This window comes from Meriones unguiculatus, chromosome 17 (assembly GCF_030254825.1).
Source record: "Meriones unguiculatus strain TT.TT164.6M chromosome 17, Bangor_MerUng_6.1, whole genome shotgun sequence".
NCBI classification, from domain to species: Eukaryota; Metazoa; Chordata; class Mammalia; order Rodentia; family Muridae; genus Meriones; species Meriones unguiculatus.
In genome coordinates, this window is record NC_083364.1 from 48,246,125 (window position 1) to 48,482,590 (window position 236,466).

General features: G+C 41.0%; 6 protein-coding genes across 9 annotated transcripts; 2 read left to right on the forward strand and 4 right to left on the reverse strand.

Moving 5' to 3' along the window:
• Window positions 1-18,035: 18,035 nt before the first annotated feature.
• LOC132648506 (OX-2 membrane glycoprotein-like) lies at window positions 18,036-29,586 on the reverse strand. Its single transcript, XM_060370109.1, has 5 exons — window positions 29,523-29,586; window positions 26,058-26,396; window positions 25,090-25,386; window positions 22,553-22,605; window positions 18,036-18,149 (listed from the first exon to the last, which is right to left on the reverse strand). Exons 1-5 carry the CDS (start codon window positions 29,584-29,586, stop codon window positions 18,036-18,038), a joined length of 867 nt encoding a protein of 288 aa, XP_060226092.1.
• Window positions 29,587-37,383: 7,797 nt separating this feature from the next.
• On the forward strand, window positions 37,384-111,795 carry Slc9c1 (solute carrier family 9 member C1). The gene is made up of 27 exons (XM_060370988.1): window positions 37,384-37,537; window positions 39,235-39,335; window positions 48,012-48,140; window positions 49,052-49,217; window positions 52,893-53,018; window positions 57,963-58,124; window positions 58,405-58,504; window positions 59,702-59,845; window positions 60,872-61,046; window positions 61,864-61,945; window positions 63,500-63,666; window positions 65,322-65,447; window positions 70,759-70,856; window positions 73,979-74,098; window positions 80,222-80,417; window positions 81,895-82,080; window positions 83,340-83,489; window positions 84,799-84,850; window positions 88,421-88,569; window positions 96,124-96,249; window positions 97,443-97,541; window positions 98,297-98,470; window positions 103,928-104,059; window positions 104,180-104,365; window positions 106,016-106,142; window positions 110,059-110,120; window positions 111,751-111,795. Exons 1-27 carry the CDS (start codon window positions 37,384-37,386, stop codon window positions 111,793-111,795), a joined length of 3,534 nt encoding a protein of 1,177 aa, XP_060226971.1.
• A 5,952-nt stretch (window positions 111,796-117,747) lies between these two features.
• On the forward strand, window positions 117,748-128,006 carry Gcsam (germinal center associated signaling and motility). Of its 3 annotated transcripts, XM_021627149.2 has the most exons (6): window positions 117,748-117,885; window positions 120,343-120,411; window positions 122,694-122,750; window positions 123,671-123,717; window positions 125,706-125,734; window positions 126,742-128,006. In XM_021627149.2, the coding sequence occupies exons 1-6, from the start codon at window positions 117,857-117,859 to the stop codon at window positions 127,057-127,059; spliced, it is 549 nt and encodes a 182-aa protein (XP_021482824.2). In that variant the 5' UTR covers window positions 117,748-117,856; the 3' UTR covers window positions 127,060-128,006. The 3 variants fall into 3 exon arrangements, with proteins under 3 accessions (XP_021482824.2, XP_060226468.1, XP_021482825.2); XM_060370485.1 differs by lacking the exon at window positions 120,343-120,411 and having other exon boundaries at window positions 126,739-128,006; XM_021627150.2 differs by lacking the exon at window positions 120,343-120,411.
• Window positions 128,007-128,529: 523 nt separating this feature from the next.
• Window positions 128,530-166,257, reverse strand: C17H3orf52 (chromosome 17 C3orf52 homolog). Of its 2 annotated transcripts, none has more exons than XM_060370487.1 (6): window positions 165,346-166,257; window positions 159,843-159,972; window positions 146,790-146,917; window positions 141,623-141,693; window positions 135,971-136,152; window positions 128,530-128,984 (listed from the first exon to the last, which is right to left on the reverse strand). In XM_060370487.1, exons 1-6 carry the CDS (start codon window positions 165,481-165,483, stop codon window positions 128,947-128,949), a joined length of 687 nt encoding a protein of 228 aa, XP_060226470.1. In that variant the 5' UTR covers window positions 165,484-166,257; the 3' UTR covers window positions 128,530-128,946. The 2 variants fall into 2 exon arrangements, with proteins under 2 accessions (XP_060226470.1, XP_021482828.1); XM_021627153.2 differs by lacking the exon at window positions 128,530-128,984 and adding an exon at window positions 133,265-135,206 and having other exon boundaries at window positions 165,346-166,250.
• Window positions 166,258-167,709: 1,452 nt separating this feature from the next.
• On the reverse strand, window positions 167,710-204,654 carry Tmprss7 (transmembrane serine protease 7). Its single transcript, XM_060370486.1, has 18 exons — window positions 204,427-204,654; window positions 201,926-202,133; window positions 197,957-198,087; window positions 195,048-195,115; window positions 193,609-193,802; window positions 191,804-191,842; window positions 190,829-191,057; window positions 189,539-189,669; window positions 188,185-188,297; window positions 183,936-184,042; window positions 179,783-179,919; window positions 178,066-178,173; window positions 175,197-175,307; window positions 174,288-174,404; window positions 173,243-173,414; window positions 171,476-171,744; window positions 169,448-169,584; window positions 167,710-167,978 (listed from the first exon to the last, which is right to left on the reverse strand). Exons 1-18 carry the CDS (start codon window positions 204,496-204,498, stop codon window positions 167,808-167,810), a joined length of 2,514 nt encoding a protein of 837 aa, XP_060226469.1. The 5' UTR covers window positions 204,499-204,654; the 3' UTR covers window positions 167,710-167,807.
• Window positions 204,655-219,417: 14,763 nt separating this feature from the next.
• Window positions 219,418-232,517, reverse strand: Tagln3 (transgelin 3). Its single transcript, XM_060370488.1, has 5 exons — window positions 232,359-232,517; window positions 231,861-232,042; window positions 230,644-230,818; window positions 221,325-221,427; window positions 219,418-219,878 (listed from the first exon to the last, which is right to left on the reverse strand). The coding sequence occupies exons 2-5, from the start codon at window positions 232,038-232,040 to the stop codon at window positions 219,737-219,739; spliced, it is 600 nt and encodes a 199-aa protein (XP_060226471.1). The 5' UTR covers window positions 232,041-232,042; window positions 232,359-232,517; the 3' UTR covers window positions 219,418-219,736.
• Between the last annotated feature and the right edge of the window lie 3,949 nt (window positions 232,518-236,466).

Consider the following 236,466-nt stretch of genomic DNA (forward strand, 5'->3'; position numbering starts at 1 on the left):
AATTCAGTCTTGTCTCCATTCTTCGTGTCTCCTATTCCATCCTATTCCCACACTCCCTCCAGGTTCCACACTGAAGTTCTGCAGGTCAGGACAATCTTTTATTATGGAGGATTGTTTTAGCAATTCTGGGTTTCTTGTTATTCCATATGAAGTTGAAAATTTTTCTTTCAAGGTCTGTAAAGAATTGTGTTGGTAATTTGTTGGGAATTGCATTGAATCTGTAGATTGCTTTTGGTAAGATGACCATTTTTACTATGTTAATCCTGCCAAGCCATGAGCATGTGATATCTTTACATCTTCTGATATCTTCTTCTAATTCTTTCTTCAGAGACTTGAAATTTTTTTCATACAAGGCTTTGACTTGCTTGGTTAGGGTCACACTAAAGTACTGTAAGTCGTTTGTGGCTATTGTGAAGGGTGTTGTTTCCCTAATTTCTTACTCAGCCCTTTTGTCTTTTGTATAAAGGAGGGCTACTGATTTTTTTTTGAGTTAATTTTTCATCCAGCTACTTTGCTGAAGGTATTTATTAGCTGTAGGAGTTCCTGGGTAGAATTTTTGGGGTCACTCATGTATACTATCATATCATCTGCAAATAGTGATACTTTGACTTCTTCCTTTCTGATTTGTATCCCTTTGATTTATATCCCCTTGATTTGTATCCCCTTCAATTGTCTTATTGCTCTAGCAAGGACTTCCAGAACTATGTTAAAGAAATATGGAGAGAGTGTGCATCCTTGCCTTGTCCGTGATTTCAGTGGGATTGCTTTAAGTTTCTCTCCATTGAGTTTGATGTTGGCTATAGGCTTGCTGTATATCGCCTTTACTATGTTTAAATATGTGCCTTGTATCCCTGATCTCTCCAATACTTTGAACATGAATGGATGTTGGATTTTGTCAAGTGCTTTTTCATCATCTAAGAAGATGATCATGTGCTTTTTCTTTCTTTCAGTTTGTTAATATGGTGGATCACCTTGATGTATTTCTGTATATTGAACCACCCCTGCATACCTGGGATGAAGACTACTTGGTCATAGTGGATGACATCTTTAATGTGTTCTTGTATTCGGTTTGCAAGTATTTTGTTGAGTATTTTTGCATCAATGTTCATAAGGGAGATTGGCCTGAAATTCTCTTTCTTTGTTGGGTCTTTGTGAGGTTTAGGTACCAAGGTGACTGTGGCTTCATAGAATGAGTTTGGTAATGTTCCTTCTGTTTCTATTTTGTGGAATAGTTTGAAGAGAACTGGAGTTAGTTCTTCTTTGAAGGTCTGGTAGAATTCTGCACTGAAACCATCTGGTCCTGGGCTTTTTTATGGATGGGAGACTTTTGATGACCACTTCTATTTCCTTGGGGGTGATATAGGACTATTTAATTGATTTACCTGTTCTTGATTCAGCTTTGGTAAGTGGAATTGATCAAGAAAATTGTCCATTTCATTTAGATTTTCAAATTTTGTGACATATAGACTTTTGAAGTAAGTCCTAATGATTGTTTGGATTTCCTCAGAGTCTATTGTTATGTCCCCTTTTCATTTCTGATTTTGTTAATTTGGATAGTGTCTCTCTGCCTTTTAGTTAGTTTGGCTAAGGGTTTGACTATCTTGTTGATTTTCTCAAAGAACCAGCTCTTGGTTTCATTGATTCTTTGAATAGTTTTATTTGTTTCTAATTGATTTCAGCCCTGAGTTTGATTATTTCCAGCAGTCTACTTCTTTTTGGTGTGTCTGCTTATTTTTTTTTGTGTGTGTGTGTGGGGGAGGCTTTCAGGTAAGCCATTAAGTTGCTTGAATGCGCTGTCTCAAATTTCTTCTTGAAGGCACTTAGTGCTATGAACCTTCCTCTTAACACTGCTTTCATTGTGTCCCATGAGTTTGGATATGTTGTGTATTCATTTTCATTGAATTCTAGGAAGACTTTAATTTCTTTCTTTATTTCTTCCCTGACCCAGCTGTCATTTAGTATCAAGTTGTTCAGTTTCCATGTGTATGTAGGCTTTTTGCTATTTCTGCTGTTGTTGAGGTCCAGCTTTAGTCCTTGGTGATCAGATAGGATACAAGGGATTATTTCAATTCTTGTATCTGTTGAGGCTTGCTTTGTGACCAATCATATGGTCTATTTTGGAGATGGTTCCATGAGGTGCTGAGAAGAAGGTAAATTCTTTTGTGTTTGGGTGTAAGATTCTGTAGATGTCTGTTAGGTCCATTTGATTCATGACCTCTGTGAGAGACATTGTTTCTTTGTTTAATTTCTGTTTTGTTGACCTGTCCTTTGTTGAGAGTGGGGTGTTGAAGTCTCCCAGTATTAATGTGTGGGGGTTTATGTGTGGTTTCAGTTTTATTAAAGTTTCTTTTACAAATGTGGGTGCCCTTGTATTTGGGGCATAGATGTTCAGGATTGTGGTATCTTCCTGGTGGAATATACCCTTTTCCCTTGATGAGTATGAAGTTTCCTTTCTCATCTCTTTTCATTAATTTTGATTGAAAATCTATTTTATCAGATATTGGAATGGCTACTCTGGCTTGCTTCTTGGGTCCATTTGCTTGGAAAACTGTCTTCCAGCCCTTTACCCTCAGGTAATGTCTATCTTTGTGACTTAGGTGTGTCTCTTATATGCAACAGATTTTTGGGTCTTGTTTATGCATCCATTCTGTTAGTTTGTGTCTTTTTATTGGAGAATTGAGTCCATTGATGTTGATAGAGATTAATGACCAGTGGCTGTTAGATCCTTTGATTTTGATGTTGGCTGTGGTAGTGTTTGTGTACTTGGTTACTTTTTGTTTTACTGTAGTGAGGTTAATTATTTCCCGTGTTTTCTTGAAAGCAGTTAATTTTCTTGGGTTGTATTTTCCCTTTTAGTGTCTTCTGTAATTTTGGATTTGTGTTTAGGTATTGTTGAAATTTGTTTTTGTCATTGAATATCTTGTTTTCTCCATCTATGAAGACTGAGAGTTTTTCTGAGTATAGTAGCCTGGACTGACATCTGTGTTCTCTTAGGGTCTGCATGATATCCGTCCAGGCCCTTCTGGCTTTCATGGTCTCTGTTGAAAAGTCAGGTGTGATTCTGATGGGTTTGCCATTATATGCTAGTTGGCCTTTTTTCCTTGCAGCTTTTAGTATTTTTTCTTTGTTCTGTATACTTACTGTTTTGATTATTATGTGGTGGGAGGATTTTCTTTTCTGGTCTAATTTATTGGGTGTTCTGTAGGCCTCTCCTTTAAGTTGGGGAAATTTTCTTCAATGATTTTGTTGAAAATATTTTTTGGGCCTTGGAGGAGGGAATCTTCTTTTTCCTGTATTCCTATTATTTTTAGGTTTTGTCTTTTCATGTTGTCTTGGATTTCTTGGATGATTTGTGTCAGGAATTTTTTTAGATTTTAAGATTTCCTTTGCTAGATACATCGATTTCTTCCATTGTATCTTCCACACCTGAGATTCTTTCTTGCATCTCTTGTAGTCTATTGGTTATGCTTATCTCTGTAATCACTGTTTTCTTCCCTAAGTTCTTTCTCTCCACAGTTTCCTCCATTTGTGTTTTCTTTAATTTTTTTCAATTCTATCTTCAGATCTTGAGTCATTTTGTTGATTTCCATCACCTGACTGTATTTTCCTGTTTATCCTTCAATTCCTTCATCTGTTTGTTTGAACAATCCTCTGTTTCTTTTATTTCTTTCAGAGATTTAAGTATTTCCTCTCTAAAGGTCACAAACTGTTTGGCTACAACTTCCTGTATTTGCTTATGGATGATCATAATCCATTTGACTTAATCTTCCTCTAGTTCTTTACACATTTTATTTGTTTCCTCTATTAACCTCTTTATAATAGCATAGATGTTAGGTCATCTTCTTGAATTTTAATTATGCTGGGGTGTCCAGGGCTGCTTGCTTCTGGATAACTGAGTTCTGGAGATGCCATTTTGCTCTGTCTTTTGTTGGTTGAGCCTTTTACACTGGCTATCTTAGGTGTTGGGTGTTAGTTTCTGCTGGTTCCTGGAATCCTGTGGTTGGGAGAATCCCCTTGGCAGGAAGAAGATTTTTCCGGAAGGAGGCCTCCTCAGCTTTTTGGGTATCGTCACTGAATGGCTGGTGTTTTTCAGGAATTGCCACAGCTCACCTCAGGAATACAGACCTGAGTGGTAACTGTGGTCCTTGTTAGTCAAGAGGGCTCTCCTCTCACCTGGGGAAGTCCTGGAGACAGCTGCCCTGCTTCTGGGTTTCTTGCTGTAAATTTGGTGATCTGCTGCTATCACTTGGGTGTCCCGTGGTTTGGTCAGTTTTGTTAGGGATAACTGGCTGTCCCTTGGAGCTGTATCTGGGGGTTGATCTCGGGGAACCCAGGCTTCTGTAGGTCTGAGGTTGGGGTTCTGTGCCCCAGTACCCAAGCTGTAGTCTGGCAGGTGAGCTCTGCTCTCATGTGTGTAGCTGGAGGCTAGAGTCTGGAGCCTGTGGATAACAGAAACTTTTCAGGAGCTAGGTGTCCTGAGGGGTAGGGCCAGATGTTTCCCCCACCATGAAGTTTTTCTCCCAACAGGAAGGCCTACTCTGTGGCGTTTGGGGTGGCATGTAGAGCATGCAGGCACTGGAGGATGGTGGCTCCAAGATAGTGCCTGGGCATGAACCTGAGACTTCTTCCCCCCGAGAACTTTCCTGTGTGTGCTGGGGGAAGGGGGTGGCTGAGTGCTCTAAGCCATTTCCCTCCCTGTGAGGTTTTCTTCGGACAGGGAAACCCAGTCTTTGATGCCTTGGGGGCACACAGTTCTGTCTGTGATGGAGAATCAGGAGAATCTTCTCCTCCCTGTCCCACCCTCAGGTCTCTTTTCCCCACTCCCCACATCCTTTTTTCTCAGAGAATGGGAGGCCCTCAACTCCCATTCTCCCAATAGTTCAACTACCAACTAAACATATCCTCTTCCACTGAGGCCTGACTAGGCGGCCCAACTAGGGGAAACAGAGTCAGAGACAGTCCCTACTCTCCTTGTTAGGGTATCTACAAGTTGTCCAGACTGCACATCTGTTACATAGGTGCTAGGGGTCTAGGTCCAGCCAGTGCGTGCTCTTTGGTTGTTGGTTGAGTCTCTGTGAGCCCTCATGGGCCAAGGTTACTTCACTCTGTAGGTCTTTTGTGGTGTTCTTGATCCCTGGGTTTCCTTTGCCCTCCTCCCACTTTTCCATAAGACTCCCTGCTGGTAGCTCAGTAACCAATTTGTTTCCCATAGTAAGGGGAACAGGGACTATTTCCGACAGAAACTCAATGGCAGGCTCTTTGACCCCGCCCCCCCCCCCCCAAAGGAGGAGCAGTCCTGCTAGGCCACAGAGCAGGAGTTTGCAGCCAGTCCTGAAGATACCTGATAAAACAGGGTCAGATGAAAGGGGAGGAGGTCCTCCCCAAGCAGTGGACTTGGAAAGGGGAAGGAAGGCGATGAGGGAGGGAGAGAGGGATTGGGAGGGAGGGATGAGGGAGGGATGAGGGAGCAGGATACAGCTGGGATACAGAGTTAATAAAATGTAACTAAAAAAAAAATAGACTCCTTGCTCTCAGCCTATTGCTTGGCTGTGGGTCTCTGCATCTGTTTCCATTAGATGCAGGATGAAGCCGCTCAGAAGACAGTTCTGCTATACTCCTGTTTGTAAGCATAGCAGTGTATAATTAAAATTAACAGTGACAGGGCTTGGCTCTCTCCGTGGTATGGTCTCAAGTTGGGCTAGTCATTGATTTGCCAATTTCTCAATACCGGTTCTATCTTTATCCCTACACTTCTTCTAAGCAAGACAACTTTCGGGTTGAAGGTTTCATGGGTGGGTTGGTGTCTACCTCACTCCATTAGAAGTCCCACCTGGCCACAGGAGATGGTAACTTCAGGTTCCTTAACCACTGCTGCTAGGAGTCTCAGCTATGGCCATCCTCATAACCTCCCACTTTCTTATCTGAGTACAGATGGCTTTTAGTTGAAGTGCATATCTGCTTCACCATATGGTGGGAAATGGATTAGATATTATTACTACAAAGAGTGTAAGAGAATAAAGGTAAGATCAATATCTACAGTCATAAAAAGACAAATATTTATTCATACAGCTGTGACCCACAGACTTTTTTTTAATTGTCTTATTTTCCTATTTCTTTCTTTTTTTATTTTTATTTTTATTTTTTTATTTTATTATTATTTTTTTATCAGTTACATTTTATTAACTCTGTATCCCAGCCGTGTCATGATCCCTCATTCCCTCCCAGTCCCTTCCTCCCTCCCTCATCTCCACCGTGCCCCTTTCCAAGTCCACTGATAGGGGGGACCTCCTCCCCATTCATCTGATCCTGTTTTATCAGGTATCTTCAGGACTGGCTGCAAAGCCCTCCTCTGTGGCCTAACAGGACTGCTCCTTCCTTCGGGGGTGGGGAGACCAAAGAGCCAGTCATTGAGTTCCTGTTAGAAATAGTCCTTGTTCCCCTCACTTTGGGAAACCAATTGGTTACTGAGCTACCACAGGCTACATCTGAGTGGAGGTTCTAGGTTATATCCATACATGGTCCTTGGTTGAATGTCAGTCTCAGAAAAGACCCTGTGCCAAGATATATTTGGACCTTGTGGAGCTCCTATCCTTTCCCCATCAGACTAACTCCCCTTCTTTCTTATGATTCCCTGTACTCTGCCAAAGGTTTGGTCATGAGTCTTTGCTTTGGTAAGATGATCAATCCTCGTTTAGAAAGACAGATGGGATGGGCATTGCATGTATGACAGGAGTCTACTGAGCGCATCTGAAAGACTCTAACTAGCAGTGTTTTCAAAGCAAAGACTCATGACCTATTTCTTTCTTTATTCATTATAATTTATTCACATTGTATCCCTGCTCCAGTCCCCTTCCTTGTCTCTTTCTGGTGCCACACACCATCCCTTTCCTCCCCCTATGCCCTTTCCATAGTCCTCTGAAAGTGGAGGACCTCCTCCCCTTTTATCTGACTCTATCCTATCAGGTCTCATCAGGCTGGCTGCATCATCTTCCTCAGTGGTCTTGCAAGGCTGCATCCCTTACGGGGAGGTGATCAAAGAGCCAGCCACTGAGTTCATATCATAGACAGTCCCTGTTCCCCTTATTAGGGAACCCTCTTGCATACTGAGCTGTCGTGGGCTACATCTGTGCAGGGGTTCTAGGTTATCTCCATGCACGGTCCTTGGTTGGAGCATCAGTCTCACATAAGACCCCTGTGCCCAAATTTTTTGGTTTTGTTGTTCTTCCTGTGGAGCTCCTGTTCCCTCCAAGTCTTTCTACCTCCCTATTCTTCCATAAGGTTGCTGACACTCTGCCCAAAGTTTGGCTATGTGCCTCAGTATCTCCTTCAATACCCTGGTGGGTAGAGTCATTCAGCAGTCCTCGGTGATAGGCTTTTGTCCTGTTCCTTCTCTTCTCCTACTTCTGATGTCTATTCCATTTGCCCTTTTGAATGAGGGTCTCTTCTTCAGGGTCCTCTTTGTTGCTTAGCTTCTTTAGGACTACAGATTTTAGTGCATTTATCCTATACTATATGACTAATATGTGAGCCACAGTTGTTTTTTTTTTTTCAATTTGTTTCTGTTGAGGCAGAATCTAAGGGAGAAGTTTCTTAACTACTATTTTGTTAAGGTTTCATTGCTGTGAAAAGACACCATGACCCAGGCAACTCTTATAAACAAAAACATTTAATTTTGGTTCACTTACAATTTCAAATGGTTAGTCCATTGTCATCATATTGGGAAGCATTGCAGTATGCATGTCAACATGGTGCTGGAGAAACAGCTGAGAGTTCTACATCTTGATCCACAGGCAGCAGGGAGGAGACTGTGTCATTGTACATCGCTTGAGCATATATACAAGTTTTCAAAGCCTGCTTCCTCAGTGACACTCTTCCTCCACCAAAGCCACACATTCTCGAAGAAAGCTACACCTCCTAATAGTGCCACTCCCTATGGGCCAAATATTCAAAATACGTGAATCTATGGAAGCCATACCTACTCAAAACCACCAAATCTACTTTTATCAATGACCTACTCTATTCCCAGCAGGGCAACTTTTCATACTTCCATGTTCAGACACATCTTAGTAGGAATAAAATTTAAAAGTTGGCCTTGTCTGCTATTTTAAGAGACTGTCCAGGAAAAAGCAAAAGAAAGAAAGAAAGAAGAAAGGAAAAGGATGGGGACCTATTTAAACTTATACATGTTCAGGCCCTAAGCCTGGTTCATTGCTATTTCAACATAAAACTTGAGAGAAATTATACCTTGAGGCTAGTACTTTTCATCTCAAATGTTGTAAATTGTTCTGAGACTCTTCATTCTGAGCTGGAGAAGTTCCAGTAAGGCTCCAGGATGAGGACATGCTTTTCCTTCCCATGTCCTTTTGGGAGTCAGAGAGCCTTACACAGGGATCACCTAAGATATCGGCATTTCAGAAATGGACATTACAAGTCACAACAGTAGGAAAATAGAGTTATGAAGTAGCAACAACAACAAAACAATTTATGGTTCGGGTCACCACAACATGAAGCTCTGTTTAGGGATTGCAACATTAGGAAACTTAAGAACCATTGCCCTAGACAATTCCAAGATGACCCAAATCCCAGAGGTTCTAGAGAGTTCTTTGAAACATAATTTTACCTAGGTGCCACCTTGGTTCCACAGGCTAATTACCCTAACTGCTACAAATAACAAAATCTACTGTCTACACATGTATTTATGAGTATAGGCATCTTTGTCACAAAACCTAATTAAAATCAGAACTTGGCTTTGAGACTGAAAAGTGAGCAATTGTTTCCCTTGAATGGGGACAGTTGCAGTGATTGTTAAAAAGCTGGTTATGAAAATCACCTAGGACATTTATGAGATCTCTGGGTGCACTACTCAACATCCTTATAGCTCCCCAGGGGATTTCATAAAATAATAAACCCAGAGAGAGGAGTTACCCAGGCTAGGAAATGAAATAGATTTGAAAACAACACAATGGCATTGGAGAAAGCAGGCTTTACTCAAAGAGCATCTGGCCAAGCCTCTGTGTCCAGGCAACCTCATCATGGATATTGTACTGATATGATCCAGTCACTGTAAACATTGTGTAGAGTCCTAATTGAGGCTGATGGTACAGGAACAGGGAGAAATGAGCATGCTGCTCCTTATGGGAAAAAATGAGCTCATCAGTTTAAAGAAAGTGCAGAAGCCACAATCGATGAGACTCATGAGAATGGCTTTGTATCTATTTCGTTTACATATTTATTTCAATGTTAACGATAAGCATATATTACTTTAATTTCACTCTCAAAATATTTTACAACTAGAAAAGTATCACACCACACACACAGGTACAGACACACCCACTCACAGATTCACAAATACACTCACACTGGTTGTCAACCTGGCTTCTGAAGCTTTAGACCTCTGATGTGAAATTGTCTTATACTAGGAAAAGATAAGTACCTGGATGTGGCTATTGTTCAGTATTTTAAACTTTTATTAGACTCATGGCCTGCTGTACTCCACTTGAGACAAAAGAAAGGTCTTGATGCTATCAGCATGGTCTGGGTAAAATGAACATGAAAGTCTAAATGTCCCGTTATCAGTTCAGACAGTTGGATGAGTTGAGAGTGATCCTCTCAGTGTCTGTTCCCAGACATGACTAACACGCACCAGTTTGTGCTCTCAATGGTTGGAAAAGTGTTCCTTTTTGGTAGCTGCACAAGGGCATGGTAGCACTCAGGACTGTGAAAGGATACTTTTCATCACTGGTTAGTCTCTATCACCTGGGATTCTTGTTTTCCATTTCATTTCAGTTGGAAGTATCACAGAAAGGAGAGGCATCCCTAATGTTTATAGACCATGAGTGAGGATTTGAGATAATTAAAGGAGAAATGTGTGATTTTCTTGTCTTTTAGCAAAGCTTTGGAGGATACCATATACTGGGTGATATGTTAATCTGATCAAGTAAAGACAACACAGCTCATATAGCATCTGGAATCTGAGTCAATACCTGATTGAGGTTTTTGATGGTCAACTGCCATTCTTCATGATCAATCTCTTTTCTGCACTGGCCAGATGGGAGAGTAAAGGGAGTTGAGGTGGGAACCACCACCTCTGAATCTTTCTTAATCCTGGTACTAATTTTTGCAATTTCTCTAGGGATGTGATTAGTGTTTTTGATTCCCTATTTTCCTTGGCAGAGGCAACTCTATAGGTTTCAATATAGCTTTTCCAATCCTTACTCCATGTCACAAGGTCTAATGTGAGTTCTGTCAAAATTTAAGTAAATCTGTCATAATTATACATTCTGAAATTGGAAAAATAATCACAAGATGAGTTTGCTGATTGTGTAAAATAAGAATTGATTGTTCTGCTCCTGAGTTTTGCATATGTAACAGAATAGTTCAGCCTGCTTACAGTTGAAGATTCTGAGAAACACAATTATGCTTCTCTGATAGTTTAGAACTGGTTTCACATTGGGTTCCTTGAGAGAGAAAGACTCACCTTGAATAGAGGAAGAACCATTCCATGGACTAGACCCCAAATTGAATAAATGGAGAAAGAGAGGTGAGCAGCAACATTTACCTCTATCTGCTTCCTGACTGTAGATGAGTCCTTTCTCAGAAATTCTTTAGGTTTCTTTTTTTCTTTCATGCAATTCTTAGATATAGATCCGATATGAATTTATTATACATATCTGGGTAAACAACTCAATATTTTGAAATAGCATCCAATTCAATAGTTTTACAGGAAAAAATTGGGAAAGCTTGCAGATATATGTTTAAAAATTCTGCAAAGTGTACACTGCTTATTGATAATCAATGTGATATCATAGTCACAGGCTTTTACTATTATAAGTTTTCTTTAATATCAATGAAGTTAAATAAACAGTATCTACTACTTATTTAGAATTCACAAATGATTGAGAGTCCCTCTCATGCTTAAAGCATACAGAATTGATATGATCATTAACTTATCAGATTTTTGCTTTATAACTCTGATGATAGATCCCATTTCTTTAGAGAGTATGGTAGTTTGAATAAAAATAGCCCCCATAGGCTCTTATAGTTGAATGCTTAGTCATCAGGAAGTGGTACTACTTGAGAAGTATTAGGCAGTTTGGCTTTATTGAAATGAAACAACACTGAAAATGAAAAAAAAAAGATTAAGTCTCTAACAGACTATAACCAAATGAAAGCATACAACATTATCTGTTTAGTCCATTAAAAAGTTGATCAGCTACTGTTGAACATGAGGCCTGATTAAAGTGGTTGACATACCCTGTGTCACTCTCTGTTGAACAAAACTACTTTTCCTTTTCCCAGCAGGTGTAAGTGACAGTTCAGTTGTTAGCCTTTACTTTAGTGCCTGTTTTCATGTCTTCCTTCCTTCCTTCCTTCCTTCCTTCCTTCCTTCCTTCCTTCCTTCCTTCCTTCCTTCCTTCCTCTTCCTTCCTTCCTTTCTTCCTCTATTCACTTTTTTCAAAATGCAATATAATAAAACAAATATTATCACATCAAATTTGGACAAGACAAACCAACGGAAGGGAAAGAGGCCAAGAAAAAGCACAGAATCAGAGACAGGAAAATTTGTACCCTCAGAAATTCCATGAATACACTAAACTGGAAACCATAGTATATGTGCAGAGGACCTGGTGCAGACCTGGGCAAGCTCTGTGCCTGCAGTTTCAATCGCTGTGAGCTCATGTGAGCATTTTGATGGCAAATTAGAAGGCCTTGTGTGTTGTTTGTTGTTGTTGTTGTTGTTTGTTTGTTTTTAAGTTCTCCATTCCTCTCTGGTTCTTCCAACTCTTTCTGCCCTCCACTTGTGCAGAGTCCTCTGAGCTTTGATTGGAGGGATTTGATGGAGATTTGAAGCTGAGCATTCCAAGGTTTCTCACTCTCTGCATAATGTCTGAGTCGTTATATTTGCTCCCATCTTGAAAAAGATGCCCTGATGATGGTTACACAAAACAGTAATCTATGAGAATAGCAAAATATCATTAGGAGTCATGTTATCACTCATCCTCCCCCCACATACTTCTTTTAGATCAGTATTATTTGGTTTTACCATAAGATCCTGGGATAGCTAGACTCAGGTTCTGAGTCACCGAAGCAGTGTCTAGTATGGGTTTCATCTCATGGAGTAGGCCTTAAGTCAAGTCAGTTATTGGTTGCTTATTCACACTAGCTTTGCGCCACCATTGTCCTAGTATATATAAGCAATACACCACTGCATAGGGTTTTTTGACTACTTTGGTGTTTACATTTATCTTTGATAGTGCATAGAATACCTTATTGTACCAAGGATTCTAGACTATAGGGGTGAAGGCTCTATAGTGTGGAAAATCCTTGAACTCATTGGTACAGGGAAGGACCTTTAAACAGAACCTAATAAGCACAGATGGTAAGTTCAACAATTAATGAGACCTCATGAGACTTTGAAGCTTCATCTCAGCAAAGAACACTTTCACTCAGACAAATCAGCAGCCTACAGACCACTTTATTCTTTTTTTCTGACTACACATCAGAGAGAGGAGTGACATCCAAAATATATAAGACACTAGATATCATGAAAACAAATAACCCAATTAAAATTTTCTCTATACAGAAAACTTTCAAGAAGAAGGAATTTGAAGAAATGTTTAATATCCTGGCATCACTGAAATGCAAATCAAAACTGCTTTGGCAAGATCAGTAACACAAGTGACAGACAGCTCATGCTGGAGAGGATGTGGAGTAAGGAACACGCAGCCATTGCTGTTGGGAGTGCAAACTCAAACCCATAACGCTGCTATGGAAATCACTGTGGTGCGGTTATGGAGTAAGATGGAACTTAAACTATCTCATCAAAATCCTGCTCTACCACTCTTTGGCCTATAGCCAAAGCGCACTTCATTGTACTACAGAGACACTTGCTCAACTACGTTCATTACTGCTCTATTAATAATAGCCAAAATTTGGAAACAATCTAGATGTGCCTTAACAGAAGAATGGAAAAGAAAATGTGGTACACTTAAATAATGGAGTATTACTAACTCATTAAAAAATGACATCATGAAACTGAAAACAGTGGCACATGCCTGTAATATGAGCACTTGGGGAAGCAAAGGCAGGTGGATTTCTGTGAGTTCAATGCCAGCCTAGTCTTTGAAAGAAGTCCAAGGCAGTGAAGGCTACTCCCCCCAGACGCACACACAGACATATGCAAACATGTCTTCAACCCCCATCACAAATATTTTAAATAAATGAATGGAACTTAAAAAAAATCAACCTCAGTGAGGTAACACATACTCAGAAAGACATATATGGTACATATTAAGTTACATGTAGAAATTAGCTTCTCCAATCAGTAGAGCCACAGAGAGTGTGAAAAGAATAAGGGAATGGAAAACAGATCTCATTAAAAGGAGAATAGACTAGAAAGTTATTGGTAAATGAAGAGTGGTAGAATGGGAAAGTAAATTGGGCATAGGGAGTGTAGGGAGGTTTGGAGAAGAGAATATGAGGAAATACAGATAAAATTAATTAGCAATCAAGAGATGGTATAGAACCGTAATATAAAAGAAACTTCATAAAATATATACATATATAAAGGTGATTTAAACGAAATCACTAACAGGAGCTACAGAGACTCACTTGCTCATGTCTCATCATCAAGTGAAGCTTCCAGTACCAGGATTAAGTTACATCTAATTGAGTTGTTGGCCAAAGGGGCCCCATGGGAATTCTAAACAATCCAGGCTGTTACCAAGTCTATATGTTGCTCTCCACAAACTCCCACGAAGGGCCCATTGTTGAAGACAGAATTCATTGAACATGGGGAGCTTGAACTGGTGTCTACAAAGAACCTAAATGTTTTTAAATTAACAAACCCAGCTCTACAGAGCCTGCTTCACCCTTCTGCCCATTCTCACATCACCATATCACCACATTCCACCATGGGCCATTTTCCTACACCTGACGTCATAGCCTAGGCTTGCTCGTTTGTGAAGGTGATGTGAACACTTCATACCCTAGGCCTCCACTTGTGTCTGCATCCTTAACTCCACCACAGGTGTGGAAGTCTGTTATTGTGTATACTCACAGTTTTTTCATTCTCACTGCTGTCTGTGGGCCTAGAGTATAAATACCCTATGTCATAAGTGCTTATTTATAATACTCATAACAACATATTATTCATTTATTTATTCATTTAATGGATGAATTGATTGAATCAGTTAATTGAGGCAGGATCTAATTCTAAGAACCAAGCTGGTCTGGGACTCACTGTGAAACCAGGTTTGCCCTCAAGCTTGTTTCAATAAATCTGCCTTAGCTTCCCAAGTACTGAGCTTACAAACATGAGCCACCATACCTGGCTTGCAGGTTATTTTTATGTTGGTACCACCATTTTTTTTTCTTATCGATGGCATTTCTTAAGTGCATGCCAATAAAAATGTGTGTGTGTGTGTGTGTGTGTGTGTGTACCCCATTCTACTCTGTTACCTTTGAATTTTACCATAGAATACATCTTCCTCTTATTTTATAGTGAACTTTTTTGTTCTTATTATTTCATTGGCAGGTAAATGATATTTTACTGGCCATTGTTTTCCTTTAAATGTAGTTAAGTGTTGGTCCTAGATTCAAGAGCTGAGGTATACAAGAAGAGAATGAAAAAGATGTAAGTAAGCATACAATACAGAGAAGATGTATGTCACGACTAATTGAAAACATTCTCAAAAGCAGTATTTTAATAAATGGAAGTGTGGATCACTATAGCATTTTTTTCTTGGGTTATGAATTTATAGGGTTCTGAAATTGAGAATTGTTTTTTCAAGGCCTGTAAAGAATTTCATTCTTTTTTTTTTTTTTGCTTTTATCTATTTTTTGTATTTATTAGATAATTTTTATTCAAATAATAGTTATATACTGCAAAATTCAAATTTATCACAGATTATCTGTTCATTTTCATCTATTCTTTTTTTTTATCAGTTACATTTTATTAACTCTGTATCCCAGCCGTGTCCCGATCCCTCATTCCCTCCCAGTCCCTCCCTCCCTCCCTCATCTCCACCGTGCCCCTTTCCAAGTCCACTGATAGGGGGGACCTCCTCTTAATTTGATGAGAATTGCATTGAATCTGCAGATTGCTTTGGATAGGATGGCCATTTTCACTATGTTTATCCTACTGATCTATGAACATGGAGATCTCTCTATCTTCTGATATCTTCTACAATTTCTTTCTTCAGAGACTATAAGTATTTTTCAAACAGGTCTTTTACTTGCATGGTGAGAGCCACACCAAGTTTTTTATATTATTTGTGGCTACTATGAAGGGTGTAGTTTCCCTAATTTCTTTCTCAGCCCTTTTGTCTTTCACATACTACAGGGCTATTTATTTTTTATTTTTTGAGTTAATTAGTATCCAGCCACTTTCCTGATGGTGTTTATCAGCAGAAGGAGTTCTGGTTGAATTTTTTGGGATCATTCATGTATACTATCATATCATCTGCAAATAGTGACACTTTGACCTCTTCCTTTCTGATATCTATCCCCTTGATCTCCTTTAGTTGTCTTATTGCTCTAGCTAGAATTCAAGCACTATGTTGAAGAGAAGTATAGAGAGTGGGCTCCCTAGCCTTGTCCCTGATTTCAGTGGGATTGCTTTAAGTTTCTCTCCGTTTAGTTTGATGTTGGCTGTAGGCTTGCTGTATATTGCCTTTACTCTATTTAGGTATGTGCCTTGTATCTATCCAAAACTTTAAACCTGAAGAAGTGTTGGATTTTGTCAAATGCTTTTCAGAATCTAATGAGATGATCACTTGTTTTTTTGTTTTTCTTTCAATTAGTTCGTGTCGTGGATTACACTGATGGAAAGAATGTGGAGAACTGGAAAACCTCCTCCATTGCTGGTGACAGTGTGAACGTGTACGACCACTTTGGAAATTAATCTGGCGCTTTCTCAGACAACTGGGAGCAGCGCTACCTCAAGACACAGCTATACCCCTTTTGGGCAAATATCTGAAAGATGCTCAACTATGCAAGCACATTCACTCAAGTATGTTCATATCTGCTTTATTCATAATAGCCAGTACCTGGAAACAACCTAGATATCCCTAAACCAAAGAAATGGATGCAGAAATTGTTGTACACTTACATAGTGGAATGCAACTCAGCTATCAAAACCAAGGAAATCATGAAATTTTCAGGCAAAAGTGGGAACTAGAAAAGATCATCCTGAATGAGTCAACCCAGAAGCAGAAAGTCACACATGATATATACTGACTTATAAGTGGATATTAGCCATTTAACATAGGATAAGCATACTAAAATCTGCAGACCTAACAAAGTTAAACAACAAGTAAACTTAATTTTCTCATTCAAAAGGAAAACCAGGGTAGACAGCAGAAGTGGTAGAAGAGAGGGAACAGGACAGGAGCCTACCACAGATGTCCTCTAAAAGACTCCACCCAGCTGGGGATCAAAGCAGATGTTGAGACTCACAGCCAAACTTTGGACAGAGAACAGGGATTCTCTTAGAAGAAGAGGGATATAAAAGTATCCAGAGATGACAGGAGCCACACAAGGAGACCAATAAAGCCCCCCCCACTCAAAAGGTTGGGCCCATGGAGGACTACAGAGACTGCTCCATCAAAGACCATGCATGGAGAAGACCTAGTCCCCATGCTCAGATGTGGCACATAGAAAACTCAGTTTCCATGTGGGTCCCTAGTAAGAGCAGAAGAGACAGTCTCTGACATGAATTTGGTTCCCTGCTCCTTAATCACTATTCCCTGGTGGGGTAACCCAGACAGGCCACAGAGGAAGAGGATCCAGGCAGTCCTGATGGGACCAGGACTTCTCCTATCAGTGGACTAAAGAAGAGGGAAAGGGGAAAGGGAGGATGGAAGGGTGGAACAGGGAGGAGATCAGAGAGGGGGCTACAACTGGAATGCAAAGAATAAAGTGTAATAATAATAACGATAATGAAAAATAATGTAAAAAGACCCAAAATGTGTCTGGAACAGTGAAACCTCATCACCTGTCAGTAGGCACTTCACCTCCTGACTTCAAAATATGAAGCGGTAGTTAACAAAACAGCACAATATTTGCAAGAAACAGACCCATAGATCACCAGAATCCTTGATACTCTGTGGTAAACCCACACATCTACGAAGACATGATTTTCAATAAAGGTGCTGAGGTCACACACACAAAAAAAATGGGAAAGAACAGTGTTTTTTGGAAATACTGTCAGGGAAATTGAATAACCCTCAAAAAACAGCCATCAATAACAGTAAAGAGACCATCTTCAGAAAAGAAGAAAATGTTTGCCCACTCCACATCTGACAAGGGTTTGATATTTGAAGGAACTTAAGAAAAATAAACTACTTGATTTTACAGGTAATAAACCTAAATATACATCTATCAAGGAAAGCATACAAAGTGGCTAAGGAGTATACAAGAAAAAAAAATCTTAACATCACTAGTCATCAGGGAAATGCACATCAAAGCTACCAGAAGACAGCAGCTTACTCCATGGACTACTAGGTTTTAAAAATATACAGCATAAGCCAGAGGTTATTCAGGACTGGGTTTCTCTGTAAAGCCCCAGCTGACCTGGAACTGGCTCTGCAAACTAGGCTGGCCTTGAACTCACAGAGATCTGCCTGCTTCTGCCTCCTGAGTGCTGGGATTAAAGATACCCTCCAACACTACCCACCTTATGCTGTATATTTTTAAAACCTGGTAGAAATTATCTGAAAAGTTTTAGATATAAATAATAAATGTCTGAGTAAACGGATATTTCAAACCTGTTAACAAAATACATGTGGCACTCCAGAAACATCTATAATTTTAATATATCAGTTCCAATAAGTCTAATTTTAATTTCAAAACATAAATACATTAATATTAATAAAAACTCACTTGAATTTACTGTTCCTGGAATAGGATTCTATAATTAAATATTTGTCTCCACTTATTTCTAAAATGATAATTGCTGATAGCCAAAGCATGACTTAATTTGGAATGTTACATCATAACAAATATCTAGTGACAGAAAAAAATATTGCATACTTTCAGTTATGTCTGTCATGGTGGCTCGTTATGTTCTCTGTCTCTGCTGCTGTGGGCAACAGTGTTGATAGTGGGCTAGGCATCTGTGTTGATGATGGTTCAGGCACGTTCTCTGACTATTACAGGAATAAACCGAACACTGACCAAACACTCCCCCTCTTGGCTGCACATTGTAAGAGACCGCTGCCAATTAGAATTTATACACAATCTCTTTGAGCAATTGACCAAAATACTAGAACTTGCCTATTGTTTTCACTTTAAAGTCATGAGAGCAATAGATTATAATCTATCTCCATGAAGATCATATTCTCTATATTACAAAACTTACCATAGCTCCACAAACACTAGATTCATGCATTTAGATATTTAATTAACACATGCCCTGGGGTATAAAATAGGCATTTAAATTTTACAGCGTTCAGACAGAATTTTTTTTTGTATGTTTGTTTTTGTTTTTCAAGACAGGGATTCTCTGAGTAGCCTAGGCTGTCTTGGACTCACTGTCTTGGCCTCGAATTCACAGAGATCCACCTGCCTCAGCCTCCCAGAGAGCTGGGATTACAGTCAAGTGCCACCACACCAGACTTCAAACAGACTTCATAATCCTCGATTCAATTCTTGTTCTTCCTCTATTCTCTCACATATTTATACAAGTTTTCTTAAATGCTAGAACACTTAAGGTGTGTAAGATAAGTATTTTTTCTCCTTCTCCAAAGCTATCACTCAGGAAATCTTTCTGTTCTAAGCATAACCTTAAATCGCCCCCCCTTCTGTCTTTTTCATATAGTTATCATCTTCCATCCAGAGTAGTGTAGCAGTCTCTTCAATATGCTCTTTGGCTCTTGTTTTCTAAGGCAGCTCTTCCACATCCCAGTGAGAGAGCTCTATAGATTATAGATCAGATTCTCAAGCTTCTTTGGTTTATATATATCCTTGGATTGAGATGGTGCAGCACAAAACCCTTACAGGGTTATTTATTTATTTACATACTTACTTATTACTTACTTACATAATATATAATTACACTAAAAAAATCACATGTTACCAATTATATCTATAGGTCATTCTGCCACTGCCTAGTATTTTCCTATTTCCATTCCTCTCCCATCATGCAGTGCTGTCCGCCAGGAGAGCTGGATAAGTGTCTAAGTATTTTATTGTATTAATCCTTTAAAATAAGATCTTCGTTTCACCTTATATCTCAGTTGAATCTGCCTTAGGTATTATTTTGTTGTTATTTGTTGGTTTGTTGTTTTGGCATTCAAATTCTCTCTCCACTTACTGCCCTGGGCTCTGTGCTGTCTCCTCTGAAATCTGTTCCCAGTAAGACTCTTCATCTTGGGCTGGAGAAATGGCTCAGCAGTTCAGAGCATTTGCAGCTTGTTCAGAGGAGCCTGGTTCAGTTCCCCACACCCACATGGTGGCTTTGTCTGCCTGTAACTCTAGTTTTAACACACTCTCTGGCCTCCACAGGCAACAAGCACACAGGTAGGGTAGACACACACACAAGCAGAACACACATACACATAAAATAAAAATATACAATTTTTCTTTGAGAAAAGTATTATACTCATTTACCATAAAGAAAATGCTTGCCAGTGCTCTACTTTTATAACCATGTGATGTCAGAAGCTGTCCAGCATATGGAAACGTGTTTTCCTTCACTACTCTCTTCATGAAAGATTTTTCCAGATACCTTAGAAATTTTAATAAATAATATTTCCAAGTATTTCCATTGTACCTACTGTCTCTGTTATTCCATTATCCTATACCTTACCTTTTCTTTTGTAAAGAAACACAGCGAGCAGCAATGATGATACATGAAATGAAGCACAAAATGATGACTACAGTTGCAGGTGACATTAGTTTTGAAAAATGATTCATGATCCCTGAAAAATACAAACCAGAAATATTATTTTTCTGGTTACACTGCACTTCCATCTTGAGGCTTTGATTTGTAATAAATAAGTAAGTACTTTTTTTTTTACTGGCTACAATTTAATTGACATTCAAATTTACGTTATAAGATGCTTTCTCATTACCATGGAATGAAAAGTAAGATCCTAGAAAGCAGTTTCTTCTTCCCTTGAATATAATTAGGAAAGTGTGTGCATTTCAACAAGCAACATTGGCTTTACCTTTGACTGCACAGATGCAGTTCTATATAGTTTTTACTATTCTTTTTTAATAAGATGCTACATAATCATTTTAGATAGGTGAAGGAGTTTGAACATAGAGAATTTAACATTGAAATATAACCTCTTTTCTGAAGGCAATTCCAACAAAGCAGAATTTCATCGCCTGTTTACCTTAGCATTCTGAAGTCTGAAATGCATTCACTAATTTCAAAATCATCCAGAAATAGAGATCAAGGTATATAGTATAATATGCTTTGGGCAATAAAGCTCAATCAAAAGCTGGTGATCTACAGACAGCACAGAGTTGATGAAACCCTGCATGCTGAGTTCTTTGATGATCAATGGAAATCCAGGAATGCTTCATTTCATACAGGTATTTATAATTCCCAATAATGTATTCATATATCAGTGTGGTAATCCTCATAGCAATATAGTAACCAGCTCTCTGGTCTATGGAGTGACATTTTTTTTTTTTTGACGTTAGAGAACAGTTGACACTGTTCTGGTTGCTCCAGAATTCTCAGGTACTATTGAGTATATTTTGCCATAAATCCAAATAAAATGTTGGAAGGGAACTAGAAAGAAAGTTCAAAATCCCTTCCAGTTTAGAAAGTATATTGTTGAGAATCTGAGAGAAGAATAGTCTTGACAGTTGGAAAGCAGAGCAACCCCTTAGTTTGTAAAAGTTTTGAGTCTTGTGATTTTTGTTAGGATACTCCTGATATGTTCAAATGTTATTCAGTTTTATATGAGATTTAGTCTTATTGAATTACCCATAATATAGGCAATAATTATTGATTGTCACCAATATAATGATTCACTCAAGCATGTTAATTGATACAGCCATTAAGAAAAGCATCCAATGGGCGACTTCCACAGCAATTATCTGTATTAACTATGAGGACAATGACAGTATCGTTGGTTAGTCAAACAAGAAACAAACTGACAGAACAAGATTCTGAAGCTTGAAACAGATTAAAACTAGCTTGAAGGCAATGGTAATATTGGTAGAAACAAATTATCCTATTGACTGTAAAATATCAAATGAGTAAGAGGGTGTTAAGAAATAAATAATTAGAAATTAGAATAGAATGATTGAGATGTTATGAGAGTAAGATATGAGAATGAGTCAGTTACCATAACTGTACTTCCATTTCGTGTTCACAATGTTTACCCTAATATGTGGGATTATGAAAATAAAGCCAAAGTTTAGAACATGAACGTCATTGTTAGCCCTCTTTTGGAAGAGGTGATAGAAAAACACTTAATAAGAAACCCAGATCTAAGGGATTCCACTTGATCTAAGAGTATGATGAAGATCAAAAATGATAGTCTTGTACTACTGGAAATAAAGCCCATCAATGGATGGACAGAGTTATAAAGACGCATATTTTAAACTGTTTCTATTTTTACATCATTTTTACATCATTGTTAGAGATCAAACGCAGTGCCTTGCCCATGACAAGTAAGCACTTTCTCACTGAGCCATAGCCCTAGCCCTTTCCTTTCTATTCTTAACAAGACTTAGGACACTATGCCTACCATAAACACTCATATAGAACAAAAGTAAATGTACTTTGGAGGATGATATTATAAGATGATTCATTACAAAAAGTCTATGTACGATTCAACTCATATGAACATGACATAAGACATATGATACTTATGTATCATATGACATAAGATACTTCTGTCATTTGATACATATGACAGAATATATATATATGACATAAGATACTTCTTTATACCTATTATATGGCTATAATCATTTTTGATTATAGTATTGGCAGGATGCAAACAAAACCCAAACTTACATGGCTGCTGGGAACTTAAAACAGTTTGACCCATGGCAGCTCCTGAAAACACAGAACATTTAATCTACCATATAACCCACAAATCTACTTCTGGATGTATTATTACCAGGTAAATTAAAATACATGTTTAAATAAAACCTTGTGCATAAATGCTCAAAAAGAATATTTCATAGCAGCCAAAAATATAAATAATTCAAATAGCTTTCAAATGATGAATACATAAATGAAGTGTGGTGCATCTATATTATAGAATTCTTTTGACTCATATGAAAATTGAAGTATTGCTACATGTCGCCACATGGATTAACATTGAAAATTATGCTATGTGAAAGAAAGCATACCCAAATAGCCACATGGAGTAGTATTGTATTCAGGGAAGTATCCATAACCGATAAATCCATCAGCATAGAAAATAAGTTAGTGACTACCAGACAATGGGGAGGCCACTCCATTCATTCATTGAAAATTTTGCCACTGCTAGAAGGTGTTTGGTTTCTTCAGGGAGTGGCAGAAATCTCCTGTAATTACACAGTAGTGATTATTGAAGAGTACTTAGAAAACACCAACCTTCAAATCATACTCATTAATAGGGCAAATTCTATCCTTATAAAAGCTATTTTCTAAGGATAAAAAGAGCTCATAAAGATGTTCTATGATGTTTTTACAAAAGGCTGTTAACCTTGTAAATATATTAAAAGTAATTGACTTGAATACTATCAATGAATTAGTTGTTTAGTGTGTCGATAGCATAAAAATAAAATTGTTGAAAACAAGTGGAAAACCTAGAAACTTAATCGTGTGTGCAATTTCATGGATGTACAACAGAAACCAGCATAAACAATGAAATAAAAGAGTGGAAGACTATGTAGACACTTATTTGAAGAAATAAGAATCATTTCCCTTCAGGAGTAATAAAAAAATAGTACCCTTCAGATTGAAGATATTTAGAAAGGCTGTACCAGTAATATAGGCCTGCCATTACAGCTAATGGGAAGCTGGAGCAAAAAGACTGAAAATTGCTATCAGGCCTGGGCTATAGAGTGAGACGAGAAAGTTCAAGGTCAAAGCAGGCAACTTAATAAGTTCCTAAAAAAATTAAGAAAGAAAACCAGAAAGAAAGAAAGAAAGAAAGAAAGAAAGAAAGAAAGAAAGAAAGACCAAGACAGAGACAGAGAGAAAATGAGGAAACAGAGAGACACAGAGAGAGAGAGGGTTAGAGGGAGGGAGCAAGGGAGGAAGGGAATAGAAGAGAAGGGAAGTGAAGGGAAAGGAAGGGCAAAAAGAGATATGTCCAATTCTATTTTGTAGTACTACCCCAGCATGTACAAGGCCCCTGGCTTGTTTCGTCCCTACTCAACCCCCCTCTTTGAAAAAGGACATTTGGAAAACCCTAAAGCCCCAAGTGGGATATAAATAAGTGAAACATTAGAGCAAATAATACTGGAACTGGTGAAAAGGACAAACAAAGACAATAGGGACAGGGCAGTGAAGGAGGAAGACAAATTAAAACAAAGTATAATGGCACATAAATATGGAAATTCCATGATGAAATCTAATTCTTTGCATGATAACAAAAGAGAAAGTTAATTGCCAATGCAACAGTATCAAAAGGTGCAACCTTCAAGACAAGCTTAGGGCATGATGGCAGTCCCTTGTGAGTAGATTAAGGTCATTCTAATGGGAAAGTGTGATAGCATTACTGGCTGAGGGATTTTCAGCTCCCTTTCTTTCTCATGTGCACACTACCATGCAGTGCTTTCCAATTAGTGACCACTACTGTGTTACATGTGGGTCCCCAGCCACCCAGGCAAGTTCTTAAGTCAACTAAATTTGTACAGTTTATGATTCATAAATGAAAGAAATGTAAGGAGAAATCATATAAGTTACCAGGGTTAAAAGTGTTGCTAATTTGGAACCAGCATAAACAATGAAATAAAAGAGTGGAAGGCTATGCAGACACTTATTTGAAGAAATAAGAATCATTTTCCTTCAGGAATAATAAAAAAATAGTACCCTTCAGATTGAAGATATTTAGAAAGGCCGTACCAGTAATATAGGCCTGCCATTACAGCTAATGGGAAGCTGGAACAAAAAGACTGAAAATTGCTATCAGGCCTGGGCTATAGAGTGAGACGAGAAAGTTCAAATTAGCAAAAACAAAGCAGAAAAAATTTGGTGTAGACAAGAACTTTCTGAGCAGAAGTCCAACAACACAGGAAATAGCCCAAGAGCAAACAGACGGGACTGTGTGAAATAGAAAACTTTCCTCACAGTCACAGAATTTTTCAGAACTCATGGCCCATGGCTTCATTTCATTTCAGACATGGGCTAACACCAAGAATTTACAAAGAATTGCAAAACAAACAGATGAACAAACAAACAAAACCCCCAAATTCAAGTTTTAAAAATGGGCTAACAAAATGAAGGTTTTGTTTTATTTTGTTTTGTTTTTTAGGCAGGATCTCTCTCTATAGCTCTAGTTGTCATGATGCACCCTATGTAGACCAGGTTGGCCCTGAACTCACAAAGATACTTGTTTTTCACCTCCCAGGTGATGGAATTAAGGATGTGTGCTACTATGCCTGGCTTCAGTGTTTGATTCCTTAATCTTATGTGTATTGGTTTACTTCTTCAGAAATAGGTTTTTTTAAAGATAAATATCTCTCCTCTCACTTTCTCTTATGTGTGTATATGTGTGCAAGTTTTTTTTGCATTTGTAAGTGCATGCATATATGTGTGTATGTTTGTTTGTGTGCATGTGTTGTGAGTGTATGCATGTGTGTGTAAATGTATATGTCATGGAAGCTAGATATCAACCAGAATTGCTGTTCAACTTGTGTTTCTGTTAGCATTATTTTCTTTATCTTAGAGACTTTCACTGATTAGGGTAACTGATTAGGTTATTTGGCCAGTGATTCCCAGAGTTTTTGCCTTCCCATGCCTGTCCAACATTGGGATCACAAGCACACACACATGCTTGGCTATTTATGTCAGTGCTGGGCTTCTAACTTGGGATTCCATGCTTTCATGGCAAGCCTTCTACAAACTATGCTATTTTCCCAGCATCAAGTGTTCCCTTTGATTATCCTGTCACATTTACTCACTTTCTTGATGTAATGGCAGAGGAACTATCTTCTCTTCATGTCTTAGCGGGTGAGTCATGGACACAACCAGGTTATGGAGACCCAAGGACATCACAGTTTTCAAAGAGATGTTGTAGCTTTTAGTGACAGTCACTGTGGTATTGCGGTTCTGAACAGAATACTCTTCTGTGGACACTATAGCTTGTGAAGGGTGAATTGAGATTCCAGGGGCAGGCTTTCCCAGAGCTGAACAATGAAGATGATGGAGATCTTCAGAGCCAGGAACAGACTGGAGTTCAGTTACTAACTCAGATACAGCTAAGGCAGAAAGAAAAGCAAAATTAATACAAAAGCAAGTTATACTAAACACTCTGCTGTTAAAGAATGGCTTTCCTAACTTGTATGACACATAATTGCTGAAAGCATATTCCTGACAGATACCTCCCTATACATGTCGTAAACCTTCCAATACCTGTTCCCCTGTCCACTCACTGCTGTCTCAATGTCCAAGTGATTGTACATTATATTACACACATCCAAGCACTTCACACTTAGGCTGCACAAGAAGGAACTCTGGTGTTCTCACTAGTCCTGTGACATTGTACTCATTTCAAGACTAGAGAGACCTAATTCTCTTAGTTTTCACCTTCCCTTGTTCTTCTCTGCTGTCTGCTTTCTCTTATCTTCTCCTCACTTTAATAGCAAAGTTCCGATTCTGTTTTGGGGTTTCCTCCACTTAATGGAGACCAATATAGCATACTGTGATGAAGTGATGTGAGGTAGGGGAAGGTCCTGCCTTAACACACAGTCTCCATTGGTCTTCACGGTGTTTTTTTTTTTTTTTTTTTTTTTTTTCTTTCTAAGTAACTTGGACTCATCACCATCAGCTTCTCCTTGCCAAACTTTCTTCCCTTGGACAGTGTTCTTAAAAGCTACAACTTCACAATGTCTACCCCTATAATAGTATCATAGAGAAAGGGTTTAAATACTTAAAATGTTAAGACAGGTTTGTCCTCCATGGCTGCCATATGGAAAAGTGTTCATCAGACACTTGTAGCAGGTTTTATCTTCAAATGTCACTTTCTGGATAGTTATGAAGGAGGCGCTGGGTTCCAGGATCTTGCAGTGTAGCCTGTTTACATATGGTGGGAGGATCTTTTCCCCGTATTTGCGACTGTAAGTGCCAATATTTTGAGGCAAAGAGCCTTGGATCTTTTGCCAGGTGATTTGCTCAACATTTGCCAGACTTGTCAAGTTGCAGAAGATGGTCACGTCTCCTCTGAGGAATGCAGTCTCATAATCGTTATGTTTTATCGTCAGCAATGACTCTGAAAATGAGGTCCATTTTTAAGGGATATATTCGTTCATACATCTGCAGTATATTCTATCAACAATTGTCTCTCTGCCTCATGATTACCAGCTTAGTTGCCTCCTCTGCTCCATAAAAAATGAGGCCTGTGTACTGACACACTCCAGACTGAGGAAGTAAGAATGTGCATTCAAGACCAACCAACGATCCATAGTTGAGACTGTGTCTCACCAAAAAGGAAAATGCTGAGTATCCTATGTACAGTATCAGTTGTCTGGCACATTCAAGGCCTTTATGGAGTAGGAGAAAGACAGACAAATAGACAGACACACCCACCCACACACAGAGGGAGAGAGAGAAGACAGAGAGACAGAGAGTAAGAGAGACAGGCAGGTACACACAGGGTGAGGAACTGATTGAGAGAGATATAATTCTTATACTTTATCCTCTGTGAATACTCGGAAAATGAGGTCCAGTTTTTACAGAAAAATAGATCCACACTACCCCAGAGTTACTAATAGCACTTCTTTTTGCCTTATGACTATGATTTTATCTGCCCTTTCTGCATAATAGGAAATGACACTCTCCAGGCTCAGGATGTAAGACTACAAGCAACTTGGTATCAAATAGTCTTCCAAATAAATGTAGTGAATCTAAGCTGTACAAAAGCATAAAATATGTCTCAAACAAATGTGGCAGTTTTGCTGTTAGAGAAACACTATGTTGGTAAAGAAATACTACTGTGTTCATGCTTTACATGGGCTGTTCTGTAGTACTGGGGTCTTCTAGCAATCTTTTACTTTCCTGCACCTCAGTGTTTCATGTCCATGATAGGCTTAACTAATGTTTCTTGCCTCACAGTATTGAATAAAATGAGAACATGAGGTCATGTGACAATTTAAAGTAACCACAAACGTTATAATTTGCTTAAGTAGTTTGTTCTTTGCTTTCAGGGAAGGATTGAACAATACACATGAAAAACCAAACTTTCCAAAAAAAAAAAAAGGAACAACCCAACTGTCCATCAATGCTTTCACAACAGTTTCTGTACTGCTTTGTCCCTCATCATCACTTGCCCCCATGTTCTCTTGTCTATAGTTTTACCTCTTTCCTGAGAGAAGAATCCCCCCATTGTGCATTTTTTCATTAATTACACTTTATTCACTTTGTATCCCCCCATATGCCCCTCCCCAAGTCCATTGATAGAGGAGGTCCTTTTCTCCTTCCTTCTGATCTTAGTCTATCATATCCCATCAGGAGTGGATGCATTGTCATCTGTGGTGTAGTAAGGCTGCTCCCCCCCCAGGGGGGGTGATCAAAGAGCAGGCCAATCAGATTATGTCAGAGGCAGTGACTCTTCCCATTACTATGTAACCCACTTGGACACAAAACTGCTATGGGCTACATCTGTGGAGGGGTTCTAGGTTATCTCCATGAATAGTCCTTGGTTGGAGTATGAGTCTCTGGGAAGTTCCCTGTGTTCAAATTTTCTGGTTCTGTTGCTCTCCTTGTGGAGTTCCTGTCCTCTACAGCTCTTACTATTTTCCACATCTTATATAAGATTCCATCACTTGCTGGTAAGATGGAACCCAGGATCTCCATCATGCCCAGAAGCTTTATCACTAAACCCCAGCCCCTCTTCTGTGTTTACCTTGGTTTTTGTTTCCTCTCCTCAAGTATTTTCTAGAGATATAATTCTAGGTTTTCAGTTACATTTTTGGTCAGGGTATGTGCCCATGAGTGGAGATAATCACACAGGATAGAAGAGGTCTTGGATCCCCTAGAGCTTGATTTACTAGTAATTGTAAGTCTCCTGTTGTAGGGACTTAGAACAGAACTTGGAGCCTCAATGGATTGTTATTTACTCTTGAATCTTAACTACTGAGCCACCTCATGAGACTGTTCACCCCAGTTCTTAAAGAGCACCGGTTATTACCTTAACCTGAAGAAAACTGGTGGGTTAAATGCTGTTATTTCAGTCACTCATAATGAGCAGAAAATAAAGACATTCGTTAAGTTCTTAAATTAGGTCAGCTTGTAATAATAGGCAAATACATAAAGCAAATTATTTGTTGGCTTGCCCAATAACAAAAAAAGTCTTAATGAACAAAGGAGTCATGAAGCAAGTCAGTCTTAAATGTAAAACATGTGTACATTGCTGTACTGTGAACACAGGCATAATTCAAAGAAACAGACAGATACTGTAAGGAGAGTCTTTGCTTCTAGCAGGTTTTCTTTTTTTTTTTTTTTTTTCACTGCAGTTTATTCAGGAACATTGAACAATCCTCGGACCCCGGGGAAAGCCAGCCCACAGCTTAAATAGCCTCTGGGTAGCCAACCCAGGCGTGCCACGGGGGCAATGCAGATAGGTCCACATACATGGAAGCAAGCCAGATCCTCGGCCTTAGCCAAATGTGGAGTTGTTCGTGACAGACAGCACTCACCATCGGGAAGGTGGAAGGCGGAAACCAGCTCCATCTTTAAGGCATAGCATTCCGCAGCTCTCTACAGTTCCCCCTTTTTGTTTTAGACGCATCAGGCAAGAGTAGAGGTCTGATCTCTGATATTAGAAATAAATTGGGACTTTGTACAGATGTTCATTTAGGTGTCATCCACCCAAAGAGCATCAGACCCGTCCAATACCTTTTTCTCAGAGGCGGGACCTGGGGCATCAACCCGCATGCAATCAGACATGCTCTTCTCTGGGTCCAAAGCGGCTGACCCTGAGTGCAGTGCTTAGCCTCGCATCCTGAGCGTATCATTTTAGCTTTTTATGGTATCCAACCATGCTTGGGGAGAATGTCCTGCTTCAATTGCTGTAAAGGCCTGAATGAGCAGGTTTTCTAATTTACAATTACATAAAAGAGACAAAGAGGAAGCTATCAGCTTCAGCAAGTTGTACATACCTCAGAAGCTGTATACCTGCCTTCATTCTCACCCTGCTCCCATTTTCTATAGCCATTGTTTCAAATATGCTACCATTACATGATTTGCTAGCTGAGTGATTATATGCATCTGTGATTAACACACAGAACCACGCACACATCCCTTTTAACTACCTGGCTAAAAACAAATGTCCTGTAACATGGTATTTGTTTGCTATTGGCATCCCAATAAATATTTGTAAAATGACATAAAGACTTACCTGATTCTTGTGTGCAGAGAAGAAGCAATAAATGAAGGAGAATGCATTGGAGTGAAAAGTCCATTGAATTTACTGGTGAAAGTTTCACTAACAGTCACAATATCTTCTTTGCTAGCTGAACTTCCAAAAAGGAGACTGTACTGTACTTTCTTTCTACTTAGCCACCCAAAAGTTAGTCATCTACTTCGTTTTTCTTCAATCTTTAAACTCATTGGCTTATTTCCAACAACTGCCTGAGTTTTATATAACTTAATCAAGACTTACTCATAAAGAATGTCATCAATGTCAGGCAGTGGTGGTGCATGCCTTTAATCCCACCACTCAACAAAACAGAGGCAGGTGGATCACTGAGTTCAATTGAAGGCCAGCCTGGTCTACAGAGTGAGTTCCAAGACATCCAAGGCTGCACTAACAAACCCTGTCTTGAGAGAGAGAGAGAGAGAGAGAGAGAGAGAGAGAGAGAGAGAGAGAGAGGAGGAGGAGGGGACATTAAAAATAAATAACTAAAGAATGACTGCTGGGAAGATGATGGAACCAGCCATCAATATATAGGCAAAGTAAGCCAGCCTGAGAAAGACAAAAGTCAAATTTTCTCCTATTTGTGTATCTTAGATTTGGTACAGATATGTAAACCATATGTATGCATCTCTCTATATATAACTTGAAAGTAGAAAGAGTCTGTAGAAAGGAAAGACAGTAGTGAGAAGCCAAAAGGAAAAAAATGAGAAGAGACAGAAAGGAGAGGTATGGGAGGTAAGTATGGTCAAACTACATAGTCCACTCAAAACAAAGTCTTTATGAGACCCACTCAATGAGCAAGTGTCAATATCAATAATCTTCCTGTAAGTCAAATATATACATGTTATTTTCTTTAGTAATCGAATTCTGTCTCTAGTATAAAATATGCATTCAGTCCTTTTAATTTCCATCTAAATGTTTAGTCAGAAATTATCTTTTTTTAAAATTTATTGACTTTACATCTGGATCTTACCCCCTCACTCATCTTAGCCCAGTCTCACCCTCCCTCCCTCTTTCCTCTGTCCTAGTCCTCTGAAAAGACTAGACCTTCCCCCCCCTACCAATTGATCCCAGCCTATCAAGTCTCATTAGGATTGCCTGCTTCCTCTTTCTCTGTGGCCTAGCAAAGCTGCCCAGCCAAGGGGAAGTGATCAAAGAGCAGGCAACAGAGTCAATGTCCTAGAAAGCTCCTGGTCCCCTTACCAGGGAACTGACATGGAGATTAAGCTACCTCAGAGCAGGGGTTCTAAGTCCTCTCCATGCATGGTTCTTGGTTAGTGCATCAGCCTCCACAAGCCACCCTGGGCTCAGATTTTTGGCTCTTTTGGCCTTTTCCTGGAGCTCCTATCTTCTTTGGATCCTATTATCCCCCTCCTCTTCCATTATACTCCCTGTGTTCTGCCCAAAGTTTGGGTGTGAGTCTCAGCATCAGCTTTGATCCCCTGGTGGGTGAAGTCTTTCAAATGACATCTATAGTAGGCTCCCATCCTGTTCCTTCTCTTCAACTGCCTCAGTCATTTCTTTTATTTGCCTTTCTGAATGAGAATTAAACATCTTCCCTAGTGTGCTCCTTGTTGCTTAATATCTTTAGATCTGTGAATTGTAGTGTGGTTATCCTGTTTTATATAGTGAATAACCGCTTATAAATGAGTACATATCATGCTTGTCTTTCTGGGACTGGGTTACCTCACTCAAAATGATCTTGTCCAGATCCATCCATTTGCCCGCAAAATTCAAGATGTCTTTATTTTTAATAGCTGGATAGTATTCCATTGTGTAAATGTACCACAGTTTCTTTATCCATTCTTCAGCTGAAGGATATCTGAGTTGTTTCCAATTTCTGACTATGATGAATAAAGCCGCCATGAACATGGATGAGCAAGTGTCCTTGCTGTATGGTGGAACATCTTTATATGACCAGGGATGGTATGGCTGGGTCCTAAGGTAGAGGTGTTCCTATTTTCTGATCAGATTGAGTCAGAAATAATCTTAACTCTTATTTCATTAAAATTTTATACGCATTTAATCAGTTTTAAAATTATTTCATGGTTTATTTGACCATTGGCTAAAATGGATTTACACTTTTAACTTGTAGAAATAATTCCTTTCAATGATCCCTACTGTTTGGAGCAGTCAGGCTGTCTGAGGCTGGAAATGCTGAGTGCCAAAATGACCATGTACAGAGTACTCTGCACTTACTCTTGCATTTCCCAAGCCTGCATTTCTCTCTTCATTCGTTCTCACAGGGATGTAAATACCCACACAAAATCTGTGTGAGTCAGAATATAAAGTGCTCTCCTACATGTAAAAACAAAACAAAACAAAAACAAAAAACAAAAAAAAAAACTAATAAAGAAAAATACGACCCAGAGTTAGAAAGCATTACATAATTTCTTTCGAAACATTTTCTTAGAATACTGTGATGATTGGTTTGAATCTCAGCTAGCCACAAATTAGAATATACATACAGGTTCCCTTCCTCTAGAGAACACCTACAAATACAAGCAAAAATGCAAAAGTATAAAACTTGACTGGGAGAAGATGGGGGTCCGGGGTGTGCTACTACTAGGATGCAAAGTAAAAAAATTATGAAGAAGAAGAAGAAGAAGAAGAAGAAGAAGAAGAAGAAGAAGAGAAGAAGAAGAAGAAGAAGAAGAAGAAGAAGAAGAAGAAGAAGAAAAGCAAAAACCTTGATCCATAATAATACTGCTAAATAGTTGCAGTGGAATTATTCCTTATTTATACTTCAAAAGATTCATGAATATGTCACCTGAAACCATCTTTACTCTTGCCCCACAGTGACAAAGAACCTATTTTCCCTGTGATTCTTGATTACAATTTTTATGTGCCCAGAACCAAGGACCCAACCCCAAGCTTCAATCACAGCAATCAGAGTTCCTGCATTCAAAGTATGTACAAAATTACCCTATCCAAAAGACTTCCTATTTCCTGAATTCAGAGAAAACACAGTCCATGGGTTCATAGCCAAAAACTCACTCTGCTACAGCGTAAATGACCACAAATAATACAGTTTCTGGAGGTTTCTTTTCATAATTCCTTCTTATTAAAAAAACAAAACAAAACAGTTTTATACTTTTAAAATACCTTTAATATACGCAAAATGGATGCTGTTTATCTGAGCCAATCAAGTCGGGAGTTGTGAATCTACAGCCAATAGGCAGATAGTAGGGGCGGGGCTTGGAGGAAGTAACTGTCAGTGAGGTTGCAGTTGGCTTTGGACTGTTCTGGAGTGAGAGGATGTTCCTGGCCTCTGCTTCTCACATTCTCCTGGACACTCCTGGGCTCTGGATGGTGAGCCCTCCTGTAGTTTCTATTTATAGGAGTTGACCTTTCCCACTGTTACTTGGTTCCGAACCTCCTCTCCTGGAGGATCAAAGAAAGCCGCACCACTTGCCTTTCCAGTTGACTATTCCCTCTAGGCCCTTCTACCTTTCTCATTGCAACCAAAGACTCCCTAAGATCAACGGTCTCGGGGTGAATTTCTGCCATGCTCCTCCTCCATTATATTTTTTTTCATATTTTATTTTTTATTATCATTTATTACAATTTATTCCATTTTTATCCCTTCTGTGTCCCCCTCACTCATCTCTTTCGAATCCTTCTCTCCATCCCTCTTTACTCCCTATGCCCCTCCCCTTTATGGCTCAGATGTAGCCCATAGGCTCAGTCTCCAAGTGGGTACCCTAGTAAAAGGAGCAAGGACTCTCTGACATGAACTGATTGGCCTGCTCTCTGATCACCTCCCCCTGAGTGGGGAGCAGCCTTACCAGGCCCCAGAGGAAGACAATGAAGCCAATCCTGATGAGACCTGATAGACTGGGGTCAAATAGAAGGGGAGAAGGACCTCCATTATACTTTTTATATCAGTTCTTTCAAAACTGCTCACAGCCATGTGGATAATGACTTTACATTGAAAGCAGGTTGGAGGATTGTGAACTAAAGCTGTTCAGTACGAGTGACCAGCACTACTGAGGAGTAATTTCCATGTCCAGGATAAGTGAGTACGAAAGCAGTTTAATGTCTCAGAGTTTACTGAGCAGACATTGGGACATTGGGGGTTGTATGCACTCCCAATCATGTTTTTGAGCTTTATAGTTTGCTCATAGGAGTAGGGACCCACAGCAAACTCTTTTCTGTCTCCATATACCTACAAAAATAGTAATGGAAAAAAAATGCAAGTACAAAGTGAATGAATGTGACTTTCATGTTATGAGAAAGGGAATCTTGGAGTATTGCCTTAGATGCTGGTAAGGGTAATCTACATGCTATTTCTGAGAGGGCAGACATTAATATTGCCATTTGCAAGGAATAACAAACCATTTCATTGGTGAACTAAAGTCTGAAAATATGCAGGAAATTTTTTTTCATAATGAGGTTTGATCCCAGAAATTGATATAAATTGATATAAAGCTGCTTTATTCTGAAGAAGTTTTGAATGCGCTTTAAACCTGGTTGTTCTCATGGTAGCTTTTTTACACATATCTTTCAAATATTAAAGAATTGTACCATTGGTTGCTGGAGATATGGCGCAGTAGCAAATGGCACTGACTACCCTTCCAGATGACCTGAGTTCAAATCCAAGGTCTGACATTCTCACATAGACGTATATGCAGGCAAACACCACTGCACATAAAAATAAAAGTAAATACATTAAAAAAACACTAATATTAGCATTTACAAGCTAATTTAAGATGAAGCATTTTCTTAGGAAATGACTATTTAGTATATTTTAAGTCAAATCATAAAATTTGCAGCTGAAACATCTACCACACCAGAAACACCACATTAAAAAATTGTGTTGAACTTTAATCTCGGGTATCTCTGAAATTCAGAAATAATCAGAATGTGAGTTAAGTTTATAATTTTATGAAACTGGTTTATTAGAACTGAATTTGTAGACGCTAAGGTAAATGATTTTAGAATTGAGACTCTGTGCTCCATTCCGCTTTAAGCTCTAAAAGCACGCAGGAAGGATCACAATTGAACTTGCATAGTTTCCAAGCCTCAGGAGGCACGATGGAGCGATTGCATTCAACTCTTACTGTTGTACCAGGAATCAGGATTTTCTTCTTTTCTGCTTTGCAAATGATTTGTGTTGTTGCTGAGATGAAGCTTCTCTTACTCCAGAGACAGCTGAGTGTTTCCAGGTCAACCTCAAGCCCCTTTTTTCCCTTTTTCCTTTTTTCTGTGAGGCAGGCTCTCATGTAACTCAGTCTGTCACTGAATTTGCTATGTGACTAAGGATGATCTTGAACTTTTAAGATTTTTTAATTTTTATTTTTTCTTCACAATTTATTCATCATAAATTGTGCTCCCAATTGAAGCTCCTTCCCTCTGTTCCCCTAGTCCCACCCTCCATTCCTCTATCCTTTTATCCCCTTCCCCTACTTTACTGAAAGGGGGAGTTCTCCACCACTGCCATCTGCCCATAGCTTGTCAAGTCTCATCAGGACTGCTTGGATCCTCTTCCTCCGTGGCCTGGCAAGGCTACATCACCAGGGACAAAAGACCAACAAGAAGTCAACATGATAGAGGCAACCCCTGCTCCCCTCACTCAGAGATCCACATGGAGACTGAGCTGCCAATCGGCCACATCTGAGCAGGGGGTCTAGGTCCTCTCCATGCATGGTCCTCCATTGGCGCATCAGTCTCTACAGGACCCTCTGGGCTCAGATACTTTAACTTTGTTGGTCTTCTTGTGGGATTCCTGTCCCCTCCATATCCCTCTAATCCTACCCCCTTTGCTCCATAAGACTCCCTGCACTCTGCCCAAAGTTTGGCACTGAGTCTCAGCATCTACTTTGATCCCCTGATGCGTGACTCCTTTCAGAGGACCCTCTGAGTGAGGTAACCCAGAAGCAGAAAGACAGCCATGGTGTATACTCACTAATAAGCTGAAATTAGTTGTATAATATAGGATAGCCATCTACAGACCTAAAGAAGCTAAACACTAAGGAGGACTGTAGAGAGGATGTTTAAATCTCATTCAGACTGGCAAACAGGATAGATACCAGAAGCAATGGAAGAGATCTTGAACTTCTTATACTTGTAGCTCCACGTCCAAGGCATGCATCACCTTGATTTGTTTCTGCTATGTGAGGATTGAAGCCAAGGCTTTGTACATACTAAACTAGACTTGCAGCAACTAAGCCACATATTTAGCCTTATCTCAAGCTCATGATACATTAAGAAAAGTAGATATTCTTTTATGAAAATAAACACACACACACACACACACACACACACACACACACCAGACACCAATTCTAGAATCTTATCTGATCCTTACTTATATTTAGGGCTCAGTGTTCTGGTAACCTGACTAATGTGCTCTCAACTGGATCCCATGGTTCTATTAAACACAAAAGAGTATCAAGATTACAAATGAAATGGCCAGTTGTAGAGTCACACAACTTTCAGAGTAGCAGAGGCAGTCAAATCTCTATGAGTTTGAGACCAGCTAGAGCTACCCTGCCTCAAAAATAAATAAATGAACAACAATAAGTAAATAATAGATGACAAATAGATAAAACAACTAAGTGAGACAGATACAGATACACTCTCACTTAACAAGCTCTTTTAGACTTTTATGTCCAGCACAGTATCATTTACTTAGGCTTGCTCTCACTGTAGATAAGATATATTGAGATGCCCAGTGACAGAACTGCCCATGATTCACCCAGTTTATAGGAAATTTTCATCCCATAGACCTTCCCCAAAATGACTCAAAGTGCAGCTCTTATAGGATGCTCTTGGCAGCATCATTTTACATAGGTGTAGCATTGTTCCACATGGTAAGTGATTACACTCCCTGCTACAAATAGCAAAATAGGCTGACTGAAGATGTATTTCTGATTATAGACTTGTTTGTCACAAAAACCTAATCACAATCAGAACTTGGCTTCAGAAAAAAAAAACGCAGAGAATAGTTACACTGGTTAGAAAATTAAACAGATTTTTAAAACAAGTCAATGGATTTGGAGAAAACAGGCTTTCAAACTATAAAGAGAAGCTGGCCAAACCTCTGCATCCAAGCAGCTTGATCATGGAGTTTGTGTTCTTGTGATCCAATTACTGTAAACATTGTATATATATATATATGCATATATATATATATATAATTCCATATATAATATATATATTATATCTTTGAGGTCAGCCTGTCCTTGTCCTGCCCCACAAGCTATGATTCCTTGAAGGAAGTTAAAACTGTCATACATTGAGAAGAGATAAGTCTCTGAATGGGGCTATTGTTCATTGCCTTAAACTCTTATCAGAGACATGGCCTGCTGGTTGGTGCTATGCTTGAGATTAAAGAAAGTCCTTGCTACTATCATGCTGTCTGGTAAAAATGAACATGAAAGTCTAAATGGTCCTTTATCAATTCAGATTGGTTGATGAGCTGAGAACAAATCTCTCAGTGTTCCATCCCGAGAGATGACTAATCTCTCCAGCCTTTGGTCTCAATGGTGGGGGAAGGGTTCTGTGAAGCATCATTTTAGGTAGTTACCGAAGCTCTGGAAGGGTGATGACTGGGTACCACTCAGGACTGTGAAAGGATATACAGCATTGATGAGTATTTATGATATTCCAGGATTCTGCATTTTACATTTCATATGGAAGTATCACAAGAAGTAGAGGCCTCCCTAATGTTTGCAGACCATGAGTGAGAACTTGAGATAATTAAAGCAGAAATATGTGATTTTCTTGTCTTTTAGCAAATCATTAGGAGACCACCAAAACGAAAATCCCTACTCCGTTTGGTCCCCTCTGAGTTTTGCAGAAAGATATAGAGTGAGAGGCAGAAGGACTGTAATTAAACATGGGTATAGAAGAAAGTGCTGAGAATTTGACTACAACTCAAAGTGTCAAACTAAGTAGTGCATGGCTGGATCTTCTCAAAAGTGTGTTTCTGAGCACTCCCCAGGACCTCCCTGAAATCATCCTGATACTGTCTTTGATTTGTACTATTGGAGGTAAGCTAAGACACCCTCTCTTCATAGTCTATGGATAGGTATTCTAGGTGCTATCATACAGAATTCAGGAAAGTAACAGTAATAGAAAATTAGAATTTTATAAATTCATATTTACTATAATATTTTCAACTGAAAATAAACAATACCCTGCTCCTGGGAATAGATGTCTCCTGTGTCATCACTGTCCTTCATCTCTGTCCGGTTAAAACATTACAGTACAAGTCCTAATGGGTAAGACTTAGCTCTCAGGAACTATTATAAGTAAAGGAAATAGGAGAATCAAAGGTCTATATAGAGGGTTTCAGAAGTTCTATCAAAATGATATACCTACTCTTCCCGTTTATAAAAGGAAAAAAAAAACAACAACAACAAAACAAGAAGACCAAACTGGATATGTGTTTTTCTTCACTTCCCTTGTAGAGAGTATATTAAAAGAATCAGGAAAAAAAATTCCCATTTTACTCATCATACTTTCAGGTGCTGCCCTTTCACAAAAAAGGCAAGCAGCCAGCACAGTTTTGCTGTTGGGAAAATTACAGCTAGTTTTTTCCTGGTTCCAAAGCCAAGAGGTTTGTTCAGTGTCAGATATACCCTTTTCCTGAAAAACTGCATATGAAACAGTGATTTATAATGGCTATAAAAGCTATTGCATAATATAGGATAAACCTACTAAAATCTGTACACCTAAAGAAACTAATCAAGAGGGAGAACTCTGGGTAAAATGCTCAATCCCCATCCAGAATGGCAAAGAGGATGGACATCAGAAGAATGAGAAAACAGGGAACAAGTTAGGAGCATGCCACAGAGGGCCTCTGAAAGGCTCTGCCCTGCAGACTATCAGAGCAGATGCTGAGACTTATGGCCAAACTTTGAGGAGATTTCAGGGAATCTTATGAAAGAAGTGGAAGTTAGTAAGACCCAGAGGGGACAGGAACACCACAAGGAGAGCAACAGATCCAAAAAATCTGGGCACATGGGTCTTCCCTGAGACTGATACTCTAACCAAGTAGCATTCATGGAGATAACCCACGACCCCTGCATAGATGTACCCATGACAGTTCAGTGTCCAAGTGGGTTCCATAGTAATGGGAAGAGGGACTGCCTCTGACATGAACTGATTGGCCTGCTCTTTGATCACCTCCCCCTGAGGGGGGAGCAGCCTTACCAGGCCACAGAAGAAGACAATGCAGCCACTTCTGATGAGACCTAACAGACTAGGATCAGAAGGAAGGAAAAGAAAACCTCTCCTACCAATGGACTTGGGGAGGGGCATGTGTGGAGAAGGAGGAAGAAGGGAGTGACTGGGAGAGGAAGAGGGAGGGAACTACAGGGGGAATACAAAGTAAATAAAGTGTAATTAATAAAAAAAATTAAATTCCTTAAAAAAATAAAAAAGTTACTTTCCAAAAAAAAAAAGCTATTGCAACTGTTTTAATAAACCAAGAATCAATGGTTTCTATCAATACTTATCTAAAGAAATGTAATCCATCATAAGAGTCATTAAGCAGAAAGCTGATAAATTAATGATCACAATGGTTTTTGTATCTTTAACCATCAGAGAGGGTCTTGATCACACACAAACAATAAATTAGTAGTAGATACAATTGTACTTTGTTGGAATTTAGAAGTCATATAACATAATAGCACAAGTCTGTAAATAAGGTATTGCCTATGAGTAACATGTATACTTTTTGCAGCATTTTTGAACATGCATCTGAAAGATTTCCCAATTCCTCTTCCTGTGATACTATTTTTAATTGGATGCTGTTTTGAAATTCTGAGCTTTGCATCTACCCAGGTATGTATAATAAATGAATATCGAAGGGGGAGGGGCAAGATGGCAGTGCCAGGAGGACTCTCATTCTGAGCAGCAGCAGCAGGATTAGCACAGTGACCAGTAATCAGAACTTGCGGCCATAAAACACAGTCATTGTGTTTCCCAGGTGAGAGGATACCCCACGGTGGGGGATTCAATCAGCTTTTAACTCACCCAGCTAAACCGCGGAAGAGATCCTGGTTCCGCCAGATGCTTGGCTGCCGGCCGCCAGCCCTAGCCCCAGCCCAGAGCCACAAGCCAGTGTCTCTGGTCATGGTCCCAGACTGAACCGTGCGCACCACACTATCAGAGACTGGAATTTTCAATCGAGAGATAACCCCAGGGTACAGGAAATGATTGGGACCGGCCTTAGGTCACCCAGACATCCCCTGAAAAAGACTCGGGTTCCACGGGCACCCCAGGACCCAGCCCGGAGCCAGAGCCCGAGACCCAGGCTCCAGCACAAAGCCCTGCCTGCGCGCCTGATTCGCCGCCTGAGATAGAACTGTGGGCACCAGGGCACCAGCAAATGAGTTTCACTGTCCGATGCAAACACACAGGGAGGGAAACGGCTGGTCTGATCTCAGAGCACTCAGCCGACACCCCCAGCCTGAAAAGGTCCCCGGAAAATTACCCAGCTTAGGGAGGCACCCAGGCTCCCAAAGGCCGCAAAGGCAGACACAGGCAGTTTCTGCACACCAGACAGCTGGCGGAGACTGAGCAGTGTGCACCAGGGCAAAAAAGACTGGAGTCTGTGTCTCCAGAGAATCCACAGGGAAGGAAGGAGACTGTACTGACTTAAATCACCCAATCCTTCCCTAGAAAAAGTCTAGCAGTCTAGCAGACCAGTGGGGCCATCACTCAGCTGTGCTCCAGACACAGGCACAAACAGTTGCTACTCGCCTGATGTCCAACTGGGTCACAGCAGCTGATCATTAAATTTACAACAAGAAACCCAGAAACAGGGCAGCTGCCCTCAGGACTTCCCTGGGTGAGAGGAGAACCCTCTCGACTAACAAAGACCACAGTTACCACTCAGGTCTATATCCCTGAGGTGAGCAACTCCTGAAAAAACACCAGCCATCCAGGGACTATACCCAAAAAGCTGAGAAGACATCCTTCAGGAAAAACCAGCTTTCTGCAAAGGGAATTCTCTCCACCACAGGATCCCCAGGAACCACCAGAAAATAACACCAAACACCTAAGAGAGCACAATGGGTAGAGGCCAGCATAAAAGCTCAAGCAACAAAAGACAGAGCAATATGGCATCTCCAGAACCCAGTTACCCAGGGGCAAGTAGCCCTGGACACCCCAGCATAACTGAAATCCAAGAAGATGACCTACAACTATGCTCATGAAGATGATAACAGAGGAAACAAATAAGATACGTAAAGACATAGAGGAAGATAAACTCAAACAGAATATTGCCATCCGTAAAGAAATAGAGGAAGCTGCAGCCAAACAGTTTATGGCCTTTAGAAAGGAAATGCTTAAAGCACTGAATGAAATAAAAGAAAGAGTTGAAGGAACTAAAAGAAAAACAGGAAAGTACAATCAGACAGGTGAAGGAAGTAAACAAAACAACTCAAGACCTGAAGATAGAATTGGAAAAATTAAAGAAAACACAAAAGGAGGAAATAATGGAAAGGAAGAATCTAGGGAAGAAAACAGGAACTACAGAGGTAAGCATAACCAACAGACTACAAGAGATGGAAGAAAGAATCTCAGGTGTAGAAGATACAATGGAAGAAATCGATGTATCTGTCAAAGAAAATGTTAAATCCGAAAAATTCCTGACACAGACCGTCCAAGAAATGCAAGACAATATGAAAAGACAAAACCTAAGAATAATAGGTATAGAGGAAAAAGAAGACTCCCTTCTCCAAGGCCCAGAAAATATTTTCAACAAAATCATTGAAGAAAATTTCCCCAAGCTAAAGAAGAGGCCAATTAGAATACATGAGGCCTACAGAATGCCCAACAAATTTGACCAGAAAAGAAAATCCTCCCGCCACATAATAATCAAAACAGTAAGTATACAGAACAAAGAAAAAATACTAAAAGCTGTAAGGGAAAAAGGCCAAGTAACATATAATGGCAAACCCATTAGAATTACACCTGACTTTTCAACAGAGACTATGAAAGCCAGAAGGGCCTGGACGGATATCATGCAGACCCTAAGAGAACACAGATGTCAGCCCAGGCTACTATACCCCGCAAAACTCTCAGTCCTCATAGATAGAGAAAACAAGATATTCAATGACAAAAACAAATTTCAACAATACCTACAAACAAATCCAGCATTACAGAAGACACTAGAAGGGAAAATACAACCCAGGAAAACTAGCTACATTCAAGAAAACACAGGAAATAAATAACCTCACTTCAGTAAAACAAAAAGCAACCAAGCACACAACCTTATGACCACAGCCAACATCAAAAATCAAGGGATCTAGCAGCCACTGGTCATTAATCTCTCTCAACATCAATGGACTCAACTCTCCAATAAAAAGACACAGATTAACAGAATGGATACATAAACAAAACCCAGCAATCTGTTGCATACAAGAAACAAACCTAAGACACAAAGATAGACATTACCTGAGGGTAAAGGGCTGGAAGACGACTTTCCAAGCAAACAGACCCAAGAAGCAAACAGGAGTAGCCATTCTAATATCTGATAAAATAGACTTTCAACCAAAATTGATCAATACAGATGGGGAAGGACACTTCATACTCATCAAGGGAAAATTCCACCAGGAAGACATCACAATCCTGAACATCTATGCCCCAAATACAAGAGCACCCACATTTGTTAAAGAAACATTAATAAAATTTAAAGCACATATAGATCCCCACACATTAATAGGGGGAGACTTCAACACCCCACTCTCAACAAAGGACAGGTCAACAAAACAGAAATTAAACAAAGAAACAATGTCTCTGACAGAGGTCATGAATCAAATAGACCCAACAGACATTTACAGAACTTTACACCCAAACACAAAAGAATTTACCTTCTTCTCAGCACCTCATGGAACCTTCTCCAAAATAGACCATATAGTGCATCACAAAGCAAGCCTCAACAGATACAAGAAGATTGAAATAATCCCTTGTATCTTGTCTGATAACCATGGAATAAAGTTGGACCTCAACAATAACAGAAATAGCAAAAAGCCGACACACACATGGAAACTGAACAACTTGTTACTAAATGACAGCTGGGTCAGGGAAGAAATAAAGAAAGAAATTAAAGTCTTCCTAGAAATCAATGAAAATGAAGACACAACATACCCAAACTTATGGGACACAATGAAAGCAGTGCTAAGAGGAAAGTTCATAGCACTAAGTGCCTTCAAGAAGAAATTTGAGACAGCTCATTCAAGCACCTTAATGGCTCACTTAAAAACCCTAGAAAAAGAAGAAGCAGACACACCAAGAAGGAGTAGACGGCTGGAAATAATCAAACTCAGGGCTGAAATCAATCAATTGGAAACAAATAAAACAATTCGAAAAATCAATGAAACCAAGAGCTGGTTCTTTGAGAAAATCAACAAGATAGACAAACCCTTAGCCAAGCTAACTAAAAGGCAGAGAGACACCACCCAAATCAACAAAATCAGAAATGAAAAGGGGGATATAACTACAGACACTGAGGAAATCCAAACAATCATTAGGACTTACTTCAAAAGTCTATATGCCACAAAATTTGAAAATCTAAATGAAATGGACAATTTTCTTGATCGATTTGACTTACCAAAGCTGAATCAGGACCAGGTAAATCAACTAAATAGTCCTATATCCCCCAAAGAAATAGAAGCGGTCATCAAGTCTCCCATCCAAAAAAAGCCCAGGACCAGATGGCTTCAGCGCAGAATTCTACCAAACCTTCAAAGAAGAGCTAACACCAATTCTCTTCAAACTATTCCACAAAATAGAAACAGAAGGAACATTACCAAACTCATTCTATGAAGCCACAGTCACCTTGGTACCTAAACCTCACAAAAACTCAACAAAGAAAGAGAATTTCAGGCCAATCTCCCTTATGAACATTGATGCAAAAATACTTAATAAAATACTTGCAAACCGAATCCAAGAACACATTAAAGATATTATCCACTATGACCAAGTAGGCTTCATCCCAGGTATGCAGGGGTGGTTCAATATACGGAAATCCATCAATGTGATCCACCATATAAACAAACTGAAAGAAAAAAAACCACATGATAATCTCCCTAGATGCTGAAAAAGCATTTGACAAAATCCAACATCCATTCATGTCTAAAGTATTGGCGAGATCAGGGATACAAGGCACATATCTAAACATAGTAAAGGCGATATACAGCAAGCCTATAGCCAACATCAAACTGAATGGAGAGAAACTTAAAGCAATCCCACTAAAATCAGGGACAAGACAAGGCTGCCCACTCTCTCCATATCTCTTCAACATAGTGTTGGAAGTCCTTGCTAGAGAAATAAGACAGTTGAAGGAGATCAAGGGGATACAAATTGGAAAGGAAGAAGTCAAATTATCACTATTTGCAGATGATATGGTAGTATATGTGAGTGACCCCAAAAACTCTACCAGGGAACTCCTACAGCTGATAAACACCTTCAGCAAAGTGGCCGGATACAAAATTAACTCAAAAAAATCAGTAGCCCTCCTGTATACAAAAGACAAAAGGGCTGAGAAAGAAATTAGGGAAACAACACCCTTCACAATAGCCACAAATGACATAAGGTACCTCGGAGTAACCCTAACCAAGGAAGTCAAAGACTTGTATGAAAAAAATTTCAAGTCTCTGAATAAAGAATTAGAAGAAGATATGAGAAGATGGAAAGATCTCCCATGCTCATGGCTTGGCAAGATTAACATAGTAAAAATGGCCCTCTTACCAAAAGCAATCTACAGATTCAATGCAATGCCCATCAAATTACCAACACAATTCTTTACAGACCTGGAAAGAAAAATTCTCAACTTCATATGGAATAACAAGAAACCCAGAATTGCTAAAACAATCCTCTACAATAAAAGATCTTCTGGAGGTATCTCCATCCCTGATCTTAAGTTGTACTATAGAGCAACAGTTTTAAAAACTGCATGGTACTGGCATAGAAACAGAATGGTGGATCAATGGAACCGAACAGAGGACCCAGAAATAAACCCACACACTTATGGACACCTGATCTTTGACAAAGATGCCAAAACCATTCAGTGGAAAAAAGATAGCATCTTCAACAAATGGTGCTGGTCCAACTGGATGTCTACATGTAGAAAAATGAAAATAGATCCATACTTATCACCCTGCACAAAACTGAAGTCCTAGTGGATCAAAGACCTCAACATAAAACCAGACACATTAAATCGGCTTGAAAAAAAAGTGGGAAATACTCTAGAACTCATTGGTACAGGAGAAAACTTCCTGAACAGAACACCAACAGCACAGGCTCTAAGAGCAACATTCAATAAATGGGACCTCATGAAACTGAAAAGCTTCTTCAAAGCAAAGGACACCGTCATCAAAACAAAGCGACCGCCTACAGATTGGGAAAGAATCTTCACCAACCCTTTATCTGACAGAGGACTCATATCCAGTATATATGAAGAACTAAAGAAGCTGAAAAGCAGCAAACCAAGTAATCCACTTAAAAAATGGGGAACAGAGCTAAACAGAATTCTCTGTAGAGGAATATCGAATGGCAGAGAAGCACTTAAAAAGAAATGCTCAACCTCACTAGCCATTAGGGAAATGCAAATCAAAACAACCCTGAGATTTCACCTTACACCCATGAGAATGGCCAAGATCAAAAACTCAAGTGACAACACATGCTGGAGAGGTTATGGAGATAGGGGAACCCTTCTCCACTGCTGGTGGGAATGTAAACTTGTACAACCACTCTGGAAGTCAATCTGGAGCTTTCTCAGACAACTAGGAATAGTGCTTCCCCAAGATCCAGCCATACCACTCCTAGGCATATATCCAAAAGAGGCTCAAGTACACAAAAAGGACATTTACTCAACCATGTTTGTAGCAGCTTTATTTGTAATAGCCAGAATCTGGAAACAACCCAGATGCCCCTCAACTGAAGAATGGATGCAGAAATTGTGGTACATCTACACAATGGAATATTACTCAGCAATGAAAAATAAGGAAATCATGAAATTTGCAGGTAAATGGTGGGATCTGGAAAGGATCATCCTGAGTGAGTTGTCCCAAAAGCAAAAAGACACACATGGTATATACTCACTCATATAGACATACAAAATAGGACAAACCCACTAAAACCTGTGCATCTAAAGAAACTAAGCAAGAGAAAGGACCCTAACTAAAATGTCCAATCCCCATCCGGAAAGGCAAAGAGGATGGACATCAGAAGAAGAAGAAAACAGGAAACAACCTAGGAACCTACCACAGAGGGCCTCTGAAAGCCTCTGCCCTACAGACTATCAAAGCAGATGCTGAGCCTGATGGGCAACTGTTGGGCAGAGTGAATGGAATTTTAGGTAAGAACTGGGAAATAGTAAGAGCTGGAGAGGACAGGGTCTCCACAAGGAGAGCAACAGAACAAGAAAATTTGAACACAGACAACTTCCCAGAGACTCATACTCCAACCAAGGACTATTCATAGAGATAACCCAGAACCCCTGCACAGATGTAGCCCAGGGCAGTTCAGAGTCCAATTGGGTTACATAATAATGTGAAGAGGGACTGCCTCTGACATAATCTGATTGGCCTGCTCTTTGATCACGTTCCCCTGGGGGGGAGCAGCCTTACCAGGCCATAGTAGAGGACAATAAAGCCACTTTTGATGTGAACTGACAGACTAAGATCAGAAAGGAGAGGAGAACCTCCCCTATCTGTGGACTTGGGGAGTGGCATGCATGCAGAGGGAGGAGGTAGGGTGGGATCAGGATGGGAGGAGGGAGGGGCTTATGGGGGGATGCAGAATGAATAAAGTGTAATTGATGAAAAATTAAAAAAAGAGGAAAAAATGAATATCAATATTTTATTTAAGAATTGCATAAATGCAAAGAAAGCTAAAGAAAATTTGAAAAAAGACGCATCTCCTTCAACTCAAACAAGCAATGAATGCTTGTGATGTAGAAAAGTAACAACACTGAAGGATCAAGGCCCACAGTCTGAAAACACATCAGTAGCTGGAAGGGAGTATGTTTATAGCTATTGAGGATAGAGTAGAATTCAAAAGACAAGAACTTGATTGGGGAAACTTGCAGTTGCTAGCAAAGGATTCTGGTAGTAAGATAATTCTGATAGGCCCAATAGTGTTGCCTCGGTTTAAAATGTTTTATAAATTTTCCATAAACATGCTAGTCTCTAAGTGTGTAGAGGACAAGACAAAGTGAGAAAGATAAACTGAGCCTATTCCTTGAAATGAAAATGATGAAGACAAACTAGTTTTAGACAAGGAAGTGACAACATTAGGAACAGCTCGGATCTTGGAGACAGGAGAGAATACTTACTAAAAGAAATGTAGACTTTATTCCTGGCACATCAATCATTCCTCTGATTCAGAAACTCGTGGAAAAGCTTTTCCTTTTGTCAGAGGCCTTAATATAAATTGTTTACATTGTGCAAGCTCTGTGATCTCTGTTCCTGCTACTGAACTCTGTCATGGTGGTTTGAAAGCAAACATCCTCAAAACATAAATGAGTCACATTTAGCCCAAGAGCTAAATTTAGCCAATGACCACTTTAGTCAGTCAGTCACATGGTGTGAAAATGATGGACCTTTTCAGATATAGCCAGTATTGTTAAAAGAGACTGTCTGTGCAAGAACACAAACTGAATTGTTCACCTACCTAATCACTATTTTGACATAAGTACACTTTAAGTACTTCTAAAACCTCCAAAGAAAAATGTCTTTTGTGGATAAAGGTGGCCTGTCTAAAATAGTACTCTGCAAGCTAATAAGCCAGCCTGCCATAGGAGAAAAAGTACAGACCTGGGCCAGAGATAAAAGGCCTTCACATTGATAGCAGGGGAGAATGAACTTTCTCCTGCACCTGTTTTCAAAACTCTGATATTACAGGCAAGTGCTCTCTTACTATCCAGGTGTCATGGAAGCCAGGTGACATCTGTGTGTGTGGTAGGCCCCATCAGAAGGAAAGTGAAAGGAATGATGCTCCTAATACAACCCACTGATGTCAAAGGGCATCAGGAGGGACACAACCAGTTATTTCAGTGCTCACAGAACGTTCTCACGTTGGCTCCAGCGAGGCTTCTCATTCGTTCACAGATACTGATTAAATATGGCTACTTGTAGGTTCTGGGGCTTCATGAGATCATTTATTCATTTGAGGAGTCTTATGTGTGAAAACCCACTTACTAGAAAAGCTTTCCCTCTCTTTGTACCTGTAAATCCACTATGTGTGCTTTACTTCCTGTCTCAGTCTGTTTCCTCTATCCGCCCTTTGAAAGGGCCTCAGAGTTGTGTGTCATCTCTTCTGTTAGATGTTTGCATCTGTCTATCAGATGGAAAGATCGGAATACCCAGCACAGTAAGACTTCATCCCTCAAAAAAAAATTTTTTTTTTCTATCTAAAACTTTCTTTCTCTGCTGCTAGAGAAGGCCTCTGGGATGTGTTCTGTGCTAACAAAGGGCGAACATATGAGAATAATCAATTTTATATTACTAGATCCAGGTATATGCAGACACCATACAGTGGATGGATCCAGACATGTTTTTTGGTATATTTACGCCGGTAATTATCTTTAACGTTGCGTTTGACATGGATATATACATGCTTCAAAAGTTACTGTGGCAGGTAACAGCTCTGTTTTCACATTACTCTCCATTCACGAACGATGTTAGTTATTTGTAGATTATAAATTTTTATATATAATATATATATATTTATAGAAAATAAAGAACTGGAGGAGGAGGGAGCATAAGGTACCTGAGTGGTAACTTCAGCTTTGTATCTAGAAGAAAAAAGAAAACGTATAGTAACAGTGTTCTATTATATTAAAAGCTCAGGGTAAAGCCATGGGGAAAAAAATAAACAATTTTTGACTATTTTAATGGCAGAACATTATACCAATTATCATTTTAGCTCTGGAAATTTTTAAGAATGTGACTATGAAGTGTATTGTCTCTATGAAGGAAGAATTTGATTAAAAACATCCAGTTTTAAATCCCTATCATCTACAGCTACAACTGCCGGGAACAGCAACAGTGCTGAGAAAGCAACTGTAGCCCAAATTGCAGTGGCTCCTAGGGACCAAGACATGAGGGCTCTATTGAGGAAAGACACTGAGATAAAACATACCTGAACACACACACACACACACACACAGAGCTGTGCACACACATCTTCCAAAGCTATGAAAATAGTTTTATAAATAGAAGGCTCTTGAGTAAGCCCCATCAGAAGCAATGCATTTTTAACTCAAAACCAAGCACATGGAGCTCAAACAAATGACCAGGAGGCATGGAGAATAAGATAGCAGTAGCAGCAGAGAACAGTGCCTTCAACGTGGTGTAGGTTGGCCCAGAAGAGCTTTGCTCAACCACTTTCTGTATCTCTGTTTAGGTGGGAATTGGGGGATGGGGGCATTGTTCTAGCAAAGTGAGCCAGGTGGCCACACTGCTAGCCAGTTCCCTGTCGGGTCGTCTGCTTTTTCAAAACAGAATGCAAAAGCAATCTGATCTTTCTACCATCAAATGTCTTTGCAGATACTCTTAATTACAATTCCTGGATTTGTGATTAATTACACCTTAATACTTTGGTATCTGCAATCTGTGAATAAATTATCTCTGAAGACTGTCCCCTGGTTACTCTTTTCAGCTGTTCTTGTAAGTTCAGATCCTATGCTGACTTCAGCCTCCATAAGAGACCTGGGTAGGTACCCCTTTCTCATCTCTTTTCCTTTCCTATACCAAAGACATATTTTATAGATAACTCATCTTCATGTTACGATCCTTTGCTAGAGATGGATTTTCACTACATGCAGTGGTGTGGGAAGAGACTGGAGGATATGGAAGACTGGCATATATTCTGCAAGCGATGCTTAGGGGAGAAGGAAAGTCTAGTGAAATGCTCATCTTGCATCTCAAGAGAGCAGTTTCCCAGCATGGAGTAGGGTCATACCTACCTTGCACTGACATTACGCATACACACTGTAATCAGTTTTCTTTTGCTTATTATTCATTTTCCTTTGAAGACAGTCAATTGGATAATGCCATTTAAAAGGTTCTTTGTAGTCACCATCAATATTACTCAAAAGCCAGAAGAATAGAAGCCAATAAAATTACCACTCAGAATTGTTGTGATATATACTATTTTAGGATGAACAAATCTATATTTAGACAAAAAAATAATAAGGTAAGTAGTTCAGAAAAGCAAAATAATCCAGAATCTTGTACAGGAAAAATAACCCAGTTTCCCCCTGTATTCATTTGTTAATAATGGGCACTAGAGTTTTATTTTAGATCGAATATTCATATGGATTAACTATGGGTATGTACCCACACATATGCACACTGACAGCACACACACATTCTTGTCAATTTTATTTCTACTTTGTGGACAGATAAACGAAACAGGGCTGTTCTTAACAAGTACAAATAGACATGTCGAGTGTAAGTACCCAAATAAAGGAAACTCGAGCCTTCAGGACAAAGAGATTTAGATAGTAAAGGGAGAATGTATTTATTTTATTTTACACATTTGTTTTCTGATAACTAAGAATGGAATATGGGTTTTCCAACATGATAGGCAAGCATTCTGCCATAGTGCTCTACCTCAAGTGAGACTTTTAGAGAAGAATGATCTTAACTGGGTGATACACAACTGGAATCCTAGAACATAGGAGCCTGAGGCATGAGGATCATTAGTTCAAGGCCATCCTAAGCAACATAAGGAGATCCTATCTCTAAATTAAAGCAAGGCAGAATCTGTGAGTTCTCACATCTTCTCTATACTGTTTTTCCAGATTCCTACCTTTTGTGAGTTTCACCAATCTAGCACTTCTCTACTCAAAAGACATACATTTTTAAGACACCGATGTTGTAATAGATGATTAACATTTACTATTGATTTATCTTCTGATAATGCTGTTGTTAATCTTCAGCAGCTGTATAACCAAATCACCATGCAGAGACTGGGTTTTTAGTTAACCTAGAACATAATGCTGGGCAATATTTACTCCCTCCTAAACCTGCAAGCCCTCAGTTTCCTAACATTTAGATTTCCCACATTATACTTGCTTTTTCTGAAATCTTAGGTCTGGTTCATGCACCATGTCCTCCAAGATCTCTCCTCCAGCTTCCTCTCCTCACTCTCCTCTTGCCCCTTCCTCCTCCTCCTTCTCCTTCTCTTCCCACTTCTCTCCTGCCTTCTGGCTCCTCCTCTCTTTCCTGTCCTCTGGCTCCTCCCTGCTCAACATTGTGTTTAGTTGCTTTATTTTGTTCCTGTTTACACAAGAGTTGAGACAGGATGCTTAGAATGAGTATCACAATGCAATATCTGGATTGAAACCAGAGAGTTGGGGGTGGGGTGAGAGAGAAATCAGTATTTAAATGAACAAGGGTAAGGTGTATACATTAAAAAATAACATTTTACCAACACACTGAGAATACAATGCCGCCCATGCTTTCATCTCTGAATCTCAAACTGTAATAGTCCACTGAATTTTTCCTTGTTTTTTTTTAAAAAATTACAATAATCTAAGCAGTTTATCATGGAAGGCTAATCTCATAAATATTAACAGTCTTGCTGCTACTTCTAAATTTGAGTCTTTCAAAAATATTTGTAAAAGGGGTTTTCTCATAGTATCATTTTTGCTTGGTCTTGAAAAACAAGATTCTGTGCATTTGAGTACTTGAGTGTGTTCAGCTGAGGCACAAGTGGACATGTGCCCCTGGAGGCCTGAGAAGAACCTCAGAAATCACCATTCTGATAATCTTTCAGATCACTTGAGAGAGGGCCTATCACTAACTGGAAACTCACCAGTTTGGCTTGCCTGTTTGGTCAGGGAGCCAGGGAACTAGCTGTTTCCTCTCACCAAGAACTGGGGTGAAAGGTGCATATGGCCAGATTTTTCACATGGGTTCAGGAGATTCAGCTCAGGTCCTCATGCACACAAGCAATATACTGAGTCCACTGTGTCTCTATCCTCCAAATATTTTAAAACTGTATAAATGTGTTCTTTTGTTTATGTACTTGTATAAGTCATATACAATTGTACATTATTGATAAAAATCTAATCTGCCTAAGGAGAAAAGTGTATGTCTGTGGAGGGTATGAATACATTTTCATTGTCTTGAGGTTTCCTTTTTTTTCTTTTCTTTCCTTGAGTCCAAATTGGATATTCATTTTAAAACAGGCACTATTTGCTGAGCTAGTTGTATTTTATGAACTGGAGTAATTATACAATAGTAGTTTTTGATGACTAATGAACACCCCGATATGGTACCTGAAAGCAATTATTTGTCATGGGTGTGGCGGTTCTGAGAACAAAAATCAAGCTTGATGGTCTTGCCTAGTTTACCCATTCATCTACAATCGGCAGACAATGAACATCTGGAAACCATGTGATTCACCTTTCTTCCATATACCTCCCACTTCCTGCAGTAGCATAGCAAGGGGATACTCCCATGATGGTTACAGGAGAAAGGAGGCCAAAATCCCTCAATCTGGTAACCACCTAGACTGGATTTATTGGTGTAATGTTAAGAGTAATAGTCATGGCTGTTAGAAGAACGAGGAACTGGAGCATTAACACAGTGGCATTATGAGAAGAACACAGTACCCAGACCTCTCTTCTATCAGCAGACTGACCATGGGTAGATTGTGACTGTAGTTATAGAACAAGACATTTCTTATAAGGAATGTTCCTATATAATAGCACTGACTTATGGCTCTCAAGTCACTAAAGAGACTCACACTTAGAATCTTGCCAGTAGTGGCATATTTAATGGGAAAGGGAATGTATAATTAACTAGCAGATACTTAGGCTTAGAATACCATGATAAATAGAAGAAAATTAGGATGGAAGTAGGCCATTTTAAAATGTTCTTTGTTCATGAAACCTGATGCTAAAGCCATTAAAAAGAATACATGGAAAAGTCAGCCAGTTTTTAATTATAGATAGATAGATATCTTGTTGTTTTATTTTTATTCTGTGTTATATAAGACCTTGGCCTGTGAATTTACTTTATCCTTCAGTCATCACTTTTTATCTCATTTTAAATGCATCTGACTTATAAGAAGTTCGCCTATGTAACCAAGTAATTAAATTCTTTACATTAATAAATTTCATGATGTGACTAATGTTTTGAAAGAAAGAACAAGTTATCAACTTAATATATTACTGACATGAACATAATGAACTGTAATTTGTTATTTGATTATGATGGTAGAGACTTGGAGTTGGTAAATTACTTGTTTGTTTTTTTTCCCAACATGATTGACAGTTTAGTTGACACAAATCCATAGCAAAGGATGTCCTCTTGTGAGCTAATACAATTTAATTCTGTAATATGGGTGCCGTTTTCTCTTCTTTGACATTTGTAGGTCTTTCTAGAAGCCTCACAAATTTAATTAATGGAGAGAGTCTGCTGACCTCAGTTATATCCTTAATTATATACAGTGGTGTTGTGCACGTCAGCTTCAAGTCAAAGCAGGAGAACCATACTCTAGGTAAGGATATATTTTTTTAACTTCTTAAAAGCTGAATTGTTTTCTTAAAAGAGTCATGAATGTTGTATCTTATTGTAAATTATGCTTATAGAAAATATCAAGTACTGGAAGGGAGTTGACCTTTATGTAGCGTTTTTTCTTTTCACCCTTATGGTGACTGAGCTGTAGGCTGAGGTGAGAGGAGCCTTGAGCAGGCATGCTCCAAACAATGTGATGGAAGTCTGTTGTTATTGCTGCTGTTATTTTGTTTTCTACTGTGCATCTCCAACCCAGAAAAATAAATAAAACAGCTTAGAAGATAAGCCAGTCGTTAATCCAGTCATAAAAATATGAGGCTGATCCTTCTCCCTCAGCCTTGACAGCATCTCCTAAGAGTTTCACTGAAGAAGAGAAAGGGAGCTATTCATTCATCTACAGAGCTGAGAAGCAGAGCTTGAAAGCAGTGACTTCAGTGTGCTCACTAGCTCTACAATATAGCTTTCCAACATCACTCTGAATCATGCGTGTCTTTCTTCCTTTAAATCATATGCACATAAATAAATGACAGAGAGGCATTATAAATGGATGATTGTAATTATACACTTGTGAACTTATCAACCAAGAAAAGAAATCTAATGTTTTCAACAATCCCTAGCACCATAGTGCTCAGTTCTGATCAAAATTTTTGCATCTTCTTCTGGAATATTGTTCTCAATGTGCAGTTTCTAAATGAGTGGGTAGTGGGAGAAGGAGCTCCACAGCACTCTAAGGATTTCCATGACTAAAAATACTCTCATGACAATACTAAAAGGTAGCTGCCTTTTATCGTATTGGCATTTGTACATTATTCAGTGTTTGTAGCTTATCTTACTTAGCCTATTGGGGACCATTCCTACACTAGGATAACACTACAGAGGGCATCAGAACCCAGTGAGTGGAACAATTGTACCTTGAGAAGTTTCATTCCTTCATGCTTCACAAACCATCTTCTTCTTTATAATTTAATTTTTATTTTATGTACATATGTCTGTGTGAGGGTATCAGGCCCCCTGGAGCAGGAGTTACAGACAGTTATGAGCTGCCATGTGGGTGCTGGGAGAGTCGTCAGTGCTCTTAACCTCCAAGCCATCTCTCCAGCCCCCATTGTCACCTTCTTTTCTGGTAGCAGGTGTTGCTGGACTCATTTGTATGTTTAGACCTCACGTGGTTACAGGACCATTCACAGAGTTCCTCTGCCATACTCGCACTATCCCCAGGGATATTCCTCTTTCTACTAACATATCTAAGATTCATGCTTTCTATTTAGCTGTGGGAATGAGTCCAGGTGGGACGGAATCCAAATCGCTTCAACCATATTGATGATACCCTACCCGCCAATGGACAAGGGTTCATAAAAGAACACATTTTCCCTCATTGGCCACACCAGAGAGCCAACTCAGGATCCACTGTCCACATTTAGCCATCTCATGGGAGGTGGAGGCAGGGGGATCAGTTATCAGAAGCCTTAGCTCCATATTGAATTCAATGCCAGCTTGGGCTATATGACACTGTCTCTCGGTACAAATGAAGAAATGGCAAGCAAAAATAAAATAAAATAAATCATCAACAACACTAAACAATAAAATAGTAGAAAAACTGTCTTTAGAACTTAAGAAATCAGAGAAGCACAAAGAATTGTGTGTAGAAATATATAATGAAGAACTGCTTTCACGAAAAGAAAACAAATAGACGGTCCAATAAAGAATTAGTCGGTCAGTTTGACAGGTGAACAAATATAAGGAACTGACTGGGCAGAGAGCCTGTGTTACGCTTTGGCATTGCCGTGCCAAACGCCTTTCAGAAACAATGCTTGTGAGGAAATACTGATTTCAGCTTGTGGTTGCAGAAGGTTGCAGTCCATCTTAATGGGAAAACATGGGGGAGTGATGCGATACACAGTGACAGGAGCTTGCTACCAGCAATGAAGAAGGGGACAGAGACCAGGACAGGAGCCAGGCATTACCTCTAGTGGCTTACCTCAGCCAGCCAGACCCCACCTCCAAAAGGCACTACAGCACCCAAAACAGTGCCACAAACTAACCAAGCACCGTTCAAAACATGTGTCCACATGGAACATTCGAGATCTAAGTCATAACTGACTCAGAAGCATCATTTTCTTTTTTCCAAGCCACATTCCATTAGATGTAGAACAATTGCTCCAGGAGGCTAAGACTTCCTCTTCCTTTATGATATTTCTTTCTTGACAATAATTCCTTTTATCTCCAAGATTGTACCATCTGACCAAAGAATCTGTCCAGCTGACCAAATGTGACCTTCAGTGTTTACATTAATGTGCATATGTGTCACTGCATTCACACTTGTATGTATATCAGTGTGTGTGTTTGTGTGTGTGCGCCATTGCACATAAGATTAGTAGACAATTTGTAGTAGTCCTTTTCCACCATGAGGGTTCTAGGTGTTAAACTCAGAAAATGAGGCATGGTCACAAGCATCTCTATCTACTGGGTCATCTCACTGGCCCTAGATGTTAGTATTTAAATAGACATTCTTTCAGTTTAGAAATAAGAAAATACCATGCATATAACAGATATAATGAGCAAATTTCAAGTAATACATTTTTTACCTAACCTGTCATACTTGTGTGTGTGTAATGGGCAAAACTGATGTTCTGATCTGTGTATGTAACTTGAGTGATGAAGATGATTGAACCAAGTAGGTTACCATATTATTGCCTTGCTTGCTTGTGGTGTTTTGTGGTGAGACATTTGAAATTTACTTTTTTTAATTATTTTGATATACAGCCAGAGTTTTTACCTTATTTAACTTGAGTGTTATAAAGATGTAATTAACTTTTACAAGGAAAACTGTAGTTCAATTGTATGTAATCGATCCCCAAACTTACTCCCATCTGAACTAAACATACACCACTCTCTCCTCTTACACCAACCCCAGCCCACCGCAGCCATCATCCATCTTTCTACTTGTATGAGTTCAATTTTATTAGATTCTGAATGTGTATGTGTATGAAACGTAATATATGTAATCATATAACATATATATGTGATCATGTGGTATTTTGATATTTGTCTTTCTGTGCCTGGCTTGTTTCTCTAAGCATAATAGCTTTTAAGTGAAACCATACTAGTGTGGATGACAGGATTTTTTTTTCTTTTTAAAGACCACATATTATTCCCATATACATATACATTAAATGTTCTTCATCCATCCCCCTACTGATGGACATTAAAGTTTTCTCCATATCTTGGAAGTACATATTTCCAATTTTAGAAGACCAGAGATGGTGAAGCAGTTCAGTGAGTAAAAGAATTTGACACACAAGCCTAGTGACCTAAATTTGATCCTTAAAAGCCACATAAAGGTGGAAGGAAAGAACTGACTACTCAAAGTTGTCCTCTGACCTTCATATGCATGCTGTAGCATGCTGACATGCACATATATGATGATGATTTGGTAGTGATGGTGGTGGTAGTGGTGATGATGGTGGTGGTGGTGATGATGATGGTGATAGTGGTGGTAATAAAGGTGATGGTGGTGGTGGGGATGATGATGGTGATAGTGGTGGTAATAAAGGTGATGGTGGTGGTGGGGATGATGATGGTGATGGTGGTGATTATGAAGGTGATGATGGTGATGATGATGGTAGTGATGAAAGTGGTGGTGGTAATGATTATGGTGGTGGTAATGGTGGTGGTGGTGATGATAATGGTGGTGGTAGTGGTGTTGATGGTGTTGATGATGATAAATTTAAATGGGAAAAGAAAATTGTGGTAGTTTGAATGAACATGGTCCTCACAAGCTCATATATTTGAATGCTTAGTTCCCAGTCAATGGACAGTTTAGGAAGGGTTAATAGATGTGGCCTTGCTGTACAAGGTGTGTCACTAAGAGTAGGCTTTGAGGGTTCAAAAACCCATACCAAGATCTCTTTCTCTCCCTCTCTCTCTCTCTCTGCCTCTACCAATGATCAGGCTGTAAGCTTTGAGCTACTGCTTCAGCCTGTCTGCCTGCCACCGTGCTCCTTTCCATAATGGCTATGGACTAACTCGAAACTGTAAGCAGTTCCCAGTTAAATGCCTTCTTTTGTAAGTTGCCTTGGTGCTGGTGTCTCTTCACAGCAATAGAATGGTGACTAAGACACAGATGAACAAATGTTTCTCTAAGGAAGACATACAAATGTACGCTAGGCATGTAAACATACTCAGCCATTAATGACATCAATAATTACGGAAATACAAACAATGCACACAATAAGATATCACCTTAAACGTACTGAAATGACACTTATAAAAACAAAGAAATATAAGACTTGGGACTGGAGAGATGGCTCCATGATTAAGGACATGGCCTGTTCTTCCAGAGGACCTAGGTTTTATTCCTAGCACCCACGTTTGCTCTCTGCCATTTGTCACTCTAGTTTCAGAGATTCCAACACCTTCTTCTGACCTCCTCAGGCACTACGCACAAACATTGAGCACAGACATAGATGTAACTAAAACATACTTCCAAATAAAAGAAAAGAGTAATGTCTGTTAAACTATTTTTAATTAAAATTACACCATTTTCTCCTCTTTCCTCCCTCCACACTCCATACAAGTAACATTATACAGACTGAGCAGGTTATGTTTATGTACTTAGGAAAAAATTGATTAAAAATAAAAGGCCTACCAGATGCTGGTGAGTGTGTGAAGGAAAGGCACTCCGATGCACCATTGGTGTAAATTAATTCAGCCATAGGAAAATGGCATGGAGGGTCCTTAAGGAACTACAAACAGGACTAACATATAGCCCAGGAAATTCAGTCTCTTGAAGGGATCTCTGTATTTCAGTGATCATTGCAATAGAACTAACTGTAATGATAACAAGAGAAAACTTGATTAGCACATCATTTAATATGAAATTCATGTGAGTTCTATTAACAGTTTTCATTTCTCTCTTTTCTTGTAGCCCATAATTTACTAACTACAACTTGGTCGTATCTTATTGAAAGCTTCATGGTTGGAATCTTAAGTACAAAACTGATTCAGTTATGGATGGCTACCATTTTTGGTGATGACGTCAATCACATCACTCTCATCTTTTCGGTCCTGTACCTCATCTTTTATGTTTGTAAGTGGGAGGACTCATGCTTTACACTAAATTACATAGAAAGAGTCACAATAAAAACATCCTCAGAAAAGAGATAGCTATGAAAACATTTGTGAATTTTTTTCAAGTGGAATATTTTTGTTCAAATATTATTATCAAAAAATGTAAAAAGTATGAACACCTGTACACAGAGAATAATGTAACGTCTGTGTAAAGCCACAAAAGCTGACATGTTCACCTCCAGCGGAGATCATGCTACCATTTGAGTTGATCCTTTTGTTGTTGTTCATTCTAAAATTAGGTGAGCTAGTTGGGATGTCTGGAATATTTACTCTGGCTATCATCGGACTTTTTCTAAATTCTACAAGTTTTAAACCAGGAGTTGAAGCATTTCTCCTCGAGTGAGTGGCCATTCTATTTTCACTTTGTTTTATACACTGGAAGCTATGAAATTACAACCATCATAATATCTACATGTTGTGATTAAGGCAGTGATATGTAAATTATCCCATTCATTTCTCTGTAACATTCATTGCTGCATAATTTTAGACAAAACAGGTCACCTAATCTTGAATTTGCATTGAGTCTATTTTCCTACTAACTCACATCCCTTTTAGTGAAGATTTCGGCCGTTTATCTCTGTGACTCTGGCGAACATTACTCTGACATTATTCCTCTAATGGTGTGATAAACATAAACTTCTGGCTTTCGTTTTCCAATGCTTCCCCCCTCCTATGAACTGCCCACCATCTTATCTGAGCCGCTCACTTTCACAGACATGTAAAAGCTACTGTATAATCTCAATTCCGGGAATCTGTTTAAAATATAACATGCACCAGGCCCTGTTCTTAAAAATGGTAGAAACAAAAGATAATTGTGCCAACTCATACTGCTTACTTCAACATCCTAGAGAAGGTCCACTCTACTGTCTGAGAGGGAAGAGATCTCCAGTTCCCATCTTTTGTTCTCATTCCCTCTGGCCCTCCATTTCCCACAGCTCTGCAACTCCTCAACCAAATGACTGATCATGTTACCCTTTACTGTCTCCCTCATCTTTTTGTAGACTCCTTTCGTCCTTATCTAGGACACTGTCACCACTGAATGACTCTTTGTCTCTACTACCTATGAACTGAGGTGGTTTTGTGGCAAACTTGTGATTTTTGTCCCCTGACACTTCTGTACTAATTCCTACCACTGCTTAATTATATTGCTTAACACTTTAGTAGCTGTAAGTGATGTTAGGACTTGGGGATTTACTATCAGTACTTTCAAGTTATGTGAATCATGGTTTCTGGTTGTTCAATTACTGTGTTGTTATGTCCTGCTGCATACAACTGCAACTTAAATATTTCTTTCAGACTTCAGGCTCAATGGAAAATGCAAGTTACTAACTTACACAAATAAACTAATTCAAATTGCTTTAAAATTATATGTTTATCTGCCTTAGTGTTCTTTTCTTCACAATTCACTTTAATCCTTATTGAGTGTTAATAAATGCCTCATTTACCTTTCTATTGTTGATAATTGCATAATGTCTCATGTAGGTAAGCTTCAAAATAAACATGTAAGTTAATATTTCATTCTTCTCAAAAATGCAGATTCTGGAATTGTCTGTCCTTTGTTGGTTTTCTTATGGTGTTCACTTTCATTGGACTTCTAATCCCTGCTCACACATATTTATATATATCATTTTCTGATGTGTATTATTCATTAAATATCTACTTCACACTGATTGTTTTAAGGTAAGAATACCATGTAAGCTTTGTTTATAGGAAGCTTTCTAAAAATTATTTTATAAAATAACCAAATTATTTCATATATCAGACTGAATAGTTAGTTGTCTCAAACTTCTCATGTGATCATTGACAAAGTAATGCCCAGGAATTTTCTCAGATTTTAAATAACTTAGAGTAATGTAAATGCTTTGAAATTTTCTGAAGATAAAAAGCTTTATAATCTACTAAGATTACTAGGAGAAAACTACTGTTAATATTTGGCATATTTAATCCAGTATTCTCTATCTTTGCACAAGGTTGCAATAACTTAACAATAGAAAATCTTGTGAATTTGCTCAGAATTATGCTATGGTGTCTTTAAATTTAAGACTGTAATTAGAAACAGCTCTTTAAGAAATCATAATGAAACCCTCTTTGTAAATGTCCCCCTGGTAATTTTGCAGTCCTTTTTTCCAGTCTTAAGAAACAGAAGAGTCTGAATAAAAAGGAGATGAAATACTCTAAGGACGCCAGCCATAACTGGAGTCTCACAGCTACCTGTCATTCAAATATTTAAGATTCTACTTCCATCTAGGATAATTAGCTTCTTGAGATCAACCTCCTACTTCGAAATTCTTGTCCCAAATAATCATAAAAATTTGGTATAGCAGTTGGGAATGACGTGGGGAATGGGAAAGAACTGAGCTAAACGGACAAATCAAGCAAGGTGAAACTGCAAAGAAAAAAGAAAGGAAGGACCCTTCCCCCTCATTTTCCATTTACCACTTCTTATTGTAGCCTGGAGGTTACAAAACCTTTGTCTTCCATGTGTGGAATCACCGCCCACACATGACATGAGGTCACCTGACCACTCAGCAGTGCAAAGAAATAACGAAAACAAGTCATTCTCTATGCGTGCAGCTCTATAGCACTTGCTTTCCTTTGGAGCCTTGACAACAGTGTATGAAAGATGGCTCATTGGAAATACAATAGAATAAAATAGAAAGACATGTATACCAGAAAAATAACTTAAAAACTCATTTTGTCTTCCAGACTTCTGGTCTTTCTGCTAATGAGCCCCATTTTGTCTCGACTTGGTCACGGTTTCAGCTGGCGCTGGGCATTCATCATGGTGTGGAGTGAAATGAAAGGGACACCCAACATAAACATGGCCCTCCTGCTCGCCTACTCGGATGTTACTCTTGGTTCTGAGAGGGAAAAATCTCAAGTAAAGAAAGCTACGTTTTCCTATTTGGGCATTTGATGAGAGTGCTGTTCAGTGTCAATTTTGTAGTGCAATCCCCGTATGGCTTTTCTGGGGCAAGGGGTTCTTGTTCTGTGGTTTGTTCATTGTGAGAAAGTTGTGAACTAACCTATAGGGAGAGCCAAGAGACAAGGACCCGATCAAGGCTTCTAGCCAAGTGCCTGCAAGACTGGTGCGAAAAAAAAAAAAATCAAAATTTTTATCCCTGTACCAGCTTAGAGACACCCAGCCACTTTCACACGTCTAACGGGTTTCAGATGAGTATGAATTAAAAAACTGTAAATTATTTTAAACAGCAGCCGTTGCAAGACACACCCTCGATCGTTTCTATTTATTTATTCCAGAATCCATTCATTAAAGGAGACGGCTGGCTGGGAGTTGGCTCTGTCTCCTTGTATCCCTCTATATGGTTACCTTTCAAAATGCCAGGAAGCAAAAGAAAAGAAATGGCCAGGTAGAGATATCTAAGGAGTGTCCTAACAGAATGTACTAGAGCGCATGTTTACCACATGTTAAGGCGAGATTATTGCAAAGAACTTTGCAGATCCCAAGAGGAAAACCACAGTCCTGAAGCTATTTTTCCCCCTAAAAGATGATTGAAGATACTCATGTGCAAGGATATAGTGCGTCCCCAGATGACTTTTTTCTTGCCTGACATCCAATAATCTCCTCATTCGCCACAATCATGTTAGCATGTTACAATCTAGTTCAATTTGTAATACAGAATATATTGTAATAAATTTCCTGAATATTTATTTAATATATATTTTTTCAATTCTAGATACTATTTCATGGAGTGTCAGTATGCTTAATTACCCTGATTGTCAATAGATTTATTTTGCCAATGGCAGTTACTAAACTAGGTAAGCCCTACTATTTACTATGGTGAGGGAAGAAAAATTATTCCAATATTCTATGAAGCACTGGTAATAAAATATTCATCTAGCCAGAGTGGTGGTGCACGCCTTTAATCCCAGAACTTGGGAGGCAGAGGCAAGCGGATCTCTCTTAGTTCAAGGCCAGCCTAGTCTACAAAGTGAGTCCAGGAGAGCCAGGGCTACACAGAAAAACCCTGTCTTGAAAAGCAAAACAACAACAACAAAATCTATCTAGATACATGTCGGTGTTTTCTAATTGGAGAGGAAATTGTATAAAATGTATAAACCTTTCAGGCTAATATAGTTATTTTTAAAGATTTTTATATTAACCTAGTATAATTGAAGAATACTATAAGTTCATCCAGTTACTCAACAAACTTTTTAATAAAAATAATCTAGTTACTAGACACTATTGTAAGAAGTATTACATTCTGAAGATAGGTAAGATTTCTGACCTGGCAGAGTTTACATAGGAATAAAGAAAAAAAGAAGCCGTGAATAAGTCAAGTGAGTTCGTGTGACTCACAGAAATAAAAAATAAGCCATAATCAAAATAAAAGAGAAAAGATAAAAAGTGCTACTTTTCCAAGGAAAATAGAGACTGTGTATGCTCAAGGGCAGAAAGCAGTAGAGGGATTTGACCCTCAGATAATATGGCAGGTAATTCATCTGACATACTTATTTGCCCATATAATTTTGGAAGCTGAGTTCCAAGAACTTCAGTGTGAATGTCTGAGAAATGAGAAAACCCTCAGCATAAGTTCCAACCCAAGCACAAAAGAAGAAGAAAATCAAGTTCAAACAGTACTGCTTCTTTACCTAGAAAACTGGGAGAACAGACTCACTCTGAAAAATAGATAGATAAATAAAATATAGTTATAAAATAAATTCAAGATAGGTAAAGACTAGTGCATACAAAATGGTTAGTCATCTTTCCCTAGCATATAGTAAGCATTCAATAAATATTGACTATTGCTCTTACAGTTGGATCTCAAAAGTCTGCAAGTACAAAAACTTTGAACCACTGCCTTTCTTACCAATAAGAGTTTATGTAGAATCTTTAATGTTTAAGCACACTTAGTGGTAGGGCTTAGAGATAGATCAGTATATAAAGTATGTGCTGCATGAGTATAAAAGCATGGGTCTAGATTCCTAGAAACCCATGCCCGCCCACCCCGCCAAAAACCATATGCACCTGTAACCCTATAACAGGGAAATGCAGAGAAGCAGATCCCGGGAGCTCACTGACCAGCCACTGCAGCCCAGAAGCAAGCCTCAGGTTCAGTGAGAGACCCTGCCTCAAAAAATAAGATGAGGAAGTGATTGAAAAAGGCATCTCACTATCAACCTGTTCCCTCCCTCCACATACAACCATGCAAGGCTAGCATGCCTGTGCACAGGTACACACACACAAGCACGCACTCACACACACACACCACAAACGATTAGTGTTGGTAAATAAAGAACAAAAGGATATTTTATGATTCATATCAAAATAGTATTTTTCTGCTGTTTGTAACATGTGCTCTTTTCCCTAAGGTCTGCGTGATGTCACATCAACAAAATATAAATCGGTTTATTATACGTTCCAACACTTTCAAGAGCTAACCAAATCTACAGCCACAGCACTCAAATTTGACAAAGATCTTGCTAATGCTGACTGGAACTTGGTTGAGAAGGCAATTATACTTCAAAATCCTTATGCGGTAAGCATGCAATATCTCTCTGTTCCATTAGGGCAAATATGAATGCCAGTAAATAGATCATATCATAAATATTCATTCAAACTCAAAATGTCTATAATTTTAATTCATATTCATCACTCCCTATTTCCTGTAACAGTAAGGAGAATGTCTTAATATTATGGTTATTCTGTGACAGAGTGGAAGTCACAACCCATTGGCATACATATGACGTACAAGTCAATTAAAAAGAGAACAGTATATTGGCACAGCCTTTCAAAGATATTGTGAAAAAAAAAAAAAAGAGGAGAGCAAGCCTGAGAAAATATTCTCTTTTCACAAGACCAGGAATAAGAATGGTCTCAGTCACTTATTTATTCATCATTTACTTAGGTTATTAGACGTTCTAAGCACTGGCTACAGCCTAGAGTATGGTTACTTGCATTTTATATAAAATAGAGGCCAAGATCAGCACCAAAAGTTTATCTGTGAGTGAAATAGCACTTTCTATATCTGAGAAATACTTAAGAATGTCTCAGAACATACTTCATCATCTTAAAGCACTTAGAATGTCAGCCAGGACTACAGGAGAACATGATTCAAACACACACACACACACACACACACACACACACACACACACACACTAGTACTCACCACAGCACTGAGTCATAGCTGCCACCAAGGAAATGGCAAGTATCCCTGTGTTTTCCCAAGGCTGTTCTTCTGTTTCCATGTCCTATGCCATGCCGGTTTTCATTGTAGTCTTTTTCTGCATCACATTATGGAAATGGATGCCAAGTCCATTTCATATTCATAAACTGTGCTTGAAGATACGGATGGGGACTCAGAACCCAGCCTTGTCCAGGAATCCAACTGGAATTTCTGCTTAAACAAATACTCAGTTGATTCAAAGGCTTCTTCGGTTTTACTGGGTCTCTGGGGCATTTTGCTGACCTGTCTGACTGCATGAGGGTGGTCTAGAACTCCAGTGAGCTCCCCACTCCCACTCTGGAGAGTCTGATGCGCATTGTGGCACCAGACCTTTTCACTCCACTCCCCATCTGGTCACAAGGCAGCGCCCAAGACACTATCCTTGTCACTTGATTTGTTTCAGAAGCAGGTGACCAGGTACTGGCATTGTCCTCTCTTTACGGTATAGTCCTGGGGTGACTACTGTGCTATAGATAAGGCCCTAGTCCTATCTATATTTTTATAGCTATAAATTTTCCATATTTACATCCATTTAATAAATGTTCACTCTTCTTTTTTTCCGCCTTGACTGATTCATTTAAACCAGTAGTCACCAAAGTCTAAGGGCAGCACACTGTGATTGCTACCCATCTTTTCCAGTCCTGACACAGTGGGTGATGGGAGAATGCACATTCACAAGTGATGCTGAGATGGTCAGGGACCACATAAAAACAATAGCTCAAAGTGTGACTGTACATGGGATAGCTTCTATAAACACTCCATAATTCCAGAAAACCACCTATCAGTGGTTTTTATCTCCTATAGAACTGAGTCAGTAGTGAGACCACTTGAGCAAATAGGAGCAATTAGATATTTTTCTGTATCTACCAGATTTTCTTTCACTTTCTGTGAGATTGTAGATTGTTTTTGCTGAACAACATATTGATATCCATGTACTATGTTTTTGCTTCTTTTTATTTTATCAGTTGAGCCAAGAAGAAACAACAGAGCATCAGAAGGTGAAATGTCCAGATTGCAATAAAGAGATAGATGAGACCCTCAACATTGAAGCAATGGAACTGGCCAACAGGCGTCTCTTGTCAGCCCAGATAGTAAGTTCAACATTTTACTCCTTTAGAAATGCTGGGGACCCAAAACTGTTGCAAACAGTTCTCCCTTGCTAGATATATTTTGATTCCTTCGCCCTACATAATTCAACAAGAGCATGCTAGTACAAAGTTCCAGAAGAGTACTTTGAGAAGAGAGAGGGGGGAGTGAAAGACTGAGTGAGGAAGTGAGGAAAATGGAAGAAAGAAGAAAAAGAGACAAGAAGGAAGGCAGGAAAGAAGGAAGGCAGGAAGGCAGGAAGGCAGGAAGGCAGGAAGGCAGGAAGGAAGGAAGGAAGGAAGGAAGGAAGAAAAGGGAAGAAATAAAATCTCAAAAAAAGGTATTTAGTTTGGGAATTTCACAGATGCACATGGCAGCCTTCAGCTGTGTTTAAAATAAGTGGTTCCATGATACAGCTGTCTGATTCTAATCCAGTTATTTTTCAAAGATTTCCACCAAATCCTATAATAAATGTAGATAGAAGCTATTGTGCTTCCATTCAAATCTTAGTTAAAAAGTAGAGAAGCTTATCAAGTCTCTTCAGGACTGGCTGCAATGTCCTCTTCTGTAGCCTAGCAAGGATGCTCCTCCCTCAGGGGGGGGGGGTTTGAAGATTTCGCCGTTGAGTTCATGTCAGAAATAGTCCCTGTTCCCCTTAGTAGAGAACCCACTTGGACACTAAGCTAGGGTCAGATAGAAGGGGAGGAGGTCCTCCCCTATTAGCAGACTTGGAACGGGGCAGGGAGAAGATGATGGAGGGAAGGTGGGATTGGCAGGGAATGAGGGTGGGGCTACAACTGGGATACAAAGTAAACATCCTGTGATTAATATAAAAATGAATAAATTTTAAAAAAAGAAAAAAAAGACTCACACACACATACACACACACACACACAAAAGTACAGAAGCTCTGTGGTGCAGCAATGAACAAGACTCTGGGCAATTTCCTTTAGCTTCCTTTCAGCTTTCTATCAGCTTTCTATCTAGGTCACCATCTTAACCGCACGCTGTGGCTGACCCTTTCAAGGCATCCATGTTCGTCCTCCTAGAGTACAGAACAATCCCTATCTTTCAACCATTGCCACCATTCAAGATTCTAAGCCTTCTGCTCACTGACCCTGCTTGGGAAATGGAAAATCTGTAAGCTGTGAGTTTTCTCTCTTTAGCAGTAATCAAGGCAGACATGTTCTCTTAGGCCTCACTTTCCCTTCAGCTCACTCAAGCACCTATAGTACTTTGAAGCCTCAGCAGTAGTTCTATAGTGAATGAATGAATGGCTGCCTGGTGCTGAATCCTACCTGCAGACTTTTGACTTGTCACATCCAATTAAGTGTTACCATCTGCAGGGGAAAAATGCCCTCACACACAGTTAGGTGGGCATGAGGGAAAGGTTTTGTTTTCTCCTGTTTTGTTTCATTTTTTAGCCAGTTCTTCCATCTCTTTGAAATCCTATATTCTAGGGGGCCATGGTCCCTGAGGTAAATGGAGAAAAGCAAGTCATCAGAGATTTTCTCTGGAACTATCTCTGAGCAGCTTCTAAAGTAAAGACATGGAAGTGCAGAAAAGAGGGTGCCCATCAACTGCGCCTTTGTAGGGACCTAAGTCCAATTCATGCATGGTCAGTCTCAGCAAGCATCTCTGGGCCCTGGTTGGTTGGCTCTGTTGGGCTTCTTGTGGAGCCCCTGCAACTTCAGGTCCTTCTCTCTTTCCTCCCACTTTTCCACAAGACTTCCCTACATATCCCCCAATGTTTGGCTGTGAGTCTCAGCATCTGTTTTGAGGTGCTGCTGGATTAATTCTCTCAAAGGACAATTCTGTCAGGCTCCTCTCTCAAACTTAGCAGAGTATTGTTCATAGTGTCAGGGGTTGGTTCTCTCCAATAGGATGAGTCTTTGGTTGGGCCAAGCATTAGCTGGGCAGTCCCCCAGTCTCTGCTCTCTCTGCTCTATCTTTATCCCTGCACATCTTGTAGGTAGGGTAAACTCAGGGTTGAAGAGTGTGTAGATGGGTTGGAATTCCCCTCCCTCTACTAGAAGGCTAGTCTAGTTAGATGTGCTCTTCAGCCTTTATGGCCTCTGCTACCAGGAGTCGCTGCTTGACTCCTCCTCATATCCTGCCAGGGGCCTGCCCTGACTTAGGCCTCCAGCTTCTTACCCTCCCTCTCCTACCTTGTGCCCTCTCTTATTCATGATTTGTTATCTTTAATTTTGTATTTTGTAATTTTAATTTTTCCCTGACAATGATTTTTATTAGTTACTCTATAAATATCCAGCTTTATGTAGATATGCCTTATTAAATACACATTGTTCAAAACATTGATATTTTGTTTTCTGTTGATATTTTCAACATTTCCAACCAAGAATATCTTTACAATTTACCTAACCATGGTTTAGTAGTTAGGTGTGCCCAAACTTTTGACATTGCAAAATGACATTATCTATGGATTTCATAATTGAGTACCATAAAATCAAGTTAACTAGGTGACTGTGGCCTCATAGAATGAGTTTGGTAATGTTCTTTCTGTTTCTATTTTGTGGAACAGTTTGAAGAGAATTGGACTTAGCTCTTCTTGAATATATGGTAGAATTCTCTGCTAAAACAATCTAGCCCTGGGCGTTTTTTGGAAGGAAGACTTCTGATGACTGCTTCTATTTCTTTGGGGGATATAGGACTATATCCTGATGTTGACTTAATTTTGTTAAATGGAATATATTGAGAAAATTGTCCATTTCAATTAGAATTTCAAATTTTGTGGCATATCGGCTTTTGTAGTAAGACCTAATGATTGTTTGGATTTCCTTGGTGTCTATTGTTATGTCTGCCTTTTCATTTCTGATTTTGTTGATTTGGATAGTTTCTCTTTGCCTTTTAGTTAGGTTGGCTATGGGTTTGTCTATCTTGTTGATTTTCTCAAAGAACCAGCTTTCGGTCTCATTGATTCTTTGGATTGTTTTTTTGTTTGTTTGTTTGTTTCTAAATCATTGATTTTAGCTCTGAATTTGATTATTTCCAATTGTCTACTTCTCTTGGGCATGTCTGCTTCTTTTTTTTTTCTATGGCATTTAGGTGTGCCATAAAGTGGCTTGTATGAGGCACTTAATGCTCTGAACTTTACTCTTAGCACTGCTTTCATTGTGATCATCCTGAGTAAGGTGCCCAGAAGCAGAAAGACACACTTATAAGTGGATATTAGAAATATAATATAGGCTAAACATACTAAAGAAGCTAAGCAAGAAGGAGGACCCTGGGTAAGATGATCAATCCTCACTCAAAAAGACAAACTGGGCAGATATTGGAAGAAGGATAAAACAGGAAACAGGACAGGAGCCTACCACAGAGGGCCTCTGAAAGACTCTATCCAGCAGGGTATCAAAGCAGATGCTGAAACAGCCAAACTTTGGGCAGAGTGCAGGGAATCTTTATGAAAGATGGGGAAGATAGAAAGAGCAGAGGGCACAAGTAGAGTAACAGAACCAAAATATTTGGAACCAGGGGTCTTTCCTCAGACTGATACTCCAGTCAAGGACCATGCATGGAGATAACCTAGAACTCCTGCACTGAAGAGACTTATTTAGAATATTAGGAGGGGTGTGTGTGTGTGTGTGTGTGTGTGTGTGTGTGTGTGTGTGTTTGTATGTGTGTGTGATATTGTTGTTTGTTTGTTAACTTGATTTTTTTATAAGTTTTACTTTTGTTTTTATATTAATTACAGTTTATTCACTTTATAGCTCAGCTGTAACCCCCTCCCTCATTCCTTCCCAATCCCACTCTTTGTCCCTCATCTCCTCTCTGCCCCTTTCCAAGTCCAAGTTCTCCAGCTCCAGGGTTTTCTCTCTTTGTGTGTGTATTGTTTTCTTTATTGATTCTAATTCTGTTTTCATGTCTTGCATCATTTCCTTCATCTGTTTGAATGTGGATTCCTGTCTTTCCATGATGACCTCTATTTCTTTGTTCATTTCCTCACTGTTCCTCTACATGTGCCTCTATTTGTTTGGCTGTATTTGCCTGTATTTCTTTGAGAGCTTGGTTTGTTTCCTCTTTGTGTGCCTCTAATAACTGGATAAACATAGAGTTGAGATAATTTTCTTGTGTTTACAAAGAATTAAAATATCCATTTATTTTGGGGGTTGCTGGTGAAGCCATGATGTAGGTTTTTTTTTTTTTTTTTTTTTTTTTTTTTTTTGCTGGATGTGTTTTCTTATGCCAACCTTTATCCATCTGTGTATCTGTAACCTTCACTGTTTGTTCCTGGAGTCTGTATTTCAGACTGGGTCCATCTATCTCTGGTGTCTGGAGTATTCTTCAGCAAGATGAGAGAGGTCTAGTTTGAGAGTAGATGTTTGTGTTTCAACTGAAGCTAAGGGAGGAAGGTGGAAGGCACATGTGCACAAGCATGAGAGTGTGCCTTGAAGGACAGGGTGCTAGAGCGTAGATGCCTGGAAGGGTGGAGGGGGTGCTAGCACTGTTCATGGGTGCAGTGCACATGCACAGGTGCCCTGAATGCCTCAGTTGGCCACAGGCCTGTCCTACTGTCCTCCCACTACTCAGATGTGTCTGGGCTCTAGGAATTGTTTGCCTGGACTCCACTGGTAGACCCACAGAACAGCGACTTCAATGTTGAGAATGCTGTCCCAAGAATCCTTATGTTGCCCACAGTGGAGGTGTGGGTGGGAGGGATCAGATGTCTGGCTGCTAGCATAGAAGGACCCTGGATCTGGGGCTCCGCATGCACTCACTTGAATACACACTCACTTGCTTCCAGGTCTAATCAGAAAACACAGGGGTTCCCCTGTCTTCTACCCTCAGATTTGAGCCCATAGGGGCAAATGAAAGTATAGGAGATCCATCAGATCAGTGGTGTCCACTGTTTGGCTGCCAGGCAGGGAGGCCTGTGCTTGAGAAAGCTGCCTCTGCTGTCTCATTCACCAAGCAAGGAGGCTTCTGCTAAGGCTAGCCACAGCCTGCTGCAGCCGCAGACCTGGGAGGGCCCGTACTGCTGCCGCCTCTGCCTTCTCTGTCACCAAGCAGGGATGCTCATGCTTGGGACACAAAGGAAGTTCGGGGGCTCAAATATTCACCACTCTCAGTCACTGGAGATGTTCACAGGTGACCTGGATCCAAACTGTCCCAGCTCACCTGTTGTCCCCTCTCTCCCAGGAAGCCTCAATGGTGATGATCTGGCTTCAGTTGTCCCTCCATTCGGCAATTATGGAGTTTTAGATCCTGTGCCTCTCAGATATGGTGTACGCTGGTCACCACCATTTGAACCCCTGCCTCCTTCCCTCACATAATAACTTTAATCAAAACTTTTTTCAGGCGAGCTACCAGCGGCAGTACAGGAATGAGATTCTGTCCCAGAGTGCAGTGCAGGTGTTGGTAGGCGCAGCCGGCAGCTTTGGTGAGAGGAAGGGAGAGTAAGTATGCTATTAAGAGAGGCTTCTACCCTATGCCACTCTGTGTGTGAGTTTTTGCCGTGGTATGTTGTAATCCCCGTTCACCTGCTATTATTTGCACAAACCTCCTTCTGCTCTGCACCACAAACCCCTCTCCATGTCCCAATCTTGAGTCCTTACGGCTGCTGTATTTGGGCAAACATCCCCTGAAAGAAAGTCTTTTTCTCCTTTTTTTTCCCATATGCAAAGTTCATCTGTAGCAAACTGCCTTTTCTTTCAGCCTCGCTGAACACCTGAATAAGAATCAAGTGTCCCTTAATCCCCGTGGGTCCTTCTTCACAAAGCACAGATGAACCACACGTGTCCTCTGGTAGCAACTGGCTACTATGTCCTTGTAAGCTGGTACTGATTTCCTTGGATCCATCATCTTAAAAAAGCTGGTGTTTTGGGGAACAACCTCAGGTCACCCTTGTAGGGGAATGAAAGATCTATGATTAGAAATAGGAAGCAGGTAAACAGTGCTTAAAATGTTTACACAGTTGGCACAGCGTCTACCCAAAGCTAGGACATACCTTCCAATCTAGATTTCTCCTTACTGCTGAAGAAACTTAAATCCAGCTGCTATGACACTAAGGTCGTTTCCAGAGTCAGCTTAGACCTGCTTGGATCATCATCCCACCAACATGCATGTATTGTCCCTACATCCTAAATGTGATGTACCATTCTCGTGTCCATTCACATGTGTTACCCACACAGTTGAGAGAAAAAGCTGTATGTGAGAAGAGAATTATGGTTTACTCATGCATGACTTCCTCCAAGAGCATGAGTTTTCACTTCCAGCCAGTCGATGCAAGTCATTACAACACTTTATGTGTTGAGGTAGAAAGATAAAGCTTTTTAAAATTTGGGTTTCTTAACATATATTGAAGTATTTCCATATATAATTCAAGAGTCTCCATTTTTTTCTCTAAACCCCTACCTTTGAAATGAGTGGATGACCTTTGTAGAATTGAAGGAACTGGACAAATTCATCTTTTTAAAACAATGCCCTCTGAGGACACTGAAAATTGTCAGTGAAAGTTTTTAAATGGCTGAAAAATTGTCACTCTAAAAACCATTGTCATTACATGGTCTGGGAGAGGCAATGTGAGAAAATAAAGCATTAAAGAGAGAAAAAAGCCTTGACTTTTTTTTTAGCCTTTAAATCAAGTGCTAAGGCAAAGAGAGTCATGCGCAGAGGACTTAGAGGAAATTGACACAAGAATGTCAACAGTGGACATGAGGAAAGGACTCAAATGGACTGAAGCGACAATGCAGGGGATTGGGGAACCTATGACAATTAAATTCCCACATATAGGATGCATATTTAACATCAATATATGACATATGCCAGACACTGCAGGCAATATCAGAGTAGCAGCCTTGTGTTCCCCTGCTAGAGAACTACTGATCATACTTTTGGGTATTTCTTTGTTCAGCTACCTAGGAGCTGATTTTGCCAGTTCTTGATTAGAATCACCTGGTAGCTCCACAGCTTGGGGTGTCCTGTGGCAAGAAAAACAAGTCTAAGTATAGAAGATGCAGAGGGCTTACACGGGGTACCAGAACATATTTCTAGTGCCTAGGCAACACCTTAGGAAACAATGCCTTCAAGATATTGTTTATTCTTACTGAAGGCTGTGTCAGACACACAGCATTGAACATGACTGAACATGTTCCATGCATTACCTATTTTTACCTCACAAAACTTCTTTTAGTGCTCCTGTTATCCTCATGATGCAGAGAAGGAAAGTGAAGAGAAATTTAATAACTTGCTTGGGGTTCTTTGTCTAATAAATCACAGAGCTGGGATTCAAAGCCAGGCTGCTCAACTATCCCATCACAGAGACCACACTCCTTCCTAAGTCAGGTCTCAGCAGTGAATGTGTTCATATCGAATGAAAATCTAAGAACCTGAAGTACTTTGTAATTAGGGTTCTGGTCTCACATAATTTGGAGATTCATAAGATCCTGTGAAATTGTCAGACCTTGTCTGAGATAACAATTCTTTCAATAGGGTTTCCTAATTCTTCAGAAGTCTATTTATATGTCCCCTCTATTTATATGTCTCCAGAAGTCTATTTATATGGTGGAGAGTGTCCTCTTACTAGCCTATCCATGACAACAGTTACTGAGGTGGTTACTTTGTATATTTCATCACACTGATCCCATGGACCCTTAAAGACACATGTTTTCTAATGCTTTATCCATAGCATGTACCAAGCATAGTAGATTACTTTTAATAACTATTTGTAATTTATAGATGATCATATTATATACATTTCCAATAACCTCCTTGGAATGACTTCATAATATTGAATTTCAGAGAATCGGATGGTGTCATCATTTTTGATGATATCAATAAAGCTATAGCACAACAAAGCAAAAACCTTACATAAATTTCAGAGTGAAACAATCAAGAGGAAGGACAAAGCCAGCCTTTGCACTTGGGCTTCCAGCAGTTTTAAATAGAGAGCAGAGAGCCTGGTGAACTTTTTGATAAAGATAATAAGAGAACCTGGTGAAGATAAATTCCTCATAAAATCAAGAGGGCTGGCTACGCAAGACCAAGTCACCACTCACAGATTTGCGCTACTTCAATTAAAAAAAAAAATGAAAGAACTGTATAAGCAGCTTCCAGTAAGTGCTACTGAAATGCACTTGTGAGTCCGACCTCTCCAAATTAATATGTTTACCTTTTGTAGTCACTTAAACCCAGCTACTTGCTGTGAAGGGAAACATGTGTGAGGCAGGTTAGATGCCTTACTTACTGCTGAATTATCCCAGCCTGACCCCCATGAACTAAAATGTTAGTGAGATCTTTCCCTGGGCTGGTGGTCCTGGGTTCTATAAGAATGTAGGCTGAGAAAGCCGTGTGAAGTAAGCTAGCAAGCAATACCCCTTCATGGCCTCTTCATCAGCTCCTGCTTTCAGGATCATGCTCTGTTTGAGTTCCTGACTTCTTCCCATAATGACTAGCCATATGGAAGTGTAAGCTGATTAAACCCATTCCTCCCCAACTTGCTTTTAGCCCATGACATTTTGTCACAGCAACAGAATCTCTGACTAAGATGTACATTTAATGATTTCTCTCTCTCTCCTAGATATATGAGTCCTGAGAATATAAAGAATTATTCTGAAAGCAAAAAACTCCTCTCCTTCCTTAGAAAACTATTACTCAACTGGGTGTATAATACTAAAAAAGATAAAGGGAGTCCATCAAGGTGAGCAATCCTGAAATAGAAAATGTGATGGTAACTCTTTGGAAGTTAGTTTCTTTTTAAATTTTAATCTAAATAGTTTGTGAACTATTTTAAAGTCCTTTAATTTAATTCCTTACATATATTCAAAAAATTACTTAAAAGAAGTTAAGATATGAGCTCCACAAGGACCAAATATATCTGGGCACAGGGTCTTTTCTGAGACTGACATTCAACCAAGGACCATGTATGGATATAACCTAGAACCTCCACTCAGATGTAGCCTGTGGTAGCTCAGTAACCAATTGGTTTCCCAAAGTGAGGGGAACAAGGACTATTTCTAACAGGAACTCAATGACTGGCTCTTTGGTCTCCCCACCCCCGAAGGGAGGAGCAGTCCTGTTAGGCCACAGAGGAGGGCTTTGCAGCCAGTCCTGAAGATACCTGATAAAACAGGATCAGATGAATGGGGAGGAGGTCCCCCCTATCAGTGGACTTGGAAAGGGGCACGGTGGAGATGAGGGAGGGAGGGAGGGACTGGGAGGGAATGAGGGATCGGGACACGGCTGGGATACAGTTAATAAAATGTAACTGATAAAAAAAATTAAAAAAAAAACTGAAAAAATTAAAAAAAAGATATGAGTGACATTTTGCTTGTATTTTGGAGATTGGGGTGTTTTGTATTTTTAAGTGCTGTATCTGCTTAGGTAAATGTTCTACTACTGTGCTAAATCTTCAATTAATGTTCTTTCTAATTAGCATGTTAATTATATACAATAATGTTTTGTGACATTTTCATATACATCCATATTCTCCCCTTCAATTCTTCTTCCAAACTGCACTCTTCTACTCTTCTAGTTTTATATCCATGTGTGCATGTGTGTGAATGTGCATGCATGTGTGTGCCTGTGCATGTGTGTACATGTGTATATGCTGTGTATGTCCCAAAATAACTTTCCTTAGGGTTGTTGTCTTAGTTGGTGTTTCTATTGCTGAAATGAAACACTATGACCAAAATCAACTCGGCAAAGAAAGGGTTCGTATGAGCCTCCTTTTTCATACACCCTCCAACCACCTGCCCAGGAGTCACGCCGCTCACAGTGGCCTGGGCCCTCCCACACCAGTAATCAATTATTAGTCAAGAGAATGCCCCACAGACTTCCCCATGGGCCAGATCTGGTGGGAGCATTTTCTCAATGAAAGTTACCTCTTCTCAAATGACTCTGGTTTGTGCCAACTTACCAGACAACCAGACAACTAGCCAACACAGTTGTCTGCTGGAGCCTGAGCCGGAATTTACACCGGCATGGACAGGAACTTGTTTACAGGAGCATTTGCACCTAAGTTTTTTGTTTTTTTTTTTTTAAGTGACAAAGTTTGAGAGAGATGGAGATTGATAGGGCTAGATACCAGAAGAGAGGGTTGTGATGAAGGGAAGACTTCAACTCAATCATAGAAAAAAAAAAGTTAGTTCTTTTAGGCCCCTTATGCAAGATGAGGGAGCAGAAAGGTGTTATGTCCCACAAATGGTCCAACGGTGGGCTAATCTCATCCAACAAGACTCACATATATTCCAGTTTCTTATAATTCAGTATGAGGCAGGAATTTGAAAGGACCCCAAGGATATTGCTGGATAAGGGGCATCTTGAAGAACAATGGGCCTAAAAAATATGTTCTAAAACAGTTCTGTTCACACAGCTTCTACATTTGGGTTTTGTTATCTGGAAATGCCCAGCTTAAAAGAAGGGGCTTGTCTCACTTGGTTCTTGTGAGAGCTGTTAGAGGGGAAAGATTGCAAGGGTTTGTAACTGGAGTCTGTGATCTACAACTTACAAGTAGCTACAACACTGAAGAAATGCCCCTCTCATTCTCCCACCAGCTCTTAACTGCATATACATCCACAGGGAAGACGGGACCCTGTACTTTAGACATCACAGCATGTCAACAGTCCTAGTCTACTGAGATAGGTCTAGATACCAGGTCTTGTGCAATGACAGATGCTGTGAGTTCAAGAGTACAGCAGCTACGTTAGATCTGGTAGTTGGTGTTCTTTGCTACTCCCTACTGTCATTGACTGTTGCATTTTACCAGGTCTTGTGCAATGACAGATGCTGTGAGTTCAAGAGTACAGCAGCTACGTTAGATCTGTTAGTTGGTGCTCTTTGCTACTCCCTACTGTCATTGACTGTTGCATTTTTTTAACCTCTTCTTCCATGATGTTTGTTAAGCCCCACAAGTGGTGATATATATGACCTCTTTAGGACTGGTATTTAACAGTCATTTATTCTCTGTATAAATGCAAAAAGGAAGCTTCTCTGACCAAAACTGACAGTAGCACTAGTCTATAGACATAAATACGGCTCTTTGATAGGCCTGGGTGGGTACATCATGCTCATTTAGCACAATAACGGTTTCTCCATTAGTTTCTATTACCTCCCAAGCCACAAGCTTTGACCAGGTTTACAATACCAGACATAAATTCCCTCATGTAGAGTGAGCATCACATCCAATCAGAAAGCAATTGTTTGGCCCAAAAATATACTCACCACTGTTGCATTGGTGGGTTCATTCTTCCTGGCCAGTCGGCATTGTTGCTCATGGTTACCACAGCTGAGCAAGACTGGTCATGACATTTTTTCCCCAGAAGCTTCATGCCACCTTCTGAAACTATGAGAGCTACCTAGCAGGAAGGAAGCTTCAAGCTCATTTGCAACTTGGTTTCTCTGTATCCTGGGACCAAGGCATTTGTGTCAAGCAATAGAGTCCTACAAAGGAGTTTTGGTAGGCAACTAGTAGCAGTAGCAAGTGTCTGTATGGGTGGGTTTTGTTTATTTGTTTTTTGGTTTGATTTTTGTATTGGGGGGGTGCCTCAGGGACCTTCATGAACAAAACTTTATAGGAAGGTAGTCTGCCCTTGGCACCAGAAACACCTTTATTCTCCACACAAGAAATGTCCATTGAATTTTTTATTAATTTTAATTTTTATTGTTTTTTTCATAATTTATTCATTATATTCCAATTGAAGGCCCTCCCTCAACTCCCTCCAGTCCCACCCTCCATCTGTCTTCTCCCCCATCCCCTTCCTCTAGTCCACTGAAAGGGGATTTCTCCACCATTTTGCCATCTGCCCATAGCTTGTTAAGTCTCATCAGGACTGCATGGAGCCTCTTCCTCCATGGCCTGGCAAGGCTGCATCACCAAGGGCAAGTGATCAATGAGCAGTCAACTGAGTTCTTAATAGAGGCAGCTCATGATCCTCACACTCTGAGATCCACATGGAGACTGAACTGCCACATCTAGGCAGGGGGTCTAGGTCCTCTCCATGCATGGTCCTCCTTTGGTGCATTAATCTCTGCAGGACCTTCTGTGCTCAGATCCTTTAGCTTTGTTGGTCTCCTTGTGGGGCTCCTTTCCCCTCCATGACCCTCTATCCCCACCCCCCTCTTCTTCCATAAGACTCTCCATGCTCTGCCCAAACTTTGTCCCTGAGTCTCAGCATCTGCTTCAATCCCCTGTGGGGAGGATGATCCTTTCAGAAGACCCTCTATAGTGGGCTCCCATCCTGTTTCCGCTCTTCTGTCACTTCTGGTATCTATCCTATTTGCCATTCTGAATAAGATTTAAGCATCCTTCCTAGGGTCCTCCTTTGTGTTTAGCTTCTTTATTTCTATAGATGGCTATCCTATATTATATGGCTAATATCCACTTACAACTGAGTATATACCATGTCTGTCTTTCTGTTTCTGGGTTACTTCACTTAGAATGATCTCTTCTAGTTCCATACATTTGCCTGAAAATTTCATGATTTCCTTGTTTTTAATAGCTGAGTAGTATTCCATTGTGTAAAAATACCACAATTTCTGTATCCATTCCTCCGTTGAGAGACATCTAGGCGTTTCCAGATTCTGGGTATTAAAAATAAAGCTGCTATGAACATAGTTGAGTGCCACCGACTGGCCCCTTCCGGTGCCCCACGTCTGTGGGAAAATCAGAGAATTCAGATATCAGGAAGGCACAGATAGGCGAAATGACAGTCAGACCCACACCAGGTGGTATTGGTTTGGATCTTCTGCGTTTTACTTAAGTCAGGCCAACACTTTTATAGTAATCTTACAAAGAAGCACCTTAAAGTTGACATATCCTCCGGAACATTTATAAAGTTTATATTTAACTGAAAGAGTAACCTGGTAGAAGCAGTGTCTACAAAAAATCTTGGCCTAACAGCCTCTTAAGCAGAGCAAACATAGAACTAGTGACTTGTTTGCCAATTTAGCGAGTAGAGGGCCAGGGGCTTCTTAAACTTGTGGTCTGTTTACGTAGTTTATTGTTAGTTAATTAGGGGTTGTTAATAATCCTCCGAACTAGGTTGGCTAAAGATTTACAACCCCCCTGGAGGTAAGCACCGAGGGGAATTCCTCCTGTTTGGCTTGCTAAGGATTTACAATCTTTCCTTAGAGATAAGATGCTTGAGTTAGCTGTCTGTAAAACATAATAGTATAACACAAAACTTTTTGACCTCCTATGTTTGCCTATCTTCTTTCTGCCTCATCATAAATACCTGTGTTAGGTAATGGTTTTGTAGTAGCTTTACTGCAGTGGGAATATCCAGAGCATTTATCCTAACAGATCCTGATTAAACATTTTCTTTAGAAAGCCCTAAAACTCTTGTCCTTTTACTACCTACAATGTTTGGTTTTTCCACAAGCAATTCCTGATGCTGAATCTGATTTATTACCTCTCCTAAAATTATATTTTCCTTCTACTCTTATTTGCTAAAGCTTTTAGTGATCTATTAGAAATGTTTCCTTAAATAGTTGATTGTACTGTTTCAAGAATCATAGAGAAACAGCAAAAAAAGCTCATCAATTTAATCCTGGAACCAAGTAAGTGTGGGACTTAAAATAAGTCTTTTGGCTTAGATGGCCATGTTAGGGTTCTTGCTAGGGACTTCCAGGAAGCTGATTCCCGTAGGAAACGTGACTTCTTGTCTGTTTGCATAATTTTATGCTTGCATAACACATTTTTATTCTACACAGATGGTTCTGGGGTTAGTGTAGCAGTTGAGCAAATGTCCTTACTGAATGGTGGAGCATCTTTTGGGTATATGCCCAGGAGTGGTATAGCTGGATCTTGAGGTAGTGCTATTCCCAATTCTCTGAGAAAGTACCAGATTGATTTTCAAAGTGGTTGTACAAGTTTGAACACCCAGAAGCAATGGAGGAGTGTTCACCTTTCTCTACATTCTCTCCAGCATGTGTTGTCACTTGAGTTTTTCATCTTAGCCATTGCGATCAGTCGAAGATGGAATCTCAGAGTTGTTTTGATTTGCATTTCCCTGATGACTAAGGATGTTAAGCATTTCTTTAAGTGTTTCTCTGCCATTCGATATTTCTGTTGAGAAATCTCTGCTTAGCTCTGTCCCCCATTTTTTAATTGGATTATTTGGTTTATTGGTGTCTAATTTCTAAAGTTCTTTATATTCTAGATATTAGCCCTCTGTCAGATATAGGGTTGGTGAAGATCCTTTCCCAGTCTGTAGGCTGCCGTTTTATTCTGTTGACAGTGTCCTTTGCTTTACAGAAGCTTTTCAGTTTCATGAGGCTGCATTTGTTAATTGTAGATCTTAGATCATGAGCTGTTGGTGTTCTGTTCAGAATGTCTCCTGTGCCAGTAAGTTTGAGGCTCTTCCCCACTTTTTCTCCCAAAAGATTTAGTGTGTCTGGTTTTATGTTGAGCTCTTTGATCCACTTGAACTTTACTTTTGTGCAGAGTGATAGATATTGGTCTATTTGCATTTTTCTACATGTGGACTTCTAGTTAGACCAGCACCCTTTGCTGAAGATGCTGTCTTTTTCCCATTATTTTGGCTTCTTTGTAAAAAAAAAAAATAGTTGTCCATAGGTATTTAGATTTATTTTGGGTCTTCAGTTTTATTCCACTGATCCATTAGTCTGTGAAAGTTTTTTTTTTTAAATTAGCTTACCTATCATCAGATTTGTTTAAGGATGTAGACACCTAACTAGTGAGGCTAAGGCCTAGAATTGAGCAGGGCTCTCTGGTTGCAGTTAAGTAAAATAGAATTGACCAAATAATTCATTTAATTATTTTTTGTCAGATTAAAATTGTCTTCCCTTTTTATTTTTTCAGATACTATCTTCTTTATATATGCCATAAAATAGTCTTTATGGATGAATTTGAGTACACTGGATACCTTGCAGTATTAATGAACACATATCCTATGATAATCTGTTGGATATCCCGCTTAAAAGACATCTATGAAGAAGAAATAAATTGTGCTAACTACTATTTTCTTGCCTTTTATATTCTAGAGGCTCTCCTTAAGGTAATCTAAAATTTGTGCATACATATGTGAAATGGGAACAAAAAATTTTCCTTATCCCATTTCAACATTAGCTAGAGTTTTCTAAGGGAACATTTTGAAATTCTGTCTCTTCTCAAAGCACACAAACTTAATTTTTAAAAGTGATGCTGAGAGAAGCAGTAGAAAATAGACATGTTTTAGGCATTGAGTCTGTATTTGCCAAAGTAAAAATTTAAATGATGTAGATGAAAAGATGCAGAGTAAGTTTATACTGTACTGGCAATATTCTCCTTAAATCTATTTTTGTACAATATTTTTTATTTTATTCTTTATCCTTCCTGAATTCCTTCCAGATTCTAGCCACCTCCGTATCTACCCAATATCATGTTTTCTTTCTCTCTCCTCTCTCTCTCTGTCTCTCTTTCAAAATAAAGGTGAAAATGAAACAAACAAAAATTAATAACAAAAAATATCAAAACAAAACAAAAAGCGTACAAACCCCATGAAGTCTGTTTTGTGTACACCAACTACTCTAAGGCAGGAACACATGGTCTGAAAAAGAACGGACAAAAGGGAATCTCTGAAATGTACATATTCAAGCATGTGTTGTGTGTGTGATGCCTTCCGACAGCTTTACAGTGTACTGGTATAAAAGTGTTGGTGCAATTACCAAGGCACTTTTGATAAAATGCTTGCATTTACTTAAGTTTTCAAGGTATTAAAAATGAGTTTTACTTACATCATCACAGAACAAAATAATGAGAATAAAAGACATCCTTTCACCAAATTAATCTTTAAATCTTGAACTGATTTAGTAAAATTTAGCCCATGTGAATTACACGCACACACACACACACACACATAGGATTGTCTTACTACTCAGCATCACACATCTGATATAATTAAATAATAGAGAGAGACTTTGGGGGTTCTTGTAGCATTTAGGGCTGTTTGAAATTAAGGAGCCCTGCTATTTTTGCATGATTTTGTCTTGACTTCCAACTCCAGTGCCATTTGACAAACCTGTCTTTCATCTACACCAGTGATGTATCATTAAGCCTGCATCAGTAGTTGTGACAGTTTTCCTTGGCTAAAGGATGCAGTCGTGAGCATCCTGTGCTTGCGTGCTTGTCAGTGGTAGCGCTGGTGGTATTTATGACTTAGAGTCACAGGTAGATCAGGGGAAAAGGCCTAACTGGTAATGTGTGTTTTCCTCTTGCAGGGTCAGGGGTGGGGGTGTTCCTCAGCTCAATTTAAGGGGCAGGCCACTTAAGACTTTGACCGTGCGCACCCCCAATGTCTAGATACCGCAAACTGGATGGTTTTTGTTTTCGCTGGAGGCAGGCGGGACACAAGGGCGGAGTGAACAGGGAAGGGCTGGGAAGTGAATGTGGTAAGGGTCATGACGTGAAATCCTCCAAAGAATCACAAAATTTTAGGCGGGGGGAGAAAGTGTAAGTGGAAATCATGATGATGCAATTTCTTTTTGTAACAACAGATGGCAGCAATGAGGAAGGAATTTTTTTCACACAGCTGGCTCCTCTTTGAGCTAGGGATTACCTTAGTGGGCATCATAGACGTGATCCTGATCGAAACAGACTCCATTAGTTACACTTTTGACATAACTGAGACTATGGTCTTCATGAACGTGATTCGACTTCTTCGTACACTGCGCATCTTGAAGGTAAAGAGGAAGGAAAGCACATGACTTCAGCTTCCTCTGCCGGGGAGTGTCAGCTTAACGTTAGCTCAACTGTTTCAGGAAAAACATTTTCTGGTGGGCTGATGTTTATGTCTGGACGTTTAACTCTTTTAACAAATGAAACTTTTAAATTTTATGTTATGAATACTCATGAATCCGCTTTGCTTGTGGAACTATAGATACTCATCACAGCTTTCTCTTTTAAGACAGAGTGCTTGAAAATCTATATTTATGTAAATACTAGTGCATTCTAAGTAATACTTCTTTGTACAGTTGCTGGAGGAGTTAAAAGATAAAAGCAGTCAAAACAAATCAACACACAGAATATTCATAGGGACAAAGCACATGTTCACACAGATCGAAAACTAAAATAATGCGGATTTCATGTTGTATGAAATCGATGTTATATAATCACAGTATCAAAATTACACCTGTAATAAATGTTGCTTTAACATGTATGAAGGCAGTTACTTATTTTTTTATAGGATTATATAAGTGATTGGAAAGTTGTTCCATGACGCATCATATGAGGATATATGGGTACAGACACAGCATAGAACGTTTATGTCTTTCTCATACAATCTTAGAAATGCTTTTGAGAATAGGAGCTAAATCAACCAGGCCTAAAGTAGTCAGTCATTAGTATTGACTTGTGTAGTGTTTTGCAAGACAATAAATGATACTAGTACACAACTTAATCTAAGGATCTAAAGATGGCAAGTCTATGGTATTCCAAAGTCTATTGTTCATTCTTTCTAATGTGAAGTATGCAGAGCCTACTAAATAGATACAGAACTGGTGATCTGTCTAAGAAAGGTTTGGAAATATATCCACAAAACTCTGAGCACTTATGTCAAAGGGTAGACCCTGTGAGTATGAAGAGAAACTAGATGTAATCTTTATTCCTATGGAACATACTTTTAGAAGATAAATGGCATAAGAATCTACACATTCCCTTGTTACAGAGAAGGATGGCTGCAAAATAGTAGCATTCTAATGACTTATACAGCTTTGATAAAACACCACGACTAAGGAGGGTTATAGAAGAAAGACTTACAGAAGAAAGAATTTATCTGGGTTTCACAGGGACAAGAGTCTGTCATGGGAGCAGAAGCTAATGGTTCACATCCTATACCAAAGCAGAGAAAGATTCTGGCCAAAGTAATCTCAGTATAAACAAAAGTTATACAGGTAATGTTTAATAGTAGTTTTTTGCTTTTGTTTTGTTTTGTTTGTTTTAGCTCATAACACCAAAGCTGCTGCAAATAATAGACAAAGGGATGAGCCATCAGATCTCCTTTCGGTATGCTATACTGAAAGGCTATGTCCAAGGGGAGATGGATGTCCTGAATATAATCGACCAGATTGCAAGTTCCAAACAGGCTAAACAGGTGAGAGACAACCCAAATATGAGGAGAAACCTTCACTGCCCTGTTGCCAACACACATCATGTCCTGGGTCTTCACACATTGGTATAGCCTCTGACTCCTGGGTTGCTGGTCCATTTCTATTACTAAGTCACTTTTTTATTTGTTAACTCAAAAGTCTGTGCCACACTAGGAAGATCTTGGATGGGACCTTTGTATCAAAGTGCAATGCTCAACCCTATCCCACGACAGGCTCCAGCTTGGTCAGCAAGTAGTGTGAGGCAAGGACCATGGTGATGAGCAAAGCTTCCTCATAATGCCCCAAAGCTTCCATCTGGTTTTGAGCCAAATAAAAAGTAAGGAAAACAGAAGGCAGTGGAATAACAGACAGGAAGGAGTAAGGAAAACTGCAGTTATCTTCATGTGCCTAATCACATGCTCTCATTATGCAGAGGAGAAATAGGGCCAAGAGAGATTTGCTTGATCATACCTACACTCCTGTGGCAAAGACAGCTCTTAGACGTGAATTTTAGATTTTACTTTTTATTCTCAGTTTGAAGCACATTCTAGGTAAGGTTGTACATACCTAGAAATTTGACAGCCAGGTGGAATTGAGTATTTGTCATCAATGCAGTTTGTAACACTTGAATATCAAATTTTGTGTGCCGCAAGCATTATAAAAATATTGTACACTTAACCCTGAGTGGAACACAAAAGCAGCATTTCTCCTCACCAATTGTAAGCCAGTTTTCCTAAGTTTCCTTGCCATTTCTCACGACTAATCCCTAGCAATGTGTTTTGAGAGGGTAAAGGAGAGGGCACAAAGGACTTTGGTCTCTAAAATATCAACAAATTTTTGTTATTCTTTCAATTATCATATCTCAGTAAAATGTTCTGGGCATTTGAGAATGAAAACCACCCCTTTGTCTCTGATTTGAAAGCTCATGGCTAAATTCCATTCTGACACCTAGAACATTCTCCATCATACATAAAAACACATTTATTTCATGTGCATGAGTGTTTTGCATACGTGTGTGTCTGTGCACAGTGTAGATGCCTGGTGCTCATGGATGTCAGAAAAGAGGGCACTGGATCCCCCAGAACCAGACTTAGGGACAGTTCTAAGCTGCTTTGTGGGTGCTGAGAATTGAACCCAGATCCTCTGCAAGAACAGCAAGTGCTCTCAACTGCTGAGACATCTCTCCACAACCTCCATCATGCTTTTTAAGTTATCAGATTAACTTAAAAAAATAAACAGTTACAAATGCGCAGCTTCTTTGTAATGGTTTATTTTTCCAAAGAAGATAACATTTTTTTTTTTTTTATTCTATAGATATTGTTAAAGCGGGTAACGAGGAATATGGAACATGCTATGAAAGAGCTAGGTAGGTACCTTCACTCTGATACACAACTTAACCATCTCTTATCATGACAACCTCATAAAAGTAATGGGTGTTGTTGAATATAATATTTATTATTCCATCCTAAACCTCCAAGACTGCATAATTTCCTACCATTTATATTTCACCCATTATACTTGCTTTTAGTCATATCTTAGGTCCAGTTTATCTTTCCTCCTGGTTCCAAGTCCTGTGCTGCTGATCTCCCTCTCCTCTTCCTCTCACTTCTTCCTTCTCCTCCCCTCTGGACCAGGATGTCCCACCCTATTCTCTCCATTGCTCTGCCTTGTGGCTGGTTGTTTAATTGACAATTACAGAGAACAAATGGTGGCATGTTTACACACACTTGAGACAGGTGATGCTTAGAATAAGCATCACAATGCAATGTCTGGATTGAAACTAGATAGTTGGATAGAAAAATCAGCATTTGAATGAACAAGGGTAAATTGTATACATTCTATAAAAAAGTTTTACCAACAAATGGGTATTATAACTTATAAGTCTGTGGGGAAACATACTTCTTTTTTTATTATTTTTTATTTTAATCCCAGGTCATTCACTTGTATCCCAGCCATAGCCCCCTCCCTCTTTCCCTCCCAATCCCCCCTCCCTCCCTCCCTCATCTCCTCCCTACCCCCTTCCAAGCCCACTGATAGGGGAGGTCCTCCTTCCCTTCCATCTGACCCTAGCTTATCAGGTATCTTCAGGACTGGCTGCAATGTCTCAATGTCTTTATCTGTGGCCTAGTAAGGCTTCTCCTCCCTTGCGGGGGGGAGGGGAAAGCTCAATGAGCCAGTCATTGAGTTCCTGTCAGAAATAATTCTTATCTTATCCCCCTTATTTAGGGAACCCACTGAGCTACCATGCTACCATGGGCTACATCAGAGCAGGGATTCTAGGTTATATACATGCATGGTTCTTGGTTAGAAAAACAGTCTCATAGAAGACCCCTGTGCCCTGATATATTTGTACCTTGTGGGGCTCCTGTCCCCTCTAGGTCATACTAACTCCCCCTTCTTTCATATGATTCCCTGTACTCTGCCAAAGGTTTGGTTATGAGTCTCAGTATCTGCTTTGATACACTGCTAGGTAGAGTCTTTCAGGTGCCCTCTGTGGTAGGCTCCTGTCCTGTTACTTATTTTCTCCTACTTCCAATGTCGATCCCCTTTGTCTTTCTAAGTGAGTATTGATCATCTTACCCCTGGTCCTCTTTCTTGTTTATCTTCTTTAGGTGTACAGATTTTAGTATGTTTATCCTATCTTATAGGTCTAGTACCCACTTATAAGTGAGTATATACCATATGTGTCTTTCTGTTCCTGGGATATCTCACTCAGGATGATTTTTTTTTCTAGATCCCACCATTTGCCTGCAAAATTCATGATTTCCTTGTTTTTAATTGCTGAGTAGTATTCCATCATGTAAAAGTACCACAATTTCTGTATCCATTCATCCATTGAGGGACATCTGGGTTGTTTCCAGATTCTGGCTATTACAAATAAAGCTGCTACAAACATGGTTGAACAAATGTCCTTGTTGTGTACTTGAGCATCTTTTGGATATATGCTTAGGAGTGGTATAGCTGGATCTTGAGGAAGCAGTATTCCTGATTGTCTGAGAAAGCACCAGATTGATTTTCAAAATGGTTTTACAAGTTTATATTTCCACCAGCAATGGAGGAGGGTTCCCCTTTCTCTGCAACCTTTCCAGCATGTTTTGCCACTTGAGTTTTTGATCTTAGCCATTCTGTTGGGTGAAAGGTGAAATCTCAGGGTCGTTTTGATTTGTATCTCTCTGATGGCTAAGGATGTTGAGCATCTCTTTATGTGTTTCTCTGCCATTGTATATTCTTCTACAGAGAATCCTCTGTTTAGCTCCATACCTCATTTTTCAATTGGGTTGCTTGAATTATTGCCTTTTGACTTCTTTAGTTCTTTATATATACTGGATATCAGCCCTCTGTCAGATGTAGGGTAAACATAGTAAAGGCAATATACAGCAAGCCTATAGCCAACATCAAACTCAACAGAGAGAAACTTTAATCAATCCCATTGAAATCAGAGACAAGGCAAGGCTGCCCACTCTCCCCATATCTCTTCAACATAGTACTTGAAGTCCTAGCTAGAGCAATAAGGGAGATCGAGGGGATACAAATCAGAAAGAAAGAAGTCAAAGTTTCACTGAATATTCACAGATGATATGATAGTATACTTGAGTGACCCCAAAATCTCAACCAGAGAACTCCTTCAGCTGATAAACATACTTCTTTTTTCATAAACATTTGTTTTTATTATATGTGTATGAGTGTTTTGTCTGCATATGTTCCTGTGCATAAATGCATGCAGTTCTGCAGGAAGCCAGAAGAAGGTTAGAATGCCCTGGAACTGGATTCAGACAGTTGAAAGTCCTTTTGTGGGTTCTGGGAGTTGAACCTAGGTCTTCCTCAATAGCAGCAAGTGTTCTTAACCACTGGGTCATCTCTCCAACCCCAAAATTTTAATTCCAATAGTAAAGTGGTGAACTTAAACAACTACATGATGTGTTTTCTAGTTTATGTAATTCTGGAGTGAAGCTATATTAACATATAATAAATATATTAGCAGAGTTGAGAGCATTACAATTGCTCTCTGCCTAACACAATACAGGTTTTTAGTGTGTGTTCAAACCATTCACATTACCATCCCATGATTCTATAACCATATTAATCCCCTTTCCTTCCAAGCCAAATATAACTTGTGCCTTCCTGAGTGAGTCAAAGAATATTGCCACAGAGATCCAGGATTTATGACCTGTAATCAGAAAGAGTCCTGGGGATCCCTCTAAGGAGTGTAGAGAGCTCAAAGCCCACCTGACCAATGTGTCATTTCTGAGTCATGCCAGGATGAACTTCTGATCTAGAAAAAATCCTGCATGGAGAAAACACCCTGATAACATTGTGCTCATATGTAAAAACAGGGGTGGACAGGAAATGGCAGACAGCTAAAGAACGCAGAGAGCCTGAGAATGAAGCTTGAGAGAGCTGTGCGGCAAATAGTCGCTGGGCAGGGGAGTGGTCATGACTAAGGAAAAGCCCACGTGTTTAGTACGAGTGGGTGAGGTTTAAATGGGCATCTAGGAATCTAGAGAAGAGAAACAGAAAGGTACAGATAGGTGTGCCTTCTACATTTGAAACAGGACAAATAATCCCAAATGAGCTAGCTATAGGACTTAATCTGAAACCATAGCTGAACATGTAGCAAATAGTCAAAAATACCATTTTGAACTGAACAGGAAAGTGGATCCTGACTAACAGACATGTGACCCCACGCATGCTTCCAGGGCCCAGAGATGGTGAGCCAGCACAACCATTAATTTAGGGTAGGGCTTTCCATCCCTTTTTCATGAGTTTAGAACAAGTGTAGGTGTTGACAAGAAAATGACAGAATCCCAGCTCTTCTGGTGAGGGATTGATGCTAGGATGCCTGCCAGTGGGATACATGCCCCTGTGAAGAAAATTAGACTTTGTGGACTTAGGATGATCTTCTCATTTTACCAGAAAATATTGCATTGTTCTTCAGGTTACTTAGAGTATGATCATCCAGAAATTGCTGTCACTATGAAAACCAAGGAGGAGATTAATGTCATGCTCAATATGGCTAAAGAAATTGTCAAGGCTTTCAGGTCCGAAGGAATTATACATAAAATGGAAGGTACTGAAATCAATAAGGTAAGATAGCATATTTTCAGAGTAAGTATGACAGAAACAACTGGGAAGGATGGGACTAGAGATATTGAAAGTTTTGGCTCTTCTGTGTTCTGTGAAAATGAAGCTTGCCCCAACCCAGACTTTAGTGCTGGCACTCAACAATGTTACGTGTACTCCTCATGATAGTCACTGAAAGTTTCCAAAGAATGTACACAAAAGAGAAAGAACCCAAGTGCTTTGCCATAAAAACAAAACTAAACAGAAATAAATAACATAATAATGTAGGGCCAAAAAAAAAAAAAACCAAACAAACAAAACTATGTGTTTAGAAAAGAAAAGTAGGAAAAAAAAAACCTCTCAAATTGAGAAACGCAAATCACATTGGGAGTTGGAGAAGAGAAAGTGGGGTGTAGATAGCAAAACTTAAAGAAAAAAATTTCAAGAAAGGTACCTTAAATTTGAACTAAGCCCTCCAAACAGAAGGCAGAGATAAACAGGATGTATAAAACTAACACGATCAAAACACATGCTATTTTCAAAAAGTGAGGAAGTTGGATCTTTTCCTAAAACTATGCAGAGAAAAATAATTAAAATGCATCCATGGCCTACAAATAAAATCTAAAACCATAAAACTAAAAGAAGAAAACATAGGATGAAAAGTTCATTACCAACCAAGTTGATTTATTGGAAATAATGCCAAAGGCACATGAAAAAATAAAAGAGAGAGAGAGGAAAAAAAACATTTAAAATGTGTGTCAAATTATCCCATTGTAAAAAAGGTGACCCACTTATGAGTGAGTATATACCCTGTGTGTCTTTCTGCTTCTGGGATACCTCATTCAGGATGATCTTTAACAGTTCCCACCATTTACCTGCAAATTTCATGATTTCCTTGTTTTTTATTGCTGAGTAATATTCCATTGTGTAGACATACCGCAATTTCTGTATCCATTCCTCAGTTGAGGGGCATCTGGGCTGTTTCCAGCTTCTGGCTATTACAAATAAAGCTGCTACAAACATGGTTGAGCAAATATCCTTATTGTATATTTGAGCATCTTTTGGTATATACTCATAAGTGGCTACTAGACATATAATATAGGATAAACCTACTAAAATCTGTACACATAAAGAAACTAAGCAAGAAGGAGGACTCTGGCTAAAATGCTCAATCCCCATTCAAAAAATCAAAGAGGATGGACATCAGAAGAAGGAGAAAACAGGGAACAGGGCAGGAGCTTGCCACAGAGGGGGTGCTCTCTCCTGCAGGGTATCAAAGCAGACGTTGAGACTTATGGCAAACCTTTGGGCAGAGTGCAGGAAATCTTATGAAAGAAGTGGGAAATACTAAGACCTGGAGAGGACAGGAGCTCCACAAGGAGAGCAACAGAACCAAAAAGTCTGGGCACAGGGGTCTTTTCTGAGACTGATACTCCAACCAAGGACCATTCATGGAGATAACCTAGAACCCCTGCACATTGTAGCCCATAGCAGTTCAGTATCCAGGTGGGTTCCATAGTAATGGGAAGGAGGGACTGTTTCTGACATGAACTGATTGGCCTGTTCTTTGACCACCTCCCCCTAATGGGGGAGCAGCCTTACCAGGCAACAGAGGAAGACAATGCAGCCACTCCTGATGAGGCCTGATAGACTAGGATCAGAAAGGAGGAGAGGAAGACCTCCCCTATCAGTGGACTTGGGGAGGGGCATGGGTGGAGAAGGGGGAAGGAGGGTGAAATTGGGAGGGGAAGAGAGAGGGGTTTATGGGGGATACAAAGTGAATAAAGTGTAATTAATAAAAATTAAAATAAAATTTTTTAAAAATGACCCATAGAGTGAGAGAGGATATTTTCAACCTATACATTTAAAATATTGATATGTAGATAAATTTTGTAAAACTAACCACACTTGATTTTTAATATAATTTTTTTATGTATTATAATTTATTCACTGTGTATCCCAGCTGTAGCCCACCCTTATTCCCTCCCAATCCCGTCCTCCCATGACCCTTTCCCAGCCCACTGATAGAGGAGGAACTCCTTCCCTTCCATCTGACCATAGCCTATCAGGTCTCTTCAGGACTGTCTTTCATAGGCTTCCTCTGTGGCCTGGTAAGGCTGCTCCCCCAGTCATGGGGAATTGAGGAATGGATACAGCAATTGTGGTACATTTACGCAATGGAATACTACTCAGCAATTAAAAACAAGAAAATCATGAAATTTGCAGGCAAATGGTGGGCACTAGAAAAGATCATTCTGAGTGAAGTATCCCAGAAGCAGAAAGACACACATGGTATATACTCACTTATAAGTGGATATTAGACATATAGGATAAACATACTATAATCTGTACAGCTAAAGAAGCTAAGCAAGAAAGAGGACAAGATGATCAGTCTTCATTCAGAAAGGCAAATGGGATAGACATCGAAAAAAGGTGAAAACACCTGATTTTTAAAATGAGTGCCGATCTGAAAAGACATTTTTCCGAAAACAGATATCTATATGTCCCAATAAGCATGTAGAATTTTGCCTAATGTTACTAATACACAGGAAAACGGAAATCAAAACAAAAGGGACAACAAGCTGAAATGAAAACACGTTTCCCATTAAGTAGGACAGCCGCACAAAATTCCCCAGGAAGCAGGAAATACCACGTCCCTATGGAGAGAAAATGGAATCCTTATGCCCAACTGGCGGGAATGTAAACTGGTCTGTGGAAAACAGTACTATGTTAAGAAAAATAAGCCAGTCATAGGCACTGTAAAATTCACATAAAATATCACAAAACAAAGTTGTAGAGGCCAATGGTGACTACACAACAAAACAAATGCCGCTAGTGCCACTGCAGATTGTTCAAAAATGGCTAACAGAGGAAGTTTACACTAGGTATATTTTACACCAGAAGGTAAGGCATGCTATAATAATAAAATAATGAGAAATTACAGTAAAATGAGAGACATGAGTAAATAGAACATACTTGAGTCCAGCAGCAAACCTAAAAATATACAGAATTCTAATGTCAAGCTGATATTGAAAATTTGGAAGAAATGACAGATAATTCAATAAATGACTCAAATTTTTTATGAAAATAACACTAAAACTATAAAATAGCCATTATACTACATAATTTTTTTAATTCTTTATGTGGAGGAACCTTTCTAAAACACTCATTATAGGGCCCGTAATTATCTGCTAATTAAAATCTTACATAGTACCACATAAACTGTAAAACTTTACATACTGAAATATGTTAAAAGTGACCTAGTAGAGAAAGCATGGTGTGGAAAATAACATTTGTAACCAAAAACACCCACTAAGTAGTGACAGAAATAATTCCCAGGATGTGTCAGTGCCACATCTGAAGAAACAGTACCTTCGACCAGAAGCTAGGCCAAATTTGAATTCTCCATTTTTCTCCCTGTGCCTTCCAAACAAGGGCTTTGCCCTTGTGTATATTGACTGCACTGCACAAAAAAGCACAGCATGAGAAAGGAATGAGGAATCTCTTGATATTTTTCATTAGAGTCTCTGAGGGAAAAACACAGAAGATGACAATGCAGCCACTCCTGAAGAGATTTGATAGACTAAGATCAGAAGGAAGGAGAGGGGAACCTCCCCTCTCAGTGGACTTAGGGAGGGGCATGGGTAAAGAAAGGGAGGGGAGGTGGGATTAGGAGGGGAGCAGGGAGGGGTTTATGGGGGGATACAAAGTGAATAAAGTGTAACTAATAAAAGTTAAAAAAACATTTACTAGATGACCCCTATTGGCCAGAATGGCATTCAAAAGCCACAAACAGATGGTTTCAAGATATTGGCACATGTGGCTTCCAACATTTATGATGGATACTTGTTTTCTTTAAGGTTGTTTTCAATATATTGCCTGCATTCAGTAAATGACTACCATAATGTGCATATGTTATCTTGGGCCAGGGCAATGAAAGAATAAAGCTTATGTTTAGCTTGGATTGTAAGACTAATTGCATGGGAAAATCCAAGTCATTGTAAGGTTGGTTACCTTGTTTTCTTAAAGGCAGGTTAAACTTATATAGACTGAGTGCTAGGTACAGATTGAGTATATGGTTTAAATGGTCTCAAGACTTATTACAAACTTGGATGCAAGGTCCATCAAAAGTTCAGTTTCTGGAGGTAAGAAGTGGTTTTCAGAAAAATCTATTTCCACACACAGTGTTTCGATAAATTATTAGAAAGGGCAGAGAATCCTCAAGAAAGCATGAATATGATCTGAAACAGCTATGGATATAAAAGGGATATTTTTCAATGGCTCTTCTTAAGAGATACTGAACATCTCTAAAAGCCAAAGAATTCTCACTATCACTGTTCTCTGTAAGAAACAGAAATTAACTCAGGAGGCAGAGGTATGCATGTCTCTGTGGGTTCAAGACCAGCCTGGTCTATGAAATAATTTCCAGGCCTGCCATGGCTATGTAGAAAGATTTTAACCAAGAGAGAGAGAGAGAGAGAGAGAGAGAGAGAGAGAGAGAGAGAGAGAGAGGCAGCAGAGGGAGGAGGAAGGTGGGAGAGAAAACAAAGGAAAAAGAAAAGAAAAGAAAATGAAATAGAAACTACAGATTGGAGAGATGGCTTATCTCTTTAGGAGCACCTAACTTCAGCCTCCAGTACCCATGTCCTGCAGCTCAGCATAGTCTGTAACTCCAGCTCTGTGAGGCCTCACATTCTAGTCTCTGTGAGCACTCATGCAGCATACCCCCACACACGTACATAATTAAATTTTAAAAATTGTAAAAATAGAAACTGAGGAAGCTGGAGCTAAACTTCAGTGGTAGAGCGCTTGCCTACCCTAAACAATGCCCCAAGTCCAATCCTTAGTACTATAAATAAGTGAATTACACATAGTAAAAGAAAAATAGCTGGCTGCCATGGGGTATGGCTATAATGGAAGCAGAGGCTGGAGGCACTGTTTGTCACTGCACCCTCACTCTAGTCCCAGAAGGCAATCTTCTAACTCAGGCGTTCTGAATCTAGAACCCATGCTGTTAAGCTTGATACTGTAAAAAGCCAAAACTAGTATCGAATTCTCCAGTCCAATTACCTAAAATATGGCTAGACAATTGTTTAGACAGCTTTGCAGCACGGGAAAAATTCTCATATTGTATGCTAGTGACACAAAGTCCAGCATACTTTCATTGACAGCCAAGTTGAGCGATTTGCCATAGGGTATCAATTTGCTCCTGCACGAGGTCAATCCTCTGATTGAACACCATCAAGCCTCCTTTTAGTTGAGCATTAATTCCTTTTTGTACATCTAAGGCATGAGCTACATTGGCTAAAAGATTATTCAGGGTCTGAGCAGTCTGCACAATATGACTCATGGCTAATGCCGCGATAGTAGCTCCAACAGCCGTCAATGAGATGGCAGTAATGGAGCAGCTGTGAGTGGCCATTATCACAGTAAATTCTACCAGAGTAGACGCAGGACTAACCACAGGATTATTATCATGGATTGCTGCAGCCATGAATCATCTGAAGGAATGGGCGGGCATGGGAGCATTAGCAGGCCTTCTGGTGTTGGTCTCCTTGGTTTGCCTGTGGTATATATGCAAGATTAGAGTCTCACAACAGCGTAATGCAGCCATGACCATTCAGGCCTTTACAGCCATTGAAGCAGGACAGTCTCCCCAAGCATGGTTGGCTACCATAAAAAGCTAAAATGTTACGCTCAGGATGCGAGGCTAAGCACTGCACTCAGGGTCAGCCGCTTTGGACCCAGAGAAGAGCATGTCTGATTGCATGCCGGTTGATGCCCCAGGTCCCGCCTCTGAGAAAAAGGTATCGGACGGGTCTGATGCTCTTTGGGTGGATGACATCTAAATGAACATCAGTACAAAGTCCCAATTTATTCCTAATATCAGAGATCAGACCTCTACTCTTGCCTGATGCGTCTAAAACAAAAAGGGGGAACTGTAGAGAGCTGCGTAAAGCTGCGCCTTAAAGATGGAGCTGGTTTCCGCCTTCCACCTTCCCGATGGTGAGTGCTCTCTGTCACGAACAATTCCACATTTGGCTAAGGCCAAAGATCTGGCTTGCTTCCATGTATGTGGACCTATCTGCATTGCCCACATGGCACGCTGGTGTTGGCTACCCAGAGGCTATTTAAGCTGTGGGCAAAAAAAATAAGAAATAAAGCTTTATGTCTAAAAAAAAAAAAAAAAAAAAAAGCCAAAACTAGAAAAAATACTTAAAGATTTTGAAATGAAAACTCAAGACTGACTAGAGGAACATTTCCCCTGTAAGAAACAGGAAAAAAAAAAATGTCTTGTGTGACAATGCTACATTAAATTGGACATTTTCCCACACGGATAATCACTCAACCTAGTACCATTTATGAAAAAGACTGCTTTACTCCAGAATCTTCACTAAGGCTCTCTGTCTTAAGTTCAGTGAGTTTCTCTTTCTCTCTCTCTCTCTCTCTCACACACACACAGAGTAGGGGGGGCGGGTAAGTTTCTGGATCCTTTTTCTTCGTTGTATTTATCATTGTACCAAGCCACACTATCTATATTACATGTATTTATTAAATCTTCGCTCTGATTGCATTTTCAGTTTTCTTCTTCAAGATCACTTTTACTAGATCTGGCACTTTATATTTTCAAATTAACTTTAAAGATGGTGGGGTGGTTTCTGCTAAACTTTAGACTGAAATGTCTGATGGTATTTCATTAAGCCTGTATGTCAATGCAGGAAAATTTGGCTTTCTGTCACTGTAATAAACTGACAGAAAAATCTAACAAATAGAAGAAAGATGTGGCTTATGTCTTGGTCCCAGAGATCTTACTTCATGACCACCTGGCTCCATGGTCTTCAGGAGCAAAGCTTCATTTACTTCAACTTCAATGTTGTATAATACTATATCCTATGACTACACAGATTTCCCTATTGTTGATTGACACTTTAATTGCTTCAGCTTGAGCTTGTATGAATCATGTTCTGCAACCACGGGTAAATCTCAGAGACACAACATGGAGTGACTAAACACAGATGAAAAGAGATATTAACACATAGTTTTGAGTAGATATTATTGGGACTTACAGGTCTGAGGGATAAAAGTTTATCAGAGCAGAGAAGCACGGCCATGAGCTATAGGCATGGCAGTAGGAAGAAGATGCAGAGAGGTCACATCCTCAACCTCAAACATAAAGCAAATTGACTTGGGACAAGGCTAGGAACTCTCAAATCCCACCCCTAGTGACATAGTTCCTCCAGCAGGGCCACACCTCTTAAGCCCTCACCAAATAATGGCACCAACTGGGGACCGAGTGTTCAAATGTGTGAGCTTAGCTAGGACAACCAAGTGTTTAAATATCTGAGCCTATAAAGGACATTTCTCACTCAAAGTACCACAATACTGGATGGAAAAGCATTACGTACATTGGGTCTGCAGTGCCCTCCAGAGGAGAGGGCCAACTAATGCAATATAGTAAAAAGCTGCTTTTCTTCCTCTTCCTCCTCCCTCTCTGCTTCCTCTTTCTTTTCCTTCTCCCTCCTTCCTTCTGTATATATGAGTTTGGTTCACCTTCTCTCTTACATATTGTGCTTCTAGTTAATCATGGCCAAAAAGATTGAGGTGCATGATCTACAGTCCGTTAAACAGCCGCTCAATATTGAAGAATCCCCAGACTATGTCCCGTGGCTTAGTAAAGATCCTGTATCCATATGCTTTATTCAGGTAAAAATTTCACCTTCTGATAATACCTTTAATGCACTGGCAAATAATTAACAGAACAGTAAGTATTTCACCTTGATGCTCACTAGTTAAAAACTCTGTAATTGCCCCTTGCTATATTTGGGCTACAGTGAGCATCTTTTTTAATACAACCCAAAGCCCTGACACAAGCTGCCTCTTAGCTACCTCTCCACCTTCTGAAACCTCAGCTTCTGTCTCCCATGTTTCATGTGCCCTTTATTCTGTTTATGATGAGCTACCGATGGTGCCATACATACCACTCTCTCTTCTAATTCTATCTATCTTTGGATGGGTTCTTTTTAACTTCCTAGAAATGACCACTGGTCCTAGGCTTTTTTTCATTCTTTCCTTATTTGTTGTACTTCTGCGAACTACCAGCAGTCAGAGATGTAGGTCGTAGGACTAATTGTTTGTAGTTTGAAGTCAGAAATGCACTACCATTCATTCCAGTCTGTATTTACACTGTACTCTGAAGTACAGTACGTTACAAGTAATTTTGCATCTCTGCCACCACTGTTTAGGTCATTTTTTTTTCCTTTTCTTTCTTTCCCTTTTGTTGTCATTGTTGTTTCTGAGAAGGAATATTGCTATATATTCCAAGCTGGCTTCTAAGTATCAATTATCCTGACCCAGCTTCCCAAAAACCACATTACAAACATGAAGTCAACATGTCTATCTCTGTTCATCTTTTAAATACACACTTCATAAGTTTGCTTAAGCTGTAATATATGCACTCATTGAGTGCTTTTGGAATGAAAAAATCAAAAGGCCTGACTTGTTTTAATGGTATTCTTTTCAGTACTTGTTCAGTATCAAAAGGCCAGTTAGACTTCTCCTTAAGTATTCAGCATAGATTGTTATATACTTAGATTTCTGAGCATCTGAAACATGAACATGTCATTTCTGCATCTACCTGTAACTTTTTACCTAGATGAAACCTTTTCTCCCACTTCATTCTTATTCCTAGGTTATTTTTCTTCATATGAGCATTGCATATGAAATTTATATTTGTGGACCTCCACATTACTTTGTATGCTATGCATAATTCATATTTTCTCTCACAAACTTGCAACTGACATAGTCTCTTAGATCTTGTTGAATATCTACTTTAATTGTATAAAAGTTCTATTAAAGTATAAATCAATGTTCCAAATTGCTTTTTTTTTTCTTTTTAGGAAAAAGCAAAAATTGTAACATTTGACTGTGGAAATAACATATTTGAAGAAGGTGATGAGCCAGAAGGAATCTATGTAATTATTTCAGGCATGGTCAAGGTAAAGCAGAGATGGTTACAAATGTAGTTGTGAAGATTCAAGTTATTTTTTTTAAGAAAAATTAAGCAAAGTTAAGAATTAACAACTGGGCTGGAGAGATGACTTAGAGATTAAGAGCACTGGCTGCTTTTCCAGAGATATGAGTTCAATTCCCAGCAACCACATGGCAGCTAACAACTGTCTTTAATGAGACCTGGTGTCCTCTTCTGGGGTGTAGGCATACATGCAGACAGAACATTGTATATATAATAAATAGATAGATAGATAGATAGATAGATAGATAGATAGATAAATAAATCTTAAAAAAAAAAAGAATAACTTTCCGTGCTGCAAACTAAAAAGGTCCTTTCTTAGGGGAACAGTTAGCATGCAAATGATGACTTCCAAGACCAGACACAATGGCCAATGACCTGCCCCCTTACAAACCACACCTTTCAACAGTTAAGAGGAACTACATAAAGGACCATCTCTGAAAAATATAAATTTATCAATCTTGACTCACCCGGAGTGGAAGATGAAGCCATTTAAAATGGATACAAAATGGCTTACCAAGAGAGGTCACAAAGAGCTACCTGTTTCAGAACATTCTCTGTGAAAGTCACTGCTAATTTACTAACTTGACTTCAAAGGGGAAACTATTTCCAGGATGGTGCAGTCACAGGGTAATTGTTAAACCTAAAGCAGGGAAATGGCAAAAAGTTGGAGTGATGGAAATTAACCGGCATATTTGTTTTTCCTCCATGTTTTCTTAACAGCTTAAAAGGTCAAAGCCACAGCAGGAGATGGAAAGAGTGCCTTCAGAATCAGAGGTCAAGGCGCAGCCAGCCCTTCACACAGAGTATTTGCTCAGCGGGGAGATAATAGGCGAGTTAAACTGCTTGACTAATGAGCCGATGCAGTATTCTGCCACGTGCAAAACTGTCGTGGAGGTAGGAACACAGCACCTCTGTCTCGCTGTTGTGTCTCATTCAGTGTCTGGTATCAAACTTAGAATGTCTTTAGTGCTTAGCATATGCCTAAGGGGCCATGACAATGTGTGTTTTTAAACAGAAATGGTAAAGGAACATGCATTATTTACAAATGTATACATACTTTACATAATGCCCTAGCAAAATGATTTCAAAAGTGAGCCTCCTACAATGAAAGAAGAATTTAACCAAGAAATCTGGGCCATATGAGCTGTTCCATAGTAAAATTGGGTAGGACGTATTAAGTATTAATACCACATTCTGACTCGCTAGAAGTTCATTAAGATGTATATAGAGTTTAGGACTAGGCAAATTCTTACTTGAATGAAGACTTTAATCTAGCTATGTTATGTTTTATTTGTAGTTCAAGGACAAGAAAGAGAAAAGAATGTGGCATAAATGATAAGATAAGAAAGCAGGCAAGTCAGCACTAGAATGGTAGAAAGGCAGATCAGAGTGGACCAGGTTACATGGTGAGGCACTTCAAACCTCTGGGCAAAACCACTTTCTGGAAATGATTTTCCTGGAAATACAAGGAGGCAAATGAGAGGGACTCATTTGCTGTATTTAAAATGTGGAAGATTCTGAAGGATGAATGACTTGTCTAGCAAGTCAGTGGCATTAACTGGAAATGGGGAGCAGGCAAGGGAATATCAGTAAAAATGGACACAAGTGCTGTGACACCCATGTGCAACTGCCATGAGTTAAATAAACCAAGTATAAAGAGATATATTGGGGACAATTTGGGAAATTTTAATGTGAATAAAGTATTTGATGCTTATATAAGCAGTTCTATGTGGAGAAATTCCCCCCACCCCTGTGGTACAAGGAAGTTTATTGTTGGAAGGACAGAGGAAAGAAGATATAGCCTGAGTTAAGGAAAAGTATGTGAGAGCAAAGTGAGAAGGGAGACAGACAGGCAGAGGGACAGGCAGAGAGAAGAGAAGAGGAGAGAGAGAAGTGGAAGGCATGATGCTGCACTGCTTTTATTTGACAAGTTATAGGTGATGATGTCAGGTTGCTAAGCAACCTAGAGGCAGGTTTCTTACATGCTAACATTCCTCCCTTTTTGTTTCATGAAAGAAAAAATGAGGAATTAGGAAGGGGTGGAGGAAAGAGAGAGAGAGAGAGAAAGGAAGAACACAAAAATGTCCAGATTATATGGTGAGGAGGAGGTAAAAGCCCCTGCCCTGGAAAGTTCAGGGTAGAGATGGGGTTTGCCAGCCATCCCTAGCAGCAAGTAGAGACCTAGCATCCTAGCTTTTTGTTGAAAATAAATGGATAACAGGCAAAAAGAAAAAAAAAATCAATCAGTCTTTGGCTGCTTCTGACTGACATTGGGGTATTGATTTGGGACCATAGGCTGGAATGTTGGCCAAGTTCCAAGAGCAGGCTGCTATTTTTGCTGTTCAGGATCTGTGAGATCATCTGTGCCTAGGTGGAAAAACACAGGTCAAGTTTAACGCAGTCTGCAAGGTTAGACTGGAGCACTTGCGGGTAGCTGCTTCAGTGCTGTCGTGGATATAGGAAACATCTGGACCTGAAAGGATGCTAACAATGCAGTCTAGCGAGGGGCTGGAGCAGATTACAGTGGGGTCCCTGCATGTGTAGCAGCGGGAGAGAAAGGAATCAAGTTTGTTACAAGTGTGGCATATAGAGGGATTCCAGCATGCCCAGACAGACACTGCCAGAAGAGCCCCACCGAGTCTCAGGCACCAAAAGTTACTATATAAATATTACATGCCATGCAGCAGGTGAGGTACAGGGAATTTATTGTGAGAGGGGGGAGAAAAGAGAGACAGAAGATATAGACTGAGTGAGCCACTAGAGAGACAAGGGACAGTGTGCAAGAGAAAAGTGGGGAGAGGGACAAACAGGTAGAGGGACAGTCGAAGAGAAGAGAAAAGAGAAGAGGAGGGGAGGGGAGGGGAGGGGAGGGGAGGGGAGGGGAGGGGAGGGGAGGGGAGGGGAGGAGAGGAGAGGAGAGGAGAGGAGAGGAGAGGAGAGGAGAGGAGAGGAGAAGAGAAGAGAAGAAGGGGAGGGAAGGAGGGGAGGGGAGGGGAGAGGAGAAGAGAAGAAGGGGAGGGAAGGATAGGAGGGGAGGGGAGAGGAGAGGGGAGGAGAGGAGGAGAGGGGAGGGGAGGAGAGGAGAGGAGAGGAGAGGAAGAGAGGGGAGAGGGGAGGGGAGGCGAGGCGAGGAGAGGGAGGAGAGGAAGAGAGCTGAAGAGATAATGGTTAAAAAGTATGGGTAGTTTTAGGAGTCTTCAGATATTATTCTGAGAGTAACAATGTTCAAAAGCATTTGCCATATATTTTAGGGATAGAGTAGGTAAGGCTGGGAAGGATGTGGTAAAGGAAGAACTAGAATTTTAGCAAGAGCATGTGTTTCTTGAAGAAAAGATACTTTCAAAAGTGGAAAAGAGGCTGCAAGCCCAAGGTGTTTGGATGGGTAGTCTCTGGATTAGTGCTCAAAGGCATTTTTTTTTTCTTTACATTTTAGCGTAGGTAAGGCAGAGCCTGGGGGAACAAGCATCGTGTTGCTGGAGTATTTCAACTAACTTGTATGAAGCTTGGCATTTGAAAGAGTTACAGAACATCTAGATATCAGTCACAGGAGATTTAAATGTAATGTGTATGCATGTAGGAGCTCATATCTGTGTATTCACATGCACATTATTTTTTGGAGCCTGGTAATTCAGACATTGATTTTATACAGCTATCTCGTCTCTCACAGAGCCTTTTAGACCTCTTTAGATGGATTGTTTTTAAGTGGGATAATCCTATTTAGTACATTTTAAAAACATCTTTAAGTAATGGCATAGTAAAACATGTACAGCTAATATTCTGGTTAACTAGAATTTGAATGAAAACACTAACAAGCGATTAGGAAGCCACTGTATATAAAGCAAACCCACCACAATCAAGCACAAAACCTTACAAAATAAACAAGGCAATATTTTCCGTCACTATAAACAGGCAGGTTCAATATAAGTCTGAAAGCCCTGAGAAAGCAAATCAATAAGGTGGACCATGCATTATTTCATTTTAATTGTCAATTTGACACAGTCCAGAATCGCCTGGGAATAGAGTCTTAATTGGAAATGACTTGTATCAAGCTGGCATGTGATCTGTAGGGATTATATTGATTTTTAATTGATGGGCCACTGTGGGTGGCTCTGTTCCCTAGGTAGAGACCTGTAAACAGTAAAAAAGAAGAGAGCTAGCTAAGAGCAAGCCTGTAAGATGGGTTTATCTTCTCTCTGCTTTTGACCATGGCTGTGATGTGATCAGATGCTTGAGCTCCTGCCTAACTTACCCAAAATGATGGACTGTTACTTGAAATGGGAAGCCAAATAAACCCTTTCCGTCCAGATTATTTTTAACAGAGTGTTTTATCACAGCAACAGAAAAGAAACTAGGGCATCCCTTAAATGCACCCCAAGTCCCTGCCTCACACTATGGTGACAATTCTCCAGTCACCATACAGCAAGTAAAGACTTCCTACAGAATACAGTGAGTCTGATGAATTGTGTACTAGTATAAAAAAAAAAGAAAAAAGGATGACACTTAAGCCAGCCAAAGCCCAAAGCTACACCTTATCTAAAAAATAAAAAATAAAAACAAATACTGCCAAGGATTAAGGATGTTTAAGGTTCCCTTAAACATCAGAAAGACAACACTATTTTACACCACCAGTATCCAACTGAAGAGCCAGAAAAAAATAGACCATGGAAGTGAAGACCAAACATGAAGTAACCTTCTGAAGCTCTTCATCATCAATGCTGAGAGCCAGCCCTGCCTTCTCTAGATCCGCTGTGTCAATGCTGAGAGGCAGCCTTGACAGGAATCAGAGTGGAAACATTTCAAAGTGAATTTACTTTCATGTCACTCTGGTTTTGGAACATACCTAACACTTCCTATTAATTATCCCAAGCAAACTATAAGTGCCAGCTAGCACTGACTCTCAGTGGTCAGATAATAAATGGCTCCCTGCAACAAATCTCAGCAATTCAGATAAATAGGGAAGAATCTATCGTATCTACAGTGTGTAATCAGTAATCATGAATTTTAAAAAAGTTTTTTAGATTGTAATTTTTACACATACAAAAATAAACATTAAGCAGTGTTAGATGGCATGAAAAATAGGGTGAAGTGATACACTGTATAAAAAGTAACATTAATATTTTCCAGAAGATACACTGGGCAGATGGGGCACTAAAGCCGTGGGTACAAACAGACTCAGTGAACTCAGGGAAAACATATGTAATTAAAGAGAAACTACTCTTAAACACAGAAAAGATAGGAAATATCAGCACATTATAAACATGAAAATGGTCAAATGGAAAGTTTAGGACTAAGTGGAGCAGATTGAGATGCCAATTAAAAATAAAAATTTAAAAAAATGGGGTAGGAGATGATAGAAATAAAAACAACCTAAGTGTCCAGGAGCTGATGTATGGTTTAGAAAAACGTATGTCCTGTGAAATTCTGTTCAGCCCCTGGAAAGAATGATGGGCTGGAGAGATGGCTCAGTGGTACAGGCACTTGCCATCAAGACTAATAGCCTGAGCCCCACCCCTGAAACCCACACGGTGGGAGGGGAGACTCTACTGCAGCCTGTCCCCCGATTTCCACTGGTGTGCCGATGGCCTGCGTGTGAACTAGTTAATTTGCAGCATAAATGTCATTAATTAAATAAAACATTTTAGTGAATGAGATTCTATTTTCCATCGACATGAATGATCTTGAAGGAAACTGGGTAAATGTTACAAAGGAGGAACAGAAAGAAAAAGAGTGCATGTTCTTTGCCTCTGCATGGAATGAAAAACAGCAGGCTTTTCTCAGAGAGCACAGAGAGGTTATAAGATGTGTAGGGTGAAGAGAAGAGACGGTAGTGGTCAGGGCTACAGTTCAGTTCACCAGTGCACGACACAGTGACCACAGGAATCACAAAGTATATGTCAAAACGGTTAAAGGAACCAATTTGTAATGTCCTCAGCACAAAACCTTGTAAGTTGATAAGATGTGGGATATGTTAATTACGCTGATTTGTGTCTCGCTAGCATAAAAAGCTATTATTCAACAACAATAACCAAAAAATAAAAATAAAAATAAGTATGCAATGTAGCAATTGGTATTTAGTTTGGTATAATTTCACTCTGTACAAACAGCAGACTACACCCAGAAATACACACAGTTTTAAAAAACCAAACTAAAAAGTCCTTGTTGGTTCATGCAGCTTTCTGGAATTGTTTCTATGGCAAGATTACAAGGATGAGCCAAAAGATGAATTTTATGAGCTTTTTAGACAGCAACACGCATCTAATCCTTAGCTTGAATGTCACTGTCTGGAGTTGACAGATATTTCTCCAGCCATGGGTAGGCACAAATTGTTCACTTTTTTTCTTCCTTTTTCAGACATATTTTATTCCCATTAGCCACTTGTATGAAGGCTTTGAAAGAAAATGTCCTAACATTAAATACAATATGTGGCACAAAATTGGACTTGCCATTACTGCCCAAAAGATCCGGGAACACTTATCTTTTGAGGTAAGAGGGGTCTTTCTGAATTCTTTCTACCCACCCCCTCCCCCAGAAAACCTGCATAGACATAACAGCAGAAACTGGCTGCGAGCTAATAACAGACATGAAGCTGTGCTTCTCCTTAAGGACTGGAACTATAAGATGCAGTTGAAACTCTGCAATGTCTTCATCAGGGACATACCCAAGACCACGAAAACCGACATCTACGATGAAACCGTAACCCATGTGGTCCTCATCCATGGAGCTGCGGAAGACTGCCAGTTGCGAAAAATTTATAAGGCACCCTTTCTAATTCCTGTGACATGCTACCAGGTACAGAGATAGGCCTTACGCCAAACAATGCTTTCTGCCTTCCTGTCTCCTCCTTTCCTCCCTCCACCCCATTATTGCAGACTTATCCACACCCACGTGTGCAGTGTTCATTGATTGCTTTCACACTCAACGGCCTAGCCACAAGCTTTGTCTACCCATTGCCAATGCCAATGAAACACAGCAAGATAGAGAATTGTGGCCATAGTTGCCCTTTAGTGCAGTGCAAACTAGAAAAAGAGGCCCCTCTAATTGCATCCATACATTTCAAAAGGACTGGATCAACAGTACTGTAGGAGGTCATGACGAACCCCATTAAACAGAGTGGCAGATGTTTGCCTCCAACCCAGAAAATGAAACTAGAACTGAACACTTTCCTATTTAAACTGTTTTGAGTTCAAAGGACTCTTTGCTCCATAATCCTTGGAGCAACTGCAGCCTGCCTGTCTTCTTAGTTTCACCTTTGCCTTTGGCTCTTCACAGCATTTTTCGATGCATCAGCCACCCATCACCGTCTTAGCTTCTTATGATTTCTACCTTAGTTATCCTCTGCAACTATTCAGTAGCCTCTCTGCTGCTGCCACTACCATTGCCACGACCTTAGCACTAGAGCGCTCAGGTCCTGTCTACTCTTTCCTCAGCTGGCGCTGCTGGCTGTATTTCCCACAAGTAGGAGAGAACATTGGAACCTTATGTTCCAGTGCTAAAGGAGAATATACACAAGAGGAGCCTCCCAGGATGACTTTAAGAGACGGAAAAATAGCTCATTTACTGAAAGGGTATAGGGCCCTCTTGTAGTATACTAATTACAGTCCTGTGTGTACCTGACTTCCAGTTCTACCAACAATGAGTCCTTTCACATGCACTAATCATGTCTCTTTTATGTCCTATTACAAGCTTTGCATTACCCCAATCACAAGTGACTTTGTCCAGAGTCACTGGGAAGGCTTCCCTCTCCTGCCCTCTGTGATAATAGCTGCAGGATGGACATGGTCCCCACAAGTTGACAGAGGCTTGTTTTGCCTGGAGTGGGATGTTGTAGCATTGATACAAGCTGCTTGTAGAGGTAGATGATTAGAGCATCAGAGCCAGGTCTCCCTGAAGCAGCAGGAGCTGAAGCTTGAACAGCAGCTGTGGGTGCTACTAACAGCTCAAAAGAGGAAAAGACACTAAATGATGCTTAGAATGAACACTTTTGTGGAATGATCATTCTCAACAGCACTTACCTGGTTTAATCCTTACCCAAACATTCCTAAGAAGGACTTTGAGCAATGCTTTAAAGATGCATTATCAATAGTGACCCACCTATCATTAATCATATAAAAGGCAGACTCTGGCAATTTCTAATGTTTATCAAGGGAAATATGTCTCAAGTGCTGTTAGAATAAGCAGCAGGATAATTAGTGTGCCTTGGTCTTCAGTTGTTAAAAAGAAAGCAAACTGTACTAGCGTGGTTTTTATAAAGTCTATGTGAAATGACATGCCCAAATGTGTCAGGGAAGGAAGGGTGTAATGTGCAGAACCAGGCATTGTGACTAATATCGGTCATCCCAGCAATCAGAAGGCTGAGGATTAAGAATACTGGCTTGCCAGAGCAATGTGTACTTGCATAACCTTCGTTCAAAAATTGATGTATATTCTGTCAACTTTCAGATACAAGGCGTTGAAGACTTCACCAAAGTGATGATCATTCAAACTTCAGTCGCTATAAGAAAATTCCGGTGGAACGTAAGAAAGTACATCCCACCTCGTAAAGTCTCTGTCAAGCCAGATCTTAAAAGTGAGTTAGGTGTCTTGGGTATAACTGTAAGAATGTACTTTCTTTTATGAAATAGTGTTATCATGTATTCTGCCTAGAGTATGGAGGGCTTCTTTAAGCTGCCATGTTTGACATATGAAACTTCTCATCATTATGATGAAAACCTCAAACAGACAACTTATAGGAGGAGAACTTCAGTTCGGTTCATGGTTCTGAGGCTGCCATCTGTTTTGTTTGTTTGTTTGTTTGTTTGTTTGTTTTTGTTTTACCTGCTTTCTTCTTCACCTGCTCTATGGCTCTAGATTTGTATGGGGGTTGGAAGATGGAGGTGGGTATAACTTCATGGAAACCTTAAGCCAAGTGGGCTTTGGTTTTACCTCATGGCATCTAGGAGGCAAAGAGAAACCAGAAACAGCCAGGAAAATATACTCCACACACGCCTGGGGAAGGGAAAGAAACAGGAAACAAACACTGGCGCTGGCCAGTATCCTTAAGTAGCTGCAACTCCATATCTTTCCTGCAGCCTTTTTTCCCCCTCCCTCCACATCCCAATTTTCTTTTTTTTTTTACTCTCCTTGCCCAGTAATATAAAGCACCCAATCAAAATGTAAGTAAGTATGTATATGAGACAGAAAAGCCAAAATTTTATATGAAGCTCTGCTTCATTATATTCTGGGCTTGGACTCTGAGACAACCTTTGGAGAAGCCTATGGATGGTACAATTGAATACTGCGGATAAAAGAAGTTTTGGGGTCCTGCTTCTTGGATTTGAATGCCTTCGGCCTTACAGACCTAGCAATCCCTGGAAACTTTTTAACAGACACACCAGAAAATATATTTTATTGACACTGTCTGCCACAGGTGTCCTCTGTCCAATCAAGTTACCCTTTGGCAGAAACCAAAATCAATCATCCCAATATCCAATATCACAGTTACACTTAGAAATATTTATGGTTCATTGATGAGTATTAACCTACATAATTATCAAAATAATGTAAAAAATGATCGACAGAATTGTGAGCCTTTCGCCTAAAAGAAAATGTTAGCTATACCATAACATATAAAAAATGGTAAGAGATTTACAAGTACATTGTCAACATAAGTTATGTAGCAAGAGTGTTCTCTAAAAGAAATACTACTAATAAATCATTGAGAAGAATTTCAAAAATATATTTAAGATAGATTTAAGTAAATTAATAACTAAATAATTAAATAAATAACAATGCATCATTCAACTAAAAGATAAATTGTGTTCTAAATTTGGAAATTTATAGAAAGCAATTTTGGAATTCTGACTATTAATATCAATATTACTAATCAACAAGTTATGATAAAAGAAAGGATGTATAGATCAGAAAAAAAGAAACTTTCAAAGGACAGCTCACAGAAGAAATATACTTTGAAAATGAAATATTAAGCCAGGTGTAGTGGTACATGACTGTAATCTCAGCACCTAGGAGGCTGAAGCAGGAAGATCCAGAGTTTGAATTTAGCCTGGACTCCACAGTGGAACCTGTGAAGCGAGGGATGGGGGAGAAATGAGAAAAAAAGAAAGGATGGAGAGGGACGAGGGAAGAAAAAAGAATGAATGTTCAATGTTGCAAATATTTAAAGAACATAAATATTTAGTCCACTTCATTAGTGCTTTCAGCATTTTTCTCATTGCTGTGACTGAAGACTTAATAAGAAGCAACTGAAAGGAACAGAGTTTGAGGTTGGCCCTCAGTTTGGGTATAACTCATCACAGCATGGAAGATGTAGAAGCAGGAGGGAGGTGTCTGGTCCCTGTGCATTCATAGTTAGGAAGTAGAGAGAGATGAATCCATGCTTAGTTTGATGTCTGCTCTTTCCCTCTGCATTCAGCCTGGGACCCCAGACCAGGGGATGATGCTATTATTCTCAGGGTGGCTCCTCCTCAGTTAAAACCTTTCAAGAAACTTCCTTAAGGACATACTCAGAGCTGGCAAGATTGTACCTGTAATCCCAGCTCTCGGGGAAGCCAGAGGCAAGTGGATTTCTGTGTTCGGCATCAGCCTGGTCTACAAAGCAAGTCCAGGACACGCTCAGATATGTCTTAGGTGATTTTAAATCCAAGTTGATAGTGAAAACGAGCCATCATAGTAAAAGTCTTTTTTAAAAAATACATGACTCATTTATGAAAAAAAAAATAGTAAATGTGATATACCTTCTTACTTTATTGGTACTAGTATAAATTAATGAAATTGTAGAGATCTTAAAGATAATAAGCTTCATACCTTTGAATAAATAATACAATTTCTAGACATTTATTGCAAAGATATAAAAAAGAATAAAAAAACAATTGGACAGCACTAAAAAAATAGAAAATTAGAATTAGTGAAACCATAACAAGTTACTACTTAATTAACAATTCGATCAATAAGATTGAACATTACATAATCATTAGAATAATATTTTGTTACAATGTGAAAAAGACCTGTGACATATGTCATGTAAAACTGCCAATATAATGTTGTAAATTTTATCTTTATTATGTCATAATGATATACATGTACAACTTTTTAATATATTTTAATTAAGCATACATATCTGTGCCTGTATGTGGGTATGTGCACGTGTGTGTAGGTGCTCAAGGCAGGCGGGGTGTAGGATCTTGCTGGAGCTGAAGCTGTAGGCCACTGTAAACTGCCCAGCATGGGTGCTAGAGACCAAATCTTGGAAGAACAGTTCATGTGTTCATGTGCTGAGCCATCTCTCCAGCCTCCAAGTATTTACATCTTTGTGGGCATAAAACCCTGTCATCACACGGTGCCTACTGACCATGGGATCAAGCACCTGCAGATCGTGGTCCTGAGTCTGCTACTGTCTACTCTCTCTGCAGCTGCCACCTCTGCTCCTCAGTCTCAGAAACCTAGAAATGCCAAGAGACCAATGGTCCCCCTGAAACAGAAGGCTTAGTGGTCTCTAATTCTTGGGCATTCTCACAAACTGTTCCTTCCACCTAGGCCTCACGCCTACCCCACAGCTCTCCATTCATGGACTTCACTATACCTTTTTTCTATCCTGCCTCCCCACCTCTCTCTCTGTCTCTGTCTCTGTCTCTGTCTCTCTCTCCCTCCCTCCTTCCCTCCCTCACTTCTACCAAACCCTGTATATACTCCAGAGCCAAATATATCCTGTCCTATTTTTAACCACTAACTTTGTTTCTGTTCTCACGCTTGTTTGTCCCTTTCTAGTAACTAAAAAATATTAAAAAAATAAAAATTAAAAAAATCCAAGAAAGCATGGCTTCTTTTTACTTTCATGTGGGTTCTCATTGCTAACACGGGCACTCCCAATACATGTAAATATAGAAGTGTTGGAGGATATTAAAGTAATAGATGATTTCCCCCCTCCAGGTTTTCAAATCCTACTGTGCACTTGTTACATAACTTCGCAAGTAAAGCCTGTTAGACCCACTTTCAAAAGTGACCTTTCGTACAAAGTCCCAATTTATTTCTAATATCAGAGATCAGACTTCTACTCTTGCCTGATGCGTCTAAAACAAAAAGGGGGAACTATAGAGAGCTGCGGAATGCTATGCCTTAAAGATGAAGCTGGTTTCCACTTTCCACCTTCCCGATGGTGAGCGCTCTCTGTCACGAACAATTCCACATTTGGCTAAGGCTGAGGATCTGGCTTGCTTCCATGTATGTGGACCTATCTGCATTGCCCACGTGGCACGCTGGGGTTGGCTACCCAGAGGCTATTTAAGCTGTGGGCTGGCTTTCCCCAGGGTCCGAGGATTGTTCAAGGTTCCTGAATAAACTGCACTGAAAAAAAAAAGTGACCTTTCAGCCCACAGTGTCAGATCACAGCTCCCAAGCGTCTGCAATTTAAATGTGATCTACTCTGAGAGCTGACTTACTTAAATGTGTGACTAATGCCAGGGATGAAGTAACTCTCTCTTCCTTTGTAGGAGAATCACTTGAAACAATGGATGAGGAAAGCTTTGAAGATGAGAGGAATGCTCAGGAAGAGGTAAAAGGAGAGCAGTTTTTTTCAAGTTTTATTAATCTAAAAGAGTCTGTAATTTATGGAAACTACCAATGCATTTCTCTTATCCTGAAGGACTTTACCTACTAATCATTTTATAGATTTGAGTACAAAAAGTTTCTCTTTGCCTAGTGTGTAATGGGCATTGTTAACATACTTTCGTGTAAATATTATAAAAATGGCTAGCAAGTTCAAGAGATGGAGGATTTCTTTAAAAATCTTATTAGCATTCAAGCGTCAGCAAGAACTGCCTTGGCTGAAGTCTGAGCACCTCTCACTCTGTCATGTGCTGAATTTGGCCAGATCCAGAGGCTGCCGCAACTGCTACAACTACCTCTGCAAATTACCTAGAATTTCCCGGTCTGAAAGCTGTCTGCCCCTAGAGTCACAGTTCCTGATAAGCACAGCGCACAGTATTAGACAGTCCAATCTCTTCTGTCCTGGGCTAAACTAAATTTCTCAGAAAGTCCCGTGCCAGCCTCCCTAGGACTAGAATAACAAAAGAAAACTTTAGTTAGAGAAAGAGACTGTAAGGAAGACAGGTAAGGTAAAATACAAGATAAAGTCTAGAGTGTGCTGTTTAGCTACATGACCAGTTAACAAATCTTACAGGATACGGCCTCATGACGTATCTGTGAGATGAAAAAGGAGCCAGAAAAGTTACTGTTCTTGTACCTGTTTTTAAAAAAAATGCTGCTTGTCTATCAGTTTTTGAAATGGCTCACTTGCAGTTCTAGTACGGGGGATGTCAAGGTAGGGAGATAATGACTGTGTGAGATTTGTTTGTTTGTATATTTATTCATTTATTTCAAGCAGATGTGTTGAAAAGATGGGGCATATAACAAAAGACAGAAACACCACGAGTAAATTGTGTGGAGAAAACCATCAAGTTGTGTTGTTCAATAGATGTTTTCATTCCCAAGTGTCAGATGCTGGCTCTGTTTGGGGCCTACTCCCTTGTTCCTCCCCTCTATCATTCCCAGAAATGGTTTTCCTTTACTAGACCAGATGACCCCTTAAAGCTTGGTCACAACAACAAGATGGTTGTTCTGATCCTTCAGAATGGAATGCACACAATGACCACTGCGAAAGTCCCAGGCCTGGCTCTTCTGCGCTACGTCGGGTCTCACACCAGCCCTCCTCTGTCTAGCAAGTCCGTGTTCTCTAGTTTCCTTTCCATTGCTGTGATAGATTACCCTGACAAACAGCAGCTTGGAAAAGAAAGGGATTTATTTCAGCTTATAATTTTACATTGTAATCTATCTTTGACTAGAAGTAAAGGTAAGAACTTCACATCATACCCTCACTTATGAGCAGGATGAAATAAATGTAGACACACTCATCTTCTTTCTCGCTTAGCCTGTGCTCAGATCAACTTCCCTGTCCTGAACAGATCAGGACCCTCTGCCTAAGGAATGGAACTGCCCACACTAGGCTGAGTTCTCCTCATCAAGAAACTCAACTGAGGCAGTGCCACACAAGCATGTCCACAAGCCAATGTGGACAGCCCCTAGCTGAGACTCCCTTCTCGGATGATTCTAGGGTACATCAGGTTGACAAAGCTAACCATTATACCTTGTTCAAATTTGACTTCTGTTCCCATATCTATTTTTAGACACAAGAAAATGATGAATTGTTGGAAGAGAATATTAACATCTAAGGAGTCTCCTCGAAACAACCTGAAAAGAAGGTTTCATTAGCTGCCCAATCTTCTCAACATGACCGTGAAAACATCTCTGGAGCCAGAGACAAGCCAAAATTCGTGTTTCCTTTGTACAGTAGTGTGAATTAAAGCACCTCCCACTAGCCAACCAATTCGCCAAACAGTGGTGTTTCTGCATTTAGATTGGGGGAAAATAACTTTAAAATAAGACTCTAAGACTTATAGACCCCTGGTTTGCTCTCTCTAGTTGACCACTTACTATCAAAATACCACTTCACTGACTCCCAGTTCATCACTTTAGTTCTCATAGAGCATCCATAGGGAAGGGCAGAGAGAGAACATACTCGTTCTTGCTTCTTGTTTCCTGCTCATCCAGCTTTATTCACACTCAGTTCAGGGTCCAGCCCATGAGATGATCCCACTCACATTCAGTCCAGGCCTTTCCACATCAGTTAACAACCAAGACAGTGCCCCACAGACATGCCCACCTAGGCCACCCCTCACTGGAGGGGTGATTCTAAGTCTTGTCATAGGGACATTTAAAACTAACCAGCACTGGGTATATGGTATGTTTCACTATATATTAGTCAGAAACTTGGTCATTATAATAACCATGAAAGGTAGGTATATTTATTCACTGTTTGTGAGGGACTAAAGGAAGACAAATTTTGAGTAATTTGCAGAAAGTCTCAGAACTTCTAGGTGAAAGAATGGAGACTTGAAAATGAGCTGCTGCGCTGTGCATTCCACCAGCATGACCAACTCTAAATGAATACCTGAAGAGTTAATAAAAATTTAAATGCCCATGTTCAGGACCAAGCCTAGGGAAATCTGAATGTTATGCCAACACCTCACGATGGAGGCAGAAGAACCAAGTGTCCAGACTCCTGTCACAGATGGGTCCTGAGTACAAGACAATGAGTTCTGATCCTTTCAGGGACCTTAACCAGCCTTTTCTCAGTGTTATTGAGTAAGCAGTCATTGTAGTATTGTTTCAGAGGCCTCATTAGAGTGGCCTGCCTCTTGAGTTCTCAGCTGAGAAGGAAAAGAATTAAGATAAAGAGTAAAACACCCACTTGCATGTATACACCCAAAGATACACAAACTCACACACATGTGCACACTTACACTTGTTTACAGACATGCATATGTGCCTGTGAATACACATACACACACATACACACTCACACATACACACCATCACTGCTGACAGAGCCGACATGAGAATGCAGTTGCCACCTTCTTCATAGAACTGAAACACAGACTATGCAGGCATTTAACATTAAGCTCGATGCATAGCTCAGAACAGAAGAACACGGTTAATCCATTTCCAAAATGTATCAGGTAGGAGAACTGCACAAAGAGTTCTGCCTCCAACCTCATCAACCAGATATGCAGACTCAGTAGAGGGAATGGGAAGGAGGAGAAAGTGATTGAAGAGTGAAAAGACAAAGAATGGAGAGCTCCACCTTCAATCTGAGACCATCAGGACCAGAGAGAGATGCTTTCTACCGATGAACAGCTCATGAGGATATCATCAGTAATTTTGGGGGAAGGGGTAGACTCATTTAGCAGAGGAAGCAATGGAACTTAGAGAATTCAGACAACTCACTTGGTTTCACATCTTATCGTATCACTACAGAGTTGTGAGCTCAGTTAATCACGTGTCTGCTGCTTACGTTGTCTGCATCCTATTTTGGAAATCTAGGCTACTGAAGAGAAGTACACAGCCACAGTTTCAGTGACTGTGGTGTCTGGCTGGAAGCATGGGCTGGTTTGTAAAGTACCTGCTATGTAAGACACCGATGTAGGAAAATGATCCTGTCACAGATGTCTAGATCTCTGTCATACCTAGAGCTGTACAGACCTGAAAAGAATGTGTGAGGCCATCAGCCTGAGGAGGGCATCAGGAACTCTTCTATCCCTACTCACCTACAGAATGCAGGAAAATGGTATTAAGATAACTATGGAATTCTCACGTGAAAAAAAAATGCTAGCTTTTGTGACTCTCAGAAAGCCCACTGCCCCCCCTTGCAAAACCAACACATCTTCTTGCCTTGTAGCTGACGCTTCCACAGCTCAATATAGCCATCTAGTGGTCAGAGTAAAACTGAAGCTTGAAAACTTACAATGGAAATGACTATGAGACAAACTGATTTGCAATCACTACCCCTAGTGCATCAACTCTGGTCATAAACAGCCAATGTAGACATTTGGAAATGGTTAGGACGTAGGTGTGGCCTTGTTACAGGAGGTGTGTCTCTTACGTAGGTTTTGAGTTTTCAAAATTCAGGCAAAGTCCTTGTTCTACCTGCTGTCTACAGATGTGGTCCTAAAGTTCTCAGCTACTGCTCCGGTGCCATGACTGTTTGCTTCTCACCATGATGAACCCCTGAAGCTGTGAGCAAGCCCACCATTAAAGGCTTTCTTCTGTACAAATTGCTTTGTTCATGATCTTTTACAGCAATAAAACAGTAACAGTTCCCATCCTTCTGGTTAGCTTTAGATACGATTTCTGTGTTACACAAGATCAAATATAAAAGTATTTTCCCTCTGCTTTGCTCACTGTTGAGCCCAAGGTGCTCAGCACACAGTAGGCTGTCAACATATGCTTGTTGAAGGGATGAACAAAGGAGTAACCAAACAAGAAATAACCATCATACAGAAGATTATCATAAAAACAAAAAACAAAGGGGAATAAAAACATGATTGCTCAGCTGGGACTTATGTTTCTGCTGTATTGCAATATAATTTCCATACAGTTATTCCACCCTTGGTACTATTCTGTAAACAGTGACGATGGCATAGACATACAACCACTATGCTCAAGACAAAAAACAAAATCCCTTCCTATTTCTCAATTAGTGCCATCCTATGTGCACAGGAGTGGGGAGCTCCTGGCAAGCATGCCTGCTTTCTGCTCCTGCAGCCTTGCCATGTCCTGAACATCAAAAGGGTATTATAAGTCTGTTTTTTTTTCACTCAGGTAAGCACTTGGAATTGTTGTAGTTGTTACAAACTTCAAGAGTTCATTCTTTTCACTGCCAGGCAATATTTCAGTGTGTGGACATAACACTTTTTCACCCATGAACTAACTTCAGAGTCTATTTCCAGTTTTTGATTGGGGAGGTTGGGATAAAATTTTATATACAGAATCCAGATTCTTAGAGATTATATTTCCAACCTAGAAAATTCCTAAACATGGGATTTCTGGCTCATTTGGGAGGCCTGTTTTAACTGTATTTAAGAGTGCCTTATTGATTTGCACAAAGGCTACCATTTTACACCACCTAGGAGACCTTCTGTTCTTTCACATCCATTGTCCATACTGAGTATTATCAGCCCCTGACTTTGCTTTTTGACATTGGACATTCTAATAGGTATGAGAAGGTGTTGTGCTATGGTTTTCATTTACACTTTCCTAATAGCTAGCATGTTCCCCACCTTTTTAAACACTCATTTGCCACCCATATAGAATCTTAGGGGAGGAATCTGTTCAAATATTTTCTTTACTTTGTTACTGAATTTTGTTGTGTTTGTATGTAAATTTTTTAAGTATTTTATTTTTGAGATTATAGCATGTATATAATTATATATTATTTCTCCCTTCTATTTCCTCCCTTGCTTTCTTTCAAATTTTTTTAATTTTTTATTAATTACACTTTATTCATTTTGTATCCCCCCATAAGCCCCTCCCTCCTCCCCTCCCAATCCCACCCTCCCTCCCCTTTCTGCAAGCATGCCACTCCCCAAGTCCACTGATAGGGGAGGTTCTCCTCTCCTTTCTGATCTTAGTCTATTAGTTCTCATCAAAAGTGGCTGCATTGTTCTCTACTATGATCTGGTAAGGCTGCTCCCCACTCAGGGAGGTGATCAAAGAGCAGGCCAATCAGATTATGTCAGAGGCAGTCCCTCTTCCCGTTACTATGTAACCCACTTGGACACTGAACTGCCCTGGGCTACATCTGTGCAGGGGTTCTAGGTTATCTCCATGAATAGTCCTTGGTTGGAGTATGAGTCTCTGGGAAGTTCCCTGTGTTCAAATTTTCTTTCTTTCAAATTTATGAGCTCTTTTTCCATTAATTGTTGTCACAAACAGTTATATCTATGTAACACATAAATACATATTTCAAAATAGTTAAGTACTTAGTCAGTGTAATGTTATGTGTAAATGTTTGTAAGGCTTACTATTTGGGATTGGATAACAAGTGAATATGCTTTTCCCTGGGAAAGACTATTTCTTCCACTTTCAGCATTCCTTAGTCGCCTGTAGTCCTTTGTGTAGGGTTAAGGCCTCATGCGCTCTCCTCTGTCCATGTTAGCATGTCTGTTGCTGTCCTTGTTCAGTTCATGTTTAGGAAGTCAAATTGGTAAGAATGCATGGAAGAAATTTATGGTAAGAAACTATATGCAGCTTCTGACAACCCAGGAGACACAATCTCACAGCAAACTCTCTGATCCTCTGGCTTTGAAAATCTTCCCACACCCTTCCCAGGAATGATCCTTGAGCCTCAGGGGCAGGAGTTGTGTCGTGCTTGTATCCTTTGTTGGAATTGGGCTCCACAACTCTGCATTTTGTTTGGTTCCAGTTTTCTGTTACAAAGAGAAATTTCCTTGAGAAGGGGTGAGAAATATTTTTTCTGAGGGTATAAGGATAAATATTTAGTCTGTAGCTAGGGATTATCCTGGTTTTGTAAAGTAGCAGCTAGAGGTTCTCTTCCAAAATCTGTGACTTCACTAGTTCTTGGGAGTTGGCTAAGTTTTCAGTACCGGGCATGATTTCCCTCTTGTTGAGCGGATCTTAAATCTAGTTAAAGAACTATTGGTTAACACCAAGGTTTATGTGTCACTACCGCTCTCTTAGAACTATTGTGCCACTCTGCTCCTCATTGTGATTCGTGGGCATCATATCTAGATAGGGCTGCCTTTCTCCCTTCTTTGGAAGTTTGCATGGTGCCTTCTGTGCCATAAAAGCTAGTCTTTAGGGAGGCAGCATTCAGGTCAGTTCCAGATCCAGGAGCATCTGGGCCCTCTGAAGTTCAAGGTGTCTTCAGCAATAGGGACTCACCTTCCACCTTTAGGGGGCAGCCAAGGGCAATAGCGATAAAGCCATATGCTTGGGGAGTTACTTTGACAGCCCTGACCAACACCCCAAAAGAAGGCTTCTCATGTGCGGTGCTTTAGCTTTTCTTAGATGATCTTTGGCTCTTAATGGGAACGGTGTCAGCCCTGATAGGAAATTTTTATTTAAACTACTATATGTATATTTTATACACAGACACAGACTTATATAATTATAGGTATTTTTAGGTGGCGAGCTGATTATTTTCACATAATCCTGGCAGTTCTGTTACCTTTTTCTCTGCTTTTATGGATTTACACACACACACTATTTAGAGTGCTTCCATTTTCCCCATTTCCCATATCAAATCACTTGTACCCTTCTATTCTCCTGTCTATTGTTCCCCCACCTTTACCCAGGAATAGTCCCTTTCAACTTTCCTGGTTTCTGAAGTTACCCCAGTATATGTCCTTGTGAAGAAATTTTGAAAGACTACATATTTGCAGGTAAACTGTTTTGATTCTGGTTTTGTTTTTATTGTTGTTTATTTGTTTGTTTTGTGGATTTGTAATTTTTTTCTTATTTCTAAACAAAGGTCCCCCTTATTTAACTTTCCTAAAACATTGATTTAATAAATTGTCTGTCAAAGAAAATCACCCTTAGCCCCTCTGTGGTGACAAGTCTGGGACTCCCCGGGACGCTAAAGCTCTCCCTGACCAGTGGTTTCTGGTTTGCTTAATAGCCTGGTGCATGTGCCTCTCATGGTCCCCCAGCCCTCCTCCTCCTCCTCCTCCTCCTCCTCCTCCTCCTCCTCCTCCTCCTCCTCCTCCTCCTCCTCCTCCTCCTCCAGCAGGCACCGCCTCCCTTTGACTCTCTGAACAGGTGGCCAGAGCTGCTCTGACCCTACTGTGAGTTGAAAACTGCCTGTTAAGGAGCAAGGCTCAAGACTCCTGAGGAGGAAGTAGGAACAGACAAGGGAAGGTGCTGAGAAGCCTGATGGGGAACTGTCTGCAGAGGAAAACTGGGTAAGTTCACTTTTCTCTGGAGAACAAGGATCTGACCCAGTGGTAGAAGAGAAAAAGGGGGCTGCTCTTAGGGAAAAGGGAATGGGAAAGGAGTGTGACAAGAATTCAGTGGCTCCTGAGGCACACACCATGAGACATCCTTACAGGTTTTGCCTTCTACCCAGAATCCCCGCATGAGGAGAATGGCTGAATTGTGGAAAGAGCCCATTAAAGACAGGCTCTGTCCATCTAAGTAATGTCCATCTGGGACTGGGGAAAGGGATGCTTTCCTCTTGATATTCCTGAATAAGTGGATGAGCGTCCAGGCAGGTTCTTTATACATTTAAAACAAATAGTACATTTCCTGCCACCAAGAGGCTTCAGTTAGTACATTTACAAGCAGGTTAAGGAGACGTCATGTGACTATTGAGAAGACTTACCTTCATGTTCCTGGACTTTGATCTACTCATTTTAAATGGAAATAATAGTGTAATTCTACCCAGAGGTTCCAAGTGTGGATGGTGGCAGCATAGTTCCTGACTGAGAAAGGTTCATTGATCAGAGCCATTCTCAGTTTTCAGACCATCATTTTCATTTGATCAAAGCAAACACAGACAATATATAGGAGGACTATGGTATAAAGTGAGGTGATCTATAGAGAACGTTGGCAAAGGGTCTTACAGGATTGTGTTTGCTACCTCAGTCTCAGATAGCATATAAAGGGGAACACAGAAAAACAAGGTGATGCAAAATTCCAGTTAGGCTTGGTAGTATCCGTGTCCTTCCCTGAGTATTTGCCCTGGACTCCCCAACCCTTTTTCCACCCTCCTCCCCATAGCCTTCTGTAAGACTCTGAATGACTGTCTCAGTCAGTCTCGCTGTGAACACCTCTAAAGTAAGGATTACTTCTTACTCAATGCTCACTGCTTTGCGAAGCCCTGGGTTCTGCCTTTGTTTCTTGCACACAGAGGGTACTCAGTAAGTGCTACACAGATGACTGGAAGCATTCCTAAGGAGAGAGAAAGCAAAACGTAGATATGGCATAGATGAGAAAACAGTGGGTGGCACACAGGCGCCTTCATGTCTCAGAACTTTGCTCTTTGGCTAAGTGTTGTAACACTGATGTATATTTATTACAAGAGAGATGAAAAGTATAGACATACACACACAAGAAGATGAGATGAGCTAGTCCCCTTTCTCACAGTTATAACATTATACCCATAGTCTTTACTTTAACTCCTCTATCCATCAGTCATCTCTATTTCTTTACCTACAAAGAGCCAGTAATGCCTTGCATTGATTTGTTTGTAGTTTAGTATATTTTGTTTCTGATATAAAAAGGTATTTGTATTTTTTAATGGGGTTTTCTCATACGTATTGCAAAAATAAGAATTTTCAGTTTATGCCTAGATTTTTATAGTTCTGTGTTCATTACATTTTAAAGATGATTGGATCCACTCTGGAAATCCCCTAGGTGTCTTTTACTGCACTCATACCTAGCAGTCCTCTTTTACCAACTCACACACTCATTTTTGTGTTGCTTATGAGTTTACACTTAGTCCAATACATTCAGTACATGGCTCAGAGATTACTGTATCCTTTAAAATTGCCCAGTTGTCCCAGAATTCACATCCCTGTGCTCATGTAAGTTGTGGTCTTACATCAGCTGACATCTCCATCTTTTCTCTGTTACTCCTGTGGGCTCACCCTTACTCTGCAGATCACACAATGGAAATCATCTCTCCTTGCAGAAGTCTAAGGTCTTAGAGAGAAGCATTTTCCCAAAGAAAACCCAGGTTTTTTTCCCTTCCTCCTCAAGCAAGTTGCCTAAATTGTTTCCTTGTTCATAAATAACAGGACAACAGCATCAACCAATGGACTTGTTCTGAACCTGAATGAAGTATAACAAATAAAAAAGATTGCCATATATTAAAAGTGCTTGCCAGTTTTATTTCTTCATGTTCTCAACTCCCAGAAAATGGAAAGACAAAAGATTAAACAGAAATCCAATCCAAACAGTGAATGTATTTATTCCCTTTATTTAATTTCCTTTCGATTTACCCCTTGTCCTCTGAATTTCTGGGAAAGATGATGACTCACAGGGTCCCATTCGTAGATGCAGCCCCTGAAAACACAGTGAATAGAGAATGGACAGAGGCCCAGGCTTTCGATGTGTATTCTCAGGGACTTTTATTATTATTATTATTATTATTATTATTATTATTATTATTATTATTATTTGAGATCATAGGTGTGCATTGTTCCTTGTAGTGATAGAGATGTTAGATCTGAAACAGGCTGTGACCCGTACGTTAGAAGGGAATAGTCAGAGATGGCAGGGCAATGAGGGAAATGCTAAGGTAGTTCAGGATTGCATATAAGCAAAAGAAACAAAAACGTTGGAGAAAAAAAAACATAAAACTACAGCGGGAATTAAGGGAGGGAACACTCGGCCCATCTCTGATATTTAAGTCTTAGGTGGCAGCTGGACACGCATGGGACACCTTGGAATCTGAGACTCCAAAATGCCAAGCAGCGGACAGGCAGGTGAGAGTGTTTGCTCCCCAATTCCCCTGAAAGAGAGTCTGTGAGGGTCGAGCTGAGGCCTACCAGGCATAACGGTAGTAAGTGTGAACAGGAAAGACAAGACATCCCTACATTGGACAGGAGACGTGCTGCTATTCTAAAAACCTTGTGTATCCTTGGCAACAGGAAACCAGATGCATATGTCCATGGCACACCTTGCAATAAAGACCTGAAACCCCGTTGTTAGTAGAATAAAGTACCTTCGTGCTCAAATATCTACCTTGGCTTGTCACATTGAGTTTCTATTTCTTAGCTAACTGTATTTCCCCGATGTCACAAGTTGGAAAGCTTGTGGCAAGGTGCTTGTGTATGTGCTGGTGCTATGAGTATAACACAACTTCATGCATCTTTCCTGCATGTCCTTTTGAGTTACCCAGTCTTAGGGAACCATTAAGGATGCAATATTGGAATGTACCAGTACCTCAAGTCTACGAATTCCAAATATGGAAAATTCTGTTGTTCTCTGACCTACAGAGAATTAGCAGCAATTTTCCGTGTTCCAGGAGGTACTTTTGAGAGAGGACCTAAAAACAAACCACAAAGCCAAATCTGTCCTAGCGGCAGGGACCCAAAGATCCTTCCCAACCAAGGCCGCATTTCTTCAACGCAAGCTGAGAATTATGAATTTTGAGAGGTGTCATAGGCCATCTATTAATGCACATACATCACTCGATAAGAAGGAGAGGAAGGAATGGAGGAATAATGACAAGGGAGGGAGAAATTATAGACTTGAGGACAGAAGCCTTATGAAAAGACAGGCTTGGGGTTGCAATCCTACGATGTCACAGTTTTGTCTCTAATTCATGGTTACAATACAGCTTTTTGTGGGCTATCCTTTCTGAGGGAACTCCAGGGCTAGCTCACTGGGAGGCACATTTTTAGATGTTGCTTTTCAGCTGTCTTTAACATGCTGTGGTCAGTTTACACAACTCACCCCAAACCAAAACACGAATATTAAAATGCAAGAATGCATTGTAAGAAAGCATGTGAAAAGAGGACAGCTTACATTTGCTTTTGCCCACCATCAGCTTTGTATGATCTTTACACCTTCCTGAAATAAATTAAGAAATTGTGGCTCAAAATATTTAGAAATATGGATCCAGTAACTCAGAACTCCACCATTCCCTCTCGTTTCACTTCTGTATTCCCTTAGTGAACCTGCTTTCCTGGCACTCGTCAGACTTTGGAGTTTCACTATGATGTCTTTCAACAACAAAAGAAGAGGATGAAAGCAAATGGTTTACAGGGCACAAAGGACACTAAGGGCAACCTAAAGAAGAGAGAACTCTGGCCATGGCCAGCAGCCCCAAAGTCTCTGATAACACATAGAACCTAGAAGCCATCAAAATGTTCAGCCAAACTGGTAGACCCAGCCATGGCCATGGGTTACAGCCAGCCTTTCCTGGGCTGCCCCTTCTGGGGGAACTATTTGAGAAGTTCACTAAGGGCACGTTTTTAAATAGTATTTTCCAAATCTCTTTATTTGATACCACTGGTACACTGGTGCATTAAAAAGGGCTTTTATAGTAAACCCTATAGGTTGACAGCTATACCTTGAATTCAGTAAGAAGCACAGCGAGTGAGTGAAACATCATCCCAGATGTCTGAGTTCAGAGTCGGCATTCCACCTTCTGCCGTAGAAAGCTTGAGTCTTCTTTCTGAGCTGTACCACTGGAATTTGGGTGGTAGACCTGATGAGCTCCCGTTTGTTTAAGTAGCCGTTCTCACAGCTACTCGTTTTCTCTTCATAAAATATTTATGGAAAACAAATTTTATGTATATCAAATGGGGTGGCATTCACTGGTGAAATAAACCATGATGGATTGAAAGAATATAGTTCACAGCTTTGTGAAGTTCACATTCTAGGCGATAAACATGTGATTAGTCCATTATAGTGGCGGGTGGGTAGGAGATATTAGCGAGAGGTCAGTGACATCCTATGGAGATGTTGTTTGGCCCAAACAAAATAATTTCTCAAATGTCTACACATTTGTACCTTGACTTTCTGGAGATAATTCCATCACGAGTTGTCAAGTATACCACTGGGATTGTGGGGTTTAGATCTTTGTTTCCCTCACAAGAATAATGCAGAAACGTTTATATTCTTCTGGTTAGAAACTGATGGCATCATAGCCCTATGTCCAACTCATCTAAGAAATAAGGACAGAAACCGCAAAGGGAAGGAGTCATCCCTAACAAAGCTGCAGAAACCAGGCTCTCTGACTCCCTGTCATCTCTCTCAGATATTTCAGGGGCTGGAGTTGCTGTCACATAGTTGAAGGATGCTCCTGCCTTCCTTGGTAAGTAAAGTGTTGCTACAAGGAGCTAATTCGCTAACTAACCCTTTTAAGGTACCTGTGAACTCCTTCCTTCCTCTTTGTGGCTATACCACAGCCTGGTACCAAGCCCAGATAAGGCCACCGAGAATTAGTCAAGGAAACAGCCCCTGCAGTGTGGTAAGAATCAAGACTAATTGTCTCATGGGTGGTGGCCTCTTCTCACATGGGTAAACCTCAGACGTAAGAGTGAAACTGCCCGTTAATACTGAGAGTCTTCATGCTGCAAGTCGCTTTTTAAAGAAGCACATGTTTCTGCTCTCTGCATGGAGAATATGTAGTCCAGGTAATAACTTATCATCTGAACTGAGATGCTCTGGGGAGTGAAAGGATTGCTAAAAATATCTAACCACCACCAAGTGATTGATAATGACGTTACCTGGACTTTGCATGCCACACCTGGGGCCATGCTTATAACAAGTGTATCTTTGCTCACTGGATGACAACGGGCTTCCATCATATTTCCAGGGGATCTTCTATGCAGTGTACTTTAATGGAAAGTGTTTGGTTTTGTGCTTGGGTGGTCACAGGTTAGGCCTGGGACTGAAAAATGCCTGCTCCTCCATTTGCATGATATAAAGCAAAAGGGGGGGTTGTCAGAAGTATTTGGACAAAATATTCTCCAACAATTTAACCTCTTATCATTACATATGCACATATCAGATTTCAAAACAGAAGCAGGAAAAGAAGGAGACAAGAATGTATTTTACTTAATATCGTCTTATGTTTTCCCTCTTTCTTATTATTTCATTCCTATATGTTGAAAGAGGTATTATAAAAACATAACATCTACCAAGGATAAAATTGAAGTTTCTTAGTGTAATGAAAAATGTTTTAAGAGCTTCTGAATATTAAAACAATCCATCTACATTCCTTTCTTCCAGGAAAAACATAAGCACATTTAAAGCCAGACAACAGTCCCCAAAGCAAAGTAAGTCATAATTTCCCCATCATTTTTTTTTCCTTTTGATGCAATTACATTTCTAAAATATTCTTTCTCTGTGCTCCCCAAAGCCTGGTGAGGATATCTCCCTACTATAATCCTACACATACTGCTGCAATTTATCCAGTTCCGAGTTTGTTTTCCTTTGTTTGTTTCCATTAGATTGTGAGCTCACTGAAACAGAGAATGACTTACTCCTCAATCAATGCCTGATCTGGAAACTGAAGGAACTAGCTGGGAACAACAAACGTGCCAGCTAGGGCACAAAGGGGTGGCTAAATATTCTGGTCCTTACTTTAAGAACCACAGGGAATTATGAGGAAGTTTTCCAAAAGAGGCAGGGATGACCAGGTTTGCATTGGAGGGATCATCCTGCCCAGTGGCAGAGAGAAAACAACTCCTGGCAAGAACTGGTGCCAGCAGACCTCTTTGCCAGGCTGCTGGGATGGATCAGTGTTGGAGTTAAAGAAACAAGATTTGAGGAGTGATTAGAGAGTGGCAACACATACAAGAGAGAGAATAAGGAAGTGTGGGGGATTGAAGAAAACTGGAGGAATTTTGTCTTTCCTTCATTGGCTGTAAAGTAGAGTGTATAGCTCACACTGAGTCTCTGAAACCAGCTCTGTAGGTATGTAATGCTGCCTCTTGCCCTCCCATCACGAGCTATTTCACTCCAGAAACAATGGATCCCAACAAACCCCAATTTCTATCAGAATAAAACACAACAGAAATAAGTCCCTGGATGCCAAAATTCAGAGTTCTTTCTTATGAGAATTAGTGAATTCCCGCATGGCCATAAAGTTTATGGTGATTTGAGTATCAGGAGAAACATAAACCCATGAGCCATGTATGCCATCTGTGGACAGCTCTGCCTCCTATCTTCCTATTTATTCTGCTGGATGCCAGGCCTGGGAGGTGTGTCTCTGCTCTGTGTCCAGAGCAAATCCATTTGGAGTAAATACTTTCTTGAAAACCTGTCTTGCTTCTGGAGAAACATAAATGTTGAGCATCCGAGCTCCTTTTTCTGAAAACTGTCCTCGAGCACCAGTCCCTATGCTACCACCATATGTTACTTGTTAGAAAGAACTCCTCCTATTTGCTCTGTGGGTCTTTCATGCTTTCTTATGTGTTCTCTGCCTAGCCTTGAGAAGACAGATTTGCTTCTGCTCTGTTTGCCTCCCTAGTGCATTTTGCCAAGTACACACACATTGGAATCACATAAGGAAAGAGAGAAGGGGTATAATTTGCTGCCCAAAGATACACAAAGGCTATCTTTCTTTTTTTACTTTTTTAATTAAATTTTTATTTTTATATTAATTACAGTTTATTTACTCTGTATCCCAGCTGTAGCCCCTTCCCTCACTCCCTCCCAATCCAACCCTCCCTCATCTCCTCCCTGCCCCTCTCTAAGTCCACTGATAGGGGAGTCCTCCTTCCCTTTCATCTGACTCCAGCTTATCAGGTCTCACCAGGACTGGCTGCTGGCTGCAATATCCTCCTCTGTGGTCTAGCAAGGTTATTCTCCCTGGGGGGGGGGGAGGAAGGGGGTATCAAAGAGCCAGCCACTGAGTTCATGTCAGAGACAGTCCCTTACTAGGGTACCCATGTGGATACTGAGCTGCCATGGGTTACATCCGAGCAGGGGTTCTAGGTTATATCCATATATGGTCCTTGGTTGGAGATACAGTCTCATAAAAGACCCCTGTGCCCAGATATATTTGGTCCTTGTGGAGCTCCTGTCCTCTCCAGGTCTTACTAATGCCCCCTTTTTTCCTATGATTCCCTGCACTCTGCCTGCGATTTGGTTATGAGTCTATGGGCTCTAGCAGCCTGAGCAAGCTCTACTGTGGCTTTTTTAGACTGTCCTATGATGCTCACGGATCCACTATAGACTTCTGTACTTACGTGCTAGTCCCACCTCCTGAAGTCTCATCCCAACTTGCGATTCATTGGGTGTTTTTTTTTTTTTTCTGCAGATGAAGGGATGACATCAGTTCCCATTCAGGTAATAAGACACCTTCTGACTTCAACGTGGAAGAAACACTGTAAATGCTAGGGCAGAAACCCAAAGCCATTCGCAGGGCCTGGTGGCAGCAACAACAGCACTCTTGCCGCATAACTTTTTGGAGGGAGCTGACATTTGCTGTATGCTTTGCCGATGACAGGCCATGCGTTTAGTGTTTGACAGGCATCTCATGTAACTCACAACAGCCCATGTTATTGCAGTACTGTAGTACCGTGTCCTCTCACTTCACAGAAGCCAACTATGAAGCCATATCCCCCAAAGCCAGGCAGCTGAAAGATACCCCAGCCAGCATTCAAACCCAGTCTCACTCCAGCATCCACATGCTTTCCGCTCTACATTTCTGCCTCTGATTTTTAATATCTGTAATTCTGCCATTAGTGAGACCTTCCCTATAACAGCCTGAAGCCTGTGGACTTTCCCTTGAATTAATAATACAATAATAGCGTGGAGCCTGTAGATGGAATTCAACTTATAGAGAGTGCTTATGTAGCAGGCAGGAAGCCCTGGCTGTGATCCCCAGCACAGCATAAACTGGATTGGTGACACACATAACCCCATGGCTCTCATGAGATAAGAGTGAGGAAGAGAAGTCACAGTCATCTTCTGCTACATATTGAATGGGGTACAAGAGACCCTGTCGGCAATAATACCAAGAGTCTCTTGATGAGCAGTTATCTAAGCCCCCAGTGTTCTCAGACCATGAGAATTACACAAGGTGCTCACAGGTCGCTCTGGAACGTGTTAGAGGGGACACACTAAGTCAGTTATATGCTGTAGGTGGCATGAACACACCATCTTCTTGTCTAGTGTTTGGAATGCCCCTGCTGCCATGTAGGAAAAAACGGCCAAGAAATGGAGAAGGCTGTGGCGATGGAAGACAGGCTCTCCTCAACCCCCATTAGGCCTGTGTTGTTACTGAAGTACAAATGGAATGGGAAAAGCCCTGATCTTTATGATGGCTCTTCTTTGACCTCTTTGACCAGCAGGACAATGCCAATCAGACCTACACGGAGGAACTGTGCTACGTCCTTGTGGATCACAAAGCCCTCAGAGAAAGACCCCCAGGCAACTCTGCTGAGGCGTTCTATGAAAACATCTCTAGCAAGGCTGAGAGGCCCAGAGAGTCGGCCATAAGAACAGAGACTGAGTATTCAGTTCTCCGCTTCCCTTCCACCCCTCTGCCCCTACCTTCCACAGAGGACGAATACGAACTTCTTGTGCCTAACAGATTCCCCCTGCATTCCCCTCAGCGTCCATGGCCACCTACAGCCCCCTTTGAGACTCACTTTTCTCATCTACAGTGATGAAACTAAGTTAGAGTTTGTTTAGCACTGATAGATAAAAGTAGGAGTTGGGGCCTCTAGTTGAAGCGGTCAAGAAGCCCAGAGATCCTCAGTTTATTTCTGCTGGAGGACTTTGGCAGGGCAGACTCTGCAAACCACAAAGCCTTTTAGAGTCTGACAATAGCTAACATTTAAAAAATTAGCCAATTGTCTTGAATGTCGCATTGGAAAAAAAAGTGACCACCTTTGCTTCTAAGTGATACTGAAAACACTCTGGCAGGAAGGACTCCGAGCATCTACACCTGGGTGTACCACAAAAGGCTTTGTTCTTCTCATTAAGTTCCTATGAATGAGCCCCACAACTGTGCTCTGCGGCCAGGGGAAGCTCACTCATCATGTTACATGTCCCCAGAGGAAATTCTTTCATCACCAGGAAGTTCCAGCCTAACACCACTTATTAAGGGAACTTGCAGTATGTCTTTTCCTCCCTGGGCCTAAGATATGTCCCTTACTGAGTGTCTTTTGTGCCATGGTCCCCAAGGCTTGGAATTTCCTGTATCGTTGTTAATGTAATTTTAAACTACATTTTCAAACTTCGAGTTTCCCCTCGTAGTTGTTTTTCTCCTATGGTGCAAGAAATCATCCCCAAACCTCATCCGTGCTAGGCAAGTGATCTCCCACTGAGAGACAGCTCAGACCCCTCCACACAAACCTCAGTAGAATCTTCACAGTATCAGAGACTGTGGAGTAAAAAAGTTTCTGGAGGGCCTTTAACCTCATCAGCTTCTTTTCTGACTGAGAGAAAATCGCTCGCCCAATGGTATATTATTAGCATTAGTGGCAGAACTTTAGTCTGTCTTCCAAGTCAGTGTTCCTGCTATGTATTGTATGGAATACAGTAAACTTCTCTATAAATAATGGATAAATAAAGATGTTTCCCATGTGAAATGTCCACATGGAAAAAATAACACACACTCCTGCTCTGTGAGCATCCGTCTAATGGCTTGATTTTTTGTTTTCCGTCATCTTTTCTTTAGAATTTCTGGAATTGTGTCTATACCAAGTTAGCCAACTATGCATAACCTAGTGACTGACCAAATCTGTCCTACTGCCTGTTTTTGTAGATGAAGGTTTCTTGAAACACAGCTGCACTGATTTGTCTACATACTATCTATGGTTGCTCAACCATGTTAAAGTTGATTTGTGACACAAACCAGAGGCTCCACAAAGCTAAAGATATCTGTAGTTTAACCCATTCTGGATAATAATTTTGCCAACCTCTGCCCTAAACAATCACAGTAAGAGGACTGCATTTGGTTATTGATACAACTCATTGGGAGTAGATACCAACCAAAATGGCAGGAAAATATTAAACCGCAAATAAGATGAGCAAGACGAAAACAATTGCTAGCAAATGAGACTATTTGTACATTCACACCTGCATCCTCCAGATGTTGTTTTGTTTACCTCGTGGCCACTGTCCTAATTTTAGGGATGCTAAAACAGCAAGACATTCGTTGAGATGCACTTAGGATGCATTATGTATTTAAATACCTTTTTGTTTTCAAAGCTGAATAACTTTCTACTTAAAAGTTTTCCAAGGCCTTGGGGAGGTAGCTCAGTAGCAGGGTCCTCGCATAACATGTACAAGACACACCACACACAAATGAATAAATAAAATGATACATAATGAAGTGATGATACAAAGCGAAACAGGCCAAGTACACTTTGAAAGGAAATTCAGTGGCTTGAAATCCTCTGGTGAGTTTGATGAGACATAAGCCAGTTGATCATCTGCAGCTAAAGAGCTGAACAGGCCTTGGTCCCACTGGCTTCCTTCTTCTGCAGACATCTTTCACACAGAAGCCTAGTCTTTGGCCAGAAGTCACTCAGGTTCAAAGGTCATGTTCATGGAGGTGGAAAGGGTCCAAGATGTAACACTTGGCCTGTGGGAAACAATGTGGGCCAGACCCCATTCAAATCTCAGTTTCTTTTCTCCCTCTGAGCCTGACCCGCTTACTTGGAGGCTCAGACTATTGCACCCGTACACTGAGTGCAAGTGAGAAAGCTCGGAGATTAAAGTGTTTACTGGGCAAACCTGACAACCTGGGTTTGATCCTAGGACCCCACAGTGCAAGGACAGAACTGATTTCTGAACGTCGCTTAACTTACACATACACATATACACCCACAAATAATAAATGAAATTTAAAATTTAAGCCTACTAAGTTGTGTATGATATATCGATTTTAAAAAAAATTAGCAATAAATAAATTAAAGGAAAAAGTTCTGAGCAAAATGGTTCTGAGAACTGAACTCAGCATACTGTTGAATGTGAAATGCCCCACAGTCCCCGTGCTTAAGCACTTGCTCCCCTGCTGGTGACAGTTTAGGAGGGATGCAGAGCCCTTGAGACTGTAAACTACATAGCAGATGTGACTCTCTGGGGGGGTACAGGGAACTCGATGGTGCTTTCTGCTCTAGTTCTGCCTAAAACCGTCTGTTTCCTAATCTGCCAGGGTGAATGCCCTTGTCGCAAGCTCCCACCACCATGCTGTCCTACCATAGTGGACTATGTGTCCCCTGGATGTCTGGGTCAAAATAAGCCTTGTCTCACTCATTGCTTCTGTCAGGTATTTTGACATAGTGAAGAGAAAATGCAGTATTTTTTTCTTTTTCTTTTTCTTTTTTTACGTATTTTCATAATACATAAATTACCTCCAATTTTAGAGCAAGTAATAATTTGTGTCCAAACACTCCCACTGTGCTCAGACTTTGCCCACTGGTATAGATGGGGTGGACGGTATTGAGCAGCATGCTTACTGAGGAGCTATTGGTATGGAGGAGCTGCAGAGAAGGGTCAGGGGTCATTCTTTGTGGACGGTGTAGTGATTGGAATTCCCTGTGAGTCAATGGATGCCCCACATACATACACACGAACACATCTCCAACTGGACTTAGTGGGAGAGAGAGAGAGAGAGAGAGAGAGAGAGAGAGAGAGAGAGAAGCATGAAGTTGAGTTGGGGGTATGTTAGGGAGATGTGAGAAAAGTCAAGGGGGTTAATGGGGATTTTAATCATATATGTTCTTAATTCTCAAAAATAAAAACATACTAATGGCAACCCATGGGCCGATGCTGATCCCATTTTCCACACATTCAAGATTTCTGATGAAATTCTGCAGTTTGGCAGCAAGTACACATCAACACAGATCCGTGTTCAACACAGGTCCATGTGTGTGTGTGTGTGTGTGTGTGTGAGTGCATGAGCAATGTGCTGTTCCAGGAAGTTAGTAATGCGGCTCCTCACTTAAACAATCCCAGTTCTTGAGAAAGAAACTGAGGCTGAGTTTCTAATTTACTCTTCAAGTCACAACTATAGTGAGAAATGCCCCTCCCCTGTACAGGGCTTCAAAACAGTACACAGACAAAATGGAGAGGCCCACAGTGCAAACTACCCCAGGGAAGGCTTTGTGGTTTCTGCTCACATTCATATTAGTACCTATAAATAAACTCCTATTCTTTGAATCAACTCATATCTAAAAAAAGAAGAGAGAAATCGGAAAGGGGCAAAAACAAGGCAGGAAAATGAACTGCTGACAAGGTCAAATGCTGACACGATTAGGACAGCCTGGGGACTCTTAAATATCTCTGGGTGGAGGACATAGAGAGGGACAGAATGGAAGGCTTGAGGGGAACAGATGGAAGGACATGGGGGCGGGGAACAGGATGGAAGGCGGTGGGGGGGGGGAGGGGGAACAGTTGCCATGGCCAGGTCACAGAGGAGCCTATAGAGAAAGTTTCTCTCTTGTTGAAAGTGCTTGGCTTTTTCCACACCTAGCCTCTGAAGGTCACAAAGTTGTCTTAATCTGAGGCTACATTGGTTCTGCCAGCTATTACATGGATCTATAAAAATCTATCCTATTTTCCTAGAAGCTCTTTTTTCAATGTCTGAAGAAATGCCACAGGGTCATTTTCATTTGTTTTCTACAGTCTGGTGGCTACATCTCTCAATTCATTCCTTTCCTTATCACTACTTCTCCTTGCAGATTCTGAGGCCAACTAAGGATGACCTGAGTATGCGCTCAGGGCACCCATCAGGATGCACTCCTCTCTCTCTCTCTCTCTCCAGGCTTTGACTTCCAGCTCTAAACTGTAGAGCTGCCTTCTGATATTGAGGATCTATGTCAACAGGCACAAACTCAGAAAAGACATTAAAGAATGTACAGAATAAGGAGAGCAACAACAGTGCCCTATACTTTCTTTAATAATGAGAGAGAAAGGAAGACAGGGATACTGTTCCTACTGCCTGTGCAGTAATCACACTCCAAATACATTGAGAGTTCATGTCAAGGATCCCCATCTAAAAGGAAACAATGCTGGAGATATAGTTCAGTGGTACAATGCTTGTCTGGCATTCATGAAGTCCTAGATTCAATCCCAAGTGCAGCGAAGACACAAACATAAATCGTGTTAACTTTATTATAAGAAACAAATGGGCAAGCCGGGCATAATGGGGCACGTCTTTAATCCCAGCACTCAGGAGGCAGAGGCAGGTGGATGTCTGTGAGTTCAAGGCCAGCCTGGTCTACAGAGTAAGTTCCAGGACTCTCACATAGTACTGTTAAGTGTTGAAACACTGTCTTGAAAAATAGAACAAAACCAAAGGACGTGTTTAGTCATATTTCTCCAGTGCTTTTGGGTCAGCTTGGGTCTACTTCTCACACAAAGTCTTCTCCAACAAGACTTCACTGACCACTCTTTCCTCTGAACACCCACCACCTTACAGTTTGTATTATTTACAGTTAAACCTGCCTATTTTTTTTTCTCTGCTGTTTCCTGTTTCATACCTGCAGGTCCTGTTTCTCTAATAACATTAACAACTTCTTTTACTATCTTCTTCACTGGTATCGGCTATGCATGGGCAAAAACATATCACATCACACACACACACACACACACACACACACACACACACAAATCTACAGGTGGCTAGAGAGATGGCTCAGTGACCAAAGTGCTTGCTACCCTTGCAGAGGACCTGGGGTCAGTCCCAGAACCATCGTGGCATTCACAACTGCCTACAACTCCAGTCCCAGGAGATCTGATGTCTGATCTCCTCGGACTCCAGTGCACAGGTGGTGTATATACATACACTCAAGCATAGACCAATAAAATTAAATAAATAAGTACATTTAAAAGATAAAAATATAGAGGGAACAAATTTAAATTGCAAAGCTCAAAAGAGTTGGACAGATGTTAGAAATTTTGTTGAAAATAAGACAAGTGTTCTATCCATAACTGAATGACTTCCTGAAAGCAAAAGTTTTTTCACCTCAAATTCTTCAATTATTTCACAGACATTTGTTGAAACTTTATGATGATCCAGGCGTTATTCCTGTCATTAAGCTGTGTGGTGGCCACAAAACTCATCTTCTATAACAAAACAGTGTATGTGTGCATGAAATTGTTTTTGTCAAACATCTCTGTATGCTTTAAGTTTCCTATAATGTATTGTGCCCAAAAATCAAACCTTGAAAATTCTTCTCTATGTTCAAGTGGTCAAAATCAGAACTAAGGTATTTACATGTCAATACTTCCCAAAAGAGCAGGGGACAAAACCAAACCCCAACCCTAGATACAAACAGACCCATCCAGCCCCATCCAAGAAGCAATTCATGGGACTGAAATTTATCTTTGACATAGGGTTTCAGTGCCACCGTGACAAAGAAAGCATGGTGGTGTTAACAGCAGCAAGAGCTTGGCAGGGGATTCCACGTTATGGAGGACTGGGAAGTAGAGAATGAAACCTGGACCAAGTGGACTGGGCTATCGCCTTCAAAAGATTTCCTCTATCAGTTTCCTTATGCCAGGGAGCCCTCCTCCCTCAAAAGTTATACTGCCTCTCCAAACAGTATCACTAACTGGGAAACATGTGTTTAACACATAAGCCTGAGGGGGACATTGCAGATTGACACTGTAGCACTGTACCTAAGGACTTCAGAGAAAGAAGAAAGGGGCAGACCCCTTCTACTCTCCCTGGAAATGAGAGGAGGACATAGCTGACCCCACCCCAACCTGGTCCAACCTGGCTTCACCTTATTCACACAAGAGGGGGAAGTTGCCTCCTTGCACACAATCACTTCTCCATTTTCTGCAAGAAAATGCCTACCTAACACATGGCCTTGGAGAGGGAAGACCTGAGAGGCAAATGAGAAGACAACACAGTTACAAAAATAATTTATTGTGTTGTTATATTATCTATTAAAATTCATCACTACTTTAAAAAAGTACAGCCACACTGAGGTTCACTGTTAACATGTTAAAAAAATAATAATAATAAAAGGGGAAGAAGAAAAATCCACTTGTTTCAGTAGTTTAAGGAACTATCCTGAAAATGAAACAATAAATAACAGTATAGCAGTTATTAACACTATAGTATGTAGCAGGTAAATAAGAAAGCAAATTCACGACGTTTGGAACCTCATGTCCTAAGGCAAGCCTATACTTGACACAGTCATACACAGAGGTCTGCCATGGTGACCTGCATCCACAGCTAATCTATCTGAGTTACCAGGCTCGAGAATTTCTCATTATACAACAATAAAACTCTCCTAGAAAATTTCCAGGAAGGCAATATCCTCAACAAAATAAATATTCTGGTCCCTCATGACAATCTATACCCACAGGTGACTGATACAGTCACTAACTTCCTCCTGGCACGCACTTTTGGCAGTTTCAAAAGGACAGAGACTCTCTGCTGAGTGATCATCTGCAGTAAGACACATGTGTGACACCTCAAGAAACTGTGTCCTACAGGAAGATTGCTGACACTGAGCAATGGAAAGCCAGTTTGTGATATCAGTAGCAGAAAGATAAACAGTCTTTGATGGCTTTTATAATAATAACATTAATAACCCACATGGGTGGCAATCTTAAAGGATGGCAGCCTTTTCAAAACTCACAGACATACGTTTAAAAAAAAAAGACATGGAGTCATCTCTGGAACAATGAAAAGATGAGAAAAAATTAAGAAAATCTGTACACCTAAAGAAACTAATCAAGAAGGAGGTCTCTGGCTAAAATGCTCAATCCCCATTCAGAAAGGCAAAGAGGACGGACATCAGAAGAAGGAAAAAACAGGGAACAAGTCAGGAGCCTGACATAGAGGACCTCTGAAAGGCTCTGCTCTGCAGACTATCAAAGCAGATGCTGGAACTTATGGCCAACCTTTGGGTAGAGTGCAGGGAATCTTAGGAAAGAAGTGGTAGATAGTAAGACCTGGAGAGGACAGAAGCTCCACAAGGACAGCATCAAAACCAAAAAATCTGGGCACAGGGGGTCTTTTCTGAGACTGATACTCCAACCAAGGACCATGAATAGAGATAACCTAGAAACCCTGCACAGATGTAGTCCATGGCAGTTCAGCATCCAAGTGGCCTCCATAGTAATGGGAACAGGGACTGTCTCTGACATGAACTCAGAGGCTAACTCTTTGATCACCTCCCCCTGAAGGGGGAACAGCCTTACCAGGCCACAGAGGGAGACAATGCAGCCAATCCTGATGAGACCTAATGGACTAGGATCAGAAGGAAGGAGAGGAAGATCTCCCCTATCAGTGGACTTGGGGAGGGGCATGGGTGGAGAAGGAGGAAGGAGGGTGGGATTGGGAGGAGAGGAGGGAGGGAGCTACAGGGGGATAGAAAGTGAATAAAGTGTAATTAATAAAAATTTTTAAAAAATAGAAAAAAAAAGACACTTTGGTCACATTTCTATATGTAACGTGTTGATAATATGTTGCTCTGCTGAGCTCAGTTGTCCATCCACTCAAGTATAGGTGCTACAGTGAACAATTGGTTGGTTCTTCCTCCCTGCCTTGACAAGCTGCTTCTCCTCGACCCATCAGCATGGGCTGACAGAACCTATCTAAAACAAAGCCTGGCATATCTTTGCACTACAGGAAAAGCATCTGTGTGCTGACAGCAGCAGCCAGTGCTTCCAAGGCAGCAGGAACCTCACGCTGTGCGATCTCTGACCTGCCCCAGACCGCCTTTAGCTCCTGATTCTGGCTCGGACAGCTCTCATGAACTGCCCTTCCGAATATGGAGCCAGACTTCATATCTGTGCCGAATCAGTAGGAGGACTGTCTCCTCCTTCTGGTCACTTCATTCTAGAAAGAAAACAAAGGCAAACCAAAGTCACTGCATGCTTAGTTTTATAACTGTCAACTTGATCCAAACTGGAGTCACGTGAGCAAAGAAAGTCAGTGAGGGATTGCCTAGATCAGGTTGGCCCATGGGTACGTCTGTGCAGGAATGTGTTGACTGCTTTCATGGATGGGAGAAAACTCAGTCTGAAATTGGGCAGCACCGTTCCCCAGCCTGACTCCCTGGACTGTGTAAGAGTAGAGAAAACAGCCAAGCACGAAGCACGGGGCACTCATTTCCCCCTGGCTCTTGGCTGTGGTTTCAATGTGACTAGAAACTTCAAGTTCCTGCCGCCCTGAGATTGTGTTCCAGCACAGCAACAGAAGTGAAAATAGGGAAGTCGCTGATTTTCAAAAGCCAGAATTATTTGGAACATTTGTGTTTACATACGGTTCTCACTGAGCCTGAGTGTATAATCTTAAGTCGAACTGGAATCACCAGCATTTCTGAAGAGAAAAGCTCTTCCCATGCACGCACAAACATACACACCCATATATGCTGATGTTCATGCCTGCTGGCTGCTCCTCAAAAGACAAATAACGTCTGTTGGTTGCTCATTTATTTCGGTATGAATCTTGCTAAACATGCTGACGTGGCCTTTTGGCTAACGAGGGCATTTTGACATTTGACCCTTCTTTGTACTTTGTACTATGTAGAGTACAAAGCCATCTGCCCCAGTTCATTCACCTGTCACTCCAGGTCCTATTTCTTTGCTCCCTCTACTCACCATAGAGCAGGAGAGATTCTGGGTCGAGCCCGAGCCTCTGACAACTCGACACATTCTTATCGTGGAAATTCTGTCGCATAATGCCGAGCACCAACTCTTCACTTAGCATGTGCTTCATAAAGCCGTCATCATCTGATGGAACTCCAAACAGCAAGTGATAGGTCACCGTGGCATTTTCAAGACTGAAAGCCAAACCATTAAAGTAGACAGACAAACGTAAGGAGGAAGCAGAACCATATTGGAACTCAGAAACCAGTTTCAGCATTAGTGCTTCTTTGGCTCCACATCTTCCTGTAACCGGCTTCAGAGGGTACACCAGCCTAGGGGCATGCACTCTCCTAGAGCCCTCCTCCTCAGCCCATCACACAACCACCACCAACTGTTCTCGCTTTCGGGGCCCACTGAGAGTGGCCGTTGAAAGGGAAGGACACAACCCAACTATCATAAAGACAGACTGTGACTTGGCATAGAACCCATCTAATAGCCTTTCATCCTGTATGGCGAGCCCTGAAGTTCTGCTTCTATTCCCATCTCCACGTTTTCAGTGCTGACACCATGTGTTCTCATCAGGGCTGGTCAGTTTAACGAGTTCTTTTAAACTGTTTACAGAAACACACACACACACACACACACACACACACACACACACACACACACTTTGATCATACCCTCCCCCACATTTAACCAGTTAACCTATAAAAATGGTTATGGTCTGGCCCAAGGCTTCTTACCCTAAGCTAGCTCTCAACTTGATCTCCCAGAAAAATGTCCTGTGTACCAGCAACGAATCATACTTCCTGTGTTTGAGAGAGTATTCCCCGTGTCCACTCTGAGATCTCCCTAAGGCATGATGACCAGTTTTTTTAAGCTCTTGGTAAGGAAACCTAAGGAATTTTCAACCCTGAAGAGGCCCTAACCCTTTTATCTTCAGGACACATTTTTCTAATTTTTTCTTATAGTGAAATTAATTACAGGTCTATCCTTAATTAGTAACTTAATGCCCTTTAGATGCTACCACAACGTTTAATTTTTCACAGGTATTATATTGGTTTGGTCAAGATGACCCACATTAGACTCAGCAATAAAAAAAGAAAAGAAGAGAAAAGAAATTTAACAGGAGCTCACATCAGAGAGACGCTCCTAGGGAGAGATTTATAGCAGTTTCAGTCTGCAATTAATCAGGCCAGTGCACTGCTAAGGATAGGCAATGAGCTCCCCCTTGCGGCCAGATATCACAATAGCTAATGACTGTATGCTTTGTAAACTGTCCCATATACCAAAGAAGCGTGCCAAGCCCTGAGGACCAAATAAATAACAGAGTAAATTTAGACGCTGACAAGACCCAGTTACCAGGATGCCAGTCAAGGCAGTGTTAAAAGCCCATTTTCGAGCTCTAATCTAGCTAGCCTAGTTTGTGGGCGTTGTTAATTGGCCCCTAGCTGTGCAACGGCGGGCAGGAAGCAATCCTGCATGATCACTGGTAAGGATTTGGGCTAACTGATGAAACAGCCCTGGGTGAGCTTTCAGAAGATGAGGCTGGAAGCTAAGTGAGAGTATCAAGCTGCCTGACTGAGGCTGAGTGCCCCATCCATCCCTGTCCCTCCTGTCTGCTGCCACCACCCCAGTCTCCCTGGGTAAATTTATAAAAGACAAAATTGGAGAGAAGGTGTTTATCTATGAGCTTTCCATCAATGGAGGGGGGCTAGCAACTGATGCAGCAAGAGGTACTTTCAGATAATGCTGGGCCAGTCCTGGACAGAGGCCAGGACCTCTCTGTAGACACAAATACATGTCCCATATGCCAGGAATAGGGATATCTTTTCACTAGGGTTGATATTTTGAAAAATCCATGTAAATTTTAAAAAGAAAAGAGAAGAGGGGCTGGGATGTTATTCAGTTGGTGGATTGTTTGCGTAGCATGCAAGAAACCCTGCATTCAAGCCCCAGCACACAGAAAATCTGACATGATGGCACATGCTTGAAATCCCAGCATGTAGAGGCAGGGCAATCCAAAGTTCAAGGTCAGCCTTGGTTACATGGGTTTGAGGTCAGCTGGGTTATGTGAGACACTTTCTCAATAACAACAACAACAAAACAAAGGCATAACTTCTTTACACTGAAGTCCTTGGGGTTTTCTTTTAGAAAATGCTTTAAATCTCCCTTCCTTCTTCCCTCCCTCCCTCCTTTCCTCCCTCCCTCCATTCCTCCCTCCCTCCCTCCCTCCCTCCCTCTCTCTTCTCTTTCTGTGTGTGTGTGTGTGTGTGTGTGTGTGTGTGTGTATCTGTCTGTCTCCCACCCTCTGCGGGGAAGTAGGAATGTTAGATCCCCTGAAGCTGCAGCTGGAAAGTGAGCTGCCAATTGTGGATGCTGGGAGATGAACACAGGTCCCCTAGAAGAACAAGAGGTTTTCTCAACAGCTGAGCCATCTCCCCAGCCCCACTGCTAATAATTAAAAAAAAAAAAAAAAAAACTTCAACAAATGGTGCTGGTCTAACTGGATGTCTACATGTAGAAAAATGCAAATAGACCCAGATCTTTCACCCTGCACAAAACTAAAGTCCAAGTGAATCAAAGACCTCAACATAAAACCAGACACACTAAATCTCTTAGAAGAAAAAGCAGGGAAGTGCCTTGAACTCATTGGCACGGGAGAGAACTTCCTGAACAGAACACCAACAGCACAGGCTCTAAGATCAATAATCAATAAATGGGACCTCATGAAACTGAAAAGCTTCTGTAAAGCAAAAGACACCGTCATCAAAACAAAACAACAGCCTACAGACTGGGAAAGGAGCTTCACCAACTGTATATCTGACAGAGGACTAATATCCACAATATATAAAGAATTGAAGAGGCTAGACATCAACAAACCAAGTAATCCAATTAAAATATGGGGTACAGGGTTAAACAGAGAATTCTTTACAGAAGAACTGAATGGCAGAGAAATGCTTAAAGAAATGTTCAACATCCTTAGTCATTTGGGAAATGCAAATCAAAACGACCCTGAGATTTCACCTTACACCCATCAGCATGGCTAAGATCAAAGACTCAAGTGACAACCCATGCTGGAGAGGTTGTGGAGAATTGAGAACCCTTCTCCATTGCTGATGGGAATGTGAACTTCTACAACCACTTTGGAAATCAATCTGGGGCTTTCTCAGAAAATTAAGAATAGTGCTTCCTCAAGATCCAGCTGTACCATTCCTAGGCATATACTTAAAAGATGCTCCACCATTCAATAAGGACATTTGTTCAACTATGTTCATAGCAGTTTTATTTGTAATAGCCAGAATCTGGAAACAACCTAGATGCCCCTCAACTGAAGAATGGATACAGAAATTGTAGTACATTTACACAATGGAATACTACACAGCAATTAAAAACAAGGAAATCATGAAATTTATAGGCAAATGGTGGGAACTAGAAAAGATCATCCTGAGTGAGGTAACCCAGAAGCAGAAAGACACATATGATATATACTTATAATATAGGATAAACATACTAAAATCTATAGTCTTAACGAAGCTCACCTCCCTCTGGGGGGGAGCAGCCTTACCAGGCCATAGTAGAGGACAATGCAGCCACTTTTGATGTGAACTGACAGACTAAGATCAGAAAGGAGAGGAGAACCTCCCCTATTAGTGGACTTGGGGAGTGGCATGCAAGCAGAGGGAGGAGGGAGGGTGGGATTGGGAGGGGAGGAGGGAGGGGCTTATGGGGGGATGCAGAATGAATAAAGTGTAATTGATGAAAACAAAACAAAACAAAACAAAAAAAACAAGGAGGACCCTAGGGAAGATGCTTAATCCTCATTCATAAAGGAAAAAAGGATAGGCATTGAAAATAGAAGACAAGGAACAGGACAGGAGCCTTCCATAGAGGACCTCTGAAAGACTCTACCCATCAGGGTATCGAAGAAGATACTGAGACTCATGGCCATACTTTGGGCAGAGTGCTGGAATCCTTATGGAATAAGAGGGAGATAGAAAGACCTGTAGGGAACAGGAGCTCCACAAAGAGAACAACAGAGGCAAAATACTGGGCCCAGAGGGGCCTGCAGAGACTGATACTCCAACCATGAACTGTGCTTGGAGAGGACAAAGGAAGGAAGCCCATTGGCTGCTCAGTTTCCAAGTGGGTTCCATAGTAAGGGGCTGTCTCTGACATGAACTCAGTGGTGGTCTCTTTGATCACCTCCTCCTGGAGGGTGTGGCCTTGCCAGGCTAGAGAGGAAGATGATGCAGCCAGCCTTGATGAGACCTGATAAGCTAGGGTCACATAGAAGGGCAGGAGGTCCTTCCCTATCAGGAGACTAGGGAAAGGGCATGAGGGAGAAGATGAGGAAGGGGGCTGCAGTGGGGATACAAAATTAATAAATTATAATAAATAAATACATAAATAAAATTAAATTTAAAAAAATACTAAGCCTTGGCCTGATTTCTAGATCTGTTTCACTCAGTTGTTTTCTGATGGGTTTCTCAGTATCTACTCCCACCTGTTGAATACTAATCCCAGACCCTTTATGTCCATAGCATAAGGACAGATTCTTGGAAAGATCCAAAAGGCTCTGGGGTGGAAGGAATCATTCCTGCCTCAACTCTACTGCGATCTTTAAATTGAAAGACAGGTCAAGGGGATGAAGCAAAGCATGTGAGGTCCAGCTATGCAATTCTCCCTTTCCTACATCCATTTTTGTGCCGGTGACTTGTGATTAAAGGTAGTAGGGTCACCCCTGTGCAGCATGTGCTTACAGAGACATATGAGCAAGAAGGGGGGCAGCATCAGACTTCACACCCTTTCTAATCCTATCTCATCAGGTCACTGCTGGTGTTCCAGGCTCCTCTCTCAGATCTGCTGGTATTATGGCTCAATATAGAACACTGACTTTGATGGCCACCTCCCAGTGGCTCCCAGGAACAACTGACAATAAGGCTTTGTCGCATAAATCTTGTTCAAAATACTTCCAGAAATCTCAGTGATATGTAAAATAATAATTAATTAAACGACTCCTTCACAAACAAACACACACAAGTACTTGGGTCTAAATCTTCAAACTATTAAGCATTTTATGAAATTAAAAAGAAAAAAGTATATATGGACCCTGTGTGTAGTAAATATGTGCACAGAAAAAAACAAGGCAAACTGTTAGGACTGTGAATTTTATGGGGGCGACTGTACTAAGTCATTGGTGATAACACTAAAGAAAGGAGGCAGAAGATAGACTTGGCTGGCAGGTGTGTCTTTAGGTCCTTAATAGTGTATGAGGAGAGTTACGGCCGAAATCACTTTTGCAGCACATGAATCATGCCACTTCCGGCACATCACTCTCTGAGATTTATGTCTATTTCTGCCCTTAATTTATTTCTATTGTTAAATAGAAATATCTCTCTTGGACAGGCTTTTCCTCCCCGTGTATGACCTTAATTGAGTCATATAATTAGTTTCTGATTTTTTTTTTTCTGATTTGTGAGCTATTAGTTGAGCTACGCAGTTTCCAGGCTCTAGTTGATCATGGTGCTGCGATATCTACTAGCAAGCCCTTTCTAGCTCCAAGACTCAGGGAAATCACTGTGGGCAAATGGCGGTGAGCTGGGCAGGTGGCTGGGTGACCTTCTGAGAAAGATAGCAAGACGTAAAGCTCCGTGCTCTTACCTGAAGTCCATGATATCAGCAGAAGTGAAAAAACGACCCAAAGCTGGTGACTGTCTATACATGTCCGTGAGCTAAACACACAGCAAGAAAAAAACACACATGTCACTGAGGATCATCTTACATAGCACCTCCAGAAGCAAACGACTTCAGGACAAAGAAGATTCCACTCTAGATAGATTCCACTCTAGATAGCCTCATCTGGGGCTCTGCCCTGAGAGCAAGAAGGGCAAGCTGACCACAAATCAAAGCTCAAGTAAAGACCCAAGTGAGTTCTAAATGGTCCAAGTAGTAGAGTCTCAGTGGCAGCCAGGCTCGTGTCTATAATCCCAACATTTGAAAGCCAGACTGCCCATGAGTTCAAGGTAAGCCTGTTCTTCATAGTGAGTTTTAGGTCAGCCAAGGCTACATAGTGAGACTCTGTCAAAAAAAATAATAATAAAATTAAAATGGGTTCATTGATAAGGTTCAAGGGACTCAACGGCAATTCGCAACTTCACTTATGAGTTGAGCTGACACTTGATAAGCTTAGTGGTCCTTTGATCAGTGATCCTCAGCAGGAGCCCATAGAGGCAACACCAACCATTGGGTAGAGGAAATAAACGGGGGAGGAGTAAGCTCAGCACAAGCCACTTAGCACCAGGACCATCACTCCTTTCTCTTTTCTGGAGAAGGTTATTGTTAGGAGAAATATCTACCCTGAGCATCCAGTCCAGGACTTCCCCAGTCAACGGAACAAAATGATGGATTGCAAACATACAGAGGCTTTGCAGTAAAAATTGTGTGCATCCCGAAAACAGATGACACCATGTCTCTACCACCTAGGCTTCATGCTTTCACATTTTGCTATGCAACAGCTTTGTAGTCTGTGATGGGGTTATTTCCTAATAAATCAATCCATAGATGGAAATTATCAAAAGTCAAAAGTATACAAATGAAGGAGTAAAGATAGGTAGATGCCACAAAATCAAACAAGCCTATAAGATTGGGCAAATGAATCTTTAAGAGGAAGGAGGCGGGAGGCTCTAATAACACACATGTGAAAATGGAAGCGGGACTTCTAGGGGCAGAATAGTATAGCAATGATGGTAGGAGAAAGCAGCTGGTGGGGAAAACAGGACAAAACTCCATATATGAAAATATCATAAGGAAACATGTTATTTTGTATGCTAGTTAAAAATGCATTTAATCCTTGTGAACCTCCTGTCCTCTCCAGATATTACTATTTCCCACTTCTTTCATAAGATTCCCTGCAGGATAGGAGCTCCACAAGGAGAGCAACAGAACCAAAAAATTTGAACACAGGGGTCTTTCCTGAGACATATACTCCAACCAAGTACCAGACATGGAGATAACCTAGAACCCCTGCACAGATGTAGCCCATGGCAGTTCAGTGGCTGAGTGGATTCCATAGTAATGGGAACAGGGACTGCTTCTGACATGAACTGATTGGCCTGCTCTTTGATCACCAACCCCTGAGGGGGAAGCAGCCTTACCAGGTCACAGAGGAAGACAATGCAGCCACTTCTGATGAGACATAACATACTAGGATCAGTAGGAAGAAAAAGAAACCCTCCCCTACCAGTGGACTTGGGGAGGGGCATGCGTGAAGAAGGGGGAGGAAGATAGGGATTGAGAGGGGAGGAGGGAGGGAACTAGAGGGGGGATACAAAGTAAATAAAGTGTAATTAAAAATAAAATTAAATTAAAATTAAAAAAAGAAAAAATGCATTTAATCTGTTAGAAAAAAAAGTGGGGAAGAGCCTTGAACTCATTGGCACAAAAGACAATTTCCTAAACAGAACACCAACAACACAAGCTCTAAGAGCAAAAATCAATAAATGGGACCTCATGAAACTGAAAAGTTTCTGTAAAGCAAAGAATACTGTCATCAGAACAAAATGACAGCCTACATATTGGGAAAAGATCTTCACCAACCCTATATCTGACAGAGGGCTAATATCCACAATACATAAAGAACTGAAGAGGATAAACACCAACAAACCAAGTAATCCAATTTTAAAAATGGGGTACAGAGCTAAACAGAAAATTCTCTATAGAAGAATATTGAATGGCAGAGAAACACTTAAAGAAATGTACAATGTCCTTAGTCATCAGGGAGATGCAAATCAAAATAACCCTGAGATTTCCCCTTGCATACATCAGAATAGCTAAGATCAAAACCTCAAGTGACAATACACTCTGGAGAGGTTATGGAGAAAGGGGAACCCTCCTCCATTGTTTGTGGGAATGTCAACTTGTACAACCGCTTTGGAAATCAATCTGGCACTTTCTCAATTAGAAATAGCGCTTCCTCAAGATCCAGCTATACCACTCCTAGGCATATATCCAAAATATACTCAAGTACACAACAAGGACATTTGCTCAACCGTGTTCATAGCAGCTTTATGTGTAACAGCCAAAACCTGGAAACAACCCAGATGCCCCTCAACTGAAGAATGGATACAGAAATTGTGGTAGTTTTACACAATGGAATACTACGCAGCAATTAAAAACAAGGAAATCATGAACTTTGCAGGCAAATGATGGGATCTTGAAAAGATCATCCTGAGTGAAGTATCCCAGAAGCAGAAAGACACACATGGTATATACTCACTTATAAGTGGATGTTAGACATATAATATAGGATAAACATACTAAAATCTGTACACCTAAAGAAGCTAAGCAAGAAGGAGGACCCTGGGCAAGATGATCAATCCTCACTCAGAAAGGCAAATGGGGTAGACATTGGAAGAGGGAGAAAACAGGAAACAAGACAGGATTCTATCATAGAGGGCCTCTGAGAGACTTTATCCAGCAGCATATCAAAGCAGATGCTGAGGCTCATAGCCAAACTTTTGGCAGGTTGCAGGGAATCTTATGAAAGAAGGAAGCAGAAATACATGGAAGGGACAGGAGCTCCACAAGGAGAGCAACAGAACCAAAAAAAAAATCTGGGCCCAGGGGTCTTTTCTGAGACTGATACTCTAACCAAGGACCATGCATGGAGTTAACCTAGAACCCTTGCACAGATGTAGCCCATGGCAGCTCAGTCTCCAAGTGTGTTCCCTAGTATGGGAAATAGGGACTATCTCTGACATGAACTCAGAAGCTAACTCTTTGATCACCTCCCCCTGAAGGGGGAGCAGCCTTACCAGGCCACAGAGGAAGACAATGCAGCCAGTCCTGAAGAGACCAGATAGGCTAGGGTCAGAGGGAAGGGGAGGAGGACCTACCCTATCAGTGGACTTGGAGAGGGGCATGGGAGGAGATAAGGAAGGAAGGAAGGAAGGGTGGGATTGGGAGGGAATGAGGGAGGGGGCTATAGCTGGGATACAAAGTGAATAAACTGTAATTAATATTAAAAAGTTAAAATTAAGAAAACCACCCAGTTATGAAGCAAAAAAAAAAAAAAAAGGTATTTAATGTGTCTGACATTCTCATGGTGGCCTAGCCCAGTCTACTTTAAAAATGCCCAAAACACTTTCTTTCATTAGCCCACAATTGGGAGGCCCCATCTAACATGAAGCCCATTTTAAAATAAGGTGCTACACTCATTAAATTCGTCTAAATATAGTTCTCAAAGCCAAAACCAGAAAGGCTGAATACATGTGCTTTCACACAACCAAAAGTCTGGAAAGCATAAGTTAAGAATTGACGACATTCCTTATCCATTCCTTGGTACTAACCATCATCCTGACACTGGTGTGTATCCTTTCTTCGCCTACATTTAGAAAATACTACTTCCTTATAGAATCACAATATGTTACTTATGTTTTCATTCAAATAAAAGGTATTCTATTCTACAGAATCCTCCAAGAGCTGTTCTTTTTTCCCCCCTCTTCAGACACTGTCTTGCTCAGACTGGTCTGAAACTCCAGTATCTTCCTGCCTCAGACTCCTGAGTAGCTAAGACCATAGATGTATACCATTCTGCCAAAATTAATACTTGCTTATTTACTGAAAATTAAATTTGAGATGTATGCCAGATACATCTTGGGGCCCTTCAGTCCAGCTCCCGCATAGACTATATTACATCATTACATGAGCCCATCCATTTCCCACTGATGGCCATGTGCCTTCCTTCCATGTTGTCTCTATCATAAACTTTGCTGGTGGAATTGTTACTCCCAACCATTTCCATGCACCATTTCGTTCATTTGAGAATCTTCCTGGGGTACATGGCAAGAAATCAAATTACTGGTCCAAAGGCAGGTACACCTTCAACCTAACTCATTCTTGCTGAACATTCTCCATGTCCCTCTTCTCCCTGAGATCACACCTGTTCCATTCTCCATCTTCTTAACAGAGTTAAAAACTTTTCCCAATCTAGAGGATGTAGGATCATGTCTCACATTGCGTATGTTGCCTTTCATACTATAGGTGGAGCACCTGCTCTTCCATGTGTTCAGTTCTTTGGAACCTCTCACCTCTGAGTCATCTGTTATTTTATCTTTTTGGAGTGGTTGGCTTTATTTTCAGGCACTAACTATTGGTTCTCTGTGGCATTACCTTTTTCCAGGCCTTAAACATTATTTTTATTTTTCTGTACATTTTGTCTACATGTGCTTGGCAGCACCTGCCTGTATTCACAGTGCTGGGGAAGCAGGGCCAGCAGGACCCCTGAGGCACACCTCGTGAGCCAGCCTAGACAAACCAGGAGTTCTCTGGGTCCCAGTGAGAAACTGTCTCAAAAATAAAGTGGAAAGCAATTGATGAATGTCAACCTCTGGTCTCCACATGTGCACACATGTGTGTGTACACACACACACACACACACAAAATCCCAACAACACTGTATGTAACTCAAAACGACATAAAACATGGTTTTGTAACTACCTGATTGCTCCCCCTACTTTGATTATGAGCCCCAAAAGCAGGTACTATGTGGGCCTGACACTTGGCATCATAGGTCTTTAAGAAATAGAAGCTGGGTGAGATACAGGACCAGAATGTGTGAAGAAACACTGTCTTTTGGGATGCACACAGCTGTAGGCCGGGCCAGGCTAATTCCACTTGCTGGCTTCGCAGGACAGCAGCTGTATTCATGAGCATCTTCTGCTGCTAACATAAATGAAGCAGCGTACTCTACAGCTCTTTGCCAACTGTACCAACAGAACTCATAATCCAATGGTAAGACCTCCATAGACAATACGTGAAATATAATCACCCTTTCAGTGAGCAAGCGTTGCAATTCCTCTTCATTAGCACACTCCTCTGGAATCTTGAGCATGATAAAGAATGTCTTGTTTGATGATAATTCGAGTATTTCATTTTCATCTTCATCGATGTAAGTCACTGAAGAGATTCAGGGGATAAAAATAAAGGTAAGTACAAGCATAAAGTATTGAATTTAATAAATTCAGATGTGGTGGTGCATACCTGTGATCCCAGAACAGAAGCAGGGGAATCACTTTAAATTCCAGGCCGGCAGAAGTGGTTACGTATGACACATAGAATTTGAGGGGGAAGTCTGAGAACACCTAGTTCCACAGCCCACGCTTTTCACAGGGCAGATGAGGTGGCCCCCTGTGTGGGGCAAGCCGGGGAAGCTGGAGCGGGGCCAGAAGAGCTGTAATAAGCATGTCAGTGCAGTGTCTGGCTCCTGGCTCCTGGCTTTGTGTGGTTTTCCTTCTTTCCTCCAGCTCTAAACTCTTTAAAAATCAATTAGCTCTAGTCATTAGAACACAAGCCACACTGAGCTCATGGTCCTCGGTGTTGCTCTGCAGGCCCTGGGGCTCCAAGTGAAGTTTGGTTTCCCTTCTGCAAACAGAGTATGTCAACATCCCTCTCCTGTGGGAGGCGGGCTGGAGGGATGACTTCATGCCCATGCCCTGTCTCTTGGAATGCTTAGCATCATGGACTCATACCTCATTTTCTGGACTCGCCTCCATTCTTGTCCATGATACCTCTTTTACTGGACTTTGGAAGGCCATCATGGAATGAATTCAATGTTTGTGATAGAAGTGCAAACAAATTGCAGGGCTGCTCTGTCTTAAAAATCTGGGTGGAGAGCAATTGAAGAGGACACATGTTGTCAACCTGTGGCCTCTACATGTACATGCATACACACATAAACACACACATACATACACAAATGAACATTTTCAACAGTGCTACTCAACTGTTAAACCCTGTGAACTACAACAGTGACCAGTACGGCAAAGTATGCCCATGGATGCAATAGATCCAATAATGTTATGGGAGTGACCAACTATTCTCTGATTAGATTTAAGGCCCACTGAGTTTCTCCACTGGAAACAAAACAAAACAAAAAACAAAAACCCAAACCTGGTACTGTAAACCCCGGCCAAGAGCCCATGAATAGAGAATTCACGCCACAGGAGTAAACATCTACTATCATGAGTCTACTAAATGGACGTGACAGCATTTCTGCTTCTAAGTTCCCGACTCTATCTTCATAGATTAGTGATGCTCTCTGACCTCACTGGAGAAGTTTCTTTCTGCAGTGGATGGTGGTGAAGATAGAAATTCAAAACTGATAAAAGTGCAAAGAATATGTCTCAGTGGAGTGCTCAGTCACAACTTTAACATATACATTACTCTCCCCCACCACCAAAGTTCAAAAACAACTGTGGAAGAAGGGTCACAAAGGTTGTAAGAACTTGGAGTCAGGAAGACAAGAATGGAGTTTTCTAGACATGACAGGACAGCTGCACTCATGAACTCATAGCAGTCATGGATGTCTGCACAACACCTGCCCAAGATCAACTTGAACAACATGCTGGCATGGAAGAAGAGGGACTCATGAGCCTCCACCCTCCAAGAGCTATTGGCAGCTAATGGCTTCTAGGGAAGGGAGATACAGTTTTTTAATGTGTGATCCTGATAGGTCAACTATACTTCAGTAGATACTCTCATTCCTGGAAGTATATGGTCAGCACAAATTAGACACCATAATTTATTAAAACAAAAAAGTAAAAATACAAGGACATGAATTTGGGAAGGGGTGGAAAGATAGGAATGGATCTAATAGGAATTAGGAGGAAGAGTGGAGATTTATATGATCAAAATGTATTGTATGAAATTGATAGAAATATTAAAATCAAAAACAAAAAAAAAAAAACTATCACTAACTCCTGAAAGAAACTTCTACTCACTAACCTACCCAAAAGGGAATGTCTTTTCTGGCTTTAGTAAACATAGATTAGTTTTGCTTTTTTTGAATTTTAAATAAATGGAACCACACTAGAAACAGACAAACAAACAAAACAAAACAAAACAAAACAAAACAAAAAGCCCAGCATGATGCTATGTACTTCTGATTTCAGTTGTGGGAGGAGATGGGCATATCTGCAAAGTTCATCAGCCAATGAGCCTAGCTTAGTTGGTGAGTCCCAGGCCAACATGAAATGCCATCTCAAAAGCTAGACAAATGACTCCTGAGGTATAACAGTCAAGGTTTCCTCTGATTTCCATACAGGCACACACACACACACACACACACAAACACATAAACACACACACACAGAGGGACAGAGACAGAGACAGAGACAGAAAGGGACAGAGGCACAGAGAAAGAGACAAAGATACAGAAAGAGACACAGACACAGAGACACACAGAGAGAGTGTATGTAAAAATTCAGATACTTATTCCCAAGGAGACACAGAACTTATGAGAAATTATGGGCAAAGAATGCACCATAAAGACTTAGCAGAGCTAGCCTGAGATTGCCAACCTTGGAAAGGCCTGCTCAGAGTGACTTTTGGCTAGCATATGGACGTTGGATTTTAAAAAAGTTCCCATCAACCCCTGAATTATAAGGGTGACTCACTGTGCCTCATGGACTTGTATTAACAACATGGTTAACATCTCCTTTCCTTCTTAGGACTAAACATTTGGTACACTCTGACTTGTGACCAGCACCCAGTGAAAATCCTTCCATAAAACGACTCATGGGTATCTAGAACAGATGTTGCATGTGTTCAGTCACAACTTACTGCTGTAAAAATTGAGTCTCAAGTACCTTCACTGGAAAAGAACTCTAAAACCTGAGCCCAAGGTCCTGGGAATTCTGTTACAATAAATATCTTTATTTAATGGGTAGTCATAATTTTAAATATACAGTGAGTGAGTAGTGTGGAAATGCCTGAAAAATCACTGACTGATTTGGGGGATCCCATACACAGGGGATTACCCCTGGATCCTTACTTGTTGTAGATCACTGAATATTTTTGTCTGGCTGTAGAAAGTATGCCACCTTATACAAAAATTTGAAAACCGCAGAAAATTATAACCCATCCCACCACCAAAAAGAAAAGTAGTCCTCATAATCATTTTTTATGGTCTAGAACTTAAATGCCCTCTAAAAGGCTTATGCATTAGTGGTTTGTCTCCCAGCTGAAGGGGCTGTTGGGAGGTGATAGAATTGTCGGTGGTGAAGAGCAGTACAAGGCAGTTAAGTCACTGAGTACAGGCCTTTGAAGGCAATATCCAGGGCCCTGTCTGACCCAGCCCTGTCCACCCTCCTCCCTGACTGCAAGAAAATAAGCAGCTTTGCTCCACCATGCACTCCACATATGATGGTCTACTTTCCTGCTCAAAGAGACCAAGTCAAGTGGCATGATCTGAAACCAGGAGCCTTTCTTCCTTTTGAGTTGTTTAGCTAAGATACTTAGTCTACAGTAAAGAAAAACTGACTAATAAGTCCTTTTATTAAATGCTTCTTTCTTCCCCACCTCCTTATTATACCATTTATTTGTTTGTTTGTTTGTTTGTTTGTTTGTTTATGTCATGCTGGGAATTGAAACCAGGGCCTCTCACAGTCCATCGCTGGCCCCTCTCCTGATTTGCATCACATCATATTTTGGAAACCTTAATGAATAGATCACTTATGTCCCATTTTTTGTTGTTACTGCTTTTGTGTAGTTGTCTTGATTCTTTCAAAGTCATTACTCAAGATTGAGAAAGTCATTGAAAAAAGTCTATAGTTTACAATGTTCATGATTGGGTCATTTCTCTACTTTCAGGTTATAATCAACTCTGCAACGTTTATAAGAGACTCATCCTCTTTGATTGCATAACATTTAGCATTTCAGCTTTCTACTGCTGTGAGTGATGCTGCAATAGATGTCTGTGAGCTCTCTGCCTACCACACAGTCTTCTCTCGATGACTCAGAAAGGAGCAGAAATGATGCAACATGTGATAGAAACACCAATAACCAAGAGCTATCTATACTCAACTGCGAAGAAGAGACAAGTTCGAGATGAGGTCTCTGGTACCATCTCTGATGACATATCCATAACTTGTAGCATTGAATCTCTACAGAGACATAGCCTTTAACTGTGCTCACTAAAATAACAACAGACTTGCTCAGTCAGTCTACTTTTTATGCAACTAATGGCACTTATTATGAGCAATGTTTTCTATGGAGCCAAAATAGTTGTTTCTTTAAAAATCATAGATACATTCTCAGTATGTAGAAGGAGCATGATGACAGAACTTCAGTTTACTGTAAGACATAGAGGTGGAGAGGGAGCTACTAAAATGCTCGATGATGCCAGGCATTTAGTAGAGCACTGTTAGAAGTCTCTCTAGAAGAAGGTAGGGAGACTTGTAATACAACTCATACTTTGGACCAGTTGGGACCAGAAGAAACTGGAGGCAAGGCTACTGAGTACAATCCTGGGAGGCTTATTTTGCCTAACAGTGGAGGAAAGAGGAAATAACTGGGGAAGACAGACAGAGGATGAAGCTGGCTTTGTCATTAGCCAGACTTAGTTTTGACCCAAGGCTAAGTACTTACTAGCCATGTGATCTTGAGGAAGTCACCTAAATCTCCAAAACTAGACCTTCTACAGAAATATCAACTCCTATGCTGCAGGTGAAGATAAAGATGGAAAGCAACGCAAACAAATTATACAGCCCAGACTCACCCAGTGTGTGGGACAGTATCTGTTCACGAATGATTGGAAAGATTTGGTTACTACCCAAATAAAGGAGAGAATAAATCAAAATGGTTCTTTGGTCAAGCCTGGCTAAGAGGAAGAACAGCTACTGCAGTAATCACTGAGTACAAATAGTATACTTCACATTTTATAAGCTTACCTCATGTCAGTCCTATGAATTCAATATTATTTTCATCTTAAAAAGTTTAAAGAAAATGTACAATTTGTTCAGGCCAATAAATTAATATGCATTCATTAGTCAAGGTAAATTAACAGATTCAGAATAAATTTTTATTTTGCCAGTGTTAAAACCAACAAACAAACAATAACAACAATAAAAAAAACAAAGGCCTAGGTGGTTAGAGAATTTGTCTAAAGCTACACAGCATGATGGTGAGCAAAGCAAGAGAATGTGGTCTTCTCAGTCACCTTGAAACTATAAAAGATGAATAACAAGAGAGGAGCTATGCTATACTCTGAATGTGTGTGTTCTCCCAGATTCAAATGTTGAAACCATTACTACTGCGATTTATCATCCTGAATAGGATTATTGCTCTTTTTTTTTTTCAAGCCTCAGAGACCTGCCTAGCTCCTTTCACCAAAGGCTGTAAGATATCAGCTACAACCAGAAAGTGGTCACTACTAAATAGCATACCTACTAACACCTTGACCTTTGACCTCTAAGCCTCTGGAATTATGAGCAATCAATTTCTAGTGTTTATAAGCAGAACTTTATTACAGTAAGTCAACAGGACTGAGGCAGAATATAAAAGTAGACTAGCTTCACATAGGTAATGGTGGAAATGGTAGTAGTTATTTCTAAGTGGAAATATCTTGCAAAGAAAATCTCTGAAGCACAGGATGCCTGTATAAGCATAAACCAAATTTCTCTCCTTAAAGAGAAGGTTGATGCCTAAGGTATAGACAAGCTTTCCAAGGGAGGAAAATTAAGAATATGAAAGGTGAGATAGTTAAAAAAAAAAAATAAAGATCCATGGACACACAAGTGCAGAGGCCCAAAAGCAAAATAACCCATATCCAACCAAATGGCACAAGCCTCTAATCTCAGCTTCTCAGAAGACTGAGGCAAGAGGATCATGGGTTTTGGGCAATTTGATAATACCCTGTCCAAAACAAAAGGTAACAAGCTGGCTAGGGTACCACATGCCTTTAATCTTAACACCTGGGAGAGAGAGGCAAGTGAGTTTGAAACCAGCCTGGTCTTCAATAGTGAGTTCCAAGCCAGTAAGAGCTACAGACCCTATGAAAAGAGAGAGAGAGAGAGAGAGAGAGAGAGAGAGAGAGAGAGAGAGAGAGAAACAGAGACAGGGAAAAGCAGAAACAGAGAGAGAGAGAGAGAGAACTAAGAAAGCTTCAAGACGCAGGTCTGTGATGGAAGACTTACCTTGCACATACCCCTCTACCCTCTCTAGTGCATTTGAGTGTGTATGCATGAATATATACAGACACAGAGTTCTGTAGACTCAGGAAGTACAAGCTAACTGACAGAGATGACAGCTACAAATAGGACCAAATGAGGACAAAGGTTAGACTTCACAATCACATAATTGCTAGTCACTTTGATACAAAAAGAGTGAGGTCAATAGACACAGGAAGTTTAGAAGACTTCAGAGAGCAAGATCCCAAGGCAGACCTACCTCTGAGATCTCCAGTGAAAGAAGAGAGAAAACAATACCTCAGTGACATGACAAATGCCACGGAGGATTATTTTGAAGGAGATATGAGGCTACTACACTTAGAAGAACTTTTGGATGCTTAGAATATTTTGTAGGGAGCCCAGGTAAGAACTGAGTATTGGGAAGGAGGGAGAACACCAAAGATTTGATGGAAAGACTAACAGGAGGAAATACGAAGTAACTTTTAAGAAGTGGGTCTAAGGAACAGCAATTAAGTTCTTGCCCTGAAGGGCCTTTGTAGGTTACAGCTGTTCCTGCTATCTGCCAAGGATTTACCCCATGAGTCACCCTAACCAGGAAGTATCTCTTTGTGAAAGAAGTGAGCCGGGTTCTTGTGCCGCCAATGAGATGAAAGTTTCACCCTCTGTGAAAGAATGACATAATCCACTCAGTGCAGCATTGCTTAGAAAGTCTCTGCTTTGCTTTATTTGAAATAGCCAAAATCTGGAAACAAACTAGATGTCTCTCAACCAAAGAATGGATACAGAAGTTGTGGTATATTTACACAATGAAATACTACTCAGCTGTTAGAAACAAGGAAATCATGTAATTTGCAGGCAAATGGATGAAACTAGAAAAGATCATCCTGAGTGAGGTTGCTCAGAAGCAGAGAGACATACATGGTATATACTCACTTATAAGTGGATATTAGCCATATAACATAGGATAAACATACTAAAATGTACAGACCCAAAGATGCTAAATGAGAAGGAGGACCCTAGGGAAGAAGCTTAATTCTCACTCAGAAGGGAAAACAGGATAGACAGCAGAAGTGGTAAAAGAGAGGGTTCAGGACTGGAGCCTACACAGATGTCCTCTAAAAGACTCCAACCAGCAGGGGATTGAAGCAGATGCAGAGACTCACAGCCAAACTTTGGAGCAGGGAGTCTTATGGAAGAAGAGAGATATAAAAGGACCCACAGGGGACAGGAGCTCCACAAGACCAACAAAGCCAAAAAAAAAAAAAAAAAAAAAAAAAAAAGCAGGGCCCAGAGGGCCTGATGAGACTGATGTGTCAACCAAAGACCATACATGGAGAGGACCTAGACCCCCTGCTCAGATGTAGCCCATAGACAGCTCAGTCTCCATGTGGTTCCCTAGTAAGTGGAGAAGAAAGTCTCTGACCTGAACTCCATTGCCTGCTTCTTGATCACTTCTCCCTGAAGGAGTGACTTAGTCAGTCCACAGAGGAAGAAGATCCAGGCAGTCCTGATGGGACCTGATAAGCTAGGTCAGACAGTAGGGAAGTTCGATTTTCTCTATCAGTAGGGAAGAGGGATAGGGGAGAAAGAGGGAAGGAAGGTGGGACCTTGAGGAAATGAGGGAGGAGGCTACAACTAGGATACAAAGTGAATACATTGTAAACAATAATGATGATGATGATGATGAAAAATAAAATCTTAAGAAAAAAAGTTTCTGCCTCAATCCTGTCCTTCAATCCTTCCTACACAAGGCTAGGAGGTTGGATGGGTTGCTGTAATGCTGGGGGAGGCCATGTGGGGTCCTCATGTCTAAGCATTCACCTGTTTGTGAGCTGGTGTTTCTTCTCAGTGTGGCCTTACTCTTCCTAATCAGAGTACCAGAGTGAAAGGAACCCCTTAAAAGTGCCTAAACAAAAAGGGGGAACTGTAGAGAGCTGCGTAATGCCGCGCCTTAAAGATGGAGCTGGTTTCCACCTTCCACCTTCCCGATGGTGAGTGCTCTCTGTCACGAACAACTCCATATTTGGCTAAGGCCGAGGATCTGGCTTGCTTCCATGTATGTGGACCTATCTGCATTGCCCACGTGGTACGCTGGGGTTGGCTACCCAGAGGCTATTTTAAGCTGTGGGCTGGCTTTCCCCAGGGTCAGATGATTGTTCAAGGTTCCTGAATAAACTGCATTGAAAAAAAAAACAACAACAAAAAAACAAAACAAAAAAAGTGCCTAATGATTTTTCCAAATTATCTACCAAGAAAATGACTCTGAGGGAAAGAAGAAGGTGTGCCCTTCCCCTTTCCCCCATGGCACGGTGGTTTGAATGAGAATTGCTTCAATAGCTTTATATATTTGCACGCCTAGTACCCAACTGATGAGCTATTTGGAAGGAGCAGGATATGTGGCCTTTTGGAGTGGGCATAGTCTTGTTGCAGGGGTGTGTCAGTAGGGGTGGGCTTTAAGGTTTTGAAAGCCCCTGCCTGGCCCAGTCTCTTCTCCTTCTCCCTCTCCCTCATCCCCTCCCCCTCTCACTCCCCCTCCCTCTGACTCAGTCTCTGCCTCTTCCCTCTCCTGTCTCTTCCTCTCCCTGTCTCTCCTCCCTCTCCCTCTTCTCCCTCTCCCTCTCTCTCTTCCTCTCCCTCTCCCTCTGACTCATCTACTGCCTCCCCCTCCCTCTCTCTCTTCCTCTGCCTCTTCCTCTCCCTTTTCCTCTCTCTCTTTGCCTTTGATTCAGGATTTAGCTTTCAACTACTCCAGCAACATGCCTGCCTACATGTAGCCATGCTCCCTATCATGATGATAGTGGACTAAACCTTGAAACTGTAAGCAAGCCCCCAGTTAAATGCTTTATAAGAGTTGCCTTGGTCATGGTGTCTCTTCAGAGCAATAGAACAGTGACTAAGATACCTTTACTCTTCACACCAAAGACTGTGTCCTTCAGGGAAAAGGACATTGTCCATTAATACAGTTCTCTACCGAGCTGGGACAATACCAGTTCTCCAAATTCAACAAGCTTCACTGGATTCTGCCCATAAAACTGCCAATTTGAAGAAAAAAAAATTAATGTCGATAGAGCCTGGTAGAGTGATGACATCTTATCTTCACTGTGTACACAGCCTATACACCACACATGAAGTGGAGTCGTGACTCTGAGTCAGCTATCACTTCAGTGCACACCAGAGCAGAGGAGGAGGAGGTAAGCCCACCCCAAGTGTTAGAAGAAAGCAAGTGTTCAGTCTTTAGAGGACTGAGGACAACAACACCATCCACCCTTCATTAAACATCACCACATACAGGAGAGTCTTAACAACGGCAGTTATCCCTCTTCACTAAAACCCTGCCATGGTTCCCCTATTACCCAGCTAGTTACCCATTTGGTAATGATGCAGTCAGTGTCTTGTTCTGCACCTATTTCAACTGCATAGTTAGTCCCATCTCTATGCCCAACCTGTCTGGGAACTAAAGAGCCTTGAGACTGGAGTTTCAGAGATTTGAGAGAGGGCAGGAGGAGACTGGGCAATATGTCTCCTGAGCAATCTCTTTGTCTCAGTAATTCTTAAACCCTGGCTCTTCAACACCCACCCTTTTCCCTATTTCCCACACACTACCTTAAGTTCTGCAAATACATGATCATATCAGTGGGCTTGGTGATTGAGCCGTGGCTGACGACTGCCAGCTGTCATCCTAGAACTACTAGCAGAGCAGCTCTGGGTGCGGCTTGCACACTCACACAGAGGTCAACCTGAGGTCTCGCTCCTTTGCTCCTTTTTAACCTGTTCTGGTCTACACTGTCCCATTTGCACTCTTCCCTGAATTTTTAGTGCTTTAGCAAAATAATGTTAAGGACTTAAAGAAAGGCTACTGTCTTTTTAAAAATAAAGATATCAAATTATTTCAAATTGCAAATCAGAGATAAGAAGAAAATATAACAGACATAATGATATATGCTAACTGTCTTAGTTAGGGTTACTATTTTTGTAGTGAAACTCCATCACTGAAAGCAAGAAAGGTTTTGGTTTGTTTGACTTATGCCTCCACATCACTCCTCATCATGGAAGAAAATCAGGACAGGAACTCAGAGCAGAAACCCAGAGGCAGGAGCAGAGACGAAGAGGGAGTGCTATTTCCTGGCTTTCCCCTGAAGGCTTGCTCAGCCTGCTTTCTTCTGGAACCCAGGACCTCCAGCACAGGGATAATACCACCCACAATGGGCTGGGCTCTCCCTTATCACTCTCCAATCAAGAAACTGTCATATAGGCTTGCCTAAAGCCTGATCTTATGAAGGCATTTTCTCAGCTGAGGCTCCTTCCTCTCCAGTGACTCTAGCTTGTATCAAGTTGACATAAAACTAGCCAGTACAGTAACTGAACAGGTATTATTTTCAGATTCAAAGTCCTTTAAGCAGTTGCCATTTTTTTAGTTTACCATGATTCTTCCTGCAAGCTTTAGAGCCTGACAGGCAAAATGCCAAATAAAATAAATGCTTCCCTGGAAGGGAAAAAAAAAAAAAAAAAAAGAATTTTTTTTGTAGGTTTCTTGTATGACATTAACATATGGAAAAATGTAAATTTGCAGTCAAATTACAAATTAAGTTTGCACTATAATATTAGAAAGTTTTGTGGTTTTTTGTTTGTTTGTTCGTTTTACAATACAGTTTCACAGCTCCCAAAAAGAAGTTTTAAGGGACACTAAATAACTCTCTGCAGATTGTTTTTTGTAGTTGAAGTCAGGTGATTTCTACAGAATAGATAGGCATCAGGCTTGTGTTTCAAGTCCTGAGTACTAAACCACCTGCTTTATGATTGGCTCCTTGAGTGCTACCAGGTAAATCAGTCAACTCTCAGGATTGCACCCAGCACCTGAGACGGGAGGAGGCCTTGTGACTCAACTTTGGTTTCAGCATCCACCTGTGGCAGCTGCTGTGCAGACAGTGTCAATGATTCTAACAATGCCAGCCATTGTCCTCAGCACGGTGGAGGAGGGGCAGCTCGCCTCAGAGATGCTCGCTGCTTAAAGCAAGCTCACCGCTTCATGGCATCACCCATCCCACCTGAACAATGTCTAACTAAGTAGCCATGCTCCTTGGCTGAGAAAGTCAAAGGCTGAAAGTTGGCTGAGCTTTTGTGAAAGTCTTCCAGGGACAAAAAACAAAACAAAACAACACAACAAAACAAACAAACAAAAACAAAAAACCAAGAATCCCTCAGGAGAAACTCAGAGCTCCATGTCCTTGTGACATACTGTGACCCAAGAACCTGAGTCAAACCTTTTGAAGGTCACACCACCTGAAGAGTCCCCCAGCTCTGAATGAACCACCCTTACATATACTAGTAAGACAAAGTGAGACAATTCTGTTTTCCCTCTACTTTGATGCAAAACCTGTTTGCCTACTGGAGTATACTAGCTTAATGCATCTTAAAATCTTTGAAAAATACACGAAATAATTCATAAAATGGTAACAACCTAAAAGACTTTAAAATGCTGTAGAAGGACTATATACACTGGAATTGTTTAATAAAATGATGTCCACAAATTGTTAGTGACCTGGTAAAATTATCTTAATATAATACTGAAACCTTATAGACTAAAATATAAAAACCAATTTCGAGATAAAAATGCAAGTAAGAAAAAGAGAAGAACATTTGACAAACTATAAATAATAAGCCAGGGAATGGACTACAACTGTGTTGCTTTTAATTCAAAACACACAGCCATAAAATGAGATAATATATACAAAGTCCATTGTTAGTGTCGTGTAAACGTTTGTTTCACAGACATAACCAACACAAATATAGTAGTTATTTCTTAAATAACTTAAAAGAGTGACAGCTTTTTCAGCCAGTGGTTCTCAACATTCTTAATGCTGCAAGCCTTTAATACAGCCTTTAATACAGTTCCTCATACTGTGGTGACAACCAAGCGATGAAACTATTTCGTTGCTACTTCACAACTATAATTTTGCTACTATTATGAATTATAATGTAAATATCTGATATGCAGGACATTTGGTATGTGACCTCCAAGGGGGTCATGACCCACAGGTTGAGAACCACTGGCTTATTGCCACAAGCCTCTGTAAAATTCTTTTAAAATTTCCTCAGATATATTATTTACTATTCTATCACTTGGTGACAGATATGGTGACAGATCTATGAAATGATTTTCTTTTTAAAAATTATAAGAAAAATTCAAACAAACAAGTATTAAAATTAATAAAATGTAGATTAGTGTTCAAGTCCAAATTTTAAGCATCAGAAAGATGGCTCAGGGGTTAGGGGCACTCAGGGCATGAGGACTCATGTTCAGTTCTCAGCACCCACACAGAGAAGCTCACAGCTTGTCTTCCTGGTTCCAAAAGATCCAATGCCCTCTTCTGTACTCCTGCAGCACAGACTGACATCACACAAACACATAGATACAAAATTTCAAACTAGTAAAAATTCTATCTTATTTTAAGTGTAAGAAACCTCTTCAAGAAACAATGAGAAATTTTTAAATTAAAATAATGATCTTCATATTTATTCTATTTTAAAACAAGCAACACACACACACACACACCATATTCCAAGTCAGTTTTTCTTTTTTTATTTTATTTTAGTCTGGGTTTTGGTGTTGTTGTTGTTGTTGTTGGTTTGGTTTTTGTGTTTTTGTTTCATTTTTTGAGACAAGATGTCACTGTGTACAAGCACGTTGGACGCAAGCTCACACTATAACCCAGGCTGATCTTTAACTAGAGAGGCCTTCCCACCTTAGCCTCCCAGGGTTTGGGATTATAGGCGCAAAACATCATGTCCAGCTGCCCAAGCCATTTTTCAAGTCATGTGATAAATAGTAAAATATCCATGAGTACATTTTCCTTTTCAGTGTGAGTCACAAGCTCTCAACGAGTTCCTCAAACGTGTCATTGCAATCCTCTTACCTCCTATAAGGCACAAGCTTATAATGATCACGATAGTGAAACACGCGAAAATGGCGACGATGACCATCCACAGTTTACATTTCCCAACCACAGTCTTGTTACAGGGACTCCAGGGACTTTTCTTGTCAGCCTAGAAAGCAAAGCGAGACCATGAGGCAGTCATTGGGTCTCAGAAAATAGTCCCAAAGTCCTACTAGAGACCAGTGATGCAGAATTGAGGTCATCAGGCCCTTAAGCTCAAGAGGCTACACAACACCGAATCAAACTTAAGACAGGGCAGAGTGGAACGGGGAGAGGAAGTTAGCCAAAACCTCCTGGGGGTTCTGAAGTGGAGACAGTAGGCAGGATTTTAATTCTTAGAGTTTTTTTTTTAATGTATTTATTTCTAACTCACATGAAATTGTATGTATTTTTGGCATTCACTGAGACAGTTCAAAACCCATGTGTCATATGTAATGGGTATAATCGGGGTAATTGCTGACCTATCACCTTTAATGTTTATCCTTTTTGTGTGTTAAGAACTTGAAAATTCCTCTCTACTAGCTATTTTGAAATGAAGTTTTTCGACTGTGCTACAGGACACTGTGAGTCAGCATTTCCTCTGTTTGACCATACTTCTGTACCTATTAACCACTGGGTCCTCATGCTGCTGTCCCCTATTCCCTTCCCTGGCTCTGATAACGATGCTTCTGCTGTCTGCTTTCTTAAGACCGACATTTTAAACTGCAGCTTGCAAGTGAGAACATGTGATGTTTGTCACTGTGTATGGAAGGAAGGGTTTTTGAAGGTATTAAAAAACCTAGGAACCAGCAGTACATGATGATTCATGGCAGAACTGACCAGCAGACTGATATGTGGTTTGAGCCTATGGTCAGCTAACTCATGGCAGAACATCTCAACAGTGGGCGTGTGAGGCCGTATACCTCATATCACTCAGAAAGCAAAGAGAGAAAGGGTCGAAGGAGTTGGGCACAAAATACATCCTTTCAGGTCATACCCCAGAGAATGCTTTTTCCGAGTAGGCCCTAAATCTGAATGCATTCAGCATTTTCCAATCAAACTATGAATCTAGCAACAGATAGGCCCATAAGTAAAGGCAAAGCCCTCAGGATCCAGTTACTTTCCAAAAGCCCCATTTGTACATTGTTGCATTTGGAAACCAAGCCTTCAACACAGAGCCCCTGGGTGATTGCCCAGGTCCAACTACTAAGGGTTTGTTTGCTTTTAAGGCTGGTTAGATTTAATTCCTGTATGCTTAGGGTGATCTGCTTAGAGGCCTCAGGCAAGTTCTTCCGCAAGGTGCCTTACATATGTGCTTGCAAACTCCACATTACATTCTATAATTGCATTAGATGGAATTTTCAGGTATTTTCACTGAAGACTCTACAAGAGATCCACCATCTCCCCAGGGAAATGACTAAATATGTGTATCAATACAGGATCTGGACACATCGGCAGAACTACCCATTTCTGGTTCAAAAAGTTTGTCTTCTTGGCTCAGTTAGGAGCGGTTATTATAAGGACTAGGGGTAAATCTGTCAGTGAACAGGAAAATCTGCACTTTTATATTTTCGCTGTGGCATTTGATCCACACCTCTTATCTAAACACCGAGAAGCAAGCTGATTCTTGTACTAGATTGAACAATGCATAGCAGTAGCTCAAATGCATTGGTAGCTCAAATAAACCTCGGTTACTGCAGAACGGTCAATTTACTGATTTATTGCTAATACAATGGTGATGCCGCCACTTAAGATCTCTCTGAGTCTGGGCCCCTGTCCTGCGCTGTGAAAGAAATCCAACCTCACCCTATCACCTACAATTTCTTTTGTAATTTTTAGCCCAAGGGTATTAAGCTGTGGTAACAGTAGGCAAGGTGGAACTCAATGGCTTACATTCCTTTCCTTCTGCATTCCAAATCCAGATTAAGGCAGGAAGAAAAATTCTTTATATACTCTCCTAGCCCAGCCCTTCCAAACAAGAAGATACCTACACTAATATGACACGATCTCAGTGGCATTCCCGGCCCATCATCCAATAATCTCCCATCCACCTGCAGGTCCCTCACCAGCCACATCTGTCGATTTGATCCTCGCTTATACTACCTAATTGTGTATATTTATTAGTAATACACAATTTGTAATCAAGGCAACTATAAATTAAATAATAGAAATCATGCCATATGTATTTACGTATGCACGGTAAGATCAGTTAGCAGGGGTCAGCAAGATGGCTCAGCAGGATGACACCCTGAGTTTGATCCCGGGGGCACACATGATAGAAGGAAAAACTCGACTCCACCAAGCCATCCTCTGCCCTCCGTATGTGCATCATGGCACATATAGACTCACACATACACACAGAGGAAATAAATATAATATTTTTTAATAGTTAGCAGGGTAAATCTGAGATCTTGAAGATCTGATTCCAAACTTTAGGGGGTCCCACTGAGTGAACTTGAGCAGTTTGGTTGTATCTTGAAGTTTCTTCACTCCGCTCTTCCATATGTCAAACCAGAAAACCAGTACCCTCCTGTTCTAGTTTCCTTTCTGTCACTATGACACAACACTCTGTACAAAAGCTAGTAGGGGAACAAGGAAAAGTCTATTTAGCTTACACTTCCAAGCTGTAGGCCATGATTGAGGAAAGTCCAGTTAGGTTCTAAAGCAGGAACCTGAAGCAAAATTCATGGAGGAATGCTCCTGGTTGGCTCCCACACTGGCTCACGCTTAACCAGTTTTCTTACAGCCCAGGACTAACCCCATAAGAATGATATCCCCAACGGTGGCCTGGACCCTACCATATCAATCGACAATCCCGATACAATGACTCAACCAAGGCTCCCTTGTCAGGTGATTTTAGGCTGTCTCAAGTTGACAGGTCAGGCTAACTAGGGCAGCTCCTTTTAAGTTGATAATAATTAACTGCCTTCATGTGTTACACTACTGCACTTAGTTTAAAACTTATGGTTTGTAAAGTACTGGGACTTAAATAAGTATCAAATTCAGAACTATTATCACACAACTTAAGACCTTGACAAGAAATTCCTAAGCATCTAAATCACATGCTTGTGCTAGCCAGTCCTTACTGAACCCCATTAATTGCCCTTTCATGTTGAAATGCATTTCAACCTATTCTATAGACTCAGGGGATAATTAACACTTTAGGGAGGGTTTGAGTTTTGTGTCATCTCTCTCTCCTTATTAAAACACCCCCGATCGAGTATTTCTGGAAGGCCCTTCAGGTTCTCATGGAGCCCTAAGGACTCCGTTCTACCAGTTGCTGAAACTTTCCTCTGTAGTGGCCTACAAAGCTAAATTACAAGGATGTCTGGCATATCTGTGTACATCTGACTAGGAAGGAAGTCACGAGGACGTGAAAGCATAATCTTTACAAGGCAGGTGCTAAGCAGTTACAAAATTCTGATACCCGGAATGGATTTGGCATGTTCTCAACCATTGTCCACAGGTAGTACAAGGCTCCCAGAGCCTAAATGGAGCTTATGATATTAACATCATTTCACAGCCTTGCCCAGGCTCACATGCCTTTTTTTTTTTTTTTTTTTCTGGAGAATGCCTGAATCTTTGGAGATGTGCTAAGCCTAACTAACTTGAAGCAAGTATTTCTTTTTTAATTCATTAATTAATTTTATTAATTACAGTTTATTCACTTTGTATCCCAGCTATAGACCCCTCCCTTACCCCCTCCCAATCCAACCCTCCCTCTCTCATCTCCTTCCCTGCCCCTCTCCAAATCCCTCCCTCTCTCATCTCCTCCCATCCCCTTTCCCAAGTCCACTGAAGGGGAGGTCCTCCTCCCCTTCCCTCTGACCCTAATTTATCAGGTCTCATGAGGATTGGCTGCATTGTCTTCCTCTGTGGCCTGGTAAGGCTGCTTCCCCCTCAGGGGGAGGTGATCAAAGAGCCAGCCACTGAGTTCATGCCAGAGACAGTCCCTGTTCCCATTACTAGGGAACACACTTGAAGACTGAGCTGCCATGGGCTATATCTGTACAGGGGTTCTAGGTTATCTCCATGCATGGTCCTTGGTTGAAGTATCAGTCTCAAAAAAGACCCCTGGGCCCAGATTTTTTGGTTCTTTTGCTCTCCTCGTGGAGCTCCTGATCCCTCCAGGTCTTTCCATCTCCCCCTTCTTTCGTAAGATTCTCTGCACTCTGCTCAAAGTTTGGCTATGAGTCTCAGCATCTGCTTTGATACACTACTGGGTAGTCTTTCAGAGACCCTCTGTGGTAGGCTCCTGTCCCATTCCCTGTTTTCTCCCTCTTCTGATATCCATCCCATTTGAGGCAAATATTTCTAATTCTCATACCCAGACACTGCCCTGGAGAATCATACAGAAAGCTCCTGATTACGGTCACTTGCACTAGCAGTAGGCCCTATTTTCCAAACTTTATTCATCTGTGATCCTATTTCATGCAAACATAAGGTGCCAGCTTAGTCTCCAAGGTACTTATGAAATAAGACATTGCCACATAGTATTTCCAGGAAACCCTGTGGACCACTGTGAATTTTCTAATAAAAGCACCGCTTGGGTCCAAGAGGGATAGAAGTGGAGTAGGGTGAGATAACTCAGGCTAGAATGTTGTGTCCAGAGAATTGAGTGTACCCAGTTAAACTCCAGCTAACTTTTAGGGTTAATCACAAGAAGGGTGACTCGGAATCAAACTCTCTCATGTTTAACAAGTATTTATCTGTGGGTAATGTTCAGCCACGACATCAGAAAAGAGTTCAACCCACACACCACCACGGACTTTCTCAGCGATGAAGACAGCGAGGCTAAGTTCTTAGGTAGAACTTTGATATTATTTCCATTCTACTGGGCCAACATACCCATCAGGGTCAACCCTCAGTCTGAGCATAGCAGTGCTTTCCTCCTTGTGGTTTTTTTGCCCACCTCTATTCCGGAAGAAGCGATGACCAAAGTGGGAGAAAATGTTTGAAGGTGGGAAGGAGAGCAGAGGACCATAAAGCTGGGTAGAGGGGGGAGGAGGTGGACTTCTCTATGCCCCGTAGAAGGCGTGGGGTGGGGTGGTGGGGTGGTGAGAGGGAGGAGGGGAAAGAGGGAAGGAAGAGAGAGAGGAGAGAAGGAAAGGGAGGGAGGGAGGAAGGGAGGGGGCGGGGGAGAGGGAAAGATGGGGAAAGAGCGATGTTAAGAGAGAATATAATTCAAACTTTTTTTTTTACTTAAAAAAGAAAGGGAGGAAAAAAACATTAAAAGTTACATAACTTTCAAACACCACCTCTAGCTCCAAAGTTTCTCTCTCCATTGAAAGGAGCAGCCACCCCCCCACTCCAGGATTCCTGAAGAGTCCCTCCCTGGGCGAGATCAGAGTAGTAGAGGGGTCTAGCCTAAGAAATTCCAAAAGTTTTTGCGCTCTTTAGCCTCCCTTTCTTAGCGCTTCTCCGAAGCTGGAAGGGAGCCCTGGCGCCCTTGAGTGGTGTCAGGTCCCTTTCCTGCTGTCACGGCAGAGTCCTAAGTCCTTACCTGGGCTGGGCTAGGGTCCGACTCTGCGGAGCCAGGCTGCATCTGGAGGTTGTTGAGAGGCATCTGCTCTTCCGGTTGCCCCTCCAGCATCGCCAGCTCTAGCTCTTCCCGGGGCGATGGGGATCTGGACCCTTCCATGGCAGCGCAGAGACCGAGGCTCCGCCGAGAGGCTCCTCAGAGAGGCACCTAAGGGTGCAGAGTCCAGGACACAGGGAGACTCCTCGGTTGACACTCCACCCACCAGGCTCCGCAGGTAGACCTCGGGCGGAGCCAGACAGACCTGTGGCGACGGGCCTCTGGAGGGGAGGGGCGAAGCCAGTGAGTGGAGGCACTCCGGCCCGGGTTAGCCGACCTTGCTCAGGAAAGGTAGATGCGGGTGGGACCCTGCTTCCTTGTGCTCCCGAGCAGAGGAGGGCTGTTTTTCTGGTTTGTTCAGGGTGCTGCCTGCAATGCTCCCTGTAGAACGCAGATCGGCTCACGGGGCCTGAATGCCAGCTGGGCTGTGGCAAGGAAGGGTTAGACTGCGCTGCCTGCTGAGCGCCCCAAGAACTTTGACTTCTACAGGGAGGGTGGGATGCTGAAGCTTACTCCAGTTCTAGCGAGGGTTCTTCTACCGAGTCAACAACCAGCTGTGAATCAGCTTGTGTGTATCGGGCAGCGTGCTGGCTTCTGAGCACAGGAAGATGAAGAATACACAGCCGCATAATTCCCCTTCCAAGCTGATTCAGGTATAGGGGCGGTATCAGTAAGGCTGACAGTAGTAAAGGCAGCCTTTTGGGGAAGTCAGCAGTTAGCTCTGCACAAGCAGTGTTGTTTCTCCGGACAGAAGATAATGGCCGGCCGAAGCCAGAACTCATAAACGTTACTGATTTACTGATTATTGTTTATCTTTGAGAGGAGGGCCGTTGAACACCCCTCCTGAGGGAAAAGCACGTACGTCCTATCAGTAAGCAGACAGTGCCCTCCACACCCCATGCATAGCTCAGAACTGGCTCAGTGAGCCCGGAATTGTGTGCATAAAGCGAAGTGTGTGATGGGTGTTGGTCCAAGGATCTTGCCTCTCAACCTTCTGTTCAGAAACACTGTACTCCTTCATTCCTTTCTCTGCCACACAGACAGTTATTAAGACCAGTTTGCGGACTCCAGAAATATTGAGAACGTATTTAGGAACGTATCTTTTCTTTGCAGTGCTAGGAGTCTAGCCCAGGCAAACGGTCCTACCCCAGGGCTATATCACCAGCCACCAGATAGATGCTGTTATTGTGCTGTTTATCCTTAATCCCAAGGGGAGTTCTTCAGAAAATCAAATTATGTTCTGCAAGCTGGAAATATTAATTATCTCACAGTAGACAGAATTTTTCAGTCATCTTTACTAATTTGGAAAATAATACTTCCCGTTTTCCCTCCTTTTACTTTTGAATTTTCTCTACAGTTCTGTGCAGTGTTCTGATGCCTGTTGTTATTCCTCCTTTGACTTTGTTCTAGGGAAAATAAATAATACTCTTTTTTTTCCTGCCATTTTACTTGTTTGGTGCTATGTTAACTCTGGCCTTTGGAGTGAGACACTCTCTAAATTATGACAAATCAGGAAGTGGAATATGTTGAGCAGGTACTGTAGACTTACAGCTATTCAAGCATTACAAGGCTTTGAAAACACACACACACACACACACACACAGACGCACCCAAAAGCCAGGTGATAACATACCTGAAAAGTGTGACTTTCAGAACACTCACCAAAAATGCCGATGGCCTTTGACTGTCAGCCGCCTCTATCAAGACAGAGGATCTCACGGGTGCACTTCAGTCCAACTCTTACCATGCAGCCTTCTGTCACTTTAGTGAAGACTGCAAATCCTTCGTTTTGTGTGTGTGTGGGGGGGGGGGGTGAATCAGTTTCTCTGTACACAACAGGACCCTGTGCACATGGATTCTGTCCATTGTGATGTGACTAGAACACATGGAATGGATTGGAAAGCAATGCTGTCACTACCTCCTCTGCCATTTACTGAATTTTGCTCTATTTCACTTTGTGAGGTACCTTTGTTTTGTGCGTTGAGTTTTGTGAGACTGCTAGGAGTCAGGTACGGCTTCCCTGAAAGGTCTTGCCTGTGTGCCCTGTTTGTCTCAATCCTTGTAAGCACCCCTGGTTGCACTGGAACACATAGGAAGGACCCCATCTCTCTTAGCTCTCACTTTATCTTAGAGACTTGGTTTGTGACATTACTTTAGTTTTCTTCCCTCCCTGAGTCAATAGCATTTTGATACCTTAGGATAAAGATCATTATATCCTTGGGGAATTTTTATGGAATGCATCTTAATTTGTCTGCCTTGCAACAAATATCAGGTGTGCTCAATGTGACATTTTCAGTTGAAATGATTAATTTTATTATTAATAATTAAATTCTTAAAATGTATCATCTCTGTCATGTAAGTCACAGGTAAAAATACAACTGGTGCAGTTACAAAAGAGAAGGGACATACTTATGAATCCAAGAAACAAAGTTTGACACTCTTGTGTAAACACCAGGAAAATTTGGTCTTCCGCATCCATGTCCCCAGCTAACAATGCCAGTCAGAATCCATTTTCCATCACTCTTTCTTCGACAAGACAAAGGCCCACCTGAATCTCCCTACACAAAAAGATAATGTAAACATGAAGACCTCTGTTTCATGAGCACCAAGTCCATCATTTATGTGTCTAATAGGTTCTGTTTAAAAGTCTCATTCTGTAATGGTTTTGCTTATGTATATAGTCACTATGCAGAAGAAAGCAGTTCTCACAATCCCCACCCCTCCGAGTATGTGTTGTAGTGGTGAACAGAGTAATAACGGTAGGGACTAGTGTCTACTTAGTGTTAGCTATAGGCCCAACACCGCCTGGGGTCATTTCACCATCATAAAAACCTCACAGATATCTTGGAAGGCTGACTTCCTTCCGTGGACCATTCAGCTTCAGCAGTTGGCTCACTGACCCAAGGAAAAAGAAGAAAAGACAACTTAGCCAGGTCCACTGAAAGAACCCTAAGAGCCACCAGCTGCCAACTGTTTTCATCTGAGAGTTCTTTGACATCTCAGCTCCACAGCACAAACACTGCAATAATTTAAGGTTTAAACAATCCCTACAGCGTGAATCTTTAAGTATAATATAATATCTGGGCTTTGTGTGCGCACGTTGGAAGGTTGGTAGAGCTAGAGCTTCTAGATGAAGCAGGCATGCCCCTGTTTAATATTTCAATTTAATGTTTCACATCTCTTTACGTAAATTCTGACGAAAGGGAAACCGGCTTGTGATGTTCGTTGCTGAGCTAGCTCTGTAAGTCTAATTTAATCTCAAAACTTGGTGCTTATGTAGAACACAGCTAGGGAGTTGGCCAGCTGCTATGAGCATCTGAAATACGCTAACATTAGTAAAGGGCTCCCATTCCCACCCATCACACCTACTGGCTGGGTAACTTTGGGGGCGGGGATTCTATTTATCTTCTTCTACAGAATGGGGATAAAAATGACGATGTGAATGAATTTATACAAAGAATCTTGCTTATAAATAGAATCTCAAAAGATGGAAAACATTATAAGATAAGGTGCTGGCATTGCACCTAAGTTGGCAAGATGTGGGAAAGGCCCCACGTGCTCTTTATACTATCAATCACCTATTTGCTCTTTGTAAATTATAGACGTATCTGCACAGATTGGAATGAAAAGATCGAAGTAATATTCCCCCAAAGCATAACCTACAACTCTCTCCCAAAGCAACCACGGGGCCTACATGAGTGTGCTCCATCTCTGCCTCCTTCCTCTTTCCTTTTCTCAGACTACGAATCATAGTAACAGGTAAATGAATCCTGTAGTTTTGGTGTTAAGAGAACAAGTTAACAACACTGAAGCACTCGGTATTTGTTGACCTGCGAATGGTTGTTTTTTTTTAAAACCCTTTCTTTCTCAATGTTTCTCTGGTCTTAGGCAACTGAATCATAATTAGTATCTGGGCAACTCATATAAAAGAAAGACAAGGTCTGCCCTCGATAGCCTCAGTATAGTGTGGATGAAATTTGAAATAATTTATGGAAGGCACCACATATTAGAAAGGAGGAAGACTTACTTTGCAGGCATCACTCTTGCCAGACATAACCCCTGCACAGAGCATCCGAGAAGTGATGATCCCATAGGTGGAAACACAGACAGTTTGATCTATGATCTCTACCTCTGCTTGCTGCAAAACAGGGGAGCCTTTATTATCTGCAAGACACATTGGGGATAGATATCATGGACTACATTTCTTCCAGGTTTCAGTTGAGCAATCAGCTCGAATTATCTTCCTTCAGCCTGGGAGCGATTCTCTGAGATAAATTCTATTAACCCCATTTTGCTTCCAAAGAAATGAAGACTTAGAAAAGACACACAACCAACAAGTAACAGCAGGACCTAGTCAAAGGCCTGATTTTATCACCTTATCCACTGTGCCACTGTACTTTCACACCTGTGCCACCGTGTCCTGTGGGCTCATGGGTCAGCAACTGTTAGCACCACTGTTTACATTTCAGGAGGGCTCCTCAAAAAAGACACACAAAGCTGATGTATGAGAATCTATAAGGAGCCATAAAAACTATCTTGTTTTTCTATAGCTTCTTCAGTTCCTTTCTAACTTGCATGGCTACAAACATATGTATGTACTCATGCTTATCAAGAAAGCATCTCTTCAATGATTTGGGTATTCTCTTCCTCTAGTGACAGATGATGAAAGTGTTGGTTAGCTGTTATCAACTTGACAAAAGCTGGAGTCATCTGAGAAGACGAACCCTCAATTTAGAAATTGTGCCCAGCCGATTGACTTGTAGACAAGACTGTGGGGCATTTTCTTAATTGATGATTGATGGGGTTGGGACTCAGACACTGTGGGCAGTATCACCCCTGGGCAGGTGGCCCTGGGATGTATAATAAAGGTAGCTGAGCGTAAGCCTGAGCATCAAGCCAGGAAGCCGCAGCCCTCCATTGTCTCTGCTTTCAGTTTCTGCCTCCAGGTTCCTGCCTTGGATTTTTGCTCTGACTTCACTTCATGATGGACTGACTGACTGTACGCAGTAGGGTGAAATAAACCCTTTCTTCTTCAAGTTGCTTTTTGTCATAGTGCTTTTCACAGCAATTAAAGAAAAAGCAAACTAAGACAACAAGATAATGAAATCACCAGGCACAATAACACAGAAGCTGAGTTACAACTGTGCAAACAGCTGCCGTCCTTTATGAGGACTCTTAGAACTCAGCAAACTCCATTTGGTGGTGAATACCATTTCTTCCACATGTCCATAGGCATTAATGAGAATCTAAGAAACCACCCCAGTGGTTCCAAACCAAAGCTGTGGTGTAAACTGAAAAATTGTGTGTCCTGTATCTGCCATTTCCCTTTTGGAAAGGAAAATCAAAGGGATCCAAGATCCCAGGATCAATAGGTAGGCACTAACCCTTGGGGAAACATTCAAGCAGTTTCAGATTCTTCTCCCCATTGTATATTTAAATTCAGCTACAAATCATGGACCAAGCAGACTTGATAGAGAGGTTTTCCCAGCATAGAGCCTGACTTTTACATGCTGAAAAAAGGTTCCTTTTCTGGGTGTGTAGCTACTTGCAAAATGTAATTCCCCCTAGGTTGAACTAACTCTAGGATGCTGAGATGCCTGGGTCAGAATTTGCCATCTGAGGAGAGGGGTCCTGGCTGGATTTCTCTGTCACTCCCATCTCTTGGCCAATAGTCCTGGTGAGAGACACACTTACATAACCTTCCAGACAGTTGTCTGGGTTGGCACAGTAGGGTGTGCATATGTGAGCTCTCTTCTTTACAAAAATGAACCACTTCTATAGATTACAAGTGATCCTAAAAATAAAAAGGAATTGCCTAGCACCTCTGCAGAGTTTGAAAAGGGCCCATATTGGCCAGTTGTTCCTTGCTCGTACAATTCCTCTCTCTCTCTCTGTATCAGTTTTGTCTAGTTTGTTTTAGAGCAGGTATGAAGATCACAAGACACAGATGATAATACCCCTTCACTGGGACTCCCTCCATATGTAAATCATCTCTAGATTATCCCAGAAGTCTTTCCTTTGCAGGGCAGAGCCATGATCACTCACTCATACATACCTGTTTCACGCCTTCGCCCCCAGCCAGTCACCCAGCACTTCTCCCCACTGCGCACTTTCTGGCCAGCTGAGGGGATACATATTGGCTGAATGAGCTGTTTCAGGGTTTCCGGCCAGGCTATACTGAGCTGTAGCAAAGCAATGTCATAGTCAAAGGTCTGGCTGTTATAGTATTCATGGACCACAATCCTTCTCACTGGAGAGACAAACTTGGCATTCCCCTGCACATACATCCCAAGGTGAGCAGTCCATGGTGTGGGGTCAGACAGCCTGGTAGGAAAGGAATGAAGAACAGAGTTATAAATGGCTTGGAAGCAAGTACTCCACAGAGCCATGAGGATGGGAAAGGGAGGACCTGTCTTAGCCAGTGGCTCTGTCCAGAGACATAGCAAAAATCACAAGCTTCCCCTTGTCTCCTTGCTAAACACAGCAATGGAGTCAGCTGTTGTCATAGTGGCAAGTTATATATTGCAGAAAAATCTCTCAACAGTATTTTGAGAAAATACCTCAAAAGTTTCTTGCCTTATAACATCTCCTGAACTACATATATGAGTGAGTACAATTAATTTATTATACCTTTATTTATATTTATAACACTATCATGTAAACACACAGGGACAGTTGGGTACTTTTGGGGGGGAGGCCCTTTTACCAAATGCAAATGATGGGGCTATCAACAGATCAAACATTAATGTGCTTTAAGTAGGCCATTAATGGAGTACTTCCCTGAAAACTCTCAGAATTTTGACAGATCAGTGTAGTGGTTGCTCAGGCCCTGCTCAATTCACCAGAGGGGCTTGGAGCTCCCTCATTAGGTTTTGATCTCCCACAGAATCAATGTAGCAACCAGAAAGAATATGGATGCAGAAAACACAGAAGCTTTGGAAGAAAACTAAGGGCATGGTCCACAGAAAGTGTATCCGTTAATCAGCTGAATGGACATCTCATGAATGCACCAGACACTCAAAGAATCTAAGGCAAAGAGTATGTCTGGAGCATTTATTTTACTTATTGGTGAATCTATTTCAGTAATTAACACTAATACTGTATGTTCCAGGGAAAACAACTCAAATCGTGTAAACTCGCCGCTATAGTTTGTTTAAAATTTTAGAATAATAGATGTTTTGTTTCACCTCAGATCCAGCAGAACTCAGATAGGTTTAAAGTTGAAGTAAGTTTTTCTTTTTAAGGTTAGCCTTTATCCTTAGTTAAAAGAGAATCTGTTCCTCAATAACCCCATTGGCAAAGACAAACAGAGCCCTTCTGATGCCAGTCCTAGTTTCCTGCTCTCCCTGCCTCATCCAAAAGGGATCCCTGTTTGTGGGGCATATGTGGACTTTGCCACTAGGGACTCTGGCATGGATCTAGAGGGAGATGGAGATGTGCCCAAATCCTGGAAATCTCATTCTTGAGACGGGCAGGAGTGAGCATGGAACCACACCTGCTCTCCAACCATCTTCCAGTACTGCCCCTCTCCACAGTCCACACACTTACTTAGGTGTGCCCCTATGATTTGAAAGCCCATTTCCATTTCCTCAGCCTAATGAAAGCATATCTATCCCACCTTGGTGCTTCTGTTGTGTTCTTTTTCTATATATCAATGCTACCTTAAAACAAAACAAAACAAAAAGGGCATACAACTGGTTCCCCCCACTCAAAGACATAAACGAGCCCAACTAAATTGATAATTTCCAATGTGAAGCTTTTTTTTTTCCCACAACCGGAGGTCAGATGTATGCTTTTGAAAGTATGGACTGGGATGGTCTACCTGTTTCCATGGAAACAATGGGCTGCAGAGAGAAGCCACTCCCTGGAGATGACTGAGGCACCACAGTAGGCTGATCCAACAAAGTGGAGGCTGACCTGCCAAGGCCAGGTTCCTTCCTGGGAGTCAGAACCCCCGACGATGCGGTGGAGGAGGGAAGAACTCCTGCTACAGCCTTTAGGAGAGGAAGCGTCATATGAGCTAAAGGTGGATAGAAATAGAAACCCAGAGAGAGAGACAGAACTGGAAATCTGACCACATATATGGCTGGGTTGGGAACTGACTCATCAAGTCAACAGTTGGAAATCGCCTGCTTATCTAGCAGAGAGGAAATCTATAGGTCTGGAACCTGCGCCAACACGGCACCACACCTGTGCTGCTGAGAGCATGTCCTGACTTGGAGTCTACACACTGACGCATGCCGGGGAGGAAGTCGCTGTAGTAACAGCTGGACTGACGTAACAGCAAACCATGGAGTTAGGTTGCTGTTTGGAAAGGAAACAGTAAGTTTTGAATATAAAAGAACTGAGAATGTCTTTGAAGTTGTGCTAATTTGAAAAGGCATTTAGGAGAGAATTTCTAAGTCCAAGACATGTAGACTTCTACTAAAAGCCTGGTCATCAGAGCTGTTGCTTCTCAGTGTAATGGCATGGATACGGCTGAATATGGTGATTAATGAAAGACCCCATGATTAAGGAGAGCACATGGCATAAAGGATCTCAATGTTGGTCTTATCGAGAGTCATAACTAAAAGACATCCACCAGGCTGCACTGCTTTATACAAATGTAAATTTTTTTTCTTGATTGGGATTACTGGAAAGCATCCTCTATGTTAACCCCTATTGTCAAGAAGGAAGATGGAACAAACCTCAAGGGATTTTATTTCTTTGGAACAATGTCAGAGTCAGTTCACCAATAATAACCAATGTTATTATTTCCTAGATCCAAGCACCCTCTGCTGAAGAATCATACCCAGAAGCAATGAAAATGAAAACAGTGGGGAAAGGAAGAGAGAATACACTAATCAAAAGATGCCATTTCTACACACTGCAGCCTTCTTCGTCACTTCCGTCAGGACAATCCACGATACCATCACATTGTGCATTTTGTTTCCTGAAGCAAATGTCATTGCCACACTTAAAGGTCTTGTTGGTACATGGGATGCCTAAAAATGAGCAAAAAGATGGAAGAATTTTGCTTTGTTACTGTTGTTTCTGGTAAAAAACAGATTTGAGGAAATGACATGAACTCTACGAAAGGTGTATTAGTCGCAGGGTCCCTCTTTTCTGCTCAGGGAAAAGCTGGCAGAGGAAAGTAGAGGCACCCCCACATGGACATTTTTCCATCCGTTAAGGAGATGCACTTGAAGGTAGACCAGTGGAATACAGCTGAGAATCCACTCCAACTGCCTCTCCATAGCCATGGGGAACTCAACACGAAAGAGTTGGCCATATTAATGGTCTTGGGTCATAGCCTTTTGGCTATTGCCTTGTCTCACTCTCCAAGAAAAAAAAATTATCAAAACCCACACCACATGCAGTCCTTTTAGATGGTTGGGGAGAAATAATATATAGGTGTTGTAATTACAGTTCATTTGTGCACAACCTAGGGGGTCACATTCTGCTGTGGTATCATCAGGTGTCCTCATGTGTCTGGCAGTCTCCTCTATGACAGACCTTCATTGTCCAACCTACAGCTAGCATGAAAAGCAAGTAAAACCACAAAAAATGCTCCAGTATTTTCACAGGAGCACATCCAATTCTACCCTATCTACTCTATATCATTGTGAACAAGCATCTCATTGTTTTCTAGAATTGGGAGGATTCTCAGAACAAGAGATATCAGGGATAAAAAAATGCTCTGAGACACTGAGGCAGAGGCTTTCTCTGAATGCAGCAGAGCTGTCTGGATCACCGGGGCTCTAAGAGAAGAACAGAGCCCTGGGTATCCTTCTCACTCCGAGTGCAGTTCTGTTCATCCTGGCCATCCTCGCAGTCCCGGAAGCCATCGCAGACCAGAGGGCCATGCTGCCGGAAGATGCTGGTGTTGCAGGCGGGTTTGGTCGTCACTGTGATGAAATACAGAAAGGTCATGAACACAGGACATCAGGTGGGCTTTCTGATGGCTAATAGTGCCCCTCTAAAGGTGTGAACCTTAACATGACAAATACAACAGAGTGAGAGAGCGTGCTTTCCTTGAAATGACATGTCCCTGGAAGAAAGCAGACGTTTAGTATAATTCCTTACTTTGGTACAATTCCTTCTGAAAGGGTTTGTCAGATCTTGGTTTCTTATCATGTAAGCATGTTTAAATCTGGTGGTTAAAGAAACTTCAACTCTTTGCATCATAAACAATCATATTTTGTTTTATTTTTGAGACAAGATCTCACTGTGTAATCCTAGTTGACATGGAACTCAGTATGCAGATCAAAATGACCCCAAACTCAGAGATCAACCCGCTTGTACCTTCTGAGTGCTAGGACTAAAGACATGCTCTGCCATGCCTGGCATAAGTAAACTTTTTTTTTTTTTTAAGAAAAATAATTCTCACCAGCTGTTATCTGAGCTGAACTTGCCTCCCCTCCTGAAGAAGGTAAAGTGGATTGAAATGGAAGATTTTGGGTCATTCATCTCTCTACCTCGAGTCCCTGACCAAAATTCATAGGGGCTCACAAAAAGCTTGGTGAATTGATATCAATGAATGTGAGATCTTAAAGAATATCAGACTTGTGGTCCACATGTGAAACAACTTTAAAATAGTTTTATTCTGATAGATAAGTACGCGAAACATCACTGTTTCTTCTTTGACCTACTCCTTGAATTCCCTTCATAGCTACAGCAAGCACAGTGTACCAGCAAGTATCTTTAGAAGAGATGGTTTTCTCCACAATTCCTAGATGATGAGATTTATCAGTTTTACTGTCTTTGCCTGGTTCATCAGTGCATTTCTCCTCCACTATATAAAAAGCAATGGCAATAGCTTCTGTCTAGAACTTCAGAGCAAAGAACAGTAATGAATAAAGAACCCTTCAGTCACTAAAATCATCAACATCTGTTTTCTTAAGAAACAGAAGATTTTATAGATTTAGACTGCAAATGAACCATGAATTAAGGTTTATTTTGGTTTGTCAGTTTAAAAGGGTAGAAAGGGTTAAAGATGTAGTTCAATGTTAGAGCACTTGCCTAACACATGCAAGGCACTCAGGTTGATCCCAGTACCACACACACGCATGCATGCATGCATGCATACACAGTTGTAGAGGTACAAGTCATTTTATAGTATATTAAATGTAATGTTTCTCCAAAGACATGGAAAGATTACATACCATTTCTGTTAGGAGAATATTAAACCCTGAGAAAAATGTTGCCAGTAACTTTATATTGTCCTTAAACTATCTTTCTATCGCCCTGTAAACTAGTAATAGATTAAGAAATGGGTTGCAAGTAACAGTGAAAAATCCACATCTAAACTTTCCACTTAGGCTAGAAATATCCTGTATCCATCTCTTAGTCATTGCCAGCATGATGTCAATGTGTATGCAGAACAGGAGGCAAAAAGACTACACGGGCCGGAGGACTCTAAGGAAACAGTCTTCCAAACACAACGGGACTGACACACATATGACCTCACAGAGACTGTGGCAGAATGCACAGGGCCTTCACAGGTTCAAGCCAGGTTGGACCCCAGCTCTGAGAGGTGAAAGCAAGCATGAGCTAACCAAGAAGCTATCTCCAGCGGATTCTCACTGGGTATATTAACTGCACTTAAGGGCAGGTCCCATGCCAAGCAGTAGATGGACAACAGAAAACAAACTCAAAGTTATTTTGGTAAATGTTTGTGTCTCCTATTCTTTGCTTTCTTACTGGTCTTCTGATTGTATGATATGGTTTCCAGTTGCGTGTTTTCACAGGTTTTGCTCCCTCTCTCTCTCTTTCTGTCTCCCCCTACCCCCATGTGTGTGTATACTTGCGTGCTTGTCTTTCTTGTGGATTTTTTCATTGATTTTTTTTAATTCTGTTTTGTTTGATTGGGTACTTGTTTTCTAAAGAGAGAGAAAGAAAGAAGGCATAGTTGGATGGGTGGAGAGATTGCAAGGATCTGAGAGACACTGGGGGAGAGGAAACCCTAATCCAAATATATTACATGAAAAAAAAACTTTTTCAATAAGAAAAAAAGAAGTAGCTTTAACAGAAATAAATAAATAAGCTAAGCTAAGCTGTCTGGTTTGTTCACCACACTTGTGGCCCATAAGCAATCACACTGAACTTGCTTCTTGGAGAGTCTGAGCTAGCTCCTCGAGGTGAGAGATCTGTGCTTTCACATAGGGTTGTGGTGGACTAAGTTATTAACCATGAGACATTACTTCCTGGGGTCAGGGTATCTTACACCACTGTTTCCACATCCCCAATGTATGCAAAGTAAATTTTCCTCCCCCTTGACTATGGGCTCAGTCATGTGACTTCTTCTGAGCAACAGAATATGATGTAAGCCTTGCAAGGCCAGGCCTTATGGGCAGCCACCTGTTTCTGTTCACTTTTCATCGCTTTTGTTACTTTTAGCACCTTGGCTCAATGCAAGAAGGTGCCATAATCCCAACCTGCAAAGATCTCAACATGGAATGGCTCAGTGCTTAAACCTGAGCCAGTCAGCTAAGCTGAGTCTATGCAACCCATAAATGCATAAGAATAAACGATTGAGTTCATGAAGCCATTGAGTTTTGGGATAGCTAGTGACAGTTATACAGCAAATACATAGAGTGGTGTCATCCAGCAGCAGCAATGATTCCAAGGAGTTATTTGTTCGTAATGAAGTCGTATTGCACCTACCACAGAAAAGTTCATCACTTTCATCGAAGCAGTCATTCACTCCATCACAGCGCTGAGCCTGAGGGACACACAAGCCGGAGGAGCATCTAAAAGATCCAGCAGGACAAGCTACAGGCAAAACAGGAACACAGAAAATCTTGGCTGGGGTTCCTAAAAGTCATCACACTACCTTAGCAAAGAATTAAAACGTTATTAATTGGTTAGAGATTTGATAGGAAAAATGGGGGAAATGATACAATTTCTCCATCCAATTAAGAATGCGGATATTTTTTTAATATTTCAATAAACAAAGAATAAAGGCAAAACAATGCTACAGAAGTCGAAGAGAGTAAGACCAATGTGTGCTCTCAAAGACCAGGGCTCCTGCCTCCTCCCTCACCGCCCAACTTAACCGGGTTATTCATCAAAGGGAAAGCTGTTGGCCAGAGCTTATAGCTGAATACTGCCAAAATAATAAACCCTTCCTCTCTTGTGTGAAAGAATGGAAGAGAACATAGTCAGGCCAGCTGCTGTCTTGGGGGCAGTGGACGAGTAGATAGCCCGCTAGGGCAGCATCAAGGGGTGGGAAGCATGCTCAGAAGCTTGGCGGCTCCTCAGTCCCCACTGGAAATTCAAACACTCTGAATATCAGAATGTAAGACTGAATCCAGAAGAATGTGTGCTCAGAACTGGCAGAGTAGAACAACATTGAGAGAAGCTCTCTCACACCCTCATGGACTCTCTGCTGCGTCACTTTTGGTGGTCTCCTTTCAAAGGGATCCAAAATATCTCCAAGACATTATCTGCATTATGCAGCTTCAACAACTTCCCCCAAAAGTTGTCTTTTCTAGGACTGCTTCCTGGATATGTTCTGTGGTTTCCTGTATAAATTTAAACTTTCTGCAGGCTGACGTTTGAACCCTGTCAACCAAGCAGTTCTGCCTACTCATTGTCACCCAAAGAGAACACAAACTGCCACTCACAGACCCACTGTATTTTGGTATAAGCACTGTTATCACAAGGAATTATGAGTAGCACACACACACACATACACAAAGACTCACCATGAGTATGGTGCCACACATCTGTTATTCCAATATTGTTGAAGATGAGGCAAGAGGTTTGCCACAAGTTCAACACCAGCCTGGTGTACATAGGCTAGCCAGGGATACACAGTTAGAATTTGTCTCAAAGGAAGAAACAAAATGAAAAAGAAAGAAAGAGAAAAAGAGGGTGAGTGAAGAAAATTAAAAAAATGAAAGAAAGACCAAAATGCGGGCTTTTCTATATTTTTAGAAGTCATATGAAGAACTGTATTTCACCTATAAGTCAGTAATACCAAAGAGTTATTTTTTCTATAATTTAAAATAAATCACTGATACATAATTTGATATTTCTTTTGTTATTTTGTAGTGTGTATAATTTACCTATTTTAAAAGATAAAGCCAGGAGCAGTGGTGCCTGTAATCCCAGCACTCAGGGAGTCAGAGGCAGGTAGATCTCTGTGAGTTGAGGGCAGCCAGTCTATAAAATGAGTCTGGGACAGCTAAGGCTACACAGAGAAATCCTGTCTTGAAAAACAAAAACAAAAACAAAACAAACAAGCAAAAAGATAAATATAACAAAAATGAGGCAGTATTAATTCCTGAAATTCTCAAGGTCTGAAATAAAGAAGTGTTAGCTTTGCTTTATTATTAGGGACTCATTAGGTTTTCTAAGAAATGGATCCCAAACTTACGTTGACTGATGTTGTAACTGCCATATTCTACCAAAAGTGGCTTGTCTGAAAGCCTGGAACTGCACTGGAGCTGGATGTGGGCCAGGGGGCTGGGCACTCGGAAAATGGTCTCGTGATCCATGTAGGAACCACAGTACCTGAGAAGACAAGAGTAGGGGAGGACACGTGGCTTGAGGTCCCATAGACTGTTCCATCACCAACGGGCATCACTGAAGCTTTGGTCATTCAGGCTGCGTAACCAGAGACGCTTCTGGTAGAGCTAAGAATAACAGCTTCTTTGTATTGTGGGACTGTGATGTGGTAATTCTGTCCGAGTTTTCTCCTTTGCTAAACAGCATAAACCCAGCACTGTTGACCTCTTGCTTTCTTTACTAACAGGGCAAATCAGTAGAGCAATGGATTGAATTCTCCTAGTTTGTATATGTATCACAAGGATGGCCCGCTTTTATCCACGAACCCCTCTCTACAGCAGAGTAGAATCTGTGAGCTCAGGCTGACAATATGCAAATAATTCCACCCACAGTGGAGACAAAAGACAACAAGATTAGTTCAGTCTAAACTGAAATCTGATATGCACAGCAGGGCTTGTCCTTGGCAACATTTTACAGAAGTAACACGTATCCACAGTATTCTTTACCATGACTTTTCTTTACTTCCTGTCATATCACGCCAACAGGATTGCTAGTGTTCTTTTGAGTAAATGTCACTCTGGTTAATAATTCTCACTATGCGAGCATTGTGGTTAATGAGCACAGGATATTACTTTACAGCAAGATAAGTTCGTTCACTGCTCTGTGTAGGCAAGGCTTTTCCAGTGTGAAACCTGTCAAGTTTCTATGGGAAACAGCTGACTTACGAACTGAGTGGGTGATCATGTCCTCACTTGATACCTGTGAATGCCAAGCACTCTAGGCTTCCAAAGCATTTGGGAACTGCTTGGGTTCCATAGATGTAAGCCTGGCCTGAAGAAGCACTAGCTATGACTTTTAAGGCTTGAAGAAAACAAAAAAGCTTTCCTGTATTAGTCAGAAGTCTTTGACAGCTGGCTGAAATTCGGGAAAGGATAGTAGATAGCCAGTTACTAGAACACACAGAAGAGACGTGTGGGTCTGAGGCCAAGTGAGGCTTTTTAGGACCATACTTTAACTAGTCATGGTGAATATAATTGTGTACTCAAAAGCACGTCCATTGTGTTATCTGTGTCTCAAAGTGGTTATTTCTTTTCATCCTGTGCCTGCCGTTAAGATCTGGAATTCTCTTGCAAAGGTGAGCTCCTCTCGGTGTATCACTGTGGTTTGAATGGGAAGGGTCTCCCACAGGTTCATGTATTTAAAATAGTTGGTCCTCAGCTGGTGACACAGTTATGATATGTTCTAATTGCTTACAAGACAGGTCTCAGTGAGAAGTAGGTAGTTAGAGAGTGTCTGAGGGGGTACATTGTTCTTGTGTCTGTGTGCCGTCACTGTCATTGTCATCATCATTGTTAGTTCCTGGTCTGAGCTCTAGTGTGATCAGCTGTCCCATGCTTTTGCCAACCAGACTGAGCAGCTCCTGGCACAGTGACTTCTCTGTCACAACAAACTGAAATCCCCTGAAACCTTGAGCCAAACTAAATCCTTCCTCCTTTCTGTCTCATATTTTGTCATAGCAACAAGAAAATTAACTAGCACACATGCTAAGGAGGAGATCAAGGAGAATGAATCCTTTATACCCATGCTTGGCTGGAGTTTGAAGATGATTAGTATGCTGTGGAACATGATGGTGGTTTATGGGATGAAAGAGTAAAAGGGAGAGACTGAAGAAACCCAGTAAAAGTCAGTTTACATTCTCTGCATGAACACAAGACAAGGAATAATAAAGAAACGAAGGAGTGTGTTAAAGATCAAACAGTAAAGTTTTCACTGAACCAGAGTTACACAAGTTGGCCAAGTGCTAGACGCTAGCACTTTCTAAGACACCAAAGGCCTAATTTTCTGGAATTGTAAAAAGGCCATTATTCACTACTCTAAGATTCCAATACCACATCCAGCTAACCTGAATACAAATATCCCAGTCTATGTTATCTGATATTTCAGGGAGAACCTTGGATTTCTTCCCACTACCATTTGAATTTTTTTTTCTTCCCCATTGCAGCCAGCATTCCTTTGACCCACTTCTCAGTGGTGATATAAAGCAGAGCCTTTCTTCTCTAGATGCAAAGGACTAGTGTGGAAAGAGCTAGGGACTCTAGCTAGCAGAAACAGATGAATCTGATAGGACTTTCAAAATCTCTGCTTCGGGGAAAAGTATTTGGGGCCAGAAGCTTTCCTGGTATTGGTTGGGAGGAGACTCTTCTACTTGGAACAAGACCTGAATCATGCTTGCTACTTATGAGAGGGGCAAAGTCCTCACCCCTTTGCAAAGAATAGTTTGTCATTCTCAGGCACACAACTCCACAAAAGGTGTGTAAGAGTGTGAGCTTTTGATCTCTACTTCCATTATACATCAAATGCAATGTTCTTAAAGGTTTTCGGGGCACATTGCTTTGTATTTTTTTTTCTTTTCTTTAGATGAGAAAATTTTGCTATGTAGCCTTAGCTGGCCTGGAACTTGCTAGGTAGAGCAAGCAATCCCATAACTCATCGAGCCTTTGCCTTTGGCATGTTAGAATTAATAACATGCGCCATATACTTTTGACATACAATTTGCATCTTTTCATTTAATGCTAGCAAAAAACAAGTTTAAAAATAACTGTAACAAAAAAGATTAAAATTTTCCCTATTTAATAAGCTATTAGATGGCAGGCAAGGTTTGAATTTGAACCTATATGATAGATACTTGAAGTTGGGCCCAAGATTGTATATACCTTTAATCCCAACACTAGAGAAGCAGGCAGATATCTTTGAGTTCTAGGCCAGCCTGATCTAAATACTGAGTTCCAGGACAGCCAGGGCTACACAGAGAAACCCTGTCTCAAAAATCAAAACAAAAATAAAAACAGATACTTGGCTCAAGCTGTATTTCCAAATCAAGTGCAGACTAAATTTTAATGAGATTCATATAGGTCTCTCCCAATGAACACAGGGTCATGACTATTTTGAAGACAGTCTCTAAATGAATGAAAAGATTCCTTTTCGAGGAAAACCTCTTAGAGGGCTGGGTAGATGGCTCAGTGGGTACCTGCGTGCTATGCAAGCACCGAAACTTGAGTTTGGATCCCCATCACCTACATAAAAAGCCAGATGTAATACACATCTGTAACCTCAGCACTGGGGATGTGGAGGTAGGAGAATCATTGCGGCTTGCTGGTCAGATGGCCTAGCTACAAACACAAAACAAACAAAAAAGGTGAACTCCTGTATCAGTGAGATACAGTCTCAAAAATTATAATGGAGAGTAATAAAGAAAGATACCTGACATCAACTTCCATTATATCAGCATGAGTATACATACAGTTACACACACACACACACACACACACACACACTCAAAAGAAAAATTAAAAAAAAAAAACAAGAAAGAAAGGAAGGAGAAGGGGGGATGCTCTTAGGAAGAGAAAGTTTTGTTTCATAAAATAACACGAGAAAAGAATTAGCTGGCAAAGACTAACTCACTCGATACTTCTTTGAGAGTTAATTGAGAAGCTATTCTCCCGCCAAAACCAATCACAGCTGTTATTTTTGAATACTGGTTGTAGTTTTAGAAGCAAATCAGCAACAATAATACTGAAGGAACGAGTTAGGAACTAAGTGGTGCATTCAGTAATCGCAGGCATCTCTATGTCTGAGATTCTTTCTGATGAACCATTTCCCAGTCCTAGCATATACCTAGGTCAGCTAGGCCTCCCCTACAATGCATTGTAGTCTACTAGCTAGTAGTCTCCTATTTGTGAACCTCCAGAGCAACCCCTTGTTGTTTTCCCCAGTGGCTCCAAGATTTGAACACTTCATTTAGCAAATACATTTGTAAGATGTACAATATAGTCTTGAATAGTCCAGCAGCATAAAGAAGGTGTAAGGCAGAGGATTGGAACTCTGCTATCACCGCCGGTGCCCACTGGCCATGAACATACCTCTGAATTCCTCCATCTTTGGCTTCCCTCTGCCAGTAAACTGCAGACTCCTAGAGGACAAGGAACCTTCCACATGATTCCTCACAACCAAAAATCACTTACATGTGTTCATTAATTTCCCACCATCCATGCTCACAGCCCTTCATACTCTTCTTAGTTATGGAATAGTTGTAGAATTTCAGGGCTATGCCAAGAGTTGAGAGGGAAGTCTGTAAAAAGCAAACAATGTCAGAAAAAAAAAATGGCTCAGTAGAAGAACATATTTCAAGTTAAAATGTCCTTGCTTGCTCAGTATTGATTCTTTCAGCTCAAAGACGTTCTACTGTTTGTGTTATATAGCCCTTAGTGGGATGGAGCATAGAGGGAGGGAGCGAAGGAACTCTAAAGAGGAGGATAGTAGTTAATGGATGCTATGGTGTGGATAATGGAGATAGTGGCAGTGGCAAAGGGCTAATACAAGGGGAGAATGAAAGGAGAGATAAGGATATTCAGAAAAGCCATAGTGTCCCCTATTCCATTACTCTATAAGGTTACTCAAAAATACAGATATGTGTGCATACATATATGTGTGTGTATATATATATGCATATATATGTATATATGTATGTGTTTATGACTGTATTTTAATGGGGTTACATCACATGGAGTGCCAGTACTTCTCCCAAGAGCCATGTGCTATCTAACAAAAACCCCAGTACCAGGCATAGTGAACTTCCTTGGTAGCTGTTGGTCAGAGGAATAGATGTCTCCCAAACAATATAGACTATTTCCATTGTTCTTGGCTTCCTTCCAGAACTTGAAGGTAAAGTATTATTATTGAGAAGACACATACTTCACATACTTGGAAAAACTGCACTGAAATTGACTTGGAAGGCTCCTCCCTGAGGACTGTCACTCATAGTATTGGAAAGTTCTGTGTAAGCTGCCAAGACAGAGAAGCAGTTCATAGTTCTACCTAAGGTATAGTATCTACAAGCCATGAAAATGACTAGCTATCCCCATTGGTGAAACTGTGGCACTTTTAGCTTCAAGGTAACCAGCAGCTATCTAATTTGACTGAAGGCCTGATGAATAGGAGGGAAATCATGCCAGGTACTGTAAACCTAAACAACTGTTCATGACTGGTGAGGTCACAGGCTCTACTACCATCATTTTCCTAAATCTATATAATTTCTAACTGTATTCGAAATGCTTATCCTTATAGATAAGTGTAGTTCTCACTTTTCCTCAAATAAGCTTCTTTTTATAGAGATTAAGACTATCTTACACAGACACAAGTTGTCAAAATGCAGACTGCGGAATGCCCGACTTCAACTGATACCTCTGTAACATGACCTAAGGCTCTGAGAAAACTGCTGAAGAGGAGTGAAGCCTATCAGAGTCAGAAGCCCTTGCTTGCTGGTAGATAGTGTCCCCCCAAATGACACTATATACCTACAAAATATCAACATGAGGTCGGCCTGTACAGGACCAGCAAGATGACAACATCAGTTGACATGTTATTTTGGGAAATGGAAATTCTCCGTGGTCCCACTCCTACATGAAGAGCTGCAGGTGTTCAGTAGCTACTGAGAGAGGGAGGATCATTCCCCCCCCATGGAGAATCTCCTGCATAGATTGTCCAGTTCAAAATGATTATCTGTGGTTATCTGTGGATATATTTATATATGAGTAACACTAAATGGACTAGGTAGTTGTATACAATAATAATTTAAGAAAAGATCATGAATCTGGCTGGGAACAAGGGAACACGGGGAGGGATTGAAGTGGAGAGGGAGGCATGGTTGTGATGTAGACCAAGATCTCATGTAGGAGGTTCACAAAACACAAAATAATTTTTTAAAGTCGTGGGAAAAATTGTATAATTTAGTCCTGTTACATTTTTCTTTAGATTGATTTTATTCACTGACATAGTGTTCTGAGAGGCATTTGATTTTGGTTATGTGTTGTTTTGTGTTATGTGTATGTGTATGTATACAGTTGCTTCTTTCTAGTGTACATAGAGTTAGCCTTCCATCATTACCTATTTTTGAGAGAAAATAAATCAGACACTTCACAGTCAACACTCTAATAAACCTGTTAGGCCAGTAATACAATTCTTATTTTATATTAGAAAAACATGTCTAATGGAAGATAAGTAACTTTCTGAAAATTAGGAAATGTAGGACCAAAAATATGACATAGTCTTTTACTTTAGCCACATTCTGCCCAGCGTGTCATGCTTATTATAAACTCATACGAAAGACTCAGGAAGAGCAGGAAATTATCTCAAATAACCACAGGAAATTTCTATGGCAAAGATGACAGCATATTTCCTTCACAGGAGCAGGAACGAGCAACTTATTTCCAAGCCATCCCATATGTTTCCTCTGTGATATGGGGAGGGGACTCCCAAGGCTCACAGTTACCCTGCTAAAGGCTGGTGGACCTTAATCTCAGGTTCCTTCTATGTCCCTTCCACTATTCCTCACTCCCTTACTGGTTTGGTATGCCCTTTTCTTTATAAAGTTTTTTTTTTTTTTTCTTCAGCCCTCAACCCTCAACCTCTAGCAAAATAGAAAGTAAGCCAATATTCTTGTTTACACTCTGACTAAAACTCACAACAACTGTGTTTATGGATTTTCATTTTAAATCTCTGTGTTATTATAGAATCAATATTTATTTTCACATCAAAGGAATTTCAAACATTTGACTGAGTTGTGGGAAAAGTTACATTCCATATTCTGCTTGTTGAACAAACTCAAGATGATACATTTGTGTTTTGGAGGGACTGAAGAAGAAGAAAATAGTGTATATCCCCTCTCCTTTCTTAGCCCTTTCATTTATCCTCTCTTCTTCTCTGATCTACCCAACTCTCTAGTAATCTGAGATCTTAAATCCTGAAAATCTGGAAAGGGGTGTGGATCTAGCTACTTACTTTATAAATGACCATAGTCTTGACCATAAATGACTTAAAGACACTTGTCACCCTGACATTGAATCAATCATAAGGTTTGATTACAATAATAAAATCATTTGCGGTATTAAATTTGCATAGCTAACAAATGATCACACGTGGTGAGTTCCCTCCTGCCTCAGGTTCCCACCTTAGAGGCAGAGCCTTTTCCCTCAGTAACCATAGGATAGACCCCTCTCTTCTCTCTGAGGCTTCTCTAACCTCCTATTTAACAACCCCCTGACTTGCTTTTCTTCACACTTCCAGCTGCCTACCCAAGCTATCGCACTCCTTTACTTCTCTGCTTTCCCCTCTACACTTGTGTCACCACGAGACAAGCCGCATGCAGTCGTCCTTCAGTATCTCAGCAGGGTTGGTTTGGGGACTCTTCGTGTCTCCAAAGCTATGACAACTGAAGTTCCTTACATTAAACGCATAGTGTTTGCATAGCCTGCACAGACTCTAAATATCCACGTTGTTCGTAATAGCTAGCACCACGCAATAATTCTGTAAAATGCAGTTACACTGGGTTATTTAGGAAATGATATCAATAATGTGATCTTATGTGTTCAATACAAGTACACGCTCTGTCAAGCCCTGAACTGAATGCACAGATGTGAAACCCACAAAGAGGGAGGCCTCACTGTATATGCAACTTGTTAGCTTGGCACCCGTCTCCCCCTACTGGAGGGTTCATTATGTGAGAGCTGAATTTTATTAATTTACTTATTTTTTCAAGTTCAGATTCCTAGTCTATTTTACTGCTCGAGTTCCAGGCCCACACTTACTGTTGAGTGACATACTGATGAGTTCAAGCTATGTATTTGATGTTTACGTCCAACCCAATGTTACACACTAATGATTACGTAAGTATGCATTGAGTGAGCAATGATTCAATGGCATTTTCCATTTCCATATGCTGTTCCATATGCTGCTAAAGTAGGAGAAAAAAAAGTGGCCTTACGACCAAAATCTAAGACAGTGAGCAACGCCTTAAAAAGCAACAGAGGGAGATGTATACATTTTATATAAATACAATTTGCTTTAACCACAAACTGAATGTAAGTAACCCAGTCAAATTTATTATTTTCTTAATTCCTAACATGAAGCAGCACTATCTGTAATAAAATAATACTTTGATCCTGCAATATACCTTTATAGTTTAAAAATAAGTAAAAACAAAATAAATGGGAGAAATAAGGTCAAATCAGATGAGTAGCAGAGAATGTAGAGTTGACAGCAGAAAATGTAAACTATGAAAAAATTACTTTCCAGATAATATATTTCCATAAGGTTTATATTTCCTAGCATTAAGCGATTTTAAGTGAGAAAAAGTTTTAAGAGTTGTTAAAACTTAAAAATTAAAATTTTACTAAAATAAAACAATTTCCTCCCCCCCAAGAAGACCTAGGTTACCTGAAATTTCCAGGTGCACTTGCATTTCGGAGGATAATAGCTTGGGTAATATGGACTTGAAATTTTTCCTTCAAAGCTGTTGATTTCCTTGACCACTATCGTGTTTTCACATTCTGAAAGAAGGTACCCACACACACAAGGTCCAGCACGATGTGATTATAAGGACAGGACTGCATGAATTTCTCTACACATACATATTTACCTGACTAATGGACTGGCACATTTTTTAATTTTTTTCTGTTCAACAAGATGGTACCCAACATGCACTTAGCTAATGTTAGGTCCAAAGGAAACTCCAGTTCCCAAAACCCCAAAAGGCAGTACAGATATCTAGAAATGAGCTCAGCCTGCACTATAAGAGGATTTCTGGAAGTTAGATAAAAGCCAGCAAGTCCCTCAGGAACTTGGGAAGCCAGTTTCCTCCATTAAAACAAAAATGGTATTTCCCTTATCACTGGCAGAAGGAACAAATGACTATCTTTGGTGTCTATGAGCATACCAAAGCAGATGCTGGCCTCCAGGCTCTCTCACTATCACAAACACCTGTTACACATTGCAAAGTCTGTGCTAGCATCCTAACCTTTACCCTAACCTCCCTCCAACTCACTGGCTTCCCTTCCCCTAGCTACTCATTCTCCTTATGAGCCTGCTATGTCTCAATCTCTGTATGTATCTCTGTCTATCTGTCTCTCTCTGTTGTGTACTCATTCTCTCTCTGTTGTGCACCTGTTCTCTCTCTCTGTCTGTCTCCCCAGCCTCTCCCTTTCCCTTTCTACCTCTCTGCTCTGCTCCTGCTTCTCTCACAACCAGGCCTAGTCTGCTGGCCATGATCCATCTCTCTCTGCTCTTCATTTCTCTTTCTGCTCTGGATTCTTCCAGATGCCCCTCTCTCTCCGTCTGTCTCTATCCTGCCGTGGAGTAGTTGTGTCATCAGTTTGCACAGCTAACCTATTTTTCACACATTCTATATTTGTTTTCCACACCTCATTTAGCATGTGACTACTTTCTTTAAAGCATGGTGCTGGATTCACAGACACCAGGAGCAGGTAAGTGGGGACACCTGCCAAGAGGCCAGCGCTTCAGCCCCATACTCCTTCTACTAAGCTTGTAATCACACTACTTCCAATCTTCTCCTTGATCTTCCAATCACCTTTTCAATTCCCTTTTGCCCTTTTGAGTTACCAAATCAACATCTTTATGCTAACAGTTCTTGACTGAATTCACTGCATTGCCTTTCTTCTGAGTCAGGGTCCTTGACTAATACAACTTTCATTATAACAGAGCCCCAGGATAGAAAGACTGTGGTTTCTTAACAAGGATTGCAAGTGACTTGTATAAACTGGAAAGAACTTACTTTGTTCTGGAATGACTTCAAAATACGCCCGGATCCCTGACAGCCTCCGTACAGAAGGAGACTTCAGTGTCACCAACATGAGATTATTTGTAGAAACAAATGACATTAGTGTTCTTGTGGGTTCACAGATTCTGCAGCCAGATAACAACACATGAATAACTACTTATTTCATAAGTGGTCTACATACTACAGCATCCCACACATTTCCGGAGCCATCACTCAGTTCTTCTGCCTTAGTTTCTGCTAGTCAGACCATCATCAGTGAGCGGCCATAAGGCTCTACAGATGAAATAGAGCCAGAAGAGATACAAATGCATTTGTGTAGTAATGGCTACCAAGGGATTTTTCTCAGATGGCCATCCGTGGCCTCTCCTTGAGAGCAAACAGGGTATAAGGATAATGCATAATGGCTTAGCTCCATGCATTAGCTGCATGAAAGATGCTAGACAATATAACAATTAAATCTATGTAATTCTAGGGTTCTTTTAACACTTGTCCTGATGCTGCCCCATTGCTCTGAAGTGGTGATCAAAATGAGATAAGAGCCCCAAGTGTCTGGAAGGATGAGAAGAAGCTAGCCATCACTGAAAGGAGACATGAGTGAACTTACTTTTCATTGCATGTATGTTCCTCAGGAAAATATTAATGCACCTGCACACATGTGTACTGTGACACATGTAAATACTGTTCAAAATAAGATAATTCACACATTCTTTTAACATAGTGCCTAAATGAAGCTTAGTTGCCATCATTAGCTTATTGAATATTAAGCACCCATGACCAGAAATTTACTATTAAAATTTTAAAATTAAGATACAGATATTTTTATAATTAATAAATACAATATGAATAAATATATTTATGCAAAATGTAACAGAAATTTGCTGAGGAATAAAATTGTAAAGTAATTGCTTTTATTTTCTCTGACCTCATTTTTCTCTGTACTGAGCATATTCCATCTTCGTAATTAAAGAGATTTTTTTATCATTTAATGTGATATAATCATCACAGAATATTTATTCTCATGTTTTATTGATACAATAGCTGCTACTCTATAAACAGGGGAAGTCAAATTATGCAACATATTTGACGCATTTTGTATCTATTGCCCAAAGTCTTTGTATGTGGACTTTGAGAGTGCTGTGTGCAAGTGAACAAATACAAAATCTGACACACTTCAAAGCTATTAAAGTATCAAGATTATTCATTGTCACAATGAATGCACTGAAGAATTGTAAATAGAGAATACGAAAGCCTTTTTCACCAGACAACTAGAAGCCTGCATCTTACCTGTACAGAGTGGCGCTCCGGATGGGCAAGAGGGCGTCATAGACAGTCAGGGAGTCGGTGATACAGTTGTCAGCTTCCAGCTGGATGGCCTCGATTGAGAGACGAATCAGATAACCTACTACAGCCACCAGCTTGAAGTGACACATTAGCTGTCCTGAGGTTGCAGAAATTTCCAGAGGGTAGCGGAGGGCCAGGTGATCTGCATAGAAGTGCTGGGAGCAGCCTTTGTCTGTGGAGAAGGACCCTTCCTTAGTCTCTGCCCCTGTTTCTCTCCCTCCTCTCCCCCTTTCCTCTGTCTTGCTCTCTCTCTTCCTCTCCCTCCTCTCAAGGCATGACCTCTCTAGAAATCTCTATAGCAGAGTAGTGTTGTCATATGGAGGACATCTGTTTTCCCCGCCAGTCTAAGCTCCATGATCCTCTCTTTGGTGACAGAACCTATTACTTTGAGAAACTGCCTCTACTTCGTCCATAGTTTAGTTGGGGTTAAATTTACCTCTGATTCTATAATCTGACACATGACCAGACTGGCCAAACAGTGGAAGAAGTTGGTTTGGAATGGTTACATCAGCCAATCTGCAAAATGGGATTCCGTTCAGGAGTGCTACAAAAACTTTCATGAAGTCTGTGTGCAGGAGTTGTCCACTATGTCTGAGGAAATGATCAAGCCTAAGCTTTGATTTGCTACCATAACAGAAGAAACACTTGAGAACTAAGTCTGTACATAAGAAAGTAGAAATATTGATTCCTGTCAACATTTCATTTTATAACTTGGTTTCAACCATGCCTGAAGCCACCATAGTCCATATTTTCCTCAGCTACTTAATAAGTACACCAATCAAGTTGTTTTTGTGCTAAAGGCACTTACATTGCTGTCACTTGCAACTAAAAGAACATTAAAAATCACATACTTTTTTTTAAAATAAGCAATCTGAGGGGTCCACTAATGAGGGGTAAAGGAGAAATTTGTGAATTTACCAGATCCTATGGTTGAAGAGTAATCTGACCGGAGCCCCGCTGCATTGAAACAATATAGAAAAAAAGACTGTTAGTTCCAGAAACTTGTTTGTTTAGAAAATTGTTCTCAGTCCTTCTTTAAAATAATCACACACATCTGGTATGGGTTGTACTCCATAATAGCCCAGTGAGAAGCAGAGTTATCTAAGTATTTCATGATTAAATAGGAGAGCCAGGAGATGACAGCCATTGAAACTAAGGATCTATGAGAATTCAAGGTACTATTTTATTTGCTTCTATGAATTCATAGCAACAAATTTTTAACAATCCATGGCTTAGAAAGCAACTATGTGTATAATAGTAATTAGTTCTATGACTGAAATAGTAAATATAGTATGAAATTTTTCACCAGAGATCTTTCATTCATTCAATCAAATATCAGCCTCCTGCTGTATAGCCAGTATATTTGTGTGTATATATTACACAGGCAAAACTTGTATCAAAAGAGAAAGATACAGACATTTTGGGTAACACAATGTTCCGCTGTCAAGAAAAATGGTGACACTGTGTTTCTGTGTGATAAGGCACAGCCTGTTTGGAAGCATTGGTGTAGGCAAAGCATTAGGGAATAGGGCTGGGGAGACAGATTTCAAATGTTGGCCTCTCATGAAATAGTAAGAAGCATCTAACCAGCTTCTAATTAACCACAGAGCTAAAAATAAAAAATAAATAAATAAATAAATAATGACAATACAATGCTTACATACTGTTCTCCTTAGCTCAATAAGGCAAAGAAGATAGTAATGTGTGATTAGCTGTTTTCACTCTGTCCAAACACACATCTTAGTTCTTAGGCCATGTGTTTGTCCTGCTATAAGCTACTGCAATATGATCTTCCACAAATGACACTAGACCTATAGGGGCCAAAAGCAGGCATCTGACCCATTAGCCTGAACATGACTTGGGTGTATGATGTAACTTTTACGGTATGTATTTTCCATATTAGATACACATGTGCAAAGGCCTCAAGAGGTTTCACATCTGTGGGCCCGTTTTCACACACAAAAGTCTGTGTCACCTTGACTTCACATTAACCTCAAAAGTCTAAATAAGCAAAGACTCAGGAAGCACCAAAGTGGCTTAGCAGGTGAAGGCTCTTGATGTCAATCTTAACAACCTGAAATTGATCCTTCCAGGACAGGAGGAGAGAATCAGCCCACAAGATGAGCTCTAACCGACACATATGTGCCATGCTGTGGTATGTACAGATGCACACACAATTTAAGATGTAATTCTAATAAAAGATTTTTGACAGCCAGTTCTCCTGTTCCCTTTCTGCGTTCTCACCTCATCTCTTCAAGCTCTGCAGAACTTGCCTGCCATTGAACACTCATGACCTTTCTTCTATTCTCTTTCTTTACTTTGCCTCGGTAAACCTTCTAATCATTGCCACTTTGTCCGGAGTCCTAAATTAAACTTTCAGTCTCCAGTCACAGCAATACGAAAAAAGGAAAGATAAGCTAAACCTCAGTAAAATTCTTCTATTCTAGATATTTCTGCCTTAGGGACTTAGTCTGAAGGTGCCTCAGCTTCATAAACACACAAAGGAACACACTTTAATAAATATGATTTTGTATGTGTTCACAATTCTGCTCTCCAACCATATTGTGTTTAACATTTACAAATTCCCTTCACCAGTGATAATGTTCAGCTAACCCCCTGTCCCAGGATGGGAGAAGAGCCGCTCCTACAAGGTTAACTCTGATAGTGAGCATCTCAGAAGTGATGTTGAAGGAATGCTTAAAAGGGAATTACCCAACAGTCACCATTTAGTACCACAGAGTCCATGTCCACAGCCAGACCCTGCAAGCTCCCCACAGAGGTGCGGTTTATGATGCTTGTTTGGATGGAGTCCTTCAAGATGGCCGCCACACAGTCCTCACAGAAGATGTGGCCCTTGGCGTGTGGCATGACGAACACGATCCAAAAGTGGACCAGAAGACCGCCCTTGTTGTTACTACTATAGTGGGCGGGAAAAAGGGAGAAAAAGAGTGTAGCTTAGAAAATACACATTGCCAGGAAAGGAGAAACTGACAGATACAAGGACACTGAGCACATCCTTCAGATGAACCAAATGCCCTTCCGTAGGTTGTCTTTGGTCCTGCTCTAAGGATTGGAAAGAGAAGGAGTCATGCTATGTGTGGGTTCTTGTTGTTGTTGTTGTTTGGTTTGGTTTGGTTTGGTTTTTTTGTTTGTTTGTTTGTTTGTTTTGAGACAGGGTTTCTCTGTGTAGCCTTGGCTGTCCTGAACTCGCTTTATAGACCAAGCTGGTCTCAAACAGAGACCCGCCTTTCTCTGCCTCCCTGAGTGCTGGGGTTACAGGTATGAACCACTGCGCTGAGCACTATGTGTGTTCTAATCACTGTGTTGGGTTCACATCCGGAAGCGTTACTGCGTACAGCTGCATCTGCGCAGAGATTCTTCTAAGGGCATCAACCAGTAAGGTCTGCAGATAATGGCAGTTCAGTTCTGTATCTTGGCATGTCTCCACACAGTGTTAAATCCGCCTTTTCCAATGAACCTGCTGACATTCTAGGTCTGCAGATGAGAAAACTAAGGACAACCATAGCTCAGAAACACACAGCTCGAACCAAGTGGAGCTAGAAAGCAGAGTCCAGTGCTCTTTTCAAGCTGATCCCAGCATCCGCATAGAAACATACGGTGGTGCTTCTGTAGCAAATAACTTTGGAAATGGAAGTGAAAGAACATAAACGTATCGGTTCCCTCCAAGGTTTCTCAGTAACTTCACTATGCCCTTGGAGGAGGGGGCTTATGAGTCCCTGCAGCTATACTGGGGGGTATGGGAGAAACGTGATTATACTGCAGGGAGACGATTTTCCCTAAGATATTATTTTACAGAGGGATTTTTCTTCTTCTTCTCAGACAATCTCGAGTGGCCAGTTTTTCGCTGAACATATTTTGAAAAGTAGTGGCCTCTGCCTTATCCTTCTCTCCACCAGCTACCCACCATGGCAGCCGTGTTCATGACCATAATTCTCCAAAGTCTCTGAAACTGGGATCCCATCTGGGTGGAGAAAGGCAGACTTGTGACAGCTTGGCAGACAGTTGGGTCATTAGTTTTGCTGACGGGGTGTTCTCCACCAACAAAATATTTCTGAGTGGGATGAATCTCAGTCCTTGTGAGACCTTAAGCAGAGGTTATAGCAAAGATGGTGAGAATCCCAGAGCAAAGGACATATCTTACCTGACGTCTGCAACCACAGACTGCTTATAAAATTTGGAGAAAGCAGATGTCGTATAAACGAGGTTTACCTGAAAATAGAGAGATTATCTTAATTCTTCCAAACTTGGTTTTCTTGGGGCCACATGCCAACAGCTAGTAGTGGGGAAAGCAGGCCTCAAACTGAAGGCTTCTAATTCCAAACTCAAACATTATCTCTAGAATTTAATTAAGTCATTACTTCTGAGTCAATTCATAGAGCAATTCTATTCTGCTACAAAGAGTTGTCAGTTACTATTATTTTTTATGTCTTTAAAGTCTGTCATCGAGTTTAACTCCTGCCTTCTTCCCATTCCTAACATTACTTTTCTCCTTAGTTAACAAATCAAATTCAAATTTTTTCCATGGTATCAGATCTGCAGATTTCCAAGGACAAATTCCAATACTAGCCACAAGGTGGCGCGTGGTGCCCACAACCCAGCCAACTGGTCCAAAACCTGGTAATTGGCTCTCAAAGGAGACCATTTTCAATAAAAACACCCTCTTTGCCCTCACCAAGCTTTCCTAAAGCTAAACTCATTCTATTCTCCAACTCTAAAAGAAAAAAACACCCACCCAAATGCTCAAATCTTAAAAGTTCCGTAAGACTGTGGAAAAGACTGTGAAGAATGATTGTAACCATGCAACACACACACACACACACACACACACACACACACAAATATTGCCTAATTGGTGTTCAATCCTGGTACTCAAGGAGGCAGAGGCAGGAGGATCTCTGTGAGTTCGAGGCCAGCCATGTCTACAAATCGAGTTCAGGTCAGCCAAGGCTACACAGAGAAAACCTGACTCGAAAGAATGCAAAGAAAGAACAAGAGAGAGAGAAAAAAAATGCTCAAGTATAAAACAAGGAAATTTCCTCAACCATGTTCATAGCAGCTTTATTCATAACAGCCAGAATCTGGAAACAACCCAGATGTCCTTCAACCAAGGAATGGATACAGAAAGTGTGGTATGTTTACCCAACGGAATACTACTCAGCAATTAAAAACAAGGAAATCATGAAATTTGCAGGCACATGGTGGGAACTAGAAAAGATCATCCTGAGTGAGGTATCCCAGAAGCAGAAAGACACACATGGTTTACACTCACTTATAAGTGGATATTAGATATATAATATAGTATAAACATTCTAAAATCTGTACACCTAAAGAAACTAAGCAAGAAGGAGGACCCTGGGTAAGGTGATCAATCCTCACTTACAAAGGCAAATGGGATGGACATCAGAAGAGGGAGAAAACAGGGAACAGGACAGGAGCCTACCACAGAGGGTCTCTGAAAGACTACCCAGCAAGGTATCAAAACAGATGCTGATAATCATAGCCAAACTTTGGGCAGAGTGCAGGGAATCTTATGAAAGGAGGGGGAGATAGAAATACCTGGAGGGGACAGGAGCTCCACAAGGAGAGCAACAGAACCAAAAAAATTCTGGGCCCAGGGGTCTTTTCTGAGACTGATACTCCAACCAAGGACTATGCATGGAGATAACCTAGAACCCTTGCACAGGTGTAGCCCATGGCAGCTCAGTCTCAAAGTGGGTTCCCTAGTGAAGGGAACAGGGGCTGTCTCTGACATGAGCTCTATGGCTTGCTCTTTGATCACCTCCCCCTGATGGGAGAACAGCCTTACCAGGCCACAGAGGAAGACTATGAAAGACAGTCCTGATGAGACCTGATAAGCTAGGGTCAGATAAAAGGGGAGAAGGACCTTCATTATCAGTGGACTTGGGAGGAGATGAGGGAGGATGAGATTGGGAAGGGGCAAGGGAGGGGGCTACAGCTGGGCTTCAAAGTGAATAAATGGTAATTAATTAAAAATAAATAAATAAAGATTAAAAAAAAAAAGAAATCATCTAAACCTGCTGGGCTTCCATTGGTTTGGCTTGGTTTCTCCCTGCCTACCTGGTAGGCATAATTTGAGGCATAACTGGTACACCTATATGCAAGGTGAAGGATTTACTTCTGTAGTTGCTGGCAGCCAGTGAGAAGTTACCTAACCACTGCCGTCCTTCTCAAAACCCCTCCTCATTTTTCACCCTCTGCATTGTTGCAAGAGTCCAAATTAGCAAAAACCTTGCCCTATGCTGCGAGCCCTGAATGGATGTTTTTTGTTTTTTTCTAGATGCTTTTAGGCAATCAACTGAAAGAGAAATCAGAGATATGCATAATTTATGACAGTTTTGATTTTGTATTATGCATAATGTTAAAAAAAAAAAAACAACCCTGGAGAACAGCTTAAGCATCCAACAAAAAGGGATTTGTTAACTTTGAGACTGTTAATACTTGCTTTTAAAAGAATATTTGCTTGCATAAGAAACATGAAATGCAAACGTTAAGAGAAAAATATCACACCCTAAGAGCAGATGCTAATACTCCAATATTTCAGGGCTCTCATGTCCTTGCAGGCCGGAATCAGAGCTTTGTCTCTGAAAATGGTATTGAGAAGCTGATGATCTTTTTAAATATTTTTTTGAATTTTAGTAATTTTTATACTATTTATTATTTGAATAAAAAGCACATTTTTTAAAGTGAAGAGATGGCTAGTGCCATGCTGAAATAAATATGTAGAAAGTAATCAGTATGTTTGAACTTCAGAACTGGATAATATTTTAAAGATCACATGGTATTTCTTTATTCCACAGAGAAGAATAGAAGTTGAAAGAGCCACCTTAATGAATGTGATTGTATCTTTCGGTGAAGACAGACTAACTAGAAGGAGGAAATGCGACTATGCTTGAAAGCACATATGGACTAAATTTTGTGTTGCTCTCTGACAGCTTTCTTTTTGTACCACTGAGCCAGGACGCTGAGGAAGCCCCTGAACCCATAGCCTGAGCAGGCTCCTCCCTCCTGCTCCTGCACCGTCATCCTCACCACTTGCTGTACTGTCTTTGCCACGGAGAGAAATTCCCTGGACTCCTTCTGCCGGTACTCAGGAAGAAACTCAATGTTGGTGATGCGGAACATCCCAACAAAATAAAAGGCGTCTTTGCTCTCTGTCTTACCTGAAAAAAAAAAAAAAAAAAAAAAAAAAAAAAAAAAAAAAAAAACAAGAGAGAAGGCAATGAGGAGGTTGGACAGCTGAGCATGATGCACATTGGTAGGAGTCTCCTAAAATAATTTCATCTTAGGCAGATACATCGTAACCTGTCAAACTCAAAATGGACTTAGTGGTGTCTTTCCAACAGCAACAAATCACCACAGTTCCTAACACACTCTATTCATTTTATCTGTCACTGGTAACTACTTAAAAGGAAGACTTATAGGTGAAAGCTACATTTCTTGAGTTTTATTGTAGCGTCTCTAGAGGGTTAAGACATACACAATTTTCGTGAGTTGCATATCGGAAAGCTGTGAGGTGGTCAGAAGTATGTGCCATCACAGTCTGGGGTACAGTTAGCATGATGGGGAAAGAGAGAAGAAGCCCCCTGACTCTTCGGAGCATCTGCTGAGCTCCTGGCTGACTTGTGTGCCTAATGCCCAGTGGCGAGGCCACGCTTCCGTTCTGCACAACACGTGGAGCAGCTATCCTCACTAGTGTGGCCTTCGGCTCAGCACGGGCTCACTTCTACTCAAATCTGGGAACTGTAAGGCTAGGTTTCTTGACATGCACTTTGCTGACAGATGAACAGAGACAGGGCTGGTTGCATCTGCATGGACTCGGGGTCCAGGAAAAAGAGGAAGTAGCTTGGGGAATTGGAATCGTCGCTCTTGCATCCCCTCACAATACTGGGGGTTGAACATGTGCTAGGCAAGCACTATATATAGGACCGCACCACAGTTCTCCTCTTCCTTTCCAAGGCCTCTCTCCTCTCCAGCAGCTTCCGTGGATATTCTTCACTCTTTAAGTATTTTTTTCTTACACAAATATTTGCTGGAATGCTGGGAATCAAGCTCACGACCTTGCCCATGAGATTCAGGGACTCTCCACTGAGCATCCATTGGTCTTTCAAGACCATCTCACAAGGCCAGTCCAAGTCCTTAAACTCCAGGTCTCCCTGCCTCTGTCTCTCAAGTACTGGCATTGCAGTCATGTGCTGCCACAACAGACCTCCATCCCCGTTGGAGCAGCCCTCTCAAGCTCTCTGAGGGAGTGCAGAGGAAACCACTGTCTTACCTCAACTCCTGATATAATAAACACTTGGCTTACCTTTGGACCTCAAGACATTTGGTGAGGAAGAATAACAGAATGCAGTAGCAGAAACAGAGATGGAAAATATCCCCTTGCTGGCACAAGGCCTACCATCAGGTGAGGCTAAACAAAAGATGGTTGGATTTAAAAGATGGGACTACACGAATGACAGAATCAACCCTCTTATAGGGTCTATTTGGGGTCACTTAGGCCAAAGCAAAGAAGTGATTCTGTGAAAGGATGAGGAACACAGGGTAAAGGCAGAAAGCCTGTTTGGGAGGACTTTTGGGGGGTCTTTAGTTTGTTGGTGTTTGATAATTATTGGGTTCTTGACCTTGGGATATCATCTTCCCTCATTCTTATCTCACTAAATCTCATACTTAAAACTAGTAATTGCTTTTGGAGACACTTTTAATATATTTGTTTGTTTGCTTGTTTGCTTAATTTTGAAAAATCTCACACATCCCTTCTCTGATCAGAAGGGTCAGAATAGCAGCAATGCAAAGATGATCAATTTAACATTAAATCCAGTTATATTTACTTAATTCTTCTAGCTCAGCCCAGGGCACAAGACCCTGGCTTGGCTACCTTGCTTCTTAAGGCTAACCTCTATGATCAAACTGTATATGTCAAAACTAACCTGTTTTCTATTAAATAATTCTTACTTATCAAACATTTTTTTTTTTTTTTTTGCTGGTGTTCCCTACTGCTCTGTTTCCATTCAATGATCCTCTCGGTTTTCATACAAGTAACCAACTTCTTTATAATGTTTTTCCAAAACTTTAATTATAGGGTATTTCGAATATGTCAGTTGGGGTACGAGGAAACCATGAGATATATGTGCTCTGTGTTCATGTGAGATGTGTTGCCCATTTTTTTAACTTGTCCTGCCAGTCTATAATCTCCTTGGACTCAGAAATGCTATCTGATTTATCAGTCCATCTTATGCCTATCACAGAGGTCAGCTCACGTTGGCACTTCCACAATTTATCAAGTGAACTTCAAGGAGCCCATTCTGAAGGCATTTTCTCAATTTCATCTCAAGCTCCATTGGGTGCTCCTCTCCAATAACTACAAAATAATCACTTAAGGATGTAAACATAACCAAAATCCTTCTTCGGGAAACCATTTTGTGGGCTTTTCAAAAGTAGAAAAAGCATCAGTAAGTATTCTGAAGATTGCCTTAGTATTAGACCATGCCAAACAAATTATTGAGGATCGATGAATAAGGATAAGTGCATGACCAAGACTATTCATTGATTCTTTGCCTAGAAATTCTCTTGCCTTACAGTCACACTTTAATATCCTTGAGAGCAGATCTAGGCAAGCTGCTTCTCTACTCATAGCATTTCTGATGTCAAATGGGTGGGTTTTATCTCCTCACTGACCTACTCTCCAATTATCTGCAGATAGAAATGAGTATCCAATGACTCCATGTAACTATACAGAGGTACTGCATCATACTGAGAACGATGCCCTGGCCTCAGGTGCCAACTATAAGGAGTGTACCTCCAAGCAATCCACGCTGCTTCTACATATCAGACACCTTCATAACCCCTTCAGTTGTGATGATTCATTACAATAGTTCAGACATTTTGTTACTTACACATTATTCAGAGTTTATGACAAGTGACATTGAAAAGAACACAGATGAACCCTAGGGTGAATCTCTTTATCAGGGTGAAGCCAGGTGTGCCCCAGCCTACAAGCTTCTGTCCCTGTGGGGCTAGGACGTAGCGCCTCCCAGCAAACTCACCAATGGAGAAGTGCTCTGAACCCTGATTTGTGTGTATTTTAATGGATGTCCTCTTATTAAGGGGTGATTGACTAAATCACTAACCGCTGAAGATTGAACTGGATCTCTAACCTCTCTCTCTTCTTTCCAGTACAGCATAGAATGGAAAGATACAGCCTGTCAATGACTGGTTGGTTCCTCTGTCTTTTTAGGCACTTCTAGAGACCAATCATCTCATCAATATTACAAAACCAAAAAAACAAAAAAAAAAACCCCAATATTCTTAGAAGCTCCATCTACTATCCTTTAGGAAGTTATAAGAATATCAGAAACCATGGGCTGAGACTACATTTATGTATTCTGCTTATGTGCTATTAAGTGTTTTTCATATCAAATGTTTTATACACATGAGGATGCCAAAGCAAGTAAGCCAACGATATAGTTACCAGGCTGAATTAGTAAGGTCTGTGTAAAAAAAGAGCCTAGTTGTCACATGTGCTGCAAAGATTAATCAAATTGACAAAAGCAGTCACAGGGGCAAAAAACATTACTGGGAGACAAAGATGTTTCTATGAAAGGGGGCTCAGGGAGGCAGAAATTTCACGTTGCCTAGTAACAGGCTGTGGGAGTAATTCGGAAATGAAACAGCTTAGTGTTTCATTCATTTTTTAAAAGCTACAAGTGCATTCCATTTATGAGTGAGTCAACTCCCCCTGGGCATCCTCTTCAGCTCCTGCTCCCCATCCCTCATGCCTCTTCCTCCTTTTGTCCACCCATGGGAAGAAAGTGATGGTGATAAAGAAGAAATGGCAGATAATTCTGCTGGCTTTCCCCTTAAACTCTCAGCTCCATTTTCTGAAACCGTGTGTCTGTCTGGGAATGAGGGCAGTTCTACCAGAAGAGTCCAGAGACTGGTTAGGCCTGCTGCTTCACACAGTACTCACCCACCCTCAAAAGAATGTGGAATTCAACTTACTGATATAGAGCCACAGAAGTGTCCAGGCTGTGACTGCCAGGATGAATAAAAACACTGTGAAGAGAATGATCTTATTTTGAACATTCCAAAAGGGAACTCTCTTCTTGGGCTGCTTGCGGGGCCGGGGTCTGCCAATGGGTTTTCGGGGTGATCTTCTTCCTGGTGACTTCCCTGGGACACTGACCACCTGAATGGAGATGTTGGATATCTTTTCAAAGAAAAGACAAATTATTGATTAGAGGTAATCCCAAGCGTAAGAGCAGCGCCTCATGCAAGAAACATTGGTGTTAAAAGGCCTGTCAGTCAAGCTATCTGTGTGAGTGCAGTAAGTGGTTTCCAGTCAGTTACAATTTGAAGCGCAGACAAATCTAGACATTAGAGGCAGGCAAAATAGTTCAGTGAATAAAGATACTTGCTACCAAGCTTCAGGACCTGAGGTTGATTCTCCTAAACCAGTGGGTCTCAACCTTCCAAAGGCTGCAACCTAAGGAACTATATTAAACAATAAAATTATTTTTGTCGCTACTTCATAATTGATTTTACTACTGTTGTGAATTGTAATGTAAATAAATATTTGTGTTTCCTGATGGCCTTAGGCCACCCCTGTGAAATGGTCATTGGACCCCAAAAAGGTTGTGACCAATGCATTGAGGACCATGGCACTAAGCCCACAAAAGTGGAAGGAGAGTAATTCCTGAGAGTTATCCTCTGACCACAGACATACACGCACACACATGTACACTCTCTCTCTCTCTCTCTCTCTCTCTCTCTCTCTCTCTCTCTCTCTCACACACACACACACACACACACACACACATTCTTTTAAAAGTGGGAAGAGAAGAAAGTAGATGGTGTACCAGCCACAGGGAACCCTTCCCAGACCCTTTCATCAGAATTTCATCCCTATTGAATGACTCTACGGAGCAGAGATCTGACTACATGGAGCCAAACAGACAAAGGGTTCTGAAGGTTGGCAAGCTAGAAGAAGAAGAGGATTGTGGTATGCAGATGCCTAGGTTGACACTACCTTCTTTGTATATTTCTTTGGGAATGTTTGTTTTTAACTTGAGTTTCAGAAGGGATTGGGAGTGGGGGACATTTGTTTCATGTTATAAGATCTTACTTTGTAGGTCAAGCTGCCCCTGAACTCACCATTCCCCTGCCTCAGGGTCCTAGATGTCAGGATTACATGAATGCACTACCATGCCAAGGTGCTTGTTGCTTTTAAATGCTTGTGTTATTCTGTTTTTCTCTTATACTCTTATTATTTCTCTCTGGTGGCAAAATTGAAAATAAGAATACAAGAGAGTTTCTCACAGAAATTACTGATTTCCTCATTGTAACATCCTGACTGCTGCTGGACTAGGGGGAAAAACTAAAGAGGGGTGATGATTTTTTTTTTGCTTGCCTAGAGGCTAAGATGTCAACACAGTTGTTTTGTCATTGACAGTCACTAAACTGATTGGTGAGTCAGTTTCCCAATCATAAATAAAAGAATAATTTTAAGTTAAAGCAAGAAGTGAAGTATATGACTCATTACCTGCTAAAAGTGTTGGTATATGTGCATTCTGTTGCGTAAAAGGAGGCAAAATACACTATTAAACTGTTTCCTTCCTCCTCTTGGTTTCTCCTCCACCTTCTGTCATTTGATGCTGTCGATTCTTTAATAATGCGTGTGAGAGTTTAGCTTCTTAGACAAAAAGAATCATACATGTCAGGGTAACTAAATGCCAGTGATGAAATGACTTTTAAACACACATTCTTTTAAAGGCAGCCATCCAGAAAAGAAAATAATAATAAAGAAGTAATCTCCCGGTAGCTCTGTTATAGTTTTCTCATCCTCTCGCCCACCTTCCTCATTCTTTCCTTCAAAACCCCATGTCTTCCAGTCTTTAATCCTGCCAATTAATTGGGATAATATGGGGCCAAGTACACTTTGCATTATTCATGATGCCCTCATTCTTTTTTGCCAAACATCCTTGTCAACACTTGGAATGAAAAGCCGCTTGTATCTCTCCTGGTGAAACTGAACCAGAGAGACTTCATTTAATGTGGTTTCTTGAAGTGGTGAGTTTGTTCTTTTGGAAAGAAAATAAACCACTGTAGGATGGGTTAGGTGTGGTGTCGAGCTACTTTTAAGCATAACTCCAAAGGATTTAAAAAACTGTACAGAAATGCCAACACACATACAATACCGAGGCTCAAGCCAGATCTGTAAGTACCAGAACACATTATAGGCAGTTTCAGCTAGCGCTACTGATTAAATTTTAAAGTGGAATTTACGTAGCGATCAGTACAATTCCCCTGGAGTTTTCTAAAAACAGTACTAATCAATTACCAACCACAGTCCTTTAAAACAAAGCTCATGTTGACAAAATCCATTAATTACTGTAAAAAAAATTAAGTGTTTATTTTTGCCTTTTTTGGCATACGTGTGGATTTATTTCGCTAACAGTACACAGTGTTTAGATGAGACGGAGGGCTTCTCGCCCTGTACTTACTTTGAGGTCTGAGGACTTGCAGTTAGTGTCACCATTTTCTTTGTCCATTTTCAGGCTTCTGTGTTTGACCATGTAGGGGTGTCTGCGGGCCAGTGTTCACTCACTTCCTCACATACTCGCTTGAGAAGAACTGAGAGACAGTCACTGTGTTCAGCTAGCTTACAGGGGAATGGAGTCAGCTTACCTCCCCGGGTCCAGTTCAGAAACTGAAGCTGTCTCCTTACTTCACTGTAAAGTTAAAGGGACCTAGCACTCAGCGTTTCCCCAACAATGAAAGATTTCTGAATGTAAATTTATGATGAACCAAGGGCTCGGTTTCCTACCAGACACTCAATCCAACAGCCCAAACATATTGATAAATGTCACTAATATTGAGTTAAGCAAACATACAGTTTCCTATTGTCCTCTCTGTGTCCTCATCTTAAAAGTAACTTCAGAATGTTCCTCCTTTGCTCTTTTTGTCTGTCTTCCTTGAGCCTTTCTAGGTCCCTAAGACCAGTCTCCTTTGTTCAGACTATCAGCAGATTTATTCTATTTATGTCACAATGTCTTTACTGATTGTACACTTGAAAAAGGAAGCAATTAACCTGGGTAGGGAAACACACTTCTCAATCCTAGAACATGGGAGATAGAAACGGAAGGATCAAAGTTTGAAGATATCCTCAACTACATATAGAGACCCTATTTCCAAAGAAAGACAAAAAAAAAAGTGATTAAGTTGCTGCCTGGTTAGTATCTCTTCAATGCTCTTAAAATCCTTTCTAGTACTGCCCTAGGCTCTCCAACTCTTAGAAATCTTCTGCCCATCAGTGTTTTCTCTCTCTACCTTTAGTCTGGGATCCTAAGAAGACCCAGGAGACTTTCCTATGTGAATCTCCTCCCATCTCTCCCTTAGCAATCTAAATCAGATCCAAGAAGAGGAAGAACAATCCTGGAAGATACAGTCAGAATCCCTTTTCTTGCTGGGGAAACTCAGACAAGTTAACACATCTTTCTCTGAGACATCTGGGAATCAATTGTATGCTTTAGGTTTTATAATTTAAAATAAGTTTTTAAATTAACTTTTTTAAATGGTTAACTCTGCTGAATTCTGCTAGTTCTAGAACAATGGAGCCCATATTCCTTATTTTACCCATTAATATGAGTACCATACTTGTACCAAGCAGTGCTCTCTAGGCAGTGGTCCCTAGTGAAGACTCTATCTGACTCATGTTTAATCAGGCTCCTCTGAGCTTTCTTTGTAACTAGACTGTTGGTATAATATTCTTGTGGAATATTTACCCTTGTTTATTCAAATGCCAATTTCTCTACCCCACTATCTGGTTTCAATCCAGACATTGCATTGTGGTGTTTATTCTAAGCATCACCTGTCCCAAGTGTGTATAAACATGCCACCATTTGTTCTCTGTAATTGTCAATTAAACAACCAGTCAGTTCTGTGCAATGGAGAGAATAGGGTGGGACATCCTGGTCTAGAGGAGAGGAGAAGGAAGCGAGTGGGAGGAGGTTGAAGAACAGAGATTGGCAGGACAGGACTTGGAACCATGAGGAAGGATGAACCGGACCTAAGATATGACTAAAAGCAAGTATAATGTGGGAAATCTGAATGGTAGGAAACTATGTGGGCTTAGAGGCTTAGAGCCCAGCATTGTGCTCTAGGTTAATTAAATAAATCCTAGTCTCTGTGTGGTGATTTGGTTATACAGCTGGTTTAGTAAAAGATAAATCAATAATAAATATTAATAATCCATATAGACCTTGTCCTTGGACCCTTTCCTCAGCTGGTCTATCCCAGTTATTGAAAGAGACCTGCTAAGGTGATTCAATGGAAATCCCCATATGCTTGATGTATGACCACTTTTGACACTTAGTCACGTTCGTTCTCTACACTTAGGTAAGTCTTAGCCTGCCTTGAGAAAGAATCCTGTTAGGTCAATCGTCAGAGATTCCCCTTTACTGCTGATGCATTTTCCATCTTTTTAACCCTATCTACTTATTGGCTCTAAGTACTTAACTGTCTTTTCTATGTCTGCAATTGAGCTGAGTTCTATGCTGGTCTTTTTCCCTTGTTGAAATGATGTCCAATAAAGTCAGTCTTTATAGCCTGTAATGAGTTCCTCCTTGCTGTGACTTGAATGAAAAAATGTCCTCCAGAGGCTCAGGTATTTGAATGCCTGGTTGGCGGTGCTGTTTGAGGAGGTATGGAACCTTTAGGAGTTAGAGCCTCACTGAAGGAATTGTTTCACTGGTGGCAGGGAGGGCTTTGAGAGCTTACAGCCTTGCCTCATTTCTACTTTGCTCACTCTGCTTCATGTTTGGGGCTGAAGAAGCTGTCTCTTGGTTTCCTGCTCTAGCCACAAAACTGCCATGCCTTCCATGCCTTTATGGGCTCTCCCTGTGGAACTGTAATCTAAAAGGAACTCTCTTCTGCACAGTGTTTTACCACAGCAATATGAAAACCACGAACACCCTGCTTTTTCTCTCTGATGTGACCAAGGGGGAGAAGGAGCAGCCAGATAATATGATGCTGCATTATATGTGCCAAAGGTAAAAAATATAGCCAACCGTGGGTTGGCTGCTATTTCATCATCACTCTATCAATTGCCCAGATCAAAGGTAAGCTGCTGAATCATTACAGCTAACTTGGCTCTGGGTGCTTGTCTTCATTTACTCCTGAAGGACTGCACAGTCCCGGATTTAAACAGAAGATCCAGAACAATCATAGAGATAGTGACTGGAAAGACAAGGAAAGAAACTTAAATGATTTCACTTCTATCTTCCATGTGATGACTCGGTGTTAATTTGTATTTAAACTTCAATACATTCATGTAGGCACTGAGCTATCATGTAGGCATTATGCTTTTATATGTAATAGTTCGTGAGCAATATTTATTTTTGTTAACATCATAATCTAAACAGAGCTGAATAAAAAAAATCCCATTTTTTTCATAGCCATTACTGATCCATTGAATTCAGTGATTTTTTTCCACCAAAGATAATTTCATTTTATAGAGATACATCTACAAAACACTCCCCACTCCTAAGCCTCAAGGAACATTGTGGAAAGTGGGGCAGAAAGATTGTTAAGAGCCAGAAGACCAGAGAGTTTGTTGTGAGAGTGTGTCTCCTAGTAATACCAGAAGCTACACCTGGACAACCTCGACAGCATGACTGCCCAAACACGAATGCCAAATGACATCTGGAAAGCCCATAAGGCCTCAAATCTACACAAAAACTACAGGCATCTGAGTAAAGCCAGGAAAGGCAGAGGTGGTTTCCCCTTCCCCAGGAAAGGCCACACTGATCAGTTGTCCAGTGCCAAACAGTCAGTCCTAAAAACTACATACAGTAACATTATATGGACTCAACAGGTTATGTTTAGAAATATACAAATGCATATATGCATATAATAACAATTAATTTCTAAAGAAAGAGAAACTGAATTTGAAGAAGAATGAGGATGTGGTTATGGGAGGTTTATGAGGGAGCAAAGGGGAGAAGGAAATGTTTTAACTAATTTTTTTTTCCAGTTTGAGTGAACAGATATATGACAGAAACAAGTGTGGTTAAATGTTAAGGGTGGAATATAAGCATGGGTAGATTTGTTGACACTATTAATTTCTTTCAATGAGATTTTTCTTCCTAAGATGTTGGTGAAGAAATGTTCGTCTCTGGGCATGAAACACACTAGAGAGCGACAGATCTGAAAAGATGTGAAGAAAGCTGAGCTATGGGGCAGACAAGCTTAAAGGCAGCTTGGAGAGCAAGCGTTCTATGACCTCGTTACTCTTTTTACTGTTTGCTGTTACTGAGATTCTGGCAAAGAGTCCCTTAAATTCCAGAACATATCACAAAAAACAACAACAACACAGGGATCCAATGCAGGTTGGTATTCCCATTATGAGCAGCTGGAAAGACAGTCCTTGTCTGCAGTAAAGGTCCTGTGCAGGGGGAAGCAGATAGCACACAATGCTCTGGCTCCAAGAAGAAATATTTTTCCCCTGGTGTCAGTAGTGGTCATGGAGAACTTAACCTCAAAGTAAATTCAGCCTATGAAAACCTTGCGAATGTTTTAACTTTCTGCACCAAAGCTGCTACATAGCGAAGACTCAGAGATAGCTCTGAGTCATGCTTGCAGCATAAGCAAGGTTCTGAGACCTTGGCAAAGAGGCGTCCAACAGTGGGAGGTGACTCGTCCATCTTTGCCTGACTGCAGGAGAGGCCAGCTTTTCAGCAGCTGACAAGCGTGTTTCCGCTGCTTAGGCTCTGCTTCCCCCTGCTACGACAAATGCACACACAGAGACTTGCCATCTGATCTCCACTCACTGCCCAGCCCTCGGGATGGGGTGGGAATCTCAAGGTTGCTCAGGTCATCCTTAATGCTCTGTGATAAACTGATGGCTTTCCTTTCCCTCTTGACTCACAAGAAGGACTGTGATATTAAGGCATTGTGTCATAACCCATGGGTCGTTTTTTGAAAAAAATACAAAGCATCTTTGATCTGGACTACTCAGCCTCGTTAATTCGGTCTCTTCCTCTAGACGTCATCCACGCAGTAGCTGATTTGTGTGCTCAATGCTGAAAAAGAAAGCTTCCTAAAATGACACCAGCATCACTTTTTTCCCCTCACAAACAGTAGCTCTTTTTATCTGTGTGCCTCCCACCAGACTGCTCTTCAAGATCTTTCTTAGCGTGACAGCAAAGCATCTGACTGTGTCCTTCTGTTACACATACTAACAGATCCATCAAATCATGCGTTTTTCAGTCTTGATTTCTCAATCCATTCATTCATCTGCTTATACATTTATTGCATGCTGTTTGGTGACACGTGCCAAACGTTTTTAAATGATAAAATATAGCACTTTTATTTGGGTTTTGTTGTTTTTTTGTTTTGTTTTGTTTTGGTTTGGTTTTGGAGACAGGATTTCTCTGTGTAGTCCTGGCTGTCCTGCAACTCATTGTAGACCATGCTGGCCTCAAACTCAGGGATCCATCTGACCGGATTCCCCCCCCCCAGTACTGGGAGTAAAAGAATGTGCCAGCACGCATGACTTATACCACTGTTTTAAATAGCTCTCAGTGGAGGTATGTAAGCTGCTAATTACACCATAAGGCAATATGTATGATCTCAGAGATGTGAAGATTAGCTTGGACCATGGAGGAGGATGACATCAGCATCCCTCTCTCCTGGCACTGTGCTCCTCTCTGGTATCCACCACTAAGTTCATTTTACCCATGTTCTATAACCTGCTTATAGCGCTCCTGAAAACTTGGCTTTCCAGCCTACAACAATCTCTCGTTCTTTTCTGCCTCAAAAGCTATCTGGTGCATCCTACTATTTGAGATCTCAATGATAATAATTGAGCAAGCAGTACGTTATGGCAGCTCAGCATTGTCTTATTCACGAATTATCACAGCTAGCCAATCTCCAACCACACTTCAGGTTCTTTCAAGGCAATGTCCCTTTCTTATCATCTCTCGAACAATAGCCTTGATAGCAGGAAAGGAAAGAGAACCTTGATAGAATTATATTAAATCTGGAGTTTGGTTCTACCTTACCTACAAGCTAGTAGGTTAGTCTTTCACTGTTTCACGGGCACTGGCAGAAGACATAAAAGTTGGGCTTAGAAAGCAGCATGAACATCAGCTCATTTGTGTTGCTTCCTTGTTCCCCTTAAGGGTCTTGGGAGTGTCACAATGTGACCCAGGTGGAGATTCTTCTCACAGTGTGTTCAAATGACAACTGAGGGAATCTGAGCTTGTGGAATACAAGACTATTACAGGAAGCGAGAGCCACACGGTTAAAGATGAAGAAATCATCTAATTTTCTACATTTCACTCCAAACACCCTGAAAGGTTAGCAAGGTGAGAATCAAGACGTTACATTCTTGGCACTCACAGTGTGTTTCCTTCTCTACACTTCTATAATATGCTGCCTCAGGTTGAGCAATTTAAACAGCCACAGCAGAGCCTTGCTGTCCCATAGTCCTTGAGGCCAGAAATCTGACATTAAGGTGTTGGCAGAGCCATGCTTCCTCTGAAATGTCCAGATTCCTTCTTCTTGCTTCTGATGGTTTGCCAGCCACCATTGATGTTTATTGGATGGCCACCGTCCCCATGTGGATTTTGATGGTTCAGGAAGAATCGTGCATGGTCAGCCATATTAATTCCTGGGGAAAGGCAAAATAAAAGTGCAGAAAGCTAGTAGCCCCTTTGTTCTCATTTAATTGCCCCACTACAAAGTTCTGCTTTTCTTTGTAAATTGTTTTGTATGAGAAGTACAAAATTCAGTCTACACATGTGGTTGGATGGAGGAGCGCTGGACGTTCCTTATGGACCTTTTGGCTAAGATCAAGTGAGAGACATTGGTGTGAACTTCTTCATTGGCACTCTGACTCACAGGCTTAACCAGACAATTAGAGGCCCCAGCCTGGTCCATAGGAAGCAGCAATCTCACAGAAAGCTGTCACTTTCCTGGGCAACATATGACCCCATTCTCAAAGTAGGTGCTGAACTAGCTTATTGCTTGATAAAAGAACGTATCTGCTGCCCTAAAAAGTATTGATTTTGGAAATCATGAAAAGGTCATTATATGAAAAAGGAATGGCAGGTAATGACTAGGAAAATACAAAAATGATGGAGGATGAGAGTGATCATTACACAGAGAATGAAATGAAGCACTATTGTAAATATGCTGGGCACAGAGAAGTGTTGATAAAATGAATAGAAACGCCCCTCCAGGACATTGTAGATGTGTGTTCTGTGGGCCCTACTGGCCTGGAGAGTCACAACACTGTCAGTCAGGAGTCAAATCCTGCGCTGCCTTGCAATTAGCACCTCCAGAAAGTTCATGTCTCTTCCGCTGCTCCATACTCCCTGCCTTAGTGTAGTTGTCAGGACAACCATTCCCCCGCCTGCGTGCAGGAGCTGCAATCAGAGCAACATCCTATTCAACTGCTTGCTCCTCCTTCCAAATTGCACTCAGCTAATGGCCTCAACAGCCTTGATACAATTCACAAACAGCAAGTACATGTTCTACTCATTTCCTCCAAAGTTCAGATATTGGTACTGACATCCAAACACCAGCGTCAGTGATCTGTGGAACAGAATTTGTTCCCATCCTGGTTTCTCCTTCCAAAAGATGAACCATATCAGAATTAAATTGGGTCTTTTATACCATAAACAACTTTGGCTTTTTACACTGCCTCTCTTAACTAAGAGGTTACACAGAGCTTGTTAGGTATTGTTTTTTTTTTTTTGTTTTGTTTTGTTTTCTCTTTGAAGTCATAGGTTCAGCTTGGTTCCAGCCAACAATGTCTCTGTGTGGTTTGAGTTATAGCTACTAAATTACTTTTTATTCATCCCACTGGCATCTTTTTCTAGTCTTGCCTAAACTTGAAAGCATTCAGTATTGGTTTACAGAGGGTCTTCCGCAAGTCTCATGTTGCAGTTTTCGTGAGAATTACAGAATACAGTTGATTAAGTTCACAGTCCTACTAACACAAAAAAGACACCCAGGGAGTCTTGCTGCTTCTGCAACAGGCTTCTGGCTTCTTGAGGTGTTGGTGGCATTCTTCTACTGTCTCTTTAGGCGTGAGGGGCATGTGTTCGGACGCCTCTGCTAACTGATCCCTCACGAGATCAACGAGACCAGAAAGAATTCTGACTTCAATGACAGCTTTCCACTTTCTTAAGCTGAATTTCACGAGACGTCTCTGTTAGCATCCGCCCACGGTCACCCACAGCTGCCAAATCCCTGTACTCTGAGCTAAGGCTCTTCAGACTCAGTCATCTGCCTTGGTGTTTTAGCAAAACAGCGGGGGAGGGAACCTGTCTACAAGGCTGGTGTCAAACCTTGAGAGTCATTCTCCACAGTCCGTCTAGTCAGGAGTGACTGTACAGCAGGTGTTTGCTGCCTGACGCTTCTCATGATAAACCCACGCCACCCACACCAGGTGGGGGACTCCAGGTCATGCTAGCTGAAGTATAGCATAGAATCTGATATGTGCTGGGTGCTCAGAAAAATCTTAGCTGTTGTATTAATTATTAATTAATCACTTAGGTTATTTTAGCATTGCCAAAGGTCTAATGTCTTGATCCTTGCTTCTTTTGCTATATAGAGTAGTGTTTCAGACATTTGCTTCTCAAAATTAAATGTTGTACCCGAGAATGCCTCACTTACCTGACCCCAAAGACAAGAAGGACTTACATAATAACTCTGTAGCTTTACAGAAATAATTCTGATCTGAAATCATTTTAAAATTCCCAATGTATTACAAGCTACATTAAACGCTGGCTATTTGTATCCACACAGAAAAGTATTAAATCCACCCCTTAAGCTGAGTCCAGGGTAATTGACATATCTGTGTTTTCCTGAGCTACCGCTGGAATAAATCTGCACTGTGTGTTTGTTCTGGGGGAAGACCAAGTGCTATTTGAGTGCAAAGACCATGTTTGTACCATGTACTCCCTAGAGCCCAGCCCCAGGTCTAGGATGCAGAAGGTAACAGTGTATTGTGACATTCATAAGGTTTGGAAATCACAGTATTTACAATTCTTTCTTTGTTTGTTTGTTTAAGACAAGGTCTGACTCTGTAGCCCTGGCTGGCCTAAAATTCTCTGTAGACCAAACTAGCCTCAAACTCACACGGACCTATGTACCTCTGCTTTCCGAGAGCTGGAATTAATAATTCTTTCTTTGTTTGTTTGTTTAAGACAAGGTCTGACTCTGTAGCCCTGGCTGGCCTAAAATTCTCTGTAGACCAAACTAGCCTCAAACTCACACGGACCTATGTACCTCTGCTTTCCGAGAGCTGGAATTAATAATATGTGCCACCATGTCTCCCCCCAAATTCAGATTTACTCTCTTTTTTAGAAAAACAAAATTTATGTAAATATATTGTGAGATTGTCCTAATTGTTAAAGTATATGGATCATATAGACAGAGTATGACTTTTAGCACATGAGATATAAATATCTGCTATAGTTTGAATGTGTGCATCACTCTGAGATTCAGGTTAACACTTATAGGCCTACCTCCTCCTCCCTGAAATAAAATCTCCAAATGTTAGCCTTAAGAATGGGGCCTTTCACTGATGGGGAAGGTGTTCACCAAGCCTGAGCCTTTATTGATGAGCCATTGGCAGTTGATAGCCCTTGGAGAGAAAGAGTTATTCTTTTTTGTGAGGGTGTTCCCACTGGTAGGTTTTCCATGTCCTGGTGGATGGTCCCATTCCCATGCACATATAGGAAATACTAATCCAAATTAATGAGTGATTCAAAAACTGAAGAGATGCCTTTGGGAGAGCAATGTGCTATGGAGGAATATGGGGAAGTTAGAGGGAGAAATGGGAGGTGAATATGGTCATATTTCATAGTAGACATGTATGAAATTCTCAAGAATAAGGAACAGTAAGGAAATCAGGGTTATTCATTGATACTCCTTATTTTTCCTTCAGTAAGATTATATAAAAAGAGAAAAGTTTAAAAGCTTAAAAAAGAAAGAATGGAGCCTCTAAGGTCTGGGAAGATGGTGCAATTTGGTTAAGTTTGTATCTTAAAAAAATGAAAACCTGATTTGAATTCTCAGTACCTTCATAAAAATACTATAGCAATACACATTTGTAATCCTAACACTGAGGGGGGGGGAAGATCCCTGGATTGCTTGCTGGCCACCTAGCTAGCCTCAGTAGGGAGCTCCTAGCCACTGAGAGAGAGTGATCAGTAGCCCTGAGGATGCACTTAGGTACTTTTTGGCCTCCACAAACATGTTCTGCCCCAACACACACACACAACGACTAAAAATGGGCCTTTATAAGATGATTAGACCACAAGGGCTCTTTCTTCTTGATGACATTAAGTCTGTGTGGGAAAGACTTCAGACAGCTCTCCAGGCCTTCGTTTCTTCTTCTATGTGAAGACAAAGGTTTGGTCCCCTCCAGGGGATATAGCAATAACTCAATGAAGCTGAGAGCAAAGCATGAAAACTTCTGGTACCTTAAACTTGGAGGCCCAGTCTCTACACTTGTAAGAAACAGATATCAATCATTACAAATTACACAGGCTAAGGTATTCTGAGAGGACAGTTCAATCAAACCTGCAGTATCTCTCAGGGAAAAGCTCCACAGCTTCTCGCTTTCCAGTTTGTTCTGAAACAAGATTTCTTCACAGACCATTTGTCATTTTTGAACCTGTGTGAATCAAGATCATCCCATTACAAGGCTGATGTAATGTTTTCTTAAAGAACTATTGATCCCAGAATATGGAACAGAATGGATTTTAACTTTATCCTGAAGAAGGCCATCCAATATGTGTTTCATTAAAATAAAGGTCAGTAGGACAATATTTGCTCTAGACAAATGTGCACTCTATGAGATTTATCTTTGCCCTTCAAACTGGCTTTACCTCAGTAGCTCAAGGCTATAAAGGTTGTCATATATATCTTGAGAGTATTTTACAGGCTGGGAGCCACACCAGAGCTTTGGATTGTGCTGAGAGATAAATCAATTAACCACGATACACTTAAGCCCTCTGGCCTAAAGTATTCAAGTGGAATTCTGGAAACAATAGTTCCTCTTCTGGTGCCATGCTTTGTAGTACTCACCAGTCAACCTTTTTGTTTTTACCAAGCCCGTCTTCTTCATAGGGTCCTTGTAAGCATGACTTGCCCATGAATTTAATGTGCCAAGAGGCAGGCATGAAAAACATTGGGATTTGCAGCAGGGCATTGAGCCACTGTAAATTCCTTAGCAGTTGCCCTTGGATCTTGGATTCCACTAATGCCCTGTTTGAGGCCTAAAATGATTATTTTTTAAATATTCACAAACTTTTAAAGAAGGACAATTATAATGAGAGTCAGAAAAATTAGCAGTGCTCAATTTTGTGGGAGTGACCGTAAACTGGTAATGTGGACAGTAATTTGATAATATTAGACAAAATGAATAAACAGAGATCTCTACAGGGACATTTCTTATGGTTTGATTTTCAATGGTGAAATTTGAAAACACTAGAAAATTCAACAATTCGGGGACTAAATAAGAGATGACATACCCTTTCAATGGATTCTTTTTTCTGTTTGTGCATTATTTTGTTTAAATTTGCTTTCTGAGATAAGGCCTCACTATTAGCCCAGGCTGGCTTCAAACAAGCTCATGGCATCCTCTTTCTTGTGGAGAGATGCAATTGTAGGTGGGTACCACCATGCCCAGCATAGCCAATGAATTTTCAATTATAAACTGTTCAGTAGTTTCCATGTAGAAGGATCCTTCATGATGAAATGATCAGCTTCCTCATCTGCTCTTACTGGGACATGCCACATGTCACATACACCCTATGAACATGTCTGTGCTCCCTGCTCCTAAGAAGGCTTAATTCTGGGCAGGTTATAGCTGAAGGGAGCATCCTACCAAGAGATCATGAGGATGAAAGGGTCAAGAGATATAGTGCATGTTAGTTTAACACTGTAAAATTTTGGTGTTTGTCTTGAGAATGTTATAGGCTCAGAGCCAAGCAAAGCTTTGCTTTTGCTGAGTTATAAGTCAGTAAATCATAAGCTCTCTCACATAAAATACTCAAGTGGAATTCTGAAAACCATAATCTTAACACACACGCTAGCACAGGTAAATTGTGCGTGCAGGTTATCCCAGAGGGTAGAATGAGTCTTCTATCAACCTCAAATTACAAGACTATTTTACAAAATTACAATATAATGGGCACAAAGCAGCTTCTAGAATCAAGATCACTTTTCATGGAGAATTAAGTCAGATATTGCAGGCTATATTATATGTAATTTTAAGCTGGCCATGTGACAAGGAAAATATTAATGTTAAAAATATCCAATGTTTTTGCTTTTTGTTTGTTTCACATGCTAGCACAGCCCTGTGCTGATGTGAGAATTCCTATTTCTACAATTAACATCCTCTTGGCATCACACTGAGAAAAGCTGAGCACTGGAGGTTTAAAAGAACCCCTTCAAGAGTCTTCTAACTTGTGGTCTTAGTGGCCACAGGAGAGGCATTACTGAGAACACTTGAAGTTTGCATAATGACTCTTCAGAGTTTATTCTCTTACAATCACCACCACAGACAATTAGAAAAGATGCATAGCGTACTAAATAAGTCTACAATATAAGAGGGGAGAAAAATTGCTCTTTTAAAACATGGCCTTGAAACTGCATCTGGTCGTACAGGCCTGTATCACAGTTAGTTAGAAGCCTGAGGGAAGAGGATCCCAAGCTCAAGGTCATACCAAGCTTCAGAGAAAGTCCAAGGTTATTCTAGACAACTGAATGTGACTGGAGGCAGGAAGATGAGGAGTTCAAGTTTGGATCGAAGCAGATGCTAAGACTCACAGCCAAACTTTTGTCAGAATGTAGGGAGTCCTAGGTAATATTGGGGAAATAAAAGGACCCAGAAGGGACAGAAGCTCCATAAGAGGACCAACAGAGTCAACAAATCTGGACCCAGCGAGGCCTGCAGATATTGATGCACTAGCCAAGGACCATGGGTTCCCTAGTAAGGGGAACAGAGGCTCTCTTTGATATGAACTCAGTGGCCAGCTCTTTTATCACTTCCTCCTGATGGGGTGGCCTTACCAGGCCACAGAAGAAGAGGATGCAGGCAGTCCTGATGAAACTTGATAAGCTGGGGTCAGATGGTAGAGGAAGAGGGCTCCCCCTTTCTGAGGACTAGGAGATGGGGATAGCAGGGAAGAAGGAGGAAGGGTAGAACCTGGGAGAGATGAGGAAGAGGGCTACAATCCAGATGGGAAGGGTAAAAAAAAAAAAAAAAAAGGAGATCAAGTTTGGCCTAGGTTACATGAGAACTTGCTTCAAAGGAGCCAAATAAAGAATGAAATAAATAAATAAAAGGATTTGAATATACTTTGAAGTCTAGTCCAACCATTGTCCTTTCAAACTGAAATGAATAAAGAGTTTTTCAAGAACTAGAATGTGGCTGGAGAGATGTCTCGGAGGTTCAGAGAACCCATTCCTGAAAGTTGTTCTCCGTCGTTCACACAAATGCGTTGGCAAGCACGCAGTCCTTTATTTCGTAATAAGAAATAATACCATTTTGAAAGTAGTATTCTAAATTTAAATGGTCTAGATCAGTGGTTCCCAGCCTGTGTGTCAAACGACCCTTCCACAGGGATCTCACATCTTGCATAGCCGATATTTACATTGTGATTTATAACAGCAGCAAAATTATAGTTATGAAGTAGCAACAAAAATAATTTTATGGTTGAGCTTGCCACAACATGAGGAACTGCAGTAAAGGGTCACAGCACTAAAAAAGTTGAGAAACGCTGATCTGGATAGAAAATTCTGCTTTGAAAATATTACTATATGTACCTAAGGTTTTACTGAGAAGTCTAAAGATGAACGTGATTCTTTTTTGTTATATGTGACAGCTTTTAACTCTTTAAAGGCTTAGGGCTGGAGAGAGTTCCCTAGTTGACTGCATGTTTTCTGTGCAAGCGTGAAGACGTGAGTTTAAATCCCAGACCTGTGTTTATAGAGGCGGGTGGTAATTTCCATGAGGTGTTTTCTTGTTATTCTAATGTACTAGTTTGTTCTTGCCATCCAGCCTAGCACACCTTATTTTGTTCATTTTATTTTTGTTACTTTCTCTAACGGAGGGTTTTTTCCTTTGTAATGAATTACTGTTTTATATTTCCAGTGTTTCCCCCTTGCCACGGTTGATATACTTACTCGCCTTGTTCTAAACGATTATCTCTGTACAAAGTAGTGCTTGCATCCCTAGATGGACTCTGCTCCCTTCAGTAAGTGGCTCCCTGAGGTAATATAGTACCTTGACTGTGAGTATAAATTAGAGAGAGCAGAAAATTTTCTCTCCACAGATTCCAGGCTTGCTTCCAACTGCCCCTCCCTGATGGAGGGTATTTCCCAGGCCTCCTACATCTACACTCACACCAGGACCTAATTACTTTCTCCCTAGGAATCCCTCCTAGGCTTATTCACTTCAATGTCTCTCTTTTCTCATGTGGCCTCTCCAAGGTAGGGTTAGAGAAAGGGTTTGCTGCAGTCAGATGACACCATGCACAATTCAACAGGTGCTAGGAAAGGATCACAGGGCTCCCCGGGTAGGTAGGAAGGTTCACACAGAGCCTCTGGGAAAGCCTAGAACTGCAAAGAACTCAGTCTGAAACACTAGCACCCAAATACTGAGAGTGGTAATATTCTATAGTCTCATTGATTTTTTTTACCTTTTCTTATTAGTTGATTATTCATTTTGTGAACAAAGATATTTTCTTTATCTTACTAACTATATTTTTAAAGTGTAGGATGAATTGATAGTCTCCATGCACATTTTCTATGTTAATATTTCATTCCATGAAAAAAAAAATCTTGAGAATTCATTCGTGTTAAGGCAAGTAAGTAAGTGTCAATCTTGAGCAATTTTCAGGGGTTTCAGGCATTTGGTTCCTATAAACAATGTGTAGATATCAATGCCACATATTATGTCATTCTTGGCCAGAGAGGGACAAAATTGTATAAATGTCAGCATAGCTCTGAGATCCATCCTGTATGAGGAAAATTCATGCAAGAAAAGCAAAAGGCTGCTCTTTTTAAACTATCCATCCATCCATCCATCCATCCATCCGTCCAACCATCCATTCATTATTTCCTGGGTACCTATAAAGGGCTCCTGATGCTTTTTCTTTCTTACAAAGTCTAACATTATAAGCATAAAGTAGATACTTAAAGAAACATGCATAGGTCAAAAACAGTGCTTGTGAACTCCTAACTTTACCATCTCTACTGGGAAAAAACTCTTTCTATATCTTCTGTTGAAAACACCAAGATAAACACAATAACCTTGCAAAAAGCATCCTTATAGCTGATTCATGTTCTATTTTATGCTAATTTCATCTCATCTACTACCTCTTGAATGGAAGGAAGATACTTCATTTAGAAGGAAGGAACCATTCCAATCTTCAGTGTACCTAAAGAGGAATGAAGTTACACTCTGCAACACAGACTAATTTGTTTATTAGGTTTGTTCTGTAAGTCAAGGAGAGAAATATTTTTTTGGCAAATAAATAAATAAATAATCAAACAAACAGAGACCTTAGGGCACAGGTGGTCAGAAACAGGAAGCGGAGTCTTTGCATAGTTCTAAAGGAAGGAAAGGTGGCAGCAGTAGGCAGCGTGGACTCTCAGCAGAAATGCAGCACTTGCAAGAACAGGGGACAGAAGGCTTTGAGAAAGAGAAGGTGACTATCTAATTCTTTGTCACGAACTGTGGTGTGGAACATTTGTCCTCTCTACCAGGGAGCAAACTGTGGCATCTTACATGATCTGCCGGGGCATCCCGTACCCCGTCATGCCTGCCTGGGACGCGCCCTTGTTGCTGCCCATCTGCAGGCCTATGACATTCTGACCCTGGCGAAGCTGCTCCTCTGAAAATCCTCTCCGATTCTGTTGGGCTTTCCTGGATGGAAAGAGTGAGATGGAATTATGTCACATGACAGTTTCAAATCCTTCTCAAGATTAAGGTTCCACAGGCTCTGCTTGAGGCAATCAACCACACCAGCAGACTCTACCTTGACCTACAACTCTATCATGAGCTGTGACCCATCATGAGCTATGGCCTACCCTGAACTGTGATCGACTGACTTGTGGCTCATGGTGGGCTATGGCCTACCCTGAGCTGTGGCTGACAGGAACGTACAAGTTCCTTATCCCGTAAGAATCAGAAAGATCCTTAGAATTTCTAAAAAAATAATAATAATAATAATAAAGAAGATTCTTAGAATTTCTAAGGAGGAAATAAAAAAGAAAGTAAGGAAAGAAAGAAAGAAAGAAAGAAAGAAAGAAAGAAAGAAAGAAAGAAAGAAAGAAAGAAAGGATAATCATCATCATCCATGGCTGTCTCTCACTCTCAGTTTCTCTCATTCCCTTCCTCTTCCTCTTTAGGCTACCTAAGCCCTTTACTTTCTTATCCATTCAGCTCCTCCTCTTACAAACTAACTCCTCTTACAAAACATGTCATTATTCCCATTCCACCTTTCTCCCATAGGACTGAGCATTAATCTCTGTTTTTGCTGCTCAATCAATCTAGGGATTTTCAAGGAGCGATTTATACTTTCTGCCCAGAGGACACCAAATGCTGGTAATGAGCTAGCTGTAAATAAATTTGGACTTGGAGCCATACAGACCATGGTGGGTCACTTTAATAATTCTGAGACTAAGGATTTCAATGAGTTTCAAGGAGAATTTTAGGTCAAGGTCATCTAAAAGAAATAAGCTAGTTCCTTTCTATGTTTCTCGAGGATGAAAAAAAAAAAGATTAGTAAAATGAATAAAGTGAATTAACAAGTAACTGCTACAAGCATTCCTTTCATCTGCCACTAAACTCCTCACTTTGTACAGCTCTGTCTCTACTCTCACTGCCAAGAAATCATTTAAGAAAAAGGTCCTAAAAGGCCCTTTTAGTAGACTGAAATAATCATATAATTTATCACCCAGACGTTTTTGAGAGTCAAGGAAGCAGCTATTAGTCTAACTGCTGTCGTAACAGTTATGAACTGTGATGGTACTTGGCAAAAGGACATGTTTAATATTCATCAGATGCAAAAAAAAGAGAGAGAGACAGAGAGAATTTAAAAGAAGAAAGAAAGAAAGAAAGAAAGAAAGAAAGAAAGAAAGAAAGAAAGAAAGAAAGAAACAAGAGAAAGGGAATGCAGAGAACCAATGGGAAAACCCAAGACCCTCTGCTCCAGTTGGATGTTGGCTAGAATGGCAGCATCAGTCTTCCTTGCTCAGTGGGCCCTGTTGTGGGACCAGAAGTGTTTGCTTCTTTGTAGAGAGTGTTTTTCATAGCCAAGGTTTTCAGGTCCTCCCTCTGTCCTTATGTGGGAGGCAGGGAAGGGCTTACCTGTGAAACCAGGATGGCTCTCCCCTGTAGCAGCCATCATCCTTGGTAACAGCAACGCTGCCTAGAGCCATCAGAGTCCTCTGAACAGCTGCCATGTCCTTCCCTGGAATTCAATGAAGAGAGTAAAGCCAAGAATTACAGGACCAATAATTTTGGAAAGAGGAGCTGTAGAGGAGGCTAAGGACGTCTACAATCAAGGGAAAAGCACTAACACTCCCAGAGTAGCCCTGATATAAAACCTACTCCCAACCATGTTAATTATTTTATTTATACCAGAGGGCCCTTCTCATTCAAGTGTGTGTATAATAACACTCCATATGTTTGCAGCTCACATACAGATCCACCCCTGGCCTTGGGCCTGATTTTCATAGCTTCAGCAAGCTATATGATCTGATCAGGAGGTGGTGGCCTGCAGGAAAGCACTTTCCTCGTGACTGGACAGAGAAAGGGAAACTGCAGAGAAATTGGTCGCTTACAGTGAATCTGCTCCAGACCCTAGGGGGCTCCTCTCTTTGACTCTATCTAGGTTACCAGGGTCTAAAATCATCCATGTTCATCAGATTGAGTATTCACTCAGTGCTCTGATGCACAGGCAAATGGAGAAAGCAAATTAACACAGAAAGCACTCAAGTCACAGTGACAGCCCTGTATTATGTGATGCATGAAAGGAGCTAATGGAGACAATAAATCACTGGCCCATGTGTAAGACAGAACAGAGTGGGGGTGGAGGTACTAAAAGGGTAGTCTTGCATAAGGAGTGAGGACACGGCCACAAGACTGCCCATAGGGAAGGCAGTTGTGCCTTCAAATCAGCCAGCTCCTTCCACCCTCTCTCCTTTCCTCCTTTTCAGATAACTGGCAAGTCTCAAACTAGAGAAGATGCTATCTGTGTGGATGGGCTGCAACTTAGAAGTAGATCAAAGATCTGTGCAAAGCAGAAATGAGGGCTGCAAACACTGAAGGGATGAGAGAGAGAGGAGAGGCTAGTGAGATCCTGAGAAAGAGCAACTATTTAAAGGCACATGTCAGACTCAGTGAGCCATCTGTGGTCTCATTGGTCATCTTCTTATAGCTCAGCCACTGGGTAATACAGAATTAAAGGGGGTAACACAGATGGAGTAAGAGAATGGAGCATGAACTGTAATAAAATCAACAATTATGGCCTTCAGGGAAGTCCTATTCAGTATGTTCATGTATCCCAAGAAGACAGGCAAGAGTCTCCTTCCCTCATAAGGCTTCCCCCACAACACTTCAGCACTCACTACAGGGGAATTGCCTAGAGTTTGAGCCTGGTGAGGATGGCTGATAAGTGCAGGAAGGAAATGGTGTCAGTAGAGACTCCTTTCTGACTCAGAGAACAGCTGGGATGATGGAGAATGGAGTATCTATAGTAGTCGAAAGGGGAAGGGTACAAGAAATACTAAGAATCTGGAGAGAAGAAATGCAGAGATAGCTGTTAGAACAACTTTTTCTCTTCTACAGATAAAACACCTTTCTGTAATTGTCACTCTATAACAGGCTGATTTAAAAAAATACGCTTGAAGTAATGATCTTCAGAGAGATGTGGGTGGGTGTGCTCTTACACGGGGAACTATTAAAGAGAACCTAGAACCTAGAACCAATGAGTCTTTCTGAAGTAGGGTCTGCCAATCAGCCCTGTTCTTACACAGAGCGCAGGAATATAGTTCCGAGAGTTAGAATGAACAGGGCTGATCCATACAGGATCTGGGGCAATGTGGAAGGGCACTTAGCAAGTCAGCTGTAAACACTACCCTGAAGCAACAGGTGAACCACAAGCTTTGCTCCACCATAGCATGGGCTCTTGTCACAAGTAGCTGGCTAATGCGCTCGCACACAAACTCAGAGGGGCCTGGACTATAGGCAAAGGTTAGAGACCCAGGAACCCAGGAACATAAAGTTAACAGTGCTCACCCTCCTCTCAGTCCAGCAGACAAGGAAGTGACTGTCTGACTGAGCTAGACGAAACATCTGAGGCAAAGAGGCGTTATTTGAGAAGAACAGACTAGAAACATCATTTTCTAAAGAAAGGCTGCAAAGCAAGAGATTTAACGTAAGTTATGGGCTCAATGTTCTATCGCACATGAGCCTAACATTAGAGAGTGGAAGTCACTCCTCCCCATCTGGGGACAGCAAAGCTAATTCAAGAAGATGATCTGTTACCGCTCTCAAAGTCACCCAACAAGGAAACCGGAGCCCAGGGCATTGATCTTGGGTACCGTAACATTAAGGAGAACAACCCCTAAATGTTCATCCGTCACTGGATGCTTTTGTCTTGAAATAATTTTGCTGTATCTTCAACTAAGTAACTTCAAAAATATTTTGGAGTTTATATGTTAAGCAGGTTAATCACCAAGATTCTAAATAATTTGGGTGGCCAGAAATATTTTGTTTTAGCTAGCTCACAGCTAGTCCACTTTATTGTCATGTCTGGAATGTTTTCTGATAGAGACTTCTGTCAAGAGTTCCAGAACTCTTGGACTGACAAGATGGGAAAGACAGCCCTTGTCCAAACTGGCCTCTTTCCAGATTAGAATCTGAAATCACATGTGCAGTGTTAGATGGAAGGGGCAGGTGGCAGGAACTGGGGCCACTTATAGAGCCTGATTCCTGTCAACGGGGGTCAAATATGTAAGCGTGTTAGAAAACAGTGAGGTCAGGAAAGATCTGTGCAGTGTGCTGGGTATAAAACAACAAAAGCTAAACTGAGGTGTCATTGCCAAGTGAAACATCTGCCTTCTCAATAAGCCTTTCAAACTGATGCAGGTGAAAAAAAATGGCCATATACCCCTTGCCTCAGAGCTTTGCTATTTATTTATGGGAGTGGGCAGGCAGGGGTGCGGAGCCTCTCCAAAGGTAGTATATGAATTTTGAATATTGAGGGGTTTTTTTTCTATGAGAAATTGATTTGGAAAATACCAAGAGTATCCGTTACAATGAGCTTAGGAAATAATCCACAGGCGACTCAAACCATCAGTCTGAGAAACACAGGCTTTATCTGGTGACTTCCAAGCTACCCTGACCATCAGAACCTAAGCACCTTAAATATCCACATTCTGGGGCAAGCTCCCTAGACAATTCTTACATAGTCAGGTGGGTGTGTAAGCCTCACTCTAAATTTATGGCTCTTTTAATTTTTCAACATCATTATGCCTGATATGTGCTAAGAATTATGCAAAATTTGCTAAGCACTAGCTCCTTCTTTCAGAGGTATCTTCCACAAAATCAAAGGAATAAAAATGATCATTAGAAGCACTTTGATTTGAAGCTGGAAGTCTGCCTGCCTAGAACCAATTTGCTTCCTGAAAGCCATGCTGGACACTTTGGTAAATGCTTATGACTCTTCAAGTACTTCTGTTCAAAATTATTCTCCCAGAAAAAAAATAAAGCAATACAATCCTAGAAGACAGAATATCAATATGTTAACAGCATAGTATGAAGGTAACAGTCCTGGAGATGGACCTATGAATATAGCACTGACCATGAGAAGGAAAATAACGCTGCAAGAGGAAGCCAAGCTTCTACTGACAGGCTGTCTGCATCCTTCTATGTCTTCATCATGAGACATAGACTTGATATTTACAAAAAGAGAGATAATAGAATCTGAAGAGATCACACACTGTGTCGCGCTCTGTGACATCTTACTTAGTAAGAGCAAAACCAGAGAGACAGTAAGAAGAGCAGTGATCCCTGGGACAGATAATGGAAAAGAATAAAATGATGGGCCACAGGATTTTTAAGGTAACGAATGTATGCTACAACAATACTATACACATTTGTCCAAGCTCACAGAAGTACAACAGTAAGAGTGAGCCCTGTAGAATGTGGCCCTTGGGTGGTAACAGTGTGTCAGTGTAGGCTTATAAATCATAACATCTGCATCATCTCTATCACCCAGATGGTCAGGATGATGTGGGGAGACTATGTGTGCATCAGGGCGGGTAGGAATCATCTACTTCCCTCCTAATTGGGCTGTCAACCTAAAATTGAACCAAAAACTCTTAAGAAAAAAGAGCTGATTGAATGGTTGACAATTTGTTTTGTGTCATCTGGCAAGTCTTTTCGGTGCCAGGTAGTGATGAGCATTAACTTAACAATGTAGCAGTCACTGTTTCTGTTTTCCATCCCTCCTTAACCACCCCAGTCTTTATCTCTGTCTCTGTCTGTCTCTGTCTCTCTCTCTCTTTCAAGCAGGGCCTTACTCTGTAACCCAAACAGACCTTGAACTTAAGATGATCCTCCTGTCTCAGACTCCCAAATGCTAATAATACCCACTTTGTGCTGTATTTCTACAAAATAATAGCACCATCAAAACAGCCATAAACCCCAAACTATTAAACAATACGCTTTGGGGAATAGAGCCCAGAATTCTTCTTGTAATGTCCTAACTCTCAAGGAGTATTAGCACTTATAAGATTTGAGTTTTAGATAAAGACGCTCTACTGAGGAGTTTATCCTCTTAAATTTGCATTCAAGATTCCTATGCAAATCTTACATGGGTCTGCACTAGGTTTTTTGCCTATATATTATTACTATTAACTTAGTGTCCTTTTGGGACTCCTGACTGTGAGAATGAGTCTCTGACTCTTATGTCTGCTTTTGGGACTCTTTTCCTTGTATTGAATTGCTGTGTTCAACTTTGTTCTGAAAATTTTTGCTTCATCTTATTCTATTTTACTTTGTCCTGTTAGAAGCCTATGTTTTCCTAATAAGAGACAGAAAAGGAGTAGATCTTGAGGGGAGGAAAGATGCCAAGGGACTAGGAGGTGTGGAGGGAAGGAAAACAATAATCAGAATATACTGTATGAGAAAAGGGAAAGGTGGAAGAGTGGGCATTTGCGATATCTCAGGACCCTGCAGGTACCCTGCAGTATCCCCAAAGTCACCTCAGGCTGGGTGAAATTCGTCTTCCGAGTCTGCTGTTGAGGAGAAGCTCACATAGTGACACCTCCGGAGACAGTCCTCTACACCTGCAGGCTGAACACTTCCACGTAAACAACACCTCCCAACTCCCATCATCAGGAGAGACAACAGACTACACAAAACCATGCATCCATTATGCCCCATCAGTGCGATTGTGGAGAAGAATAATCAGGTCAATTGCTCTTTGAGTTTTGTCTGCTCTGACATTTTAGAGTCCTTAACATTTGACACTAAGTGGTTATACAAAGACGCCCCAAAGGTCATTGCTGATGAGCTTACAGTACCAGAAGAAAAGTCGACATTTATTAGGCAATTGGGAACCATGCATTGTGCTAGAGGCTTAACATGTTTGCTCCATACAGTACCTCAGGGGAAAGGGCTGCTGGACCAGTGCACAGGAGAGAATCAAGGATCTCAGCAGCTGAACAAGATAAACAGAGACGCACAACTAGGAAGCACCGGAGAGAAGGGTGTCCACATGTCTACTCTAAAACCCACGCTATTTTCATACTACCAAGGTCTCCTGGGTCTGAAATTGGCAATGCAATGTATCATGGAGAAAGATGACAAATTCAATGACGACTAAGTGAAAAAGTCAATAAAGTATGAATGGCTGAGAAGGTGAAGGTCACTCAGGCAACCCTATCAGTTCATAAGTGTCTATTCTTCAAGTCCATCTTAGAAAGAGGGACCTATCTGTGTCTTTCCAGTCCCCACCCCTTGTATTAGTCCTAGAAAGGGCAGGCCAGTGACAATCCTTAAAGTACAACTTATCAGTCACCGCCTGAGCATTTGTGACACATCACCTCCTTTGTTCTCCAGGTCCTTTCCATGAAATAGGTTTTATTATTCCCATTTGATATAAGAGAAATTCAAGGCTTAGATATTTTAAGTGATGACTAATAACACACAGGTTTGATCCAGACTGTCTAGTTTCTGACTTGGGAGCCTGCACTCCATGACACCTCCCAAGATGGTCTCACTGCAGTCTTTCTTTCCAGACCTCACACCAGAATACTCACTTTTGCCTGCGTGTTTTCTTCCTCTTAGGTACATGCAGATATGGTTTATTGTTGTTCCCTTTCTCCCATCTCTGCTTTACAAAGATGCTGCAGGCTTGCCTATAATACCTTTCCCTGTGAGTTGTAGCTGAAACAGCCTCATCCTTGCCCTTTTACAGGTATCTGGGAAAAACCTTAAAGGAACCTGCCAGATCATTTTACCTTTTCTCCTCACAGAGAAAAATGTCTTCACTTCCTTTCCATCCTTTTCAATGGTCCTCGTTTTCCCCATCACAAATAATGATGCTTGCTCTGGCCCTTCCCCAGTAGGGTTTGGTAGCTTTGTCTGGATCTTCCCATGATCAAGCTGTCACCTACATTTCTTTTGGAAGAAAGCTGAATCCTTATTGATCCCAGGTCTCTTCCAAACAATGCACGTAGGAGGTGATGGGTGCTTCTGGGGCCAAGCCTACATGAGATAACTGAAGCTTAAACGAGAAGGCATTTGGCAAACCTGAGCTCCTGCAGGTTGCTGCTCTGCAATACAGAAGCAGCTTGGAAAGGCACTGGGCAACTGTGGGCAAACAGAGCCACGTTTTGGAAGCACATGCCAAGCAAAGGAAATGGGGTACTGAGAGCAGCCAAGCAGAAAGTACCTGCAGAGGAGGAAGAGAAGTGCCTAGAAAGTGGAGTGGGGAAGAGCCACAGCAGCCACAGCCACCACAATTATGGTGCAGGGAATCCCGGGATTTAGCAGGAGTAGTTGAAACGTGAGGGCAGGATTGCAGCCTCCGTTGGAGAGAATGTGACAAGCTATGCAAAGGGCTACTCTGATGTCTGATATCTACGTGATATGCACTGTGTGTGTACATCCTCACACAGAACAGACACGTCACATAAACAAACGCCAACTCTGCTCTCTGATTACAGTTTAGTCATCAACCAAATCATGCACTACAAGCAGCTGCTGCAGAAAGGACCAGGAGCCTCACATGCCCAGTCCACCATCTATGCCACCAAGGCCACCCCACCCACTTCTCTGTTCAAAGCAACCTGCTTTCTACTCCCACACTCTGCAGTATGGTAAGCAGTTCCAGCCTGAGCTTCAGACAATGATTCTGGGAAACAGCAAGTCTCTTGTCCAGGAGACATAATCCATCTCCTTCAATCTCAGCCCTCTCTGGGGCTTCCAGGAAGTCATTTGGAGTGAGCTTCCCTGCTCACTCCCCTGCATAGCTTTACCTTTTAGGTAGCTCACCTAGTGTTTCTGTGACCTGCCCATCACAGCACCTTTAGGAAGATTCTTCTCATTTAAAGTCCTGTCCCTCAGCACTGGGGCAGGGTATAGAGAGTGATGATTTTTAGTGTCTGTCTTGATCTCTTTATCTAGATGCATTATCATAGTCAGAGATACCTCTCAGGTTGCCCCAGCAACATTTATTCCTCCTAGCTCTCTTCTTTCTCCAGGAGTATCTAACACCCACAGGCTGTGGCCGGTGTATAGAGCTCTACATATTCTGTTCATTTCAAATTACCACTGCTCTGCCCCTCTCTTGTTTTGAGTACCCTACCACAAGTATAAAGCTTCTCGCCATGGTGTTTGGATGAAGGGGGAAAGGAAGTAAGGCTAGCCCTTCAGAAATAGAGATGGGAAGGCTCCCTTTAGCCCCTACCTCCCACATGCCTCCAGTCTTCTGTCCCTTACATACTTCCTGCCCTTGGGTGCACACCAGGGTTTATCTCATTTGCTCTATTTATTTGTTTCACAGAGCTTTGATTCATCCTCCTCTCTCCTCCTCTGCCTCCCCAGCATCAACAGCTAGTCACTGTTATGACTCAGCAGCGCATCCATAGTCCACACGAACAGAACTATGGGCCCTGGCCAAAGAATGGTGTAGCCTGCTGAGTAACATCGTGTGTTTGAGCCTTAGAGCCCAGGGCAGAGGCTCAGGTCTATGAAGTAAGTATAAGCTCTGTGATGAACACAGATAACCAGGGGCAGGCAGGTGTCATTATCTGTGCTATGGGGAGGTTGAAAACATTTCCCTCATACTTTAGTTAGAAGAACTGTGTGGCATTGTCCAGAAAAGCTCTTTGTCTCTGTGCTGCTGGTGATGAAAATACCATGGAGAAGGAACTGTTATCAACTATGGAGAATCACCGTCATTTTGACCTGGGAATCAAGCCTCGATGAAGCCATCCCTTGGAGAATTGGAAGCAGATGTCTATGAGGTGTGACGGCCTAGCCAGCATTTCAGATATCTGAATTTCTAACTAATAGCAAAATACAAGGTCAGTTCCCTGGCTTCCTCAGGTTTGGACTACTCACGAAACAGGAGCTCTCTGTGAATAGAGGCTAGAAGTAATTGAGAGGATAAAGGAGGTGATTTTTCTTTTTTTCTTTATAATTTGTGAGGTAGGATGCCCTCTGCTGGAAATGTGTTTCACCCTTAGAATACCCACACTTCTCCATCAAAGTAACATTATTCCTCTCTTGCTGTCCACAGAGCCATTTGGGCCACTACCCGGGGGATCCTTTTGGTTGCACTGTGATGACAACCAGTGACAATGAGCATGTCAATCAATCAGCAGTTAGACAGTCAGCCTTCCTGTGCCTCAAGAAGGCCTGGCTGGGGCGGTACAGACTAAGATGTACATTTTTCACTAAAGGGGCCTTGAAGCCTTATAGCTGTTGGTATCCGGCAATATTTTCATTCCACATCATTTCCTACAAAAGTGGTGGGCTGCTCTATCTGACCAGAGAGAAGATTTGCTCTATATAGCTTTGTGGGATTTTTCTTACCAAATCAATTCACAAATGTGAATGTAAAAATCATTTAGTAGTCTCCCTGAGCCGAATGCCCATCTAGAAGATACAGTCACGATGCTCTGGATAATCGCGTAACAGAAAGATGGAGTGCTATTTCTTCCTCAGACAGAATGACAGAGGAGCAGCAGATGGCTTTGTCTGTAAGCCCCACTGCTGGTGAGTCAGAAATGCTCTCACTCACTCCTGTCTCCCTTCTCTTCCACTAAGGGTGATTTGTTATGGAAGGCTAACTAGAGGAAAAGACATCCGTGGAACCAGTTCACTCCTGTGCGGATGCTTTCATGGACACACGAGCCACTGGTGTGTGGAGGTACTTGCCGTACCTCTGCATGTGCCTTCTGTAGGCCAGGACCCCTATCCATAAACCATCGTAAGTGGGAAGGCCAGCACTGTTCCTGGGATGGCAGCTGAGAACACACTGCCCCTCCCCCAAGCAGCACAGGGAAGCCCTATGGAAGTGGCTGTTACAAACAGATGGCAGAGAGAAGAGGAGGAAAGAGAACAGGAGTTCAGGGGAAACAGACCCAAGGACAGAAGGGCTGTTTACCTTCCCACAGATCCACTGTTTGAAAGATGTCAGTGGTCCTAACACCATAGACCTCGGCCGCTTTCAGGAACTGAGAGATCTGCTCCATCTGCTTAAAAGCCATCTTTGACTCTGAGATCTTGGGGATAGGTTCTTGTCCTGGTGGATATAAACTGTTTATCAGCTTGCACAGGACCTGAAGGGAGTGTGGGGACAGAGAATCAGTGTTTTCCTTTGCAATAAATGTCACAATTCAGAAGTGAATGGTGCATCTCCACACACACACACACACACACACACACAGATGCACGCACACACATACACACTAAACACAGAAGACCCCGGGGAGCCCAATCCCAGGCAGCAGCTGACCACAATCCTACAGTCCAAACTCAATTCCCTCCTTGGAAATGATGCTGGGTGATGAGGACATGATCTCACATTCTTAATGGAGGATGCTTTGTAGGCTCATGGGGAAACGGGAGGATTCTGATCTGCTCTCTGGGATGTGCTCTCTTCACTAACTCACCCTAGATGAGTTTATGATGTGTAAAAAGAACTGAACTGAGTCTTCTCACAAATTCATAGAAGGCAAGCCTTGGGCTGCCCAGCACATGGGTGGGATAGCAGTTATGTAACAGCAAATCACAGCCTGCCAGAAAAGATGGGCTTGTTTGACTCAGCTGAGCGGTCCTCCTGGAACCCAAACACACAGCATCTGGCCAGAACAGCAGTTATCCTATAAGGATTCCCTTTCCGCTCATGGGAACTCATCCGCTCGGAGACCCTGAGCATCTCCACAGAGCTCAGCTTCCCTGGAGGATGACAAGTTGGCTAGCCTGACTCCCTTCCTTTGTTTCACCCTTTAACCAGCTGGATCCCCCTGGGGGTAAGAAAAGCCCCAGAAAGGCTGATGCACCAAGAAGGCTGAGGAGATCACGCGGCAGCACTTAGCTCTATGCTAAAGGAAGAATCAAAAGGGCTTCAATTTTGCTTACAGCTCAGGAGAAAGCTTGGTACTCAAATGGGTGGAGAATCCTCGAAACTAGCTAGGGAATTGTGCAGAGAAAACTCAGTCGTACATCTCTGGAGCAATAAAGGCATGCCTATCGCTCCCGGGGAGACCCAGACCTTGGCAACAGAGGATCCCCCGGGGCCTCACATGGATAGAAAGGGCCCCAGGAGGGCTTTCCTGCCCACCGCCCCAGAAACATCTCTCTCCCCGCTCGCCGCCTTACCGTCCCGTCCATCAACCATTTCTGAAAATGGGCCCTGCCCGGGGGCGGGTGCTCTATGTCCTCGGCACACTGTAGGATGATCCAGTCCACCAGCTTGTTCTCCAGGTCCGCGTCATACTTCTGCTCGATCTTCTCCTGCACCTCGCGGCTTAAACCATAGCTCGGGCCTCTGTTAGCCATCTCTGGAAGAGAAGAGAGGACACGCGCGGCATCCACACAATAGCAGCCACAGCAGCCCCCGGGCTTCCTGAGAACCCGGCTGGGATGTGGCTGGGAGGCCGAGCCCAGCAGCAGCAAAGCGGGCAGAAAGCCGGGCGTGGTTTAAATCAAGGAGCCAATGAAGCCAATGGGGTTTCACCTACAATTGGAAAAGAAAAGCGCAGCCACGCGCCAGGGACCCTAGAATAAAGCCCCGGCTGGCCCAGGGGAGGTGGGATGGCTGGAACCCCCCTCACAGTCCTGCTTCTCAGGCAGACGGGATGATGCACACGGACTCACTCGTGAGCCTGACACCCCCAGACAGCCGGTGGGGGTGGAAGTGGGCGATGGTTCCTTGCTCCCCGTCTCCGCAGCACTTTGCGTGAGATTCCCAGAGCAGGTAATTAACAGGCGGGAGAAAGGATGTCTCGACAATCGGCAGCTGACGGTGCGTGGAGCCTGGAAGCAAGGCGATCTGATTTGATTTTTTTCTCACGCCTGAGGAGGGTCAAACCAGGGCTGTTGCTAAGAGCCCTCCAAAGCCAGCCCACTCCTTGTCAGGCCAGCCTGCCTGCCTCCCGCTGGGTGCTTCTTTCTCTGCCGCAGAATCCTTTCCCAGCCACTGGGGAACCCAGCGTTGTATCCAAGGCCCCACACAGCTGCCTGAGGGGACCTGGGCCTCTGGGAGGGTCCATTCTGCTAAGTGCCCATCTGCCAGGAATAGCCAAACCACTTTAACCTTGCGCTGAAGTGACAGTTGTTACCGGACAGGATTGGGTGGGGGTGGGGGACGCTGGAAGCTGCAATCATTTACCTCATAAGCTATCAAGCCAGTTTCATCCAGAAATTTCCAACCCTTGGAAAAACCCCCTGTGTGGCTTGGTTTGGCTCTATTCAAGGGATAAACCTTCTAAATGGTATTTTTTTAAAAGAAACATATAGGGCAAATTTTGTAATTAAACTAAAGTCTAGTCAGCGCCCTAAAAGTTTTGGAGGGTTGCAAAGACTATTTTGGTTAAGAAGTGCCAGGGACATGCATTTAACAGTCATTCCACTCTGACACAGGCAAACAAGACATGAGGAAAATCATTTGGTTTAAGCTGGCCTGAAAGCGTCTTAAGAGCTAAAGGGCTTGGCGATTTGTTCTCATACAGTATAAGCTGGTTGGAGGTAAAGGTGGCTTCTCACTTTCGCTTTTTTTTTTTTTTTTTTTTGTGTTAAGTCCTTGGATACTTGCATTCCAAATGTTTGTCCTTTGGTTCATACTTTCATTCAACAAATATTTATCAAGTGTTTAAACTGTGTCAAAAGGCTGGACTTGAAAAAAAATAATATGGCTTTACAACGGGCTGATAAATTTGCTCAAGACAATAAACAGTTCTAATGCGAAGATAATCACTGTCCCTGTGAGTAATTGATTAGAGCCTGGCATGAAGTTTCTCTCAGACAACACAGGAACCGAGAAAATCTCCCTGCTAGTTGATGCCTGGACTAATAAAACCATGCTTCCTTAGCTGGTAAATGACCAGTTTGCTTGAAGAAACTTCCTGGTGAGTGCGTGAGAGCCTGGGGAGAAAGAACTCAGACAGACAGAGGAGAGTAAACAGGCCAGCGTTTAGAACATTAGTTTAAGGAGACAAAGCAAGCTAAGGAATGCATACCTTGGTGTTTCGTGAAACCTCAGTTGAAGAAGGCCCTCAGACACAGACACATATCAGAGAACTTGGAGCTTAAGGAAACGGTAAAGCAGGAAGATCATCTGCAGAACTGTGGAAGTCACCAGTTGGCATCAATAATGGTGGTTCTTGGGGGATGTAAGCTCACAGAGAAAGTGCTTCTTTCTCCACTGCTAGATATGATTTCGAAGAGAACATTCCTCCTCCTCCTCCTCCTCCTCCTATTCCTCCTGCTCCTCTTGCTCCTTCTGCTCATTTCTATTCCTCCTGACTCTCCTCTTCTTTTGGAACTTTTGGGCTCAAAGATTTCTTTACATTATAACCAAATAATTGGTATGCTTTATATGAATGATTGAGCCCATAGCATTACAGAGGAGCCCATGCAAAGAGGAGAGGAGCCGTACCAGGATATGTGTCTAGAATCCCAGAGGAAGCCTTCAGAAGAAAAAAATATTTAATGCTCTGTGGATGACAATGGAAATTAGTTCAACCCTGAAATTTCTGGATGCCTATTAGAATTATAGTAATTTGTTTCAATAAGATTTTTTTTGACAGGTTCTCCCAAGCTCAGGACAACTTATAGACTTTTGAGCTTTCATCAGTCCCTCTATCACTGAGATTACAAGCATGAACCATCAAGCCTAGCTTTAGCTTTTTTTTTTTTTTGGCTTGTATTTATATGTGAGATACAAAAAATAAATGAAATATGCTCAGTTGATCTAGTACCAAAGTTGAACTTGTCAACAATAAATGTCAACCAGATGTCATGATATATCTAGGAGAAGGGAATAGGGAATTAGGGGAAATATCTACTTTGAACACTGAATGATAAATAGGTATTTGTCAGATGGGAACATGAAGCAGAAGGGCTGTGGATTGTTGCTGGTAAGGCCAACTTATTTATAAAGGTGAAAGGGAGGTGTACAGAGAGATTATTCAGCAGTTAAGAGCATTGGCTGCTCTTCCAAAGGACCCAGGTTCGACTCCCAACACCCAAATGGCAGCTAACAACTGTTTGTTACCTATTCTGGCTTCTGTGGACATAGTTGTGCACAGATACACATGTAAGCAAAACACCCCCACACATGAAATAAATATTAACATTAATATGTATTAGTAGTATTAATTTATTAACTAATACTTATTTTTTAAAGGTAAAAGGCAAATCATGAGGCTAAATGGAATACACAGAAAACTGAGGCTGAAACATCAGGCAGGCTCCAGATGATAAAGCAGTGTGCTTGCAAGGGTCTGTGGTTAAACTGTCAAGAATTTTTAGCGTCAGTTAGGAAACTCTGGCATCACTAAGTTAACAGGTTACATAACAAATTGCTATTTATGTTTGTTAGTTTCCCAATAGTCTACGTTCTTGAGGACGCCATGTTTATGTTTCTATAGGAGGTAAACATTATGCAATTGTGTGGTCCTGGACATTTCTTCTCAGCTCTGCTTTCAGAGATGTCACAGAGGCAGTTTGAAATTGGTCCTGATGAGAATACACATCCCAGGGACAATGGCAAGTGTCAACAGTTTAAAGCCAGGTCACTTACTACCCTTACATTGATTTGCTGTGCACTACAGCGTGAGCATTTCCAGGAGAAAGAAAATCACCAGAGCTCAGTTGGGTAAAAGGAAAGAGGCACATTTGACTGACTGTATAGCAGAATAAATTAGTGGTGCTATTTGCTGCAGAAGGACTTACAGGTAGGCTAATAGACAAAGAAGAGAGATAATGAAATTTGATCCTTCTCCTCTGAGAGTCCCACGATCTGTCTGCATTCATTGGGCAGGTGTTTTATGAGTCTGGTGCTCAAGAGAAACATCTAAGTGGTAACAACGTACTTGAGTAACTGGCTCACAGGTAGTAGTTAAAGCCATAAACCTGGGTGATGTTGCTCAAAGAAGTAACATGAAAGAGTACCAAGGCCAAAACTAAGGAAAATTAACATTACAAGCTGGGCGAGAAAGGAAGCAGTCCTTAGAATTCAGGCACCTCCTCAGGGAGGTTTAAGGATCAATGATGCCAAAGTAAGTCCGAACTCAATAGTGCTTTGAGAGGAAGAGGCTGGCATATCAGCTGAGGATTTCGCCACAATAAATTGTATCAGAAGAGCAAAGGCATAGCACTGTCATGGCAACAGAACCTAGGAACCAGCATCCTGGAAAGAGAAATGGAGCTGAGTCAGAGGCTTTGAAAAGGAACCGACAAGCTTCAGATCTTGTATTGTTGAAGGCAGCTCTGAATGAAGACCTAGTGAGCTTCTTTAGTTGGTTGAAGAAAGCTAAAGTAGCAGTAACTCCCTAAATATACCAGTGTGAACAAGACAAAATGAGAAAGATCATGTTCCCTAAAATATTTTTAGTTTAATATAGTGCCTGCATTTTTCTAGATACAGTCTGTTTATCTTTTTGTTGTTGTTGTCATAAATGAAGTAACTCTAGTTCCTGGGGATCACAGGGTCTTCTAGCCTCCTCTGGCACATGCACACATGAATTTGTATAGATACACAAACGTAAACAATATCCTTTTTTTCCCAAAAGATCTTCAAAACTGATAGTTGGCCCTCCATATCTAAAGATTCCCCATTGAAGAGACAACTAAAAACATTAAAAAAAAAAAGAAAAAACCTAAAACAAAAGACAAAACCAAACCAAACCCTTGTCTCGACCTGGCCTAGCAGTGCACTGCATGCCTGTAATTCCAAGATTAGAAGGTTGAAGAATGACCATGA

What these genes read in the sequence shown, in the direction of transcription:
- LOC132648506 (XM_060370109.1), bottom strand. Translation starts at nt 29,586, where the DNA reads ATGGACTTTTCACTCCAATGCATTCTCCTTCATTTATTGCTTCTTCTC. An exon ending in AACCTGTCTTAACATTTTAA is followed by an intron (nt 25,387 to 26,057) that starts GTATTTAAACCC and finishes TTTCTGCCTTAG; the next exon opens with CTGTATCTGAGTTAGTAACT. An exon ending in TCTGCCATTACATCAAGAAA is followed by an intron (nt 22,606 to 25,089) that starts GTGAGTAAATGT and finishes TTTTATCCTTAG; the next exon opens with AAAATAGCTTTTATAAGGAT.
- Slc9c1 (XM_060370988.1), top strand. Translation starts at nt 37,384, where the DNA reads ATGGGTATAGAAGAAAGTGCTGAGAATTTGACTACAACTCAAAGTGTC. An exon ending in TTCAAAAGTTACTGTGGCAG is followed by an intron (nt 48,141 to 49,051) that starts GTAACAGCTCTG and finishes ATGTCTTTGCAG; the next exon opens with ATACTCTTAATTACAATTCC. An exon ending in TACTTCAAAATCCTTATGCG is followed by an intron (nt 63,667 to 65,321) that starts GTAAGCATGCAA and finishes TTATTTTATCAG; the next exon opens with TTGAGCCAAGAAGAAACAAC.
- Gcsam (XM_021627149.2), top strand. Translation starts at nt 117,857, where the DNA reads ATGGGGAACTGTCTGCAGAGGAAAACTGG. An exon ending in TGTCTGCAGAGGAAAACTGG is followed by an intron (nt 117,886 to 120,342) that starts GTAAGTTCACTT and finishes TTTAAGTCTTAG; the next exon opens with GTGGCAGCTGGACACGCATG. An exon ending in ACAACAGTCCCCAAAGCAAA is followed by an intron (nt 123,718 to 125,705) that starts GTAAGTCATAAT and finishes TTTTTTCTGCAG; the next exon opens with ATGAAGGGATGACATCAGTT.
- C17H3orf52 (XM_060370487.1), bottom strand. Translation starts at nt 165,483, where the DNA reads ATGGAAGGGTCCAGATCCCCATCGCCCCGGGAAGAGCTAGAGCTGGCG. An exon ending in AAGCTTGTGCCTTATAGGAG is followed by an intron (nt 146,918 to 159,842) that starts GTAAGAGGATTG and finishes GAATCTCTTCAG; the next exon opens with TGACTTACATCGATGAAGAT. An exon ending in AACGCTTGCTCACTGAAAGG is followed by an intron (nt 141,694 to 146,789) that starts GTGATTATATTT and finishes CTGTGTGTTTAG; the next exon opens with CTCACGGACATGTATAGACA.
- Tmprss7 (XM_060370486.1), bottom strand. Translation starts at nt 204,498, where the DNA reads ATGGTCAAACACAGAAGCCTGAAAATGGACAAAGAAAATGGTGACACT. An exon ending in ACTTCTGTGGCTCTATATCA is followed by an intron (nt 198,088 to 201,925) that starts GTAAGTTGAATT and finishes TTTTTTTTTCAG; the next exon opens with GTAAGACAGAGAGCAAAGAC. An exon ending in GGGGCGAAGGCGTGAAACAG is followed by an intron (nt 169,585 to 171,475) that starts GTATGTATGAGT and finishes TGTGTCTTGCAG; the next exon opens with ATAATAAAGGCTCCCCTGTT.
- Tagln3 (XM_060370488.1), bottom strand. Translation starts at nt 232,040, where the DNA reads ATGGCTAACAGAGGCCCGAGCTATGGTTTAAGCCGCGAGGTGCAGGAG. An exon ending in AATGGTTGATGGACGGGACG is followed by an intron (nt 230,819 to 231,860) that starts GTAAGGCGGCGA and finishes CACTCCCTTCAG; the next exon opens with GTCCTGTGCAAGCTGATAAA. An exon ending in GAGCCATCCTGGTTTCACAG is followed by an intron (nt 219,879 to 221,324) that starts GTAAGCCCTTCC and finishes CTTTCCATCCAG; the next exon opens with GAAAGCCCAACAGAATCGGA.